We start from the raw sequence: 288,358 nt of genomic DNA on the forward strand, positions 1-288,358 counted from the left end.
CAGCCTTGTGAAGTAGACAATTAAGGAACAACATGGAAAGTGCTGTAACAGAATTGGGAAGACTGCCAATGGGATCATGGAGGCTTCACTGATAAGCTGGTATTTGCTCTGGGTATTGTGGAGAAAAGAAAGGTATAAAGAGAGCAATGAGAAGTGGATAAAATCTCAGAAGCAAGAAGTCAGAATTTGTATAGAGAATGAGGAAGTCATCCTGTGTATCTCACTGTGAAGAGGCACATCTACCTGGCCTTGAGATTCCTCCTGCAGGGTCGCCAAGCACTCTGAACTGACCATTCACATTGCCTTTGTGACATTCTTTGTAATGGTTCATTTACCTCTCTGTCTCCTGCCAGGGATGTGAGATTTTTGATGCAAGGAACCAGGACAATCTGACAGTGAGCTCCTATCAGGCAGGGATTTTGTCTTATTTATCTTTGTATTCTCATAGCTTGGTATGGTGCTGCTAATTGGTGGCCCTCGGTACATGTATAATGCAAAATAAACGTATAATGAATGAATGGGTGAATGACATGGCTTAATAGCAGTTTATTTAAAAAGTTTTAAATTTAAGTTGAGAACAAACAGCAAAAATAGTTAATGTGGTTTTGGGTAGCAACAATGAAAGGGTAGTGTCTGGTTTCTGAATATATAGAATCTTGGAACTATGGAGATAGAAATGATAAGGAAAATAAGACTAGTGGACCGGTGATGTGAAATGACTTGCTCATGGTTCCATAACAAATTTGTGATGGGAGTAGGAACTTGAATTTAGAGATCGTGGCTTTCAGTTAAATTTGATTTTTTACCAGTTCAACTATATTCTCTTCTGGTGAGACCACAACTGTGCAATTCTGAGCTCTACACTTAAAGAAATGTGTAGACAAAGTAGAATTTGTCCAAGGAAGGCTGATGCAGATGCTAGCGGAGAGTGGAAACTGTATCACGTGAAGATCAGGTGAGAACATTAAGGATGTTTCACCCGGAGAAGAAAGTACTTGCAAAAGGGCTGCTGGGTGAGTGGAAAAATCATATGTGTTCTAATATTTTTAAATATATAAGTCATTATTCCTTTGCTCCAGAAAGGAAAAACAAGCGCCATGGGTAGAAATCACAGAGAAGTAAATTTCAACTCAATCTGAGACAAAGAATAATGTCTCAAGATTAGAAGTAACCAAGAATGAAATTCCAAATTATAAGAAATATGCAAGTAGAGGTTGGATGATTATCTGTCAGGACTAGATTGTTGAGTTTCTTTAGAGTAAAGATCCCGTTTTACTTGTATTTCCCTAAGACTTTGAATGGTGCTTGGCACATAGTATATGCTCACTTCTGACTCACTATGTATCTTTTAAAAGGACTTCCTTTATGGGGTAGGTGAGCATGGAGGTGAATAGGAATGCACTGTATTATTAACCCATGGACTTTTCCAACACTTAGGTTTATGATTCTTTGATAAAAAATCCTGCAAAATAGCATGCCAGTATTTAGCAAAGCAAGTCATTTCATACTCTTTACAGGCAAAGGTCGGTGGAATTGCTGTTTCTTTTAAACTCTACTAAGCTCTATAGTGTTGCGTTGTTGCTCTTCCTTTAGGTGGAAGGGTTTGCCGTTGACTACGGTCTGACAAAGGAGATCACTGCTAGTGTATCTCTGCACTTGTTAATCAAACTAAAGCTCCATGTGCAAGTTCAAATGGAGTGTGTTTTGTACAAGTAGCATAAGACCGGTTTATGGAACCACTTGCGTGATGATTATTCTCATAGATTCACACTTTTCAGAGTGCCTACTAACCTAGAAAACCAAGTGTTTCAGCATCCTAAATCTTATTTCGATTGTCACCATTTTTGAATGTTTTTATAAATATCATAAATATCACTTCAGGAAATCTATTTTCACCGAATATTTTATATCCAGAATGTGTTGATTTGATATTTGTCTTTTTTTTTTTTTTTTTTTTAACACAGGAGTGTCGTTCCTTTTAGTCCATGTGGAGGTCATTTAAAGGAGGCAAAGAAAGCTCTAGATTTACTATATTAGCCACTAAAAGCTGGGGAGAACTAAGCGAGAATAAGGCAATTATTTGATTTGTTATTTACCTCGTATTCTTTGAGAATTTTCATATTTTATTTCTTTCCAAAGTGATCATACCTATTTATATGCTCAAGAATTCCTATCAACTTCCCACTAAATTCTTTTAGGTGCTATGGGATTAGTTTGCTTTCTTATCTCAGCATTTAAATATGCTTACAGTGTATTTCTCTGTTTTTTTATGAACTATCATCATCACCACAGTCCCACTTCAAATAGTGGGTCAGCATTTGCCATAAAGCTATTCAGAAGGAATTTGGTGGCGATTCCAACTTCTTTTTAAAGAACTCTATGCCATAAATGTAGCAAGGTGCTTCTGAGAATCTATGATTCTGGTGTTTCACTTTTAATGATGTTAATAAATTTTTCTGCAAGTTCTTAATTCCACTCACCTAAATGGAACAGGTTTTGTGCTCTGCGTATTCCTGATATGTAACTTGTTCCCGACCCTTCAGGTAAATGCACTTAACAGCGAGATTCTCAGATGCTTTCCAAATAAAAACCAATATCTTCTTTCCCTCTCTTTTATGAGTTATAGAACACTTTCCCTCCCCTTCTTCTTTGATTTAATTTATATGCCAGGGATTTTTCAGCTCTGGGGATGAAAATGGAAGACCAGGGAAGAAAGTTGATGAAATAGAGATGATTCAAAGATCTGAAATATTTTATCCTCACTCGATATAAAGTAAATTATTTTTTCTCTTTTCCAATAACCATCATTTCCCTTGATCTTGGAATCACTCAAAACCTAGCCACCGAGTCCTGTATAAACTAATGCTCTGTCTCAAGATGTGGGGAAAGATGAACTACCGGTACCTGCACAGATTGTACCAGCTTGATTATATTTACAGTTATGAGATACCGCAAATTTAAGAATGCCAATTTTTTCTCATCACTGAGTATTTATTATATATAACAAATACATGGGAAAGAAAAAACTATATTGTGTGATATAAATAGTTTATTTACATTACAGAAAAAACATCAAGACAATGTATACTATTTCAAATATATCCATACATAATCAAATATAGCTGTAGTACATGTTTTCATTGGTGTAGATTACCACAAATGCAAGGCAACATGTGTAGATCTCTTGTCTTATTCTTTTGTCTATAATACTGTATTGTGTAGTCCCAGCTCTCAGAAGTCCGGCCACTGTGCAGCATGCTCCCTTTAGATTAACCTCGTGGATGCTCTTGTTGTGTTGTCTGAACTGTAGTGCCCTGTATTTTGCTTCTGTCTGTGAATTCTGTTGCTTCTGGGGCATTTCCTAGAAGGTTGGAAAGTTTACAAATCTTAGTCCAGTGCTGTTACCTGAAGTTTGGTCCTACAATTACAGAGTGAAGTTGTCGATTAAGCCAATTGTTAAAATATTTCAGACAAAAGAATTTATTATTAGTAGAAGCTGGGATTATTTTGGAAGATTTTTTTTTTTTTTTGCTTCTCCTTGCCGTTGTCTTTAAGCGTCTGTTGGGGAGCGCTGAAGAGCAGAGGCAGAAGGTGAAGAGGAATACATTTACCTGGTCCTCAACCGCTTACTCAGGAAGGCACAAGAATGACTCAGCACAAGGCAGTCAAGCAAGTTGTGAGCTCATCTAATCTCACTTTAAATGTCTTCAACAATTTTATATTTTAAATGTCCTCAGGATGAATGTTATATTGACATTTCACTGCTACAAGTTTAAATCCTATCCAACCAGAGAATGAGCCAACTCTTAATATCTGATATGTAATGAAAAGGGATATTGTTTTGGTTCAGCCTGATATTATTTTTATAAATTAGTACCATAAGCTGGAGACATAAATTGGTGCCAACTATTTTGCTTCTATAAAAGCTAAATTGAGTCAAATTATCTGAAAAGCTCTGGTCTGGTGTCTTTTCTCTTAAAATAAACAAATGCTTTGATGATGCAAATAAGAACAATATAAAGTTCATATAAAATCTTATTACAATAAGATGGCTTTCAGAGATTATATATTCATATATATGTTCATATATGAATAAATATATATATGTAATATATATGTATATTTTTTTTTACAGAGGTGTGGTAGATCAGTCAAAATGAACATGGAGCCGAAAGTCACATTCCCAGCAAGTGGGAGCTGGAGACAAAAAGATTGAAAATCCATCTTCTCAACAGGGCAACTCTTTTCATTCCAGAGCATGTCTCTAGATGTCTATATTTTTATGACACATGCTGTATTTAGAAGGAGGGCTGATGTTTGACTAAAATAATAAAAACAAGGGGAAGCAATTAGAAAAAAAGAAATTGGGAGGAGGGGAAGAGAGAGAAAAGAAGAGAGACCAGGGGATGGAGAAATTAAAAGAAAATTAAAGAGAATGAAAGGACCTCTGCTTGGTGCAATTTGTCAATCTTTTAGCAACGGGATATGTTGGAATAGGTCTGGACAGACAAGTGTGGTCAAGGTGGTCAGAAAAGGGGAGGGTTAGGGGAGGGGCAGATGACCTAGGTGGAAAATCTGGTTTTTGAGTAGAACATTCTCAAGTGAGTAGAATGAATCCACACTGGGAAGAGTGTGGCTTTTTGACTAGTGTGACTCCTGGAAAGACTTTGGAAGACTTGGACATCCTAAGACAGCTTTATAAAATGCATTACAAAAATGCTAATTTAGCTCATGTACTCTTCCTCAAAAGTAAATAGAGACTAGATTTTGTTTTGTTTTAACATGGAAAATGAAAATGGCCATATGCCTTGAAAAAATGTCTTCCTTCTAATTTGGAGCTCATTTTAGGTTGTCTTGAGCATCGGAACACACGACATTATGACTAGCCGAGGGGCAGTATGAGCAGGGTTTAAGTGCACAGGATCTGACACTAGGCAGCCTGGACCCCACAGCTGCTCTTATTGCTCAGCTGTGTACACTTAGCAATTTGCTAACTTCTCATACCTCAGGATTCCTATTTTGAAAATGGGGATCACTGTTCCTTCTTCATATGTTATTAAATGTATATGTGTGTGTACACACATGTATGATATACACACACATATAACATATACACAATGCTTGGTGAAATAAGAACCCTACATATTCCAGCTATTCTTATAACGTATGGGAACAGAACTGTGATTAATAACAAACTTGAGAACATCTGCTAAAGTATTGAAAGTTTTGCATTTTTGTCAGTACATGAAGTACAAAGTACAAATCCAATTGTAATGAGATTAGATCTATTAAATGGGAATCTGGTTTTTCACGTGCTGACATGGCGTACATATCGGAAGACGCAAGACCCTTAGAGTAATATGGCACCACTTCTTGTGTTTTAGATTCTTTTCTATCTTTCCTTTATACTCAGTATTTTTGGTTTCTTGAGTTATCTTTATGTTCCCCAGAATCTATTTTAGTATAATCCATTGACTCACTTGGCATCTAAACGTGAGAGTCTAGTTGATGAGCTCAGCTTGGCTTTGAGCAGCACAAAGCTCCAGTCGATGATCTTCCCTTAAGCTTTTAGGCCCGGCAAGGATTTATGAACCATATTTTGTCTTTTTCAAGAGCAAATGCCACACTTGTCCTCAAAGAAGATAGTGCAGCACAGCTACGGAGACGTATTATGGCCTTTATTCTCTAAGGATATGGTACTTTCTTTTATTTTCTTGTCTTTAGAAAAATAATTTTGGGGGAAACATTCTGATTTACTGTAGAGCTGTACAAATGAACGAAAGTTTAAATGTCTTGTGAATTTGGCAAAAAACTTAAAAAAACTTTCTTGGAACTTTTTTCTGAAGGAGCGTGAAATCAAGTCAGAAAGAAGCGTCTTCAATAGTATTTCCGGTTAGACAGGGCATAAATAATACGGATTTGGTTGCCATGAATTTACACACTGATGAAGTTAAGCAAGTAAATACCTGGCCTTACCCCTTTACTCCAAGCACAGTGTCAGACATCACTAATTAACCATGATTTTCTCTCCTATTGAAACTGGATGAGGTCTCTGGATCCCTTTTAATCTTAGTCTCCAGAAACAATTACCATTTGATTGTTCTGGGGGTTTGGTATAAACGCTTGTTGTCATATTTGCTGCATGTTTCCATATATCAAAGGTTTTCATGTACTGCAACATAATCTTTTTATTGTAGCTATTTTCTTTGAATTTTGTGATTAAAAGCTATTTTAACTTAACATAAAAATGTACCTGTTGTTTACATCAAATATGTTAAAAATGATTATATCAGCGTTATAATTGGAAATAAGTACCATAAATGAAAGCTATCCTTGAACACTATTCTAGGCCTTGTATACAATCTCTTCTCACCTCTTTTGGCATACTGATCTGGGTAAATAAGACAACACTGTCATCTAAATAGTCTGTTAGTAGTTTGAACGAGAACTGACTTTCCATAGCTAAAAGAGAAAAGCATATTTAAACAAAGATTGGCATCACATAGTAGAGAAAAACAGATCTTTGCCTCAAAAATAAATAATCCTCATCAAAAGGCAAAAATAAGGAAAATACTTGGTAGCACTCCAGCATGAAAATCGATGCTATTCACATGCTGTTATGATGAGGAAACAGGACTCCTGAGAACGGAGGGCTGCCGAGTCCACAAAGGGACTCCTACGTAGAGTAACCTAAGTAAGGCAAGGAGGAACACCAGATGCCCTTATCTGGGTGGCCATTGAGCACATTACTGACCTTGTGATGCAGAGAACCACCACACAGATGACAGCAATTTGAATGGTCCCAATCACAGCTGCGATTAAGACATACTGAAAGCGTACAGGGCCGGGAACAACGTACAGCACACTGTAGTCCTTTTTTTCACAGTGTTGTCCAGTATAACCAGCGTCACACCTGGAAGGAAGGATAGTGTCCAGTTACCTGTAGCTGCTGGGCTCACCTTTATAGTCGGCCCATACACAGTTACCTTCATTGTGAAAGCGGGGCTGTTTATTTCCCTCTTTAAAGAAATGCTGCTTTGTAGATATGGCTTTCGACTATATCCTTTCAATGAGATTTCTTTGTGTTTTTGGTTTCAAAGGTATGAGGTTTTCTTTTATACTTATAATAAGATTTTGAGGACAGGAGGGTTGGTACGTAGTTTGTGATGATGATATAGAGAAGCAGTGGCTGTCCAGAAATACTATTCTTTCCATATTTTTTTTTCAGATGAGTTTCACATTTTATTTAACTTGTCCTTTAATCAACCTAAGTCGACATGATTACTTGAGAAAAGGTTTGTTTCTGAGGATATGGGTGTAAATTGGGGCTATTTATTTATTTACTTTTGGATAAAGCATTCCCTGGCTACTGTGAGAATAAGTGTTGAAGAATGTTTAGACCAAGGATACAATAAGTGATTTCTTTAATTTGTCGATCCTAAAGTTGTCTACTTATGTTAGAGAGCTAAATTTCAGTAGAAAAAAAGAAACAATTATGGTGTAAGCAACAGAGTTCTGCAAAATAAACCCATGCGCTATTCATCTGAGAATGAACGCTGCTTCTCACTCACTCAAGCCTCATCAGAAAGCATCAGGAGACCATCTGCGTGTTAAAATTAGCATTTGACAATGAAATGAAGAAACTGTTCACATAACAATACCAACAAGGGTCAACTTGTCATTGACTTTGTGCAATTATTTTAGTGCTTCACTTGGAATTTCTCCATTCTGGGGTCTTTCCTCTTTGCCTTGAAGGGTTTAATAATGGGGACCCTCCTAAGGATGACAGGGCAGCAGGACCAGCCTCCCAGTTATGTTGACTGTACCTGGCTTCACTGGAAGGTGCTAGTGTATTCAGTTAAGGAAGATATAAAAGGAAGACAGTTCTTGAGCGTAGAGAGAGAGAGAGAGAAAAAGAGTGAGGAGGAGGAGGAGGAGAAGAGAGAGAAACTCCTTTCGCTGTGTAACAATACATAACCTATTTCATCATATGCCACTTGTAGATTCCTTTAATAAAAATACATTTGTTTTTCTACCTTGGGTTTACCATATTTTTACCATCTCAGTAATTATGTTCTATTCATGAATATTCAGCAGATATTTATATTTATTAACTAAGTCCAGACAAGCAATTTCTTTGTGTCTCAACTGAGTTAGAATCTGTGGAGGTACAGCTAATAATCACACTGTACAAGGCTTGTGGGTAGCCGACCCACAGAAATGAGTAGGTGCCTAGCAAAACCAAGATTGATAAAATTGATTGGACACCTGAAGGACTTTGGAAAAGATGACCTCCCCAAAGCAACGACGTTATCTTATGTACCCTAAGTCCTCATCCATTCATTTCAGAAATATTTATTGACCTCCTGTTATGTGCCAAGAGCTATTCTATGTCCATGGGAAAGAGCAATGAATAAAACAGAGGAAGCTGAGTCTTTAAGAAGCTTGTAATGCCCAGAGTACAATTTGAAATTCTACCAGAAGAGTATACATAATGATATGTTACATAGTACTCAGGTATGTAAGGCACACACATTTCATGGTTTTCTAGTGGGTGTCTCTGTGTGTGTGTGTGTGTGTGTGTGTGTGTGTGTGTGTAGGAGAGTCAGTGAAAAGTTTTGCTGCTGAGCACCCAGTCAGGCAGAATGCCATGCAATTCTTTGCAAACATCCAGAATTTAGTTCTCTGTGTTGACTTTATACATTTTAAAAATTAAAGAGTGAAAACATTACCTGCAAGATGGCTCCTGCATATTGATAGAATGTTCACACTTTCCATGCATGCAGAAACCATTGTAATGTTCTGGGCAAGGTATGTGGTGTTCTCTTGCACTTTCTTCTAACTTGTTAGCATTCTCTGTGAATACAGATAAAAACAGACACCCCTTGTAAATAGTTTCTCAGCCCAGTAAGATCAACCAGTACATTAAGAAGCAAAGCTATGGTAGGCAAAGATATTTAAAAGGGCAAGAACTAAAAGGCCATGCTTCAGAAGAAAGAAGAAGAATTGAAAGACAGACATCTTCACAAGTGTGTTTAGAGATGAAACTGCAAAATTACCCAGTGCTTTTCATGCTTTTATGCAATTTCTTCCATCTTTAATAGGCAGTGATGTTTCTCTAAGTAGTCAGACAGCTTTAATTTTCCTTGTGTAGAGACCGTACATTGATCATAAAATAATTCAAGAAGAACTATCTTATTTTTTGAATTTCAAAGCCCAGCATAATGTCCCTAAGAGTGAATGGCTGCAATACCTTGGTACTTTCTCAGTGTGGTAGCTTAAAAGTTAAAATATAGCTGTGTTCAGTTGTTAAACAGATGTTTTCCAAAACTAAATGCAAATTGCAACAAACATATTCTTTCAGGCTTTTTTCATTTACTGTGAAGGGGAATTCTACTAGCACCCGTACATTTTCTTATTGCCAAAATAAAGCTATTGAAAGAGCAAACGTTATTTCAGAATCATTCATGGAGATACTAACACAGTACATATTGAATGCTCTAAGTGTATTCCAATGCATAATAGCTGGCCTATGTTAACAATGTGATGTGAAAGCTAAACTTACAATAAAGAAAAAATTTGTGTTCTAAAGTAAACCCTTTCCTCTGTCATTAACAAGTTTTGTTTTCTTATGTTTCTACAAAGATATTAAAATATGTTTTCTGACCTTTAGCCCAAATACATTTGCTTCATATTTGTAATGCTATCTCTAAATAGTCTTTGATTACGGTCATCTTATAATATCAAGTTTGCTTTTTTTGAGTCTTTTCCATAATCCGTGACCTGACTTGACAAACTTTAAAATTCTTGCCTAAACACATGAAAAATATAATTGTCTTGACTTCAATCTGAGATACTCTTCAATCCACAGCAAGAGAAGTAATGGGAGCAGCGGTAATAGAAGATTAAAAATGAACTACTATTTTTATGAAATAAATTATTTCCTATTATTTCACATACAGGCATAGCTTTTATTACAGTGCGTCCTTATAGTTTGGTACTGGCAGTCATGGATGATGCATATATTCATCAGGAGAAAAAATACCTTTAATATGGGTGAATCAGACAAATGCATTATTTATGTTTAAGCAGAGCTGTAAAATATCTATAATTTTAAGATCTAGTTAGTCATCTGCAGAACTTTTAAGTTTGAAGTATATTGTTAAATATGTTAAGTGTTTTCCTGTGTTGGAATATTTATGCACATTTGTATGATGGGTAATATTTCAAATCACAGCTCAAATTAATCAAGGATTTATCATAAGTATGTTAGAGAGACTGGAGATGGCATTTAAATCATTCATTTGTCCTATATTTGTGTCTCTTTACCTATTTAGGTGATATTTTGTTTGTATTATATTCCTACTTTGATGACTATCGTTAAAATGAATGAACCACTTCCATGGAAAAGACTAAAAATATACAAAATTTTCTCTTTTGGTTTCCCCCTTTCTTCCAAGGTACTTTAGAATTTTATGTCACGGTGTTTTTAGTAACAAATTACAGCTGTAATGAGCAAACACACAAAAACTGAAATAAATAATGTTGGGTGAATTTTTCAATATGGGAATATGTGACCAAAACAGAAGCAGGGCGATGATGCTATTTTGCTGCAGCTTGAGATGGCTTGTGGTCATTCCTGAATCTGTGGTGAAGACTAGGCTCATTTGTTGCCTCTGCCAGGAGGCTAGAAGCTAGAGTGGTCAAACCATGCACCTGCTGTTTAAAGGCGACTTTCACAGTGGGGTTTGCCAGCCCACTGCTGATGTAACGGACCAGCACTGATTCTCACTCTTATTCCTGGATCTTCTCCCCATAACAAACAATTCAACACTTCTAGTTAGTGTTTGTTAGTAACCCTTCAGTGCTTCCCCACACCTGCATGCAGGAGAATTTTCTGTAACTTCCCTCTCCTTCAGTTATGCATTGTGATTTCAGGCATGGTATTTTTCAAGCACATCTTATTAGGACTATTTTTCTTTTTGTCAGTTGCAAAAGAAGATCAAGAATTTTCTTAACTCAAAATCCATTTTTAGGCTATTTTATTTTTAACTCCATCCCTCGCCCCATACTGTTTTTGTTTTTGGATTTGTACCATATTCATAATTATGAACCGAAGTCCAAGGGCAAAGTAAGAGCTTGTTTGAGTGAAGCTGCGGCCTTAGTGTAGTAGGAACCAGATATTTCCACAAAGTTCATTATCCAGACAGGATGATCACGTGGGAGGAGAAGAGTTTCCAGCATAAAATCTGCTAATTAGTTTACACCATTCCTTATGAGCTTGGAGTGCTCTGTTATGCTGCTCGTAGGATACTGTCAGATAAGAAAGTTAGAGAGATTGAAAATAAATGAGTAGAAGAAATGATCCCTGAGCAAGAAAATGAGGAATCATCAATATATGTCAACAAATTTATAGTCAATCCAATCAAGTAAACCAGTTGATTGAAAACCTGAATATATAACCACTTCTAGTAATGCAATAGACATATTTTAGAAACGAGATTTGAGTATATTAAGAAGAATAGAGACACAGAAAATCTAATATTCCAACCAAGTTTGTGTATGGACGACGGTATTTGTGACCCTGATGTTTATGCCTAGGTATTCAAGCAACCCTGAAGCACTTACAAGATTTAAAATCATCTAAAAATGATACTTCGGAAGTCCATATGTTTCCTACAGTGGCTGATGATTTAGACATCCATTTCTCTGTCCTCCATTGAAAGAGGTTTAATGTAAGGGTTGTGCTCTTTCTGCTAAAAGAGATAGTGACAATGGTAGAAACTCTCCATGTTTTTGTGTAAAGTCTTCAACTAGTTTCCTACTAAATGTTCACAAATGATTTATGCTGAAAGGGATCCTGACCCTTTCAAGAAACCATTTCTGGTATAATCTGAGTTAATTGCAGCAGAGCTAACAAGGTTGCATGCCCATTGCTAGTCAATGCTCTAGTCAAGAGCTATAGAAGTGGGTCGCTCTAAAGCACAGCTATATGTATTGTTTCTATCCTGGCGCATTCAGGGAAAGAGATGGGGGAGGGAGGCAAGAGACAGAGGGAATGAGGACTGGCAAGGTTTTAACTTATCATAACTCAAGTAAGGGAAGTGGGTAGAAAAGGGGCAGAGCCGGGCATGGTGGTTCAGAGACTTAAATCAATATAGCCCAGAGTGTGTGTATGTGTGTGTTTAGCATTATCCCTGCCTTTTTCTTTCCCAAAAGCTGGAAATAAGATGTTGTTCAGATAATTAATCTACCAAGCAACACATTATGGATTGAAGCAGAAATATGACAGTGTAAAACTTGCCTAAAACTATCCATGTATCCAAAGAAAAAAATGTTTCCTGGGGCAAGGGTTAGAGCTTGGCAAAAGAAGCTTCTGAAAGTCATGTTCTCTATTCAAGTGCTCTCCAGGGTGGTGTTGCCCTGAGAAGCCAACCCGAACTTGCGAACCTAGAGTCCCAGGTGCAGAAATGGATGCACAAAACTATTAGTGTCTGATGCTGCTAACTATTCACTCAGTCAACCCATTTCCCTTGTTCTGATGCTCTGTTGTTTGAGCAGTCTTAAAATAATTTGATTTCTTTGTAGCCTACAGTACCACCTGGATTTCTTATCCATTTGACAGTTATATATTTCATATGCGTTGAATTGATTAGTTCTGACTTTCCGTGTATTTTTTTTTGGCATAAGTCAGCTTTCTCCAGCCCACCCAGTTCTGGCATTTTGTAAGATCAAACTTCTGCACTTACAAGCTAGAGGACCGGCCGGGCCCGGCCCATGGTGCACTGTAGTCTGGGAGGCCTTGTGGGGGCTGGTCAGATGATATTTCTCTGGAGATAGCACTACTTTGCTTTAATCAGGCCTTTCTTTGGAATATCTACAGATCCCTGTGCCACTGATTTGCTTCTGTGTAAGAATTTCAGAGTTAAGTTGGAAAGATCCTGAACTAGAGGTAACATGGAGGATTCAGTAGATGTTTTAGAGGCCAGATTTCTACTGCACATTTTTAAGCAACTAGAGCTGTTCAGTAAGTGAGTGAGTAGTATACTGAAGTAGTGAGTTTCTGGTGGTAAAAAGAAGCCTTCTTACTACTGCTGAGATTCTGTAGAGTGTTACTGTGTAGGAGATTTGATTATTTCAGATCTCTAGGTTCTTTGAACTCTAAAAGCAATATTTATTTCTACTGCTAATGTTTACTTAAAATAAGTTACCAATAAATATATACTGATATTTATTGTACAGTATTATTCTTGATAGCTGGGAAAAAGAATTAAACAAGTAGGAACATTATTTAGGTATACTAAATAAAGGAAATCACTTTGGCTTAATTATGGGGCCATTTTACTTTATCAAAGGGCATACGATATCTTAAACATTTACAATGTCTATAGTTTGGACATTCTAGCATAAAGTGACTCTTTCATGCATTATCTTCCTTTGTGGGAACAATATGTTTGTGGATTAAATTCAATTTCTTTTTTTATTTTATTTTATTTTTTGTTTTGGGAACACATATATTTAGTAAAATTGCAAAGAAAAACAAGGAAATAGTAAACACAAAATTTACAGTAATGCTTAATTTTGAAGGCAAAAGAGAGGCAACGGGAGAGACTCGAATTTTTTTTTTTTGGATTGAATACTTCTTTTTTTAAAATTTTATTTTATTATGTTATGTTAGTCACCATACAATACATCATTAGTTTTTGATGTAGTGATCCATGATTCATTGTTTTCGTATAACACCCAGTGCTCCATGCAGTACGTGCCTCCCTTAATATCCCTTCACCAGGTTAACCCATCTCCCCTGCCCCCCTCCCCTCTAAAACCCTCAGTTTGTTTCTCAGAGTCCATAGCTTCATGGTTCATCTCTCCCTCCAATTTCCCCCACTTCATTTTTCCCTTCCTTCTCTTAATGTCCTCCATGCTATTCCTTATGATCCACAAATAAGTAAAACCATATGATAATTGACTTTCCCTGTTTGACTTATTTCACTTAGCATAATCTCCTCCAGTCCCATCCATGTTGATGTAAAAGTTGGGTATTCATCCTTTCTGATGGCTGAGTAATATTCCATTGTATATATGGACCACATCTTCTTTATCCATTCATCTGTTGAAGGGCATCTCGGCTCTTTCCACAGTTTGGCTATTGCGGACATTGCTGCTATGAACATTAGGGTGCATATGGCTCTTCTTTTCACTACATCTGTGTCTTTGGGGTAAATACCCAGGAGTGCAATTGCTGGGTCATAGGGTAGCACTATTTTTAATTTTTTGAGGAACCTCCACACTGTTTTCCAAAGTGGCTGTACCAACTTGCATTCGCACCAAGAGTGTAAGAGGGTTCCCCTTTCTCCAAAACCTCTCCAACATTTGTTGTTTCTTGCCTTGTCAATTCTTGCCATTCTAACTGGTGTAAAGTGGTATCTCAATGTGGTTTTGATTTGAATTATCCTGATGGCTTATGATGATGAACATTTTTTCATGTGTCTGTTAGCCATTTGTATGTCTTCTTTGAAGAAGTGTCTGTTCATGTCTTCTGCCCACTTTTTGACTTGATTATTTGTTTTTTGGGTGTTGAGTTTGAGAAGTTCTTTATAGATCTTGGATACCAGCCCTTTATCTGTAGTGTCATTTGCAAATATCTTCTCCCATTCTGTGGGTTGCCTCTTTGTTTTGTTGACTGTTTCCTTTGCTGTGCAGAAGCTTTTTATCTTGATGAAGTCCCAAAAGTTCATTTTTGCTTTTGTTTCACTAGCTTTTGGAGATGTATCTTGAAAGAAGTTGCTGTGGCCGATGTCCACGAGGTTACTGCCTATGTTCTCCTCTAGGATTTTGATGGATTCCTGTCTCACATTGAGGTCTTTCATCCATTTTGAGTTTATCTTTGTGTATGGTGTTAGAGAACGGTCGAGTTTCATTCTTCTGCATGTGGCTGTCCAATTTTCCCAGCACCATTTATTGAAAAGACTGTCTTTTTTCCATTGCATATTTTTTCCTGCTTTATCGAAGATTATTTGACTATAGAGTTGAGGGTCCATATCTGCGCTCTCTATTCTGTTCCATTGGTCTATATGTCTGTTTTTGTGCCAGTACCATGCTGTCTTGGTGATCACTGCCTTGTTATATAGCTTGAAATTGGGCAATGTGATGCCCCCAGTTTTGTTTTTCTTTTAAATTCAATTTCTAACATCATGCTTTAACATCGCAAATTATCTTTGACAAGCACAGGCACACGAGTAGTGCCGTCTCATTTGTTATGTTTTTAACAAGCTTTTCCTGTGGGCAGACAAAGTGGGCCACACTTTTCCGGAAAACTAAAATTTTCCATTTTGAATATATTTGTATAATATTTCTATTTTTTTTTTTTTACATTTAATAATGGCACAAGGAAACCCCTTGTATTCATGCACTTGCACACCTGTTGGGATTACTCGATTTTACCTGTCTCCTACTTACTGCCATAGCGCCAAAGCCATTTGAAAATAAGAAAAAAAATTGTCTTTCTTTCTATTATATTTATATTGTGCCTGGGACAGAATCAAATTATGAATTTGGAAGTGAAGTCATGATTATTCCCATTGTGTTGATTAGAGCTGGTTTCAGAGAAGATATATAATTCTTAGGACTTCCTCTCCTTATCAGGTATAGATGTATGAGGTGGCAGTAAAGCCTCATATCTAGCTTGAGTTGCAATAGTCCTTTAAAGACCAGAAAAGCGTTCCTATTGAACAGGTTCTGAATGTAATGCAATAGGAGTTCTTGCAACTTAACAAATTCCATAATAGCTTTACCTGCTGTCATAGTTTCTTCAAGGCACAGATGAGTAGATGAGAAGGGTCTCTCCTTTTTTAAGCCTCTAAGACAGAGACTCAAATGAGAATGCCAGCTACAGGTGACTGGCGAGTGCAAGGGACACGAAAGCATTTCAGGATACAATCAATTCTCAAGTTTTGTAAAGAGCAGAGACTCAGTCACAATGTTCTTAGTTATTTAATCTCTGTTAAAGATTTGGAAAAATAACTTCAAAACAGAAACCAAGTCCTTTGCTACAAATGTAATATTTCTTCTACCAGTTGAACCTATTTTTTTCAGAAGAGTCACTGAAACTATTTGGATCCAAAATTTTCCCAGTTAGGCAGTGATCTGGGTTGGGAGTAGGACGGGCAGAGATTGGGAGAAATTCTTTTGTACCCCACCATCGATCAGGCACTAATATAAGATGTGAAATATGATTATCCATATTACCACTTGTGTGTATAAATTTCCTATTGGACATACAAATTAAAATAAAGCAGAGGAAAACTAATTTTCATGTTACTACATTCTCAGGCAAGGCCTTAATGACTTATTCAAAAATTGCTTGAATTTAAATTGGAAAAAGTACTAGCATCTGAAATAGAATAGTAATTTGGAGGCTGGAGTGATTGAAATGCAACAATATTGCACGATTATTTGCATGGGGTTTTATTATCTCAGTTTCTACTGGTAATATATTTACATAGATAAAAGCTGAGAAATCTGTACAATCTTGGGAAAGAAACTTGTATGTAAGCATTTTAACTTATGACATCCAAATACAGTTATTATAATTCCAGGACTTGGCATCACAAGGCTAAATCACAGATTTAGCTATAAATTCTGGACCTCCAAAAAAATATATATCATATATGTATATTATATATATATATATATATATATATATAATATAAAATAAATATATACTTACCTGTTTATTATTAAAAGAAAAATAAGCAGATTTTTAGCCATTTGCTCTATCCTCTGCCCTGAAATGCCCTGCCTGGCTTCGGATGGCAGAGTCCTCAAAAGTGTGAAGGGAGCAGGCTACTGGGAGAAACTGGACTCGGCCTCTAATGGTCCTTTTCAAACTTCACCATTCAGTCAAGAGCCTATTAACTCTCAGCAAGTGGGTAACTCCTATAGGTTTAGAGGATTTAGCTTGAAGACCTTTTAAAAATATAGTATTTTATGGAACTTTAGATGTCTTTGACAACACTTCATAAATATCAGGCCTTGAGAAGAGGTAGGGATCATTAACCTCTCAGGAGTCCAGAGCTGGAGTTGCCTTAAGCTTATCTGGGGCAATTTGCTAGAGCTTTCCCCACTGAGCTTTTGCTGCAGCAACCCTTCTTACTTCCAAGCTGTTCTTCGACGACAAAGTTTACTACAAACTTTAGAGAAAGAAAAAAAAAATACAGGAAGCCATTTTATGTCAAGAATACACCCCTTCCCTTCTTTCTTTAGTCTTAAACTAAATCTATACATTTCTGGCCAAGTTTATTTGCTCAGTGGCTGACTGGGCATCCTTTCTTAATGAGCCTGTTCAGTGACAATGCTGAAAATGACAGAGCAAGTGACAGAGGGTTCAGGTCCTGTTCACTTCTGCCTTCTGGGCTATGTGAGTGAGCCATTTTTCCCTTCATGGGCTGCATTTGCAGAAATGGTTAAATCGCTCAGATAAACCTTCCTAGGTGACACATTTGTTTTCCTCTGTGACTCTGAAGTTATTAACCAACAGAAAGTGAGGAGGATTTAGGCTGGAGCATTCACTGAAGTGCAGCAGAAATAAAGGTTTTAATAATGTCAATAAGACAAAAAATGGCTTTTGGTAATTTGTTAAATGAACATTTCTTGAGTACCTGCTATGTGTCTGGTGCTGTGCTATGCACTGTAGGTAACATACTATATCTACTGGTTGTCTCCCCATGATTTTGTTTGTTGTCTTCTAAACATAGCCAAGAAAACAGATTTGCAAGACAAGATGATGATAAATATTATCTACATTTACTGGAGAATCTACAACATGCCCAACATTGTTAATACTTAACATGATAAAAATGTATTCCTTATTACAGCTCTTTTTTTTTTTTTTAAAGATTTTATTTATTTATTTGAGAGAGAGAATGAGAAAGAGAGAGCACGAGAGGGGGTAGGGTCAGAGGGAGAAGCAGACTCCCCGCTGAGCAGGGAGCCTGATGCGGGACTCGATCCCGGGACTCCAGGATCATGACCTGAGCCGAAGGCAGTCGCTTAACCAACTGAGCCACCCAGGCGCCCTTATTACAGCTCTTTAAGGTAGATTGATAAAAATCCCATTTTGTGTAAATGAGGAAACGTAAGCTCAAATAGGTTGAATTGCTTATCTTAGAAATTTACACTATCAGTAAGCAGAACCGGGGTCAAAGCCAGCTCTTGCCAGTGTAACATGCAGACCATGTAGTTAAGAACTCATTAAAAAGAAGACAGTATCTGGCCTCCATATCTTATTTATTGTTTGCCCTTTATGATTTCTGATTCTTTATCCCACATGGATCCTACTGCTGCTCTGAAAACCAGTTCTTTTATTTTCTTTTCTCTTCCTCCTATCCTGGGAGAGATATTTTGTCAGAGGGTAAACCATCATGAATCCCAACTTCTCCATCCTCCTCAAGGGCTCTCTCCATCAGTGATCTCCTTCCTCTCCTGTATCTTCAATTCTCCTTCACTCTTTGCTCCTTGCCACTAGCATTTAAACATTTTCGAATGTCTTCCTTCTTAAAATAAGAATTTACAAACTTCTCATAATGCACGTGCCTTTGTAGGCCTCTTGTCTCCCTTCTCTTCTTCTTAAGAAGCTAAACTTCATAAAAGTATTGTCTCCACTCCTGTTTCTTTACTTCCTGCACTAACTTCCATTCACTATTTACCCATGGCTCTCTGGTCACGCCTTCAGAAAAACTGCTGTGACCTCGGTTAACCCACAGCATCTTTAGTGATAAAACTAGTAGTCTCCTCTCTGATTTCCAATGTCCCGATCTCTCAGTAATTTGATACAGCTGACCACTTCCACCTTTTTGAAGGTTTCTCTTCCCTAGACTTCCATACTAGGTTTTTGGTTTTTGTTGGTTATTTTTGGGGGGTTTTTATTTCCTAGACTATTTTGTAGGCTTCTCTTTTCCAACGGATTCTTCAAGTATTGATGCTTTCTTAAAGTTCTTCTCTTTTTACACTTTAATCATTCTCCCTGCAGGAGCCCATACTAACTCACCTAAATGCCTCTGATTTCCAAATTCTGATTAGTCAGCCTAGATCACCTTTTCTGAGTCTTAAAAGGCTAACCTGTATTGTGAGATGACAAGAAAGGACACACATTATGGGGTGTTCCTAAATTTATTTGTTTAGCGAACCTCTCTTACAGGAACATTTTGTGGGACTGTTCCATCAGACTCCATTCTGGGAAATGCTGCATTGGACCATGGCATCTTTAGATTTTTCACATAATGACACACATAGAAAATTATAACATTTGGTTTTAGGTAAAAGAAGGAGACCACCATCCTGGGGGCTCTAGCCACCCAAGCTTCCTGAAAGCTGAGGTGGATTGATGAATTAACATACCAGTTACTCATTCAGGGCACATGAGAAAGCTTTGCATTAGACTATACGTTCCCTTAGGGCAAAGACTATGTACTGTTTACTGTACCATCTCCAGGGTATAGAACAAGGACTAGCACAAAATGGGTGTTTAATAAGTAGTATGAATAAATGAATAAATATTATAGGCATAGGCAATATATGTGGAAGCCACAGGTACCTTGGTATGGCAGCTTTCAAAAGATTAGTTGTTTGCCTCAAACAGCCAGCTGCATTTTGGTAACGTGTCCTTAAAGTCACAGACAATCCCTACTTTAAATGACAAGGTAAAGGATGCCTGGGTGGCTCGGTTAAGTGTCTGACTCTTGATCTCAGCTCAGGTCTTGATCTCCAGTGGTGAGTTTAAGCCCTGCGTTGGGCTCTATGCTGGGCATAGAGCCTACTAAAAAAAATGGGGGCACTTGGGTGGTTCAGTCGGTTGAGCATCCGACTCTTAATTTCTGCTCAGGTCATGATCTCAGGGTCTTGGGATCAAACCCTGCATCTGGCTCCGTCCTCGGCAGAGAGTCTGCTTGAGGTTCTCTCTCCCTCACCCTTTCCCTCTGCCCCTGCCCCCTCTCAAATAAATAAGTAAATCTTTAAAAAAAAAAATGACAGGTAAGGTGCAATATGGTGGAGAACTCTAGTGTACTCACTAGAATGTATATATTCAGTATGACAGGAATAGATGCACAAGTAAAAGCCATATTTGCTGTGCATCTTCAGTCTTCTTCAGTGAAAGATAAAAGGCTGGAGAGCAAGAATGTGTTGCTAACCATAAAAGACAAGAAAGATACCTATAAATGACTCGAATGTGCAAATATAGGCAATTGATGGGTTGATGAGTTTGCACATTTCTCCTGTATGATGTCATGGCCCAAAAAGGGCAATCAGAGAATTTATAGTGTAGATTTGGATTCATTTGCAAAGTTGGAGTACTGCCATATGTTAGTACTTGACCAAATTAATGTAAGTGATTCTCATTGAAAGGGTTAGAAGGTACACCATCTTTTCTAATATGCAGTGATGAGACAAAATAATTTTAAGAAACAAATGTAGTTGATTGTGCTATGAGTATTTCTGAAAGTTGGTTTAACATTTCAAATTAGCATTCTAAATAAAACTGATAATAAAAAAGTCATGGAGTCAATTCTAAGCAGAATTTTATAGTTTTTCTAAGAAGTAATTTCTGAACATAGCATAGCCTCTGAACAGTTTAATGGCATTGAAAAGTTATTCTGTTTTGATGGTATTTCTCAATTATATCTTAGTATATGTCTACAAATCAAGTATCTTTGTGTTTAAGCAGAATAAGACAGCTAATAAAGGTGGTATTGTTTCCTAAAATAAAACTTTTAATGATGTGATAATCCATCATAGATTTCTGTGTAGTTTCTCCATTTAACCTCTTACATTAGAGACATGATAATACGAATGAACAAGTCTTTCTCATGCCCTGTATTATACATTTTTTTTACCCTCAGTCAAACTTTCTGTCTAATGGTTATTTGGTAATAGAATAACCAAATATTTTATTAGTTACTGTCCTGGGTGGAATAATGCTCCCCGTCCCGCCTGCCCCGGAACTCACGCCTACCTGGAACTTCAGAATGCAATCTTATTTGGAAATACATAATCAGTTCAGATGAGTTCATACTGAATTAGACCGAACCCTAAATCCAATGACCGTTCTTATAAAAAGGCTACATGAAGACACACAAGCGGCTAGTCCGGTGAGGATGGACGCAGAGATCAGAGCTATCCTGCTACAAGCCAGGGAATGCAGGAGCCACCAGAAGCTGGAAGAGGCAAGGAAGGAGTTCCTCCCTCTTTGAGCCTTTGGAGAGAGTGTGCACTGCCAACACCACCTTAATTTCAGACTTTTGGTCTCCAGAGCTATGAGATTATAAACTTCTGTTTTTTTAAGTCACCCAGTTCACGGTAATTTATTATGACAGCCCTAGCAAACTAATACAGTTATAGTTAAGCAATCAAACCCTTACACTAATGACGTATATTTTCTAATGACCTATATGGAATCAGTGAAAATGAGCTGAAAGATTGGTTTCAGTCAGTATGTGACTTGGGCAGTCTCAGTTTATGTTTATTTTTCCAGCATAATTTTACTCTCAAAAGCTTCTGCATTTGGGTGATAAATGATATGATTACCTTAGTTTAAATTTATGTTGAAATATGCATGGTTCATTGCATTTGTAACACAAAAACTATGTAAAGGTGCTGATATGTCAAAGGATGCTAATCACCCCGGTAAAGAAGAATTTTTGAGAGGAGAGGAAAACTTCATGGAAGGGGCTACATTTGTTTTTGACTTATTAATTCATCTTGTAAGAAAGGCAGTTATCTTACATAATCATTTTGTCATACAACAAATGGTGCTGCATTTTACCTTTATTAGAAAGAAGCAAATGACCAAGAATCAAACTGACACCAAAGACCTTTCAAACAAAAAAATTCCAGGTCACAGGTGGGGTATGACCTCCCACTCTATCTGCGATTTCAAAATGCCTGAATAGATAATGCTTTATGGAATTCTTACTCATTAAGAAAATGTTAGTTTATTTAGCATCTTCTGTTTAAGAAGGATGGGAGTTTATAGTACTCCATTAAGAAAATTTGAACATTAAATGTTCTTTGAAGTGTTATCCTTCAGTAAAATGCAAATCTTTTAAATCTAGGACAGTTCATTCCCCAAATATTCTAAATAGCTATGGGTTCATTCTCTCTCTCTCCCTTCTTCCCAGTTTTGAATAACTGATTTGCTTCTGGTACTTCCTTAATTTCTGGTCAGTGATAACTCTGAGTACAAAAAGCTGCTCTAGAAATAGTTAAGGATGAGGTGTGGATCTTAGCTTCTTTCCACTTGGACAGCATTTAGGGCTTGAAATTAGTTCTAAATGGTACTTTGTGGTATCCAGTGTTAGTTTACCTTTTAACAAGTCTAACACACTCCCAGTGTATAATTTACACTCTCCAAGTACACGGTTAACCACTCAGGAAATCAATAGGGGTTATAAAACATGTACAAATTTGAATTTGGAGAAAGTCAAACACCTATTTTATTCGTTAGAAATAAAACAGCCGACATTTAGAACTGGAGCTTATAAGGAACCATTTATTTTGAAATAGAAAAAGCCCAAAATGACTCTGTCCAGAGATGGGAGTGGAATATGGCATAGATAATTCAAACAAAGCACCTCACTCGTTCTATAATGAATCCTATCAGTATCAACCCACGACTTTTGGCTCTTGGTGTGTGACCATGTAGAGCTTTGGATCCATGGTAGATAAGAAACATATTTTCTCTTATGATGTTTGGAATTTACTAGATCTTGGTCGTATCTATGTCAAATTAATTCATCAACTTATTTGTTCAATTAAAAATATTGACTGATCTCCTTCTATATGCCAATTACTACAAGCATAGGATATACAGTGGTGAGTCAAACAGACAAAATTTCTCTCCTGAAGGACATACATATTAGAGAGAGAGAGATGGGCAGCCTACAGAATGAAAAACAAACAAAAACCCAACATCTCAATTAGAAATGTTACAGGGAAAAATAGCCTGTTCAGGTATAGCAGACTAGGGTGGGAGATCTACTTTAGAGAGTAAGGGAAGGCATAGTAGAGAAGGAAGGATGAAGAAGAGCTGTCCAGGAGAAGAGCCTTGGGAAGACTCCTGGCCTAAGTGAATGATACAAATGGAAAAATATGCTAATGGAGGGAAGAGGTGTTCCAGGAACCAGCATTGTGGCTATCATGGAGGGTGTCAGGTGGAATAGAGAGATGGCCAGGATGAATCAGAGAATCAGTGAGTTCCTTTTTACATAGAACTTTGTAAGCTGTGTTAGGAGTACCAATTTAAAGTGCAATGGGCAACCCTTTGGATAGTTTTGAGCAGATCTGACTGATATGGAAAAGAGGTCATCAAGAGGAAAAAGAAAGGACAAAGAACAAATAGGAGACCATTGTTGTAGTGTGGGTGAAAGACAATTTCTAAGTCTTGGACTTGGGTAGCAGCAAAGAAGGGAGAAAACGAAACAACAAAACTTCTATTGCACATAAATCTGAAAGGTAGACTGAATATGATTTGTTTGTGAATTGTAACATGGGAGGAATGAAACAAAGATGACTAGGTTTTTGGCTTGTATATCTGGGTAGTGTCTTTTTTGTGTAATGGAGAAGACTGAAGGAGAATCAATTAAGCACTGATGTATAAACACGATGGATCTCTGATTATGATTTTTGAAAACTCTATGTTTATGTTTGGGTATGTATACAACATAATTGATGTTAACTGGAATAAATTCATAGTTTAGTAAGAAAATTATTAAGGGGTGAAATGGTGAAATGTCTATTAATAATATTAAGCAAATTTTTGATTATTAAATGGAAATCTTTAGTAGGTTGAAGGACATCTGAAGTAGGAGGTAGGACATTTATAATAGTCTACAAGGGATTTCAAGATGTAAATTTAAAGACAAGATAAAAAAATCATGAAATGAAAAGAAAAATTAGACAGTGAAAAAGCATCACTGATGAATGCTTTTAAGCAAAGCACTTTTCTCTCTTTTTGAAAAAATTATCACAAGAAAATATAAATTATTTAAAGATAAGTTTGTTGTCTTCAATTTCCATTATATAAAATAGGTTCTATTTTGGCCAATAGATTATTAAATTATATTATTATTTCACTCTGTTTAATGATTTGTATTTTTTAAAGTTTTTTTGTAGCTAATATTTTATATGTGACGGCAACACCCCTAAACGTTAGGTAATGAACATGAATGTGTGTGTGTGTGTGTGTGTGCGTGTATTTTTTTCCTTGATATATTAGGAGGTAGAGGCCAGAAATATTCAATTATTCCCTAATGTCATACAGTAGCTCAAAGGCAGAAAACTAGCTCCCGACGCCATGTGTTCTCATTTTTTTAAATGAACTTTTTTTTAGAATAGTTTACATTTATAGAAAAGTTACAAAGATAGTACAAAGAGTTCTCATATACCCACAACCCAATTTTTCTATGTTTCCCTTCTTAATCTGGAGTTTTCTTCTCAATTTTTCAATGGTAAAGGATTGTCTTAGAGTTGTACATGTAGAGTTAGGGGAAAAAATGAAAGAGGCAGTCATCTGGATAATTCCAGGCCAGAAAGCAATTTTGTCTGGAAGATACAGATAAATGAGACAGAAATGTTTTTTTTGCCTGGAGAGATCCCTACGATTGCCTTCCTCCTCCACTTGAATTTGTAGGTGTAGCTATGACTATAGGGGTTTCACTTACCAATGGGAAACTGTGTATCATTCAATGTGAAGAGTGTGAGGTTTTTAAGAGGGCTAAATTGCTTAGTTTCTATATTTTTTTCTTAAAAATAAAGTATATTGGGTATTTTTCATTATAAAAGCAATTCATATTGATTTAAGAATAGTAGAAAATATAGAAAGTAAAAGAAGGATAGAAAGTCCTCATTGTTTACAACCTAAAGAAAACCACTGTCAACATTTAATTTATTTACTTCTAGCTTTTTTACTACATGTATTGTTTGGGTCTGTTTACTTAGATTAGACGATACATGGGACATTATTTTTTTTTTTAAGCTTTATATCAGGCTGTGTCCAAAAGCTGATAGCAAATAGTAGGACAGTTCAGTTGTTCAGCACGGTCTCTGATAAGTAGGCCCTTTAGTCTATCTGGGCAAGAACTCTATTAATTGGAAGTCCACAGCTTATGTTAGTTGGGCAGGGGCTGAGAGTGCAGAGGCCAGAATTTAAGATATCATTGGTGGAAAAGAAAATGTACAAGCTTTCAGAAACTAATATGGTATTATACATAAGGAGGCTTGGAAGCAAAGACTCATGTTATGAATAAATCAACTGCAACATCCTTTATAAAAATGAAAACTGGGAAACTACCAACATTTTCAGCAATAATATAATATAGTTAAGTAAGTTGTGTTGTAACTAAATGATAAAATATTGCTCAAGCAGAAAAAATTGTGAAGGATTTTGGTGACATAGGAAAATGAGTAGGATACTGAAATATATAATGTGTGCAAAATACAAAAGTCTGGAAAGAAATCACCAAAATTTTGACAGCTATTTTGGCAGTTAGTATCTCTGGGTAGCAGAGATAATTTCCTATAATATAAATATTTTATTTTTACAAAAAATACACTAATTAAAAAAATAAAAGTATCAAGTGATTCTTCCTTTTTGTGTGCGTGGGGAGATTAAAAAGGAATGATTTGGTCTTTGAGTTTAAGATTTACTCTTTGAGTTTAAGAATTTACTCTTACAGGGCACCTGGGTGGCTCAGGTCATGATCTCAGGAGCCTGGGATCGAGCCGCACATAGGGTTCCCCCACTCAGCAGGGAGTCTGTCTCTCTTTCTCTCCCTCTGTTCCTCCCCCAACTCGTGCCCTCTCTCTCAAATAAATAAATAAAATGTATCTATCTATCTATCTATCATCTATCTATCTATCTATCTATTATCTATCTTCTATCTATCTATCATCTATCTATCTATCTATCTATCTATCTATCTATCTATCTATCATCTATCTATAAAAAATTTACTCTTATTTGATTAGCTTAGATTTAAGGCTTTTTATTACTTATTAACAACATCTCATAGTAGAAATGTGAAATCATACTTCCCTTAGCTTATTAAAACTTCAATATTCACCGTCTTCGTCCTCATACTGTTTTTAGAAAACAGACTGTCTAGTTCCCAAACTTGACTGAGTGTATCTCCATGCCCTTGGAGCTCCACAATGTTTTCTATCATAGCTGGCAGTGCCAGGGATGAACTAATTGCTTTTGAGGGTCAAAACTTCTTTCATATCTCTATTTTTTATTGGTCTCAGGTCACTGGAAGCATACTACAGTGTCCCGACTGCACTTAGACATGACAAGACTGTCCTTTCAGAGCCCTGCCAGGCTTAAACACATACAGTGTGGGAATCCTTGTCTGAGAGTCAGAACAATGAATCTTCCACACCAATTAAAGAAGATCAGTTTATATAGAGAAGATGAAGTATGCCCAGCAGAGGAACAGCTTTGCAGAATCCCAAGATCCCATCTGTCTTTGTGCTAAACAAAGTTGGACCCATACAAACCTTTTATCATCTTTTCAAGCTAGGTCATTCCAAAGAAATTAGGAGCAAAATATGAGCATGAAGTGCTTTAGGCACACTCATTTCTCTCTTATTCTCTAAGGATTTATCAGTTTCTCTGAAGGGTAGTGAACATAAGGCAAGTTTGCTGTTAGTCTCGTAATATACAACTGACATGTTATATGAGTCAAAGAGTTTTGTAATTGACAGTGAATTTTTGGTAATGCTGAAAATAATGTCATTTCTCCTACAAATGAGGAGTTATGTCAAATTAAGTTCAAGATCTAGTTCCTGCACCTACCAGTTGTGGATTTAAAGCAAGCCACATACCCCACTGTGGATCAGTTTCCTCACCTGCAAAATGGGGATAATAATAGGATTTGCATCACAGGGTTACTGTAAGGAATAAATGAGAATATCCACATAAAACCCTCCAAAGAATAGCTAGCAAATAATAAGCACTTAATAAACTTTTTAGTTATTATTAGTTATTGTCATCACGTGTCCTCATAGTCATGTTTTAAAACATATTATCTAAAGGAACCAAGCAAGAATGAAGCAATAGACCTAGAAATATTCTCTGTATCCTTGTAAGTCATTTTGCTTTCATTTTTACTGGCATGCACATCTGTGGAGAAATTCCCTGGCTCACATTTACAAGAGATTGTTCAGCAGAGGGAAAAATGCAGACTTTGGAACAGAGAGAGCCCAAATCTCAGCATGAACATTTAATATTGTTAATGGTCTTCTGGCAAGTGACTTCCCTCCTCAAGGCTTCTGTTTCCTCATCGAGAAAGAAGGAAACAGAAAACCAAAATGGCAAATACAACATGACATGATGACTGGGTAAGGCGAGAGGCCAAACAGCACGTGGAAGAATTTATGCCCAGACTCCAGGGTGAAGTTGGGGAGTGAAGGGCCTCTGCTTCATCATTTTTAAAACGGTTGAAATGATGGTCCTATCCATGAACACTTGTGAGGCAATAAGATTGTAGGCTTGGGAGCTTGACTTAATGTGTGGGTTCAATTTTGGCCCCCCCACACCACACTCCTCAACTCTGTGACCACAACCATGTTATTTAACCTTTATTAATGTCTGTAAAATATCTATAAAACATTTAAAGCAATATCTGGCCCACAGTAAGTACTCAATAAATTATAGTTCTTTTTAACTAATATGCATAATGAGTAAATGAGCTTCTAAATATAAAGAAGCATTTATTAAGCTCAATGCCTGGCACATAGTAAGTGCTCAGTAAATGAAAGTGGTTGTCTTAATCATCTTCATTCCCAGAGGAAGGTTATCTAAGCTGAAACATGAAGAATACATAAGAATTAGACAAGTGAAAGAAGCATGTGAGTATTCCATACACATATACAAAAACCCAGATGGCAGATAGAATATGGTTTGTAGGGAAACTGGCAGTTTCTGGAGCATAGGGTAAAGGAAGTGAGGGTAGGGGGTGTGGATTAAGGAGTGCAGTACATGTCATAAAAGCTGTCACATCATCCTGCTATAAAGTAGGCACCCACCACAGGGCACATGCAAATATGTGTAGTGTTCCCACTCATGGAGAGGATGCCTCTCCATCAGGAACTGCAGTTCTACTGTCATGCTGATCTTAGCCAGCCTTTGAAGACATGCTGTTGCTGGTGTTTTATGGAAGAGATTCAGTTATATTCAGTAGTAGATACTTGTAAGAGCTCTGTGAAGATGAAGGAGCCCTCGATAAAAGCCAGGGGTAGGATTATAGAGTCAGTAAAGATATACTTCATTTTGACAATCTACAAAGGAGACAAAGCCATGGTGTCTCTATCTCTAATAAAATAATCTCTCTTCCATGAAGGCTTATGAAGGAAATGGAATTATCTCTTGGCAAAACAAACAAAAAATGTATAACAGATTTAGGTCATTTTTCAAACTAAAGGCAATATTAATAGTGTAATTTGAATCACTTATTAATAACAAATCTTATGACTTGAAATGTATTCTTATGTCTTAAATACAAGAGTTGCTGACTCAATACGATCTATTCTGATGGGAAACAAGTTTGTTACAAGAAGATAACATCCATATTCCACTTTTTAAAAATAACTTTATGTTTTTCTATTTGATGGAATGATGAGATTCTGTAATACATTGGAAAAAACACGCATAATATTCATTCATTGTGGCAGTGTATCATAATTACTCAGCTTCCTTTTATCATTAATAATGGAAGACTGTGAATAAAAACATACTAATATCCACCAGATGTTCGGAAAAACATAAATATCTCCAAATGTCAGCACATTTTAGCAAAAAGTCAACAAAATTTTGTCTACTTCTTTTTCCTTTTTTAGTTTTCTGAACATGTTCTTTGATATGATATTTTTAATCCTCATAAAGGATTTGCTTTTGGTTTCCTTAATATCTGCCACAAGAGACTGACTACATAGTTCAAACGTAGCCAACATACATCTTGCTACCCTTTTCCCTATTACTCCATATGCCAAGAGGCAGGCTGGTGTAATAGAAAGAGATCAGCCAGCCTTGCAGTCAAAGAAGTATCAGTTTACACATTTTCTTGACTTCTTATGGCTAGGTGACCTTGGGAAAATTGCTTAAACTTTCTGAGCCTAAATTTCTTTATCTTTACAATGGTGATAATAATTCTTCCTTTGAAGGGTCTATTCAAAGAGAAGCACTAATAAAATGCCGAGCATTCGGCCATATTCAATAAAAGGTGGCAATTTTATTACTCATCTGAAGACCATTCTGATTTCTTGGGTTCCTCTGACTATTGCATTTTCCCTTTTCTTCCACACTGATACCTTCAGCCTATTAAAAAGTTTTTTTTCCAGTGTTTCCCTTCAGTAATCATTCTAGAAGCTTACTCTGTTAGCCCCAGCGCCCTCATGAATATGCTGTGCAAGGATGAGGGCAGGCTTCGTTATGCTTTTTAACACCCGACATGCAGTTGTGATGCAGCCACCACCTGACAGATTTCTGGTAGCTCCTGCTGTCGGGTAAACACTCTTCCCACGTGGACTCCATAAAAGGGCTAGGAAGAGTTGCATAAGACAATTTATTAATTTTTCTTTTTCCTGTGATGAACTCTATAGTCTTAAGTTGGAAAGGAACAAATGACCTGTAGTAAAAATAACACCTGGGTACCTGGTCCCCATGAATGGGCTGCCTGTTTGGATGAGGCTAATTAACTTTTCCAGAAGCAAGGAGCACCCTAACGGTGCAGAAAAAATATACTTGGTAGAGTGGTACCCTGGTGTCCTGGAAGGATAATTCATTTAATATAAAGGAGTTATTTATCCCCATCTGGTAGTTTACATGCTGTGGTTTACTAGAGGAATTTTTCCAAAGTAACCATTTTGTACCAAGGCAATAGTACAAATATGAAATAGCAAAGAGGTAAGAATTATAAGTCTTTCTAATACAATCTTTAAAATTTCACATGAAAAACAATCATGAGGCCCTTGATTTCTATGTCAATATTTAGAAGGAAGCAAATACTTGATAGGAAGTTGTCTCTCTCTCTCTTCCCCCCCCCCTTTTTTTTTTCATCTGTGAGTCCTTTTTCTTCTACCTGGTTCATTTCTATGACTGGTCAAGTATTGTGGGATTTGATTTCATTTTGGTTTGAATTTGGCCAGGTGGTCTATGACCTGAAGTGCCACAAATGTATTAAGAGGTAGTGAAGATGTGTTCTTCCATGTCTTAACTCATTGCTACTCTATCAGTTTATTTTATTTTGATATAGAAATTGGCTGATACTATACAAAATCTCCCTTCCCTGGAATTCATAGAGCAGCTTATTTATATGTAGATGTAGCTATATGACATTTTCAAATGCCATACATTTGCATATGAAGGTCTCTTTCTTCCCCTTTTAGTAAACAGTCTTTGCTATTACTTCCAAAGCAATGTTTAGAATTATATTTTCTATACAAGTCCTTCCTTAAAATGTTCTTTAAATGCCCAGTAGAGATAAAAATTAAACCCTCAAACTGGAATACATTTTTTAGGGGTGAAAATATATATATATATAATGTCTTTTAGCACCTTCTGTTTCTGTAATTTTGCACTAAAAGTTTTGTAAAATATTAATATAGTCAAAATTTCTTAAGAACAAAGCAAAAGTGACATTAATTTGTTATGGAGCTTCCTTTAAAAGTTTACATAGTTTTGTTTCTAGAACGATGACTGTCAGTCTTATTTATTTATTCAACAAATAATTATTTAGTGTCTACTATATGCCATGCATTTTTTCCAGACACTGCATTTACAGAACAAGAAAAATTCCCTGCCTTCATGAAGTTTATATTGTACCAAAAGAAGACAGAAAACAAAAAGGTGAAAACACAAATACAATTCTGTTCTCACTCAACACTGTGAAGAAAATCAAACATAATATTGGCAGAGAGAATTCATAGGGTGCAAGTGGACCTCAAGTATGGTAGTCAAGCAGGCTTTCTCCCGAACGGTGTGAAGAGTCCTGCTAGGGGAGGTTAAGAGGGAAGGACATCTCTGAGAACATAGAAAAGGCTAGGTTAGACGTAACTGTCCAGAAAAACAAGTTGCAATAAGAAGGGCGTTTTTAAATGCAACTCTCAAAGTGAAATGACCATTTATTTGACTTCAGAGTTTTAAGAAACGTGAAGAAGGAAGAAAGGAAACAAAGGAGAGAGGATAGTGAATGTTTCCACAATTTCCACTTGCTTCCAGAACTCTCTGTTATAGGCCCCACTGCTCTCCAGGGATTTATTCTTGGTAGTCTTTGCTTTTCCCTGTACCTGAGTTCCCTGGCACTCTGAGACTCAACTTCTACTTGAGGATATTACTTCATTATTTTTAACTTCACTTCTTTCCAGACCTCCAGCCTCATATGTTTACTTAAATGCTGATTCCCTTGAGCAAAGCAGGAGGAAAAAAACCAATGACATATTCTCTTCTTTCTCATACTGAGGAAACTTCACATCAATTCTCCTTCTCTTGGCATTCATATCTGCTCAGTTAGCAAATCTGGTGACCTTTTATCTCCTGAATCCTCACAAAGTCTGTTTCTCTGCTGCCATCACCATCTACAACATTCAAGCTTCATTGTCCTCTCTTTGGTTAATACCGTATTCTCCTACCTCATCTTGCCTAGGGTCCTTCCCCTCTAACCTTATTCCCCACTTTGCTGTCAGTGTTTTTTTTTTTTTAATTTTTTTAGATTTTATTTTATTATTTTTTTTATTTTTTGACACAGAGAGAGAGAGAGAATGCAAGCAGGGGGACTGGGAGAAGCAGGCTTCCCGCCGAGCAGGGAGCCCGATGTGGGACTCAATCCCAGGACCCTGGGATCATGACCTGAGCCGAAGGCAGACGCTTAACGGCTGAGCCACCCAGGCACCCAGTGTTTTTTTTTAATTAAAAAAATTTTTTTTTAAAAAATTTTTAATAAAAATATGACATCATTTAAGATTCCTCAATGTACCTCTATTGAGCAGAGGGCAAATTTCTACTTTCCTTGTAAATGAGGAAAGAGCCTTGTTTGAAGATCCAAACCACTATTCCAATTTAAGTCCATTTATTCCTCCTCCTTATTCCATGCTTCAGCCACTCCAAAGTATTTGCATTCCCTGAAAATGCCTGCTCATCAAAGCCTTTTTGCATTTATCAATGCTGTTCCTTATGTTTATAATGATCTTTTCTCTCCTCTGCCAGGTGAGCCCAATACAAGTACCACCTTCTCCGTGACGCCCCTGACTTCTTGTATTGCCAGGCACAGTTACTCCATCAGCTTGACTCTCTGCTCTATTACATAAGTATCTCTGAGTTATATACTTATTTCTAGAAAGGACTCCTTATACTTCCTCTCTGGGCAGGTTGTGAGGAGATAAGTCAGTGTGTTGTATATATAATAGACGACACAAAGTGAATAAAAATAAATATGGTTTTCTATTATTTTGTTTCTACTTCAATACTCCTAATGCTTTATTTTTTATTTGTTGTAAAAAAGTTATTTGAATGATCATCATTTAGTATGAGTGCTTATTAGAGTAACATGCCTCTCTGAATTTAAAGTTAGAGAGAGGCTTGAGTATAGTTTGCCTCTGAATTTCCTTGTTTCCAAAAAGTAAAAGCAAGAAAGGAAGAAAGGAAAGAAACAAAGAAACAAAGAAGGAAAGAAAGAAGAAAACATTACCAGTATCAGAGAGGCACTGATCACCCCTCATAAGATGTTCATCAATTAAAATTCTGAATCCAAATAACTAACTAATCACAATCTCTTGAAGGCACTTTGTCTTCCACATGAGCAGATTTTGTGGGTCTCAGGTTATATCTGCCACTCTGAAGTCCCGGGTACCACCATCCCGAGAACCAGTACACTTTACTTCAAGGGTGTCACAGTTAAACTTATGTCACTTGATAGTGTCTGAAAATAACTGGCACTGTTCTAGGCTTATAATTTATTTTGATGAACTTGGAGCAACAATGTTGACTATAGCAAGAATGATTCTGAGGAGACACTGTACTAATTTGCTAACCATTTTCAGGATTTCATCATATTTATGCAAATTCTGGGGAAAGTCATTCTTTAGTAAGGACTAAACACTTCAGTCTGTGGCTTTGTATGTCATCACTGTATAGGTTATAGATGAGACTCTTACCTGGGAGACATTGAGATCACCTATATAAGACTTGTGATTTACACATAAGAACACTAAGGCTAGCCATCAAAAAAAAAAAAAAAATACGAATCTTACCATTTGCAACAATGTGGATGGAACTAGAGGGTATTATGCTAAGCAAAATAAGTCAGTCAGAGAAAGATAATTATCATATGACTTCACTCATATGTGGAAGATAAGAAACAAGACAGAGGATCATAGGGGAAGGGAGGGAAAAATGAAACAAGATGAAACCAGAGAGGGAGACAAACCATAAGAGACTCAATCTCAGGAAACAAACTGAGGATTGTTGGAGTGGAGGGGGAGTGGGAGGGATGGAGTGGCTGGGTGATGGACATTGGGGAGGGTATGTGCTATGGTGAGCGAGGTGAATTGTGTAAGACTGATGAATCACAGACCTGTGCCCCTGAAACAAATAATACATTATATGTTAATAAAAAAAAAGAATAAAATCAGATGAAATCAGAGAGGGAGACAAACCATAAGAGACTTGACTATAGGAAACAAACCGAGGGTTGCTAGAGGGGAGTTGGGTGGAGGGATGGGGTAATTGGGTGATAGACATTAAGGAAGGCACTTGATATAATGAGCATATACATACAACTGGGTTTATATGCAACTGATGAATCACTAAATTCTACCTCTGAAACTAATAATATACTATATGTTAATTAATTAAATTTAATAATAAAAACAAACAAATAAAAAAGAACACTAAGGCTCAGGGAGGTTATGACCAAATGCAGGAGCTAACACAGGTCTCCCTGAGGACTACCATGTAGCAATGATCAGAATCAAGGGTGCAGTAAATCTCAATCCTGCGATTTTCCGACCTGGGTGGAAATGCTTCTCTCTCAAAGATGCTATAACCCATTTCACAGGTGTTAGCAGGAGATAATGGACACAGGTAAAAGGGGAACAAAAGGTGAGGAGGGTAGATGAAGAGTTATATTAGTTTTAAAATTATATTAGATATAAAAGAAAACATGTAAAACTAAGATCAGTAAAAAATTTGACTTGCCCATTTTAGGAATTATGACTTTTATATTAAGAATAATAGATGAGATGTACCATCATATTTTTTAAGTTTCTGATGCTGAATCATATTTTCCTATCAAAATTTTAATTTATTTTAAAATTTTTCATGGAACATAATATTTCCAGGCATTTGAATAATGACAGTTTTATCAGAAGAGCTTTTCTTTAACTCTTAATTTTAAAAGGTTTCTTTCATTTGTAAGGTGTTTTTAACCCTTTGGAATCATTTCCCAAGACAGGAATATTGTGGAATTTATAATGAAAGTCATTTACCAGAAATTAGTTGGTAACAGAACTTGCAATAGACACGGAAACCCCCAATATATGCATTTTCCATTAAGCATGGGGAGACACTGAGCATAGTAATTTCCTGGTGAGAACCCTGGCCCATAGCAAGATTTCACAGCCTCTTATACATTTGATAACTTCAAAAACATCCTATACCCTAATGCTCTAAAAACGCAATGCAAAGAGGAAATGACCAGTAATAGACATTGGTAGATCAGGATAATATGACAAATTGGATGAACTAACAGGTAGGTGATGAATAATTTTAACATGACCCTAAAAATAGTGAAGGGATGTTTGCACATTGACACTTCTTTAAAGGCAGATGGATATGCATGACCTGCGCTTTTAGACAGGTGTCAGGAATATTGATGGTTGGTATGGGAATGATCATTTTCTTGGCACTGTTGCAGTAGACAGTTTGCATGATTAATGATGCAACTTAGTCTCTTTTTTTCCTCCTGGGGGCAGAAAGGGATATGAACTTTTGTCACCCTGAGGAATGTAAAAACTCTGCCTGAAGGGAAAGGCAGGAGAGCTCTGTTCACCTAAAAGCACCGATTTCTTTTTGGGGGGTGAAGAAATAGTAAAATGTACAAGTGGTCTTGGCATCTGAGATGATCTTGGCACCTGGTAAGATGATTATAACATGCTCCTTATTAACAGCGTTCTACCCCAGGGCCTAGAAGCCTTGCACAGCTGGGAAATGTGGAGTGCAGTAAGCCTGGGCTCTGGCAAAAGCGCAAGTGACCTGTGGCTTTGGGATGGATCTGATCACATACAGTGTTTGAGTGAATATTGAGAACCATTCAAAAGAAACAGCACAAGACCAAGGCAGGAAGTAAGAGGTGAGATCATCTTCCTCATGTTTGTATTCATTTCAGGTTTGCAGAGACAATTTTCTGATTCAAATCAATTCAATATTGTTTCTAAATCCTGAACCTAGTGAGAAAGAGCTTTTCTTTTCCAAGAATAATACTGTTTGCTCAGGTTTTTAAAATGTCACATAGAATAGTGAATGAACTATGCTTTTTCAAGACTCAAAATTAAATACAAAGTCTAATAATAGTTTGTAGATGTATTCTGCTAAACCCCGAGTAGCGTATCTACTAAAAATATCATGGTAAGTAATGGTAAATATAAACTATGGAAACAAACTACAAAAGTTTTTTTCTTTTCTTTTTAAAGGAAGAAAGGGCAACCATGGAAATCAAGTCCCAATGTGGGGAAAACTTGTTCATTAAAAGAAAGCATTTTCTTTTTTTTATATTGAGAGTTATTAGCTAATAGATTTAGGTGATTAAGAAAGCAGGCAAAAAAAAAAAAAAAGCAGGTAATTTATATCTACAAAGAAATTTAAATACAGAATAGAGGCTCATTTATATGAGGGGAAGGGAAGGTGTAAGAATTTAATCTTTATGAACACAAGGGACTAGATTATTTCTTTATTTTTTGTTTACCAGAGAGAGGACAAGAGTTACAACTTAAAATCCCTCTTTTGCCTTACTAGAAATATTTATGTATTTACTGATGAAATTCTCAGTAGGTAAAACTCATAACCAAAATGTGGGAATGATGGAGTGTGTCTTATCTAGAATAGGCCCTTAACATTTGTAACTCATAATTTTAATTGGTATACTGCTACATTCAAATTCTGTAATAGAGTTCTCTTAACAGGGCTAAGTAACATTATCTTAGAATAATATAATTTTTACTCAAATTCTGAAATATTCTATACATGTTGAGTACAATGAACTCTTCCATTACTTGGGAACATATTAAGGGGGAAAAATAAACCATTGTAACAATATGAATGGTTGCCCCAAATAGCTCTTGTGCTTTTGGAAAAAGGAGTTTGAACAAGGTATAAGCCAATCAGCAGGGAACAGAACTACCTGGGGCATAAATTCAAAGCTTTAGACGTAGGCAAAAGAAGATTGAGTCAAATAGTTTTGTCATTTATTTTTTTTAATATCACTCAATTAATATATCCATATGCAGAAAGAGAAAAAAATGGAAATTTAGAACCTAAAAACCTTCAGTTTGAATTTTGTTAAAATTAGATCAAATTATGTTATCCAAATTAAATAATTATTTCAATCTGAAAAATAATTAAAATTTTGATGACAATATGGAAAACATGTCAGAATAGGTTTTCATATCCTAAATTTGTGCCAATAATAATACCTTGTAACTGCATAGTGAGTCACATCTCACAAAAGGACTTTCATTTCTAAAACATGTGAAAAAGGCAGAAAATATATAATCTTCATTTTAAAGATTTCAGAGAGGCTAGGAGACTTTCCAAGGTTATGTAACATTTGTAAATTGAGCAGCTAGATTTAGAATTTAGGTCTTTTGATACTCTGTCCAGTGTGTTTTCCAAAAGATCAAAACATTTCAGTAGGGAATTAACAAACTATATACAGAATAACTTCCAATAAATGGATTTCAATAAATGGATACTTCTATGTTATTTTGTTTGTCCATCCCAGAAAGATTTACTGCATTTTTTTTCTTTTAACAATTAACTTTTGGCATAAAGCTAGTGTAGATGAAAAAAAAATTGTCCCACCTTTCCGAGATAGGCTGGTTTCAAAAAGAACATCATAAAATTTTAAAAACGTTAACACAAAGCTCTCAGTCAATCTCAGAAACTCCTCTTTCTTAGATACTTTTTTGTTCTAGTATAAAGGCCAATAGTACACATAATCTATGAATTGGTAGTAGTATAATCTAAGACAGAAAATAGCATTGCTGTGAAAGTTATTCATTTGTTTCAATACTAAAGTAATTACTGTAGCAAAGACTTGCTCATTTATCATTTCCTGTTGTCTCTGCTATTTTTTCAAGTTGTCTTTTTAAACCAATATCCTCATTGTCCTTGTTACAAAACCAATAACTTTATTTTACTAGCTACGACAGCAAACCGATGCGGCAAGGTTTATTCCCCATTCCAAGGAGGTCTGTACCTGGGAGCTTCTAAACAGTATTGCCCATTAGTGTCCTTCCCTGAGGAGTGTGGCACAGTCTAGTTGACCACGAATTACATTTAAGAGACATCTTCAGTTTCCCTCTCCATTTCAAATATGAAGGTTTTCATGAATACCTGAGATCTAACGTCTTCTCAAGCATTTTGTTCTATGAACAGCACAATTTTAGTCTTAAGAATTGCTGTTGGATACTTTAATAGAATTTAGCCAGTTGATTTGAAATATATTCCTATGAACAAAGGTTTACAAATATTTATTCTGTGAAAGTGCCTGATAATAAAAAGAAGCTTTGAAATAGTTTGTTTTGGCTTCTCAAAGAATATCATTAAAGATCTTTCAAACAAGTCAGCAATTTGGTCAAAATTTGTAAGGAACAGTAAATGTGAACTAAAAGGTGACACAGCTTTGAACAGAAGCAAGCAGGGACCCAGGTTATTAGGATACTAGTGAGGAATAGTGAATAAGATAAGAGGTCCAATTATGACTGAGGCTTTCCTCAATTACTTATGATAACTAAGAATATAACTTCCTTTTCAGCTAGATGAATTTTTATTATTCTGATAAGGCTTTTCAGAAACCAATATTCCCTCTTATTCGTGAAACCCTGAAGCACATTTCTATTAATGGGACTGCTGTCATTTTAGAAAAAGCATGTGTGTGTTCGAAGCAGTGAAATAAAAAGTTTGGACTAAGCCAATGATCCTTGGTCTGGGATTGTATCTCCTTTTGGGGCACAGGAGAATTGAAAAATGCTCAGGAAGCCCAGCTCCGGACTTCATAGTGTCACTTAATTTCTAGAACCCATGTCATATATGCTTGACCATAATTTCTAACACTACAAAGCAGGATTTTCAAACCTTGGCACTATTGGCATTTTGGCTAGATAATTCTTTGTTGTGGAGCCCTGTCTTGTGCATCGAGGGATGTTTAGCAGCGTCCCTGTCCTCCACCCACTAGACGCAAGCAGTACCCCCTCTCTCCCAGACAATCAAATATGTCTTTAGACATTGTCATATGTCACCCTATTTGAGGACCTCTGTCATAAGGTAATGGTCAACAAGTTTCACTCAAGTTCATGATTTCTGAACTAAAGCTACATACTTGGTCATAGAATCCTAAACCCAGAAAAAAAAATATATAATATTATTACCAAATTTTCCTCATGGGAAAACTGAGGTTCTGAGAGGCTAAATACCTATTTAAGTTTCAAGTTAGCTTGAAGTTAGCTTGCACTAGAGATGAGACTAAGGCAAAAGTTTCTGCATTCCTATTATACCAGCCTCTTTCTTCGACAAAATGCTATTTGCAAGTCATGTGCTCTGAAACTCAAATGGAATTAAGAAATAAATATGACTACTCATGTTATTGGAGAAGAGTTTTGTGGAATTTTCAAAACAAGAGATAACAAACATGATTTCTAGTTGATTTTGGAATAAACTAATAATCTTATTCCAGTGGTATTATTGTCCCAATGATGATGATGATAGTCATGATTATAATGAGGATGACAATGGTTTTCTTAGGGTAACATTACAATTAGCTTTGTTTCCTAAGCATATACCAATTCAAGGCCAAAGTGAACAGCTAAGAAACATGCTAAATTGCAGAAAGCACCCAGCTAGAAAGTTAGAATATAGGCCTGATAATCTACTGAGATAACTGAGAGTTAATGGTTGTTTATTGTTGTTGATGGGGTGTTATGATTACTGTTGATTATCATTCTTATAGAAGACAATGTGGATACTTTACTAAAACTACCCCATAGATAAGCTTCCCTGGCCGGCTAGTTCTTTTTCATGCTTCCACAGCTAGATTTCATTAAAAAATCAGAAACCAGAACAAAGGCATATGTGCCAACCGTGGGGAAGGATGAGTAGCTAGGGACGTGGGGACAGAAGTGGGATTTGCTCAGAGATTATTTCAAACAACTGGAAACCTCCAGCTTCCCTGGGGCTCTTTAAATAACAGAGAAATAAATAGGAAAAAGAACCAGTGGTGCAAGATTTGTAAAATAATTGTGACAGTACATGAACAGTCAGTCGGCAGGAGTGGATTTGGATGTGGACTGCCTGACAAAACACTAATTGCTTGTGGGTTTAAACTCTGTAGACTAATAACATGCTCTTTCTGGAATACTTAATTTCTGGAGGACAAATGGGCTCCTTTTTAAGCTTCACTTTAGGAGTGACTTTGAAACATTTATTTAAACATTTTTTTTAGTTAGACACTTATTTCCATTATTAAATGAAATTTTTAATGAAATACTCCTGGGAGGAGTTTTCTGATGTATGACACACACAGCTTTGAATCTTAGAAAATGTAAAAGGAAGTGGAGAAACAGTGGATATTTTTTTTAGTGGCGTGGAATGTATTTCACAGGAATTATTAGGTAACGCTGTCAAACATTGATAATGCATTCACAGCTCTTCGCAGAACTCTCCATCTCGTTCTGTGTGGGATAATTAATAAATTCACTCTATTTGTTTTATGAAATTAAACATTAACACTGTCACCAGAAAGGACATTTGTTAGCATAAATGCTAAGAATTATCTTAGTAAATACCAAAATATCAAACTCGCCTTCTAAGATTGATTCATTCTTCTTTGTTATTGGTCAGATGTCTGGATTATATGTTAAAGAATGGCCTTCAAAGTTAACTTTGTGTAAAAACTTTTGTAGGTGTCACAGTGAAGAAGGACCTACCTATCCAATATGGCTAATGCTGACATTCTGTACTAATGTTGTCATTTCTAGGGTTACTGAGTGAGATCTCAGAGGAATTCAGAAGTAAGGAGAACAAGATTGCTCTGTACTTTTTGAGAGCACCAGAATGCCTTAAAGTCATGAAAAGCTTCTGGGAGAACAGGCCTTTTACCTTGATTAAATTTATTATATCTAGGAAAAGAGGTAGATTGGACAAGCATTAGCCAGAAATGGAAATGGAAACTCAGACAAAGGAGAATAACACAGGGCAATAGTGAGAGGTAAGCTCTGAGGATGTCCTGGTCAAAGGTATTTATCCTGATTTGAGGGTAGGGGTGTAGTCATTTGCATCTTAGCTTGATACCTTAGACAACTGAAAAAATATATCTTCTATTCAGGCTCATTCATTATGACTGGACTTCTCAGAGAATTCAACTCTAAGAAGAGAATGCATTGGTCAGGGGACCCAAGTCCTCCAGGTAATGCTTTCTCATTGCAAATAAATACACAGATATTGAATTTGGTTAATTTGAGTTCACTGATGAACAACAGCTTACTCTTGGTGTGTTGAAAATTTAGATTTCTAAGTCTACAAGTCCAAATGCTTTTATAATGAATTTAGTCAATATCCAATTCCTGCCCTGTCCTGTCTGAGTTGTCTATCTCCACTGAATCACTATGTCCATGATGTGCTGCCATTGTTGGTTCTCTACCCTAGACTAAGCTTATCTTTCTGCCCTCAATTTCCAACCACTTCCCAAAGCTCACCAGGAACTGTGCTCCATAATCAGCAAACTCCCGCTTATCTTCAGAAGTTCTGTGGAAATTCTCATCTCTCTTCTTACATCCTGAAGTACTAGCTTTCTCCTAGAATACCACATCCCTTGAGTCTTCTCACAAAGAGGCCATATGCTCTCCCCTCTTCTATATCTTAGGACTCAGAGATGGGGGTGGGTGCTGACCTTCTTGGTCCTTATTATTATTTTCAGGTTACTGGATCACCTCTTCCCTTAAACCTTATCACTGATTTCCATACATTGTTATGCTTGGAGTTTGGCTCACAAGTTAGATTTCTTTTGATTACATTTGAGTTCAAACTAAAAGTCGAAGCAATTTCCAAATGGACAACTAACAAGCTATGGCCCATGAAATAAGTAACAGTGTTTAGAAACACAATTTTTCTGAGAGATTTTTAGTTTCACAGATATTTAAAAATATTTTTAGTTGATTATATTTGTACACAGTCTCCAATCATCAAGATGTGAGAACTGAATTTTTAATGTGCTTGATAATGTGGGTTCATATATTTGAAGCAGATCAGACTCATTAAAAAAAAGCAGCAATCAAAGTGCTCTGGATATTTCATTTTTTTGGAAACTTCTTGAATTCTATTTATTAGTTTTATGGAAAACAGTGTGTCTTGAAATTACGCAGAACATTCGGACATATCCCACTCTTCTTCCAGTTTCTCACATTCGGGCCATACTAATACCACTTTTCCTGGGAATGGAAATAACATGCTTGAGGTAAAAAGGTAAGTTAAGGTGGAGAAATATGTCCCTTTCACGAGTGATATCTAGATGTTTGAGTTCATCTAGCTTTTCCTCTTTTCCTCCTGTGCTAAACAAAACAACAAAAACTGATCATCAAGGAAAGACAACTCTTTTCCTTGATGATCAGTTTTTGTTGTAAGCATTTATTTTGACCTTGATGCTCTGACTCTTCAAGGTGTGGGTGCGTATATGTGTGTTTGTGTGTGCGCACGTGCTTATTGATGATATATAAACATTAGCTTTTCTGAGTGGAAATAATGTTTTCATAACAGACATAAATTCTTATATACCACATTCCTGTTATTTTTGCTTGATACCTTCCCATCACTATAATCACCCATTACACAGGTTTCTTTTAAATAATGAATATGTAGGTCTTTCATACATATATCCTGGGATATAAATGACTAATTTTAAAAATCAAGTAGAAAAGAAACATAAGTGATATCATGATCTTGCTGTTCTGTCAAATCTTATGTCCTCCTACTAAATTTCTATTTGAATCTCATGTTTTAATAATCTGGTGGTCATGTTTTTTTAAAGTGATCAAACTATACTATACATAAAATTATGTCAACTGGAGGAAAACTGAAAAGTTAGTCATGTGAAAATTTAGACACATCAGTGTGCTGAAGACTTGTAAATGGTAGGTGCTCAATGAATACTTTTTTATAGATGAATCAAAAAGTCAGCCAGAATATCTTGCAACAAGTTGTTATATGTCTTGAGTAGGAAAAAAATAAACCTTTTGTAATTGTATGAGTTCACAAATGAAAATATTTGTACAAAAACTCTGAATATATATTGTATGGACAGACCATAGCCCATACAGTGTGTTAAATTTCCCATAAATAAATTTTCAATTGTCAGACCAAAAATAAAATAATAACAACAGCTAGCTTACTAGTTTCTTGCTAATATCGTCTATAATGTCTTTTAATTCAATCTTTAACCCTAAGGAAGTAGGCTTATTATATCCATTGAACAGATGAAGAAACTGAGGCTCAGAAAGCTCAATTAATTGGCTCACGGTTAAATAATCAAAAGCATGGCCAGTGTTTAAACTCAACCCTGTCCGATTTTTAGCGGTTCTAACCATTAAACTCTCCGCCACACCTTTATGGAAGAGAAGAGTAGATGAGTAACACCTCAAGGTGAACAATCTGTTTCAGGAAGGAGCATTTCAAACAGGAAAAAGTGCACATAAATGATGCAGGATGCATTTATGAACTGGGGCATAAACACAAAGTTTTCCAGAGTCTACCAGGGCCCAAGGCAACTCTTCAGTAGAAAACCTTCATCTGTATTGCAAATACTATTTCTGTGTTTATCTATAACCATGAACATAACATAATATTACAGATGACTGGCTACATGATTTTATGGGGAAAACAATGAAAGCACAGAAGTTCAAGAGAGCAGGAAAAATTGTGAGTTAGAGTTCATGGAAAGCTTTATGAATTTTGCAGCACTCTAATGTAAATCCCAGAGGGGAAAATACTTGAATTGAGACACTTTCCCTCAGAAATCTTGAGAAAATCTTGACATCTTAATTCATTTCTCGAGCTTAAATATTCTAGGCTAGTCTGGTGGCACGGTAATAGCCTGGGCAAACATTTTTATTTATTTCACTGTTGATACCAATATTTGCGCTACATGCTGCTGCCTGCATTTGCTACTATTTATTTCTTTCCTACAGATCAAATTATTGGCCTAGACGTAACATGCTTTCCGGGGAAGTGTTCCTTGTGTTCACGAGCGAATGGAAAAAGCTCCCATTTTAAATGCAGATTTTTTTCCACATGACTGAATTAATTCATGTTATAAATATGATTTGTAACTGCTGGATATTCATGTCGATACATATATAGCGGAAGAGCAATCGAGGCAAATAGTAGATAAATCAAGCAAGTGCTATATTTGCATGGGTGGGTGGTCAACGTGCCAAAATGCTGTGTCCAGTTCTGGGTCAACCACTTAGCTTTTCGGAGCTACCATTTTACTTCCCTTAGTATTTGTAACCCTGTTTTATTGGATTGACCTGAGAGCAAATAAGGTAATGTGAATAGATCTTTGTAAACCTGGAAAGTATCGCACACCTTTCCTATTAATGTAGGATTACTTGGTAGCAAACACTTCTCTTTGGTTTCTCTTATCTATGTGGGGAAATAGAAAACAGAACAGCAAAACTTAAGAATCAAACAAGATAGTGCTTGTAGGATGCTTGTGAGATACAGACAAATCAAAGAGAGGAGTAACTCTTTGGAGCATTTCACAGCAATGTAGATGTGGCGGTGAAACATTTTTGAGTCTGAAACTCTCAAGGGGTTAACCTCTAAGGTGCAGAGTGGGTCCCAAAGTCTCTAAGAATGTTAGATAGTGACGCTTCTCCCCTGGTCCCATACCATTCACACTTTGCTGGGTTCTGGAATTAGCGATGATGTTTTGAACCTCAGCTCTATCACATACTCCCTTTTTAGTTAATCTCCCTGAACCTCCATTTCTCACCTGTCAAATGCATATAATATCTCCCTCACATTTCTGTCGCCAAGACTGAAGGAGACAGGCCTTTGTAAATTGCAAAGGCCTCCACAGAGAACAAGTTATTATGACAATTCACTTAGACTAGATACCCTTTCAAGATGTCAGTTTCCTCTTAGTGTGAACAAATGAAGAATAATAGGATGGAATTCAGTGGAATAATAGGATGTATGGAATTTGGTTTAAACGTATATTTCTGGTTTCTTTCTTTCTTTCTTTAGACCTGAGCTTAATATCTAAATTATTGCTTAAAGATAAGGGAGAGGTTTCTAAAGAGAAAATTTCCTAAAAAAATTAAGCCTCCCTCAATGTTACAAGCAATGGTGAATGGCCACAGTGTAATGCACAATAAGAAGACACAGATTGCATGCATGCCTGTACCTAGACTCAGAGCTGGGGAGACCCTGGTTCCCTCCCAAGGCTGTGGAGATGACTCAGGGCTAACTTTTCTCATTAACTGCTAATAAAAGCAGGGGAAATTTCTTTTCCCCATATAGATACTATAATTTAACATATTCTTTATCTTTATTCAGGCTTTCTGACTGTTCTTCTAATCCAGCTCCTGTTAAACCTGTAGATACATGAGGAAGATAAGCTGAACACACTCCGCCTCCTAGCCATTTCCCTTAGGACTCTGTGTTATTTTTTTCCAACTTGGAAATATACATAAATATAACTCATTATTTAATCTGCCACAGAAAGACTATCATTGATTTACACATATTCTAATGCGATGCTCTAGAATCTTATAAAAATTGTTATAAAAAATCCCCAGCCATGTGAAAAGCCTTGGCATATTTTATAAAAATCACTATTGAAGATATTATCCATTCTATGTCTTCCAGCTATAAGAAGATCTGTGCCAAATATTTCTTTTGAGAACTGAACATTAGAGAAATTATGTGTTTGGTTTCTGAACTAATTATTTATTCTTTTTTTATCAGGTGATGGAAACCTAAGTTCCATTCTGGCAGAGCCCTAGAATGAGGCGTTCATCTTTGTAAAGCCCAGTGGAGTGCATATAGCAGGGACTCTAAATATTTGCCGAATGAATTGATTCAATCGTATTTTCTCTTTTTACACTGGTTACAAGGAAGCTTAGGGCTAAATGCAGTAACTATAATAGTCCATGTTGCTGATATATTTATTTTCCTCTACAGTTCTGCCTTATGCTTTCACTTTCTCTTTAAACGATCTCATTGAATATATTTTAATTATAAGCCGCTACAAATCCTTTCGGAAACTGGTGCAAAATGTCATAAAAGAAAACTCATTTTATTTTCTAGATGATAAAAGACAAAATCGTTTAAATTCATGGTTTGTTTTGTTTTTCGTGTGTGTGTTTATGTGTATTGTGTATATTTTTTACATCTAACAATTTATAAAATTAAGTACATTTTCACTGGAAAAATACGCAGCTACTTTTCCTGAAGCATGATCAGACTTTTAGGCAGAAAAGCAGTACAATCAGAAAATACACACACCAGATGAAGAAAAACAAAATGGTTGAACTTCATTTTTTCATTCCAAGACATGAGGGGAAATTTTTTAAAAAAGAAAATGTTGCAGATTTCAAGAGGTATAAAACATTTGCTATTTATAAAATATGCTATTTATAAAAACTTCCAGAAGGAAAGTTTAATATGAGCATTTTGAAACAATGGAAATCCCTGAAAGCTTCAGTTCTGTGGTTTTATAAAATGTTGTTCTCTGAGCCTTTCTGCAAGTAAAGAGAAAGACCTAAATGTAAGCCCAAGTCTTAGACTGATGAAGGGAGAATGACATTAAGTAGCCTGTTTAGCTTATCAGGCAGAGATCCTGTCACTCTGCCTTGAAACAGAGATCCAAAGCTCTTGACTCAGGACTCACTACTGCCTTGGGTCTCATTAAAGAAGAGAGGGCAGAATAGAGACCCAAGTCAAGCACAACCAGAAAGTAATGCTGGCTGGGATGATCTGGCAAATTCTTTGGCTTCCTAGAGTCCGTTTTAGGTCTATCTTGGATTCATAGCTCTGCACAAGTTCGGTCACCCTTAGTTGACCTCCTCTTAGCCTTGTTGGGGGCATGGCTCTCTTTGTATTTGTTTTTTTGTGAATTGGCCCTTGCCCGTCCTTACTGCAGTCTCTATTTTGTAAATGATATTAAATATGAGACACAGCATATTTATTTTTAGATTTAGGTTCTCTTTATATTATTTTTCATTTTTGTAATCAGTAATGTGTGGTTTTTGTACTAACATCGTTAAGGTAGGCTCAAACAGGAAAAATAGGGGTGTTGCTAAAGGTTTTTAACCTCTAGTATTAACAACATCTAAGAAAAAAACGAGTGTGTTAAGATCTGTACTTCCCTCCAGTGGGAGCGTCCATCGATGTTTGTCTAACAAGGGAAGTGACTGTGACATTAAATGAACTTGTGAGCAGATAGCAAACTTCTAGGAATGTGAGTCACACAGTTTCTGTTTTCCCACCTTGGAGAGTTTTGAAAACGTGAAACAAAAATTAAGAGGACAGTGACATACTGAGTCTCCATTTGGTTCCTTTTATTTTTCCAAAGTTTGTATCCCAAAATTTATGAAACTGCAAATACTATTGAAAGCCTGGAAATGTTGAGGGACGTGGCTATTATTTATATATTGTCTAATGAGGGGTATACATTATATTTTTAATAAGATTACCGATGAAGATAAAGACATCTAAATTAACTTCCATGGGAGTTTTAAAGTATGTAATCAATGCTTAATTAGAAATTGCAGGCTTCAATTGGCATTATCTTTGTTCCTGTCTTAAATTTGGATTTCAACAAACACGTATTTTTAAACTTTACTTTTATCTTAAAAGTTTTTCTATGGAATTTACTAGATAAATCTGATGTCAAACTAGCCGACCTTGGACAACACTGAGGGTCTGAACAGTTTTCATTCGCACGGATATAAAAACACATTCTCTTTCCTTCTCATGTTCAATAAAGGGGTAAGATAGGAAATAATGCCAACTAAAAGCATTGACATTGAAGGTCAGAAATTATCTCTTTGAAATCAAATTCAAATATGAATTCTTTGGAACAAAAATTTAACTCCCAAACTCTTTGAAAGTGGGCAATCTGTAAATAGGTAATATGAATGACAATGACAGAGTGGTAAACTCCAATATGATATGTAATGTACAGTTTTATAAACTCACATATATTTGCATATTGATGCTAATCAACTTGAAAAGCTTTTTGTTTCAGGGAGAAGCTTGATTTTCCTATGAGTTCAATGACGAATATTTCAATAGAGAAGTTATTCATATAATGTTACATTTTTGAAGATTTTTTTCCAAGTGAATTAGTTTGCAAAACAAGTATAAAGGTATTTTAAGCACAGTTAGTTACTCTTTATATGAAAGGGAAATCCTTATGAAATCTTCAAACACTTTAGGCTACAGTAAAATTAAATATGCCAGGTAGTGGCTTATAGTACCTTCAAGATATAGCTATTGTTTATAACAAAATATAGAGTTTAAATTTGATTTCATTTAACATTTAAAATGTATATTATTAGTTTCAGACCTTGATTTTTCATTATCTTTTATCACTTTAATACTTTCCTGTGGATCAGCATATTTCAAAGTGCATTCTTGGGAATCCTAGTACTGCAAAAGTGCTGCAAAAGCATGTGTTATTTATCAAATAAGTTTGATAAAAGCTATATACTATAAGGAATCATTCAAAATTATTTTAGATGTGATAATAACGTAATTTTATTTAAAAAGGGTTGATATTTTAGAGTTGCAGGCTAAAGTATTTATGAATAAAATGATGCAATTTCTGGGATTTCTTTCCACATACTTTGAAAATGCTGAAAGAGGATGCAGTTGGAGATGGGGCTAGGTTAGTCATGGGTTGATGTTACTGCATTTGAGTGATGAATACATGGGGTTCATTATACTACCCAGCCTACATCTGTGTGTATTTTGTATCTATTAGAACAAAAATAAAAAAAATAAATAAATAAAAGATGCATATCTCTTAAAGATTTTACAGTGCACACAAGAGCTATGAGGTGTTCTGGGTAAGAAAGTCATTTGTTTATCTGGGCTTCTCCCAAACTTATTGATCATGGACTGTTCTTTTCAAGGAATACCTGCTAATAGCTCTCCTGGACATTTGGGAACAGTTATACAATAGTAGAACTAATGTTTTTCCATGTATCATTGTCCATGATACTTCCAGGCTTCTAGCACATGAATAGTTTTATTTACATGTTGAAAACCATTAAGATAAAAATGAAAAATTAAAAAAAAATTTTTTGTTATTTCTAAATTCTGAGAGGTGTGAGGTATCCATAGTATAACATCTGATTAACTTTTTTTCAATTTCATTGAGAGTAGTTTTGTATATAAATATGATGTCAGAAATACTGTTAAAATACAATTTCAGAAAAAAATGAACGATAATACATATTTTGAAAGATAAGAGCATTTCTTGACTATTGACCATAAATTTAGTTAGAGCTGTTTAATAGTTGAGTGAAAAGCTCTTTAAAACACAAAACTCCAAATATCATTATCAACATCAATAATTTTACTTTATATTTTTAATCCTAAGTTTTTATAAAATTTAATAATTTGTTAAAATCCTATTTGCATACCCATAAATTATTTCTCACCCTGGAAAAATTATATTAGATAGAAATAATTCTCAAAATAATATTCTATAATAGCTAAATAAAATTTATATTTTATATAAATGCTTGATAATTCTGCATGTCAGAAGCTACATTGTACTTTTAAAATAATAATTTATTTAAATATAAATTATATTTATTAAAATAATAATAAGTTATTATTTTAAAAGTAAGTTACAGATACCTTTTTAACTTTGCATTTAAAGAGAGATAGCCTGTATTATTTATAGCTGTCCTTTCTAGTTATTTTAGAGACTAGCAAAATTTTTTATCGTTGACTTTAATGAAAATTCAAACAAGAATGTTTGCATTCATTACAATATACTGCCAAAAACTACATTAATTTCCACTGATGCCCATTAATTTGATAAATGTTTTGTCATTTGTACCATTTGCACTGTCAAAACAAGTTAGTTATATCTTACTGACATTTTTGACAATTGCTTTAACTCTGGCAAAAAAAAAAGGCATTTTATTTGCTTCAAAAAAATTCACTATTGTCTATTGAAAGTTTGAACCAAGCAAGAGAAGATTAGTACATGTCAGAAGTCTTGCAAGATTCAAATTAGGATCAATGGTAAGAAAAAAAATGATTCCCCCAGGACTCTTTTATAGAAGTGCTCATATTCTATTGTAGAAAATATTATAATATACCTGCATAATCCGTTCTTGCATAATGCCCATCTTCAGATTTAGTAGTTGTAGTTGTGTTATCTGTGTTAAAAAAATTAACAACGAAGATTGATTAATTGTTTCCTAAACATCGAATGTCAAATTTATATTATTATTCTAATAGTACCTTCACTGTGATTAAGGAAATTTTATAACTATAGTTCTAAGTTACCTTTATGCAAAGACATATTTGCATCAATTTGCTTGAGAGCGAATAATAAAATGGTATCAGCTTTCTAGAGTTTGGGGCAAAGAGAAGGTTCACAATTATAACTGAGATAAGGTGGGTAAAGGAATAACAAGTCAAAACCCAAGAAAATGCTTGTTTCTGAATAAGAAACAAAATAAAACATTCTCGTACATCCTGCTTTAAAAAATGTACTTGAAATATTTCTATTGATTCAATACATAAAAATGGTGTCATTTGTTTTTAATTTCAAGGTTTTCTAATAAATCCACAGATTCTTTGCTAAAGACGATTTTGACTTTTTTTTTTTTTCCCTGTGCAAGGAGAATGTCTGCTGAATATTGGCTTCTGTGTTTACGGCATTGTGAAGATACAGTCCCGTTATATAGAAAAAGATATAGACTGTTGCTGATAGGCTCTCAAACTCCTATAATCACCATAAATGCTACAGTAGACTTTAGTATCCATTATAAATCAGAACTGTCTTCCGGAAAGGAAATAGCTTGCCTAATAAGGAGTTATCTTCACTTTTCATTTCTACACGAAGACTAAAAACATTCTTTGAAATGAATTTTGGTATGAACATTACCTTGACATCGACCCAACGACATGACTTCAATTTTCTCCTGTTTCTGACATGACGCTTCTTTGATTTGACATGCATTATCATAAGATTTCCCATCAGAAGCACAGAGGGGATTGAAGTTGGTTTGAGAACAGTCGATGTTGCACACACACCTAAAGGAAGAGAGAAATAAAAATGGGTGAAGGGGTTTAATTGTATGGTGATGGGTAGTAACGAGACTTATGATGGTGATCACTTTGAAGTGCATACAAATATCAATTTATAATGTCATGTGCCTGAAACTTGTATAATGTCATATACCAATTTACCTCAATCAAAAAAAAAGTAACATTAATAGTGTTGCTATCACATTATACATTAAACACAGAGTGGAAGAATTGCTAGGTTGGCAACATACAAGTCCACAAAACTGAATTGTATCCTTCCAGGGAAGTTCCTTCATTTTCCTACCAGAGATGAAAAGAAGCACAGAACTAATTGAAAATAATTCAAAAGATTGATAAATGGATAAAAAAAATAAAAAGGGGAAACGCAGAAAATAATCATCAGTAAATCTCTGCCATTGGAACTTTTGAAACATGTACATAAACTTGCATGCTGATGTTGGCAGGATTTGAATAGGCTGAGGTAGCCATGAAAGTCTGCTTTACAATTTCCTCAAATGAGATCTTACTGTGTTACTTTATTCTCAGGATATTTGAATGGTGAGAGCGTGAGGAAAATGATTCAGAGGACATTTGCAAGAAAGTAAGCCAGGAGATTATTTGGAGTGTAATCAGGAGTTATACTTCTTCAGCTACATGAAGATGCACAAGACATGTGCTAAGCGGGAATCTTTGGTGGTCCTTAACTTTTGTGGGGGGGCAGCGCAAAACCCTTTGAGAATCAAATGAAAGGTATGGCTCTCTCTTCAGAAATACTCATACTCACACAAAACAACTTTTTTGCATAAAATTTCAGAGTATTTGTGGGCCGCTTGATGCCTGTCCCATGGATCTCTTTCCCAGATATATGCTATTTTTTCTAATTCTAGTTTTAAGTAATAAATACAAGTTGATTACCACTCATGATTTTAATACTTTTCTATAATATACATACAAATTTGAATTAATGAGAATTAGGTTGCCTGAATTAGAAGAATGAGACATTTTCAAGCAAACTTTATATGACTTTTCCTATGTTATCATTCTCTGTAGACAAAGTAGACTGTTTTCACTCAGAATATTTTTATATGTGTGTAAATATGTTATTGCCTTAGAATATAAACTCATATTTTAGATTTCTATTAATTAATTTTCTATTAATATTTACATTATTTTTCTAAATAGATTATATGCTTCTCAAAGTGGTGAAGCACACATTTTACTTCTGTAGATCTTACTTAGAGCTGGGCATATAATATAATGATTACAATAACAACTAGCTTACTACATGCTGGGTTCTTAACATGCATTGCTTTATTTAATCTTTACAACAGCCATTTTATAGACCAACGATAGCACAATTATAAGGTCAGAGAGCTAGTAAATTGTGGAACAAGGGCCACCTACGGGTGTGTTAAAGCAACATATAACCCCTTTCCTCTCACCATAGGCTGTGTATTAGAATTTCCTGGAAAACTTTTAAATATACTGATTCACAAGCAGGTTTCTGGCCCTAATAACTCTGGAGGTAGAGCCTAGGATTCTACCTTCTTAGGCAGTCAGACTGGCACCAGATTCACTTCCTGGGAATCAGTGCTTGATCCATTTGTTGATTAAGTGAGAGAGGGTTTGTCCACACAACAGTGCTTCTCAGAGTGTATTCCTTAGACCATCTGTATCAGAATTACCTAGATCTCTGTTAAAAGTACTGGCAGAAATTGTGCCAATGCACTTAATTTTTTTTTTTTTTTTGGTCAGAGAATTGCTTTAGGAACACTTGGTTATTTTTACTTTCGCATGCTTAGGAACAAATAGCTAGGACAGATGGTTACCATCTCCAAATGCATAAGTCATTGAGGAATGGTGTTCCTACCTCGGTCGCGATGTAGCTACTGAGATCACGACATTGTTACCTGGCCTGATTCTTGGCATCTGAGAGATCTGAGATTGAGAGCTGCCTACATGTTCAAGACTTTTTGGTCCTTTTCACCGTGCATTTGGGGAAGTTACTTTGTAGATGAGCCTTGTTTTCCTTAACAAGCTGTAGTAAATAAAGAGGTGAGGAGACGGACATTGTGTGTTTTTTAAAAGTTGGTTCTAATTGCCTTCAAGCCAGTTTACTATTGTTGTGTTAGACTCTGGGGACTATCTCCTTGAAAGACACCAGCATAATTATCTGTTACTAACAGCAGAACAGACAGAAAGTCATATTTTCTCATCTATCTAAAAAGTAAATTATATAGGGTACAAGGGTATCTTCAAATTATTTTTAGTATCTGAGTTTATTAAACTTAATTAGTTCGAAAACCATGCAGGATTCCAGGACCATAGTCTGACACTCTATTGGTAGTCGCTAAATTATCTTTGTATTCCCCGCACCACCCAATACTTTCCATACACTCATCATTCAGTAACTGCATGTAGTAGATAAATAAATGAAATGAATAAATATAGTGACATGATCTTATATTCTTAAAAAAAGATGAAACTAATATAAATCATCATTACTATATTGTCATAAAAACAAACATAGAGTAGCTAACTAATTTTCTTGGCAGATATTAAGTGTTCTCACTGAGATCAGATAATGACAATAATAATAGTAGCTTACTTAATGATAGTCCTATGTGCTTTATATGCCATTACTCCTTTCATCCTTCTATCTCGGTGAGGTAGCTACTATTACTATCTCTATCTTACAGATGAGAAAATTGAAGCTTAGAGAAGTCACATAGCTTTTATGGGGAAGAACCTAATTTCCAATATAGGCAGTTTGATGCTGTTCTACATACTGTTCCGTACAGTGAAAAACAAGGCAAACCCAAATTCCTATTATTAACTAATTAAAGGAATACCTTGGATGACTAGACTTGAAAAAATAAGACTATGTCTACTCTTAGAGTATTTATCGTGATGTTATGAATCTAAGTCATAATGCCTCTTAGTCTCTGTCTTCCCAAACAAGTGATCCAGACTTTTTAGTATCATAGGGATATATCAGTGAATATTCATTTGAAGGCATTCTGAACTAATACCCGGGAATTAGAACAAATAACAAATTGATATGAATTAAGTTAATCTGACTACTTAAGACATCAATTGTTTAGACTATTTTATCCTTAACAAAATTCTACATAATGTTGTTTCTACTTTTTTATAAAAATACAGGTTTTACACACACATACACACACACACATGCACACACACACACACACACACACACGAACTCTCCAACTGACTCTAAGTTTTAGCACCAAATCTTAGCACCAAGTCACTCCTTCAAAACTTTTAAAGAGCCTGGAATTTTTGAAAGTTCAGATTCATGGGGCAGAGAGATTTTGCATGTTGACACGAGTACACGAATTTGTGTGTGTGTGTGTGTGTGTGTGTGTGAAGAATGGGCTCTGTGGTGGCATTTACTGCATTCTTAATGTGCCTGTTTATTGGTTCATACCTTCACTTTCTGCAACCTTCTTAAAGGCTATCTGTCTTTTTTACCTTTGAATTTCTGGAACCCAGTAGAGGGCATCATAGCAAGTCATCAATAAATGGTTACTGAATGAATTACTGAAAGAAAGGCAGGATAGACTTGGACGAAGTTAAAGAGATTAGTTATTGTCTGGACATTAACACATAGGAGAAAGAACCAGTGATATGTTCATATAAACTCTCACTTAACTCTGTGCTACTTGGCACTTGAAGAAGGCCACCTGCCTCCTTTAATTTGTGTCCCACAGACAGAGGAGACAGAGCACTAGCCCTTAGCGACCTCAATGACATCAGAATACAGTTGTAAAAGGGACATGTTTCACCATGCAGCTCACTACTTATATTTTGTGGTATTTGGGCACAGTTTTTAAGAACCAGTATAATTTAAACATGGTAGTGACTTGTCAGTTTATTGCTGTTTCAAACCATTGAAAAATACAAGGCTCCAATAAAAAGGTGACAGAATTATCATATACTGTAATGGTGAAATTGCAGGTCACTCTGTGCTTTAGCAGCTTATGTAAATTAATCCAGGGTTTTTCTTTTTACAGAAATGAAAGGCAGATATTTTTGAAAACAGAAACTATCCCTTCTTCACTGCTTTTGGCAAATAATTGCATTATTATTCATTCTGAGAGGAGTAACTAGTTAATTACAGCATGTCACAAGTATTTTATGTGAGCCAAGGATTTGTAAGGCTGAGGACTGCATGGATGCCTTTAAGGGTCTGTGTGTGTGTGTGTGTTTTCTTTCCTCTTCTTCTTTTTCCCAACCTATCTCAGTCTTTTGACATTTTGACACTGCGATTACATAGATCTCTTTTCTTCTAGGCTACAGAGAAAAAGAACCAGCCCTACTTGAAAATAATAATTTTAGGGTTTGTATGTGGAAATACTACCCTCTGAAATCCTTCAAAGAAAATTAACATTGACTGAAAACCTTAGTTCTCTGAATTGTAAGAAAGAAGAGAAGCATCCAATAATTTAAAAAGACCACTTGATGGAGTAAAGAACTGAAATTATAGGAAGTGAAAGGTGGTGTCTACGATGGCCCACATGCATTTATAATTATCTCATGAATATTTTGGGGGCTTTACATTACTTTAGTTCCCTGCCTCTCTTGAAATGGCTCCTCCGAAGGTGTTCAGCAATGAGTTACGGAAACCTTTCCCTTACATTTAGGAATGCCTCATTGTCCTCCAGAGTGTGAGGATGCAAAAGCTGCCAGGTAGCAAATTACTTATTCATGTGTCTGGTGGGTGGCTGCCCTCAAATTTCACTAGATTTTGTCTCATCTATTAAACATGTCTACCACTTGTTCCTCTCCCAAGGTCCTTGACTTGCCCATTCCAAATTTTGTCCATACAACATCCCTAATCAGTTTTAAAGTACCCAATTGTACTGCAGTGAGGATGGCTTTCTGGGTTGTTTTGAACCTTGACTGGTTTCTTTCCCTTGAGCCCGGCTGTCTCTGGGGCTATTATGCAGACCCTTTCTAGCCTGGCCAGAAAATGAGGTCAGGGCCACTGTCTGTGCTCTCCATCAGGACTGTAATGGATGAGCTGCATTATATTAATAACAGTGAAAACAGTGTGTATTTTTCATTCAAGACTTTTGTGATACTTTAAGCCCATTTACTCATTAACTCTCATGTAACTCCTTTTGATGGAACTTGATTATAATTATTTTATCTGTAAAGAAACTACAATTCAGGAATGACTGGGTTGTGAGGGAAAAAATGAAATAAGAGATGTGAAAATCGACTGAAAACAAAAAGCCTATAGAGTGTGGAAAAGCATTGACTGGGAAGTAATACTAGTAAGTCTGCTATATTGTTACTCAGGCGATATATGTGAGCTTGTTTATTTCTTTCTTTTTGTTTTTAAATTTGAGAAGGGCAATCCTTTTAGCTTTGAAATCTAGGATGATGGAATAATGCCCTTCTCCAGACATATTACCAAGGACCACAGTGAGGCTTTCCAAGGGCGACGAGAGTTATCTTGTACATGGAAAAAACTTAGTTGCCATTAATATCCATCTCTTTATAAGGAGGTATAGTATAGAAGTTGGTCTATTAGATGGAAGCTCTTGGGACTATTGAGAAAAAGCCAAGGGCAACAAATAGCCAGTCAATGGATGCCTGAATGAAGAAAAATGAAGCTGAGAGACCCTTCCCCGGGGTGGTGTCAGAACTTTCAAAAACAGAATTGCCTATTGAACAAGTGCAACAATTCCTGGGTAAAAGACTGATGGCCATGTATCAGAATGATGTCTAATACAATAAAGGTAGATGGGAAATGGGACTAGAGCCTGGAATTTGGTATCAGATAGACCTGTGTTTAGTGGAGGCTTGATCAGTTACTGTATGGCATTGAACTAGTTACTTAACTTCCCTGAGCCTGCGAAAATGGAGCTACTAACTCAAGATTGTGGGGATTAAATGGAATGAGGCACATAAATTGCTTAATAAAGTTTCCGAGAAGTTGTAATTACCCAATAATTATTGGTCATCATAATTTTTGGCTTAGTGGTTTCTAATCTTGGATGCAAAGAAAAATTTTCTGTGGAATAGTTCGACCTTGGGCAGCAACGCAGAGATTTCCACTTAGGAGGTCTCGTGTGAGGCTGCAGTAACTAACTGGAGTTGTCAAAAATACTGCAGGGGATTCTGATGTGCAGATGTGGTGAGCTGCAATTACAGAAAATGCTCTTTCTCACCCTCTAAGACTAAGAGACTTTCTAATTTAGTGTATGTTACATCCATGTGAGAAATTCTGATGCGTTGGGTCTGAGGTAGGACTCAAGCAGCATTTTCAGCAAGTTCCTTGGCTCTTTCTAAGGCAGATAGCTTGCATAGCCTATTGAGAAACCCCAAATATTTTGGCTCCAAAACACCCTTTTCTCTCTCCCCTTCATTCCAACAGAAGGAATTTAATATTCTCATTTAATGTACATGATTCAGTGACCTGCGGTAAAAGGTTTTCCTCCACGTGCTATAGGTGACAGGTATGTGGTGTCAGATGACAGGGACAGGTGCCTACGTGCACTGATACAAAACCATCATTGTTGGAGCCGTTAGCAGAAGTGATTCACCAAGTAAAACCAAGGTAGAGTGGTGGGAAAGGACGTGAAGCTATGGAGGGGCTCCCCTGTGCCAGGCGCTGAGCTCCAACTTCCACAATCCTGCCAGGTTCTAATGCTTATGAGATAGGGAGGAAAAGGAGGAAACTGAACTATGTCCGAAGGTGAGAGGGATTTAACAGATCTGGGATGGAGCACATGAAGTGGGGAAATGTGCGGAGGCAGACCCTAACACGGAGCTGGGGAGCTGCAAATAGATCAGTCTGATTGGAATGAACTCTTCTCAACCAAAGTGGCAGGATACAGCACTCTAGACAGATTGTAAAGGGGCTCGATTCCACCTAAGGAGTGTGGCCTTTATCTTCTGCACAATGAAGAGTCCCGAAAGCTTTTTGAGCACAGGGTGATAAGAAGGTCAACATGATGGAAGGGGTGTTTTAGGGAGATTACACTTGCAGGGGAGTGCAGGCGGAGGGACTAATCACCAGGCTATTGCTGTAAACTTGGGGGCTAGATAGGAAAGCTCAGGGCAGCGGTGTTCACTCCAATGAAGAAAAGGAAGAATCCATGGCGCTTAGTGGCTCCATACTTAAGGTGTATTATAACGAGGTACTAAGGCACAAATGTCACCACCATGCCCTTTCTGCTCTACCCTTTCCTGCTTTTTTCCTGATTTGTGTTGTGGTCCAAAGAGGAAACTGATGCGAGGGGCAGCCGGGCAGCTGTGTGTGGGACTCAGGAAGGCATGATTTCCTGGTAGGGAGAGTTTTCTTTCTTTGCTGTTGGGACAGGGGCAAACAGAGTTCCATCATGATAGCCGTATCATGTCAGCACCCTTACCTGCAGTTTAAGGAGAATGATTCTTTGTAGTACTGTGTACCCTGCCTGATTCCAGGACTGGTTTAAGACGACTGCAACAAAACTGGCAGCAGGTACCTATTAACGCCTGCTGCCTCGGAGAGCAAACGAGGCTCCCTCCAAGGCAGCAAGTGACCCCACACCCCTCTTCCATGTAGACAATACAGTTGAAGCAGGGTTTGACTGGAGCTCCCTTTTCATGTATCATGCTTGCATTTTTCTCAGGATTATTTTTTCCTTCTTGAAGCAGCTGCATTTACATCTTAAAATAATCAAAGTAAACAATTCTTCTTACTCATATACATTTTTAAAAGCATCCTGAAGCAAAAATCCCTCATTAGCATTATGTGTACGCTCTTGCTCATTAAGCTGGAAAACATATTCAATAACCAAGGGTGACTCTGCGATTACTAAGAAGTGCGGTCTCTCTGACTGGATGGCTCTTACTACACAGCGAAGTCAGAAAGCATGAAAACCCCAGAATAAAAACTTGGAAGTTAAAACAATACAATGAACTCGACATTTGAATAAGGAGACGTACTGAATTCCCACTCGCTCCTTTCCGTCAGGATCCTGTTGCATGTTCTGGCACTTCCCTTCAGGCCCAGCTGCAGGATTCCTACACTCACTTCCGCCAGTTCCATGTTTATATTTTGCAAACTGGCCCTCCGGTAGGCTTGCGACCAACCAAAGACTTCCAGGAATAAATATGTATGAACATCATTACAGTCTAGATTTTCCACAAAACTACAATTTAATATCATACCCTTGGATTTCATACATGAGATATAAAAAAAGTAGATGAATACTAGCTCTGCATTGTGATAAAACTGCTAGTTTGAAAATATTGTCCAATACATTGTTCAGGTGGTTTTCATGATAATGGTTTCAGGTCCTGGCCTGAACTCATTCCATTCATAATTAAAATTTGCATTACATGATCTCCCTTATGCTTATGTCATCCTTTATTTTTCATTTATTAGTCTAAGGGTCAATATAATTTAAATTTGTTTTTAAAATAACATTAAATATACATTATAACATGCTATCAAAAATTTCATTATGTGAATAATGAAAAAATATAATAAAAATATTCACGGGGGGATGCATGGGTGGCTCAGTTGGTTAAACGTCTGCCTTTGGCTCAGGTCATGTACCCGGGGTCCTGGGATGGAGCCCTGAGTCCAGTGCCTTGCTCAGTGGGGAGTCTGCTTCTCCCTCTTCCTTTGCCCCTCCACCCAGCCCATGCTCTCTGTCTCTCAAATAAATAAATAAATAAATAAATAAATAAATAAATAAAATCTTTAAAAAAAATTCATGGGGATGCTATGTTGTAACCCTACAAAGGGAAGGTGGGAAATATGACTGAGGAAGGAGGATGCCCTAACCTTATCTGTAATGTTATGGTTCTTAAGAAACAACTAAAAGCAAATATGCTAAAATGTTTGTATTTGTTAAAACTAGGTGGTGAATGTCCAAGTGTTATATTATTTTTGATAATTTCAAAATAAAAATAAAAATATGAGATTAGACATTTTGCTTAAAATGATTAAATTACCAAGCTTGGTAGATATTTTTTTTCACTGATTTGATCTGGATAATTTATTTCTAAATTATTTAAACAAAATTTAAAATATATATATATATATATATGTATGGAGAAATCCCAGTGGAATAAAATCACATTTCTTTGTAAATAACTACTTAAAATTGATCTTCTGTCCGTATAAAAATGACTTTCAAGAAGAGTTTATGATACGAAGAGACTCATCTCTGTGTTTCTTCCTCTCTCCTCATCTTACTTGCTCGCCCACTGAAATGTGAAACTCATGAACACATGGTGGCATTTTCGTTAACAGGCCCAAGCCAGCATTCTTCATTGACTTCCTGCTGCATTGCCGGTGAGTTTTGATTGCTCCGAAGCAGGGCTGTATGGCAGTGCTGTCGGCCAGGAATAGTCATGAGCTATTCTGAATCCCTTGGGATGAAGGACTCTCAGTTAGAAATGTTTGAACATTTTGCCTTGAAATAAGAATACTGTAGTTTCTCAAAAACATTAAGCTTAAAAGGTAAGAAGGGGAAGGAGGTATGCCTGCCTCCCTGCAGCCAGCTCCTGGGGAAGGTCCTGTTGTTGAAGGTGTTGGGAGGGCTGCAGCCATTGCTGCTGTTCTTTGTTCATTTGTTTTCTTTGCCCTCTTAGGCACATTCATTTTCATTTATCACACATCTCATTTAATTCAGTCTAATCCCCTCAGTGCAGTTGAGCACCCACTTGGTGCAAGGTACGGGGCTAAACATCAGAGACGCCAAGATGGCTCGGGTGATCCCTACTGGCAGCAGAGATCACAACTAAAGGAGAAAAACAAATATCTGTACAACGGTGTCATCAGAGCGAGACTTTGTGGGAGTGAACAGCAATGTTTTGAGAGCACTGAGGAGGAATAATGACTTCTACCTAGAGGCTCTAGGAAGGTTTCATAGAGAATGTGACTCTTGAACTGGAAGTTTAAGGGGGAGTAGAATTTCCACAGATAGTTTCCATGATGACTCGTAGCCAGAGGACTTTGAAATCCATTACTCCACTGAGGATACCTCCCTAACAACTCATTTCTCATTCTTGTCCCTCAGCGGATGCCTCTCTTATGTGTTCATGTATACAGTAAGTGATACATCAAAACATTTTTCTCCTTCCCTAAAACTCTTGCGTCATGTTCCATGTCAGAAATGACGGCATATATGTCCTCTTTGGGCCCCAGAGCCACAGAGGCTTCTGGAAGTCAAGCCAGGCCATTGAAAGAACCCCACTCAGGAGTCAGGGCTCTGGGGTCTGGTTTGGATGATATCATTCTCCACCTGCTGGACCTCTGGCTGCAGGATACTGAAGGACAAGCTGACCCAGTAAGATGATGCCCAGGGTGGTCAGCTCTAAAATTCTGACACTTTGTTTCCTGATACTCATACTATTAATTATTTCTATTTATCTAGCACATCCTTGCCTTCCAATCATCCTACAGTCTTTGCTGCTGCTTCTCTGCTAAAGCCTCTATTAAATGAGTTTGACATTCATAAGAATGCTTCCTTCCTAGGGCGGATGCTTCTGCTACTGGGTTGTTTGCTCTTTCATCATCTATAGCCTTACCCACTTGCCCTCTGACCTGTCCTGCATTACACGTCTCTGCAGCTGAGCCAGAAAAACATGGACTCATGAATTGTGTAATAAGGGCCTCAGCCCACTGTTTGTATCTAATAAATGATGAATAAATAATAGACTTGAATTAAAATCTTAATTCTGCAAGTCGACACATCTGTAAAAGGTGGAAAATAACTTCTGGCTCATAATAACACCTACCCCAAAAGGTTTTTCTGAGCGTATAAATCAGGAAGAATGGAAGCAACTTCATGGGATATTTGGTGCACAGCAGGTTCTATTGCTTCCCTTGCTCACGGAGAGTTCATTCTTCCTTTTGTATTAAATTAGTCTAGTCCTTGCCAGGCTGGCCACCAAACTACAATATTTTCCCACATACCCTTAATTGATCAACTGCAGATAAGCTTTGACCCAATGTGGATGAAAGAACCACTTGCCATCCATATTTATCTAAAATCTATAAATTGAGGTTTTTTCCTGCCATATTTGGAAGTACAAAAAGATTAATGTCTCTCTCGCTCTCTCTCTTTTTTTTTTTTTTGGTTAAAAAAGAAAGAAGCTATCAATAGATAGCATTTCTAATGTATTCTATTTTATTTTATTATTTTATTTTGGGGGGCCAGGGGCAGGAGTGGCAGAGAGAGAGAGAGAGAGAGAGAATCTTAAGCAGGCTCCACGCTTAGGGTGGATCTGACACAGGGCTCGATCTCATGACCCTGAGATCATGACCTAAGCCGAAATCAAGAATCAGGCACTTATCTGAGACACCCAGGCACCCCTAATGTATTCTATTTTAAAGATGAGATATTTGGCATTGTCCTCTCGATTTTAATATCTTTAAATTTTATGTAACTTTCAAAAAGTAGAAACCTATTTACCTGAATCATTTTAAACTTACTTATCTGAGTTACCAGAAATATTATAAATTCTTGTAAAAGTTTAGAATATCATTATACTGAATAATGCTAAAAATAAGTTAGTTTCACTCCTACCTTTTTTTTAGCCCTTGTTATCTCCGTCCTCTTCTTCCTTCCCTTTCTCTCTTTACTACTTGCTCTCTCTCTAAAGTGTACAGTCTAAGTTCTTAGGAAAACACTTCCTGCCACTGGTGGAGCTTACCATGTAACAGAGAAGCTTACCGTTCAGAACATGGAAAGGTTCAAAATTTCTGCTAATAATGTAGAAAAACATTTTTAAAATATGCTTTCTATTAAGACGATATAAATGCATTGTATTTATTTGCGGAGACAAAATAAATGAAATGAAAGAGAAATGAATTTACTTGCTTTTAAACACAGTAGAAACAAACTCAATTTATAGATTTCAGATAAATATACAGAGCAACATGCAAAAGTAACATTGAATTCTTCTCCTCTCATTCATTTTTTCATGCTAGAGTTATTTGCTAATGGTGCTATTCTTTTTATTCTAATTAAAATGTCTGCATTTCTGTTCTTAAGCATGGCTGTGCAAAATGGTCCTGCTCTTGATTTCATCTCGGAAGGCTTTTTAAGCTGCATAATCAAATGTGGACTTTCTTTTAGTAATAGCGAATGGCCACTACAGGAACACGATTTATTTTTTAAAAGAGGATTTTGAATTACTTCTAAGAGGAGAAATTGTTTTAATGAAACCAATAAGCTATTGACTATAACAAGCACGAGAATTATCGTAAGTAATTACTTGAAACTTGGAAATTGATTCATTATTTTAACTTTGTTGTGACTATTATATATAGTATATATTAGGGATTTGATTTATCCTTACCCATGCTATCATATCCATTTCATAAATTGTCAATCTTCTATCTTAAGTAAGTTATATTACAATCTCTTTGAATTGAAAACAATACTTATTATCATATATTATCTTTTATTTTCTTCAAAATAAGTACCTTTAAGTGGCATACTATAAATGAGCATATCATAAAACATAAATAAATCCTATTTAAATAAATCAGCTTATAGTTGATTATAATTTAAAATCATTGAATACATGTATTCTACACCTTTTTCACTTACAAATGATCTACCGAGGTTTGACGGTTGTCAGGCAGGCAGACTTGGGGCTTGCTGAGATCATTATCAGGTACATATCAAGGCACCAATGGGACCAATGCCAACAATCCATACAGGATGCTCTCATTATTCATCCAGATGTTGTATCAGTCAGGGGTCCCTTCAACATGAGCTGGAGTTCAAGCTTATATTTTCCTTGATGAAATGTTAGCCCTAAATAAATAAACTGTTCTGAACTCTAGTTTGGGATTTTTCTAATATGAAAAAAAAAACAACAACACTTTTTAAATGTGAAGTTCTAATCAAGGTAACATAATATAATTAAAAATACACAAAACTTCTAGAAAGAAATGGGATGACTTTAGCTTTGTATTTATACTCCTAGATCAGAGAGTAACTTGGATCACAAGAAATTCAAAATACTGTACTGAGAAAAATTATCAGTAAATAAATTGGAATACCAAGGTATAGAAAATTAGTAAGAGTATATAGAAATTAACAATAATCTTTTCTGGAACATAGATAAAAAATTAGGGACTAATCCAGAATTAGGACATTATGATGCTCAGAATCAAAACAGCTAAGGATATGTATGCACATACTCTATACTCTAAGTCACCAGGGAAATGAAAGGGCCTCTCAATCGCTCTATTTCTCCTCTGCCTCCCTTGAGTTAGTTCACAGCACAGCCCAGGTGATGCTTTTAAAATGTAAATAGGATCAAATCATTTCCTTGCTCAAAACCCAGCAAAGCCTCCCCATCAACCTTAGAATAAAATCTATGGTTCTTACTATGGTTGATGAGGCCCTGCATACTCTGGCCCTTGGCTACCCCTCCAATTTCATTTCTTGTCCATCTTTCCCACCTTTTCCCTGCTCCAACCACACTGGATTTTTACTGCTTCCCGAACACACCATATATACTTCTGCTACCAGGATACTTCACTTGCTCTTCCCTCTGCCTGGCATGTTCTTTTTTTTTTTTAAAGATTTTATTTATTTATTTGACAGAGAGAGACACAGTGAGAGAGGAAACACAAGCAGAGGGGAGTGGGAGAGGGAGAAGCAGGCTTCCCGCGGAGCAGGGAGCCCGATGTGGGACTCGATCCCAGGACCCTGGGACCATGACCTGAGCCGAAGACAGTTGCTTAATGACTGAGCCACCCAGGTGCCCTGCCTGGCATGTTCTAAATAATGACCTTTACAGAGAAGTCCTCCTCAACTACCCTATCAAAATCAGCACACTTCCATCTCCGAATCCTGACATTACATTGCATATTTAAATTGCCTGTTTTCTCCACTTCAGTGTGTACTATGTGTAAAAAGCGACTTTGTTTTGTCTACTGCTGTTTTTTTTTCAGGCCTAGAACAATATCTGACACATAATAGGCACTCAATAAATATTTGTTAAATAAATGAATAAATAAATAAATATACTTCTGACTTTAAAATATGCTTATATTTTAGTCACCTAGACAAAGTTTTGATTTGAATTATATGATTAATTAGATCGATGCATATTATTTTGCTTCAATTATCAGGAAAAGTATTTCTGATTCTTATATACAATAAATATTTATTAATTTCTGTTAAAGTTGTGCAGTAAATATTTGCTAAATAAATGGAGTGCCACCATGTACAAGTTATTAGACAATGGTACTTACAAAAAAAAAAGAAAAGGCCAACTATGCCTGTTGGTTGGATTGAGCTGTTTTTAACATGTTTGATAGATTTCATGTCCCAAGAATCAGTCTTCAGTAAGGGTAAAGGTCCCCACAGTTTGACAGCCTTAGGCTTCATGCAGTGCATACAATTAGACTTTTCATTATCTATGTACATTTTTGGCAGTGAAATCCATATTATATAATTTCAATCTTTTTTTTTTTAATTGCAATGCTTAAAATGGTGTGGACTCCCCATCTGTTAGAATCTTCTTATTCTGAACAAAAACTCAAATCAACCCTCTTTCTTTTAATGATTATTTAATTTGTACCAACCTTTGTTATTACTATCCTTAACATCACCTCTTCTTTAAAGTATGAGTCAGCGTTTACTGCAGTGATAGAGAATGATTGAAGGCTACTGTCTGCCGTAAGCCTTTGCCAATCAAGCAGTTTCTTCATCCTTAAGTGATTCAATTTATTTGTCTAATTTAAGTAATTTGGTCATTTGATCATTCTGATCTGAATTCCAATTATACTTATATCAACAGATCTATTTCATTTTAAAGATGCAGCAGTAACCACTGAAAACTGAATAAACCTGGGCCTGTACTGGTTAAAAGTGCTCTCTGTAGGTTCAAAAATTTAGATAGAACAAGGAGACAAATATTTATCCATGTATTGCTTATATTACATGCAACTATTACTAAATCAGGAGGCATGTTAAATACTGCATAAATATCTTGGAGTGAAAGACTTTGCATTTTCACAGACAATTTTTTTTATTTTACCTATGGTTTCTGGAGACTACTATTTATAGGGTCTACTCTGCAGTAAATGTGGGTAACCAACAAGCAAATGCAACAAGCAATACCTCCTTTTGCTTAGCAAGATTTCTTAGGTAACGGCAATGATCTACTTTTCGGATACATATGTTGTGCCCAGGCAGCCAGCATGTGGCTAGGGTGGTTTTTAGGGAATACTAGGGATTGGACTATATGTTGCTATATAAAGTCATATTTACAAAAATGATTTAAAAAGTTAAATCTGAAAATTGTAACTGTGAGTTGTTGGAATATTATTGTTGACAGAGGGACATTAGGATGTATGAATAGCATTCTGGAGGTTGTCGTTAAACTTTTCTTGCCAGGCTAGTCAGGACTAAAAACTGGTTACAGGGTTTTAGATATTAATTCTGAAGGTGATCCATTTGGCTACATATTCTGCAACATGTGTGTCCCTTTGAAAGAATTTATGATTAAAGGCTGAAACTGGGGCAAAATTGCACAGTTTATAAACTAGTCTATTTCTTTAAAGGCTAAAGAATGATCATCTTTCTGATAATGTTTTTAAATCTCAGGAAACAAGCCTATGAAATATACTTTACAGGAATCTTATTTAAGCAACCTGTACTAAAGAAAATATCGACTCTATTTTTAAAAGAATAATCTATATGCAGGAAACAACGGTCATTTAATAAACAGATCAAAACATATGAGTAAGTGTGACATTTAGAGGACAGCTCCTTTCTATGGAAGGTACACACCATTTTACTTGGTATCATTTTCAAGACAGTGGTACGGAGCTGTCAGGTGGCTTGAGAGACTAGGGTCCGGCCTCTTTTCCTTGAAGCATGAAGCCCGTGTCCCGAAGTGGTGGTGTCTCACTATGGCGTAGCGCAGTGTCACAGCTCCAGCAGTCACTTTGTCAGCCTGACCCAACTGCACTGTTCACTTGCAGTCATAGATAATGAAAAGTTTCACAGGACAAGATTTTAAAATGAATGTTGGCGGAATATAAGGGCTATCCAGAGATGAACCAATATATCTATACCATGTCTTGAGTCACACAGGAGGATACTCACTTTTTAACTTATCAATTCTAAAGACTGCTTTCAATGGAGAACGATGCTGGTACCAAGTGTTGGAGTGGTGGCCATATCATAAAAAAGAACTTGCATATGGACCAAAGATGATAGAATCCCATGAATTGAGAGGTAGGATTAACTTAACTCTGTTAACAAATTATTAGAAACATGCAAAGAGGTATTAGACTACAGGGAACTGAATGGGATGATTCGCATTTCCAGTCAACATAATCGAATTAGTGAATATATATCTTCCTTCTTTTATTAGCAATTCATAATTAGATTAGATTGGTCAAGGGCCATTTGCTCGTTCAATCTTTTTGAACACTATGGTTTGACCACAGTAACCCAAAACTCTTTGACAACTATCTGTGTAAAGCATTCAATCAAATAACTAATATAATTTTAATCCCATGCCTTATCTACTGGGACATGAACTGTGAATCACTGATCCTCCTGGTCTGAGAGCCTGCTCTCAATTGGTGAGATGAACCTAGGACCCTGTGATTCACCTCATGGCCTTTCACACTTTCACACATGCTCTTTTACCAGCTGGTTAAGAAGTTCAGTGAAATTGGACATTTCTCTATTTCAGCCAGCAAGTGAGATTCAGAGTCCAAAAGGTGCTTCCCTCAAACGGAGGAAGAAAAAAGAAACTAGGTTACATTTTCTTTAACATTACCAAATTTTATATCTTCCACTGGATAATAATAAGGCTGCATGGCAGAAAGCTATAAAAGAAAAGTTACAAAAGGCAGAATCTTGATACACACATTCGTTCAGTCATTTACTCAGTAGATTTGTGTTAAACATCTAACTTGTGGCCTCATTGTTTTGTTTTCTTTTGTTTTGTTCTTGTTTTTTGTTTTTTTGGATACAAGGTAAACATGCCTCTACCTACAGTTAAGGGCAAAGGGCAAAACATTAATCAGAGAGTGCTGTTCTAGAGGCATGGGCAAGGCTGAGAGATTAACTGAGTGTGGATGTGGAGTGTCAAGGCTTCCTCGAAGAGGAATGGAAGTTGATAGCATTTAGTTGGGCTCAGGAGTGGGAGACAAATCTACAAACTGGAGGGAAGAGCTTGTGCCCAGGCACAGAGGCGTGAAGCCTCTGCTCAAGGAGCTGCAGGTGGCTTGGTAGACCTGGAAGTCCTGTGCGCCAAGAAAGGAGTAGAGTAAGGTTGCAGAGGTAAGTGGAGTCAGATCATGGGTAGATCCACGACTGGCTAGGGACTGAACTTTACTGGGAAGGCTCACAGAACTTTGCAGAATGGAAGCAGAAGAGTAACAGGGGTAATGGGAATGGGTTGGAAAGATGGGGCCAAGAAGCAGGGAGACCCGTTCAAAATCCACGCACCCATATAGAGGAGAAATGGTGAGGCCTGAAAGATCTGGTTACCTCTGTAACCAGCTGACCCTTCTTTTCCTCTTTTCACTTTCTGTGTTAGTGTTCTTTTCTGGTTTTCTTGTTCTTCTCTGGTCCACCCTTCTCAGCCTGTTTAACCTCTCTTTTTCTCTCTCATACTCTACAGTTTGGCATTCTTCAAAGCTCAGTCCTATTTTCCCCTTCCTTCTCTTTTCATTGTGTTTCTCTAGGAAATCTCTTCTATTCACCACCTGACAGGTTCAAATTTATTTTTCCAGCCTAGAATCCACTAGAATCCAACCCTGAAGTCCAGCTGCCTACTTGACATTCCCACTTAGGTGTGTCACAGGCACCATAAATTAACATTAAAAATTAAACTCTTGTTCTTTTTCCAGAAATTTACTTCTACTTCAGTTTTCCCACCTACATCAACCACATGAGCAAACCAGAGCTGAAAAAGCAGGGTCGGTGCTTCCTTTCCCTCTTACCTCTCACCAGATCTACTCCTCACTCTCTCCACTGCTACCTAAAATGGCGAGCTTATCTGAGATGACAAACCTCTGCTTGTTGGCAGAGTGAGAGCAACGGACCGGGGGTGGGGTGGGAGTGGGGGGCGTGGGGTGGGGTATGCGGGGTTGGGGGCGATTCACTATTTGATTCTGTGAGGATGATAAGTTCTGTTCAAGTCTGAAAAAATGCAAGCTCTGTTAGGGCAATTTTAATTCCTCTGAGCCTCAGATTACTACTCTTGGTCAATAAACAGATATTCTTTCTAATTGGTAAAGTCATTAAAAATAACCAGAAAAAAATTCTATATAACTATTTTAGACTTTTCACTCAGAAAAAAATTAAAGAGGGTCAACATTTTCCCTTTGCTTATAAGCCTTTAGCTTATTCTTATTAGTTTTTTTAACCTTATACATAAAGATACTATAAATAACCACTTCCTGATTCTCCTTTCTTCTCAGTTTTGCAAACAGTTTTTGTTTATTCACACTCTGAGCATTTAATCTAACGTATTTGTCTTTCTTTCTCTCATTTTATTTTATTCAATCATTATTTAAATGGGGATTTGATTGGTTTTGTCCAACTAAATTGGCATCTTGCAGTTGTCCGTGTCAGGTGGGGATTGGCTGGGAATGACATTAGATCTTCTCTCTCTTTTCTCCCTCTCTTGCCCTTCCCCACTCAAGTCCCCTGATGATTTCTCTGTGAAACTTTGATCCAATTACAGTTACAGTTTTTCTATGAAATTAGACAAATTGTATTTTTGGTTTATTTGCTGTATTTTTTCAAAGCAGCAAAATTAACTTTGCTACATTTATGAAGTAGCCAGGATATACTAAGATCTTAATCTTAATTCACTGTACCAATGGAATCAAATAAGTTCCTTCTAACCACCACAACAGCAATATTATTACATAATATTATTACTCTCTATTACACACCTTCACACAACATCTACTGTAATTCTTGGTATTTATTTTAAGGCAAAACATTCTTGGAAATAATTCTTCTGGAAGGAAATATCTGGTGAAATTTTATGCTAACATTTACTTTGTTTTATTTATAACAACATTTATTTTTTTTAAAGATTTTATCTATTTATTTGAGAGAGAGAGAGAGAGAAAGCATGAGCAAGGGGAGGGGCAGAAGGAGAAAGAGGCTCCCTGCTCAGCAGGGGCTTGATCTCAGGACCCTGGGATCATGACCTGAGCCATGGGCAGACTCTTACTGACTGAGCCACCCAGGCGCCCCATAACATTTATTCTTATAAGTTAAAAAAAGTAAATAAATATGTAAAAGTCTAACATTTTATTACTTGTCACTATTTGGATGGTTATGAGCACTATCACAAAATATTGTGTTGAAGACTATTTTTTCTATTAATGATCATTTGCGAACTACTTGATTTCAATAAAAGAGGAGAGCCATTAAAGCAGATGATGCCATTTTTTTTACGTTTATTATTGGAACTCTTAACGTAAAAGATGTTAATAGATTACTGAACACAGAATCACTGAGAAGTATTAGAAATATCTTCACATAGATATGCTATGTAGAATTTGTCTCACAGTGCCTTCAGATGTTTAAATAATGGGCACTCTGATCTAACTTTGGCTAAACAATTTAAATAACAAAAAATAAAAGCACATTGCATACCAGGAAATTAACTTTGACAATTCTGAGCTTAAGGAAGGAAAAGATAACTCTACCATAATGGGTGTACATTTAGAAAAAAATGTTAGTGTAAAAATAGCTTTCAGAATTTGTTTTCAGAATTGCTTCCTTCCTCTGAAATGATGATTATAACATGCACGAGATATTGCACTTATAAACATTGTCTTTTTTTATCTTTAGGGTTCTTGTATTTTGTATTGACTTTTCATGATGGTTTATCTATATTAAAGTTTGCACATTTTTCTTTACTGGGAATAAGAAACATTTAGAAGTCGCTAGGTGGCAATTCAAGACGACAGAAAAAGTTACTCAAATAATTAAAATAACACATAAATAAACTATGCTCAAAATGATCAGAACATTATATGGAGAACTGGTTTGGCATGATGAGAATTATTTTAAGGGCCTTCAGGTTTCATAATATGAAGAAACTTACTGTAATACTATTTTTGTTTGCTCATGCAGAGAAAGTGCTCTGTTTTGGAAACGTGTCTGAGCCGACACACACTAAAATAGTAGGTTTCATATGCTTCTAGGAAACGATTGTGTTGGGAGCTCAACCAAGATGTTCTGCCACTAAAATAAAATAATAACAGCTTTTTTTCCAATTCTCTGAGAAAAACAGAATATTTTTTTCTGATTTGTAAGTTTTTCTCCTCCAGTTTTTCTTTTTTTTTCTTTCTTTCTTTTTTTTAGTTTCCTTGGTTCTTCAATTTGTAATTGGCATGGGCTGCTTGCTATGTGATGATAAAATGAATGAACCAAGAGTACATAAGAAAGAAATGAATCTTGTATGTGTAATTCTCAAATATATGTTATGAGTCATTATTCTTTATGTGTAGAAACTTGCATACATATAAAAAGAGTCATGTTTCTGCAGGCGAATTTCCTCCTAGTTCTTTTAATTCAATTAAAATACCATTATTTCATGAGAATCTGCAAAGAATGTCGTAATGTTCAGGTGCTCGAGCACTTAAGCACGACTGAGAACACTGAATTAAAATGCTAAATTTATTTATTAGGATTTTTTTTTAAAAATTTTTGAGTGTAAATTGCTATCCAGAGATTTTCAGCTGTATTTGAGAATCATGGTTAAGTATGACGACAGTACTCTATACTGTTTGGGCTCAACATTTTCTCTGAAATAGCAAAGAAAATACAAAGAAGTTAGAAAACACATTAACTCATGTCTGTGTTGGGGAAGTTATTTTCAAAAAGCTTTATGTTAAGTGACACTATTATTGGCTGCACATCTAATCTAACTCAAGACCTTGAAGATGGTCTCTGGTTTGCATTCCATTAAAAGTTTTTAATAAGATTCCAACAAAAAATAATAATAAAAAGCATTCCATTTCACCTTTGCTTCCCTTTAACAATTCAGAATATCAATTATAACATAACCTTCATTTGCCTTGCAACCATCCCTGTGCTCTCAACAGCATATTAAATCGTATGTGAACACTTTAAGGGCAAAATAAATGTCTTGTTTTACTTTTTAACTTTTGTACCATTTTAAAGTGACCTCTCCAATGTGTAACACTCAACTATATCTACTGAATAGTATTTATAAGCATTTGTCTTATTTTACAAGCATTTTGAATAGTTGGAAAAGTATTTTAAAAAGTTTAAGAATACATAGTCCATTTTCACATCTTAAAGACAGACTGCATCTCTCCATACACAGGTGGTGTCTTTCTTTCTAAATTATCACATTAATAGTATTGTGGGATTGGCACAGTTGCTTAGTGAACTTCCTTTTATTTTACCAGTCACTGGCCTAGGAGGACTGATCACAGGATTCTTAGAAGAAATAGGCTAAGGCAAAATGTCAAAGAAAGAAAAAGGAATTTTGATTATTAAAAGATCCAGAGTTTGCCACCCCTTTGAAGGAGTGTAGAAATTAAGGAAACAAAATAAAATTCGAAAAGAAAGGAAAATGAAAATATATAGGAAAAGCTGAAGGATAAAACAGATGAAACACTTTTGGTGCCCAGAGAACTATCATTTTTAAAAGCAGACTCAGCAGTTCCTACCCTCTGTTGATCAGTGAACAAATATACCATTAATCTGCTTTCACAATAGTGTTTCTCAAAGTCTGGTCTGCAAAGAGGATGAAATGAGGGCCTCTGGGAGTTTGCCGCAAATGGGCTGGGGTCAGCCCCAATGGAAGCAACAGTAGAAGGCATGGGGACTTCAGACTGATTAGCTAGGATCGTTTGCCTGGAGGGTATCACTGTTTCAGGAATATTTTTGTTAATTTAACTTAACCATGTAGAAAATGGGACTGAGTTTTTCATTTATTATCAGTGGACTGTCTAAACCACTTGAATTTGGTGAAGAGTTTCAACATAGCTCTTAAGTGACACCCAAAGAAAGAGATAAGCCCTTGTATTATACAAAGAAAAGTTCATGTTACAGCAAGGATCATACCAAATTGATTTATACTCTATTTTCCTTTTTTGTTGTTATTTTTTAAAAAGAGAAGATTTAGTTAATGGTATCTTGCCTATGTATGCCATTGATTTTAATTAACAGGGAATGAAACTGTTAGCTCTTTCCCCCCTAAAATTCAAACTTATATAAAACTTATATATTAAGCTAACTGATTTATGGAGGATACAAACAAAAACAAAACAAACATATATTCCAGAGTACCTACAATTTGTGGGCTGAATTTGGTGACTGGAATGGGGAAGCAAAGTTTAGGAATCACATGAAGAAAAGCATGGCAGGAATTGGGATCAAAGAGGGCCTGGAATTTTGTTAATGAGCAAGGATTTGGATGACCCTAAAGATTGTCTTTTTAGGTATTGATTTTATGGTAAACTTGGGCCTCTGATTGAAAGAACCACAGCAGGGGCACCGGGCTGGCTCAGTCGGTTAAACATCTGTCTTCAGCTCAGATCATGATCCCAGGGTCCTGAGATCGAGCCCCACATCAGGCTCTCTGCTCAGTGGGGAGCCTGCTTCTCCCTCCCGCTCTACCTGCCGCTTCCCCCTGCTTGTGCTCTCTCCCTCTTTGTCAAATAAATAAATAAAATCTTAAAAAAAAAGAAAAGATACCACATACCGTCCCCATATGGTGAGTGCTGTGAATTGTAAAATTGATGAATCACAGACCTGTACCACTGAAACAAATAATACATTATATGTTAATAGAAAAAATGTAAACAGGCTAGAAAAAAAAAAAAGAAAGAACCATAGTATGCCAGAGGCCAGTTTAAAGGATGACTATGGCTGGACATGAAATAAAGCGATATAAAAATAAAGTTTATGAGTCTAAGATTCAGGACTCCATGTACCATAGCTAAGAGTGAAAAAATGTAAGCAGACACATGAAATTTGGAGAATTGTTCAAAGGATCATCACAACCATGAGCTATGGAGGATTTCAAACAGAGAAAGAGCAGTATTGGATGGGGGTATGGGAAACCTGACAATATTCTGAAAATCTGAGTGAACCAAAGAGGATGGATATCTTCAAACAGGAAACTAATTCAGGAACTATACCTTTGGTCATAGCTTAGTTCTCTCATAATTCAGTTGCTATTGTTCCACTGTCTTTTGGAACTGAAATTTTCAGAGAAGTCCGAGGTCACTCTCATTTTGTTACATTGTAGGTACATAAACAGGAACTACATTTCCCAGAAATCCCTTTTCTGCTTTGGTTCTGGGCCGCAAGAAAACTGGCTGGAAGTGAGCCCCAGCCATGATACTCTGAAAGCATCGGTGAAGCTGCAGGCCACGCTGACGGTCTCGGATTTGTTGCTACCTCGCTTCATTGTGGGGCAGCAGCTGAGCCTGCAGCATCTCAAGCTCCCTCCAGACTCCTCCATCAGCTTCTCTGGGTCCCGAGCAACGGGGCGTGCAGCTCCGCAGAGAAACGTACAGACTTCTGCAGATCACCTGCATCGCTGAGGATGGAGGCTTTGAGAGACAGACGTGTGTTCCAGTTGGTCCCTGACAGTTCCAGGCTGTCCCTGCTGTCTGCCTTGTCTCTTACCCAGCTTTTCTTTCTTACTGATGACCCTGCTGACCTATAGCAATATCAGGGCCAACACCAGATGCAGAGGCAGCCGTCTTTCTTCTTACTTCTTCCCAGTTCCCACAAATGTGTAAGGTCTTATTCCTATATAAAATCCCTAATTCTATAACATTCACAGTGGTGCTATTTTCTTGACTGAACCCTTTTGAGGGGGTAGGTTGCTTGTTTCTTTCTACCTAGGAGTTCATCAGGTTTTTTTTTTTTTCTCTATATTAATAAAAACATTTCCAGAATATGTCTTGGGATCTATTCACTAATTCATTGATTCTGCCTGAGAATGTTTTCCTTTCTTTTTTTTCTTTTTTTCTTTTTTTTTTAAAGATTTTATTTATTTGCCAGAGAGAGACACAGCGAGAGAGGGAACACAAGCAGGGGGAGTGGGAGAGGGAGAAGCAGGCTTCCCGCTGAGCAGGGAGCCCGATGCGGGGCTAGATCCCAGGACCCTGGGGTCATGACCTGAGCCAAAGGCAGACGCTTAACGACTGAGCCACCCAGGCACCCCGAGAATGTTTTCTTCTAATCAGCACTCAGGTTTTGGATTGTTTGTTTACAACTCAAGAAAGTAGTTTCTGATTATCTGTTTAGTTCCAATTGTTTACTAATAATTTTTATTTATTTTAAAAATATATTTTTAAATCTCATTACAATAATCCTATGAGTTATGTATCTCCCAATGAGAATATTAAGTATTATGTTGGATTTCCCAATGTCATGAGTATGAAAAATAGAGGAGATGTTCGGGATTTTTATTTAGTTGGTGTTTTGGCTTGCTTATTCATTTATGAATAAGTCCTGATTTACCTCAATCTAGTTTGCCAATATACAAGGTGTGCGGATTATGATTTGTATTCCCTGACCTTTTCCCCTTCTACGTCTGACTGGTAAATTGATGACCACATCTCCTACTCCCAGGTCCAATGCCTAGGCTTTTATCTAAAATGACCAGTCCTTCCACCTTTCCTGTAAGACACTTTGAATAGATTGAGTACACAAAATTCGACAATCATGAATATGCCCAGCATCTCCCTATGTCAGCCCCTACCTGTAGCATTTGTGCATGTGCAGGAGTGGGGGAGCGCACCAACACCAGGTACTTCCTGCTTCTTGTTTAGCTATATTCCAGGAACCGTAGTTTCTGCCTGCCCTTCAAGAGAGAGAGGTGACAATGGGAACGAGGAGGGGGACAACAGAATTTTTGGCTTTCTCCAAAAGTGGCTTTATGTATATAGGAAAGGCTGACCAGTTTTCTGATTGGTTTGCTTTTATGTTTTTCAAAACATGCTGGAGGTAGGAATGGGCAGTCTTTGTTTCTGCAGGCAAAGAATTAGTGGGTGCTGACTGCATTTTTAAATCCAGTTTTTTTACCCTTAAAAATTGTAAAATACCTGCAGGTTTTGGTAGTTTTTTGTTTTTTGTTTTTTTTTATATCTATCTATCTATCTATCTATCTATCTATCTATCTATCTATCTACCTGTCTATCATCTATCTATCACTTATATTTCTAGTTGCTTTATTACTAGGAAAAAGTTTCATTAGGTTTGCTAGCCAGACCCAATATTAAACTGGGACCTCTTTCTCCTCACCACACCCAGAACCCCCTTTTTAAGGATGTTTCTGTTATCCTTAGATTACCTGAATTTGGGACAGACTCTACTTGTTGTAGGAAGGGTTAGCAACTCACATTGATGAAAGATAATCACAAGTTTCAAAGTGATTAAAAGTCATGTTAAAGGAAGATTAACACTAAATAGAGTCTTTCCTCTGAAATTCTGTGAAAGAACACTGTAGAGGGGAGGGTTTCGGGACCAAAGCTGGACCAGATCACAGATGTATTTGCAACAAATCTCCCTTATGCACTTATTTATTATTGTGAAAGCACAATAGTCCCATATTTCTTTATTCATGAAATAATTTTGAATGTATTTCCCATATATGAGGGTTTTTCATAGTTGATTTATCATACATACTGAAGGGGAATTATACTTTATGGATACTTTCTGTTCTTCATTTTGTTACAAGTTGCATTAAGTCAACACAAGCTGTATTAAGCCAACACATTATTTCAATTTAAACACGGCATAAGATTATAGTCTGTAAAAAATTCATGAGTGCCCTTCAGTATTTTGTTAGTTTTGTTGTGTTTTTTAAATTTGATGGGTTCTTGTCTTTTTACAAGTAAAATAAAAAAGAAGCTATGAAATTTATCAAATTAAGTGGAATACTTCCTTATGTTAATATCATACACCACAGAGCTGTGTCAGGCATGTAGAGAACATTGGTAGTTCTTGAATGGAATTCTAAAAGCTATTCTACAATAAAATTTTAAAAAATTTGAGTTAGAATTTACCTGTTATAAATTGTTTATAGCAGACATATTTTCTAATATTGAAGACATGTTTTAAAATACACACTCTGAATATCGGGTCAGTGTCTCCTGTGCATTTTTTTTTTTTTTTTACTTTAAGGATAAAGAAGATGGACGCCAGAGTTTACTCTTTCAAGCACTTAATTTAGAGTCTATCCTCAGTGTTATTTAACAGTTGTCCAATGGTTTCTACAAACATCTTAAATTCAGTGTCTACTTCTATGTCAGTGACCACTGTAAGGCTGTAGCATGAAAAATAAACATATATCGGACTCTGAGAAGAATAATGTTGCCACCTCTTTATGCACAGAGTTTTCTAAATGAAGCTCATTGCATGGATAATTTCCTATAACTACAGGGGTCCAGAGCTGGCTGGTCGGCTGGGAGAAAATTAACGAGGAAGAGAAAGGCATGCACAAAGAACGAAGGGATAAGGTATGCTGTTGCCTAATGTAAAAGGAGATAGACTAATGTTCCCATGAAGGGAGGTGATCAGAAGTTTACTCAGTCAGGACTAAATAATTGATCTGGAGAAAATGCACCGGCCGTCAGTGAGAAATCCATACTTTAAGCTATGTCGGGTGTTGTGTTGGTGACTGAGAAAGTGCCTATGGTTGTTTTGCTTGAATCATGCCCACTTTTCTAGGACTGTTAATGGTGGTTCAATTTCAATTTAAAGCATTTCTATCAAGCTTTTGAATTATTGAGTAGGGGATAATGATGGGCCTACGATCAAGTTGTGAACTTACTGATTAAGTCAGTGCTGGGAAACGTCTTATCTGAGAAAGAAATGCAACACACAGGAAAGTCTTTCACTATAATATAGGATTTTTGTTGAAAAAAAAAAAAAAGCATGCTTGGAGCACCTGGTGGCTCAGTTGGTTAAGCCTCCAGCTCTTGTCTTTGGCTCAGGTCATGATCTCAGGGTAGTGAGATGGAGTCCTGCGACGGGCTGTGTGCTCAGTGGGGAGTCTGCTGGAAATTCTCCCTCTCCCTCTCCCTCTGGCCCTCCCTCCCATTCTCTCTTGCTCTCAAATAAATAAATTTAAAAAAAGGGAAAAAAGAAAAAAAAAGCATGCTGGATGAGGAAGACATAGAACAAATCCAAGAAGTTGGTGAATCTCTCAGCCATCAGTTGTAAAGGGTAGAAATGTTTTTCTGTGTAATGAAAAGCAAAATTTCCGCTTCAACATATTATCATGGTATAAAATTCAGTACTTGAGTTTTCTATAGGAAAAGATCTGAAGATGTGCCACAGTAATAGAAAATCTGTCTGGAAGCAGTACTTTGATTTCTGGCATATGTCTTTTTAAATTGGGAGATTTAGAAATGCATAAACAGATTTCCCAGTACTTCCTTCCTATCTAGGTGTGGTACTGGCCTAAAGTGAAGCAGGATATGGGATGGGTGCTGGCTTGAGGGGGCATGATAAACAGTGGGTAGGTGGAACGGCTGAGTGCAGTGTACCGATGCAGCTCAGCGGCTTTTGTAGCTTTGTGCAAAGAGAAAAATACATACTCGACTGAACTCTTTAACCAACACATTTATTTCTAAACTGCAGAGTTGAGTTGTTGCTTGGTTATTCATACATTCATACAGGAAACATGATGAAAATACAATGCATTTATCACTCAAATGCTGGTAAGAAATTGGTAAAGAAATAAACACACGTGGTTTGTGAACTTCTGCCCTCCTCTCCATCCCCCTAAGCTCCTGCCTGGCTCTCACTTTTGCTCGGTTCACATTATCATAAATTGGAAACAATAAATATCATTCCTTTCTTGACCACACATTAGCCAATAGGTATTCTATCATAAGGAAGTAGACCACTGTGAGGACACTTTGCTGCCAGAATCTCCCTGAGGCTGTTGGTTAGGGTACAGTGTGCTTTGTTTTGTTGGGGTCTCCGAAGACGAGGGAAAGCTGAAGTGTGAAGACAAAGGTGAAGAAAGGCATAACCCTACCGTAGCTCAGAATGGGCACTTTGCTGCTATAATAGATGACTATGTGTCAACGGGCATTAATATTTGATGTGCATCATCATATTATCCTGTATGTGTACCTTCACAATACTGTGAAGAAGGAGGTTGCTCTAGACAAGGATTTATATGGCCAAGTGCAGTGGCTTTTACTTGGTGAAATTAGCACACATCCTGTTCTTACAACGTCAAAAGGGATGCTTCTGTTTATCCTGAATAAACAGGCAGAGGCTGGGTCCAGCCTTTTTTTTTTTTTTCAAACACTGTATTATCTTGAGTGCATAAACAAGACTGACAAAATAGTTTTTCTTAAATGGCACACTGATGCATTTTGTATTCTGCTCCGTGGAAATAAAGACTTAGCTTTTGTCGTTATAAAAGACCCTTGAAACAGATCTGGAAGTGAAAGCTTATGCATTATGGGATAGACCAGTGAAGAAAACTGAAGAAAATGCTTAGATCTACAAAGGCTTCTGCTCATTTTTATTTTCTTTTTCTGAAAATTGAATGCAAGCTCTTAGAAGCATTATTTGTTCACACAATGCCTGACCACATGTGCAAACCATTAAAAGGGCGTAGTTCCCCTACCATTTTGATGTAGTCCAAAATAAAAATATAAATGCTAATGGAACAGTTTCTCCAGATATGCTCCAGCTGTCCTTTATATCATTAATTCTCTTCTCAAATACAGTGATTCATTCATGATAATAACCTAAGTCAGACTTTTTAGAGGTCAGAAAAAACCCATGCGTGAAGGGAGGACAGTCCATGATAAGGGGGTAAAAAAAGAAACCAGCATATGTGGTTTGTGGAAAGATAAGAATCTGAAATCACAAAGGCAGTCAGTCATAAGATCTTGCAACATTTGAGGAATACATTAAGGTCAATTTCTCCTATTGATTGTTTTTCACAAAGACCACTCACCAGAATATAAATCAAGCTTCCACATCATTTATTCATTCATCCATTCATTCATTCCATAAGCATGTTTTCAGTGCTTGCTCTGGGTTGCATATTACATATGACAAAGGACTGCCAGGATGCATATCAGGGAGGAACCCTGTCCTTGAGGAGATTACCATCTAGTACAGTACTGAAGATAATATGCACATAAGTAACTATAGAAGACAAGGGAGAAAGAAGCAACTCAAAAGAGAAAAATGATATGAATGTGGTAGGCAGCATCTAACATGGCCCTTAATGACCCCAGCCACCTGGTATTCATTTCCTTGTGTATTCCCCTCCCTTTGAGTGTGGGGCTGGACTCAGGAACTCTTCTTAGCAAAAGTGATGGGCAGGGCTGGTTTCATGGATATATGACCTGTCCACAAAGGGCCCTGTACTTGATTTAATGTTCTGTTGTCATCAACTTGAAATTTTTATCTTTGAATTTCGTAAGTGAAATTCAGTGACACAATGGAACTTGCACATCCGCAGAAGAGTGAGATTCAGTATGTGTGTTGTCTGTCTCCTTTTCTTGGCCATCCTATTCCCATATAAGTGTTGGTGATGCTCCATGAGCACAGGATTCCAGGGGGAGCCTTGATTCATGGGAATTCAGTGAGCCTCAAAGCAAGTACAAAGTCAGCAGTTTACTTCTACAGTTGAGTAAATGGGACATGGACAGCCTGACATGACGTCCTTTCTGTTCAAACAAGAACTTACTTAGAGCACAGGAAGAAGGCAATAGCATCTTAAGAAGCATGAATGACCAAGGGACTCGATCATATGCATTTTTTTGCATGTTACTTCCCTCAATTAACTGGCCACTTGCACTAAAAATTATGACTTAGCAGGAAAAAGAAAGGATGTCCTTTCGGATGTCCTTGTCCTTTTGATCCTTCCTTACTTACCAGTAAACCAAAGGTAGAGAAGGTTGGTAGACGGTGAGAGCAGCGAGACAGAAAATAAGAACAGTTGAGTTAATTTTGTACAGCAGTTTCCACTGTTCTGGTAAGGATGGAATATACGTGCATGTATGAGCCACAAAGTATGATCGTATAATTTTAGTGGCTTTATATACAAATGAAAAGCTCCTATATTTGCATTTAAACTTGGCTTTGTACAATATAAAAATTAACAGTAAAATACATACTCATAATTTAAAATTTTAACCTTTTTCTATTCAGAATGACATAGCAAATAAAAATCACTATGACAACTCAAGAAAGAGAGACTAACAGAAGAAAGGAAGAATGCCTTTAATAGAACTTTTCTCTGCCTTTTGAACCAGGGACATCACATTTTCCTTTTGCATCGGGCCCCGCAAAGGACAAGCATGATGATGGCATGTCACTTCTAAAATTAGGTTATTGAAATATTCTGGCTTTAGTGATAGAAGAAATGGCATTGCAGGTAGAGGAGACTATGTAATCTAAGCTAGGGCAACACTTCTCAGATCTTTTGATCACAAGACCCTTACAGTCTTAACAAATACTGAGGGCCTCAAAGAACTTTTATTTATGCAAATTATTGACATTTACCACAATAGAAACTAAAGCTGAGGCATTAAAAAAATTGTATTTATTAATTCATTTAAAATCAATAATATACTTATTGCATATTGACATAAATAACATTTTAATAAAATGACATATTTTAAGAATAATTTTAGTGAGAAGAATGGCAATGTGTACATTTTTGAAAATCCCTTAATGTTTAACTTAACAAAAGAAAGCTAGATATAATTGAATCTGTTGAATAACATATTAAGTAGCCTGTAGAAAGCTCCACTATGCATTTATCTGAAAATGAGAGTGAAAAAGACAAATAATATCTTAGCCCCTGGACCACACATTGGAAACAACTGGTCTAAGCCATGAAGATAGGAGAGATCAGAGTACATATTCATTAAAGCATGCTACAAAAGGAAAAAAAAAATCTCAGGAAGATGGATCTCAGAAGACTTGAGTATCATACTCAATATTTTCTTCAGTAGAGGGTTTGGCAGAAATTCTTTGTTGTTAATCCCAAATCTACTCCTACTCTCCTTACTTGTTAAAGAATTCTTGATCCTAGTCAGATATTGGAAGCTCATGTTTTTTGGGGGGGTGCATGTTGATTGGTCTTCTCCCTTTCCCATGATTGTTAGAAGCCCAAAGATGCGACACAAGTTGTAATGAAAAGAGGTCTGCCATTGCAAGTGGTGATGGCAATGTGTAAGTTCTCTTTCAGACAGAGCCTTGCTCCTTTCTGCCCTTGGATGCTGGGCTTGCTGTAACAATCCTGTTTAACGATGAGAAGGCCAAGGGAATCTGAGAGAGCTGATTCAGAGCCTGGATCTGGTTAAGCCAGTGAATTGCTGAAGATTTTGAAACCATGAACTGACAAGCCCATTGATGTCTATGAAGATTGAACTGATCACCATGGATTGGATTTGAGGCACCAACTACATGGCTATTAAAATAGCCCAAATAATATGGGTCTGAAATATACCAGTATCAACAGAAACAAAAGAGAATAGAACAGGCGTGAAAGAATTGCAGCAGTAAAATCTGTAGGACTTGGCAGCTGAGTAGATGGACATCGGTGTGTATGGACAGGGGAATGGAAAGGAAACATCAACAATGACACAGTTAATTGTTCACTTGAGGGATGAGAAAAATGGTGGTGCCAGAGACCCTGCAGATGTAATAAGTTCGGGGTGGGGGGAGATGATGGATTAAATTTGGACACACGGAGTGAAGGAGATACCTAAAATACATGGCACATGGTTGGAGCTCAATAAATGTTTGTCATACTATAAGACAGAATCGATCTGATATCTATAGGGTTTGTTTCCTCATATCCTTCATCGTTTTATTAAAATGTTGCCTTCTTACGAAAGCCTTTCTTTTTTTAAATTTTTTTTTAATTATGTTAATCACCATACATTACATCATTAGTTTTTGATGTAGTGTTCCATGATTCATTGTTTGCATATAACACCCAGTGCTCCATGCAATACGTGCCCTCTTTAATACCCATCACCAGGCTAACCCATCCCCCTACCCCCCTCCCCTCTAGAACCCTCAGTTTGTTTCTCAGAGTCCATAGTCTCTCATGGTTCGTCTCCCCCTCCGATTTCCCCCACGAAAGCCTTTCTTAAGCACTCTATCTGAAATTATAATATTCACTCCTCACTTCCTTAATATGTGTTCAATATGTCCTAATAAGTTCCATGTTACTTTCATGCTCTTTTTTTTAACCTGTGCATTTATCTCTAATAAGCTACTTATGTTTACTTATTTATCATGTTTTCCTAATAGAAAGTAAGTTCAATAATGAAACTTTTTATTTGTTTGGTTCACTTCTGTAACTTCAGCACCTTGATCAATATCCGACACAGAGTGGATAATAAATATGTGTTAAATGAATAAATGAATGCTCAGACCATGGGAGTCAGAGCTGCAAGATATTTGTTGATCATATACCTAAAGGTAGCAATTGAAACCTCAGGACTAGATGAATGTAATATAATTGTATACTGAACTCACAAAGGTAGTATCAGATATTTGCTGAGTACCGAGCATTGTCCTAGACGTCCTATTAAGTCTTAGCATCTAACACTTATAAACATCCTGCGTGTAGACAGTTAGCTCTCACACTTTACAGATAGAGATGCTGAGGCTCAGAAAGTTTAGGTAACGCAACTAACATCCCAAAACTCGTGAGGGAGCTGGGCCTTTATGTGGAAGACCAGAATAAGCTCTTGTGGAGAACCTTTAACAGAAATTTCACCTCTAACAGATTTTAAATTGTGTTCAGCCATGTATGTGGTTTTCAAAGAAAATGATGTAGAGTTGTTCCTGCTTTCTGGCTTTGTAAAAGGTAGAAGTGACCCCTTTGTAAACTTTCAGGAAAAATAATTCCTAACTTTGAAATCAGAAGATTATTCAGATAACTATACATACTTGTACACACCTCTTCTAAAGTCTGAATAAAGCAATGGTAAAGATTGATCAAATAAAAAATCAACATTCAGAAATAAAAGTAATTGGTCTATTGAAGAGGTAGAGCACTGTTAGCCTCATTGGTTTTCCACCTGGAATTGTAGTGAAGTGACCTGGAGGACCTTCAGAAAGGTATATTACTGGCCGTGTAGGAGAGATCACACTTTTCTTAAAGTCATGTGTGGGCTGTAAGTTAAAGTTATGTGACTTAGAAGGTCAGTCCTGACATCTTTTCCTTTAATGCCTCAGAGGTGTTCTTCACAAAGAAAATGACTACATGCTTATTTCATCTAAAACAGACTCAGCATAAGGATGGTTTTCCTCCTTCCATGAAAAAGCAGGCTATTAGTGGAGATAAGGACTCTCAGCTTCACAACATGTTTTTACATTTCGTTCATGGACAGGAGATGGAAAAACAAGATGAAAATGATTCTTTTATTGAGCATTCAATTAAAAAATGTCATGACTTCACCATTAGTTTGTATAAATCCTGGAAATGAGTTTTAAACGACAGTGTGTTATTATGTTGAGGAAAAGATGGAAGTGTATAACCTTGGGCAGATCGTTTAACTTCTCTCTGCTTTACATTTACAGGCAGTAATACAAAGAGACAGGATTATATGATCTCCAAAGTGGATTTAACGCACTATGATTATTTGAGAGGCAATTTAGTGTGGTAGTGAGGAGCCTGGGCTCTGGAACCAGATTGCCTACACTTAGATCCTGCTTCATTCCACTTATTAGCCATAATATATGATATAGGGTTTATTGTGGCCCTGTAAGCCTCAGTTTCCTCACTGGTTAAGTGAGGATAACAACCCTCATAGGATCCTTTTGCATATTAAACATAATCATCTTTGTAAACTATTTAGCATTGGATTTAATACAAAATCAATAAACAATAGTGTGAACAATTGCTATTTACTTTATATTGTAAATTAAACTCTCTTTTTCCCTCTAACAACCACAAAAAATAACTTTCCTAAGAATTCGGGATGGTGTGATTTTTCATGGTTTAAACTCTTTAATCTATTTAACATCTATACTATTTTTTGAAGTATAACAAAAAATTCAAAGCATTCATTTCATTTATTCAATCCCAAACAATCAGTTCGATTGTTTTCACTTCCTCTCCATCCCCTACCTCAGTGGAAAAAGTGCTAGGATTCAAGGCCTATTTAAAAGGCTGCTTTGGAGACATGAATTTCTGAGATAAGCTAGGACACCATCATACAAGTCACCAATAATGAGAGAATGAATAATATTTCTCCAAATCACAGTCTGAACAATAAGGTATTACGATATAGGTAAAGAGAAACATTTCTGAGATATATGTTTATGAATAAAAAATTCAAACAGAACTCAAGTTAATGAATATTCTTATTAACCTTCGTAACACCCTTATATAATAAATGTTCCAATTCACTTTACATGGATGAAAACACTGAGATGCAAGAAGGTTAAGGAGCTTGCCTAAGGCCACCAGAAGTAAGTGGCAACACCAAAATTTAAGCTCAGACAGTCTAACTTCAGTATCTGCGCTCTCAGACTGATTTTAGCACAAAAATCCTCTTTTCATTCAGCCTTCTGCCTTCTGTTTGTTTTATATAAAATCTATGGTTTCTCAAGACACTGATCTGCCTCATTATATCTATCTATCTATCTATATGGCATATATCTCTCCATACAATCACCTGTCCATCTATCCACCCATCTATCCATCCATCAAAGCATGCTTTTGTCTATTAAAATATGACCAGCAAGATTTGAATTCTTGGCTCGTGGCCAATGAATATAGTTTTCTCAGATATATTTTAAGTATAATTCCTCAGACTTAAAATTAGGTCACTACAAGTAGTCAAAGATTGAGCTAAAAAAGATATTCGTCTCCCCCCCTTCCTCCCTCTTCCTCATCCCTCCATGGGAAAAAAATCATGGATATGTTGCACATTATAGGAAGAAAAATGAGTTTACCTCTTTTTTGTTTTTTTTTTCCTTTTTTTTTCAATTTTTTTTATCGTTATGTTAATCCCCATACATTACATCATTAGTTTTAGATATAGTGTTCCATGATTCATTGTTTGTGCATAACACCCAGTGCTCCATGCAGAACGTGCCCTCCTCAATACCCATCACCAGGCTAACCCATCCTCCCACCCCCTCCCCTCTAGAACCCTCAGTTTGTTTTTCAGAGTCCATTGTCTCTCATGGTTCTTCTCCCCCTCCGATTTCCCCCCCTTCATTCTTCCCCTCCTGCTACATTCTTCTTCTTCTTTTTTTCTTTCTTAACATATATTGCATTATTTGTTTCAGAGGTACAGATCTGAGATTCAACAGTCTTGCACAATTCACAGTGCTTACCAGAACACATACCCTCCCCAGTGTCCATCACCCAGTCACCCCATCCCTCCCACCCCACCCCCCACTCCAGCAACCCTCAGTTTGTTTCCTGAGATTAAGAAATCCTCATATCAGTGAGGTCATATGATACATGTCTTTCTGTTTGACTTATTTCGCTCAGCATAATACCCTCCAGTTCCATCCACGTCGTTGCAAAACTGAACCAGGAAGAAATAGAAAACCTGAACAGACCTATAACCACTAAGGAAATAGAAGCAGTCATCAAAAATCTCCCAAAACACAAAAGCCCAGGGCCAGATGGCTTCCCAGGGGAATTCTACCAAACATTTCAAGAAGAATTAATACCTATCCTTCTGAAACTGTTCCAAAAAATAGAAATGGAAGGAAAACTTCCAAACTCATTTTATGAGGCCAGCATTACCTTGATCCCAAAACCAGACAAAGACCCCATCAAAAAGGAGAATTACAGACCAATATCCCTGATGAACATGGATGCAAAAATTCTTTTTTTTTCCTTTTACTAGTCTCTATATTTGTAGGCCTCATATGGAAAATTAATTTCTGCTTTATTCTTGTAAGCTTGGTTTTATCTCTCTAAATATATCCTTCTTATCAGAAACCAATCAAGCATTTTTCTCTCCCCTGTTTATAAATTGTCGTCCTATTTATGCTTCTTTTTTTTTATTTTAAAGATTTTATTTATTTATTTGACAGAGAGAGAGACAGGGAGAGAGGGTACACAAGCAGAGGGAGTGGGAGAGGGAGAAGAAGGCTTCCCGCTGAGCAGGGAGCCCGATGTGGGGCTCGATCCCAGGACCCTGGGATCATGACCTGAGCTGAAGGCAGACTCTTAATGACTGAGCCACCCAGGTGCCCCTATTTTATGCTTGTGATTCTGATTATCTCCAGTACTTTTTCTTCTTTTTTACAGTACTATGGTGCTGGAGATCTGGAAGTACCACTAACTGTCTTCTCAACTTCCTGATCCTCAGCAAGTCAACCTAATTCATGTAGGCCTGAAGACAAGGCAGGGAGAGTGACACAGCCGGCCAGCTGGAGGACTTCACCAGTCTCCCTAAAGGAGATGGCCTAGCCTATTTCTCACTGGGTGGAGCATGGATGGGCAGGTAGATACATCTGCAGTTAAGTTTTCAGGGCCACCCGACTGAAAGGCCTTTGGGGATAAGCATGTTGGAAGCTTGGCCAATGTTTTGATCCATTTGGGCTGCTATAATAAAAATACTATAAACTGGGTGGCTTATACAAACAGAATTAATTTCTCACAGCTCTTGAGAAGTCCGAGATCACGGCACCAGTGTCTAGTGGTGCCCACTTCCTCACAGATAGCTGTCTTTTTGCTATAACATCACAAGGCAGAAGAGGTGCGCTAGCATTCTGAGTTCTTTTTTATAATGACACTAATCTCATTCATTAAGGCTCCATTCTCATGACGTAATCACCTTCCAGAGGCCCCACGTCCTACTACCATCACTTTGGAGGTTAGGTTTCAACATATGATTTTGGAGGGAAACAAATGTTCAGACCATAGCAGTATGGATCATTTGCCAACTTTGAGTCTCTGTCTTCTTTAATGACCCTTAATTTCTCCATTATTTCCTATCTCAAGAGTCAATCTCACTCCACATCTATGTTTTCTCACTGATATCATGTTTATCAGTTAGGATAAGATGTTATGTTGTAGTAATAAACATCCTACCTCAATATCTCAGTGGCTTAATGTAGCAAAGATCTATTTCTTGTCCATGTTATGTTTCACCCAAGGGCCCAGGATGATGAAGCGGTCACCTACTTGAACACTGAGAGTTACTATGCCAGAAAAACAAAGGAATTTGGCAGAGTTGTGTGTTGGTAATCAAATACTCAGTCCCTGGTCAAGGTATTGGACTAGACACATGAGTTATCCCAACCTCAAGGGAGCCAGAAAGTACAACCCTGTAACACAGTCCTATTTTCCCTACTCTGGATCTGGGAAATCAGAAATATTTAGTGAGGAACAGGGTGGTAATTTTATCTTTTAATTAAACAAATGGAGGACAGTGGCTCCTTAGTTTTTTTCTTCTTTGGTCTATTTTTAATTTCTTATCTCTTAATTAACATATACTGATATATTTCTGTTTTTTTTTTTTTTACTTAGTTTGTCCTTTCTTTCCAGTATCACATTATTTTTCACAAATATTTTGTGTCCTTTTACCTAGCAGTCTAACATTTTGCTATTCCAGTGTCTATTTTCATTGCTCGTTCCCAAATTCACTTTATTAGATGTCTCTGAACTCCTGCAGCTCTTTCTGTCTGCACCACACAACTTAACCTTTAATCATCTGCCTACAGGGCATTCCATGGGTTTCTGCCTTTTATCAGCTGAATCAGAATGTAACTTTTTCTCATCACCTTCCTCTCATGCTCCAAATCAACTCTACCTCCTGATCCCAATTCCCATTATTCTTCCCCAGTGCTCAGCCTCAAAAATCTTAATTTCTCTTTGACTCTTTTTCTAATCTCTTGCTTCTCATAATTGTGCCATTACCAAACTCTTCTGCACGTACCCATTGTGCTCATGTGGATCAAATGACATAGCGAAAGTGACAAGCACATCGTAGACTCCAAATACAAGGGGATATTGCTCTTTATCCCTTTCGCTGGTTTTCTTTCCTTCATTTATTTATTCATCATTCATGTATTCATGTACTTACTCAGGCCCTAAGTGCTTTCTTGGAACTGTGCTTGTTACTGAGGGAGCCACAAATTATATCCAAGTCTCTGCTCCCCGGGAGGTTATGTTTCAGTTGAGGAAATCACATATCTACACTTCCAGGTAGAGAAGATTGAAACGAGGGAAAGTGCTGTGGGATACGGGAGAAGGGGGCAATGACCCTGTTCTGGAGTGGTCTAGTACAGTTCAGGAGGGAGGGGCAGTGCAGATGACTAAATCATATCACTTCCAGATTAACACATCGGAAGGCTTCTCACTATACTTAGAATAAAATCAACACTTGTCACTAAGGCCTGCTAGAAGCTTCATGATCAGGCCCCCTTTTTAACTTCATCTACGACCTTCTTTTTAATTTTCTGGCTCTAGCTGCACTAAGCTTCAATCAGTTCCTTCAGCACACCAAGCTCACCTGCGCTTTTGTGCCTTTGGACCAGATGTTCTCTTTGCTCAGAATTCTGCTTCTACAGATTTTAGTGAGGCTGGATCTTGCCCCCTATTTGACTCCAATGACAATCTCAGAGAGGCATACCCAATCTTAAGTAGGAGCTCCTTCTCCCAGGACCCCGATTTTCAGAACATTTATTACCTGAAAGTATCTTGCTTGCTTACTATTTTATTTCTTTATCACTTATCCCCCCCCATATCTCCTCTTCTTAGCATGTCTATGTCACCCTCTTGGATGAGAACCTCCCCAAAACATAAGCTCTCTATGGGCTGGAACTTTGTGTCATACATGTTATTATCAGGACTCAGACAGAGGATGACCCATTATACATGCTAAATAAATATCTACTGCTACTGTACAGCTTTCTTGATTCCAATCTCTCTCTTTTAGGGCCATTACTGAACTTTATTACTGGTTTCTTTCTCCTTAATGCTACTTTTACAATATAGCAAATGTTCTGGCCAGAGGGATATATGTGGAATCGAGAAATGCCGTTTCCAAGACTGGCTGATAAAAATTCCCATGTATGATCTTTTCTTCTCTTTTGCTTCCTATTAAATGAGTGAATAGAACCTCAGTGATTTAGGGAAGGGCAGGCCCATGATATGGAAAGAGACACAGTTCTTAAAAGACCATGTGAAGACTCTGATTAAAAACACTTGCTTAAACTGTGATAAGAGGAAGAAGTAAGTGTGTGTGTGTATGTGTGTGTGTGTTATATCTCTAAGAATTTGACACTTATCTGTTATAACATTTAGTGTTGTTAGGTAGAAGCTAGACTTGAGCAGTGGAAGGAACACCCCAAGGCAGAGCCCCAAGCTCCTTGAAGGGGAATGATAGAGATAGGAGCTGGAGGCAGGGCCGGTGATAAATAAGCTACACATTAAAAGCCCAGGGGCAAAACATCCTGACTTTGTGTCTTCCAAGACCTTGGGTCTGACAAATCAAGAGCCACAGGTGCAGAGCATGGGTTCTCCTCTTCCACCTCTGCCCCAGGGTAACCCCTAGATTCATTATAATGCACTTGCACTGCAGGAACAACCCTACCGGATGAAGAAAGGTTGCCATGAGCATTCTGGTACAAACCTTGTAGGGTCAAAAACTCCCCTCCCAACCTGTGGGAGGAGTTTCCAGATGATTGAAAGCAGCCCTCATTGGAGACCTCCTCACTGTACATCACTGCTCCTCTCAGCCCAGACAGACCCAATAATATCCAATACCAAAACTACTTAGGGTCGGTTCCACTTTGTGGAACCTGACCACTCCCCGACCTTGAGAGTGTACTTTTTGCTTTAGTAAATTGCTTTGTCCTTGCTATTTTCCTTCTGGCTGTCTTTATTTCAGCGTGGATCTCCATGTAAATCTTGTGGGGAATCCAAGGACTGAGACCTCCATTCATACAATGCAGACTCTCCGACCAGTAACAGTGTTACCCTAACTATAATATACCCTAATATATTTGACAACTAAGTCTTCCATCATTTGGCTATGAATACTTTTCCAACCTTTCATTTACTATACACAATCTCAGTCATAAGCTATTCTTCCCTCTGAAAGAACAGTTTTCTTAACTAACTTAATTCTACCTTGACATCTACCCTCTAGCATTATGCAAGAAAAAGGGCATGCAGCTTGGAATTATGTTAAAAAAAAATCTGAGGTTGAACTCAAGAACTGCCCCTACCTAGCAACATATATTTGGAATGTTACTGATCTCCCCAAAACTTGGTTTCCTCCTTTCTATAAGTGGAGGAAAATTAAGACCTAACTTACCATACCTTTGTGAAGGATTAAATGAGATGACCCACTTGGCTTCTATAGAGGGTGCACTTGACTTCCAGCCTAATTAAACATATGTTTCTTTCTCTGTTTCCCCAAGAAAATGTAAAACTCTTCTGAGTCTTGCAAGTTCTCCGCTATGCCCCCAGGTTTCTGGGGCACAATGTTTACAAAATAGATCAGAGTATGTCCTCTGGGTTCAAATCTTGACTTTGAACCTTAATAGCTAAGTAAATTTAGATGAGTTACTTAACACCTTTGTGCTTCAATTTCATCATATTTAAAACTGGAATGCTAATAATACCTAAATTTTAGTTTTATGAAGATTACATCAGTTAATAAACACATAGCCCTTAGAGGAGCGCAGGGAACAAAGTAAGTGCTCACTAATGCTTAATTATTATTTTCAAGAAAAGTATAATCAATTAAAATTAAACTGCATATTTCAAGCAAATGTATTATTTTATTTCTTTGTCATAATTGACAATTCAATGTTATATTTGAATGTTTTACAGTACTACATTTATGGGGCACTTGGGTGGCTCAGTCAGTTGAGTGTTTGATTCTTGGTTTCAGCTCAGGTCATGATCTCAGGATCGGGGGATCAAGCCCCACATTGGGCTCTGCACTCAGTGGGTAGTCTGCTTGAGAATTCTCTTCCTCTGCCCCTCCCCCCACTGTCTCTCTCTCATAAATAAATTAATCTTAAAAATAAATAAAGTACTATGTTTATGTAGATATCTATGCTTATTACAGAAATATATCACTAATTTTTGCTAATGTGAAGCTAGCATTTTACTTTATTTATTATTTTTGCATTTCCCCCAATTTTTGTGTATCTTTTAATAGCTGCTGATTATAGACACTATAGCTAGTTGTGGGCTAACATTATTTTTATTATCCTGGATAGTACAATTTTGATAGTAGAAAACTCATTTTATTTAATTTATTTTTTTTAAGATTTTATTTATTTATTTGACAAAGAGAGCGAGAGAGTACAAGCAGGGGGAGCAGGAGAAGGAGAGGGAGAAGCAGGCTCCCCGCTGAGCAGGGACCCCAATGCCGGACTCGATCCCAGGACCCTGGGATCATGACCTGAGCCGAAGGCAGATGCTTAACCATCTGAGCCACCCAGGCGCCCCAATAGAAAGCTCATTTTAGAATGAGCTCAGAGAACAGAGTAAACTACTATGTCAGACTTTGAAAAAACTGCAATGAATAAAAAAAGAGCTGTGGTAAACAATCTTTAGAAGATCATCCGTCCGAAGTGCATCATCCTGATTTCTTATGTTTCATTCATAGCTTAGTGATGAAGGTATGAATGGATCCACTCCTGATTAATTTTACTAGGCATCGGCTGGGGGCCTAGAAAAATCAGATATCCCTTTCCTTCATTTTTTTTCTTTTCTTCCTTCTTCTTTTTTTTTTTTTTTTACTATAATAAGCATTTAGATCTCCAGTAATACTGATTGTTCGATTGGGTGTTGCATGTAATTTTGCAGTTTGTTCCATCACTATTAGATAGTACACACCCTGTTTGTAGGGGAATGTGTTTGGAACAGACTGATGTTGGTTACCGAGGATGGCTTGCTGATTTGTTGTTTAGATGAACCAACACATACAATATATTACTATTTGGAAGTAAACCACTGAAGACTAGCAATGGTTTCTACCCAATTTAAAACACCTTTGGGAGGACAGTTTCTCTGTAAATAATGCTTATACCTCAGAAAGCTATTTATTATGAATGCTCTGGATACAGACAATGAAATGTTTTCAGTACACATACTATCCAGTCTCTTGGCATTAACCAAGAAAAATGTCTAATGTAGACTTAGAAGGGATTGACGCTTTGGTAAATTTTTTAGATCAAAAATGTTAGGCCAGTACTCTCAAATCCATTTGTTTTGAGAAGTGCATAAATTTTAAAAGGATAATTAGAATATGGGCCACAGAAATCATGTTCAAATCTAAGTATATTCTCCATCAATTTGATTAGCATTCCCAACAATCTCCAAACTCAGCCTTAACGTTAAGTGAAATTTTTAAGAGAGAGGCTCTGTTGATGTGTAAAATATGATTCGATTATCATTAGAAATGTACACAGACACATGTATGCACACGTACATAAACACAGACGTGGGGCGGGGAATATACCTTTTACAGTGGTTATCTTGGAATGGTGGGATGATGGGATGACATCTTAATGGAGTTTTTATATTTCTAGTTTTTTTTTCAAATTCTCTGTGATAAACATGTACCACTTTTATAATTAGAAAAAAAATCCATCTTAATGTAAACTTCAAGAAGATACATTAGATTGAGAAATAAGAGGCTTGACATGATATGTTTAAGTGCCAAATAGAAAGATAGAGCAGGGCAGTGCTCCTAGGACAGGGATTAAAACCCACTGGCATGTGGGCCATTTTAGTTGCCCTTTAATTCAGTGATTTTTCCCTCTTTCTCCACATATCACAGTTTCTGTTGTTACAGTAAGAATATGCATTTGTGACAAACTCTCTTGCTATTTGGAAAGGGGCATGTAGTCCATCAGCTATTCCCAGAGATAGTAAGGACAACTTTACTTGGCGGATGGCTTACTGGACAGGGAGGGCCCTTGCTCCTCGAGGCTCCTCAGTGCTCTCTGCCCTTTGCAATGATGCTGAGAACGGCCCACCAGCACTCAAGCAAGGAGGAGTGTTAAATGGCTCGTCTCTAACAGCTGTGTTACGTGCCTCCTGCCTGGAAAAGAAAAGATCTGAAACCTATCAGTGGTTACTGTATAAATAATGTTTACCCTGGTCCATAATCAGGGTTGCCGCTGTCATTTCAACACCAGCTACCCGAAGCTGAAGCAGCTCAAAATAACCAGGTTTTGGTGAAGATATGTCTGTTCTTAGCCACCCTATGCCTAATAACCTCACCTAATTGGGCACGCATATTGTCCTAAGGATATTCTCCACAGATAATTCAATGCTTCCGCGAAAAACAAAACAACAAAAAAGGAAAACCACACAGTTTCTAAGGAAGTAAAGTATATATACCTAGTGAGAAAGAAAATACATTGAGGCCATCATAGACAATGTGGACCTTTAGTGGGTGGATTTCATCACTTAAGTCTTGGTTTTCATGTTCTATTTCAAGAAAAAAAAAAGTGAAATTCAGTATATGTGTGTGTGTGTACACATAATGTATGCTACACACACACACACACACACACACACACACTATGTCACTAAATATCTGAGAAGACAGTGAGTGGTGGTCTCTGGAGTCAGTCTGATGGGGTTCAAATCCTAGCACTGCCACTTCCTATTGGGCTTTGGGCAAACCACTTTAACTACTCTGTGCCTCAGTTTCCTTTCTTATAAAATGGGAATTATTAGTGTATCTAACTTCACGAGATTATGAAAAGGATTAAATAGCTCCATGAATGTAAACATTACAATGGTGCCTGCAACATGAGAAACAAGCTTTTGAAAGTTCTGATATTTTGGTAACTATGAGATTCATATTTTTATTTCTGAGACTGTGGTGTTACACTGGGATGCTGGAACGTGGAACAGGTATTCTCTGATTCTGAGGGACAGGAATCTTTGACTCGGAGTATACTAGAAACTGAGACTCAGGGGCACCTGGGTGGCTCAGTTGGTTGTGTCTGCCTTTGGCTCAAGGTATGATCTCCGGGTCCTGGGATCGAGTCCCGCATCGGGTTTCCTGCTCAGTGGGGAGTCTGCTTCTCTCTCTCTCTCTCTCTATCCCCCTCTGCCCCTCCTCCCCGCTTGTTCTCTCTCTCTCTCAAATAAATAAATAAAATCTTAAAAAAAAAAAAGAAAGAAACTGAGACTCAGAAAAGTCAAGAGGGAACTGAGCGTGAGCGTTTGTTGAGTGAGCACCAGAAGTAAGGCAACACGCCATTAGCAGGGGACAGTGCAAAACAAGATTCAAACAGCAAGTAAAAAGAGAAACCGGTAACAAAAACAGTTAAGTTAGTGGTAGAAACACAATATGTATTTAGGAATTTTGTTTCCTTTGTTCTGCCCTCATGCAGTATTTCATTATTTTTATGTAAAATGGAAGTTTACATGATTTATACTGCATGAGTTAAATAAAGTATAAAAACATATACAACATATGTGAAAGTTGAGAATAGTTTATTCTGTGTTTCTGGGCAGTTCACCCCAGATTATGTTCGTTATCTGTCATACCCTGATTAAGTTTCATTAATCCCTGTGTGATGGCACAGTGGTGGCAACGCTACTGAGAAAGAATCAGAAGGTTTCAGAACTTAGGTGAAAATCCAAGCCCTTTCCAAGGAGCCAAGCAACACAGAAGACCTGAGGTAAGCCTTTGTTTTAAAGACCATGGTTTGTTTTCAAATTTCAATTTTATTTTTTAAGGTTTACTTTTCACAAAGTATAAATAAAGGTCCATTTCTGGAAGGTGGGTTAGTTGTCTATTTGTTGCTTGTTTTTTCAGATTGCCTGTTGTGCATTTGAAGGGTACTGTTATTCATTTATCTTTTAAAGTGTTCAGATTCCATTTGCGGGTTTGTCTACTTACTGGCAGCCACTCTAGAAAGAAGTCTGGGTCACAGATAAGGTATTTGTTGTCACAGATCTTTGTACAGACCATGTAACAAATACTAGTCTTCTTTAACTCTAATTGCATTCTAAATCTTATTTCATTGTGCGGAATTAAAAAAGAATATAAGATTTTTTCCCCTTGATTCAGATAAGTAGAGGAATACATAAAAGAAGGAAATAAAATCAAACTTTTACATTTGGTTATGGATTAGCTAAAAATATCAGCATTTTCTCTTGAAATTGTAGGAATGGAAATATGTGTTACCCCAAATCAAGAGCTGCATATTTCAGTCTCTGAAAAAATTTTCTGGGCAAATGGAGGCATGGAAGAGAGAAGAGATTTGTCTTATAAATAAATAACATCTTAAAGAAAAATAAAAGGGGTGCCTGGGTGTCTCAGTCAGTTAAACGTCTACCTTCGGCTCAGGTCATGATCCCAGGGTCCTGGGATTGAGCCCCGCATCAGGCTCCCTGCTTCTCTCCCTCTCCCTCTGCCTGCCCCCCCCCCCCAGCTTGTGCTCTCTCTCTGGCAAAGAAATAAATAAAATCTTAAAAAAAATTATAAAAATTGAAATTAAAAAAAAAAGAAAGAGATTTGTCTTTATTCTTCAGTTCCTCACCCACCTGTAGAAACAGAAAATGCCATGGCAGTTTTCAGAGGTGACTGCATTGTCTTCATGGTGGAGGAGAAGAGGCAGTTTGAGGGAGAACAAGATTCCCTAGGAATCTTGAAATCAAAAAGATTTTCTCATGAAGCCATATTTACATACAACAAAAACCTTGGATTTTCAAGAACAGACCTGTTTTTCTTGTTGTGTGAGTGTTTTTAGTCTCTCCATGAGTAAACTCCTGTTAGAAGTCAGTCCTAATTATGGTAAGCACATTTATAGTTCTGGGGCAAGAGAGCAAAGGAAATCCATAAAAGGCAAACACCCTGAGGGGAGACTGAATGGACTCTTGGATCACTAAGATTTTGTGACTAATCAGCATCCTCTTCTTTAGATATCCCATATATGATCCTAACCAATCTTCTTTTTACTTAGTAGAAAACAACTGGAAACTTTCCAAATGCAACACAATCCTTTTGTTCAATTGTTGACTGGTAGTAGTTTTAAAAGAAATCATTTTCTGTATTCTCCTCAGAGGTGTCTTAATTTTCCCTATCAAGCTCATAATCCAAAAGCACTAAAGTCAGCAGGACCTGATGCCTAATTTGCTTATATGTACGGTGAAATCTAGTGCCGGCGATCATCCACGGCCATTGCCCTGCTTCAAATATTCATGATTCTCCACAGTCCAAAATGCATTAAGAGTGGGAATGGTGCCAGGAACAGTCTTCCTAGTGACAAGGAGCCTTCTCAGATCAAAGAAGCAAGATGTTAAAGACTTCAAACTAAACTGTCTTTGTAAGAGACACTCACAAAAGGAATGCCAAAGCCCACACCCTGTCTCAGTTATGGAACGTCAGTGAAATAAAGAAAAACATGGATGCTCATTCAGTTTTTCTAACTCATTTTACTGCAACTACTTTGCTTTTCTCCTTTCTTCCCATTGCAGTCAAACTCAAGGATGTGACGCAGTGAAACTGGAAAACATGATTAATGCTTTCAAAGATAAAATGAATGACTACTGAGGAATTAATAGCATTTTAGCCAATATGATTTTGCTAATGGAGCCTGAGTAGCATGTAGAGAATGATACAAAAGCAAAGTTAAAATGGGAATAGGAGCTATCAAGCATACATATGAAGCAAATACACATAATTTAAATTGTCCCTTTATATCATTTGTCATGAGCCACATCTGCTTTTACACCTGTGCTCCTTCCTTGATCTATCCTGACACCCTGGAAATGTTAAGCATGCAGCCAATTTCTTACCCAGTCATTCCTATGATCAGACCTAGCTATCAGCTTGCTTTTTCCTTACATTAAATCAAGTATCAACCCCGGGGCTCTGAACTATTTCTGACTGACAGGACCAACAGAAAGTTCTAGGCTAATTACTTCTTAGGAGTAGCTCCCAGTGCAAAGAGAGTTACCATTGACCTACTTTGGACTTACTGAAATAATTTATCAGGTACGATAATTAAGGGAATAAAAAGCTGTTTCTAAAACTAACCAAGTATCAGAAGTATTTGTTGAAATCATAAGTTGGTATTCCCAGTGCTATCAGATGGGGCTTTATTACTTTGCAATGAGTCAATTTTATTATGTTTGACTTATTTATAAACCATTCTTTTTCTTTATAAATTATATTTGGCAGGATATATTTGAGAGTCTCTTTGATGTATAAACATATTAGTTTTGAATTTTTTCAGTCTAGATATCAAGAGACACAATCTTTTAAGCCCTTCTTTCCTTCCCCTCTTAACCCCTTCCCTATAAATAAGCTTTCACATCTCTTTGCACAGGTGTTCCATTTGTTTGAAGCCCATCCTAAATAAAGGGATGCCTCCATATGAGAGTGGATATATCTGTGTTGTGAGCCACTTCCCATGTGGACTTTTAATTCTCTCTTTTGGAAGCTTAATTCTTTCCTACACCTAGGTCAATAAATATAACTGAAGAATCTTCTGAAGCAATGGTGTTTTTTTGCTATTGAGTAAACCTGACCATCTTCTGATTTCTACAGCCTTGATGTTCTCCATAAGAAGAAAAAGGGAAGAGAAAAACCTTGAAATGAAATCAGAGAATATAAGTGAGGGGCTTGTATGAGCTTATAAACCATCTATTCTCTCAAAGGTATTAAAATGTAATGTGTTTAGGATCATGGTTTATCAATGCTGTCCTCTAATTGTTATTTTTTCCTCCTTTCCTCCATTTTCCTTACCCCCTACCATCTATCTAGCTATTATCTATCTATCTATCTATCTATCTATCTATCTATCTACCTATCTATCATCTATCTTTCTTCATGTCCAGTGTGACTTGTGTAACTCAAAAACTCATCTATGAAAAGAAGATCAATTGATTACGATTGATTGTAATTGATCAACTGGCTTTTTAATTCTAACAAAGATTTAACTTCATCCAGAAAGTAGCTAAGCATTTTTTGAATAACTAGACTTATTTTTTTGTGGTGAAATGTATAATATTAATTTCTTTGGCCAGGGTTAAAGAAAGACCAGGAATTAATTTTTCATCTTTGTTTCAGTATTGCAGATACAATAATAACATAATAGTAGTATTTCATATCTTGTTGCTTCATAATGCAGGATTGAGGATATTTGTGTGCATAAAATTATAGTTTAGTTAGTATCAAAGGAAAAAATAAAATTGAAGACTGAGTTGTACTCTTTGTTGCCACACAGCATATGCAGTGTTTTATGTTTGGGAGAGGACCTGGTCATGGTTTCATCCAAAATCAACAGCACATCAACTCTCCTCTGCTTCAGTTGACTAGTACTAGAGTCAGATCACTCCCCAACTGCTTCCTATCATACTTTATAGCCTCTTTCATTCCACGCCTATTTAATTTCATTTACTGCTTTATTCTTGTGTCCTTCAGCTGTTCCAATCTGCCCTTCATGGTCATAACTAAATACAATATGTTAACATACAAAGGTATTTATGTAAATGAAAATCAATACTTTTACCATTTTCAGCACCATTCCTTCTTGCTTACATTGGACATTTTAAGTACATTTTATTTAAATGCTAACAACTTTTCATTCTTGCCTGGGAAGTATAATGATCTTCTTGGCTCCCTGCCCCCTGAATCCCTCTAATCTTCACAGCTATAGCCACTTAGCCCCATCTGGAGGTTCAGCTTTATTCCGCATTTTGGAACTAATCTTGTCTCTAGGCTGGGGGCGTACAAGATGTCCTAGCCAAAAGCTAACTGATTCAGCATCCAGTCAGCCTTGCTGCTGGTTTCATTCTGACCTTGTAATTTATTTCTGAGATCTAAATGCTTGTCTCAGCCCCTTGTAACCAAGGCTTGGCTTTCTACACCAGTTCCGGCAAGTGGGTATCTATCCAGTCTTGCCCGTATCTGTCTCTGTTTTCCTGATTGATAACCAGTTCCTTGATAATTGAAGTTCTGCTTTGCCCTTCTCCTTGTTCCCTTTGTAATTGAGTTTCTTTTTCTGAAGACTGGGACCTATGACCTACCGTTGAATCTTTCTGATGCCACCAGCCTTGTCCATATCTCCTCATTCTACCTGCCCTCAGACCATAGATCTGAACTTTTGCTAGAATACCAGGAGTGACACTGCCTGCCTGGACATTTTCCCATTGCCTGCTGCAGGCACCTCCCTTGTCACCAGCTCTAACCCTGCAGGTCTTGAGTCACTACATCTAAGCTGCCCGCAATCTGGCTATCTTATTATTCCAGACATGGCAGGAAACAAATACGATTTTAATTGCATCTTTGGTTGAATTGTTAATGCTAACATCTTCTAGTTACTTTCACCTCATATCTTCACTGTGGCCCTACCACTTAAACACCTCAAAACTCAGTTTCCTCTTTGCAAAGGGAAATAATGGTGGAATCTACCCGTAGGGTTATTTTGAAGGTAACTGAGAATTGAAAAACTAAACAGATGGACCAAAACCCATAGTAAGCAACTAGTAGTTTTTAGCTGTTATTTATCTCATTTCTTAAATCTTTGCATTTGCAAAATGCACTTTGTTACCTAAAGATGATCACTGAAGAGATGAGAAGTTAGGGGAATAGAAATTCTTAAGAAAAAATTAGGAACCCATGTGAATTTTTTTAAAAGTAAAATAACTGACAGCAAGATAATTAACAGCTTTAAAAATGATGTTGAACTACAGATGTGGTCACCAGCAAACATTAAAAATGGGATATTTAAAGGGTACATTTCCTATCTGTGTGTCTTAATATATAATGACTATGAGTATATAGAGCCCTAAAGCATTTAGGGAGCAAAGATTCTCTGAGTCAGTCATTTATTTTACAGAGGTGTTTCATAGTCATTTGGGAAGTTTTAGATAAGTAAAATTTTAAGTCCTACTTCTCTGAAATTCTGATTCATTAATTTTGGGGTGGAACTAAAGAAAATATACATTTATTGACCTCAGGACAGTCAAATCAGTACATAAATTACCACTGGCTGCTAGCTACTCATTGGTGAGAAATGTTTGACAGGTACGAAAACTCTACTGATGTTTGCTTTTATTAATGGGTGGCTATTTCACTGGGGTATAGTGTTTACCTACAAGTACCTGATAAATTTACCCTAAGAACTCCAGTTGCTCCCTTGGAATCCTAAAAATCCTTAAAATATTTTAAGTGCAGACTGTTTAACTCTTGCCAAAATTATCTTGCCTTTTGTTTTTTCTTTTTGTCCCTTAGATGAATTGCTCCCTCCACCCACAAAAGTTTGATCAAAATTATTGTTTTTTTCCTCCAACTCTATTGAGATATAATTGACATATAACATTGTATAAATTTGAGGTGTACATAGTGTTGATTTGATATGCTTATATATCGCAATATGATTACCACCATAGTGTTAACTAACACCTCCATCATGTCACATAATTACTATTTCTTTTTTTGTGGTGAGAAGATTTAATCTCTTAGCCAACTTGATCAAAACGATCATAAACTCCTCTAGACAAACATAGTCTGCATAATGTAGAAAACAAAGGGCACTTGGCTAATTTTCTGAAAGATATCTGTGTAAAATTGAGGTGTGTAAACCAGGGAGAACTCTGCCTCTTTCCACTGTCATGCCACAAAGACCTCACTCTGGCAAATTTTGGGTTGCTCCCTTTGGGTATGATTAGGGCAGGACCAATACATGTGGAGGCCCTAGAAGACTAACATTTTGGGACTCATGCAAAATAATGAATGTTCTTCATTATTTGTTTAACATATCTTTTCAGAAGAAGCTGAGTATTACTCAGATGAAGGGAGAAGTTGATCCTAGAGAGTAGCCCAGAAGTCATTCTTTGCTTTACTGCCTTCCCAGTTCAGCTATGGGTGTGCATATGCATATACCTTAAATATTAATTCTCTGCAGTTACCCAGATCCACCATCCTAGAAAGCAGAGTAGCAACTCTCCATTGTTGATTGACCATGGTTCTTGAGGGATGTTCTGATAAATATGATTTTCTTTCCATCTCTTAACATTGACAGTATTTGGGGGTCTAAGTGGTATTTTAAATATATCTTATCAAGTAATGCTCTTAACAGCTGCCTGGCTAGTTCAGCTCTTAATTCAGCTTCAGAAATTCCTTGCTGTTATTATAGCCCTCATTTTCCCCCCTTCAGAACTGGATAAGAAAAAGTGCCGAAAATGTCTTTTAGGATATGGTTGATGGAGTAAAAAGAAATTAATTATTGTTATAATTTGTTTAAAGAGTAAAAAGAACACGTTACCAGACATCCTCAGCATCTTCATCACATTCTGCACCGAACTGGCAAATATCACAGGTTGAAGTCTCCTTTTGACTGGTTTCTCCTGAGCCTTCATGAACTAGAGAACAGAAGAAAGTAAACAAAAATAATTCAGATAAATATGCTTAATACCAACACTCTAAGACTATTCTGTATCAAAGCTGTTACTTTTCCAATAGACCTGTTTGCTTTTTGGGGCTTCAAAGAATGTCTTACTCACTTCCTTTCTTCCCTAAATTTAAGGAAAACACTAGCAATAATTGATATGTAGTAAACACTTCACTTTTTACAAGCAAAAAGAAACAACAAACAAGAGGGTTTACTGGATTTATCAAAAAACTTGGCTAATAAGTAGACCATATGAAAGGGTTATTAATTAAAAGGGATTTAGACTGTTACTTGCCTAGAGAAAATATCTAGTGTTTATTTTATGAAGAATACTTAGCATTTTCACTTTCCCAAATTACAGATTTTTTTTTCATTTAAAGGCTTTTATACATAATTAAAAATATTTGGATGGGCAGTCTTGACATTAGATAGGTTTTATTTTTTTTCTCAAGATGTTTCATACTTAGATGGAAAATATATTGATTATAAGTTTTTAGAAAACTGCTTTCAGTTGGTTTATACAGTAACTTTTGTATTTTATATAAATATTGCACAGAGCCCGTCATAGTGATTTCCTCTAGGAGGATTATGAACATATATTTCATTTTAAAAATATATATTCTCGGGGCGCCTGGGTGGCTCAGTCGTTAAGCATCTGCCTTTGGCTCAGGTCATGATCCCAGGGTCCTGGGATCGAGCCCCGCATCGGGCTCCCTGCTTGGCAGGAGGCCTGTTTCTCCCTTTCCCACTCCCCCTGCTTGTGTTCCTGCTCTTGCTATCTCTCTCTGTCAAATAAATAAATAAAATCTTTAAAATATATATATATATATTCTCACTGATGATGATTATTGATATTAATCTTTTTTTTCCTATAAATTACAAGTACAGAAATATGCAATATATAACTTAATTATAAAAGTAACTTTTCAAAATCAGGACACAATAGTGTAAGTTGGACTTAAATATTTTGCCTCCAAGGAATGAAAATATGAGCAGCACTTTTGAGATGATGGATTACTATTTACCCAATTAAAAAATACGTAGTTGAAAGTAAAAATAGTTTTGGTTATAGATGAAAAATTGCAACAACATAACTACTATATAGATAATTTTATTCTATGGACAGACAGTATACTTAAAAATGGATGTAAAATCAAGAGAACCTTTAAAAAAGTGTACTTCTGCCAAAGGTTAGATATTTTCAATAGAAAAAGAACATAAGCTATTAAGTATGGCATTGGCTCCAATCTTTATGAGACTAATAAGATAACATCTTTAACAAAGACACATATATTAACATGCACCCTGAAACTAACAAATCCAGTCTGACTTATTTTGTTTTAATATGATATTTTCCTCATTTCTTCTTTGTCTATTAGCAAGAGAGTTTTTAATATTTATAAAAGCAGAGGTCTTAATTCCTTGATTTTCTTTAATTTACTTCTGTGCAGGTAAGTGATTTAATTTACCCTCCCCCCCCAAAAAAAAGACAAGAAGCCATCTAAGGAAGTTCTCTATTTTATAGTTTTTCTTTTTTCTTTTTTTTAAATTTTTTTTTAAGATTTTATTTATTTGACAGAGAGGGACACAGCGAGAGAGGGAACACAAGCAGGGGGAGCGAGAGAGGGAGAAGCAGGCTTCCCGTGGAGCAGGAAGCCTGACGTGGGGCTGGATCCCAGGACCCTGGGATCATGACCTGAGCTGAAGGCAGACGCTTAACAACTGAGCCACCCAGGCGCCCCTGTTTTATAGTTTTTCCAGGAAAGGTAGAAATATTTATTTTTTCTAAAGCAACTTACCCACCCCCGTACTTGATGGTTTGCAATTACATGTCAAAAAAGTTACGAATTAAACAGATCAACTTCAATTGCAAAAGTATGGATGGTGTAGTTTTACATTTGGAAGTCTTAAGAAAAGGTATTCCTCCCCAGAAAGAAGAGGGAATTTCAGACTTTGATAGAATAGACAGCACTTATTATCCACTCTATTACTTTAAAACAGGCAAGACCATTAGAGTGGACCATGGGGATAAGAAGGAAACTGTGGCCTCTCCTCAGGAGAGACTGAACAGCTGCGGTCTCTTTATTACTTTCTTATTATTAATGCAACACAGAAGCTGCTAATGGGAGAGAGCCTTTTAGTGTTAGCAAGATTAGCAGCTTCCAGGCTGAAACTTCCCACCACTCAGGAAACATACTAACACAACGGGAAGGTCCTTAATGAGCAGTTATAGTCACTTAGGGGCAGCCCCATTTTCTTTTGCAGTAGAGATCCTTGTTTAGGGATCTACTGGAAGTAACCTAGGGAATGAGTTGTGCTAACCCAGCACAACTAATAATATTTCTACTGGAAATCACATTACATTTCTATAAATGGACAGTTATCGGTAGAATTAAGATGTTTGCAAATTCTCCCATATGGATGAAGCGGCAAATTCAGAAGTAGCAGTAGCAATGCCTCCATCAATAAATATTCCGGGAATAAAATGATATTATATGAAGTCATCCACAGTGAAAACTAAAGTAAAATCTTTCCATATTCCCTGAAGCACAGGCTTGCTCCTTTGTAATAAACAAATCAGTACAGAGTTTTCATTTAACCAAGTCGACCAGTGGTTCTTAATGGGGCTCAGAAGCTCTGGTAAATTTTGTTTGTTCATTTATTTATCGTTTTTAGCATAACTGCCCTGGGATATCCTTGGAGATACTGAATTGTAACCTTGATGCTTGGAAATGAGTATTGTAAAAGACGAACCATCCCTGTGTCAGAATCTCAGCCCTAAATAATACCAACAAGACTCTGTCTGTCCCAAGCATTCTCTCCACACATTGTTTAGCACAGGACTTGTGACAGGTCACCATGCACGGGGAGCACCTGGAGGTTTGGTTAAAATGCAGATTCTGATTCAGCAGGTGGGAGATGTGGCCTGAGGTTATGCTTTTCTTGCAAGCCCCCACCTACTGTTGTTGCAGGTCCACAGATGACAGGCTGGGGAGCAAGGATAGCACTGTGTTTTTCAAACCACCATCCACAATTTATTAGTGAGTAATGAAATGGAGTTGGTGGGTCACTTACCAGAGTTTTTGTAAACATGAAACAGAATATACTAGAATAGAAAACACTGAGTGCATCTCATTTAGAAAGCATAGGTTTTATTTTATAACACTGTTTTAGTCATCCATATGTACAGCTACACAGAGCTGCGATATAAATTTCATTTCCTACTAAAGGTCACAGTCATAAAAGCTTGGAAACCACTGATTTAGCACACGGTAGATGCTCAGTAAATGTGTGTTGAATAGGACTCTTTCTTCTTCCTGTTCTTTCTATGTTATCAGAAATGAGAAGGGCCAGTTCTTAATCATTTGCGTTCATCCACTGATTACACAGGAATAAAATTCATTGTATCCTAAAGTATTATTTCAATTATGCATTTGCATTTTAATCCTTTTGTTCTGTGAAGTAAAATAATTATTTCCCTTTATTCTATAGAAACTTAGATTTCAGCAAGTGACTGAGGGAAATTTGAGGGTAAAGGAGGCAGAGCTCCTGAAAGCATATTTTATCAAATGTGCTGCCCTTAGTTAGAACTGATTTAATCCTTTAAGATTCTGGATTGGGGGGACGCCTGGGTGGCTCAGTTGGTTAGGCGACTGCCTTCGGCTCAGGTCATGATCCTGGAGTCCCGGGATCGAGTCCCACATCGGGCTCCCTGCTCAGCAGGGAATCTGCTTCTCCCTCTGACCCTCCCCTCTCTCATGTGCGCTCTCTCTCACTCATTCTCTCTCTCTCAAATAAATAAATAAATAAAATCTTAAAAAAAAATTCTAGATTGGGGGCTTATCAAGAGATAATCTAAATGAAGGGGAGGAATCGGAGGGGGAGACGAACCATGAGAGACTATGGACTCTGAGAAACAAACTGAGGGTTCTAGAGGGGACGTGGGTGGGGAGATGGGTTAGCCCAATGATGGGTATTAAAGAGGGCACGTATTGAATGGAGCACTGGGTGTTATACGCAAACAATGAATCATGGAACACTACATCAAAAGCTAATGATGTAATGTATGGTGATTAACATAACATAATAAAATAAAAAAAGGAAAAAAAAAGAGATAATCAAATTACTTCTCTCTCAACTCTCCTTGCTCCGGTGGTTTCATCTGGAGGTTACCGAAGTTCCTTTATCACCACCTTGTTCTGGCCCAGTATGGGTCTTCACACCAGATGTGCCAGCTGGAGGCCATTCTCTTCCTGACCCACTAGAGTGCCTCCTGGGCCTCTTATAATATCCTAACCCATGTTATATTTGTGAAAACATGGTGAAATATAATGTTCAGTTATTCAATGCCATTTATTTTGTTAAAAACTGCAGTAAAATTTATATTCATTGAAATGCTCAGATCTTAAGTGTATCTTTCAATCAATTTTGAAGAATGCATATCAAGGCAAGGAACAACTCTACCATCCCAGAAGATTCCTTTGTGCCCCTCCCAGCCATTATCCTACCGCCACTCTGTCTCTATATATAGACAGTTTAGTGATCTGATTTCTGTCACCACAGATTTGTTTTAACTATTTTAGAATATCACATCAATGGAATCCCACAATATTTAATTATGGTGCCCACCTTTTTCACTCAGCATCATAGCTTTTGAGATTAATTCAGGTGGTTGTGTGGATCCATAGTTTATTTCTCTGTACTGCTTGGTATTCCAACGAATGAATATATTATAGCTCATTTATCCATTTTCTTATTGAAAGACATGATTGCTTTTAGTTACTAGCCAGAAACAATAACTGTATTTATTAATAAAGCTGCCATAAATATTGTTGTAAAAGACTTTTTGTGCATATTAGTTTTTTATATCTCTTGGACAAATATCTAGCAGTGGTATAACTGGGTTTCAAGGTAAAAATTATTCTTGTTTCTCTTTTTATTCTTGAGTTGCGGGAATTTTTAATATAATTTGGGTATCAATTTTTGTCAGATGTGAAAACTGTCAGATGACGTGAAGTAGAGGTTGAGGTCCTGTCTCTGTTTTTCCCCTATGGGCATGAATTCTATCTCATGACCTATGAATGTAGTGAAATATGTTGATTGATTTTCTTATGTTAAGCGAACCTCCCATTCTTGGGATAAGTCCAACTTAATCATGGTATGTAATCCTTCTATGTAATGCCGGATTTCATTTGATGATATTTTGTTCAATTTTTTAAAATCTGTGTTCATAAGATATATTGGCTGTAATTTTCTTTCCTTATATTGTCCTTGTTTGATCTTACTATCAGGCTTAAAATTGTCTCATGATAAGAGGTGGAAGTGTTCCCACTTACTCTGTTTTACGAAAGAGTTCGGGTATGATAGTATTGTTGTTTGAGTTCTTTATACAAGGTTGTTTAAATTTTCTATTTTATTGATTTCTGCTCTTATTTTTATAATTTCCTTTGTGCCATATACTTACGGCTTAATTTATTATTTTTCTAGTTTCTTAAAATGGAAGCTTGATTTTATACCTTTCTTATTTCCTAAGATAGTCATTTAAATCTATAAATTTCTTTCTATAGGCTGTTTTAGCTGCATCCCACAAATACGGATATATTGTGTTTTCATGTATTAATGTTCAAAATATGTATTGTAATATCTTTTGAGTTTTTTTCTCTGACCCATGTATCATTTCGTAAGTATGTTTTTAACTTCCAACTATTGAGGGTTTTCCAAGTTACATTATTTTTATTCATGTTTAATAACTCTATCATGGATGAAGAACATATTCTGTTTAATTTAAATCCTTTGAAATTTATTGAAACTTGTTTTACCGCTCAGAACCTGGTCTATCTTTTTGAATATTCCATATGCCTCTTAGAAGTTGTAACTTCTTTTGAGGAGTAAGTTTCTATAAATGTTAATGGGCTTAAGTTGATGGTTAGCATTGTTCAAATCATCCATAATTGTACTGAGCTTTTGTTTAATTGATCTATCTTTTCCTGAGAAAGGAGTGTTAAAATCTCTCTCAAGACTGTAAAATTGTTTCTAGTTCTCTTTTGTTTGTTCTTTTGTTTTGTCCTGTATGTAGAAGCTTTGATATTAGGTATATAAACATTTAATAGTCTTATGTCTTCTTAAAGAAATGACCCTTTTGTCATTAGGAAATGCCCCTTTTAATCTCTGGTAACACTATTCACCTTGAAGTCAACTTTGTTCTGATATTTATATAGCCATACCAGCTTTTGTTTGCTTAGGTAAAAATTATTCTTGTTTAAAGGGTGTTTCTTGAAAACAACATAGAGATGGATCTTGATTTTTTCTATTCAGTCTGAACACGTCTGCATTTAATCAGGGTGTTTAGTCTATTTATTTTAATGCAATTATTATTATTATTTTAAAGATTTTATTTAAAATTAGTTTTACTTTACAGAGCTGCCCTACTCATTTTTGTTAATTTCCAAGACAAAAGCCAGAGATTTCAGTACTAATGAAGACTCATGCCTGTCATTGTTAAGTGATTGACTTCTGACACGTGTTTGCTCTAACATTTCAAACTTACTTAGAGTCTCACATTCTCCATGGAAGACACTATTGGCATATGAAACTATAGATTGTTTTATTTTTTCCATTATTTTTCTACCCTTTCTGATAAAAGGACCATATATTCCTTTCCATAGCCATATTTCCATTGAATTCCATGATACCACTGTTGGTCTTGTGACTTGCTTTTGCCATTGAAATGTGAATGGAAATGAGAAGCTATATAAAAGCCATCATGTGGATTTTTACTTTCTTGCTCTCTCCCTTTGCATTAAAAAAAAAAAGCATATTCCAGAATAGGAGTGGTTCCTTTAACCAATCCCAGAATGAAATTATATTTAGAGCAGAGCCACAGTTGAGAGAAAGCCATGAGAGCAAGAATTATGCCATTGATGCTATAAGCCTCTCAGATTTCAAGTCATTTGTAACTATAGCTTTGCCTAGTGAAAGATGAATAATAAGATGCAATTAATGCTATTAATAAATTCTAAGGAAATGTATTTTCACATCATTTTCCACACCTCAGATTTTGGTTGCATTACTCATCCACACAACCCTAGCTCTACTTTTAATTCTCTCCAAATCTGCCTTCAAATTTTTTACAATTTACTTTCTATACCAGCATATATTCTGCAATGGTTAAGGCATGTTTCTTTTTTTATATTTTCATAACATAGCAGTATGTATCCCACTCTATGCATGATTCCCATTTTCTTCACTATGTAGCTCTGTAGTATATCGCTTTGACAGATAAATAAGGTGTCCCATTTAAATTAAACATAGCACAAACATTAAACACAGTATAAACATGTATGAATAGAAACCTCCACATGCATCATCTAAAATAAAACAGGCAGTCCCTAAAACATCAGATTGTATCAACAAAAAGAATGAGACTTCTAAGCTTAAATATGACCCATATATATTGGTTCTAAACTTATTTAAATTACTCTAAAATTGAAACAAAAATTACACAAATTTTACATAGATCTTAATCTGATTTTTTTTCAAAATCTAGAATACATTTTTTTTTCTATTTAGTATCAATCTAGTATTCAGGTTTCTTTCCCTAAATAGTAAGATGACAAAGTAATTCTTGGCAGACTTAATTTTTTCCACTTTGTTTACATAGAAAAAAGACTTATCAGTGATAACATTCAATGTATCTGTTGTAACTAAAATTACTTTGATTACCAAATTATAAACAGCAATATTTTCAAATAGAAACAGCATTTTTTTTATTTTGAATAACTTCCATAAGTTATTATTTCATTATCACCAAAAAGCTGAACTTTGAGTTTACCTTCCAATGAAGGAAACATTCCACTTAAACAATAGAAAGAAATTTTTACATCAAAACTCTCCGTTCTATTCTTTAATTGGTACAACTTGTCAATTTTGCCTTTTGTATGCCAGTTTTACCTCCCATGTGCCTTTCCCACACATTAGCTGAACTTAAATGATGGGAGTTGCTGACAGTTCCTAGAGGCTCAGACAATTCCAAGCCGTGGTTTTTGAGCCAAAGTCATGTTCCCTTTTACATTTTCCAACATTTCCCTAGAAACCCAAATAGGACTTTAAAGAAAAATGAGAATAAGAAATATTTTCCTTTTATTCATATTATAATGTGAGGATATTGTAATGTGACTAAAAAATGACACCGTTACATCATATTATTGAAATGCTAAAGCAAGAGAGGTAGCATTTTGGCCCGCTGTTTATAAAACACAGATGCATTGTGTGTATGTATCAATGCCGGAAGATGTGTTCAGATTTTAGGGAGGAAATCCATTATCTTTGTTTCATTTTAATTAAAAGAGGTACAATTCCACTGATAATTTTTAATTTTTAAGTGATTTAAATGCCAAAAACTAAAGGAAGGCTGAAATTATGCTTACACATAATAATTTAAAATTCTAAAAACCACTTGAAAATCTAAGAACTAAGTTCATGACTGAGCAAATGTAATGTTATATTAAACACTCAAAAGAAGAGATCATTACAGAAAATTTAATTTTTCATAATTAAACTAATTTGCTAGAGCTTGACAAGGCTTCTTTAGAAATCACACGTAATTTATCTTCTACACAACTAAAAATAATTTAAGAGATTAGTACAATGCTACTATGTTGAGGCACAATTCTATTGCCATCATTGAAGTCTGACTGATTTCATTCAGTCCTATCTGAGCTAGAACTAAAGATACTAGGTTGATTAAAAAAAAAAAAGCAACAGATAAACGAAATAAAGAAAAAAGAAATGAGAGAAGGAAGGAAGGATGGGACGAAGGAAAGAAGAAAAGAAAAAAGGAAAAATGCTTATTTAGTTTGCTATCATGCATGCCAGAATTCATAGGAGCAAGTTACTATGCCAGACTTCAGGAAACTCTATCATGTCAATCATATGATAATTATAAACAAAAATATTTTTATTTTTCTCAGTCTAATTAATTTTAATTATTTTATCAAATTCATATAAATAATTTAAATTTTTTTCTTATTAAATTCCTAAAAGATGAGAAATTTATTTTTCATTGGTAAATTATGAACACTGGCTTGGGCTGAATGAGCTACTATAGAGCATGGTGGATACCACATCCCCATGAGAGGAGACTGAGGAAAGATTAGGAGGTTAGTAAGTGGAAACAGCAAACGTGGGGGATCGTTTTGTGCAGAGTTGCTGATGAGGACAACACAGAATGAGGCACTCGTCGGATAAGGATGTATAGTCAAGAAACAGATTTTTATGGAAGGCTGGAGTTGAGGCATCGCTGTCTGCTGACAGGAATAATGGAGTGGAGAGGAACAAGTGTATGCAGGAGAGAAAGAGGACAATCGGGGAAGCAATGTTCCTGAGAAGGGATGGGTTTACATGTAGGTATAGTGGGTGGTCTCAGAGGTAGGCACGCGTCTTCCACTCCAGGAGGGATGGCAGAGTATGTGGGTGCAGATGTACGGAGGAGGTGACACTGGAAAGGGACACATGAAACAGATCTCCTCTGGTTGTCTTAATTGTCTCTACTGTATCTTTACTTAAGAGAAGGGCTGGTGGTTGACAGGACGCGATAAGAAAGGAGAAGAGGTGAAATACTGTAGGAGAGTGAAGGCAAATGAACACCGAAGGCTTTCTAAATCTTTCTTATACTAATTAGTTGCTTTCCAATTTTGTGCTTAATTCTTTCAGTTAGCAAATCTCCAATGAATAAAGATATGTTTCTATTAACTTGCACTTCTGTATGTATTTAGTACATGACGTTTGGTGTTGGTAACTTTAAGGCATTCTGTGATGTTTAAAGTTTCACTTGAATCATCACATAAAGACTAACTTGGCAACAGAATTAACTTGAACCTGCTTAATGTTTGTTTTGGTAAAGGGGCTTCACAATCTGGTAACATCTTACATGTCATGTTTATTTCCTAAATATTTTCCCATTCCGTCACCACTGAGCTAGTTGAGATCTGTATCATGCCTTGCCTAAACTTCTAACCTGACCTCTGTACTTGCAAACTTGCCTCTCTTAAATACATCTCCATGTATCCCTTTAGATGCAAATCTGATCATACTATTTAAAATTGAAAACGACGTGAAATAATCTAAAGGCAGTTGCATGATATACAAAATTCTGGCCAAGGGCTGGGAGAACTGGATTTGGGTTGCCTAGATTCTTTCCTGATCCCCAGAAGGCTTATTTATAAAATGAAAAGCTTGCCCCGCTCAGCTTACAGGCTGTGGTGAAGATGAAATAGGTGGATGTGTGAAAGCATTTTGCACCCTCTACCTTGCTCTGCTACCTTAAGGTGTTAACGTTAAGAAAGTGTTAAAGGTGAATAAAGTCATTATCTTATTCCAAGCAAGAAGGTTCTTTGAAGGATGTCTAAGGCCAAACGTCACAAACATTAATTTTTGCCCCTTGTAACTGGCTTTGTACTGATACTGAAGTAGGAGTCTTTGTGGGAACGGGGAAATAAGAATCCCAAACAATATAACAAACTAGGGAAATAAGAATATTGAGGAACTTACAGAGGAAGTCCAGCACCAAAACATGCTCATTTAGTTTCTTATGTTAAGGAGTAAAAAGGATTGAAGAAGGTGCAAGTGAGAAGTGGATGGGAAGTCCCTGACAGATATGCTCAGAAATTGTCCAGAGCGCCAAGGCTTTTTGTTCTAGTACACCAGATCTTAGAACAAAGAAAGCACTGAAGTAATATTTTACTTCTTTTTTTTTTATACATGAAGAAAAGAATTCAATTGGGCTTTATCTGTTTTTTCCCTGTACTTGCCTGCGATGGGCTTTAGTTTTCACTGAAAGCTTGAAAAACATATTCCATGTGGTTCTGACTTCCAAGTCCAAATGAGACTTAAAAATCAAATTTATAAAGATCAAGACTTGTTTAAATATATAACATATTGATATAAACAGGCCAAAGAAATAAAAGAGCAGCAGTAATAATAAAGCCAATTTTAAGAGGTCACAGCATTTCATAAAATTGGTAGTTAAAGCAATAAAGCAATAATTTCTCTGAATTGCCTGTACTATTTTCCAGCCTAGTTTTGCTATCTAAGGTCCAGTCTTTAATTTTGGGAATCACAAATACTAAAATAATAGGAAAATGTCAGGGCTGGAATTCAGTGTTTGTGATTAGTTTGTGATTAGATCGGTCTTGAGCTCAATCTAGCAACAAACACATCTTCCTCCACCCTCACTTGTTCTATATTGAGAGTCCTGTTTCATTTCTACAATTTCCCTTCTGCCTACGGGCTCCAATTGGTGGAGTTTGGTTACTCTTGTGATTTCCTTTTCCACTTTATAGCTGTCTCTCAAATTCTTGTTTCCAACCTGTAGCTTATTGCTTATTCTCTAGTACACTTGAAGATCTTTCTTGTGATGCCCCACTTTGGAATCAGCCTCTGCTAGCAGCCAGGTAAGGCAGGCCCCACTAGCCTCTGTTTCTTTCCCTCCCAGAAATAGTGCTTTCACATATTTTACTTCAAGTCAACATAAACAAAAGAAAACAAGGAAAAAATGTCTTCTCAAAAGTGTAAGGATAGAAAGGTCAGAATTATCCAATTTGAGGTGTGAAATAAGACATGAACGACTTCCACAAAATGGAAAAAAAAACCCCACAAAACAAAACAAAACCCACAAAAAGGTCTAAGAAAGCTAAATGCTGGAATAGGTTAGAAATTGACTTCAACTAATCAATATGTCTACTTACGGAACCATTAGCTCAGTCTGAATCTGCCAAGTGGAAAGAATGAATAATTGTGGAAAGGACAACTAGATTTTTTAAAAAATTGCAAGGATTTTAGAAAAAATTTTATTGCCAGTAGATTGCCAAAGATATCCAGAGATAAATGGAAAATGATAAAATTTTTAAAATTAACAATGTTCTATTCAGGATTTCATAATGAGACCAATTTTCTCAACTCCAGGTTTTTTAAACTCAGACCACTTTCATTTATAGTTTCATCAAGATTCATGGACCTTTTATTTTTGAACACCTTACACCTGCATTGTAAGATAATTGAAACTAAATTAGTTTCCTTGTTTTTGCCGATTTGGGGAAAAAATTCTTCTGTTTTAGGAAAATTTGCTGTTTGCCTAAACCATGAAGATTTAGGTTTAATAGGGACTGCAGCTTCTTACTTCTGTTTAATTTTTATTTTAATAATTACAGTATTGAAAAACATGTATGCTAAAATTATCAGGCATAAAGATATGATTTAAATTTGTGAGTAAATAAAAACACATTGGTAAATATAATAGATCCAAGAAGAAAACGTCTTAAAAGGACAACCCATTTGTATTATGACATTGGGGGTTACACTGACAGAATTAATAACAAAATTTTTTTAAAGATTTTATTTATTTATTTGACAGAGAGAGACACAGCGAGAGAGGGAACACAAGCAGGGGGAGTGGGAGAGGGAGAAGCAGGCTTCCCGCAGAGCAGGGAGCCCGATGCGGGGCTCGATCCCAGGACCCTGGGATCATGACCTGAGCTGAAGGCGGACGCTTAACGACTGAGCCACCCAGTCGCCCCCAAAATTTTGTTTTTAAGTCATATTTTTGCAGGGCTTTACTGTTGTTCATTTAATTTAAGATTGTGGTTTCAGTTTAGAAGTCAATGAAGTATTTTTAATGACTGAAATAGTGGTCAATAAGCAAATTGGAATGATATGTATTACATTTAAAAATACAAATCTTGATTATGATACAACTCTGTTTAAAGGTTTCCCATTACCTTTCAGATAAAAAACCCAGTCCTTATCACTGTATTTAAGGTCTTTTATGAATTCCCACCAGCCTATCACTCCGTCCTCATCTCTAGGCTCCTGGCACCCTCCTCATGCTATAGCTGTACTTGCTGCTTGGCTGGGATCTACACATGCAGTTTCCACTGTCTAATGGCTGATTCTGATTTTAACTTGAAGACTCAGCTGTAGCACCACACTGTTCAGGAAAGATGCCCTCACTTTCCTGCCTTGTCCTTCACCCCCAGGCTGGGTAAAGCTCTTGGTCTGTGACCCCAACACATTCTTTCTACTTATCACACTGTAGAAGTAGGGTTACTTTCCTGATTCTCCCAATAGTCCTGTGAGTTCTTCAAGGTCAAGTCATATGCCTTATTTGCATTTATATCTATTCCTAGCACAGGACTTGGGAGATGATAGGAAGCAAGGGTCAGAGGGGGCATTTCCAGAATTTGAGGTCTTTGTGTTGTAGCAGTTCCGGGTAATGACCAGGTGTGACCACATTTCCAGTCAGCTTGAATGAAGTTGAGGAGTCGGAGGAACTATGGAGCCAGTATTGAGAAGAAATACAAGACAGACTCTGTGGTAGTTACATGTTGTCCATAAAATGTTTGGGCACCGGGCAAGATGACCTTTCCCCAGATGTTACTAGGCTCTGGAATTAGTTCTGGCTAATGAATGGTTGAGTGAAGGTGACTGCTGGTTGAAGACCTTCCCGACTATTGAAGAGTGCCCGAGAGGGGCTGGAACGGAGCCTAATGAGAAGGCTATGGCACAGGGATAGTAGAAAATTGTGAGATGTGGCACAGAATTTGGAGAGAGAACTGCAAAGATCTACTGATGGATTAAGTGCAAGTATAAAGTCAACATTCAAGAGAGCTGCTCCATCTGTCCAGGTCCCCGAGTGATTGCAATAAGCAGAGCCCTCATCCAGCACCTTACCCAGTCAACCTGCAGTAAACATGTAGTGAGCATAAAAAATAAACCTTGGTTTTTTTAAGCCATTAAGTTTTAGGAGGTATTTGTTTCCACTGCATACCCTCACGTAAGCTAGCATAACTTGACTATGTTAGAAGAGGAGGCTAAGAGGCATGAATGCAATGTGTTCCACTGTGCCAATTTCACCAACTCCCAGTTATCTAACTGCTAGTTACCCTCGAATAGACTACATGAAAGTGAGCCAAGCACTGATTCATTGAGGAAAATGGCAGTGATGTGAGGTTCAGCAGCTTATACCTAAAGTATGGGCAAGGGTAGTTTCAGTAAATAGCATGAGTTTTGAATAAGAAACAGTTTATTGAGTGATGATGGCAGCTTCCCTGATGATGGTTTGAAGAGGAGGGTATGAAGTCAGAGATATTTGGCCTCTCCCTAGCTTTATATGGGAAGGTAGAGAAATAAATAAGGCTTGGAATCATATTATACTGTCACCGGGGAGAATATACAAAGAAATTATTGAAACATTTAGGACAACTTAACCTTACTCCTTTACCAGAGCTAATATTGATAACAGCTATCCGAAAAAGGCAAGAATATACCAAGTTCTTGTATCTTTAAATAAGCCCTATTTTACTTTTACAGAGCATACAGGAAATATTTCCTAATAATTATTGGTATTTTAAAAGCTATACTCACATGCATGCTTTTAATGCCTTAAAGCCCTTTGACATAAAAGTCAGATTGTGGCTGATTCGGGGTATCCCCAAATGGAAATCATTTTTTTTTTCCTATCTCAAAACACATTCTGCTTCCTGCCCAAATTCATGCCCACAAAACATTCTGTACTGTTGCTTTCATTTTCCCCAACGCTGCTTAGATTTCTTCATGCATATTCGTATTTTTAGATCAGATAAAATGAATAGAAGTTTCTCTCCCTGAAAAATATGTAGTGTGATTCAAAGAAAATGTTAATTAAATGAAATACTTAAAGTCTTGTGAAATATTGATATGTAGCAACTAATTTTGTCTCTGTACTCAGTTGCTTTGTCTTTGTGTGTCTGCAGCACCGTCCTTATGGAATCATGTCGCTGTACTAGCACGGGTATGGACAGCATTTTTAAACGGAAGAGAAGGGGGATGGAGAAGGACTTAAATGTGCTAAACACCATCTCTTCAAAATACGCCTGAATCTGAGGTAGTACTCAGGGACTTATCATATCTTTACTGAGTTATATTCATTTTTAAGAAAAACCACCTCCATACAGAAATACTTTCCATCAACGCAAATCAAATACAGGTATCAAAATGAAGAGGACTCTCCCTGCGTTGTCAAGTTCCGTGTCAGAAACATGGGCTGTCTTTCATGACAACAGGTCCACACCTCCTCTGCTCCCACACTGCCTGACAAGCAGGTCACAGAGAAAGGTTGTAAACCACATTCCTTTGCCTAAGAAGGGATTCCAAAAAAACATGTACTTTAGCTTTACTCAAAAGAGGGTCAGATGGCTGAGGCAGTGATTTGTTTGTGTACAGATGAGCAAGTGCAAAGGGATGGAAAAATATTCAGGTGAGGAATTTCTAAACGGGGAAGATGTCTTTTAAAGACAGCCTCTATGACATACCAGCCGTACCTGGCAGTCCCAGGGCAAGGTGAGCGTACTAGAAACGATGGAGTCTTCTTAGTGAAAACTGCTGCATACTGAGAGAGATCTGTGGGTGGGATAACAGCCAGGAGTGCCACTTTTAGAGTATATGTTTTTAAAAGCAGGTTCACATCAGTTTTAATGCAACTGGGAAGGATTTCAACTTTTTTTTTTTTTTTTTTAAAGACAAATTACTTGGATTTTACTCCTATTAAAAAGCCCAAGACTAGATACGGTAAGCAGCCACATTAGATTGGAAATAAAATTTCAGTAAAATTAAGAAGCCAGTTTGATGCATTCTTGGCGCATAGAAATGTACATTAAAAAGACGACTAGTTCGTTTAGTGCATTTGTTAAATGATACAATGTCCATATCTATGATTACTCCAGAGATCAAATTAAGAACATTCCTCATTTGTTGGTTTGTCTCTAAGGAAAATAGAGGAAAACAAATGCTAATCAAAAGATTAATGGACTTCTCAACGTATGATACATTAACCACCCCTTCAAACCTTCGGGAAACAAAATAAGAATAAAAGAAAAATAAAGTGTTGTCTAACATAACCTTGGTAATTATTGTATTGTTTTCAGGTCCTTGTCAGTATGAATTTGACTAAGTCTGTGAATCTTTCTAGAATATTCCTATAGCTATCCAGATAGAAACATCATACATAAAAATGTTCTTTATTCCAGAACAGATGAAACTCCCAGTGGTAAAAGATTTATGTATCTCTGAAGGTTTCTTATCACCCAGCAACATAACTCTCTGATGGTTCAGTGCCTGAAAGGGTTGTCTGAGATCACTCATCAAATAAATCAAATAGTTGGCTGGCTAGAAGAGTGGGAACCCAAAGTAATCTCATGTCTTTGCTTTCAGACATCAAATCTTTCTTCTAATAAGCCAGTAGAGAAGTTAACAAGTACTTGGCATATCCAACCCCGAATATCAAGTTGCTGCTACTGGTTCTGAGAAGATGTGACCGACTAGGCAATGACCATATCTAGTGTTAACATTTTAAACTACAAATTCCAAAACCTTGATATGTTAAACGAAAGGTGGTGGTGAGAAGCCTGGAAACGTACTGAGTTTCATCTCTAAATACCTTGAAGGAATCTTATTGAAACATAGAAAATCCACTTCAGTGGGGTGATTTTAAATATTCTATAAACATTTATTGAATGATGATAAAATTATGTTTTATGTAACTTCTTGGTTAACATTTGACTAAAAGCAGTATTTTAAATTACTATGGTAAAAAACGAGTCTTTAAAAAACTAAAAGTCAGGTGCTATAGGATCATAATGTCCCTGTAGCTGCTTAAATATATGTTACATTAAAATGAAATAAAATTAAAAATTCAGTTGCTCAGTTGCATTCGCTCCATTTCAAGAAATCAATAGCAACATGTGGCTAGTGATGACCTGTATTGGACAGGACAGATACAGAACATTTCCATCAACACAGAAAGTTCTACCGGACAACGCTGCTCTAGAAAGATGTAACTCAGATACAGCATATGATCGTATTCATGAGTCAGTTTTCCCCATTCAGTACTTTTGTTTTAGAGCCTTACAACCTATATAAAGTAAGAGATGGTGTCACTGCCATTTTCATCTTCCCATGAGCTGGAGACAATATCTTACCATGATGCATACATGTGTGGTATGACTATGTGCGTAGTTTTGATGTATGTCCTTGATGAATAAATAAACACAATAGAGATTCTTTTTAAAATATTTTATTTATTTATTAATGAGAGACAGAGAGAGAGAGAGAGAGAGAGAGGCAGAGGCAGAGGGGGAAGCAGGGTCCCCGCTTAGCAGAGATCCCGATGCGGGACTCCATCCCAGGACCCTGGGATCATGACCTGAGTCGAAGGCAGACGTCTAACTGACTGAGCCACTCAGGTGCCCCAACACAATAGAAATTCTTAATTAACAAAACCTTGTTTTCTTACTGTATCTCAAGTGCTCAAAACATAGCTATCTTCTAATGTAGTCTCTAAACATCCTGATGATGAGCATCAGTATCACTGTGGCATCAAGCTCAACAGGTTAGAACTAGCACGATAGAGTAAATGTGGCTTTAATGAATATGTTTTGTTCCTCTGTCCAAGGCTCTGGCTACCAACTTGCATTTATATTTATAATTTGGGTTAGCGTGCCTACCTCATATACCAAGAATAATTATTGTGCCTGGAGTTCAGCACCGATATATACACACTGCTTAGCATAGATCCTTGAAAAAAAATGTTTCCTTTTCGTGTGGGCCTAATTCTTCCATATATAAACTTAGCCATGTGAGTTTAAAACAAGACAACATGGGAGCCTTGCGAAGTGTATTATTTGTAATAGAACGGGCTTGATTTTTGGAGGTTAAAACCTTCCTACAGAAGAATTATCTTCCCAACTGACATCAACAGGCTTTTCATTACTAGCAGTTTGAGGAGGGAGATTAAAGCAAAATGAAGGCATATAGAGATTTAATTCTGTGTTCACATCTAGAAGCAGTGATAAGCTGGGGATCTGCCATTACCTTGATATTTTAGAGATAAATGGATATCTGAATAAATAGAAGCCTTTGGTTTCTGCAGCTGTCACTAGCATATCTCACCCTAATTGCAAAATACTTATTTTAAACACTAGAAAACACACCAAGGAAACTAACCTCAGCTGGTGAAAAGGAGATTTTCAATTGCTAACTTTTCTAAATTAATTCAGTGTGAGAGATACTAAGGATGTCATTTTATCCTTTATACTTTTCACTTTGTAGTCTGGATGTGAGGAAGAAAGACACTACCTCTGTGGTTTCTCTGTGGGTAAGAACTGTTTTATTTTGCTCTGTACCCTAGTACTCACATATTACTTGGCACATGGTAAGGCACTTAGAAAATATTTATGAATAAAAGAAGGAATAGGTTTTGGCTGAGACAAGAAAAAAGGTCATTTTTAAACTTAATATTTACAGGTATATATTTATAGTGATAATGTTTCTTTATTCAAATATATGTATTTATATATTGCTTTCTTACATTTGAGAAAACAGTGTGTATCGTTGTCCCCCCCCACCTCTCTTCCTTCCCTCTCTCCCCAATCCTTTCTCTCCCTCTTCTATTATCAACGAATGTTTTATTTTTTTATTTATTTATTTATTTTTTTTTAAAGATTTTATTTATTTATTTGAGAGAGAGAATGAGAGAGAGAGAGAGAGAGAGAGAGCATGAGAGGGGGAAGGATCAGAGGGAGAAGCAGACTCCCTGCTCAGCAGGGAGTCCGATACGGGACTCGATCCCGGGACTCCAGGATCATGACCTGAGCCGAAGGCAGTCGCTTAACCAACTGAGCCACCCAGGCGCCCCTATCAACGAATGTTTTAGATAATCAATCACATTCCCGATCATGGAAGTCTGCACCACAAAAATATCTTCTTCATATGTTGATTTACTTAAAAATACAATGACATTAAGAGATTAAGATAAAACTAGATATTGAATTTTTAATTCAGTGATATCACCCATTTCTCTTGCACATTCATTCATTCCACCAAGTTTTACCAAACACCACCTATCTGGTAATAATGGGGACAAAGTAGTGAACTAACTAAAGTTCCCATCATCATGGAAATTAGACTATTGTGAGGAAATATTTTTAAACATTTTTTAATAGTTTAGGACTGCACATACTCTCTTTTAAAAATCAGTGAGTTCATTCACTCATTTAGTCCAACTCATTCCCCCCATCTCACCACCACCAGAGAGTAAAACTGAAGGGACCAATTTTGCAGAACTGAACATTGATATTGTGGAACCTGGGCTCTGGAGGGTCCGGCCACAGATGGTGAAGTGGCATGTGGGCGAGCAGGGAGGAGCCAGTGAGCCAAAAAGTCTGCACAGAAAGGGCCTACATGTGTATTTAGGGTAGGAGTGAGGATCAAACTCAAGGCTCAGTCTTCTGACCATATGCCACCCCTTATAATTCTCCAAAAAGGGCAATCCAAGCTTCAGTTTGACCCTTTTCCTACTCTTTTTCTTTCTCAGAGAAATCTGTTTTCGGAAAATGATATCTAAATGATAATGTGTCATTGTGCTGATGAGTAGGGTTACAATGCTTGAGACAGATAGATACAAGCAAGAAAGGCAGCTAGATGGCAGATCAAAGGCATTTCTTGACCAGAAGGTGGAAAATAGCAGTTGGGAGTTTTAGCAGATGCACTTAAGAATTTAGAGGAGCTTCTCAGGCATTTATTAGAAGCTAATTCAAACCCTTAGGGTTATGGAAGACTTTGTGAAAAGCACCTCTTAACTGACCAACTGTCAATTAGCAAAGGAGAAAATGCCTCAAGTACTCCATTATGATGATGATCAAATAAACGGGCTCTGATTACTGTAATAATGGTCGAATAATGTATAAAAAATCTCTGGTTTTAGATATGAAAAGAATTCGTAACTGGTGATCATCTGTAAAACCTACTGTGGAAAACTACAAGTATAATTGCCCGGTGATGCCAATTTATTTTTTCTTTCTCAAACTTTTCAGGTGATCTAATATAATGAGAAATAATAATCATTAAGGTTTGATCATGCTAATCTAATTTTCTGGATGGCTTATTAACCTTCCAAGGATGTCTTTATTCTACTTCTTGATCATTAGATCAGGCAATAATTAGGGCAAGAATGAGGAATGCCAATTATATAATGATATGTGAGAAGATATCCTGGATATTTAGGCTTATGTTTCAAGTTTGGCTACATACGTGTACACACACACACACACACACACACACACACACCTTGCTGATTTCTTATAAGAAAGAGATTTAACAAAAACATATATATATATATATATATATATATATATATATATATATGTATATTTAAAGATTTTATTTATTTATTTGACAAAGAGAGTGCACAAGCAAGTGGAGTGGCAGGAAGGCAGAGGGAGAGGGAGAACTAGGCTCCCCGCTGAGTAAGATGCAGGGCTCCATCCCAGGACCCTGGAATCATGACCTGAGCCGAAGGCTGACGCTTAACCGACTGAGGCCACCCAGGCTCCCCAACAAAACATATATTTTAAAATGTAATTCAAGTATTTTTCCTAAACTGAATCTGGTCCCACGTGTGTGAGCTCCAGACAATACAGTAGCAAGTAAAAAGCCTATTAAACAGCTACACACAAATTTCTCTCACCTTAATTTGTACTGAATTAAAGTCCTTTAGGAACAGCAATAAGTTCCAAATATGACTAAATGTAAACACTCTTAAAAGAATGATTATTCCACAAGGATTGTTGATTTTAGAAAGACAATGGAATTACTGAGGAATGATGGGTGCTGGTATCATGGGTTCTACGCTCAACTCCAGGTAAACTCTATATTAGTCATATGCCTTTATGCAATCACTGAAACTCTCTGAGCCTTTGTTCCATCATCTGCAAAATGGGGATCACAGCAACTATTGCAGGGATGTTACAAGATTGGATGTAACATACATACAGATCTTGATATATAGTAAGACCTTCAATGAATGGTAGACATTATTATCCTTTACCCTTCTGAATGGGGAGCTATTTCTTTACTGAATTCATTTATTGAATGTGGACAAAGATATTTATAGTCAAACCTAGTCTTTTGTGTTTTCTTTCATCTGAATTAATTCCAGTTGTTGGATTTGGATAACAATGGAGAGTAAGAATTCTTAAAAACACCATTTCATCATGGGTGTTAAAGGTATACTACAGTAACGCTTTTGATGTGAATCAGAAAAATTTACAATTTATCCCTGCTGATTTTCTATATCTATATTACAAATTATTTGTGGTGACTTCAGGCATAGGGCCCTCATTAGATCTTTCTCAGTGTTTCAGCTGTATCTCATTTCATACAAACTGACAATTACAATTATATTCTATGTAGTGTCAGCTTATAAATAAAAAATAAATCACAAACTTGACAAAAAGTGCACCCTATGATACTAATTGTGTGTGTGTGTGTGTGTGTGCACGCGCACGTGCACGCATGTGTGCTCATACTGTGTCAGTTGCTGGTGTTCCCTAAATCCATTCTGCTTTTATTATACAACCTAGCAGCTATGGAGTTTCCCATCTCGGATCTCATTTTAAGGAAGAGCTTGCCAGTTAGCTGGAACATATACAGTCAGTTGGGAATCTCCAGCAGCTAGTAACTGCATGATTCACCTCAGATTTTAAGCCCAGGCCACTTTCCTCTTGTGCAGCAACAGCCAAAGACCAAGCATAGTGGGGGCACTAGGGTCTGGCAATCCCTGCCCGACATAGGACTCGCCTAATGGGCAATATTGACCTAATTTTTGCCAGATTTGCATCTTGGTCTGAGGTTTGTCCTGCCCAATCCCTCTTCCCTTCTTCTTTCCTTTTTCACAGGTATTAGATCTGCATCAGTTTGAGGACTTTCCCAGCCCAATTCTGCTTCCTCTACATTTTATCTTTCACTTCTCCAATAAACTTTTTGTACTCCTAAATTCGTCTTGGTGTCTACTTCCCAGAGGACCAAACTGACACATATGGTACTAGAGCTTTAGCAGGGTATGTGGAAATCTACGTTGAGACTTCATTTGCCAGCCCGTCTTATGCCTAGATATGGCCATATGGCTAAATTCTTGGCAATGGAATATGGCTGAAAGTGATGTGTAGAACTACTGCTTTAATTCCTTAAGAGGAAATTGCTTGCCTTCTACTTCTGTTGTTTTCCTTTTCCTGAAGCTGGTACATTGATGTGGCATTGATCAAGCGTCTAATATGCAGGACATTTCCTTAAAGAAGGGGTTAGCAAACTTCAGCCCACAGGCAAAAGCTACCTGTGGACTATTTTGTACAATCTGTAAGCTAAAAATGGTTTTCACAATTTTTAAAGTATTGCTAAAAGAATAAAAAGCAGCAGAATATGTGACAGAAACCATATATGGCCCACCACCCTTTAGGGAAAAAGATTGCTGACCCCTGGTTTAGAGGACTGCAGATCAGCAAGTTAGAAAAAACCTGGGTCTCTGAATGACCACGTGGAGCAAAGCTGCCCGTCTGTCCTGCAGGTCTGGTCTGTAATGTGAAGGCAAAATAACCTTTTTTGTCTTCTGAGCCACAATATTGTTGTGTCTTGCTGTTATGGCAATAGATCTTAGCTAATATATGTACAAATAAATAAAAGGTTAAAGATTAAAATGATTTTCCCTTCCTCCCCAAATTTTAGATAACTCAGCCATTTCTTCCTCTAACCTTTGACCAGTTTTTTAAAACTGAATTTTTCAGTTTTTTATTAGTTTTTAAAAACCTAAAGCATTTTTAATGCTTGTTACTTGTATATCATGTTGTACAAACACCACCTAGGAAGATAGAAAAATATGTAAACTCAAGATATCACAATAAGTATAAAGTCTATTTTAACTCCCTCTAATTCTAAATATCTTACCATTATTTCTAGAACTGCCTCTACCTTACACAAAAACATGGTGATGGTAGTGATGTAATTGAGGTTGGGGAACAAAGATAATTTTACAAATGGCTAAACAATGATTGCATATGCTAGAGGGTAATTTATTATAAACATAGGGTCTATTATGACAAAATCATTTACCATCATATAGGCTTTCTACAGTCAGTCATTCAGGAACTTATGCAGCATACATTTTTTGTATACTTTTGTGAGCCTGGATTGAGGTAGAGAAAAGTAACTTATTTTGGTATTTCTGGATACACAGCAACTACACAAATTTTATATGTATCAATTTAAATGACCAGTCTTCCGGCACGCTGATTTTCTTTTTTGATAGCAATAAAGAGTTGAACTCTATAATCTCTTTGCCAAACCCTGAACATGTCCTCATTTAGGCTACTGTTTTATATACCTGAAAGCTTATTTGCTTGCCAAATTCTTATCTGCTTCTCATTCCACAAAATGTTTTGCAAAATATTTAATCAAATAGGTGTGATATTTACAAGCAAATCTTTAAAAAAAAGACAAAAAACCCCTTTTATAATTTTACTTGTGCTACCTAAATAAAATATATTTAAAAAAAAATCAGCATTGTAGTGGTATTTAGAAAGATAATAAAAGAATGCTGTGAGAACAAACAAATTTTGTTATGACAGACGATGAAGAATGCAAAAAGAGCTTTTTGTGATAGGTATTTTCAGATGCAATACTGGGACCTAATTCAAAACATTTTAAGTACTGGAACAGTAAAGTGGAACTCTGTTCTTCTAGCAGCCTCCTGGTGCATAGCTTATTGGTTTACCACAAATCTGCAGAAAATGCAGTATACTTTGTAATTTAGTCTTGCAGCTTTCTCTGAAAAATGTCTTTGCAAAGAACCTCGTCTACTCTAATACTAAGCCTATAAATGCAGGGCATAAAAATATGTTTTGCTCCTAAGTAGTCTGAGGTTTTGTTTAATTAGCAAATTTCACTATAAAGAGGCAGAAGATGGAAGTCATTTCTTTCTAGTCTTATTAATTTTAATTTAATAAAGATAGAACATCAGCCTGATGATATGCTAATTTATTAAATTCATATACCTGAAATTTAATTTCTACCAAATTAACTGTGATAAAATATCAAGCTTTCTTTTCCAAAGAATCAGGAAATCATAACTATTACCAAAAAATGCCAAGGGGGAGGGAAATAATACAAAACTGATCTCAGTGGCAAAAAAGTCTCAGTGCTTTTAAATTAATTCAGTTATTATTTTATTTGCTTACCATGGGCATGTTACATAGAGAAAATATAATGGAGGAAGTGTTAGAGTTTTCTATGTGGTCTATAAAACTATAAAACTCAATGATGAGACTCATAGTTTATTAATCTATTTTACTTGTTTTTGAAGTTGCTCTTTTTTTCTTTCTTTCTTTTTTTTTTTTTTTTGGCTCTGATATTTAATTCTGTGATGAACACCTTCATAAATACATCATTGTTTTGTCTTGTGTTGAACATGTGCATAGGAGTGGAGGTTTTTTAATCAAAGAATTTGAAAATCTTCTATCTTTATTTTTATGCCCTTACCCACAGCAGTCACTTCTTGTCAAGTCTAGTGCTCTTTCCTTACAAGACCCCATGTGGTTTAGAATTCTTAGAGCACTGTGTTCCAAACAGCCACTGCAGTTAGAGTTAGCATGCTGAATATCACCTGTCTGTCATCTTTCTCCTGTGATTTTCTAAAACAATCATCCAAATTTCAATGCTACTGAGAACAAATGAATTTAGCAACATCTTTGAAACTTTGCTAATATTTCATCATTTTTAAATTTTGTATCACTTTTACCTTTTTTTAAAATTTTTTAAAATTTTTTATGTTAGTCACCATACATTACATCATTAGTTTTTTTTTTTTTTTTTTTAAGATTTTATTTATTTATTTGACAGAGAGAGACACAGCGAGAGAGGGAACACAAGCAGGGGGAGTGGGAGAGGGAGAAGCAGGCTCCCCACAGAGCAGGGAGCCCGATGTGGGACTCGATCCCAGGACCCTGGGATCATGACCTGAGCCGAAGGCAGTCGCTTAACCGACTGAGCCACCCAGGCGCCCTACATCATTAGTTTTTGATGTAGTGTTCCATGACTCATTGTTTGCGTATAACACCCAGTGCTCCATGCAGAATGTGCCCTCTTTAATACCCATCACCAGGCTAACCCATCCCCCCTGCCCCCCTCCCCTCTAGAACCCTCAGTTTGTTTCTCAGAGTCCATAGTCTCTCATGGTTCGTCTCCCCCTCTGATTTTCCCCTCTTCTGTCTTCTCCTCCTGCTATCTTCTTCTTCCTTTTTTTTTTTTTTTTTAACATATAATGTATTATTTGTTTCAGAGGTACAGGTCTGTGATTCAACAGTCTTACACAATTCACAGCGCTCACCATAGCACATACCCTCCCCAATGCCTATCACTTCTATCATACAGCTATCGTATTTGTATTCCCTGTACCACGTGTGAGGATGAACTTTCTCGCATGTGTATGTTTGCTAATTACCTTTACTCTGAAATGAATTTTTATTAAAATTGCTTTGCCTGGGGCGCGTGGGTGGCTCAGTCGGTTGAGAGTCAAGACTCTTGATTTCGGCTTCGGTCATGATCTCAGGCTCGTGAGATGGAGTCTTGTGTCGGTCTCTGCCCTGGGCATGGAGCCTACTTAAGATTGTCTCTCCCCCTCTCCCTCTATCCCTCCTCCTCTACTCTCTCTCTTTAACAAACAACAATTGTTTTGCCTATTTATTGGGATTCTATAGATGAATGACCTTCTTTGGTAGTTAAGATTTATATATCTTTTCTCTACCTGGTATTTATTTTGGTGCATTTCCCCAACAGCTTATCCCTAAAACCAATTTTTATCACTTTGAGTAACATGATTTATTTTTAACCGTAAAATATGTTTTCAATAAAATAAAAATAGAAGACAGTAAAAGATGTCAAAATGCTAAACAGAACATTGCATTTTATCAATTATGTTTCTTGCATTTGAGAACATGTCTACACTAGCAAAATTTTTATAGCTATAGGAGAAAAGATGTTGTTATTTTGTTTGAAGTCAAAAAGTAGGAGGAAAAACCCTCTACCTGACAATTACCACATGTAGTATTTAGACTGCTCATCATCATCTCTTAAAATGGATATCATAGTATTCCTCTACACAATCAACACTTACCACCTCCCCGCACACATAAACATAATAAAATAAAAACCAGTATTGTTTCTTGAGTGCCCCAATTACATTTTCAACTTGCAGACTTTGTTCACTCTTATTCACATCTGAAATGTCCATCTACATTTCTTTCTTTTTTTCTAAAAAAAATTTTATTTATTATTTGAGAGAGAGAGAGCACGAGCAGAGGGAGGGCAGAAGGAGAAGGAAAGCAGACTCCCTGTTGAGCAGGGAGCCCGATGCAGGACTGATCCCAGGACCCTGGGATCATGACCTGAGCAGAAGGCAGATGCTTAACTGACCGAGCCACACAGGCGGCCCTGTCCATCTCCATTTCTGAACTTCTAAGATTTATTTTGACTTTCAGTTCAACTCAAGCAATTAGAGAATTAAATTGTATTGTAGGTGAAGAGAGGGCTTAGGAAAAGGAACTAAATTTTATTTGGGGCCTTTTCTATGCCAGACTCTGGTCCCAGGCATTACAAAAATGCCCTTAATACTATCACCACTAGAACCATTGTACCACTGAATTACACCTACCTAGAAATTAACTCTGTTTTATTAAGGAGATACTTATGTACACCTCCTAATTTAGTACGCAGAATAACTCTACGGGGTAGGTGTAATCATACCTACGAATACGTGTGGAATCAGAATAGTTAAAAATTCTGCTTAACAGCACACAGCTAGCAGTGGTAGAGATGGGATTTGCAGATAGTTCCATTACAATCCTGAAGTCATGCTCTTCTCACCATCCTTTATTGTCTCCTGTGCCTCTGCTCTGATCGGAAAGGTTCACTTTTTGCTCTGACATTAGTTATTTCCTATCTAAACACCTGTTTTATTTACTGTGTGTGCCACCTACTTGGCATTCCCTTCTTTGCATCATAGATGTATGCTTGTATCATTAAATGTATGCTCTGCTCCACAACCAAATTGCAAAATCCTTGAGTGAGGTGATATTTATTACCCAAATAGTGTCAATTCTGATGCCTTACACATAGTAGGTGTTTAAGTGATTCTTACTAACGATCATTATTAATCTAAGTATCTGTGTGAAAGAAAATGGAATTTCTTTATATTTAAAAAATAAAAGAAGAATGGATCCAGAGGAGAATTCTTTTATTGAAAGGGGAAAAAAAGACAAAAGTCACAATTTGTAATTTCTCCACTTTTATTTTCACCTCTCTGCCCCTTGACTATAATCTTAAACACTTAGATGTTGAGTTTTTGTTTCTTGTGACATTATTTTGTCCTGGAGCTCTATATGTGGTTGCTCTATTATCATTTTGATTCTCTATTTAACTGGAAAATGAGATTCCACCAAAAAAGGGAATTGATGCTATGTATTTTTTGATGGCAGTAAGTATTTAAAAATGTGTGAGTGGGTGTCTAGCACAGGTTGATTTTTTTTATTTAGTTTTTTTTTTAAGATTTTATTTATTTATTTGTCAGAGAGATAGAGAGCACAAGCAGGGGGAGTGGCAGGCAGAAGGAGAGGGAGAAGCAGGCTTCCCGCTGAGCAGGGAGCCCAATGCGGGACTCGATCCCAGGACCCTGGGATCATGACCTAAGCCGAAGGCAGTTGCTTAACTGACTGAGCCACCCAGGCGCCCGGGTTTTTTGTTTGTTTGTTTTTTTTTAATTTAGTTTTACATTAACGTTTAATCTGGAGGAGATTCATTAGGTTCTTGCCACTGAATTACAGGCACTTTTTAGTTTCCTTGCTTTACCTACTGCTAAAAAATGCAGTTGTAGCTATTCTTAACCTAACACTGCTTGGTTTTCCTTTTAATATTTTAAACTGAAAACTGGAATAAAAGCCCTTTTAAGATGAACCAGCCTCCAATACAACTAAAGGTTTAACTTCTTTTCTTGTCTCCTTCTCAGAAATGAAATCTGTATTCAGGATGTAACGCTTCTTCTGAAGTGCTTGGAGAATCAGAGAAAATGGCCCATTTTCATTTTAATGAATCATGCTGGAGAATAAATTTACATGATGTTAATACTGAGACCTGGAAGATGGTATGGTATAATGCTCATAATAAAGGATTTAGGAACCATGACAGTTCTGGGGTATGAATTCTGGTAAGCCACTCATGTGTGACTTTGGATAAGTTACTTGAGCTCACAGTTGCTCAGTAAATTGAGATGGAGTGCTAGGGAGAGGTAGCACATCGCTGAAAACTGACTCCGCGAGGCCAAAATGAAATAAACAAGGCATCAGGGCTATACTTTCCTTATGCACCCCAGGATTTTGTGCACATAAAACAGCACGATGCAGTCAGGCGTCACTCATTGTGGGTTCTTTAAATGAAACTGACAGCAGCTGAAAGGCTTTTCTCATAGAGGTTGAGGGACATAATCCCATCTCAGACAGTCTATGGAGAGGTAAATTGGGAGGATGCAGACCTCGAAACAGTGTGTCTGGCTCCATCTCTCTCTCTGCCGTGGAATCTTCAGCAGTATATATCTAATAATCATTTTGAAGAGAAATATGAAGGGGAAATCCATATCTATGGAGACAGAGAGATGAACTCATAGAAGCAGGGAAAAAAAACCCACTAAGGAGGTGATTTCAGGACTCAGTAAACTAGCTGGATCAGAAAAGTCAAGTGTGCAAAGATACAAAGCTGGTTGCAAAGCTATTGAGAGAGACTTACCATTACCTCCCAGCATTGCCTCATCGTGCAGTTAGCACTCCAGAGAGCTCTGCATTTCGAAGGATTTACTCACATGGGCGGGAGCCATTTCCCAAGTGTGAAGCAGATCCATTTTAAAATGGCTACTGTGGGCTTTAGTAGGTTGCTTTATCTCTTCTGTGTGTCAGTTCCCTCACTAGGAAAAGGGACCCTATCAAATTCCACAGGCCATTGTAATGATTAAAGTCCTAAACATATGACAAATGAAATGTCTGCATCTTTGGCCAATATAAATCATCAGCACTATCAGAAAAGAAAAGGAAATATTTAATAAGTAATTGGTTGTTGGATTCATTGACATCTCTCCACAAATAAGAGCATTTAAGTTTTTGGTACATTCAATTATTTGTGGGTTTGTTTTTGCCTTCATAATCATTATGCAATATCAGTGAGCTGCCATGAAAACTGTATAAAAATACATTTAAAGTGTTTCTTTCTTTCAAAAATCGTACGTAAGTAAAGGTAATTTTGATTATCATGTAATTTATCCTTCTTTTTCTTTTTGAAAAAATAGGCTTCTGACAAGGTTTTTGCTTGAGTAAAAGTTTATGTAGACTATTTCAAATCACGGATTATGGAAACTGCTTGCAATCTGGTTGCCCATGAAATATTCCTACTACAATTCTTTTTTTAGTAGTGCATTTTCTGTAGTATGTTCCACCCTGGTAACACTCCAAAAAAGGAAAAGGGCTGTTAGCTGATGAGATAAAATGTTCATAGTAACGATCAAACTTTATGATCCTTCTATACCATGGTAGGTGCTAAACTAATAGAGAATTAGACAAATCTACCAAGGGACAAGGAGCCTTAAGTTCACATGTCTTATTCCTTATTTCCATAAGGAATATACCTGCCATTGTGTTTGGCCTATATGCAACCTCTGAAGACACCTGCCTTGAAATATTTTTATTTTGTTAACATATAGTGCTGCGATTTATTACCTCACTATTATACATGGCAGAAAAATATATTAGAAGCCAATTTTCTCTTTTAATATGACGTGTAATAAAAATTAGGCCTCGTTTGCTAGATTAGACTTGAGAAGGAAAGACTTGGAATGTATGTCTTCTTGACATTAAAAAAATTCACACTATACATAAAACTCAATCTGGGAGCTCATAGGTAGATATTTATACACTACTCTGGGCAAGAACACTAGGGGAAAAAAATCTAGCTCTTTAATCAATGAGGAGGACTTTGCCTGTTCATTGGGAAAAAACAAACAGGAATTCACTCATTTATTTCCTAACCACAAAATATTTAAGCCCCAACCATGATGATTCTAAGGAAGTATATGAAATACCTTGAGAGAAAACAGCCTATAATTCTATTCAATAATGTGTCAGGGTTGTGGAAGTTGTTAGGCATAAAGAAGACAATATCCAGGAAAGAGGAGAAAAATCTAAGGAATAAACACTGTGTGTGGAATCCCCAAAGTGTGTGGATTTCACTTTCGCAGTGTCCTGAGCCTCAACACCAGCAGAGTGAAGGTCACCTTAGGGGTAATATTACAGCTGCAAGAATTACCTGAGGGGCTAGGGTTTAGAGACAGCCCATCAAAACTTTGTTTGTTTAATAAACCTAAGGCATAGTGCCAAATTGGTTAAATGTACCATGTCTGTGCTTACTCAAGCATGTGACCACAGTGAAATTAAAAAAGAAACGAAAAGGGAACTGATCCATTATAACTAGATGCAATGAAAGAGACCACAGATGATATTACAAACTTTTCTGTTTAATGTCCAGTAATGTGATGCTGACAAATAGTATTTCTGAGGAAGTTCTTTATATCATCCCTGATAGACTCAGATCCCTGTATTGTGTCTGCTGACTTCTTCCATGAACATCTTTATTGATAAAACTATATTTTTGGGCGCCTGGGTGGCTCAGTTGGTTAAGCGACTGCCTTCGGCTCAGGTCATGATCCTGGAGTCCCGGGATCGAGTCCCACATCGGGCTCCCTGCTCAGCAGGGAGTCTGCTTCTCCCTCTGACCCTCCTCCCTCTCATGCTCTCTGTCTCTCATTCTCTCTCTCGCAAATAAATAAAATCTTAAAAAAAAAAAAAAAAAAAACTATATTTTTAATCATTCATTATCTTTCTACATTGCTTATTTCAATTGTATGTTTGAATACAAAAGACGGAATTGCTTGCTTATTAAACCAAAAATAAATTTATTTATAAAGAAGTCATGTGGGAAGCAACATTTAGTACAATTAGTTCCTGTTGTTCCACTTGATCCAAATGTTGATTTAGAAAAGACAAACTCCTTCCAGGATGGTCCCAATCCCTATAGCTACCTGATTCACTTAGGGAACTGTAGAGTTTCAGTGTTGGGTTTTCTGTCTGTAGCTCAACAGTGAGAAAACAGTTTCCGTAGACAGGTTCTGCAAGGCAATATAGGTGCTGGGACTTTAAGTCCTTCCAGCGCATCCAGAAACTTTCTACTAGTTCAAAACAAATAAATTTTTTGAACACATCCAAGGAGGCTGAATTGTGCCCATATTGAAGAAAGAACTGAGTCCATGAAGAGCCACGGAAGATTGAAGGAGTAGTGGAAAAGGAGAGGCTCATACTTTTACTAACACTATTTACAGGGTCTCTCTGCCCACCAGCCATAGGCATATGAGGTTTAATGTATTTTTAGCTGATGGGATCCTTGCATTTTCCCAGACCACCATTGGCTGCAGAATTTGTAAGGAGAGAAGGATCTCATCCCACCTGATTGGCAGAAGCAGTGAATGACATTTGGCTCGGGGCAAGTTGACCCTCCTAACATGACTAGTGGTGTCAGTGTCAGCTGTTTTGAATGAAACAACAGACATGCAGAATATAGCACAAAATTGAATCAATTATCTTGATATTTTCTGAAATATTCAGGTACCCTTTTCTGCCTAGGCAAACCCAAGTACTATGTTTCTTATTCATATTTCATGCTTTCCTACCTTTCAGTCTTTTAACTCATGCTCTTCCTTTTGCCAAAAACAGGCTTTCTTTCTTCTCCCATCTCTGAATGTCATCACACATATTTCAAATACCACCTCCAAAATAGCTTTTGTGCTCAGGCTTCCACCTATCCTTGTCCTCTTTTTCTTGAAGTAGGTCTTCCTCTTCCGAAACGTGGAGACTTAGCTCTTAACTTGGGCTGTCAATTATGTTCACCTTGGCTGTGAAGGTTAATTATAGGTATGTGGTCTCATAATTCTCAACGAACTCCTTGAGGGTAGGATCTGTGTCTAGATTATATTTGTATCCTTTAAGCCACTTACTGTAGTAGGCACTCAATAGATTTTTATTTAACAAACACACATATTGAAAATCAAGACAAAAATGACATTTGGGAATTGAAACAACTAATTGCTGCAATTTGTCACTGAGTTTAGGATATCTAGACAAAACCTCAGCTCCCTGGACTCCAGCACAGTCTTTCCTAACCTCCTTTCCTTTTCTTTTTAAATCTCTCTAGGTTCAGGTGAGGTCTTTCTCCCCACCCCCACTCATCCGCTCTTCCTCCTGCTTGACCTAGTTACTTTGATAGAAGAACCAGGTCAGCAGTCTGGGGACCAATCATCTCACCCTTTTTTTCTCCCAAAGGTGAAGATGACTGAATATTAGTCTCTAAATGGCAAAGAATCCTGCTCTTGAAGTTCCTTGATAACTCCAAAGAGTGTGGGGTCTAAGAGAAGACACTCTTATCTCTCTTTCTGAGTCTTAAGGTCAACATTCACCTTGCAGGTTAAAATCTTTAGAGTCCTCTTTGACAATCCCCGTGCCTTCCTCCATACCCAGATAGCCCTGAACTTTTTTCCAAGAAAGCATCTGTGCTCTGGGTCCACTTCTGGGTTCTCACAGCTCCCACCCTAGACTGAGCCTGCAGGCACCCACTATGTGCCCTGTGCTCTTCTCAGGGTGCATGCATAGACTGGGCTTGAGTTCAACTTCTTTTGTTTCCCAGCTGTGGGAACACTTTATGGAACAGTCCTAAGGTTTTGTTTCCTTATCTATAAAATGGGAATGATAATGTCTACTTTATGAGAGGATTAAACAAGAAAAAGCATATAAATCAGGTGGCACAATGCCTAGAACATGGTCACCTTTAAGCTTAAGAAATGGTCTCACCTGTTCCCTGTATAACCACATTCTTTTCTTCTTCCATGCATTGATCTCCTTAAGTTGTCTTCCTTTCTCCTTTTTTTTTTTTAACAAAATCCTATTCATCCACCACTTAACTGTCAGACTGGCCTATATAATTCTACCCTTACTGATCTGCTTCTCTCTTCTGTAAGCATCACTTATTTTCCGTAGCATATAAGTTAGAAATAGTATGTATGATCTTGTATTCTTTCATGTTGCGTTACATAAACCTGACTACAGGATCTTTAAGGACAGGGTCGTGTATACGGTCAAGTGTTCTACATGGGCTAAGCCCAGTGCTAGCATGTAGACAGTAATGAACATTTATTTATTGACAACTGAAAGAAATGCCAAAAGACAAAAATTGTGCATTTTTTAGTGGAATGACTCTGTGGTTTTCCAAGATTGTTTATTACTGTTCTGGCTTGCTAATTTTAAGCGTGACAAAAATGCACTAGCCCATTCATAAAATTCTCTGGCATCGTGACATGTCTTTAATCTTCTGTAGTTAAATATCATAACAGCCAAATGCAGTGATATAATAAAAAGCAATCTATTATCATAATAAGTTGCCAGGAGTACAATCAGTCAAAATGGCAGTTCTCTGACATCTTGCCATCCCCAGGCTCTCCCTCCACAGTGTGTGACATAAGATAATTTACATGTTTCCATATAAAGGGGAATCAAGGAAATCTGATAATTGACGTAGAAACACCAGGCATAGATTAAAAATGGTAACATCAAATTTGCCTACTACATCAGGATGCAACTTAGATAAGGGCATTTGTCTATTAATTTATTATAGCGTTACTCAATTCTGAAAATGTCTACCTCATATAGTCCGGGTGCCACAGGTAGTTGAACAGCTGAACTAGTGTAAGAAATTGAATTGAACGGGTATGACGGCCCAGGAGTCTCATTAGTTATACACGGGATTTTTATAGGATACGAAAGACTTCATTGTTCCGACAAGAAGTTATTCATCTATATTTTAAAACTGGCAAGACATTACCAATTTCATGGTTCTATTCCTGTCACTAAGCATGCCACGAACCCTAATGCTCTGTTAATGTGTTGGAATATCACACGTGGGAGATGGTGAACGCAGCAGGAAGCAGCATCTGTCTCACACACTCAAGCCGCATGCTCTTTCGCCTCCAGTCCTTTGGACATGTTGTCAACACCCAGCTCCCAAGACTCCTACTCTAAGTAGTATCACACCTGCTGCGCGGCTGAGGGATTCTCTACAGCCAGCTCATGGCAGCACTCGTGGTAGGTTCCCACGTGTGTAGCTGTTTAATGCTTTGATAGTTGTTTAAAGGCTCCTTTCAAACACCTATTCCTGGATGACAGAATTATAAATCCCAGCCAAAGCAAAAGTCACACAGTGGCAGCAACGTCAGGAAGACCACGGAGATTGTTAGGACAGTGGAGTAGTAACTGAGCAGTTACGCTCAACACCCTCCTCCTCTGCCCTACCCCCATCTCCACACCCCCACGGCACCTACTAACTTCGTAAATTCATAAAAGAAAAAAAGGATAGAGTACTAGCTCTCCAAAAGAGAGAAAATGACTTCCTTTGCTTATCTGCTATCGAGTTCATTCATACGTTTTAAATTAAACTCTTATTTTAATAGCTAAATACAAAGAACAAACATTTGGAAAGTGGACTGTCTGTGTAACATTTGCTGGGAGAGTTTTCCATGCTGTAGTTGGCATTCTGGTTTTATTATGTGACTTTATGGGCAATAAGATTAGATTTTTTTTTTCAAATGCAATTTATCTGAAGGAAAATATTAATTTGGAGGTTATTATCACAGTACTGAATTTCAATGTAAATCTCCAACTCATTAAAAACCATGAAATGAAATGTGCACTTCATGTGCAAGTATTCAAAAACTGAGAAAAAGATGGGGATAAAATTTCTAAAGTCCAGTGATATTTATGCCCTACTACTCTGTTCTCTTTCCAACAGGTGTGCATTACTCTTTCTTCAAAATTATTTATTGTTTATGATATTGTGACTATTTTCACTTAAAAGTTTGTTTTAAAAACACATGGATTGCACCGTTTATCAGAAACTTAAACATCTGAAGTCCTGGTATTTGCCCAGGATTTGAGCCTTCATTTCCGAGCTCTTCCTGTCTTATTAAACCTCAGTTACAAAAAATAATATTCCTGGAATATTGTCTAGTTATTTATTGGTGATGGCAATTCCTGTTGTATTCTGTGTGATGCTGTCTCCTATTTCTGATCGAATCAATATAAACAAAGCGGAATCATGATAAAGTTTGACTTTACTACTCAGAAATTCTCTTCAACATCCTTCATTTATTTTCAAATATGTGGGGTTCTATGTATTTATTTTCTAATATATAATATTCTTTTATATTATCATATGGTAACTGACATTTATAAAATGTATGGTACTTGAAGATAAATGATATTTATCTGGTTAAAAAGAATTTGAGAACTTTATAAATGGCCAAGTAAAAAATGTTCCATGTTTCAGAGGAGCCTTCAGTGTCCCCAAGGACTAATGTTTTTGTCATTGATTGGGGATCACTGGGAAAGAGGTTTGTATAGAAGCCTGGGACAGAATAGATAGAATAATGGCCCCCCCAAAGATGTTCCCATCCTATTCTCTAGAACCTACGAACGTGTTATCTTACACAGCAAAAGGGTCTTTGCAGATGTGATTAAGGATTTTGAGATGGGAAGATCCTCTTGATCACCTAGGTGGGCCCAACATAATCACAAGGATGCTTCCAAGTGATAGGCATCCGAGCAAATGAGCAGAAGGCAATGTTGACAATGAGAATAGAGTGAAAAGTCAATGGGATGCAGGGCCATGAGCCAGGAAAGGTGGGTGGCCTTAGAAGTTGGAAAAGGCAAGAAAACAGATACTCCCCTAGAGCATCAATAAGAAACATAGCCCTTCTCATACTTCACCCCCTATAAGATTCATTTTGGATTTTTGACCTTTAGACCTGTAAGAAAAAAAATGTGTTGTTTTTAAGCCACTAAGTTTGTGGTACTTTGTTACAGCAGAAATAGAAACCTGATATAAATCTAAAAAACGAAGGGTTTACTTAGGAAAGCCTCTTTTGATATTTTCTCTAGCTGCCCCTTTCTTGGGCAGATGCATGTTGCTGCTGTCTTTTGAGCTGTTCTTCCTTCCCCAGCTTTATTCATAGACTAGGGATCATTTTAAGGCAGGTGCTTTCCCTAAATTGTGCATCCCTGTTCTCACAGAGCTCACATTTTACTGGGAAGAAATAGATGCTATATAAATGGATGAATAGGTACAGGATACAGTAGGTGGCAAAAAAAAAAAAAAAATTAAAACAAGGAGATGGAGGAGAGCAATGCTTTAGTCCTAGTTACTTATTTTGGAGGGAGTATTTGATCTGGTTTAATAGCTTTTTTCTAGAATGTATTTCTAATTCTGTTCCTATGTTATTATCAGTTATCTGTCTATAGATAAGTATTCATTTGATACTCCTAAGACTCCTGCCTTTTCCTAAATAGCATCTCACTGACTTTTCAGATTTTGGAAGGCTAGGTGTACCTCATCTGTAAGAGCTAGCCATAATTCAACATGTAGAAAACAGTACAACAAATCATTTGGATACCAGTACCCATCTGCACTTCAGGGCCTCAACTGCAACAGCATATCAACATTTGATTCTCTTCCTTAGCAGTTGGCAAGATGGGAACCAGGAGGAAGAGCCTGTGCCAGAAATCTCCAGGTAAAATTGTCCACTTCATGCCATGTCAACCTAGGCCCAATCAGATCTTATTGGTCACTTATAGATCAACTGCAGGGACTTTAGAGTGGAAACCCAAGGTGAAAGCCTTTGAGATCATATGTAAACCACGATAGTTCTACAGTTAGAAGGGACAAACAGGACAAACAAACAGAAAAATAAAGGAAAGAAGAAAAGAAAAAGAAAAGTAAGGGAAAGGAAGTCCTGGGTTTTCATATATATTGGGGCTGGTCTTAGAGACACAACTATTATGCCCAAGACTAGGTTTTTTTGTTTTGTTTTGTTTTGTTTTCTAAACCTCTGGATTGTTTTTAGACTCATGGTATTAGCAGTAGGACATGGTAATTCTCAACATGGTACATTCATGTGTCTTGAACTTTGATCTTCTAGGCAGTTACTTTTGAATGTACTTACTATTAATTTGGCTTGAATCAAGCTTATCTGCTTTATTTAAATAACCTTTTGGAAAGGAGGAATGTCGATAGACTGTATTCTAGTTGATGTCTATGAGGTCTGCTGAGACTAAGAGGGTCAAGTAAAGTTGAGGCCCAGGACACAGATAAAAGTTTCATATTATATGAATTCTATTATACTGCTTTTCAATATTCAAACTTAAAAAGAGAAGTCTCTTCATAATATATATTAACATATATTTGATTAGACATCATGTTCTAACATTTAGTCAGATTTTACTTACAGTCAACTGAAGCCCTTTAAATGTCTCCTATAATTTTAATATGTAATTAAGAAAGTATTTGGAAACATCCTTCCTCCCCTCTACTGTTAAATTCATCCTCAAGAATTATTACACTTTCTATTTCTGTCTTGACTTGCAAAGGGCATAGTAATCAATAATAACTGTAAAATAATGTGGAACAATTAGTTTTTCTTGCATGCTCATAATTTGTGTTGACATCAGTTGGCATTAGTTAATGCATATATTGGAGATGGGGAAATTAAGGTGCCAATAATCAAGTTTCATATTCACTTTTATTAATAACATTTTTTTTGCTTTAGATAAAGAATTTTTTGAAAATTTGTGTTCTAGAATCCCACTAGTAACAGAAATGGATATATAGTATTTTCTCTTAAAACCCAATGACTTTCTAAACAATGACTCTCTTAAAAAATGAGTCAACATATTCCTTTGATTTTTACCAGATTAACTGGTTATACCTGTTTCAAAACTGAGTCTATGCTGCTTTTCATATCCTGAAAGCTCATGATAATTTACTTGAGTAAGGCAGTTTTCACATTTATATTAAACATAACAATTGATCACAGAAGTTGAATTTAAACATCAGAGTTGAACTTTCCTCAAATGCACATGATTCCCTATAATGACTAATGGTCTACCAACTTAAATTATCTTCCTCATCATTTCTTTCTTGCCTTTGTTATGTCCTGGGTAGGTTTGCTACTGTTTTCTTAGTCTCCCTTCATTTTGTGTGTGTATGTATGTATATATTTATATACATTATATAAATATATATATATTACATATATATATATAATAATAATTATTTTTTTTGCCATGTGGTTCTGATTCATCCATAGCCAGCTTTCATTTCACTGTAGATGGGAAAGTCCTCTTGAGCTTCTCTCCTCAGATTTTACAAAGGTGGGAGCTTGGAAGGTGACTTGAGTGAGGGGACAGAGCTGAAGACATAAAGAGGTCCATGTTTTGAGCCTAACAATATTTACACCTAAAATCCTAGACGGCAGTAGAATTGATTATACACAGTCTACTATTTAGACTCAGAACTTGCTTATTTTGCCACTGAGCCAAAACCCTAAATGATCAACTATAACTTTTAAATAACAGCTTAAAGAGGAATATAATTTAATTCCTTTCAGCACCATATTTATTGGAGACTGAAAAATTTTATAAATATAAATGGAGAAAATAAAAATTGATCCCAATGAAGGACAGAAATGGATAGAAATATACTTTTCAATTGGATAGATGCTTTTGTCAGGGTGCTCCCATGTATTATCTTATAGGTATGGCATGGTAGAGAATTCTTAAGGAAGTTTTGAAATAACAACATCATGGACTTCAGTAAGAGAAAAATGCAGTTATCCTACTTGCCTTGAAAATAAATTCTAAAAATAAAATCACATGCTTTAAAATGACAAATAAGGTCACAAACTATCCTAATTTTATTTTCAAAAGTGTTCATAGTAATATCAAAATTATAAAGTTGTGGGACAACTCAATAAAACCAACACTTTTCTTGAAGAAAAAGAAATTTAGAAACCATTTTTAAAGCAAAAATAAAGAAACAATAATAACACAAATCCTTATGATATAGAAAATTTTGTCGATATAGAGAAACTTGTCACTAATTCACTCTGGAGGCAAAGACCAAAAGACTTTCCATAATGGTACTGGGATAAGTTAATTGCAAAGCTGGATATTATCAGAGAATTTAATTAAGGCTTCTAATTCAAGCCTAGTGCTTCCTGCACTCTGGGAATAAAAGTCATCTGTAACTTACTTTAAACACAAAATAAATAGATAAACTGTCAACCAACAAATGCAATGTATATAAGATAAATATGCCACAATCAACAAATGCAATGTATATAAGATAAATATGCTTCATAGTTTTTGACATAATCCATACTTTGAGGTTAAGTTATATTCATAGGTCATATGACTAACTTAAAAATTGCTTTGGACTTTTGTCATGGCTTAGTCTTCTGTTCTCACCGTGTAAACTGTGAAGAGGTTTTGTAATGAGAGGAAGGGTTATTATGGTATTTGGAGACATTGTTCCATAGAACATAGAAAATAGAATTTGGATGGATGTTCTACTGCTTTAAAGAGGAAGGGGTTGACATTACTTAACTTTATCTTCTGCTTGGGCTGTGACCTGGTTATCCATTAACAATGAAATCAATGGAATATTATTTGGGCCTTATTCCAAAGGACAGTTAGGATTTTTTACGTGAAGAGATTTGCAACTGAAATTGAAAATTTTATATACATAAATGTAGATGAAGCATTAATATAAAAAAACAGAAATGTGACTATATTTATTTGACAGGTGATTTTTTTAATGGTTTAAGGAGTACTATTCCAAAGCTTATTCTTTGCCATTTAAAAATTAGATACACATTCTGCATATAAGAGAATGTTTCTTGCATGACTGATTTCTTTCAAATTAGTCTTCTATGTTTATAAACTTAATTTCAGGCTACAAATGTACTCATTTAGAAAATTGTGAAGAGAAAATATATTTTAAAATTTGGATGTATCTTTAAGTTTGAGTCTCCTGAAATTGTTCTAAAAACACAAATATATTTTTGCATACTTTTACTATTATTTTTTTATTTACACATACAAACATAATATTTAATAAGGAATTAAATTATCAGATTTGTGTATACAATAAATTTTGCAGACAGAATAGTTATAAGCACATACATTTTTAAACAACTTAAGCAAATCATGTTGACTTCACCTTAGGTATTTATTGAGATAATTTTTTAAAAAATTGCTTGTACATTTCTCCATGTAAGAAGCTGCCTTAATTGTTTATTACAAGCACACTTACCACACTGTGCCAGCATGCTTTACAAAGAATTGCAAGTTAAGGACATTTCACAATAGAATTATGTGGATTTAGCTATAATTCCAGCTTATTCGTTTCCTAATTCATGTACCATATCATCTTATCTATAGCCAAAGCTTATAAACAGCATATTTTTTAACATAGTCCCTTTTGATTTATGCTAACAGAAATATATTGTTAGCTTGGATAGCAATCACCTGTCAATTTAGACAATAATTCATTCGAACATTTCAAATAGATTTTAAGATACAACAGATACCTTCAGTTGACCTACCATACACTCTTCTCTCAGAGAAATAAGCATTTGACCGCTCATTTTAAATCTAACCAAAATGGAATAAATTTTCATTGCAATTCTAAGTACTGCCTTTTGTTCTTGTGGTGGAGCAGAAGGAGTAAGACAATTGTAGGTCATCATGTCTCCCTGGTACTTCACTGTGCTCTTTGACCTCCATTATTAGTATCTTTTATGGTCCTCACATTCCTATATTTAATTGGGTTATGGAAATCTGTCACTGACAAAATATATTCCCATTCATAGCTCCTGTTAACCTAAAAATCTTTTAAATGAAGTGAAGAAGGTGCAAGGCTATGATTATAGGTACATTACACGTTATCACCTTTAGACTTCATCAAAGTGCTAATAACACTCTGTTTAAACAACAGCTTAGAAGAAAAGAAAGATGAAGAAAGGTCATAAGCATCTGTGCCTCAATTAACCAAATACAAGAGTGAAATGTATATAATTCTGTGCTTGCCATTTAATAGCATATAATATCATTTGATAATCCCTCAGTGTAGGAAGTGGCCCCCCAAATAATAATATCTAACTTAAATTTAACCACAATAGCAGGGTAAAATAAAACACTAACATATACTCTTTAAAAACAAACTGATTTTACCCAGTGAATAATATGAAACGTAAGGTCATATTCTACTGAGCAAAAAACACTCTCAATCCAAATTTCATTTGAATGGACCCTGATCTCCTTTTGTGGAAAAAACCTTCTTTTTAAAAATTTTATTAATGTGTAATTTTAAAACTTTTTGGTCATTATAAAATCAATGTTTTCAAATTAGTTTTCTTGCCATTCAGAATTAAAATAATTTGCTCCAAAAGTGCTAAAGTCACAATAGGTAAAGTATTAAGAAATCAAGTCTTAAGGAAACAGAGCTTCCCTGTAGATGCTTCCTGATTACATAGGAGAGTTTTAGAAACAAGGGTGAACCAAGGTTCTGCCACGTTTTCCAGTATCACGTATATAGCAGGGCAGCTGAGCTAGAGGCAGAAGCCGTCTGCTGCTCTTCTCTCTATGGGATGATAAAATAAAGCTTGAAATATAAGGACAAATTAGCTAAATTGACAGTTCAGTAAAACTGTAATTCCTGAAGATGTTTTCTTATGGGTAAATGGCCATCCTCTGGAAGGAAGCAGAGTAGGATCTCTAAAAGCATATCTTCTGCCAGCTGATCATCATAATTCATTACAGGTATCTGAGCGAGTATTGCAAACTTTCTCTTAAAGTAAGTATTGAAAAAAACTTTGGTAAAATACCAGTCAGTTTAGTTATTCAAAAGGAATTGACATGAATTTTTCAGAGTATTTCAGCATTAGAAACCAGGCATGAAATTGTGTTTAGAGTTAGTTTTTAAAACCAGAGGTACTATATTTTTGAAATTCCCAAGAATGTCAACTTTTTAAAACTACATTAGCACTTGGTTAATATTCTCAAAAGACAGCCAGGTAGCAGTCCCAGGGCATACACATTGGGAATTAAGGAAAAATCAATATAGACCTCCATCCTTCTTTTCTCTCCCCTTCTTCCATCTATTCCAGTTGTTTCTACTTCAATCTTCAGAACAAACAAATGGAATTTTTTTCTTCTCACTAGAAATAGGAACTGAAAGAACTTGAGGAATATTCACAGTTAAATTGCACTCTTTAGTAGTCAGTCAACATGCCTGTTGTATTTGTTTGATTATTGGTTTGTATGTTTAGTATCTGAGAAATACTGAATTGGGTTTCACTCCTTGAAGGGAGGTCCATGAACTTACTTTTGGGAAGCTTGGGACATTAGGGACTCTGACAGATTTCAGATCCTTGTTTTTATTCAAATCAAGTTTTCTTTTAAAGGCTCATTTATTTATTTTAGAGAGAGAGAGAGCATGAGCAGGAGGGGTAGAGGGAGAGGGAGAGAAAATCTCAAGCGGACTCCGCTCTGAGCATAGAACCCAACGTGGGGCTCAACGTCGTGACCCCGAGATCACGACCTGAGCTGAAACCAAGAGTCCGACCTCAACTGACTGTGCCACCCAGGTGCCCCTCAAACCAAGTATTTTTGTGTGTTCATCTCTTGTTACTATAGTGTTTCACTTGGATTGGTAACGTTCAGTTTTCCTAAACCCTTGAACTAAGACCAAAATGAGTTTCCTTATTCACAATTATGTAAGCATAACTTGAATTGTCCCAATTCTCTGATAGTTCCAGATGGCTCATAGACAGATCCCCACAACTCAGAGAGATTGGCTTCAGTTTTTTAACAACTATGTCAAATTAATTACTGGCAGCTTCAAAGGCTGTTTAAAGGAAAAAGGGTTTTCCACTCGATTTTCTTGGTTTGGCATGCAGAATTGCATCATATGCCTCAGACTACGCTGCTACCCAACAGCTTCAGGCACTAAAAGCACATAGACGTCTATGTTCATTTCAAGATTTATTTTTCCCAACTTCATTAGGTAGACCTAATCCCACTGCCTTATTTTACATCTAAGGAATCTGTGTCACAAAACATTTAATGAATTGCTCAAAATCACAACAGCAAGTACAAATCAAGCTTGGGTAAGAAGCCAGGATCTTGTTTCCATGCCTATACCCTCCCATACCACGTGGTAACAGCTGAATCACTTTTTTTACACCTTAGGAGTAACAGTATATTTTGGTTGCACAAAGCTTCTGGATAAAAATAGGTTAATTAACAGAAAAAATGTAGATGGCTTTTAGTTTTTCAAAATGTTTTATAAACATTACTCATATTCAAGTGTATTATAAATTTATATACCACTCTATGTCATAGACAGAAGTTTCTGACAAACGTTCACAGAAGAAGAAATATTATCCTAATAATGGATTATGGTTCTGTTCACATTTGTTCACATTTTTATTATCAAACTTAGTAAATGCCTTAAAATAGCAAAAAAGTTTTTTTTTTTATTTTTTTAGATTTATTTATTTATTTTTGAGAGAGTGAGTGAGAGAGAGGGGGTGGGTAGGCAGGGGAGAGGGAGACAGAGAATCTCAAGCAGATTCCCTGCTGAGTGCAGAGCCCCATGAAGGACTCAATCTCAAGCCTCTGAAATCATGACCTGAGCCAAAATCAAGAGTTGGAGGCTTAACCGACTGAGCCACCCAGGAGCCCCAATAAATATTCACTTTTATAACTAATTTTATATGCTTTCTTTTAAAATTGAACTCAAAATCTTCTAGGCTTGATAGAGACTGCATTAAATCTGTAAATTGCTTTGGGTAGTGTGGAAATTTTAACAATATTAATTCTTCCAGCCCATGAGCACAGTATATCTTTCCATTTCGATTTCTTTTGTCAATGTCTTATAGTTTTCAGAATACAGGTCTTTCACCTCCTTAGTTAAATTTATTTCTTGGTATTTTATTCTTTCTGATGTGATTGTGAATGGAATTTTTTTCTTAATTTCTCTTTCTGATAGTTTCTTATTAGTTTATAGAAATACAACAGAAATCTGTATATTAATTTCATATCCTGCAACTTTATGGAATTCACTCATTTTAAAATAGTTTTTTGGTAGAAATTGTAGGGTTTCTATATATAGTATCATGTCATCTACAAATAGTGACAGTTTTACTTCCTCCTTTCCAATGTGGATGCCTTTTATTTATTTTTCTTATTAATTGTGCTGCTGGCTAGAACTTCCAATACTGTGTTGAATAAAAGTGGCAAGAGTGGGCATCCTTGTCTTGTTCCTGATCCTTGAGAAAAGCTTTCAGCTTTTCACTGCTGAATATGATGTTAGCTCTGTGTTTCTCATAGATGGCCCTTATTATGTTGAGGTATGTTCCCTCTATATACATTTTGTTGAGAGTTTTAATCATAAATAGATACTAAATTTTGTTAAATGCTTTTTCTGCATCTAGCAAGATGGTCATATGATCTATATCCTTCATTTTGTTAATGTGGTATATCACATTGATTGATTTGCAGATGTTAAACCATCCATGCATTTCTGGAATGAATCCCACTTGGTTGTGGTGTACGATCCTTTTTATTTATTTATTTATTTATGTATTTATTTTTATTTGTTTTATTTTTAATTTTTAAATTTATTTTTTATTATTTTTGTTTTGGTGTGTGATCTTTTTAATGTATTAAGTTGAATTTGAATTTGATGTGCTAATATTTTGTTGAGGACAATTTCATGATGTATAAAAATATTGAATTCCTATCATGTACACTTGAAACTAATATAATATTGTATGTCAATTGTAATTTAATAAAAGAATTATAGGCTTGGATCCTACTTTAGGTACTATTATTTTACAGAAGAATCAAAAGGAAAGGGAAGTCATGCAGTTGGTAAATGGAAGAGTTGGGAGAGGAACGCCTGTGTTCCGATTCAAAGGCACATGTGCTGAATCACTAGACTATACTGCATCCTGGGCTGTACCTCAGGCTGGAACAAGCATCTGAGGATGCAGACTCTGTCTTCTTGATTAAAAATCTGGTAAACATGGCAAAAGTACTTTCTCCTAACGAAATATTAGTCAATCTAAAGGAAACATCTGAAGAGGGAATTCAGATGCACAAAAACAAGTATTATGCCAATGTTAGGCAAAGCACATGCTGTGGAATTCCAAAGTCCTCTGCATTACAGTTTCCTTATCAACATAATGGAGATAATGATTAGTCTAGGTTGTTGGAGGAATAAATGAGATTCTTCATGTAAATCATATGGCACAGTATCTGGTATATACAAAGACTCAATAAATGTAATTTAGTTTTCGGGCAGCTGATCTAAAAAATTAGAAGGAATTGAAATGTTAAGTAATAATAGCATGTCAGGGAGATGTGTATAAAACATAGCACACACAAATTATTGAAGCTTATATAGTAAGACACTACAATCACATAAAAAATAAGAACAAACAAAATTAGTCATTTGCTTCTCTTTTAGCTTTTAGTCATTTTGCAATGTTAGTCCAAGAATGAAGCTCTTTGAGCCTACCATCATTACATAGATCATGTATTCTTCTGTTAAAAGCCACTTAATGGCATTCTATCTCACTCACAATAAATGGCAGAGTACACACAATGGTGGTGTGTAAGGCCCCCAGAATGTGCCCTGACCCCAACCTCATTTTCCATGTTTCTCTCCTTCACTCTGCTCCAGCTACACTAGTCTTGTAATTCTTCAAACAAGACCCAGAATTCTCTGCCCCTCAGATATCTCCATGGCTCATTCTTGCTCACATCATTAAGTTTTTATTTTAATGTCACTTTTCAGTAAGGCTTTTCTAACCATCGTATGGGAAATTGCAACCTTTAGTGTATTCCTAAATTGAAGATCATTATTTTTTTTCCTCTATGAGCATTCTGTGGTGTGAAATATTGAAGCTGAGTCTCCTTGAGTTTTTCCCCAAATCCTAGGATGGATCACTTTGGGACCTAAGTAATGGGAATAATTTAGAATTAGAGCTGGTTGTCCAGAAACTCAGAAACTGAGTTTTATTATTCTGTTAACCACGTTTGTTGCCCTATAACTCAATTTCTCATTGAATAATGGTTTTTCTGGATATTATCTTTTCCTGAAATTCTGTTTTCTGATTGTTATTCCTGATTCCAAGGGATATCCTTTTACTGAATAGGAGTATACCAAACTGTACGGTTGCTGCCTGTATTTCCTTTCCTTATGTCCATTTGCTAGCATCAACTGACCAATGAGTGCCTTTATCAATGACATGATTATTAGATTTCCTCCCATATCATGTCATACCTATGCTTGGATCTTGGCCAATATATGGACCTTTTGGTTTTGAGTTCACCTTCATACATGTGTCCTCATGTGTTTGTCCTTAGAACAATTGGCCTTTGTTTTGCTTCTATTTCAGAATTGTGGCAATCTTTTAGTTTCATGAGGGGTCAGATCTAACCTTTGTACCTTGTCTGATTCTTTTGCCAATTATATATTAACAAAACCCTAATTGTGACTCAGTACCTAATTCTTAATAGAAGCTTTTAAGAAGGTAGACTTGCTTTCAATTCTGCAAATAAAACACCTGGTAGAGTGCTATATAAATCATAAATTATTATGTATATTGAGTCAGGCAGTCTGTCTGTTAGCATTTAGAGTTGGATTCCAGGGTTCTCTTGGTGAAAATCAAATGAATGGTGAGGTCACTAGTAGAAGGAGAATGAAAATGAAATTATATGTCGTTGTTTTATATGCAAAGCTGCTGTAACTTTGAGATGATAGCATACTTGGTATGTCTAAAGAGCTGAGGAAAAAAGAAAAAGAGTAGGAGGAGATAAAATCAGAGATATAGCAGGGGTGAGATAATTATATTGTTGTGAAGTTCATTGTATGACTTTTGACTTTTATCTGAATGAGATGGAAAGCCATTGGAAGTTTTGAGTAGAGGAGTGACACATTCTTTTATTCATAAATTTTTATTTATGAATTTATTATATTTATTTATAAAACTTTTTATTCTGGCTGCTTTATTGGAAAGAGGCTGTAGGAAAGCAACCATCAAAGCAGGGAGAAACATTAAGAGACTACTTTAAGAGAGAAAGACAGAATCAGACACAGAGACAGACTGAGACTGAGACTGAGACTGAGGCAGAGGGAGGGACAGAATGATGGTGACTTAGGTAGAGGTGGTAGCTGTAGGCATTTGTGAGAACACTGTATATGTTTTGTATGTAGCTTCTGACAGGATTTCCTGATAGATAAGATGTGGATTTTGAGAGAAAAAAGAAGATAAGTGTTTTGGGCTAAAATTTTTGGTATGAACAACTGGAGAGTGCCCGCAGACACAGAAATTGGGAGAATAAGGTGGGTCAAATTTGGGGGAGATTATCAGAATAATTTCCAGCTATGTTAGTTTTCTTTGAGAGAACATAAACCTACTTATATGAGATTTTATTTTAATGTCTGAAGATATAGGTCAAATATTTATAACCCTGCAAACTCACTATATTGTATACTTTAGCTTAGTCTTCTAATTCATATTGCAATAATATAAAACCATTAAAATAGCAATAAAAAACAGAAAGTGGTTATTGGCAAACATTTTAATGTAAAAATCTGACAATTTTAAACCTCTTCTATTCATATTGTATTCATCTTGGATAATTTAACTGGATGAATTAAAGATAACATAAATTATTCAACTGTAAATGATTTAAAAGCAAACAGCACATTCATTTTATCATTTTTTCTCTTAGAGCCTTTCATTAAAATTCAGCCATTCTGCAATTAATTGTCACAATTTTCTGGCCAATACATTCATTTCCTATCATATTCAAAGAAAATTATTTGAATTTAAAAAATCTTATTCTACATGTAGTTTATTGAACATTTCAAGTCTTGACAGTTTAATTCTATATTTGTGTTATGAAAGGCAGTTCTATTCTTTTTACCTGTCTTATTTCTTTAAGTTAGTTATAGGTGAAATTGTAACCCTGACTGTTACCTCATGTTAACTCAAGACAAGAAAATATGTATGAATATCATGAAGAGATTTGACCTGCAAACTTTTCATTTATTGAAAAGGCTGTTTTTGGATTTTGCCACATGAATTATTACCAGAATGCTTTAAATATTCATAAGAAGTCTAATTGATGTTGTAATGTCGAGCAACACACTCTTCATTTGACCTATTCCAAAATGACACAATTTTTTTTTACCAAATTATTTCAATGTTCATGAGATAGAAGTTGATTATATATGTATTTCATGAAGTGTTAGGGAAGTGAACCTAAAGTTTAATATTGTTTTTGCATGTCCCTCGCTCCCTTAAGTAATATAATCCATTTTATAACAAATATATATAAGCATTTATTGAACATATCTACCAAATCATGAACCTGTATTTTAGGTAGTTATTTTCCAAATATTGTAGGTAAAAGTAATAACAGCTACTATTTTGCAGGGATCTTCTAGGTAGCAGGCCCTGGGCAATGCACTCTCTGTCATTATCCCACCCAGCTTTCACAGTACCCTTCAAAGAAGATGCTCTTGTTATTTCTATTTTGTGAATACAGAAATGGGAGCTAAGAGCTATTACGTGTGTGGCCCGACATCACACAACGGTAGTGTTAGGTAACAGTTTAACTGGGCGGTATAACTCCGGAATTGGAATACTAAATACTAAATACAGTGGCATGTTTCTTTAATTCAATTGGCATTTCTGAACTTGCAATATTGAGTCACCATACACTATCTACCAGGACTGTGTCATGATGCAACTACAAAACATGTATTTTCAGATGTAGAAAATATAAAAGAGAACCTTTATTATTACATCCTTAATCCCATTGCTTTTTCTTCAGTAAGGACTTCAGCTAATGTCTTTCAAGCAGATAAGAATTATAATATTTCCCAATTTTGAGGAATACTTTAGAAAATGCAGCTTGAGTCCGAAAAAGGAAGTTTAAGAAAGTCACCAACGGGCACTCTAAAGTACTCTTGCTGCCAGGAGAAACTGGCAAACAAGACAAAAAAAAGCTTGAAGGGCAAGTTATTAATGCATATGAATAGCTTTAACATTATATGTATATCCTGAGTAGGATAATTCTATTTCTAGGAATTCATCCCAAGTAACGAAGATGAGCATAAAGATTAAATCTCATGGATGAAGGTTAAAATGATTTAGATACAGTGAAAAACTAGAATCTGACATTTCTAAGAACAGGGGTTATATAAACAATAAAGGAATGCTAGGCTTTCATTAAACACAATGTTTGAGAAGCATATTTATTGATATAGAAATAAGGTCACGACAAATCATTATCAGGAAAACACAAACTATGGAAAAATATATAAACTATGTTCCTCTTTGGGGGTTTAAAATTTATCTTGGTATATTTGGGGGTTATCTTCAGTAATGCAAGTAAAAGTAATTTTATTTTGTGGATTTTTTTGTTTCTCATTATTTTCTAAAATAAACAGATAATGACAACAAAATCAAACAGTTATTTCAAGAAAGCCACCATTTCATATGTCTTCCTTTCCAGAAACATTGCCATTGCTCAGCTTATATCATTTTCAAAAGAGGTCCATGATTTACTAATTTGTTAATTATCTTACTGAATGAAGAATAAATTTTACTATTTTTAAAATGACTTTTTTTTAAAGATTTTATTTGTTTATTTGACAGAGAGATAGAGAGAGAGCACAAGTAGGCAGAGAGGCAGGCAGAGGGAGAGGGAGAAGCAGGCTTTCCGCTGAGCAGGGAGCCCGATGTGGGGCTTGATCCCAGGACCCCGGGATCACGACCTGAGCCGAAGGCAGCCACTTAACCAACTGAGCCACCCAGGCGCCCCTTAAAATGACTTTTAAAAAATAATCTATACTTGAAAATGTGAAATCCATTCGTTCAAAATAATGAACTTTATTTTAAGTACTTCTTGTCTGCATGACACTTTTTTAATGCTTTGGGAGATTCTGAGATGAGGTGTATATGGCCCCAGCCCCTATGGAGCTCAGAAACAGAAGAAGAAATAAAACACATAAAACCTAACTATAATTTCAGACAAAACATAGAAGTATGTCAATAGTGATTAAAAGTCTTACAGTAGCAGGGAGATGGAAAACATTTTTCAATCATTGAACCAAGAGAAGTATAATAGAGATGATGGCATTTGATCTTGATGTTACACTTGAGGAAAAGATTGGACTTTTATAGAGGAAGTCAAGGAATTCAGCATTCCAGAGGGTGGGAGTTACATGAGAAATACTTTGGAGAGAATCAGAGTAAATAGTATGGTTTGTTTTATATAATGAGTATTTGATAAGTAATAGTGAAACATAAGTCTGGAAGAGGAGTTAAAGTAAGGTCTAAACATTCTGGGGGAAAAAAGGCTAAATTGTTTGTACTTTATTATCTATTGATTAAGGAGCTACCGAAAACTTTTGAATAAAGAAATGACATTACCTATGTTAAGTATAAATAATATTAAGGTTAAATATACTTAGGATCAAGGGACTATTAAATCATATACAGATCAACTGAGCCATAGATTCTGAATACTTCAGCATTACATGAAATAAAGAATCTTGGTATCTTGAGTGATCAGTACGAAAGTAAAAGAGAAAAATCTTCAGAATTTCTTTATTTCAATTACAGTATGTAGAAAATAATCTGTTCTCTTACTAGAGATTTTTTTAAAGATCCTTAAATTGACTTAAACAATATTCTAAATCTTACCATGAATATCAGTGCAAAATATTCATGCTAGCTACAATCATTTGTGGATAATAAAGAACCATAATTAGGAAAAAAAATAGCTTTTCTAAAGCAGAACTGCCCAAAGGTGTGATATTATGTGCTGATAAAACAGTCTATCAAAACAAGGGTCAAGGTTTTTTGTGGACCTGGAAAATGTGCATGCATTCAAAATATATTTATTCTATGTTTATAAGACACCAATATCTCTGTTAATTTCCCAAATAAAATGATTCAAGTGACTTCTCCACATATGTCATTATGAGTGCATATGCTGCAGTAAACATTTCTCTATCTCAAGGAGAATTGTTTCAATATATAAGTAGTGTTGGATAGTGAAGGAATCACAAGGCAACAAGGGAATTAACAGATCATCTTGCTCATCTTCTGTTTGCCTTATCAATATCTCTTGGGTTCTCTACCAAAGAAACCATGTGACCTCTTTTTTAGAAAATAATCAAAACAGATAATTTCTGTTTAATAATGTTATAATGACTATGTGTTATAAAATAAGTTCACTTTGTTGTTGTTCTGAAATTGAGTGAGAAAATGAAAATAGTTAGCCAGTCCTCTAATAAAAGTGATCCATTATCTTAGTTAATTCAAGCAGGTCAACCTTTTAAATTGATTTTCCAGGTAGGTGATTAACTGCTCATTTCCACAAACCGGTTACTAAACTGGCCAGCAAGCTCAGAATGGGTACTTTTGGTTAAATAGAGCTTGGATACAACAAATAAGATAAGTGGCTGAATCAAAACAATTTTTTGATAACCCTAACAACAATTTGAATTGCATATCATACTCATAAAGGTTGTTAGTATAATCTACTTCCAGGAAGGACAGGACTTTATTTAAGCATAAATCTTTTTGTAATAAAAATGAATGTTAGACAATTCCATAGCCTTCTCTAGACTAAAAGATTTTTCCAGGTCATTGTGCTATGCCTTATAATTTTCATTTTAAATTCTTTAATAATCTTTGTTAATCCATTGCAACAAATTCTCTATGGCAATCCTAAATTGTTAAGCATTAAACTAATACTATTCTTGAAAAAGTATCTGTGAGAAGGATACTGTACATTACAGGTGCAAATGTAAAATGGTGCAGCTGCTGTGGAAAATAGTTTGGTAATTCCTTAGAAAGTTAAACCTAATTATCATATGCCCCAGTACTTTCAATCTTTGGTATACACCTGAAATAATTGAAAATAGGGACTCAAAAAGACATTTGTATACCATGTTCATTGCAACATTAGCCTGAAGGTCAAAAGGTGTAAACAATCCAATTGTTCATCAAATGATGAATAAACACAATGTAGCATATATGTACAGATAGAATATTATTCAGCTATACAAAAGCAATAAAGCTCTGATATATGTTACAACATGGATGAACCTTTGAAAACATTATGCCAAGTGAAATAAGCGAGACACAAAAGGACAAATGTTACATGATTCCACTTATGAGAAATATCTAGAATATCTAGGCAAATTCATAAAGCACAAAGCAGATTAGAGTTTATCAGTGGGGAGTTATTGTTAATTGATAGAGTTCCTGTTTAGAGTGATGGGAATGTTTTTGAAATAGAAAGTGGTGATGGTTGCACAATTTTGTGAATGTAATTAATGCCACTGATTGTACACTTACCAATGGTTAAAATGGCAAATTTTATGTTACACATAGTTTACATTTATACACAAATGCATCAATGAAAGCTATGTGTAATAAATAATTAGTATGGGTCCATGCACTATATTTTTATTTATGGATCCTAGGGTGCACTTTTAAAAAATCAATAGAGCCATATAGTTGGTTCATATATAATCTCCTGCAGGCTAAATCTCTACAAATCCCTTTCTGCTATATTGATGCATTGCTGGTTGCCCTTTTTACCAATTTTTCCATCTCCTCAAGGTATTTTTTTTCTCTAGTGCATTGATCCTCATTGCATTTAAGTCTAACCACTTTTATTTGAACAGGACATGTTAAATTGTTAACCAATAATAAACGGTTAATTATTGAAGATGCTTTTGGACTTAATGAACACTCTCCTTATTATCACTATTATGGATGATGAAGAAGGGAAGAAGTAGACAGCTTCAAGATAGACTTTGTGTGCCAGGTCCAGCCAGGTCCATATTACACAATATTACAATGTACATGGTGAGGAGGTATGAAGGAGGGACAGATATCATAATGACTACTAGGTTTTTGGCTTACAGAATTGAATTGAAATAGGAAATTCTGGAAAACCAGATTTTGATATGTGTAATATGTTTGCATGTATGTATGGGGGAGATTAATTTGGATCTGGACATATTAAGTTGCAGGTGCTTTTAAAGAAATTTTGAGATGGGCGCCTGGGTGGCTCAGTTGGTTAAGCGACTGCCTTCGGCTCAGGTCATGATCCTGGAGTCCCGGGATCGAGTCCCGCATCGGGCTCCCTGCTCGGCAGGGAGTCTGCTTCTCCCTCTGACCCTCCTCCCTCTCATGCTCTCTGTCATTCTCTCTCTCAAATAAATAAATAAAATCTTTAAAAAAAAAAAAAGAAATTTTGAGATATATCTAATGGCCATGTTGTGTAGGCAGTTACATTTCCAAGTTTGAAAGTCAAAGAATTTTGTACTGGAGACATAAGTTAAGAAGCCATTAGCACATAGATCACAATTAAAATCATAGGTATAGATGATACAGCTTGGGGGGAAATTTTAGAGTAAGACATGGAGATGAAACCAAAAAAAAGAGAGGAAAGAATAGTAGAGAATTGTCAACTTTCCATTGAGTAACTTTAATATTTAATGCCTGGATGATGAGGATGAGCCAACAAAAGAGACAGAGAAGTTGCTATTGGAGCTGTAAGAGGAAATGGCCTGGCAAGCCATGGAAACTGAAGAAACAGAGGGTTTTCAAAGACTAGGAGGTCAGTGGAGTCGCCTTCTTGTAAGCACTCAAATTGAGGACTGAAAAACGTCCTTTATATTTCATAACCCATACATCACTGGTAACTTTATAGAGAGCTGTTTATGTGGCAAGGTGAGGTAGAAATCCAAGTTGAAGTGGGTTGAATGGTGAGTAGGAAGTGAAATAATTGAGTCAGAGAGTATAAACACTATTAAAAAAGGAGAGAAAAGGGATTGGTACCTAGAGGTAGAAGGAGATTTTGGTGGTTTTTAGCTGATGTCCTTCATCTTTAGAATAAAAATCAAGCTATACTGTTTTTGTTTTTTTGTTTTTTTTAGATTTATTAATTTACTTGAGAGAGAGAGAGCGCAGGGAGAGGGAGAAGAGAGAGAATCTTAAGCAGACTCCCTGATGAGTGTGGAGCCTGACGTGGGGTTCCATCTAAACCCCGAGATCATGACCTGAACCGAAATCAAGAGTCAGCTGCTTAACCAACTGAGCAACCCAGGTGCCCCCCAAATCTAACTATACTTATATCTTCTTTTCTGTCTAAACAACAAATCTCTCCTCCCTTTCAAGGCTAAACCCTTGCCTAACCCTTCTACCTTTTCCAGGACATATATCATTTATTAAGTATTTACTATATGCCAATTTATTATAAGCAAAATATTTTAAGATTTGTTCCAATTCTTGCACATCCCTCTGTATTACTTTCTCATTCATTAAGAATTTACTCCTTTTCTTTCTAACATAGCTGAGTCAATTTTTTAAAGATGCTTGCTCTATTAATCTGTATACATATGGCTTTTCTTCGATAATAAGTATAAATACATATTTCACAATTTCATGTGTTTTAATTTGCTTTAGCTAATGCTTAAAGTTGTACAAAAGCACTTAAAATTAATATTACCATTTATTAAAGGTATTTGTTGATTTCAAAATGTTTAGGCTTATGTACTATTAAAAATACCAGCACTGCAGCAAATGTTAGAAGATTATTTCAGTTGTATTCTTATTTCTACCAGTGATTGCTAATAATGAAAAGATTCATCATTGGGTAGTTTGAGTAGACAAGTCCTCATCTTGCTATTTTTCAGGCATAAATTACAATGTTCTATAGAAAAGATGACTTTTTAAATATAGTTTTGAATGTCTTAGTTATCATATATCATATATTAACATGAAATAAGAAAACTAACATATGAATTAATACTAGTCTTGTGATTATGAAAAGTAAAAGGATGCACAGGTTATAAAACATGTTTTTGTTTTGAATATTTCTTCATTAAGAAATTTCTCTTAATAGAAATGATATAAAATAAATATGGCATTTAACCACATTAAATTAATTCTAATAAGTTGTTTAGATTGTTTAGAATATAGATGATGGTAAATATAATTAACATCTCTAAGAATAGTAGAATAAAATGAAAGATATTTTTCAATAAATACTGAGCTTATAAAATGAACATAATACAAATTCTGAAGTAGTGATTTTAATGTGGGCAGTTGCTCAGAAGTAAGTGGCATTAAGAGTAGCTACCAGTTGCTGAGTATTTAGTTTTCCCTAGATACGTTATCTCATTGTTTATCTACAAATTCTTAATGAGGTAAGTATTATTATTATCCCTGTACATTGACAGCAATTGAAGCTTGGAGAAGGGGACATCACCAAAAAGCCATAGAGCAGGCACTTAGACTTAGATCTGATTTCAAAGCTTGGCTGTTATCCTTGATGCTTTAGTAACATTCACAACCAAAGCTGATACAGGGCTTCTTCTTAGAATTACTCTTTTCCCTGAGTACAATAAAGAATTAAGTTTGGAAAATGTGTGTGTGTGTGTGTGTGTGTGTGTGTGTGTGTGTGTGTGTGTGTATTATAGCCCTTAATCGATGCTAAGTTTGGGGGTATTTTTCATTAAAAAGCAAAAAACACAAAAGCAAATATTAAATTAACAGCTCACATTATGGAGAACATGAATATAGTTCTTAGGCCAAAAGAGTTATGTGAAAATAAAATTCACATACCAACTGTTTTTGTAGAAGATAATTTTACATTATCATGTAATATTTAATCTCAAATTCTGAAAATATATTTGGAGTAAAAAAATGAAAATTAAAAATATAATGATACATATAAGCCTAATTTAATCATTATGTTTAATAAGGTAAATCACAAGACTTGCCTGATAGAAGTCTGAATGTTACTCAGTAAGCAAAATGAAGGTAAACAAATGAATCAATTCAATGCATATACAGTGAAGTTATTATATTTTACCAAAAGAATATTATATGTTGCTATTATTAGTCATTGAGTATAACCATAAAGGAAATAATTTTGTAAATTTTGTTGTTGATGTTAACAATCTGAACAGATTAACAAAAGAGCTCATGATTTTATTCAAAATGTAACAACTTCTATCTAAGAAAGTATTCCCTGAGAGCTGATCTGCATCTGTGGGAGAATCATCTTTTAGAAATATTTTGATATAAGTTAACATTACTGCCAGTACTGTGATGTAAGAAATGAAGGAATCAGTTCTCACATGAATATCAGAATTCCAGAAAATGTTAAATCTCATGCAGCATGTTATTTATGATTGCTGATACAAATTTGCAAAACTTTTAAGCAAGAGATCAAACATTTACTACTCAATAATCATTCAGAATTTTATTGAATTTTTTATTTTATTTATGCAGTTGTTTTATTGAAAGAATAAGTATTTTTTTCTTACTTTCATCACTATCTAACAGCTCCATTTTAATAAGTGCCGCTATATATATTCCCAATAGATAACCATCTATTGTTTAAGAACAGTCATTCTTTTTCTTAGCTCTAATATTTGTGATTTTTTTAACCAACTATTTTTTATAACAAATGAGACTTTAAAATATAATTCCCAATAGATGGGAGCTATCAGAGAATAACTGTAATCTAAGGTGACAAAAAAGATTATTTGCTTCAAAAATCTTATATAAGTGTGGTACTCTTTCAAAGTTATGAAAAGTTACATTTAAAGATATTTTTCATAAACTGTAGATGATATCGAATATATTTCTGATAACTATAATCAACTCAATGATAAGCAGACTTAAAAATGATCTAACATCAAATTGGTATATACTCATATAAATGGCATAAGAAAAATAAAAATATTGGCAATAAGTTAACTACAAGTAGAAGTGATAGACACTTGAAGTGGAGAGGAATGGCAGTTTTTTTAAAAAGAAAACTAGGGATCCAAATAGACTCTCAGGAAAGAAAAAATGAGTTAAAAGTGTTTAAGTAAATGGAATGCTCTTGGTTTCTACTGATAAAATTGATAGAATTGGACTAAATCTAATCCACTAGAGAATAGCTTGCATTTATGCCTTTATGATTCACATCTGAAAGACTATGAACTTTTTCAGTCTCAACTCTATGAACTCAACAATATTCTAATCAAAATGTACACATGGAGGATGTGTACCAAGAATTTTAAACTAGAGCTCACTTTATAACAGAAGTATGTGCCAACAGATGTCTTGGATCCTCCTCAGTTGACTACCTCAAGTGACTACTAGTTTTTGAACAAGTTCTCTGAGAATCCTGTGTCTAATGGGCAACCACTTTGTGGTGAAAAATTCAGGAAATGACACAACTACTCCACTATGATAGCTCTAAGAGAATCAAAGTTGCAACACAGAAAATTGTTTTGTGTTTAAGGGCTGTATGCAAGTTATAGTGAAACAAAACATCTTTCCTCTTTCTCCAGCTCTGAAGAGCCCTCAGCGTGTGCTCCATAATGCCTCCATATGATGAGATGCTCAGTAAACAGTGAAAAGATACTTGCTGAGTTTAATTATATAACTTGTTTCAGGAACTGAGAGCTTATTCAGCACAACTAAATATGAAGGCTGTTTTCTACTTTTAAAAAATTATAACAATTTATGCCTGAAAAAGATAAATTCTCTGAAGACAGGTTTCTTTATATAGCAGATTTAAAATGTTTATAAAGGCAATCTGATCTAGACCTGAGTTGTTCAGATATGGAAACTTTTTATGTTTATTTCCATTTTTGCTTCCCATACAGTTTTTGTAACCTTTTCTCCTGATGACTATTCTCAGAAAATAGTTCAAATACATCTTTAAAAACATACAATTTTTATTGTCATATATTTTACCAAGATTATTTAGGGAATACATGATAATATAACTTCTAAATTGGTGAGAATGTTTACACACTATTCCCAGACTTATTAAATATGTTTACCCACTTTTAAATGTCTAATATCTCTGCCTTTGGTTCTAGAGCAGAGGTCAGCAATTTTTTTTTCTGTAAGGTGCCAGATAGTAAATATTTTAGAATCATGGACCACAAGGCAAATCAAGGACATTATATAGGTACTTATATGACAAGACAGAAACTAAGTTTCCACAATTTTTTTATTGATGAAATTCAAAATGTAATAAAAATTGAGTACAGTTTTGTGTAATACAGATCTACTCTTGAGAAAATGTAATTCTTCTTTGGGAGGAAGATAACATTTTGCTTAATTATGGTCCAAAGTTAGTGTTCCCTATCATCAAAATTAATTGTAAATGTTCTTCTGTAATGTGATTTCATATATTAATTCTTTGAATATATTTTTTACCCCGGTAGGTAATGCCAAATGCTGATATAAATGCATGAACACACGGTTTTAATTGAGTATATTTATCTCTTGGGAGGAATTTATAGAATTCTATTAGATCATCTTGATATTTGCCTTTTAACTTGTCTTTAAATTGTAGATTAATGACTTCCAGTTGAAGGTTAGGTGGAAGCTCCTCAAATGCAAAGTAAAATGCATTTTGAAAAATGCAAATTTCCCTTGCACTTGCATCGAGGCTTGAAAAGTGCTGTGGGACTATTGTTTGAGCTCAGAAAATATATCTGCTACAAATTTGTGTGAAAATGGAGATCTCACTTCTTGATTTAACTTTGTAGCAAGAGTGGCTAAAACAGCTTGACATTACCTGTGAGTCAAACAACATCAGGGTTCTCAAAATTACTTTATAGCAGTGTGAGCGTAATATGTGGTCGCTGTTTGCTTTGTAATTTTAGGCTGAATTTATTAAGAAACATTATCAAATCTGCAGCAAACACGAATTTCTAAAGCCAACTTGGCATAAATCACAGTGGCTAAAGTTTAGACTTGGCCTTGAGGTTGTAGGTTTCAGACCCCTGTTCCACAGGATACCAAAGGCAATGCTTTGCATTGTTCCACTATAAATATTTATTGTTTTTTATTTGCCTTGAGCAAGATGTAAAGAACCCTCATAGTGGCCATTCTTTCATGAATTTCTTGAACAATCATTTGTTAAGGGCTTACCATGTTATTTGAAGTCTACTAGGTATCATGGAACTAAAAACAGTCATGTTGGAGACATGGCAGCAGGCATTCCCATATATTATAGTAAGTATTGAAAATAAATATGCAAATATACTATAGGAGCAAAGAGGAGAAAGCCAATTAATTGTGATTTATCAGATTTATCGGACTATACTTCGAATTAGATGCCAAATGAGAAGATATCAGGTGTTAGTCACAAAGCATCTGTAGTAATTTCTTAAGTAGAGAAGTCAAGAAAGGGAACTCTAGACAAAGAGACTACTTTGTATATAGAGGGCTGGAGGCATGAAAAGATGCCAGAGAAATGAGAACCAGTGGAAGCCAAGTGGAAGGAGAGGAAGAGAGTGGGGGAAAGATGTGGCTGGAGAAGCAAGAGAGGTCACTGAGGTGGCCTGGGGAACCAAGGCTTCGCAAGCTTTGATGTGCAAACAAATCACCTGGACAATCTGGATACAATGTAATTTCCGATCCAGTTGGTGGGGCCTCCACTCTGCATCTCTAACAAGATCCCAGGTGGTGGTGATGCTGGCTGGAGGAGTACACCACACTTGAATAGCAAGACTCCATACAACAACACTAAGGTTTGAGCTCTCCCTCTTCTGCTAGTGAATCTAATGCTGTGGATATTTTAAGCCAGGAAGTAACACAATCAAATTCTGGAATTTCAAAGATAAAGCTGTAGCTAGAAAGAGTATGGACCACATGTAGGAAAAGAATGAGGATAGAGTAGAGCTGCTGAGAGAAACTTGTTCAAGAGAGAAATCCTGAGAGCCCACGGTAAGATGTGATAATGATGATACAAATTGTAAAAACATTCAACAGGTAAATATGCAAATTATGTGGAATGGCTTGATAAAAATAGTGAAGTAGCAATAGCAGTGTTCCCTGAAAAATATTCATCAGGCAGCCATAATAAAATCTGGCCTCACTCCATCCCAACCCTTCTATTCTCCAGTGAAAAAGCAAAAGCAGGATTTGATTTCCTCAGTGCTAAAAAAACGTACTTAGTAACAGGACTCATTCCAACAGGATATATACAAGAAAAATATTTTGGCATATAATAGCTAACCTCCACTCTGCTGAAAGTGATGTCAGAGGAACTTAGACTCTGCCAAAGTAGGAGCTTTATTTTAAGATTTCAGAAAAAAATTCAGATGGTAAATTATGTGGATTTTCTTAAGAATGGGACAGGCATTTCTCCTTTTGGAGTGGCTTAGTTCTGTCAAGAACTGTGTGATTTTTACTGTCCTTTTAAATACAGTGCATGGTACTTCACTGTATAGCTTCTGTAGTGATCAATAGGCAGTGAAATCAAGCTTGTTTATGAAATTAACTGTATACAGCTGCTTGGTCCAAAGACTAATTTAGTGCAGAATAATGAGATCAGAAGATTACCCTTACAGAATGAATATGCATATGAACACTACATATAAATAAAAATACCCTCTATTTTATATATCTTTTAAAAGAATACTATCAGGTGTTAATAAATAGATAGAACTATATACTTGCCTTACTCAATGTGATTTAATCACTTACAAATACAGAAAAACATAACAGAATGGCAAGAATGTAAAGTGAGGGTACAAGAATCAGATTGGAATCCAGAAATGAAATTAAGGAATGCATATTACTTTAAGATGTATATGTAATAACAAGGCACACAGATTGGGCTCTGAGCTTTATAGCAGCAATGCAATAGATAAAGCTATTTATCTATTTTTCTATGTGAATGTTAAAACAACTTCTCCTTTATACCAAATGGGAGAAAAGTGAATAAGCTACCATATAGTTGCACTGTAAAATTATATTAAAGGAGAAAATGACTTTTCAACCTTTGGCAAGTTACGTGTAGCTCATTTTTGATGTGCTAATGTTGCTGTTTTGTAGTTCTTGTGAAGTAAAGATTTGTTCTTTAGTGTACTTACTGAGGCAATATTTGTGATATTCGGCAGCATCTTTATTTCACATTTAGTTATCCTGTGCTGAACTTCTGATATGATGCGCTAATGTGATTTTCTTTTACTTGTTTTGATAAAGAAATTTACATTTTTTTCTATAGTCGAAAACTGAGGTAATTTCTCTGACTTACAAAAACACTTAAATTGAGTGAATCATGGGAAGTCAACAACACTTATTAAATCTTTGAAGTTTAGAAACATGACCTACCGTGTCCGTGTGCATACAGAATTGGTTTCCCTAGTGTAGCCTGTAGTGACAGGCAAATATGTAGTAAGTCCACACGATCATTATTAGGATGACAACTAGGAGACATACTATATCTGCTGTTGGAAAAGAATAGTTTAAAACTGACCTTTCTCCCGTGGCCCTGATTTGCTATTACACCACTACAAGGGAATCCTTAATGTAAGGTTTCCAAATCGGTATCAACTGCTATTCCCACCTAAATCTTATTCTCTTAAAATCAATATTCTTGTTTATAAACTAGTTCTCTGAGTTATTGCAAATCATGATGATGTTTTGAACAAGGTAATGGTCACAAGAATGTTAATCGATTTTCCTGCTTCGAAAAAAAAAAACTGTGCAGATAGCTGCCTTTAATTCAATATCTAGTTGGTTCATTTGTAGACTGATTTAATTTTGATTCAGGAGGATTATGAGAAGTAAGAAAATGTTTGAATTTTCAACTCACTCCTTTTTGTTGTGACATTTTGTTCTTTCATTCCATCATCTCCACTAGTTTGCCAACTGGCACTGACAGGAGTGTAAAACTACTGCAAATTGTTACTTCAGCGGTACCCTGCCTGCCAAGATCTGATCAGCTGCTCCTCTAAATGCACCTTTCACTCTTTCCTAACTGAAGCAGTCTGAGCCTACAGTGCTGCTGGGTAATGAATCTCATCCAGCAGCATTTAGTGGAATCACCTGACTTCCACCTCTTTAAGATAAACATGCAGGAATGCAATCATTATGAAAATGAATGTCTAGTCTGCCAATTGGAGGGGTTGTGGGGTACAGTACCACAGCGGCAAGCACTCACACTCTTTTCTATTTGCGGCTTCATCTGAACTGATTTATCCATCTCTTTCTCATCTCCCCTGTCTCAGCAGTTATAAACTGCATCCTCTTTCCTTAACCTGAGAATGCAGTCAAACTTTTCCCTATTGAAGACATTCTAACGGGGCTCTGTGGGTCACCTGACAAAAACTGGCAGAAGTGATGGATGCTGTATTCTTCCTTCTGTGGATCTGGATGCTTTCCACCTTCCCTGGGTCAAATTAGCACTCCTGAGAATAATACCTGGATCCCCTACACAGTTGTGAAATGTCATGATCTTCGAATGGATAAGATCAGCAAGTATTTCAAATTTATGTAGTCAACCTCAGAGAACTAGACTGAACACATAAAACTTTTCAGATGACAGAAAACATGAATAAGCAGGTAGAAAATGGGTTTCTTGGCTGACATCTGGCAAATGAAGTTTAAACATGTAAGGACAGGAGAGTAATTCATATTGATTGTAAAACTAAAATGAAACACAAATATACTCTTCCAGTATTTCAAATTTTGTCACAATCATGGGTGCCTCCTTATTTCCCATAATCCATCCTCATTGCCCAACAGGGACATCCCTTCTCAAGACTAGATATTAGTCACTCTAGAACAATTTTGCTTCTTGCATAGTAGTGACCTTTTAATCTTTTTTATCTATAATATACCCAGAATTAAGTCTTTCCCATTAGCTAGTAGGGCCTTATATTCTCTCTAAAGCTGTTATGACCAAACTTCTCACAGTAGGGGCATTAATTGGGAAAGCATACCATGAAAGAGCCATTCCCATTTATTGTCCCAAATAACATCACGTGTATGAAATTATATACTACAGAAATATTTTTTTTAAGTTTTCTCATTTGGAAGGGAACACGTTTAGAAACCAGTGTGTCTCTAAGGTTCTAAGGCTTGAGAAATTACCTTCCTTGTCTTAGCTCTAACTGAATATTATCTTAAAGTAGAAGTCAGGTCTTAAAATATATGCAGCAGAGAGGAGATAAACAAATAAGTAAAACAGATAAAATTATTCTTCAGCTATTATATAAGGAAAGTCCACTTATGCAGTAAGAAGAAAACTCATTCACCACAACTTCAACTTAAAAAGTATACCTTGTAATTTTTTAAAAATAAATGCTACAGAGATATAAATGTTCTTGTATTATAATCAATATTACATTGTATGGAACGTTTCTTTTAGACATCGTTCTAAAGGGTTAATTTTTAGGGGCGCCTGGGTGGCTCAGTCAGTTAAGCGTCTGCCTTTGGCTCAGGTCATGATCCCCGGGTCCTGGGATAGAACTCCCTCAGCAGGGAGCCTGCTTCTCCCTCTCCCTCCGCCTGCAGGTCTGCCTACTTGTGTGCTTTCTCTCTCTCTGTCAAATAAATAAAATCTTTAAAAAAATAAAGGATTAATTTTTAAATTCACCAAGAATATCCTTACACTTGAAGTATGCTATTAATTTCACTTAAGTTCAGAGAAAAGTAAAATATTTTAGAGAAAGTTTAATAAAATTTTTGTTTTAGAAAATAAACATAGAGATATCTACCAAAAATCCAAATGGAAATGGAACAATTCAGTCTATTATTCAGATATTTGAGAAAGAAGCAAACAAAAAAGGTGAGGCATTTGTAGAGCACTTTCTGAAACATTTTTATCTTCATCCATTACATCTAGTTGGATACTGCTTTATGCATAAAATAAGTCCTTAATATGCTGTGCTAATTAATTAGGTGATGGGGAAAAAGCACAATCTGAATAATTTACCATTCCTTTTCTATGGAAATGTTCTCATTGTGAATACATTTGCCAAGTCTATATGACAGGTTGGGTAACAGAGAAAATCCTATAAATTATTCAAGTATCTCAAATACATTCAATTATTTGTATGATGATACTATCTGATATATTTCAGAAAAAAAATCACCAGGATTTGTATGAGAACAAAAGGTGACAACTAAAACTGCCAGTCCCGAACTGAGATAGTGACATTTTTCAGGTTTCATGTCATAGCTTGATGCGCTGTGGATACTGCCATGCTAAATGCATTTGAAATAAAGGAAAAGACACACTTGCAGCTAGAAGGAAGGGAAATTAATTAACACTTATTCAATTATTTGGTGTTTCTTAGGACCTTGGTATCTTCTCCTCGGTCGTATTAGGGAAACTGAGGCTCAGAGAGGCTGTGTAAATTCTGCAGGGTAGTAAAACCCATGTTAGCTAGACCTAAAACCTGCCCTCTTTCACTACGTGGGGCTATCTCCCAACCACATAGAAACACCTGCTTCGGCTGCTTTAAAAGAACGCCTCCTCTTTTCTCACAGGCAATTCATTCATTCATTTTCTCTGTGGTCTTTATGGATTTATTTTTATAAGTAAAGGAGTAATTCTTGCTTTGGGTGTTTAAATTCTGTTGTTTCGCTAAATAACTTAGAACTACTGTATTTAGTGATACGTTATGTCAGCGAAGCATTCTTACTCTGACAGCTATAATGCTGAGTACATGAATGAGGTTATTATCGCCAAGCAACTCTTCCCTCCACCAAGCTTTCTGACAGATGAGTCTGCAGTTCCTCCCTCAGTCTTGAGAGAACCTAGTGCACTAATGGCATCCCGATGGCCTCGGGACCATTTCCAAATGACTCTCTATCAGCAAGGAGAAAGAAAAATTTACCAGACCTTATTGTTCATCAAGGTATAATTTTGTATATGCTTACAGAAAGCCACATATTGACTAACGATAGAGCAAATTATACAGGGTTCGTTAAATAGCACAAGCCACCTAAGTCACAGCTGTTATCTCTGTGAACTCTTGAGGGTGTTAGAATAGCTCCCCTCTGTCTTTAAGTGCTGTCCCTCCTGCCTTCTCTCCTACCTCTTCCTTTCCTAAATCCAAAATGTAAAAAATTATTCATTTCGGGAACATTTGAGAAATCAATAAAGCAGTTTTTGTTTCTTTAAACTAGATTAGAAGTCTTTCTATTTATTTTGGAAAAATCAGTGACTTGCTGGCATGGAACGATTATTTAGGGCCAATGTTGAAGCATGTGCTAAGGCATGACAAGAACAGAGCTGACCATGTCTAAAGTAAAAAAAAAAAAAAAAAATGGGGCAGCAGTTCAACTTTATAATTTTAACTTTATCTTACATTAATTGAAAAGCTCAATCCTTTAAAAATCTTAAATCTGCTAGTTTGAGAAATCGGGGGCATTTTAAGTAATAATCTCTTCATATTTCTATATTATTCTTTCTCCTAAAGATAATCTCCTAAAGATTCCTCCTACTAAAGAAACTTAGCAAAAATCCTTAAAACTATAAGAAAAGTTGCCCACCATAACTTATACTACTACATCCATTGATCTTAATTTTAATGATGATATCATATGTACATACTCTCTGACAACCCATTACTTTAAAGTTTTGAGATATATAGGTCTGGGCTACATTGTAGTATTTCTTAGTGCAAAGTTGCACAATTCTATTGCACAGAACATTGATATGATTCATACTTGCAACCTTAATTTGCCACTGCAACCTTAGATTTCAGATCACTGCCAAGTTTAGTCTTTTATAAGGTTAGCCTTTCACTGATTAAACTTAAGTCCAAATAAATTGCATCCGTCACATTTTTTTAAATTTAGTATTTCAGATAAAGCCTATTTTCAAAAAGCTAAAAATTTTATTTTACTCAATGCCTATACATATATTTTTCATTTTTTCCAAATCTCTCAATTTTAAAAATATCTAAGAACTGACATATGAAGTAGCAACCCAGCATTAGCATAATATAATGATAGTCTTAGTTTTTATTTAGATTACTGACAAATATTCTAAATCACTTAAACTTTCAGATTTACTTTTATTATCACCTATTATAAATATGCTCAAATTAGTTTTCCTTTATAAATTCTTGCACAGATATTACATTCTGACAAAAGGCTATGCTAAAAATGAATACTCAAATTTACAAGTAGAAAATTAACTTCGGAACAAGTTAACTGTTGCCGCCTTATCTCAAGAAAAAAGTAGACAAACAGCATATATTTTAATTCTTGTGAAACCCACTTTCAATAAGAAAGAATTAGTTGCAGCATTAGTAAAGCTGCAATATTGTGAATATGCCAGAAGCTTATCAGGTACAATATGTTAATTTTTTTCTAATAGTGTAATGAAGTCTGAAGCTTTCAGGGAGATGTAGCTTTGATAATGGGCCTGTTTAAAACAACATTAAGAAAACCTGGATTGTGAGTTTCTCAGCAGCTTCCAAATGCTAAAGGAGAAGGCAATTCCTTCATAGGAGGTTGTTGTTCACAGGAAATGTGTTTCCATTCCAAGTGCTGCAGCAGCACATTGCGGCATCCCTCAGGAGCGAGTGGGACTCTAGCGTGTGGTGCAGACAGTGCAGTCCAGGTAATTTGTGTATCTGATATATATTGCCATTGTAGATCTTTCAGTAGCCACATATTTCCTCTGGGACGTTCCTGGGTGCCCCTTATGTGTGTTGAGCACAGAGTAATCTTAACCTGTTCTGGCCTGGGGCTCCTAAATTAGGTATTTTAACTCTGGTGCCAGTTTATATTTCTGTGTACCTAGGTGGGCAAGGCTGAATAAACTACTAGGACTCCTGCAATCCTCCTGCAGGCCTGAGAATCAGCTCTTTGAGAGTTCCCCAGTTGCATATTCTGGATTTTTTTTTTTAGGTCTACAAGTTCTCTCATTTGGATACCTCTAATCATCTTAAAAATATAACCCAGTGGTAGATTTATAAGGGGAAAAAGTGAAATATACTGACACTTTTTACCAACCTGTTATTTTATATAAATAGTATTATCCTCAGAGCAATGCTTTCTGGTCATGACCTAGGGAGTCCTTGGGCTATTCAAGGAGAAAGGACACTTTTAGAGGGAAACATTTTAGTACTTTAGCTCTTGTCACCCTGAAAAATCCCCCATGTGGTGGGATAAGAGTTTGAAAACCTCATATTTGTTCTTACATTTCAATTTTAAGATGCATCCTGATTTTTAAAATGTTAAAATATAAAACTACTGTAGCATAGAATTAAGGAAATGTGATTTTATGATTAAGGATTTGCCCGTATTACTCCAGAACTGCACCGTCTGAAGACCTGGCCTTAATGTGTACATCTATGGGAAGGTAGTCCTTTTTGATATGTGCATAGAAGTAGCTGGAAAGATTGAGGCACACCTATTGAGCCACACTGTATAATCTATATTATGCACATAATAAAATAGTCATTTAATTTTAGTTGTGTAATTATTTACCATACTAAGAGTCATTAATTTTTTTAGACATCTCTTTTATTCATGTTTCCATAGCTCTTCTAAAAAAATGCACTCACATTAAAATATTCCATCTGATACTAACATAGGTCAGTTGGCCTAATTTAACTGAAACTGCATGATTTTTGGTAAATATGCAACAAACAGATATAAAGTGTCTATACTTGACTTAGATTGTGTTGCATTGTGATTTGTAATCTTAAAAGTAAAGTTGTCATTTAATAGTTATTATTATTTTCAATTATTATTGTATTATATATATTAACAAACTTAATTTATCCAAGGAAAGGAGAAATTAAAAATTCCTATAATTTTTTTCTTTCAAGATTGAGGGTATAAAAGAATAATTTAAATACAATAAATATAAAATTAGGAACTTAGATTTTCCCCCAAATTTTATGTTATACCATTTTTTCCTGGGCTTCTTCCATTTTTTTTTTGTTTGTTTTTAAATAATACAACCTCCACAATTTTAAGTTTATACCAAAATTTTAAAGTTTTCACGTATTTCAGAAAGTATTTTTTCATTCTTTCAAAATACACAGGAATCTACTAATTAAACTCGGTATTTCATGACCTATTAATTCAACAGTTATTATAATCCATCTTTAATTGGATTAGCTATAATTACAATTAAATGGCTCTCTGAATCATGAAAGGTTAAATACAAGTCATTTTCCATTTAAAGACTTAAATGTGAGTTGATCATGGCAAGAAAGGAAAGATAAAGATACTTCATCCTAAGGTTAATTGCTAAGCTTTTTCCCCTATTTTCATGAAAACAACTTCCTTATCTTGTGCTTTTTTTTTATGGTTCATAAAACCTTTCAACTCTACAACATACTGTCCAAATACATGGTATCTTCGACAAATAATTTTTTATAATTTATAACTCTTATAATAAAACCACTACTTACCTGTATGTCAATGTGGAATAAAATAATTCTGTCCCTATAGTCAATAGGTTATATTTCTACTTAAATTAAGTGTATAACTATTAAGTAATAGTTATACTACTTACAGGAGGGGACAGAAAGATTGAAGACCTTTGTGGCCAATTCAGTCTTTGTGAATTTTCTTTTTTCTTCTCTTTCTCCTTCCCTGCCTCCCTTTCTTCCTCCTCTACTTACTTCTTCCCCCTCCACACACACACATATACATTTATTATGTCATTTTTTAACACCAAGTTTTTAAAGTTAATATTTTTCACCTATTTCCATTAGGAGCAAGTCATCCAAAGGTGAACAATTAACTTTAGATTTATCAAAAGAACATTATGCTCATTATACTTTCATCAAAAAGATAATACGTTATTGTTTTGAATCGCTAAATTCAAATAATTTAGAAGTAAAGTCCTGGATTTCCTATTTAGGCACTTTGAAATTAACTATATCATTTGAGAAAATTTTTGAAGGAGAATAAAAAGGAAAGAAAAAGATGCATAGAAGAAATAACAGAGTGTATTGCTACAGCATGATATTTACCTTACTTCCATAAATACAGTTAAGGAGAAAGCATACATCAGAAGTCCCTTCTTAATAGAAGTATATGTAAGTCCCCAATCATGTATTGTACAAAGTAGTAGTTCATCAGGAACATAAAGTATGGCATTTTGTGTTCTATTGGTGTTCACCAGAGGGAGAGGAGGAGAGAGATGACATCTGATCAAGTTACATAGCAAAGAATTCATGAGGGTGGGGTCCCCAAGGGGGTATGAAATAAGAGAATGATGGTAAATATCATGCCAAGAGGAAGGACAAGCATAGCCAAAGGCCTGTAGGCAGGAAAGTCCCAGGAATAATACCTAGTCCCATTGAATTGGAATGTTGGCTATAAAGAAGGGGGTCATGAAATGAAATTCTGGAGAAAATGGTTGAAGTTATATTATCGAGAGCCTCAAATGCCAGTTTGAGGAGTCCAAAATCAACAAAGAATTTTCAGCGAGGAAATGACATAATTAGGGCTGTGTTTTAGGTCAATTCGTAGAGGAACAGATCAGAGTGAAGGGAGTCTGGGAGTAGAGAGAGTAGGTATAGAGTGGCTGTTATAGTCTGAGCAAGACCAATAGCGGAGAGGGTGCCAAGAAGTTCTCAGGAGGAAATAATCATGAATGAGTCAGATTAAATGAAAGTCCTCAGTTACATGCTTATACACTGAGTCTGATGGGTAACATTTTTGGAAACACTGGCAATTTAACATTAGAAGTTGAATTATCTTACAAGTATCACAATATTTTGGGTGATGCAATTATATCTGTGATATAGAAGACTCCTTGTTCAAAAGAAGTAAGTCAATAGGAAAGGTAGGAACATTCTACTATGTGGTAATAAGTACCTCTGCTTAAAACCTGTGAGGTTAATAGAGACAATACCTGAGCCGGCATGAGTGGTTAAGGGATAATACTCTGCCCTGCTCTTCAGTCAGACGATATGGATGATGCTTAACAACAGTGGTTCTCAAACTTTTTTACCCCAAGGGCTTGTTGAAATGCAGATTGCTGAGATCCATCACCTCAGTTTCTGATACAGGCATCAGAATTTACATTTCTAATAATATTTCTAATAATAATGCTGATGTTTCATTACAAAGGTCACACAAGTGTTAAAAAAAAGGCAACTTATGGAAAATTAAAACACCTGGACATTTACTAGAAAGCCCTTTCTCCTAATAAAGAACATCAGAAAATTATGCTGTCATGCTGAAATAGCATTCCTCAGGTTGAAAACCAAACAATGAAGGTAGTTTCTATTCGTGATTTAATTTTTACCGGCAATGAAGAGCTTAGTCCTGAATCTAAAATAATGTAAACTTTTAGAGAAAGCATGATATTTTAGTAGTTGAGAAAAGGCTACTAAGCATATCCTAATTTTTAGGAAATTATATCAAAAAACAATTTAAGAAGAAACAGCTATTATAGTTCCCCTGGGGGTTCCATGGCCAGAAAATTTAAAGGAGGTAGAGAATAAAAATTGAAAATCTGATAATACAATCACAAATGATACTGATGAGGAAAATAAAGAATCAGTATCCAAGGAAACCAGTGTGGTTGCTTAGGGCTCTCTTTCTGATGAGCTCCAATTTAAATGAGACGTGTGTAAAATATGAAGGGAAGAACATATAACCAAAGATGAATACAAAAGAGAAGGAACAATCTTTACGAATAAGACCAAGAGGCTAAAATATCTGATATTTCTTACCTATGCTAAGTATACTAAAGAGTTTTCTCTTAAATGTGCATAAAATATGTGTATATATGAGGTAAGTACAGGATCAGACTAAAAATATTTTTTAAATGATGGATACAATCACTGCTTAGGAAAAATGATATACTGTTAAATGTGATAAAATCCTGGTTTGCTTCAATTTCCCTCCACTGGGAGAATTATCTTCACATTAGGAATGATAGCATCATAAAGAGGTAATTGAAGCACAAAATAAAAGCAAAGATTATGAGAGCATTTAGCCTCTTTAAATGAATGTTCAAGTCCAGATACAGATGAATTTCATTTGAAAGGTTGTGAAACAAATCATTCTGAGTAATCACTAGGAAATGATGGTGAATAGAGGAAATCCCGTAAGATTAGAGATGAGCAAATAATCCAATTTTCAAAAATGGATAGAAGTCAAAGTATGGAATTCATAGAGTTGTCAGATAATTACTAAAGCTAAAAAATTTCATAAAATATTGTCAAACTATTAGTTGGAAACCTCTAGTGAGTGGTGAACATGCAAATAGAATAAATGAATGAATAAATAAGTAAATAAACAACACTAAGAATGCACTCAGATTTAAGGCACACCAAGCCAATTTCGTATTTCATGGGATTTCTATCATACTATAATTAAGACACTTAAAAGAAATTTCATGATGCCTCTGTAGCTACGACAGAGAATGTACAACAAATGCTAGACCGTTTAGGTAAATTTGTTGCTATAGAAGAGCTCTCCTTAGGGACTCTAATTACGAATCACAAGAATGGACTCTAGAGAGCTAGCTTCCCTCCTTAGCTCTGCTCCATTCAGATCAACTTTTTTCTATCAATACCTTAGCTGGAAACTAAATGGTGTCCTTATCAAATATGTAGTTGACTCAAAGCTAGGGAAACTACCATCTTTGACACCAGAAACAGGATATAAATCAGTCTTGACAGGCTAAAGAGATGAGGCAAATCCAACAGAATGAAATTTAACTGGGATAAATGAAAAATCCTAGATTTGTGTTGGGATAACGATTATATGTGTTGAAGACAGAAAATCTTTTCTTAACAGCAGTTTGGGTGACAATGACTTCAGAGCTTTAATCAACTACACATCTACTGAGACAACATATGTGGAAGGGCTTTATGATGCCTGGCAGATAGCAGGCACTCACTAAATAGTCGTTTTTTGTTGAATCTCACTTTGAGGCAACCACATGATTTGGCGGCTGAAGCTGTCGGCGGAATCGCAGGAGTGAGGTATCCACACTGAGGGAGAGAATATTTCTAATGCATCCTGGACCAGTCAAATCATTCAGAGCATTTTGCCCAGTTCTGAGTTCCTCATTAAAAGAAGTAAACTGATGAAATAAGTAACATTTTAGAAGGGGTGGCTGAAATGTTATCTTATTGGGAAAACAGAATGTGGGGGTAAGGGTAGGTAAGGTTTAACAGGAGAAGAGAATGACTAGGATAAGCACAGTATTAGTGTTTAAAGGGTGGCCATGTGGAAGAGGGAAATTTTCAATGTTTAAACTCTACAGGAAGAGCTGAGAGCAAGGTAAAAAGAGAAAAATATTTCAGTTCTAAACAAGAAAGACTGTCTAATGATTTCAATTTTCCAACAAGGAAAAATACTATGTAATGAAGTAATGAGATTCCACATGTTTCCGCCAGAGGCTGAGCAGTGGGTAAGGTTTAGAGGGGATTTCTAAATTAGTTTAGGAAGCTGGTCTTAACGGCTCCCATGGTTTCTACCAAATCAATTCAATAAATAATTATTGAACATTTACTATGTGGAAGGCAACCTCCCCCTTTTGTGAGTATACAAAAGTGAATGGGATAAAGACTTTATCCTAAACATACCTGTGATCTTGTAAGTGAGCTGAGGTGTGTACTTCATTAATTTTAAGGCAGTAATAGGATTTTAAAACCACACAATGCTCTGGAAGTAGAGAAGGGGAAGTGGTGTAGGAATATTCCATTGAACTGGGCCCCAAGAATGTGTAAGATTTTTATAGGCTGTAATTGGTGAGGGACAGAGGTAGTAAAATAATTTCAAGTAGATGGAAAATTATAGTAAAGGTATCAACCTGAGAGAGAAACTAAAGAGAAAATTGTTTAGTTTGGATAAAGCATGATGGTAAAAAGGGAAGGAATGAAAGATAAGCTCAGAGAGGGCCTTGAAAGCTATGTTCTATCTTCCAGAGGCAGGAAGAATCCACTAACATGTTGGAGTATAGAATTATCATGACTGGAATTTTATTTTAACAATTGGCATATGTGGACAAGTTGGATACAATGGGTGCATTTGGAAAAAAGGTGGCCAAAATAGAGGCAACTAAAGATATTTGTGTTTATTGAGTATCATGTATATTCTAGGGCACTAAGTAAGATCCTTTACATAAAAACATCTCTCTTAATCCTCAAAAGCTTATATGAGCAAATATAACTGAAAAAGTGGTATAGAATCAAGTATATGTTACCACACTGTGATAATATAAACCAGAAACACAGCTGTAAATTTCAGGCAATGGAGTCTTCTCAGGAAACGTAAGAAAGCAGTTCATTAGGATACTTTTGAAAGACCCTCTTTGGGGAGTCAAAGGGGAAAAGGAAGAGATCCATGTGTGTTTTCATTATGTCTAGGATCAAAATATTATATTTAGGATCTTAGATGAGAATGTAGGTGTGCAAATTTAAATTTTAAACATGATTTAAATGTTGGGAACCATGTGTTTGTTGCATGTAAATTGAAAACTCGGGCTTTCCTACAAACAATGAACTTAATCTGGCATATAGAGATCACTAGTGAATGAGTTACTTCTCAGCGGGCCAAAAATGGTACCCTTTGGTTTAAAATCATACATACTTTACAACATTGAAGATAGCACCTTTATTTATTTATTTTATTCTAGAGCCATGAATGAGTGAGTTTACATTAATTTGTATCACAAAGATAGTGGTTCCCTGCTATTCCTGAGGCAAAAATTCTGTCTGAAGATTGACAAATAATAAAAGTAAAAATTAGTAAATTCTTTGATTAGAATCTATTTAAACTTCTGTTATGAACCACAAATGATTGATAACTAAAAAATAAATCCATGGTCTGGAGTGCAAGAAATAATAGTTAGGGTTTATCTGGTGTGCACCTGAGATCCAGTGGCCTTATGAAATGCACACTTATACCTACAGACTGAAACAGTTATCATTCATTAAAAGCCTGCACTGATAAAACACAGTGGGCTATTTTATATTCATAAACCTATGGCTGAGAAAATGCAACAAGATTCCAGCCAGATTCCAACCAAGAAATTCCCTATCAGATGTTAACCTCTTACCTAGGACAACTGTACAGGAAGACCTCTGAGAAGGGCACAGACTAGTTACTGACAGCTGTTCTTTTTTGACCCATTAGGTGATTTCAATGTTCTATATTACTTGCCCACACTCAAAAATTAGGTTTTGCATAAAAACCTAGGTCTCTGGCTTCCCATGAAAAATCAGAGCTAGCAAGGGGCACCTGGGTGGGTCAGTGGGTTAAGCATCTGCCTTCAGCTCGGGCCATGATCCCAGGGTCCTGGGATCGAGTCCCGCATTGGGCTCCCTGCTCAGTGGGGAGCCCGCTTCTCCCTCTGCCTGCCGCTCCCCTTGCTTGAGCTCTCTCTCTCTGTCAAATAAATAAAATCTTAAAGAGAAATCAGAGCTAGCATGTATGGGTACAAATTCATACAGAACAACTATTAGAGAAATTAACTTGCTCATTTGGACAAGGCATGAACTCTAGTTCACTGTGGGCTTTACCAATCTCTATTACTTCTTCTTCTTTTTTTTTTAAACACTCATAGTATTCACTTAATTGCCTGATCTATTTCTCCAATATTGTTGTTTTTCTATCTTACATCAGCAGCAAAGTTGGGCATTTGAAAGCTGCTCGAATTCCATCTGAAGGTGTGGTCTAGTGCTCAGCATTTTAGCAATTTTTTACACATCAGATGACTTCTGATGTATTTGGCTATTACATCCACTTTGATTTATTTTGTTCCTATTAAAAAGTGCAAAAAGTAACAAAAATTTAGACTTTTGTTTTTATAAATGTACTTACATATTTATTTATGCAAACACATGAGAAAATTAAAGTCATCAGTGAATAACTACACTTTACTGTATTTGCTGTGAACTTCAATGACAAAATTTGCCTAATTTACATTTATTGCAAATATGGTATTTATTCATTTTTTTAATATCACGGGTGGCTAGACATTCACATAATAAATATGCTTTTACCTTGCATCAGTTGAACTTCAAGAAAAATTAATTACATTCATCATTTCCTGATTTATTTCTTTTCGTAATTTAAGTATCTCCATGACAGTGACAATTTTTTGCTAATTTCTGAGTAGTAGGTGCCTCTTCCTGTAGTATTCTCTGCATTTATCAAGTGGTTTCTTTGAAGGACATAAGATCTATAGTCTCTTCTTAGTGGTGTTTCTTTAAAAGTCACCCTTAATTCAGAATGAATGATCATATGTGCATTACAACTGTTTATTTCTCTTGAGTTCTTCATAATATCCTGTTCTTAGTTGAGCCAGTCTGAATTCCATTTAAACATTTATTAGCTATGTGTTTATATAAGCAGTTACATTAAAAAATAACACTACCTGTGTTACTGGGTCATTTTGAAACCTCAACTGATATAAAAACACTTACAAAATTATAAATCTTGAGTTATTTGGTATGAAAAACATATAATTCCTGTTTGTTTTAAATTTCTGTTCAAGTATACTGAGGAGAACAAAGAAAACACATTCAAGGCTTGTATTCCTTCCCAAATTGTCACCATCACCATCACTGTCCTCATTGTCTGATTTCATTTGTTAAATACCACTTGGGGAACACTTCCCCTCTTTTTTCTATATTTTATGTTATTTTTATTTTTTGAAAGATTTACTTACTTATTTTAGAGGGAGAGAGAGACAGAGAGCATGCCCATGTGGCAGGGGGAGGGGCAGAGGGAGAGGGGGAGCAAGAAGCTTAAGCATACTCCCTGCTGAGCACAGAGCCAGACCTGGGGCTTCATATCACAACCCTGAGATTATGACCTGACCTGAGCCAAAATCAAGAGTCAGATGCTTAAGTGACTGAGCCACCCAGGAGCCCCATCCCTCCTTTTTTTTAAATATATATATTTTAAGAAAGATTAGTATGAAAAATTAATTTTTCCTAATTGTCAAGGGCGAATGACAATAAGATAATGGTATTTATATAATGGAAAATAAGTAAGTAGATTTCTTTTAAAAAATTGACTCCACACATTTCCATCTTTCCATTCCCACTCCATTTTGTTTCCTCTGAGTATCCCACTCTCTTTGTTCACTAACAGTGGAACAAAGACAGGCCACTCTCAGTTCTTGTTTACCCATCCCTCAGCCAGCAATATTTTTACTGAATTGTTTTCCATACTTCTTTTATTTTGATTCTGTCTTTTGTTTTGTAAACAACCATTAGATGGCTAAATAAATGTGTGTGTGTGTGTGTGTGTGTGTGTGTGTGTGTGTATTTTAAGGCTGATTTAATACTTTGAGTCTCATTCCAGAGTGAATGACAGCAGGTGAAACAGCTTATTTAAATGTAATAAGGTCAAATGCAGAATTGTTTTGCTTTCATTCAGTTTTTATGTTACCTTATTCAAAGAGAAAATAGTGCCCTTGTACATGTTGAAAATAGGTTGTTTAACATGTGTAGTTTCTCTATTAAATATCATATTCACTTGTGGGATTATTTCCCACTTGACTTTAGGCTTGTCAACTCTTCTGGTGTAAAGATTAAAGTAATTAAAGGCCAAATAAAGACTAGTTTAAGATTTGGGAGTTTCCTGGAAGTTTCAAAAAATACAAATTTTAATGACTTAAAAAAATAACATCATTGTGAGTTGACATACTTGAAACAAATAGATATTATTTTCTGGAATATTTTCCCTTTAAGGAAAATTGGAAAACATTTTTTTTAAAGATTTTATTTATTTATTTGAGGGGGGAGGGGCAGAGGGAAAGGGAGATACAGCCTGAAGCGGACCCCGGAGCCCGACCCCCAGGGCTCTATCTCAGGACCCGGAGATCATGAACTGAGCGGAAACCATGAGTCGATCACTTAACCAACTATGCCACCCAGGCACCCCTGGAAAAACACTTTTAACAGAACAAAATCCATTTTCTAACGATGTGAAAGTACATATTATATGGTGCTAGCCATAGTACGTAGAACATTAAGTTATTTAACAATATTTAACATTAACATCATTTAATACAAGGAATCTGAGTTTGTATTTTTTTGCAAGTTACCAATGTATTTTAATTTAACCAACAATTTTCACTAAAAAGTGTGTAATTATGTATCTATGATTCTGCTTGTGTATTCTATAAAGTAGCCAATGAACGTCTTCTATTATCATTGTACATATGAACCTTTAAATACATATGCATTTTTTACTATAAAATTTTTAGCTGAAAGGGGAAGCAATAAAGAATGTGATAACCCATATACCAACTTTTAAGATAATTTTTAATTAAAATAAGATATTTATTTTTATATGAACTTGATAGTAACGTATTTCAAAGTCTATATTATGCTAGGAATCAGAACAATTCCAATTAATAATAATTTAATATTTTTAAAGTAGCATGTCCACTGATCTTATGTAAACTTCTTGGGGATATCCCTTATATACATTGAAGAAGCATGAGTAAATTTTTATATGAAGAAGAATAGAGTAGTAGCTAAAGTCATATTCTGGACACAATTTGCTTACGTTCACTCCCTGCCTTGGCCAATTACCAGATGTATAATCTTGGAAAATTCTATGCCTCGGTTCTCATCTATGTTTTAGAGTTGCTGCAGTGATTAAGTGTTTTATTTTAACTGTAGAACTTACAATAGAGAGCAGCATAGCAAGTACCATATAAATGTGTTCTATTATATCAATGTGGCACTTCTAAAAATTGGAATCCTCTTGAAGAAGAAAAAAACTGAAAAGTAATTCAGTTGTGTAAGTGAACTGATTAAGTGAAAAGCCCTCACATCCAATGGTAGCAGGTGAGTGAAATAAAATACGTTTACTTCTGTGTTTACTATCCTGAGACATCCAGAAGAATGAGCTCATTAAGGGAAGATATAAAAATAACCATAAAGAATCTTTGTAAAAATGTAAATACCACACAGGACAATATAACTGAAACCTTACCATTTTACAAGATGCTATCCTTATTAGCAAGTATGGAAAATTAAAAAAATCTTTATTGTTAGGAAAAACTAGATTATTCTCAGAAGGTAGGCTACTGGCCAATAAAAATATTGTGAAAAAAAATAACAGAAACTCCAGGTTTGGTTTTTAAAGAGTCTGACATTTGATATATTGGTTTTTTTTTTTTTTTGTATTGGGTTAGAATAGAACACTACAGGGGGTGGGTGTGAAAGGGGAAGGAGTATGAGAACTAGAAAAATTAATGGCCTAAAAATATTTTAATTAATTTTCCACATTGACTTTCCTTAAGTGATAATTATGTTAGATTTTTAGAGTCTGATGACAGCATTCTCCCTACAGCCTGATTTGCAAGCTCTTCTCCCGAGTGTCTGCTTAGTCATGTGGACTGTTACATTTCTGATTCATTGAGAGAATGTGAATATCCTATTTTCTGAATTTGTAAGCTTTATAGAGCTCCATAGCGACAGCCTGTAATTTGTGTGTGTGTCTGTCTGTGTAAATTATTTTCCAATTGCACATTTTCCAGCAACTCTTTCAAATAAAAAAAAAATCTTCCAACAAAGTATTGGATAATACTGGCTAGAAAAACTTGCATAAGAGCACCCAATACCATATTAATGGTTTGGTGATTACCCTTGAACTACTCTGTCCCTATTTACGGGCTAGTGAAATCTAAGCAGTGTTGATGCTCTGAGGCTGCATGGGAATTTTTTATTTGGAAAGCTCAAAGGAAGAACTTTAATCACAATAAAGAAAACATAAGCATTTTAGTTTTAATTTTCAAGACCTGACCTGTAGGTTTTATTTTTAACCAGAGTAATATATTAAGAGACATCATGAAGATACTCTGGGGATATAAAGATTACTACTGGATTCCCCTTTAGGCTACTGTTGTTGGGGGGGGGCACATTTCATCTTTAAAATAACTTTAAGATTTCTCTTTCTAGTATCATTGGTATCAATAGTCATATAAACAAGCAGGAACTCTTGTCTATATGTTAAAATATGCATTGATATCTAATAGCATGGTAAAGACTAAATCACAGTGAGTATACATATATTCAGGTATACACTGTGGGCTACAGGTAGCATGCAGTAGTTTAAAAGGCTTATAATGACAAAGAATGCACTTCGGTTCTCTTCCTTTGTGTTTTCGACTAACATTAAAGAGAATTAATATCCAATTGTGCTTACATCTTGATTCCATTTCAACTAACCCTTCTATCTCATTATAACCAATTCCAACCACTTGACTGAGGTCCAATGGAAGCATTTTTTTGGACTTCCAGCACCACAGCCATTAGTTATTGAATGCCTATGTTTTTCAAGCAGGAGACAGTTTGCTTTTTTTGCCTTACATCCCCAAGGTGCGAATAAATAGATACAGTACTGTATTAATGCCTGTTTTACAAAACTGCTTCAGTTGTGATATACATTTTTAATATAATAAACTGACTGCATTATGAAAAAAATTCCAGAATGAATAAACTCATAAAAATTCATTGGTAATGCCTGTTTCTCAATTAAGGAAAGCCTGTCTATCGAGCTTAGGAGAATTGCTTATAGTGAGTGGAAAGCTCCATCATGTTTCCCACAATCACTGCAGCTAATGCTTACATTGCATGGAGTTATCAATTTGGGCTATATTTCAAGGACAAGTTCCACTGACCTTTTTGTTCCTTTCATCAGCAGTGATACTTTGGTTCGGTCAAAAAGAAAAAAGCCTGATTTTTAAGATCCTGTTACCATTCCATTTGGAAAAGCAGCCATGTTATTTGTCCAAATATAACATGTATTCTGAGGAGAGGGTGTGCTAGATCTGAAAGGTTTCAGTTTCCAGTATAATATGAATGTCATAGAAGGGGAAGCCGAGGTTATCAGAAATTATAATCATAGACTTGATCGACAGACAGTCCATGGAGAAACTTGAGATTTCTGTTCCCCTAGGTTTCTGTTTCCTTGCCTTGTCCTTCTTCCCACACTTGACATGTTACAGAATTTTGACAATTGAAGAACATCTCTAGAGTACTGATTACTCTGCCTGTGATCTCCTTGCCTATGTGGAGCTGTGTAGTAAGTCCTATCAGAGGAGTCTTTAAAAAGACAGTTTACTCTTCATTATTATTGAAGAATGCTACAGGGAGTGAGTGATCTGAGGAAGTCCAAATGGCCAAAGGACACATTTTAAATTTGTTTTGTTCCAAGGCATTATAGAGTAAGAGCATGGTGCAAAATTAATCTCATCGGCAAGAGAGTGCAGGGTACACAAAGCATCTGCTGGCTGCCTCTGGAATAAAAACACTGCATTTGTCTAGACTTTATTTATGATCCGTTTTTGGCATAACTAGTCGTTACTGTTGAAAGCCAAATTATAGCAACCCTGTGTAACAGATTACCTCAAAAGAAGACAAATTCTAGAGTGGACTTTTTAAAAACATTTCAAACAAATGTATTTTTAGACTATCTTCTATGTCCAGGAGGTCCCTAAGTCCCACAGCATTTCCAGCTTTTTTAGAATGACAAGAAAACCACAAAGAGAAGAGAGAGGGAACAAGAGAATGGCTTATTTTTTTCTCCCATTTCCCCACAATCATAATCCACCAATCACTTTGTGACTACAATTTTCAGGCCTTTAATTTTGCCTTCAAATCCTGTTTATTGTCTAACGGGTTTTGGGGGATTGGGAGGTCCCGTGGTTCATGTGTTGGGCCTCGAGAGGAAGGGAGCTGCATTCCTCAGGATGGCATTCAGTGAAAGATTTTCCAGAAGTACTTGTTAGTCTGATGAGTGAATTTCAGCTTCACATCAACATTTTTTTTTTTCTTTTTGCAATTTAATTTGCACAAAAAGCAAGCAGTGATCTTCTGCCTCCAAAAATATGTATGAGTGGGTGTGTATATAAGAGCGAGAGAGACAAGCATAGTGAAGGGAAAGGAAGGAGGAATTGAAGAAAAAGCTCAAATTATGCTTGTTCCATCTTTCAAGCTTCATTTGGGCTTTTTCTTTATTAGAAAGCAGTGCTTATTAAAGACTCTCCAGGGAGTTTTTAATATTTGAAGAAATGGAGCTTTGAACTAAGAAGATGGGAAGGAAATATTGGAGGCACATTGAATCTATTTTTCTTAATCTTTTCATATTTCCCTTTATTTTTTTTTTGTTTCAGGTTTTTATTTAAATTCTAGTTAGTTAACATACAGGGTAACATAATATTGGTTTCAGGAGTAGAATTTAGTGATTCATCATTTACATATATCACCCAGTGCTCTTCCTTAATATCCATCACCCAATTAGCCCATCCCCCACCCCTCCCTCCATCAACCCTCAGTTAGTTCTCTATAGTTCAGAGTCTCTTATGGTTTGCTTCCCTCTCTCTCTCTCTTTCTCCCTCTTTTTCCCTTCCCCTATGTTCATCTGTTTTGTTTCTTAAATTCCACAGAAGAGTGAAATCCCATGGTATCTGTCTCTCTCTGACTGACTTATTTCCCTTAGCATAATGCCTTTTAGCTCCATCCACATCATTGCAAATAGTAAGATTTCATTTTTTTTTTTGATGGCTGAAAAACTGTCCAAATATGAAGTTCAGAGTAAGAGCTTAGTTGGTAAAGTCCTTTCAACATTTGCACCATGTAATTGGACTCAAAATTAATGCTTATAGTAATGATAGTGATGATTACACTACTATCCCCTGAAGAACAGTAAGTAACCTGTGGTGAACTGTGTTGTAATCACACATTCCAATGAGAAAGTCTATCTTATCCTTACCATCATGTGCTTCTACACAATTTCTTGGTGATGGAAGTGACTAAATACAAAATCCAATGAAAACAAAATATTGTATAACCTCATGGCTAGCATTCAATTACAATAAATTAGTTTTCTGGTGCCTTTGTGAAGTACAACCTCTACCTAGTATTGACTGCTCCAGAAGCCCCATTATAGAGCAATCCCATTTAAAGCTCTGGAAACCAAATCATTGAATCACTATGTTGTACACCTGAAACTACTGTAACACTGTACGTTAACTCACTGGAATTCAAATAAAAACTTAAAAAGCCCCCCAAAAAAGTAAAGCTCTGGAAACCAATGTTTTGTTGCCATACACCATTTATAGCTGATATTAATAAGTTCCATGTGTGATTTTTGAGACATATCTTGTTCATCTATATATGGCTGCAAAATTAACTTTAAAAAAATTAATCAGTGGGGATCCTGAGCAGCTCAGTTGGTTGAGCATCAGACTCTTGATTTTGGTTCAGCTCTTGATCTCAGGGTCCTGGGATGGAGCCCCCACATCAGGTTCTGCACTCAGCATGGAGTCTCCTTGGGATTCTCTCTTTTTCCCTCTTCCTCTGCCCCTCCCCCCTTCTCTCTCTCTAAAATAAATAAATAAAATCTTTAAAAAAATTAATTAATGGGGCTCCTGGGTGGCTCAGTCAGCTAAGCGTCTGCCTTTGGCTCAGGTCATGATCCCAGGGTCCTGGGATCAAGTCCCACATCAGGGTCTCTGCTCAGCAGGGAGCCTGCTGCTTCCTCTCTCTCTGCCTGCCGCTCTGCCTCCTTGTGCTCTCTCTCTGTCAAATAAATAAATAAAAACTTTAAAAAAATTAATTAGTGAGCAAATCAACAAACTACACTATATTTTTGATTTTTATAAATTTGTGTTTTTTTCTCAATGGAAACTCAGCTACCAAACTGTATCTCTAAAAAAAAAAATAAACAAGGATAGTGATGCATAGGAATTATTACTATTGACAATGAAATATCGACCTACACTGACCAAAGGATAAAAGGAGTAGCCAGGTGTCAGCCAGGCCCCTGAGAATAAGGGCCACTGTGGGAAGTGTCATTTGTCTTAATTAAGTTTTGATTCAGCATCTTGGAAAAACCCTCACTTGCTCAGCCCAACACTGTCCAGGTGAAGGCTCTTTGCAATGTTTAAGAAACAAATCTAAGTTGCAGAAACCAAAATTATCGTTTTGCAGGGTGATTCTGGTATATCTTACAATGCATAATTATTCTCCAGAGATAGGCCCAATGGGTATATTCTACCCTTGCATTGTATTCTAAGTTCTTTGTGCCATTCTCATTATCTTCTGATTTGGGTCACTTTCCTTAATGTGTATCACACTCAAGCCACTGAGAGTGTTCCCTGGGCACATACTTATGGTCCAAGTGGCAGATACCTCATAATTTCCTTTTACATTCAGTCCTATTATAACTTCCTAGGGAACAAGTGGAGCTGGGGGGGAAGAACCTCCCACTCAGCATTCCTCTCCTCATCAGCCTCTCCTTTGTCTTCAGGTACAAGTCCTCCTTACCATTCCATAGCCTTGGAGAAAATGCTGAATTTAGTACATGGAGTTTACGTTTTTTTTTTCCTTCCAAGTTTTTATTTAAATTCCGGTTAGTTAACAAACTGTAATATTAGTTTCACGTGTAGGATTTAGTGGTTCATTGCTTACATACAATACCCAGTGCTCATCACTCGAGTTTACATTTTACTTCTTTTTAGAAAGTTCTAGATGGGGTGGGTCATTCATTATATCCTTTGAGTTTTTCTCCTTTAGAGATGTCTTATTACCTAGGTTAAGAACACAGGCACTAGGTATTTTTTAAAAGCTCTCCAGGTGATTCCAATGTCTAGCAAAATTTAAGAACCACTGACCCAAGGGGCATTTTAAGATGATCACTATGGCTATAGTATGGAGAACTGTTTAGAGAAACCAAGCATTCCGTTTTTACATGCTAATTGTGAAATATTGATCGTCTAGAACTATTAAGGAACTATAGGGGAAAACTGGGAAACGTGAGATTTTGTTTTAGTGAAAATCAAGGAAGAGATGATTGGAGTTTGGAGGTTAATTTCAAAGATCAGTCCCGTAGACTAGAGGTATACCTAGAAACTAAAGAATAAGTTGTTTTCACACAAACTTTGACGCTTGGAAGTGCCACTTGTTAGGGAGCATCATGTCATGGCCTCCTTATTCTCTCCACTCCTGCAGAGGGACTTTAGTGATGTGTTTTTACAAAGTCTGACCTTGGGGTAGCATGAACAAGTGACAATACCAGTGGGAAGAAGCTGTACTCCTAGCAGGCCTGCAGCTGTTGTCCTGAGCAATATGACCAATGAGCGTCAGGCACAAGAGGATGAAAATTGGTAGATGTTCTACATTGGCTGAGGGTAATTGTTCAGGAATCTTGTGAGTCATGTCCTTAGGGGACACTAGAGTAGTTGGGAAAGATTTGTTCAGGGAGGAAGAGGGCTGGAGGTCCCATAATAGCAATTAGGGGGTGGTAATCCAAAGAAACATGTGTTACCCGCAAAAGAATAATGAATGCATTCATGCATAATCAAGAACTGAGTGCACTAGGATGTCTGCCAATTTTTATCTCATACATAACTCAGTAATCCGTACTGTCCAGCTCAGGACAACACTGAGGTGACTGTGAGTGACTGTGAAGAGCTGTCTTCTGTATCGTTAAATACTAATGCAAGGCTTGCAGTAAGATAAGATAATTGGCCATAGGGTCTTTTCACTTCCATATCGATACCATTTTCAAAGGACTAAAGTAGGCACTACAATCAGAGATCTCCTTCCACTTTGTTGTACAGGCACTAAATTATTTGGCACTATTGCTATTATAATTATTTCTAACCTCATGGAAGATCGTTAAGCAAGAAAGAGACCAAGACATCATATAATATAAGAGTCATGCAAAAAAGATTTGATGCTGCTATAAAAGTAATGAATGGCCTCAGGGAACACAGTCACACTTATCAATTGCAAAATTTCTTATTTGAGGGTTGTTGTAAAGATCGCAAAATATAACATCTATGAAGTTAGCTAGTATAGTCCTTGCACATAGTAAATAGTCAGCAAATATTTTATTAGAAGTGAGCATTAATTAGTAAAAATTTTTTTTAATAAACTTAAAATCATTTGATCCATTAATGACATCTGATTTATTTAGCTAACAATTGCATTTGTCTGATACGTACAAAAGAACTATGTACAAGCCATAAATATTAAAAATTGAGAAATGCAGAAAACTGTTGTCTAATTATTGTTACAAGCAGAGACAGCTATCCTTAGAGTATAGTGAATCAAAATCTTGTTTCAGAGAATTAATTAGCATGCACAGTAAGAATGAACTGGTCTTATGTCAGTCTCCATTAGAACCCTACAATTTAGAATCTTATGCATAAAAATATTAATTTAGTATCTCATTTAAATTGTGTAACAATGTTATTTTTAAGAAAATTCTTCAATACTCAGCAGAAAGCCTACATTTAAATATTTAAATTATTATTCTTTATAATAAGTCTAAGAATTAGTTTATTTGCTCAAGAGACACATTAGACCTTTATAAAAGAAATACATTTTAGATATGAGGAAAAAAGTAGAGACTAAACTAAATTATGTGTTCATTGGGGCACCTGGGTGGCTCAGTCGTTAAATGTCTGCCTTCGGCTCAGGTCATGATCCCAGGGTCCTGGGATTGAGCCCTGCATCTGGCTCCCTGCTCTGCGGGAAGCCTGCTTCTCCCTCTCCCACTCCCCCTGCTTGCGTTCACTCTCTCGCTGTGTCTCTCTCTGTCAAATAAATAAATAAAATCTTTAAAGAAAAAAAATAAATTATGTGTTCGTATTTTTTTTTAAAGATTTTCTTTCTTTCTTTACTTTAGAGAAAGAGCTCGTGTGCGGGTGTATAAGCGGGGGGCGGAGCAGAGGAGGAGGGAGAGGGAGGGGGAAAGAATTTCAAGCAGACTCCATGTTGAGGGCAGAGCCTGACCTCACGACCCTGAGATCATGACCTGAGCCAAAATCAAAAGTCGGATGCTTAACCAACTGAGCCACCTAGGCATCCCTGTGTTCATATAATTGTTAATGCTAACCTTATAAATAATTTGAAAGCATCTTATACAACATGATATTCCTGAATAATGGTAAGTTTTGGAAAAATTAAGAATTTTCACAGATGATTCTGCATCCCTTTTTCCACTACACTTTTTCCTGGTATATATTCACTTCATATCTGCTAACGTATGGATGCATTGTCAATTTATCATTGCATAATGTGCTGATGCATCACCACTTGTGTGCATGCACTGATGCGGACCAATGATCAGGTGCTAGTGTCTACTCTTACCCTGACCATGATAGACTAACAACTATTGAGCAGGCTGACCATCATGTATTTTGCCAACCATATGACGTTCTAATTAGTCTATTTAAAATTGACATTCAGAAGACAGATCATAACTCATGAGGGCTAATAACTGTTGATTTACCATTCTTATATTTCCTAGGGGAGAAATCAACACCTGTGGTATGAAAAATGCATACTGTGGACTATCTCCGGTGTTTGTTTTCTGTTTTGAAAGATGCTGATCTGCCGCAGATGCTGATGTACATTGTAATACTTGAAATACTGTACACTCGACTAGAGGTAAAAGTGCTGATGCTGCTCAACTATGCATGAGGTGGCTGGTGCCTGCTTGGGAATGCATCAGAACTCCTGGCACAGGTTCAATCAGTAAATAAACATAAAACAGCTTTTTCATTTTTAGATACAATTTTATCAAAACCAGCTTATATTCTTTCATGGCGGCGGAGGGAGGGGGTGAATACAAAACAGTGCTTGTATCTTAAATTTGAAGGCAGAGGAAATTGAATGCAATGCTAATTCCATTAGCTGGTTTTTGATTAGGGACATGGTTGCTTTTGAAAATGGGCGAGATTTTCTGGGTGCTTCCAGTGGCTCTCTTGGGTTCCTTTGATTAGAGAAGACTGAGACTATAAGTGTCACACTGCTGTGACTTGTCTCACAGAGAAGTGGTAGGTGCACATGGGCGGGGATGGGGGGGTACCAAATAATATATCACACTGTATCAGCTGTCTCTGATGGATAGGACAGAGTTGGTTAGAGCTCTGTATAAAAGAGATGGTTCTGATTGAGGATATGATTGGAGGACATAATGGTAACATGAACACTTTACACATTAGCACAATAAGCATGCTAACTTAAATTTCTGACTTAGACATGACTAATATTCACTCCTCAAATTCCACAGATCAAGAATAGTGGAGAGTTTTTATTTAGAAACTACTTGGATGCCTCTATCTCCTATGAGAACCAGAGACAGAGCTTTATATAAACTTTAATAAATTTTATCATTTTACTCTCATCATGTATTTCATTGTTTTGTAGCAATGAGTAAAGTAGCATCTCTTTTGAATAATCTATCTAAATTATGTGTGCCTCCATATTGCTGATAGCAGTTATGTTCTCTTCTCTATCTTGTCTGGAGACTGTTCCGGCAGCCCCTGAGGGTTGGCTCTGCTTGGATTCCCCTCCACGGTCTAGTGAAACAGAGGGATACCCTCATGAGGCTGGGGACGGTGCAGCTACTTCTGCATACAGCTGATTATAAAGGCTCCCCTGCTCTTGTCACTCTCCTCTTTGGAAAGCATCTTCCTCCAGTCTGACAGGTTTCTCTAATATTGCATCTTAGAAGAATGGCTTTAGCAGAGGGTTTTGTTTGTTTGTTTGTTTGTTTGTTTTGTCTTTTTTCCTCCCAGAAAGCCTGTGAGATCTTTACGCAAAATCTTCCATAGCCTTCCCAGAAACACTAAATTGAATATCTATAGCTCTTCCTGTAACAAAAAGTGAAGTTTCTTTCACTGGCCCATGTACCCCACTGGATGACAACCACTAGACTTTGTGTTATACATAACTCTTTGTTTTCAAGGCTTCTACTTCCAATAAAATCATTTAGACAACAATAAAATACTAAAATAGTATAAACCTGGAAGACACCTTAAATATCAGCATGTTTTTGACTTTAAGCCTATTGGGAGAAGTAATTTAGTTTCATTAACTAAAGTGACTGTCCTTGCCATTCTGGCAGATCAACTGTGACTTGGAAACATAAAGAGGAGCAGTTTTTTGTTTTTTTTTTAAATAGGCTCCATGCCTAGTGTGGAACACAATGCAGGGCTTAAACTCACAACCCTGAGATCAAGACCTGAACTGAGACCAAGAGTCAGACTCGCAACCAAATGAGCCACTCTGATGCCCTGAAAGCATAGGTTTTTAAATAAAATAATATAAAAATTGTGAAAATCCTATAAACACTTGGATACATAACTGTAATTCTGAAATATTGTTACTAAAACTGAGACTGTGTGTAAGATTTTCATCAAACTTAGAAGATTTAAGATAGGCATGGATTTGTATCAGAGGGGCAGCATTCTTAAAGTTGGAATCTATGGTTCTAGGGCATAGCTTCTAATTGAACAAGGGATGGGAGGCTTTTCAGGATTTCTGGAGTTCCTAGGCTGTTTTTCTCTCTGAAATCAGTTTAAAACCATCCGAGGTAGTTGGCCAGGCTGTCCAGCAGCTGACCAAGTAGCAACTGCAACAGCTGGATCAATATAGCTACTGTTGTGACACAGAGGACGGCCAAGACCCATGAAATGTCTAAAAAAGTAGAGGTCTGTTTTTTTTTTTTTTTTTAAAGATGAAGCCTAATAATTGTTTCTATGATATCTAAGATTTTCAGATATATCTGCTTGCAATATCACAAAGGAACTGGAACAGACATCGGGCTAGAGACCAAAGCTGTTAGCACTCATTATGTTATATGATTTATGACATACAGGATAATGCATTTGAATATAAGAAACATTAAAATACAGAGGAAAGTTGAGAATAAACAGGACAATAGAATCTTCAACACCATTTACTCTTGACCTATTCTTTCATTCAACAAATATCTACCGAACACCTAATCTGAGCCAGGCACTTAGGTTGGCACTGAGAACACAGCTAAGAAAGAAAGAAAAAAAAAAACCCTGTCCTCTTGGAGCTTACCTTCAGTGTTTTTATTTCATACACTAATTCTATAGTTTCTTTAGTTCAAATAAATGGTGTCTCATCCAAAATGCTAATAGCAGGTAACATTTCATGAATGTTCATATAGGCCGGGCGCTGTTCTAGGTACTATACATACATTGCTGGTACATTTAATCCTCACGGCAACCCTGCAAGGCAGAAACTATTTTACAGTTGAGAAAATGAAGACCCAGAGTGTGGAATTCACTTGCTTAAAGTTCCACAGTTAGGAAGTAGCGGCACTTGAAAGGGTTTAAAGCCACAGTCTGGTCACAGAATGAGCCTGCATCCCTAACCCCTCCACCCTACTGCCTTTCATGATAACAAACAGTCTGCAATGTTATTAGTAGGTATTCCTGATTTTTTTGTTTCTATCGATTTAAATATTAAACACATTGGTACTTTGTTTTTAAAGAATAACTTTCTGTTTATAAACTGCATGTATCACCAGTAACAAATCCTACATATGCCAGAAATATATGCAGTCCATGAGAGTACTTAAAAATAAACACAAAAATCACAGTTCTCCAATCTGATTCTGAATTTGGCATTTATAAATAATTACACTTAAAGTGTTCTCTTACCTCTATGTCAGCTTTTACGGTATCTATAGAATTAAATGCCATTTATTTTGCCGTGTGTGCAGAATCCTGAGGCCAAGCAAAGGGACCATTGGGATTGTTAGTCCAAACCCTTCATTTCAGAGATGAGAAACTGAGATCGAGAGAGGTGTTCTAAGGTTACACTTGAGATCTTCGTCTCACTTAGAGACTTCCCACTTGTTCTTTAAATAAGTTTGAGAATTAATGGACCAAGATACAGTTTGTATAGAAAGCTGAAGATAAGATAGCTATGAAATTCTCTCTCTGGTAATTTCCAGAATGTTTAATATGAATATGGTGACTTAGGGAAGTCAACGCCAACATTTCCTATCTGACTTTTGGGACAGTTTAATGAAGGATTTAAGTTTTCTTCAGAACAGAGAACGTTCACATTCAGATATGACGTAGATGAGGCCTGAGCAAGGGAAAGTGGCAGCACAGTATTAACCATTAAACTTGGTGTCAAACAGAACTATGCTTGAATCTTGATTTTGTCTCTTAGTAACCTGGAAATCTTGGGCAATTTTTTTCCTGAGCCTTAGTTTTCCCATCTGTAAAGTGGAGAGATGAAGGTCTATTACTTAGGTTGTTGTATAAATTAAATAGGACAATGCATTTTAAGTACTCAAACAATAAAAACACCCCAAATTGAGTTTCAGTAGCTTCTGTGGTTAAAAAAGCAAAATAATTAGCTCACAAAAAAGTGGACATCACTTTGATACCACAGACTGCACTTCCAGGCTTGTCTGTACCATTGGTTCTTCCTGTCCTGAATCTCTCAAATTTTAGTAAAAGTTTCCCTGAGCAGCTTACTAGAACTTTCTTCTAGACTATGGCAAAAAAAGACAGATAAAATCTTTGATAATGCAAAGTCTTTTTAAGCTTAAAAAAATATTTCATTGTCTGGCTTAAAATAACATTTTTTAGCATCACGTGCACTCTTCTTCTCCTTGCATTTTACGTTCAAGTCATGCCAAGCCATCTGTTGTTCCCTGAAAATGCCATGCTGTTCCATACTTTACACGCCATTTCCTTTGTCTCAAATGGCCCTTTTCTTCTCGTTCATTTGCCAAACTCTTGCCTGTCCTCTTGTACTAACGAAGCCCCTAAGAGGCAGGACTCATGCCTTTTTGGCACGGTGCCTGGAACACAGAGCTTGTGAGGACCATGCACATGTTTGTCACAGGAATGAATGAGGAAGATGGTCAAGCAGGACAATACCATTTTTGTTTTAATTAGATTTCATAATAATGTAAGGGAAATTGTGCAGTTGTAAAATGGCTCTCTACGAAAGAAAGAAACACAGACTCAGAAAATCCAATGGCTGATGGAATTATTATTGTTCAACTGTGAATTATATTTTCTTGAAGGGTCAAATTTGAAGGACAATCCTTATTTGCATATGTTTTGATGATTATACCTCTAATATATTGTGTGTCAAAAAGTTTTAAATCTAGAGTTATTTTTAAGGTGAACACTAGACAGATCTAATACTAGCCAAACATCTTAACCATCAGTAAAGTACATTACATGGCACTTAGTTGGCACTATTAATATAGTTTCCAAAATAATACTACATGGTATTCAGTGGAAGATATATATTCAAAATATATCTTAAAATATTTATATCAGAATTTCACAAGTCATAAAAATTACCTATGGTTACAATGATGAGACTGGAAATTGCTAATTTTTCCTATCTTTTTGTCTCCAGTAAGGTTCCCTGACACTAGAATTTATTACTCAGCACGTTAGTACCTCTAGTATGAATTTTCTCTTAGAGCTAAAAAAATAAAACTGGGGCGCCTGGGTGGCTCAGTCGGTTAAGAGTCTGACTTTTGGCTCAGGTCATGATCTCAGTGTCAGGAGATGGAGCCCCAGGGTGGGCTCCACGCTCAGCACAGAATCTGCTTGAGATTCTTTCCCTCTCCCTCTCCTTCTGCCCCTCCCCCCATGTTCACTTTTTCTCTCTAAAATAAACAAATAAACAAATAAAATCTTAAAAAAAGAAAAATAACTAAAACTATTCATAAAATGATCATCTGAAACCAGAAATAAGAATAATTTTTCAGGGGCGCCTAGGTGGCTCAGTTGGTTAAGCGGCTGCCTTCAGCTCAGGTCATGATCCCAGGATCTGGAGATCGAGCCCCACCACAGGCTCCCTGCTCAGTGGGGAGTCTGTTTCTCCCTCTGTCACTGCCCCTGCTTGTGCTCTCTCTCTCTCAAAGAAATGAAAAATAAAATTAAAAAAATAATAATTTTTCATTATCCATTTGTCAATAGGAAATGGTTAGTTTGTGAATAAAAAAAAAAGGCAAATTGGAAAATGACAAAAAATGCCAAATTATCAAAACCCAAACTCCTTTTAAAAGTTTAACTCATATCCTATCTCCTTTCTGAGGTTCTCCCTACCATTTGATCATTCCTTCCTAAATGACTACATACCACATCATGCCTTTTGGTCTGATTATTTCACATATGTATGTTTTCACTCTCCTAGAGGACGATGAGCTCCTCCTCAAGGAGAAGAGATTATCTTATAAAGATTCCTTCTTAACCCCACTGTGCTGTAAACACAGTAAATACATAATAAATATTTGGTGGTTCCTATTTGTTAACAAACGCCAAATGGGGAATTGCAATCACAATAACTGAGATTGTTTTGTACTACTATTATTTGTCATTAAGGAAAGCCCCCAAGGCAAGAATGTGTTCAAGGAGGAACAGAGCAGATAGTCTTGTGAGGGGAGTCAAGAAAGAAGCATAGCATCAGGGACTAATTCATCATTTGAAAAATAGATTGTCTCTCCTGTTCCCTAGGCAGTCTACTGCTGAGCATAGATGAGCTAAAGTAACCAGATTGGTTCATTAAAATATGGTCCCTTTGGTTCACCATGACTCATCTTTATGATGAAGCTGTGACTCTGAGAACTGAATGTGCTAATTTTGCTACTCTCATGACACACAAAAGAATAACATAAAACTTAATTTTTAATGACTTCATACTCAGTTTACTGCCATTGTATAGCTCAACCTCTGTATGGACCCAACATGTAATAAAATTTGGTAATACAAAGAACTGTCATAGCAGTCACTTTGAGCAATGGCCTACTCTAACTGCTTGGTATTGAAAGTTTGTGGATCTGCCTCAAGGACATGCTCTAGGTAATTCCCCATCCTTTAGTATCTTCCATTTCATTGCTCTATTCCACTAAACATCACTGCCATGTTAACATGATTATTGTTTGTTTTTCACATCTATATCCCCAGAACAAGTGCCTGATACATAAAATGTTGAATTAATAAATAAAAATCATTTGCCAGATCAGTTCTAGACCTGAAAGCCTAAACCAAGGACTTGAACTTCAGTTTTATCTGAGACCAGATGAAAAGTAACAGGGGCAGTGAGAATTAATGGGTCACCATTTGCTTTAGCGATGAGTTAGACAGACTTTATGGTTGCCAGAGGCTTAGTATTCTGAGGAAATTTTCCATTGTGATATTACTGCCTAGGGGCACCTAGGGAGCACCTTGTTGGAACTGCCTTCTAAAATTTTTGAGAGGCTTCGACTTCTGAGGAGGGGCAAGTGTCTGTGTGTGTGTGTGTGTGTGTGTGTGTGTGTGTGTGTGTGTATGGGGGATGGGGGGAAGAGGCAGAGGTGGGTGGAATTGAGGGATACCCAGTAGATTTCTCAAGTAGCCTGGTTTCAAAGTCAGTGTAGAGCCTGAAATTTGAGTCCCCGGAGGAGTCACATTAATGGTATATATCACCATTTCGTTTAGTTCAAATGTTGTGCATTTTATTGAATACATTCATATAATATCTATATTATAAGATCTAGTATTAGAGATTTAAATACGACATCTTGTAAGAATAGTTGAAAAATCCATTAAGTTTCATTAGAAAACCTAGCTTCTGACACAACTCTGGACTAAGAAGTTGTTTGGAAGAAAAATAAATAAATTAAAAATATTCATTAAGAAAAGAACCAGCACTACCACAAGCTACCTGCAGAACCACAAAACAACAACAAAACAACAAAACAATTGAACAATGAGCCAAAGGTCTGAATATTAAAACTCATAGGCAGGGACAGATCCAAGTTTCTGTAGAGCCTGAGCATCTACCATTTAGTGGAACTTCTTTAGAAACAAAATGAAACAATATTACAAAGGCACAGTTATGTATGGAGGACTGGAAGGGGCCGGAAGTTGAAGCTACACCCATTTCATGACGTAGTAGCCTCTGCATATTGCCATGGTCAGTCTGCTCATGCAGGACTGCCGGTGTTTATAGAATAGCTTTGCAGGTAAATTCAAGTCAGAAAAAATAAGATACTTGGAAAAAGAAATGTGGGAAGAATAGGGAAAGAGGCATCGTAGCAGCAATGATGCCATGGTAATTAAGCACTGAAGCGGGAACAATACACAATAGTAATTCTGACAGCAGAAGAAAGTCTATTTTGAGGGGAGATAGGAAAAAGGAGCTTTGCTTTGTGGGAGACAAAGAGCTATTTAAATCTGAGAATCCAGTCTAGGGTCATCACTCTGTCATACTAAAGGCTTATCAACCATAGGACAGCTATTTTATTGCTAGAAAATTGCTAGACAATTGCAAAGAACTCACCCTGAGGACACAAGAGCCAAGGCCTAGGAACATTTTTCCACCTTCCAGTCTCTACTTCCCACTTCACCTCACATTCCTCTCTGCTCTTTCTCCAGTCCTGCCACTTCCACACCATTTTTTTTTTTTTTTTTTAAGATTTTAGTTATTCATTTGACAGAGAGACACAGCGAGAGGGAACACAAGCACGGGGAGTGGGAGAGGGAGAAGCGGCTTCCCGCCACGCGGGGAGCCCGATGCGGGGCTCGATCCCAGGACCCTGGGATCATGACCTGAGCCGAAGGCAGATGCTCAACGACTGAGCCACCCAGGTGCCCCCACACCAATGTTTCCATACAGATTCTATCTATGAAATAGCGCATTCTTTTGGGTGAAAATTACATAACGAAAGTGATTACATAGATAAAGTCCATCCAAATGCAGGGATTGTACACTTTCAAATGCAAAGATTTTCAAATTTGTCATACATAATGTAAGCCATTAGTCAAGTGGCCTGAGTGAGAAATGATTGGAAAGTCAAACATTCAGACTAGTTTGGAGACAGCTGTGCCTTTTTCTTCTGATGAAGAAGAAAGGCTTTGGAGCCATTCTTTCCCTAGCCCACTGGGTGGTGAATTGCCTAGATCATGAGCTTGTTGTGGTAGAAACCAGTCTTGCTCATTTTTATTTTTTAATCTCAGGTCTCTCATTCAGTGTGGCATTAATGGGTGCTCAATAAAGTGTAAGAAATGAACGTTTCCTGTGAACACATTAAATGCCCGGAGAGAAGAAAAAACTACATTCAGCACGAGATGCTCAATGTCCACCATATTAGAGATTCTAAAATTACAGAGAGTGCTTTGAAGGGTGCTGACCACTCAAATGACATAACAACCTTGAAGAAGAAAAAAGAATGGGAGAAGGATGCTTCAGGCCCTGCGTCCTTACTGATTTGGGTACAAGTTAGCTAATAATAATCCCAGTGTCTGTCAGATAACATTTGACACCAATTTAGTAAGAAAGGCAAATAGCCCCAAAGTAAACTTATGTAACAGACATTTATGAGGAAAAACAAGTTTAAGAGTGTAAGCAGTATCCATTCAACCCCATGTCCACTGCCACTTCATCTGTGACCGGCCATGTTTATATTGACCTATAGTCATAAACAAACAAACGAACAGAAACCCTTAAAATCAGGTGCTGTGTCTGTTATTTATGGAGGAAAGTAATTTGATAATACACACCAGGGAGGAAATCTTTTAACATGCTTTAAAGGCTTCACATTTCAGCTATCTGAAAAAATTTAACCACAAAATGCAGTTTCATTAACCAAAGCTACCTAAACTTTTACTGTAGTTGAGATTTACAACTTCAGTAAATTTTAACTTTTCAACTGGAGCAAATAACTTTTTATTCCAATCCATTATCTTTGTTGGCTTTAGAATTAAAGTAGCTCCACCCTAAGTGTACAAACCTACACAAGTAACTTTGCTACAACCCACAGAATAGGCATGGTATGAGCTCCCCCTACTGGTACAACACTATTCCCACTTCATGAATCCAGTTAAGGGACCATGCCTGTGAGTTCCAGGGTAAAACAGAATTGCAATCAAATGTTCAAGTTTTAAAAAACCAAGTAACAACCCCAAACAAAACAAAACAGAAAAACAACTATACTCATTCTAAAATAATCCCTGTGAAAGAAATATGCAAAGGACATCTTTACAAACACTCGACAGCACCTTTTAAGTCCCCACCCAAGACTGGACAGGGGAAGGAGGGTGAATTAAATCACTGTCACTCTCAGGATGTTCTGGTGTCCTCATTTGCTTTCCGAAACATCAACAAGCGGAGGTGGGTTTGTTTTGAAGATTTTATTTATTTTTATTTGACAGAGAGAGAGAGGGCGAGAAGCACAACCAGGGGGAGCACCAGGAGGAGAGGGAGAAGCAGGCTCCCCGCAAGCAGGTAGCCTGATGTGGGACTCAATCCCAGGATCATGACTTGAACTGAAAGCAGAGGCTTCACCACCTGAGCCACCCAGGCTCCCCTAACAAGCAGAGTTTAATTATAGTGGTGTTTATATATCCCTCTAACAGCACATGTAAAATTTTTCCCTCTAACAGCACACGTGAGAGGCTACAGGCTTTAGAGAAAAATAGGGTAGCACCATGGAGGTTCAACAAAGTCTATCTAAGGGCCTTGGGTTTTTTTTTGCATTTGAAAGTGATTTCTAATATATAGCTGTGTGAACCGGGAAACTAAAGGTGGAAGTCATAAGTTTTATATTTCAAGCCACTCAAATTAGTTGTCTCCAGAGGAAAAAAATTCAATGTGAGAGTCATAGCAAATATAGGTAAAAGTGCTATTGTGGAGACATTCGCACTGACAAAGCAGAAGAACTGCTACAAAGGTGTTGCTAGTGATAAGCTGTTACAGAAAAAATATAATGAAAGAAATGGAACTCCCACTCTTTGAGTCAGCAGAAGGGAACTGTTTCATGATATTTGCTATATTCGTAAGGCTGCAATTTGATTATATTGGATTCTGTTATCACAATCTGTTACATATCCTACATAGAATATAAATACATAAAGCCATTTAAAGGCCAAATTATAGAGCTGTCTATTTTTATATTTTACCTTTTACTGCCACACCAGTGGTGATGCTTAAGTGGTATAAATTAAAAACGGTAAATGAAAAACAAAAACATTAATATATGAAGGCTTTATTGAAAAGCCACTGGTTGAAATCCCAAAAGTACATCAATTTGCTTCCCTCTTGAAGTCTGAGAAAATTGCCTTTAATGAGCATAATAAGACCAATGCATGGGCTTATTTTTCATTATTTATTTTTATTTTATTTTCTTAGTGATACTTTTTACGAAACATTTTCATGTCCTAAAAGTAAAGCTCCGTATTCATCCATGCTGAATGTGAATGGAGAATTTGAGGATTACAAAATGAGGTAATGGGATTATCTGTTTTCCTTCGCCTTTCCAGATCCTTCTTTACATCGGCATATAACATTTTTGCTCATGCGAGTGTCACTATGGAAAGGAGTGGAAAGTAACTGGAGTAGATGTGGGACATTCGTACATCTGTCGTCTTCTTACCATCTTTGTTGCCACTTCCCTGGCCAGGTCAAAGTCATCTTTACTTGTCCTACCACAATAATCCTTTTCACTGGTTTCTTTGCTTCCTCTCTTAATTCATCTACAACACATTCTCTACACAGCTGAGAGTAGTCTTTTAAAAAATATAAGCCAGATTATACTACTCCCCTTCTAAGTCTTCGCCTGACACTCTGAGTAAAATCCAATTCCTTATCGCTTCTCCACTCTCTGCTTCTACCATCTTCCTGCTCAATCACCTTTAGAATTAAGCTTCATGTTAACAAGGACTTTTTCTGTATCTCAAGCATCTAAAGCACAGCTGGTACAAAGGGAAGAAAGAGACGTAAAGTAAGCAAATAAATAGATAAGAACGTTTCATCGAGTGATCGTTCCTTTTAATAAAGTAAAACAAGGGGATGTAATACAAAGTGACTGGATTTTGTGGGAAGAGAGAGATTTGCACTGAACTCCTGAATTATAGAAAAGAAAGGTGCTCTAAGATTCAGAGGCAGGGCATTTGGAGCAAAGAAAGAGCGAATGTCAATACTCTAAGGGAGATCTTAGTGCAATCCAGAAACAGAAAGAAACTAAGTGTAGTTTGAGCACAGTGATTGAGCAGGAAAATGGTAGAAGCAGAGAGTGGAGAAGTGATAAGGAATTGGATTTTACTCATAGTGTCAGGGGAAGTCTTTGAAGGGGAGTAATATAATCTGGCTTATATTTTTTCAAAAGACTACTCTCTGCGGTGTGAACACACACGTGCATAGGGGACTAATAAGCCAACGTCACAGCACACGAAACAGACAGATGTTCCTCTGACTAGTGCAAAATTCCTACTTAATAGCAACACTTTCCTTTCAATCAAATTAATAAATGTTTAATATATTTCCACATAAAAGACTGCAATTTTTAAATTTAAATCCCTGACTTTAAAATATGTGGCACAGGGGCGCCTGGGTGGCTCAGTCGTTAAGCGTCTGCCTTCGGCTCAGGTCGTGATCCTGGGGTCCTGGGATCGAGTCCCGCATCGGACTCCCTGCTCGGCGGGGAGTCTGCTTCTCCCTCTCCCACTCCCCCTGCTTGTGTTCCCTCTCTCGCTGTGTCTCTCTCTGTCAAATAAATAAAATCTTAAAAAAAAAATAAAATAAAATAAAATAAAATATGTGGCACACTGCACATGAAACAATGGACAAATGGGAAAAATTGGACCTCCAGGGGCTTGAGTTTAAACCCTGGCTGAGCCACTAACTACATGGTCCTTGACAAGTAACTCAATCTTTGTGTCTTTTATTTTCTTCATCAGAAAAATAGAGACGATATGTCTTTGTTGAACAGTTATAGCAGGTATTTACTGTATGGCCATAAAACACCTGACACATAGTAGGCATGCATTATAAGTTACTTAATAAAAGTATGAATTAGTCTTTGGAGTGTTACGCCAAGCTTATCAATTACTCAACTAATGTTAGTGGCTCATGTAATTATATATACATACATATTTGTAAATCAGCAGTGATGTGTCTTTACCAGTGTTTCTGTAATTACTCAATTTGAAAGCGACATACCTAAAAGTAATGCTCTACTTGAAGCACTTTCTCATCTATTCCTTATCATTCCCAGTAAGCTCAGGGAGTAGTATGCAACTATTGCATTTTTCTCCTGCTTGGCCTTGTCCCAGACATACAAAAATTATAAACTTTGTCAAAAGAAAAGCTCCCTCAGCATTATCAGTAAATACTGTGTGCTAGAAATGTCAGTAATAATACCTTTTAATTCTCAGATATTTAGCGCTAAAAACTACTTAGAAAAAGTTAGAAAAATATCTCTGAATTCAGAAAAAAATAAGTCTTTGTTGAACCAAATACATCATTAAATACAACGGAGTCCCTTTCATAAATTCATTCAGCCAATGATTTGGAGTTCAAAGTATGCATCATAAATTGTGAATTCCTTTGATTTTTTTTTAAGATTTTTTATTTATTTGAGAGAGAGAGAGAGAGAGAGAGACAGCATGAGCAGGGGGAGGGGCACAGGGAGAGGGATAAGCAGACTCCGTGCTGAGCGGGGAGCCCAACCCGGGCTCCATGCCAGGACCCCAAGATCAATGAGCTGAGTTTAAGTCAGATGCTTAACCCACTGAGCCACCCAGGCACCCCCCTTTGATTTTTAATATCTTTTTTGTTACTTATTTATTTAGAGTGTGCGCATGCATGAGTGGGGGTTGGGGGAGGAGCAGAGGGAGAGGGAGAGAATCTAAAACAGACTCCAACCTTAGCACGGACCCTATGTGGGGCTGGATCCCACAACCCTGAGATCATAACCTGACCTGAGCCGAAATAGAGTTGGATGCTTAACTGACTGAGCCACCTGGGCTCCCCTGATTTTTAATATTTTTGTTTAAGAAAAATGTTTCATGGTCAGGTGTTCTTGAAAAACACTGTTTAAACAAAGTGTAACATGCTTCTTACTGGAAGATTTTTCAGTCTTTTGCATGTGACTAAGGTAAGCAATGGCTTCAGTTTTAGCAGAACTGAGGAGTTTGTTGAATTTTCTGTGCTAAAACTGGAAAAGTCTTGGGCAAATGGAAACAAGTTGGTTATCCTACATGTCACTCTTCAATAGGGGTGAAAATATACTACATTTCCCAATCTCACTTACCTGGATACCCTCTGGTATAATAGCATCCTGAAGCATCCAAGTTCCACAGAACACATTTTCAAAAGTGCCAGGGGAGGGGAAGGTTGTCAGTTCTCCTACTCAGCAGTATTAAACATTGATTTCAATCTTTGTCTTGTCTGGAAAGAATGAAACCAATTTTTTCCTAATGAAATATGTTCTGGCAGCATTAAATGCTATTTTAGAGGGTGGGGAAAATGTGTATGTGTTAGAGTTAAGAAGAAAACCTATAGCTGGGACACATTTTTCTTGGTTTTCTTAAAAAAATGTGTTAGGGGTATAAAAACAATTGAGAGGGGAAGTGCATTAAATGAGTAAATATTATATGGACTAATAACGGAAAGAAATGTTAAGAGTTGGAACATAAAAAAACAGTAACAGTCTACCCAAGCCCGAAACTACTGAAAATTCCACCTGCATTGTTTCTTGCTTGGACACTAAAACTATTTCTACAAAATATTAAACATCACTGCTTTCTCCTTTCTTCTTCTGACGTTTTGCATTGAAACATCCTTTTCTCTCTCATCAGATTGCTCTCCTATCTTGTTTCTCCAAACTCTCCTTTTTATCTCCCGCAAATATCTTCTTTTATATCTGAGCACAGCATTACCACATTGCTCCAATTTCATTTATGGGGGGAAATAGATGGGATAGAAAAGGATGGGGTGAGAGCTGTGACTCAGAGTTGGTAAAAGAAATAGAATCACTCTCTCCTCATTTCTTAAGGAATGATATCTCTTCTGGCATTTCCAGTGCCTAATCTAAGTAAGTTGAGGGGCCTACTTAGCAGTTACTGGGAAGGAGGAAAGTGGACTCTGTATTCACATATGCATCAATTAATTGCAATTGTAGGAGTTGATATCATTGCCCTGTCATTCATTTATCCGTCCATTATTTTATCCGATATTTATCAAGCATCTACTACATGCCAAGCACAGTTCTATGAAATTGTGCTGGCTGCATCTTTACTTTATACTCGAAAATCATTGCTCTAGAATCCCCATGGAATCACATGCAGGCTCCATTTTCCTCTTCCCTAGATTGTTGCATATTTCTTAACAGCTGAAGTTCACAGAGTTCTGCTTCCTTATTTCATTAGATCAAGAAAACTTCTAGATGGAAGGAACTAATATCCAGCGTTTTATTTTGCAAGTAATATTCTTTGATGCTAAAGTACATTTTATGTGGGGTAATCATTGTAATTCCTTGAAAACTCAGAAAAGACAGGCTTTTTTCACTGGTTCAATGTCAAATAAATGAAGGCATCAAATGGATTTCCAATTGATTCTATTCTCTGGCCAAAGTCATTTGGTATTTTAATAAGTAATCTGGATGTGAAATAAAGTATTCACATAAGGTAAAATTACCTCAATTACCTACAAACGAACTAACTAGAATCTTAAAATAACCTCAGTTTTTTTTGTCTGCACACTACTTTTAGGAGAATGAAGTAAATCACAAGGGAACAAGCTGATATACTAGTATCAGGTCATGCTTTTCAAAAATAAAGAAAATGCAAATGAAAAAACCTTTCAGATTAAGCTTGCAGCCTATTTTTGCTAGACTCCTCTTTGATTATCTTGATTTTCTTTGGGTCTTGGATATATAAGCGGGTGCTTATTTTTGAAGCTGGTTTAGGTTTGTAAATATCATCTTGCATATTCTTGGTGGGATGGGTTATGCTCTAATTTTTTATGTTGTTTTTCAGTCCTCTTTTATGAAATTAAAATAATTCTACAGTTTTTTAGTACACAAAGCCCTACAAATTCAGCTTTTATTTCAGATTGCAGATAATTTAATCTGTAGCTCGTAAATGTGAATGGAGACATTTTGAAATTCAAGCACACTTTTTTGCTTAGTGTCAGAGCCTTATTTCAGCTGAACAAATATTTAATGAGATCCTATTAAGCACCAGGTCTTTTGGTCTGTGTATAGGGGTATTAATAACAATTATCTCCAGGCAAATATACAAACAGATTATTTCAATGAATCAGGTTGATGATACAAAGTAGAATTGAGGAGAGGTATTTAGACCAATGAGGGGAGAGAAGGAAATCTTCCTGTAGAATATGATCCCTGATTTAGTCTTGGAAGATGAATAATATTTAAGCAAAATCATGGGAAGAGTTTCAGGAAGAAGGAAGAGCATTGGCAAAGCAAAGAGGCATGAAATCAACTGCATTGTATCCCAATGAACTACGGTCAATGAAAAGGTATGCTGGAGTGTCGAGTCTGAGGTGAAGAAGACTAATGATGAGGATGGAGAGGCAGGTACTGGAGTAATTCTGGAGGTCTTTGTTTCTCCTACTGGAAGACTGACTTTAATCTTAAGGATGATGGACAGCCATTGTTGGGGTGTAAGCAGGACAATGATATGTTCAGGTAAGTGTTTTATATAAATCATTCTGACTCTGTGAGTAAGAAAAATTTTAGGATGACAAGACAAAGCAGGGAGACCTGTTAGGAGGCTTTTTTTCAACATTATAGACGAGGGATGACTAGGGACTGAAATAGGGGATTGGTGGATGGCCTAGAGATACAGATTTGGGAACTATCCACAATGGAAAATCCACAGTGTGTGCTGATTTATAGGATAAGATTGGCTTTATAACTCTGCCACATCCTATTTCAAAGCACAGCTTGGCATACGGGAGCTCTCTCTTAGTGAAAGGCCAAGGGAGTTTCCTGCATCGATGTCTGAACATTGGACACTATGGACCTCAAAAGCAGTGAGAGTGTGAGCTTCCAGAGTATAACCATTTCATATCATCCCACCATTTAAGAAGCAGTATAATAACTCTACTACTAAGTCCCTTCTTTTTCTAAACTGCCAGCTGTGTTTCTCTTTAATTATATTTTAAAATAACACCTACTTTCAAAGACAACCATATTCAAGCTGCTATTATGGTTGTCTTTTGAGTAACTGAATAAAGTCTTCAACATTGTACACTCTTCAACCCTTAAAATCTCAAAAAGGATCATAAAGCTGGAAGAGTTGAGGAAAGATAATGCTCTCTAGCTCAACATGTCTTTTCACCAAGTTTCCAACCAATACCCTTTAAATCAATGCATCAGAAATTCTACTTGCCAAAGGCCATGTTTTTCCATTAGCGCTACGGTCTCTGGAGAGGACTGTCAGTGTAGCTGGAATGACTCTTGTCCTAATTTAGTGCTTACAAGATCATGAGAAATTTCTCAATTTTGCCAGGAACAAATATGTATAGAGCACATCAATTTTACATAGAAGCCATCATACAGATGGGTTTCCTTTTTAACTGATTTCATAATAATGATCTTTCTGTTTGTGGCCTTTACCAAAAAAAAAAAAGTAATAACAAAACAGTCACTTATTCAGGCAAACAATGGGATTAAGGTATGAGAAAAGCATCTGGAAAATGAGAAAATGGGGGAAGAGATTAAGGTTATAAGAAATATTTAATTCGGAATGGATTCAGTTTAAATGATACATCTGAAGAGCAGGTTCTTGGAAGCATCAGACCTTATTTAAAATCCAGTTAGTTCTCTTTTTATTCTTCTCAAAGGAATCAGTAAGAATACAAAACTGTAAGATTTTTCAGAACGAGTTTACGAACTGACAGGTTCTGGAATAATTCTTTTGGTTTGACTCACTGAGCCAGGATGCTAACATTATTTAAACATTGTTTTCTATTTATTCCTGGATTTGTTTTTTTAATTCTAAAGCTATAACAACTATGTAATTTACCAGAGAAAATGAAATTGCTCTTTGTTAAGTACACATTGAAAATCATATGCTACAACATGTATTGTACATTTAGTACAGTAAAAAAAAAAAGCTATATTTTCATATCCAAATTTGAAACCAATTCAGTGCAATTTGGCATGCACTGCAGCATACAGAGAAACTCCTATGTATTGGTAACAAGTAAAATTTTCTGCTTGCTTAAAAATATCAAAACAGAAGAAGGACATCTTAAATAAAACCCCAAATAAAAGTACCTTAAGAGAAAAAAATGGATTAGACTATGGTAAAACCTAGAATATCTGTTCAATATAGGACCGCAGACAATGTCCCTCAGATGGGTAGCGGACTGATATATCTAAGATACACAAGCGATACTCTAGAGAATATAACACCAACTCCTGAAAATCAACAACCACCAGACAAAAGAAACTTAATCTCCTTACTTCAACACAGTGCATTCTCAACACAGATCTTATAAAATCACCAGTCAGATCACAACATCCTCTTCTGCTCCAGACCCCCGATGGCTTCCAGTTCACTCACAGGAAGAGCCAAGGCCTGCATGAAGGTCTACAGGGCCACCCCCACCTCTCTTTCTCATCTCCAAACACCATCTCCCTCACTTAGTCCAGCTACCATCCTCGGATCCCCCAGGTATGCTTTCGCATTTGCAGTTATCCTGGAATGCCCTCTCTTTGCTTATCTGCAAGGTTTGCTCCTTCATTTCCTCCTTATCTTTGTCCAAGCCTTCCTGATCATCCCAAACTAATTAATGGCCTCCCCCCACTCCCCTCCACACACGACCTTTCCTTATCCCACTTTTTTCTTCCTACAGAGAAGTCATTACCATATGACGATCTATATTTTCCCTTGCTTATTTGTTAACTGTTTGGGTCTCTTCACAAGAAATAAGCTCTACAAAATCAGAAATGTTGTCTGTTTTTTTTCCTTGTTTTAAATTTACAAGGATTATAAAGAATGCCTTGCTGCAATGTTCACATTTTCCCTTTCTCAGCTACTAGGAGTATTGTATACAGGCAGTTCATAGCTGAATCTCTCCCTAGGTCTAGCGTGCAGTTAAAGAGAGCCACCTGGCCCAAGGTAGCACTCCCTTTCTGGGGTTGCCCACATCAGTGGTGATCAATGGTGGATGTGAAGGCCAGCCCCACTGTTCTGATTCAGCACGACTAAAAGGGGCCCTCCCACCTTGAGAGCTCCATTCCAGCCCTGCCATGGCTTTTCTTTTTAACTGCACCAGTTCAGCTTCTCCTTCTGCTCAGTCTTAGTTTCCACCTTCCGCAGACACTTATTGTGAGACTACTACTCAGTATACCTTGAATGCACAAATTTCAACCTTAAGGTCTACTTCCTGGGAATCCCCGACAGGATCACAGATGAAGGAAACAAAAACAGAGAATCTAAGTAAACCGCCCATGGTCACTTTGCTAGTAAGTGGTGGAGCCAGGATCAAACCTACAGACTCTAGCTACAGAGCTTGTGTTTTTAATCATTTCTTCCTGCTGCTACACACATAACCATACTTCCCCCTCCCACCACCAATAATTTAAAATATATTGAATTCCTTGGAGTGAATACTTAGGAATGGGATTAGGGATGGAGGATGAAGGGAAAAATTAACAGAAGAGAATAAATGGCAATCATTATGTGCCATGGACTGAGGAGTATGATTAACTTAGATAATAGACAACAACAAAAACCCATAGTGGTTTGAGTACTGTGTTGAATAGACCAGATGATTTCAGTGGGAAATGAGAGTGGGAAGGGGGCAAGGCGATGGGATAATGAAATCTCATACGATTGTTGATAGGATTTATGATTTATATAAACCACAGAATATGGGGTCTGGTGTAGTTGTGGCAAACAGCTACTGCAAGAGGTAGGGCAACCTTGTGCCCTATCATTTCCTCCATTCTTGGAGTTCAAGGACTGATTTAGTTATCATATTCACTGTTGTTGGGTTTGCAGGTAAGCTGTTCATCCTTCATTGTCATCATTCACACATCCAAAGGCTATTGTTGTGGATAAATAAATTAATGCTATGATAGTGCTTTTTATAAACCATAGAGTGTTTTACAAATAGTTAAAAATGTGTATAGACATCCTTACAGATTTATCTAATCATGCTCTGACATCAAGTGGAACTCTAATAAAATCTTTCCACCTACATTATATATATATATAATATAATATATAATTATATATATTATATTATTATATTATCCTATTGGGGGAAAAGTTATTTTTTATTTTTAAGATGGTAGTCATATGTGAAGACAAAGTATAGCCAAGTGGAAACAAAGGTTCCTTTCTCCTCCCTTTTCTCACTGTTTCCCCATTCTGTTTGCTTTTTGTATTCTTTTCAATTTCATTATCCATTACATGTTCCTCATTCATTCTACCTCTATTTCATTACTCCACTGCAATATTGCTTTTCTTTGAGGTAAAGAGAAAGTAAAATGGATTGCAACCCAGGAAAAGTGGGGATAAAATTTCAGTCGCAGTTCTGATGGCTATATGCCCATCTCCAGGCAAAAGAGCAGCTCTCAGGTATAGGAGAGCAAAAGCAAGGATAGTTTCCACTTTCTCCCCATGTGTATTGCCCTGGAAAAATCTCAGACTTTGCATACATGGTAGGATTTCTTTATTGAATCAGTACTTCAGCTGAAGCTGTTTACAAATGATGCCTGTCAGACTTTGGCTGTCATGGAGAAAATGCATGGTGAGGCATATTGTGCTCGCTAGAACTTGACCATGACAGTAAGGTAGAGAAGGTACAAATCGAGATTAGGAAAGGGAATGTGTACAGCAACATGGAAGAGAAGAATTACTGAGCCTTATATAAGAATATTTTATGGAATGAATATTCAGTTTCTTGTTATTTACAGTATATTTAACATTTTATTTCTGCAGGGGATTATTTTTCTTTTGATAATTAGAATCATAATTTTTCCCATTGTGGGCTGAGAAGAGAATTTACATGTAATCTCCTTGAGAGTAAAACACTGTGTCATATTCATTGTTACAGCTGCAGAAACCTTGCCACAATACCTAGATTATATTAGGTTTGTTCAATTCAACCGAATTCCTGAATATCATCAAATTTAGATTAGAAACATAAGGATTTTTAAAAAATAATTTTCAAGTTCTCAAACTTCTTACAATACTGTTTGCCAGTTTTTAGCAAGCCCCATAATCAGAAATAGTAGCTTAGGGTCTAAAATTTGTTGCAATGTGAACATCTCTTGCTCTACCCAAAATGTATATAAAGTAAATGTCTTAATTATGGACATCTGAGTAACACCATATACAGTTAATTTGCACAGGGCAATTTTGCATTAAATAAAAATATATCATAAATGGTTTCACACAGTGAAGTTATCACAATTACCTGGATATTAAAAATCAGTCTTTATACTAATACTGGATGTAAAATTGATTTGTTACTATACATATCTGACAATCATCTATTAAATAATTCTTTTAAAACTATATAATTATATAAATTCTATAATAAGACCCAGGGCTTCCTTTAACCTCATGAAATGAAAATATACCCATGGTATCTATGCTGTATACCTTAGAGACATTTCATTTCTATAGACGTTATCATACAACTGCCCATAAGATGTTATTAAAATTTAATTGTGGATTTTCCCAGACCCATAGCAGGATAATACATTTGTAAATATTTTAATAGTTAAAATAGTTTTCACTTTACTGGACTAATTTTTTGTTTTTAGGAATCTATCAAAAATCTAATCAATCCAGAAATATTTTTAAAAGAGAAAATGGAAAATATTCATAGCTTTGATTTCATAATATGACTAAAAGACTGAAAGAAAAGCAGGGGTTAAAAATTATCCTTTAACCACCCACACACCCCTGGATTTTGAGAAGGGGTTTCTTTAATACTTTTTTCTTACTGCAGTATTTGTTGCTTAAGGAAGTCTGTGGGTGGATAAGATGTTATTATCCCTCCTACACACACCCGTTTTCTTATTTACAACATTAAATCTCCATTTATATAAGTACTTGAAACACCAACCCTTTTCTTTCAACTACGTTCTGAAATTCTTTGGAATTGGGTCCACACATTACCACACATTACCTTCCTATAGGACACATTCATAGTAAATTGTAGGTTATCCTGATTTTTTTCAAGGGTGAGTCTATCCAAAAAGGGTGTCTGAAGTGGATGCCTTTCCAACTTTTTTTCTGAAAACAGAATTCCAACTTCTTGTCAGAAAACGGCAAGTCTTATGCCCAAACTAATAATACAAAACTATTCTTTGTATTAATGTGTTTCCTTAAATACTAAGAAGATACAGTCATTAACATGGGAAAAGCCAACCTTTAAGATTTGTATGCAGTATTTCTTATTACACTACAGATTACCTTTGTAAGTGAACGCACATTTGTAGTTCATGCTGGAAACATAACAAACATGTTTTACCTAAATATAGTTAGCTCCTTGAGTTGTTTCATCTGAATAAATACATCGATAATTAAAAATTTTTTAAACTCCCTATAAAATACATATAATGTTATGAAACCTTTATATCCCTTTCTAATTGTAGTAAAAATGTTCCCTCAAATATAGTAAATGACAGATATGCCCTTGTGCAAATGGGTTAAACTTAAATTATTTTAAAGTGATCAGGTCTCATCTTCATTGCTAATATAAAATTCATTCATTTAAAAAATACAAGACAATTTTTAAAAAGCAAAAAATTTATGTATTTTAAAGTGATTTTGGATTTGGAGATTTAATGATATCATTTATAATAGCCACACATACAATGTGTTTTGCAAATAAATTTTTTAACTTCACTATTCAGATCAATTCTTTCCAGATGGGAATTATATTAACTTTTGTTAAAAGAAATTAGAAAAATAATCATTAACCACCCAAAGTGCTTGCAAAGATGCCCCAATTATTAACTAAATACACATTACTGAGAATATATCCTACAGAGGCCAGTTAGAACAATCACTAGCTGGGATTGATGTATTAACCAAACAATCACAGGTAATTTAATCACTTCTGGTTAATTCAAAGGAAACTATTTCTGGCTCTTCTGATACCTTGATAATAGGAACTGTCAGAATACAGAGGCAAGTCCACCTTCTATATAGCAGAGGTAGTGAGTCAAATATATTTTATGAACAATGCAATGGATATGTGAATTGGAATTCTGCAGGTTACTCTAAACTAGGTTTTTATGTTATAGTTATTCAGCTTTTTTGGCACCTTGTAATAGAGTAAAAAATTAAAGAAAATTAAAATCATTACTATTTCAGAGCAAAGGAAGACAAAGACTAGAAAAAGAGTAATTTAGTTAAAAAAAACTTGTTTGGTCTCTAATTTAAAAAAATAGTTTATGCCGTAGGAGTAAATACTCATTATCACAACTTCCAGAACAACAACTATTTAAAAAGAGTACAACTCAGAATTAAATAGGTTATATGGTCTTTTCTTTTTCTAAAGCAATTATCTTTAAGAAGTTGCTTTGTTTTTTTCCCTCGAAGTTACTATAAAGTACCTATAATTGAAAGGAAGAATAAAAAGCAAACAGGAGAAGAAAATAAGAAAAGGAAAGTGGTTTCCAACTTAAGTACAAAGTTCAAGTTATAAACATCATATCCTTGACATCAAAATTATTTCCTAAAAAATTACCTTATTTAGATCACTGGATAACATAATGAACCCCAAATTTCAATATGGAATGCAACAAGGAAGAGTGAAGTTGATTTCATTTTCACTTGCATGAGCTAATTACAATGAACGAAAGCTGGACACCAGTGTCTGAGACATAAACTATGTCTTCTTAAAAAATCAATTAAAATGAAGAAATGATATGTGATATGATAAGGGACTCAAATAGAAAAAGCATATCATGACATTTTAATAGAAAGAGCAATGAAGATTTTCTGTGTTCTGTGGTCTAGCTTGTTTTGTTTTTGAGGATGCTAAAAAATTAACAAGACTTGTTGCATGAAAAGCGGCACAGTTGAAACTCAACACAGTATCTGCAAGATCAGGTAATCTATATATAAAGACTAAATGTATCTGGGAAATAAACAGGATTTTGCATAGGAACAACTCCCTTCCAAAAGCAACACTATTAAAATTGATTAATTCCTTAATATTCCAATGGTGAAATATCTACTTAAGCAACTATCTTTTTCCTTTCTTTTTCTCTTTAAGATTTAATTTGTTCTTTTAAGCTCTTCTTTTCAAACAGCTGGAGAAGCTTTCTTAGGAATACTATATTAATCAGCCAGAGGGGTTGGCAGAAAAACAATTTCTTAGAAGAAGTGAAAGACTGTCCTAACATCAAATGACTGTCCAATGTCATGTAACACTGAAATAAATTTTATGCTCTCAATGTACTAAATCTTGACTCCTCTTCAGTTTTAGTCTTTATGGGAAAAAATTGTGCTCCAATATTTTGCTGTAATTGTGTTCTCTACGTATTGTTTATTTAAATTAGTTAAGCCTTTCATTATATAAAGCACCTTGATAAGTCTTTGAAATATTGCCCAAACTAGATAAGGTGTGATAAGTCACATCTTTCCTGAACCCAAAATCTTTTATTTATCTTTTATCAAATTCTGTATTTAAAAACTAAAATTTACTTTGAATCATACATTTGATCAGTTTATACAACTTAAGCAAGGCCTTAAGAATGTATGTTTTGCTTCATTCTCTTTTTATTTTTCTTGTTGAAATTTTATATAATTTTTTTTCTTGCTGTGTATAGGGGTGGAATTTTGTTGGGATTTCATTTGAAAAAGCATTTTAAGAAATTTACAATGAAGATTCAATTCATAAATAAAGTCTTATTTGCCAGGCAGTACATCGGATAAAATTTTAAAAGTTTCTCCCTCTCTTTTATCTTACATACTTCCTTAAACACATAATTTAATAATGAAAACATGTCTTACTTAGCAAAAATTAATTTAACCAAAGAAGTAAAGATACTATATTATTTTCATTGGCTTAAATTCTGTTTATCATTTTTACTTTCTTTTATGAAAAGAAAGTTTTCAGTTTCAAATTATTGATTTGATAATTAAGACCTGCTCACATGGTAGTTATGTGTGTGTTAATATCAATACTTGGCAATTTAGGGCAATATTACATATTTTAAAATCTCATTATTTAAGTGATTTCTTCATGAATTCTTTCTGCCCTGCCAAATGAGCTTGGAAGCTTCTGTTAGGAAGTTTTGACATGCAAATCTATCTCAAAGATAAGTTGGGCACAAACAAATAAAGGAACAAGAAAGATTAGATGAGGTAAAGTTCTTAAGTAAGATTCATAAATATATTAAATAATTTGCATGGTATATACATTTGCTTCATAAGTAGAATGATACTTTTTCATTTGCCTCTTTCCTAAAATGCAAAATGTGAATTTGTCTCAGATATCTGTAATGGTAAATACATAAGCAAATATCCATAAATGATATCCACACGTAAGTCTTCAAATATATAAAAAGACAAATCTTACCTCCATCTCCAGATCCTGATCCTGCATCTGGGGGGGGAAGAGAAATAATTTGGTTTTGTTTGAAAAACATATTCAAAAACTATTTATGACTTTATTTAGTTCATGTTTACTTCCTTTATTAAGACAGTAATATAATGGAGAAAATTACTAATATTTAATCTGAAAGTGTATATTCACATCAGTTTAATTTAATTTGTGTAATATAACTTATCAAATAAATTTTCTATTATTTTCATTCTTAAACTTTGTAAAAAATTATTATCTAGCTTTGATATTATAGCTTATTTTAATTATTACATTCTAAAATTGACTATGTAAAATCTGTCATATTTTTATTTTAACCAGGATGAATTTGGTGCCATTAACAAAAAAAAAAAAAAAAGAAAATGAAATGCTTATAACAGTGAGATTCAGAAATTAAACAGGCTAAGACATGTGGCAAATAAACTCATAATTAAGGCTTATATTATTGTAAATCTCATATACACAAAAAGAAAAACAGTTTATAGATAATTATCTTTCATATAATTGCTAATATGTTTTCCAAATACCACAATTGTGGATGAGTTTATCTGCCACCAACATCCTTTGTTTTTTTTTAATTAATTAACTTATTTTTTTATTATGTTAATCACCATACATCATTAGTTTTTGATGTAGTGTTCCATGATTCATTGTTTGCGTATAACACCCAGTGCTCCATGCAGTACGTGCCCTCTTTAATACCCATCACCGGGCTAACCCATCCCCCCACCCCCCACCCCTCTAGAACCCTCAGTTTGTTTCTCAGAGTCCATAGTTTCTCATGGTTCGTCTCCTCCACCGATTTCCCCCCCTTCATTTCTCCCTTCCTACTATCTTCTTTTTTTTTTAACATGTAATGTATTATTTGTTTCAGAGGTACAGGTCTGTGATTCAACAGTCTTACACAATTCAGTGCTCACCATAGCACATACCCTCCCCAATGTCTATCACCCAGCCACCCATCCCTCCCACACCCCACCCTCCAGCAGCCCTCAGTTTAAGAATTCCTCATATCAGTGAGGTCATATGATACATGTCTTTCTCTGATTGATTTATTTCGCTCAGCATAATACCCTCCAGTTCTTTGTTTTTGAAATCAATAGAAGAGAGAGATTAACTTTTGTCTTTGTGTTTAAAATTGGATACACCCTAAATGATGCTGGCAGAGAAAAAGGATACCCTCCTTCTGCATTTCTCTTTATTTCTTCTCTCCCCTCCTTCCTACAGAATTGCAGTTGGTCAAAGTTGTCTATTTCTGACAACTGAGTTCCCAGAGACACCCAGTTTTCTCATTGGGAGTCAAGACCATTGAGTTTCCATCTGGTTCTACCTGTGAAGTGTAAACATCATCTGCCTTCTGCCTCCCTACTTCTTTTCATTCTAAATACATTTGGTTATGTATTTTTAATGTTAATACTGGGGAATAAGACTAATACTGGTATTTTCTGTCTGAAATGTTTCATCTCACACTGAAATCTCAACCAGGATTCAAGAACTATACCGAATGCCACTTCTATGAATTTGTGTTTGATGCTTTAGTACGATTTAAGAAATAAAACAAAGCAAAAACCCAAACCTCCATTATTTCTATTTGTTTGCCTCCATGACAGTTTATGAGAGGCATGGTGTAAAAAATGATATGGTATATGAAAATCCACAGAAGGCTGACGTATGGAAGAATAGATGCCTCCTTCAACAGCTATGCTTGTCATCATGTTAGGCATTAGCAGTGTCATGAAGGAGCAGTAGTTTAAATAATGAGCCTTGGTGGAGACTCCTATTAACTAAATTCACAGGGTCTAACACTGTATTAAATCAGACAGCCAAGTTATTTATTAACTGCTAATGTGACTAAAACATATGTCTTTAGGCCAACAGATTTTTTCTTTAAAGCAAGCTAATTGGTAAAACAATTTATAATAAAAGCCCTTCTTAGTAAATATATAATCAAATAAGCATTTTAAGCATACACCTTGACTATTTAATGATAACAGATCAAGAAAGCCTGAAGCATTTGTCACCGTAATAGAATCGTCTTGTCAACTGAACTGCTAATCATAACTTATGGCACCGTCACTTTTGGATGGGACAATGCTTGAATGGTCAATGTTTGTACACTTCCACAGTAAAATTTTAACTAAATTTCTTTAAACTAATTTGAAAGTTTAATTCAGTATTACTTATAATCATCAGAGGCTAACAGGTTGTACTATTATAGCACTAATATATTTTACGTGTTTTGGTTGAATGTGTAGAGTTTCTCTTTTCTTCCTCATTACAACTGTAAATTTCTTTAAATCAAGAACCATGTCTTGTTCAGCTTTATATACTTATATGCACATAAGAGGAAATACCTAAAAGTTATAGATTCAAACCTTCAAACATTACTCATTTGATAACATAAGGAATGTTATCTAATCTTCCTAAGCTTATTTGTCCTCTATTCAATGAGTATAATAATGTCTATCTCATTGATAGATTTTGAGACTTACTGCACAATAGCAAATTTTAAATGATTATCACTGTGTCTGGAACATAAAAATTAAGATTTTGAATAAACATCTTGCCTATTCATCTACAGGTTTTCTAATAAATACATAGGGTTTGGAAAAAGCAAAAAAAAAAAAAATGGCAGTAGTATATTGGCTTGTATTTCTCATGTATCTTTCTAAAAAGTCAAGGGGCATGGTTCTTAAGACAACTTTTGTTTGATTTGACCCAAATCAGGTAAGTAGGAAACAAAGAAGGAATAGGTGGAAAAAATAATCACAAGTCCACTGAATTATTATGAAATAGTGATGGGAAGTTTTAATGGTTTCTCTAGTATAAGATAAATAAGTAGCTTACTGAGGTCTTACTGGTGAGACAGAAACACCTAAGAAGTCATGCTCTTGATCCTGAAAGTCTGAACTCCTAGTCAATGCATTTCTTATAACACAAAAAAGCAAAATTGACAGCGAGGCTATTGAGCAGACTGTCCAATAAGAAACAATTTTTGGACCAAAAAAAAAAAAGATTTGTAAGTTCAATGAAGTATAATAAAGTTATATCTTCTACTGCCTTTTATTCCTAGAGATCACAATTTGCCATCTCTATTCAGTGTCAAATAGCATTAAAAAATAAATGGAAAATCTGCAAAGAAAAGAATGAGAATTTATTTTAGATCAAAAGTCAGAACTCTAATTTATTTACAGTCAGACCTGGTTAATCAAAATTACTTTGGTTCCTCCATCATTATTCAGATCAAAAATCTTTTAGATTTACAAGTCAATGGGAGACACATTCAGCAAGATTGGCTTACTAATTAAATCCTACAGAATTCTAAGTATGTGACTCAGCTAGGTATGGATTACTCAATTGTGATTAAATGTTCTACTTGGCTAAGTATTTATTTTCATAGTATAAACAACACGTTAGAGTCTAGCATGTAAAAACTTGAATGAATCAGGAGAATGTGATTGCCTAAGCCTACAAGAACTTGGAGGTTAGCAAGTATGAAAGAGAGATTTTGGTACCAAATGTTGTTAGCCACACCATAACTTCCTGACTCTATTTTGACAACTGCCCACTGATTCTCATTTGGCTACTGTCAGAGACAGATTGGTATCCTATACGATCTAGAGTAGATAAACCCTTTCCTCAGTACTCACTGGTGTTGCCTCTATCATTCTTGGTTTCTAAGATTCAGAGTTTCCATATTATTTTTTCCTGTGCAATTTGTCTTAAAATATCACTTTAAATTTTCTCCATAGATATGGCAGATTGATTTTTCATAATTAGCTTGCTCCTTGTTTTTCTTTCTCTTTCCCCCATCTTTACTATGAGAGTAGAACGCTGGTCCTCCTCCCTCCCTACTAGGGAAGCAAGTCCAATGACTCTCACCTGCTGCTGTCATTTTCATTCATTACTTCTCAGACAGATGGAGTGACAATGATCTGTTTGCTTTAGCAAGTAAGAAGCAAGTGGGGCACCAGAAAGGACATTCACTTCATGAGGCAAAGAATCATATAAAAGAAAAGACTACTTAAAAACCAAAATCAACACAAAAAAGCCTACATCATCATCTGTGAGTAATAATATCATTCTCTTCTAATTCTTAGGAACTTTAGTAGTCAATGGTATAATTTGGAACACTATCAATTACTAACAATCAATAGACTTAAGATAATCTTTTAAAGAATACAAGCCTTTCTTCTTGCTCATTTACCATCCTGCTCCAACCTACATATGACTTTTAACATAGTTCCCTAGAATAGAAATACTTGTTATCGAAGAAATACTTGTTACCTTTCCAATAAAATAGATTTTTCCTGGCACTCTTCTATATTCTCACTTTTGAAGAAAGTTCATACTTTGTGTCATTATTATTTTTCCCTGATATGCTTATGCCATCCAATTCCTCAGAAATTATGACTTTCTAGAAAGATGCTTATGTGTCATTCAAGACAACTATCATGGATACTAAAGTTTCTTTAATATATGTGATTCTAATATGTCAAGCCTAACCTGTAAACTCAGCTTTATTTTAAGGCATTGCTCTATCAAGTTGGGCTTTGTTCCCTTTGTTTATTTTTCTTCCTGTAATGCTGTTCAGCTCTAACAGTCACTGTACACGAAAGGAAAACCTGAAAAACTGAAGAGCATATGAGGTCACTCTTCCTCCTCACTTCCTCCAGAGCATTCTTGGTAAAGACAACTAAAAAGCTTTGTAGAATCCCAGGCTGACTGTGTTAGAAAGGATAGATGTCCTTCACAAATACATTCTTCAATATAATCAGCTAAATGATAAGAACATTTTATAGCACTGCTGAAGTTACCCACATTTTCACTTTCAAACCCAGGTCTGCAAACTACCTCCAGCAGACGATGCTATTGTTCGAAACAAACCAACCAACTTTACGTGTGCGTGGATAGGTTTCTCTATATTTGGCACCTAGGCAGGAAACCTAGATTTCTAATTATATTATTCAACTGTCTGCACTTCATTAAATAACATATGTATTAAAATCAACATCCTTATGGCAGATTTTCTCTTTCTTCCAGAAGTGATTTGAAATGTAAAAAAGACAAAATAAGAATAATGTATGCTTTGTACAAAAGAATGAGAGGCTTATCCAGCCAGTATATAGTCTGAATTATTTATTTGGCGATAACATAACAGAAAAAGCAAGACATGGTTTCCAAAGGTTTCAGGGAGTCTTTAGGATCACACACATACCTGTGGCACATGATCCTTCAGACACTACAAGTATCTCGCTCTGCTGTTTGCAGGCAGCCTGCCGCAGGTAGCACTCATTCTGGTAGCTCTCCCCATTGGAGCCACACACAGGCACGTAGTCACTGTTGCACTGGGGGGGGGGGGCACAGAGATAGAAGCTTAGGGTTAGTACTGGGGTCTGCATACCTTTGACACCTCGAACAGAAATAATCATTTACAAAAGAAAGCAGTTGTTTTCATTTTCAGCAATCTCCATTGTATCCATGAAAGTCTTTGACCTTGCAAGGGCATCATTCAAAGATACACAAAAGTAATGTCAAGTCAGCTAATCAGTCATTTGATTCAGATGGGGGAAAAAGAAAAAGCTTCTAAATTGATCAGGGTAATTCCAACAAAGTGATCTGGGCAACAATACTGAAAAGATATAGCAACAAAATGTATCAACATTATTTAATACTGTTTTTCAGATATACACCCATCTGGCTTGGTGGAAAAAATCAAAACATGCTATAATATTCAAGTTATTAAAAATAGGTAATGCCTATCTGTGTTTAGAATAGAAGTATACAGTTGAAATGCCAATGAAATCAGTTACTCCTTAGTATGTTTTTTTTTCTGTTTAATTTTAATCTTTACAAATTTCTAAATATTTGGATAAGACATTTGGATTACTAATTAATTTGTCATATATCTTTAGATATTGGCAGATATAGTGCAAGAAAAAACAACAGAATATGGAATACAGGGGGAAAAATCAACAACTATTGAACTATATGTAAACTTTATTGATTATTGGAAAGTATGACTATTAATATATATTTCATAAAGAGAAAAGTTCATTTTTAAAACAGCCTCATTATATAAAAGTACACATTTTACAATGGAAATTAGGCAACCTACAAGGTATACTCATCATAATATAATCACCCTCTAAGGCATTAGAGGTACTTGGCTGTGTCCTATACCTGCTAATTACATTAGAGATGTGATTATCTCATGATTACTACTACTGATGTGTTTCATTGTTTAATTGTAACAAATGTAATAACCAAGATGATTATTTAAAAATATCCCTCTATGCCAGAAACTAAGTAAAGCAAGTCATACATACACATGCATGTGAAAACACTTTTCTGTTTTCCAGTTCTTATTAAAATATTTGGATTTTTGATGTCTGTAAATTTATAACACATACAAAATAAACAAATGATCTAGTGAGATGGCTAGGAAAGTTTTAATATATATGATAATAAACCTAAAACTCTATCGTAAGTTAAACTCAACTCAAAGATATATGCCAAAAAAAAGAACAAATTTCCAATAAGGTTATAATCTTATAATAAAAACCTGAAATTTATTTTTTTTACTCTATTTCCTTAGAATATCTGTACTTCCTCCTTTTCCATCAACCATTTAACTCTTGATTTTTGCCTTAATGTAACAATGGCTTAATCATCCTAGTTATTTATACATGAAATGGGATAAGTCAATGTTCTCTGAAATGAAAGTCTCATTTTATGAGTCTTACTTTGTATCTGTTATTGAAAAAATGAAATATAGCTTAGTAACAGTGATATACTTTTCTTGCAATAGTAAATCCAAATTGTATGACACTCATATTATGATCTCTGTAATTGCTAACACAATGATTTAGATGTTAAATCATATCTATTTAGAAATTACTTACATGTGATTAAAATGATTTAAATATTTTAAATATGACATATTTTGGAAATCTTCTTTATTTCTACAATTTCTAATCTAGTTATTCTGGAAGCCCTCTATGCAGTATTTCATTTTCACAGTTACACAATTGGCTCCCAGACTCAGTCTATCTATGTGACTATATTTTAAAACTGTTTGGATTAGAACCTTTTACTAATGAGGATCTTTAACTCAACAGGCATTCATTTCTGATCAGGTGATACCTGTATAAAGGCTGCCTTCCACAAGATTTCTGAATAGATATGTATTTTTTAACTTACATCTGAGAATTGACCTACCATAGGACCCCAAATCATTATCACTACTGAAGAAAAAAGGCAATGGCAAAATGTCAGTGAGGAGTCGAATTCTCCAGTGAACAGTACAGAGGTAACACCAACTAAATGGGGCTGGTGCTTATGTCAGAACCATAGCCTGAGAGGCAGGTGGATGGACAGGTGCTTGATAAATGTGCTGTGTTCTGGACCAGGGAGGATTTATGAGGACCCACTAACACTAAAATGGTATCTGAGCTAATGGAGGAGAGATCAGAAAGAAATGAACAACTGGTAACATATAATAGTCATATTCAGGAGACTTGCTGACACTTTCAGTAGGCAGAAGAGAGTCAAAATTAGTGTGATGGCTGGACTAGTTAGCTTCTCATGTTCGGGTCCTAGCATTGTTGTCTTTGGCTACCTTTTAATCTCCATCTTCAAACCTGCCTATAACAGTTTGTAGATTATTTGGGTCCACATTTTCTTCTCTCCAATCCCTGGAACCTCTCTATTTATCTTTCTTATCTACTTCTGCAGAATACTCAGATGTAGTCAGTGGACGGGGGTGAGGGGTGGGAAGTATTTATTATCTCTGTCAAGTGCTAGTACACAATGCTGATATGCATCTTAAAATATGGAATAAACTGATAAAGCACTCATATGCCACTTCTGAGGGGTGCAGTAAGCCAAATGTGAACAGTGCGAAAAACAGAGCTGCCAAGTTCCATGCACAAGCCAAAAGGGAGATTTGTATGGAGCTGAAAAGAGCTTAACTGTAGATTATCAGCACGATGTTTTTGGCCTTTAGTACCATGACTTGCACTCATTAATATGAGTAATACGAGGAGGAAGCATACTTTAAATCATTATGGCTCAGGAACAGGAGTCTGGTCCTAGTTTCACCAATTTCTCTCATTGCTCTTGTGTACACCACTCAACTATTAAATATTTAACAAGTTTATAGCTCAATTTCCCCAACTGAAATGGTTAACGAGGGTATTTGGGAGGATTAACAGAGTCATGTTTTTAAAATACTTTGGAATATTCATCTATAAAAAGAAATGTAAATTATTTGTCTCATGATAAGCATTTTTTAATTTGAATATAGTTGATGCACCGTCTAACACTGACACTAAATGCACGTATTTAAATTAGAGAAATAAAGGAAAACAGAATAACCCTGCTTATAAAAATAAGCTAAGTACTATGTTAAAATACGCCAAATTATTGGAAATAGTTTTTAGTGGTAATCATGATACTGCTCAGTTTCAGACGAAGGGACAGATTCAGATGTTAAGTGACTTGCTAAAGGCCACATAGTTGGCTGGTAAGAGAAAAAACAAGACTCAGGCCCAGATGGTTAGACCCATAAATGTATGTGTTGTACAAACTTCCTCTCAGGGGAAAAGTGATTATATTTTCTTAAGATGTTATAAAAATCCGAAGTTTATTTTCCAAATATGTGTTTTTCAGTGGAATGATTTTGCTCCAAAGTGTCCACATTGCTTAAGAAAGTAGCTACATATCACACTCATGGATTCAATGACTTGACACTCTAGAATATATGGGATTCATTTTACTACAAATGAACAAAAAATGTATGTGAGAAGTTTTTCCATATGATTTATTGCTTGTTTGGTTAATAAAGATTTCTTTCAGCTGAGATTTCAGCATTGAGAAGCCATGTATAACTTCTTTTTTATAGATTGTCGGCGCCTTCCATACAGTCTGGCATGTAGAAGGTACTCCACAGATGTTAAGTGAATTCTTGTTATATTCCCAGTTGTCAAAGGCTTAAGAATAATGGCTTAGGATATGGTATGTTTCTCTTCCAAAAAAGAAAAAGATAAAAAACCTGCACATGTCCCAATCCTTTGATCATTCCATAAGTAACTTTTTCTTCTCTGTAACCACATTTCTTTAAATGAAAGAAAATATGACTTTAAGAGTAGGCAAGCCTGTGGCTATGGTGAAAGTGACTCTGTGTGACTTCTCAGGCTAGGTCATTAAAGGATACAGCTTCTATCTGGCTCTTTCTCTCTTTCTGGATGCTTGCCCTTGACACCCAGCCATTGTGGTATGAGGAAGCTCAAAGTAGCACATATGGAGAGATCCACATTAAGGACCAAGGTGTCCAGCTGACATATGAGTGGGAGCCCTGAGAAGAGTACAGGACCAAGCCTTTGAGTTCTCTCCCTCCCTCAGTTAATGCCAAGGGAAGGAGAGATGAGATGTTTCCATTAGGCCCTGTCCAATCGTAGATTCATTAGCAAAAGAAATGTTCATTATTTTTGAGCCACTAAGTTCTGGGCAATTTATTATGCAGTCCTAGTAAGTGGAACAACTGTACATTTAAAGCATGCTTATTACATGCAAATATTGAGTATTTGAAATAAATAATATCTAAGAAACAGAAGGCTTCATCATATTTTTAAATTACAAACTGATACTTGGTCATTGTATGACCAATGCTATCTATGAATAACTACATATGCACGCTCCTTCCTTCCTTCCTTCCTTCCTTCCTTCTTTCATTCATCCATCCATCCATCCACCCATCCATCTAATTGTCTCTAAATCTTTCTCTCCACAACTGATTTATCGGATTGACCAGAATGCCATCTGATAGATAGGAACCAGGTTCTGCCATTTCTGGAACTCATATCATCACCTAAAATCTGTTGTACTACCTTTGATATTGAATTGTCTACAATAACTTGGTATTGTTGTTGCTGTTACTGATATTTTCATTTGCATGTATAATGTTTTGGGAGAAAATTAGACTTGGTTTCAAAGGACCTAGGTTCTTACTTTAAGATCACCACTTAATGATTGTTATTTATATTTCTGGGCCTTAATTTCCTCATCTGTAAAAGGAGGAGAAAATAATTACCTCACTTGGCTGTAATAAATAAAGAGGAGAATATGTTTATTTTCAATCATCTAAGGGAAGTGAAGGCAAATATATGTTTATTTTAGTGCTCCAAGTTGGAAAACTATAGATCACATACACACACTTCTCTTTGAAATTTATCTCTCAGCTAGAATGACCATAGTTTGCATCCTAATTTGAATGAAAGAATTTGTGATTGTATCTGTAAAAACAGGAGAAACAGAGAGTAGACGACCTCAGCTAGTTTAGAATAGTATGTAGGAAAATAGATTATCAGGACATCTCCCTTTTCATCAGAAACTGAGGGGGGAAAAAAAACCCCTCAAATTCATTGTAATGTATTGGAAAGGACTGAATCAATATAGTTTTAGCCTAAAATATCCTATTATTCTTTGCACAACTTGCACATTTTCTTTGATCTTCAACTTAATCCAGCCACTCTATATTCTTGCTATGTGTAGAGTTTAAATTTTCCATGAAGGAAATGTTTATTTTCTCTTGACAGACGTCTGACAACTATCACAAAGCACAAGCTAATGGCAGTAGTAATCTCGTAGCAAATTTAAATGCTACAGGTATTAGGAAAAAAAAAAATACATTTTAGTTCCTTATTCAAACTTGCATTCATTGCCCACTCCCTGATCTACTCCACTCAAAAAGTATTTAAATTAGTGACAAATGTAACTGGCTGGCCAAAGCACGAAAACACAAATATTTTTGTTGATAAAAGTTTTACCAAAATCCTTTGTGGAACCTGAAAACTGAACACAATTTCTTAAATAAGAAAACCATACATCCCTTTTAGTAGCATGCATCAATTTAGATTTTGTGAACTCCATTATTTTTCTCTTGTTGAAATCTTGTTAGAATTATGGCTTTCCATTTGAGGAACATTCTTTTTGGTTCATTTTGTACTGTTTATGAATTCACTTCTTATGTCTACCCTTGGTTATGAAAGCAAGACAAATTTATGGGAATCACAAACTGAAAGGGGGAAAATCCACAAGATCCTTTGGGCCTTTAATTAATGATTTATCCCCCTGTATTTTCTCTTTAGTTAACATTTGGGGAAAGTATGGATTGGAGACTTTTCATGCTCCATCTCTTCCATGTAGTTCATTGAAAGAACATAATTACATTGTTCAGTGTGGAGACCTTAGAGGTTGGTGTCACATGCATATTAAGTAGGCACAAATATGTTTTTAACGCTATAGTATGGTCTGAAGGAGTGTAGCATGGTCACACCAATACTCACCCACCAGCAGGTGGTGCACTTTGCAGTCGTTTTATTGCTTTTCTTAGAAAGAATAATGTCCAAGCAACTTTGAGCTTATCTACAAACAATTCAAACTATATTTAAATATGAATTCCCTTATCTCTCTCACTGGGAGGTTGAATTCAATTTAAAATATTCAGTTTCATCAACAATTCTGAATACTACATACTATAACAATTGTTTAGACCTGAATTTGAATTTATGTTTTCATTTGTTCTGTACCTTTTTTCTTTTTCTTTCTTTCTTTTTTCTTTTTTTAGTTTTGCTTACAATCTTAGAAAAGTTTGCCTCGATCCCACTAATATAGTTGTTTATGCACATATTTCCTGGTTGAACCCTGTGTTAGATTTCATGTGTATTTGAAAAATCCAGCAACACTTAAAGGTGAATATAAGACATTAGTACAACACCTATGATAGTTGAAGGTATGTATGCTTGTATAAACATTTTGAGAGAAAAGAAGGTTTATAATTTACACGGTATAAAGCGTTTGTTAGATGATGACTATAATAATGACATGAAGAGTTCTATCTTCAAGAGATACTCATAACCTAGTTTTGATGATGTCCCTTTCTTTTAAAAAAATTAATTTTTATTTATTTTTCAAACATGTGATAAAGTACATTTTTCTAACATTTATGAAATAACTTGCAGCTATTTGCGCTTTCTTGGATTCCTGGGAGATTCAGCTGTAATTGAATGTGGTACCCATGAAAAGTTGATATATATATTAATAAGTTCCATGATTTCAAAAACTAGCACAGTAGTTTTGAAGTCCCGTTAATAAGGAGTTTATTTAAATACATAACCATTTTGCCCGGAGAGTAAAACCCAAAGCCATTAAAACAGAGCAATATGATCAAAAAATGATAGCCCCAATAAAAAAGAACAGAAGTTCGAATCCATACTTCCTGTCCATTGATTATTTTGGCTATTAACCCCAGCAGTTGATTTATAAAATGCATGCTAGATGGGACACATAAACACAATTTACCTCGGACACACCAACAGAACAACCTGAAGCTTTCTACCTCCAGTGGCATTTATAACTCTGGCATACACATTTCTCCAAAAAGCTATGTCTTTTTGACGTCCGTTGGCTCTCCTGGTGGTACAGCGCTTTTGCGTGGTGCGAGATTTCCTCTTAGCTTGCATAGCTATAAATTGCCAAAGGAGATCCCTCCTTTGTAGTCTCATTAATGAATAAGAAGATACAAAAATCAGACTTCTTACCTTGAACTGACAGACGCAAGTCACAGTGTCTCCAATTCTTAAACATTCCCCATCAAATTTACAGGTGTTGGTGTCACAGAGGAAGAGATCATTTTCTCTGTCATCATAACCTCAAATTTAAAGAGAATACTCCAGTCATTAAAAAATGTTATAGACTTTAGCAAAAAAAAAAAAAAAGCACTATCTTGAAGCTTTAAAAGAATTGCTCTAAATTTTAATTCCAATAACCACAGCTGTACTGCAAGGTCATTCTCTACTGATAACCTCCAAATCTAGTTAAGTGATCAATATTCATTTCTTTTTTTCACAATTCCTTTCTAGTCAATTCTCTTTTAATATTCTTTTTTGATATTGCTATTTTATTTTAACCAAGGTTAATACTGGCAGCAGTGAATGAAGGTTTAACACTTGCTTCCTAGCTTCCTTATTTTTTTCTTATTAAGTAGACTATAGTTTATGACCCCCAAACTCCACATTTTAGAAAAGAGCTGGTGATGGTCTCTGAGTGTCATTTTACTATTTCTCCATTCTTAATCATTCTTTTGCTTTAAGATCTGGAACAACCCCTTATTTGGAATGTCTCCAGACAAAGAAGAAACAAAGCCCCAATAATAAAGATAAACAGGCACAGTGTTTTCTGTGATGGTCTGTCTGGCTCAAATGAAGATTGATCACCTCTAAGTTAAGAGGTGGAGGGGTGTGCCAGGTTCTTGAAAATCTGCTTGGAAAACAAGTTTATTCTTCTTAGTTTCTGCAGATCTCCTTAAGATACCTGGCTAATAATAAATTTCTTAATTGCCAACCTCAATTTCACATTTAAGTTAGTTATTTCCTAAAACAATACTATACTTGGGATGAAGCAAACCAGTCATGTTGGACTACAAAGCTGTGACCATTTCAAACAAGTGATTTTTGCAGGTTGTTTAATATATCTATGATAAGGCACCTAAAAAGTAATTAGACACCTGCAAAGTGGAACTTAGCTTTTCAAAAATAACATATATGCACCCATGAACCACGAATAAGTTAAAGTAAACATGTTAAATTTTATAAAAATACCAAATTTAGAAATTGCCAAAAACAGAACAAAGGCAATCTATTGACCCAAATCTAATAGGGTTGCAAATCTCAACCTGTCTTTAAAAAGCACAAACTACAATGATGCATAATAATTTTCCTCATGCAATTTACATCAGTAACAACCTAGGACTACATATTCTTTCATCCTATGAGTTACAGTTGGTCATTCCCACCTCTCCAAAGTTACATACACTTCAGCTTACATACATCCCTGGAAGCCACTTTATTCAGAGCCAGATTTAACTACAGCAGAATTATATTTACAGAAGATGAAAAATTACATGCACACTTGCTAAAACTAGAACAGACCAGACCTAGGGGACAATACCCAGGCATGTTAATGCAATTTAAAATGCCAATGAAATCACACCAGAATCCCGCCAGGGTATACTATGGGCTGTCATACTGAAATGCGAAGCCAGCTCGGAGTACAGCAACTCCCGTCCTCGGGCCCTATTTAATTAGGAGGCTTCAGCAGAGCAAAGTCTGCCAAGCTCTCGCTTTCAGACTCTGAAGGAACCCAGCGAGCAAGAAGAGCGCCTGACCCATTCCAAGGAAGCCTGCCCAGAAATGGAGTCAGCGTCCACCCGGGTCGGTTCCGCCCGCCTGCGCATAAGCCTGCCTGGCTCAGTTATGCCCACCCAGGCCTGGGAGACCGACGAATGAATCTTTTCTCAACTTCCCTTCACCGTCAAGGAGCTTAGGGAGGCAAGAGAGAAGCATCTCTGGGCTGCAAAAACAACGTCTTTTGCAGCCAAGTAGACTAGGAGGATGTGAGAGAGAGAAGAGAGGGAGGGAGAGGGAGAGGGAGGAATGAGGGAGGGAGGGAGGGAGAGAGAGAGAATGAATCTCTTGAAACCTAAGCTCCTTCGGAATCCGTGTGACCTGGTCTTGAAAGCGAGACCAGGGCACCTCATGGCACTTTTGCCAGGAATCAGTGTTTCCTCTGCAGTCATTATTTGATTTATTGCTTTCTCGCTTGTTCTTTCTCATAAAGTTATTTCTCGCTCGTTTTAGCCAGACTTTTTTCTTTAATGATGGGAAAGGTTCCGTTTTAGTCTTTCCCACAAGGACTGGTGCTCTTTTCGATGGATCCACAAAACCATCCCGTTTAATATTTCTTAACATACCCGCAGTTCTAAGTGCAAGGATGCGAAGGTCCCTACACCTGCACTTTCTGCCCACCCCAGACCCCCTCGGCCCCCAGCTTCCTTAGAGGCCTGGAATGCTTCCCTGTGCTCCTCTGGGTGGAGGTCGATAGTCTCAGAGGTCTGGGGCAGTAGGAAGCGAGGGGCCGAGGAGACGCACTAAGATAGGCTGGTCTGTGCTGGAAACACGTTTCCCCCGCGGGACTAAAGGGGTCGGCGGCTGGGGTTCTGGACTTACCGGAGCAGTTCCAGCCGGTGGGCGTTTGGCAGTCACTTAAGGAGGTAGGGAAAGCCGCGAGCTTCACCGGGCGGGCTACGATGAGTAGCATCACCGGCAGCAGCAGCAGCCAGCAAAAGCCCTCGCAAAGTGTCCAGCTGCTGCACTGCCGCGGGGACTCCCACAGCACCATGACTAGTTCGCGCAACTCTGCAGTAGCAAACGGCTTCCGAAGAACACGCGATCGCGGGGGCCGGGCAGCGGGCTACTGAGCATCCCGCGGACGGCGGCAGCACGGGCGGCGGCCGTGGCAGTGGCACCCGACAGGGAAGCAGCGGCCAAACCCGCGCATGGTCTCCAGAGTTTCAGAAACATCCAGCGACCCGGCCCAGCCCCGGGAGCGAGAGGGTCGTCCGCTGAGAAGCTGCGCCGGAGACTCGGGGGGCTGCTGCCATAGGAGGGGGCTCTGGGCAGCCAGGGGATCACGAGGACACCGGAGTCCAGAGGGCAGAGGAGAGGAGTCCAAGGAGGCTGGGTGGAAGGAGAGTCAAAGCGCCCCACAGCCCCTCAGCCGCCTCTCGCGCTCTGCCGCCCGCATCCCTCTGGCGTTTGGGAAGCAGCAGGTCCTTAGCCCGCCCGAGATCACGTGGGAAGAGGCAATCGGGCGCTGATTGGCGGAGCGGGATGCAGGTCCCGGGAGGGAGGGGTCGGCGAGGAGGTGCAAGGAGGAGGCGACGGCGGATGCCACAGATGGGCTAGCTCGCTAGGCGCTGGCCCGAGTGGGGCTGCGCGGGGATGGCTCAGGGGAGAAGCGCGGGCTTCAGAGTGGGCGACTCCCACACCTTTATATACCACCTGTCCTTTCACTCTCCGCCCCAGGACGCCCCCCTACCGAGCCCTGGGTCCGGTCTAGGGCCCCCGATCTAGCTCCCCTCTTCAGTGCGTGACCCCGGGCCTCGAGTACCCGCCGCGGCTGGGTGGCGTCTCTCCGAGCTGGAGCTGGTGAGGGCGGAGGTGGAGGAGAAGCGGTAGCAGCAGGGCTGAGCGGGGAGAGCGGGCCCAGAGAGGGTGTCCTGCTGGAACCCGGGGCTCCTGCGTGCCGGACACGCCGCCTGTAACCGGATTCAAGCTGGGAATATCGCGGCCGGAGCCCAGGGACCTTTCTTGAGGGAGGTGCAGAGACCGGGAGAGGGTGAGAGGCGGTGGTGTGAGAAGAGCTCTGGCCGGCCTGGAAGCAGCAGCGGTTCCCACAGGAACCTGCGACCCTGAGGCTGCTCGCCTAGCTGACTCAGCCAGCCTTCCAGGCTCTCTTCTCTTCCTTCCTCCCTCTCTCTCTCTCTGCTCCCCTCCCTGGCCCCCTGCAGTTCCGACCCTGCCTGAGGAGCCGAGGGTTTGGAGCCTTCTCCTCATCACACGCTCCTCTCCAGCCGGGAACCTATTAGTGTGGCTGCCTGGGAGGTGCGGGTAAATGTGTTTCGGAGGTCAGATTTGGTCCGGACAAGCGGTCCGAGAGAGGCAGGGAGGGCTCCTCGGCATCAGCAACGGGTGGGTAGCAGGCGCATCCTCCAGGAAGCGGCTTCCGAGAAGAGCGGCTCACTTTGGCGGCGCGGGTGGCGGCCCTGGGCGCTTTAGCGGATCTCTCTGCCGGATCTCCGGTGGCCTGGGGAGGCGAGAAGGTCTAACTCCACAGGAGTGTGTCGCTCAGTGCCCTTCGTTCTTTCGCTCCTGCCGGCGCTGAGCAAAGGCGTAGCGGGACCCGCCTTCCGCCTGCTGCATTCTTCACGCAGTTAGACACTCTTTAGCCTAATGGTATTTCAGTCGCTAGTAACTGGTCCAAGAGCTTCCCGGGACACGGATGGAGAGGAGCATCTTTCTGTAGTGACCCGGGTCGTTTTTGCGGTCACAGTGTTTTGGATGACCTACAAGGAAGAATTTTCTTTTCTGTGTGATTGCTCAGTGATTCAAGATTTTTTTCTCCCCTTTTTCCCCCAGCACCCTCCTTCTAAATCTCTTTCCCTCCTTCTTGCCTTTCTTTCCTCTTCCTCCCTGCTTCCCTCTTACCTCCCTCCTTCCTTCTATCCTTCCTTCCTCTCTCCCACCCTCCTTCTCCTTCCTTCCTTCCTTCTTTCTTTCTTCCTAACTCCCTCCCTTCCTCTTTTTCTCTCTCCCCCTCTTTTCCTTCCTTCCTCCCTCCCTCGCTTTCTTACACCCTTCCTTCCATTTTCTTTTTTCTTTTTTTTCTTTCCTTTTCTTTCTTTCTCTATTTCAAGAGCCCTCATCTCTCTTTCTCTCTTTTTAAATCTCATCTTTCCTTCTGGTCCCCCGAATTTAGAAAAGCATATTTGATAGCACCTCACGGGCAATTAGCGTCCATCCCCAATCACTTAAAAGAGGCACCAGTACACTTTGAAATCAGGCACTATCTATCTTTCGCAGGCACCGCCAGAAAAACAAATTGTGCCCGAGCTATCCTTTTAAGTACTTTAACCTCCAACCTCCTCCCACTTCCTTGCTTTTTAACTTCTCCTTTGAGAGATGTGATCGTGCAGCACCTCAGAGCCTCAAGGAAATCTCATCTTTTTTCCTGTGTGAAACCCATTCCTTTATCTTACATCTCTGCCTCCGCCCCAAGATTACCCCCCAACCCTCGCCCACTTCCAAAGATTTCTGAACCTCAGTGTCTCTCACTCCCGGCAATTAAGCAGCAGATCCCAGCATTCTAGTCGGTGGCATCTCGCTCCTCACCGACAAAGACTCCATTAAAACAGATCAATTAGACCAGACGTTGGAGGCATCAGAAAATCGGCTTCTAGACAGCGCAGCTAAATTCTTTAAGGAAACGGAATGCCTGTTAGATAGAGCTGCCAGCCGATATTGCAAAAACAAGGAACCAGAGATGTCTTTCGCTGCACCCTTTCAGCAGAAGCGGCAACATAAATATACGCTTAATGTAGATCTAGATTTAACAACTCCCAGTTCAGAGTGAGAACATGTCATTTTCCATAGCAAGGCTGGTGTGGTAACTAATCAGGCTTATGAAAATAAGTCATGCTTAAAACTAAAGGCAAAGTCCTTAAAAGTGTTTACCAGTAATTATGATAATGAGACAGGACCTGCTAGGATTTCAACACTTGGCTATATAAGTAGAATTTTACAGAACCTCTTAGCAGAGTAGAACTGTTATTGAATTCTCTGCTAAGTAAATTTTTGGCATGCTTTCTAATAATATGTACTCTTCCTAAGACATTTTGCCCAAAGTAACTTAAAACTCCAAAGGAGTTAATTACTGGTTGTGACTGGTTAACAAATGCAGTTACTTCCACAGAGGTTCTTTAAATTATTAAACAGTTTCAAAGCCTTTCCAATAGGAATGCTGTGATTTTGTTCAGCTTGCTTTGTACTTAGTGTTACAGTGCCACCAAGAAACAAATTCTGAAACTGGCAAGCACCACCAAGTGGCAGAAGAACATCACTCACTGAACAGAGCATAGTATCATTGAACATGTAAATAAAAATATATACATTATTTAACCTCATTATTAGTACCACAGAAATAGACAGGAATTACATTTTATGACAATGAAGATTGGATTAGTGATTGGATGAGTGCTTGAACTTTTCCCCCAACAGGGTCAAATCAGTTTACTTATTAGAACTGAATTTAAAACTAGGTCTACAAATTGCACTTTGCATTGTGCATCATATGAATACTAGTTATACAATCCAATTGTGTCATGCCTTTGCAAAATTTCTTATTTTAAAAGAGTACAGGATATTTGCATTCAATATTCCTGAGTTAAAACAGTTTATTTGTGGCATACACATTCTAGAATCAACTCAGAGGGTATAAAGTTAAGTTGTCATATTTTTAGTAGAAACAGCACAGAAATTCTTTCCATAGAACTTTTTAAAAACATTTTTTTCCCTCTACGTGGAAAAGGCATTGTTAAGAATTGTGAGATTACTCAGAGCTTTAATAGGGGTGCAGTTGGGGGAAGGGAGAAAATATTATTCTAGAACAAGAATAATTTAAGATAAATAAACGAATAAATTAAATTATTCTAGAACAAGAATAATTTAAGATAAATAAATGAACCTGGAGAAAATAAGACACTGCCAATCAGAACTCTATCCTCTTTCTGATCTCTATTACTTTCTGATATTTCAATAATGGTAAGCTATATAGTATGCTTCTTAAGGGTCAAACATTGTGTCATGCAGGGGGAAACACATTTTTAATCCCCACAAAACCCTTATGAAACAAGGAATTCCTTATCCCCATTTTATAGAAAAGACATATAGCTTTTAAAGCATCAAGGGACTTGCCCAATGTGACAAACCTAGCCGGTGGCACAGCTGGGACTCAGCACAGTTTTGTCTGATGTCAGAGCCTAAAACCTACATCATCATTTTCTGCTGTATGACTACCTCTTAGCCTCTGAGAAAGGAAACTAACTGGAATATATTCATTCTGTCCATGCAGTCTCTTTGCCTTTTCTACGGAGTACCAGTAAGACCTAAATATTAAATCTCAACCATAAGCAATGAGATCCAGTGGTTTCCATACTTGCAATTCTTATGAATTAATTCATATGAATTATTTAAGAAGCTTTTTAAAAGATGGACAGATTCTAGGTCTCAACAGCAGGGATGCTAATTCAGAAAGTTTGGGGTTGGACCATGGAATCTGTATTTTAATATTCACCCTTGTTTAAGAAGTAAGGTACTACTCTACCTATATGACAAATGAAAGGATACCTGGATTCTTGCCCAGTTGTCACAGGACTTTTGGCAGAGAAGTTTCTAAGACGAGATAAGGTTTTATACTAAAAAACAAACAAACAAAAATGGTGGGGGGGAATGCCTGGCTGGCTCAGTCAGTAGAGCATGCTACTCTTAATCTTCAGGTCCAGAGTTCATGTGTTTGAGCACCACATTGGGTGTACAGATTACTTAAAAATTAAAAAAAAAAAAGATAAAGGCTTATACTCAGTGTGTAGATGAGCTGTTATACACATCCATCTCTATATCTACCATTAAGTATTGAATTTCTCTAGCATATCTTTACCAAATATGTAGTAAGCTTCTGTTATGTCTGACTTACTAGCTTTGTGACCATGGACAGTTTCCTCATTTGTAAAATATAGGTAAAAGTAATATCTACCTCCAAGGGTTCTTCTGAAGATTAAGGGAGATATATGATTTAATGATAATGGCTTTGGGGTGAATCCCTATGAATGAATGAATACCTAAATAAGTATGCATGTAGTCAGCTATATATTTCTATATAATAATCATATAAATATATAATCAAAAATAATTGAGTATATACAAGTTATATGTGTGTGACATTAAAGTGCACAATATGTTGATTACTAATAATGAAATACAGTATCATTTTCATATCTAATCCAAAACCTTAATATTTTGTCTCTTAATTTCTAGCCTACATAAGATATGTAGACTCAAATCATTATTTCATCAGCTTTCATTTATAATTTATTAATATAAAAATACATATTATATTATCAGTAACAAATATGTTGGTATATCAAGTGTTTAATTTGTAGATCAAATGCTATTGATAATGTTTCCAAGAAGTCATCTTCATTTCAGGTTGATTTTTTTTTTTAACTGAAAGTAAATTTGCTATTTTTCCACCCTTCGCTGTAATTATTTAATGATGCATAAATAACGAGCCATGATTTAAAGAAATCATTTTATAATGTAAGTTCCTATGCCTTACTGATTCCTGTGCCTTTAATTATTTCTGATAGTTTATGTGTAGATTTATAATTTCAGTGCTAGAGAAATAGTTTATTTCCTCTTAAGGCAGTGGGCCCCAGTCATGACTGTACATTGTAACCACCTGGGGGATTAAAAAACACTGATGCGGAGTCTTTACTCCAAGGCTTTGAATCTCTGGAGGTGAGGTGGAGGCACTGGATTTTTAAAAGTCTCATGATGACTGTAATGCACAGTTTGGTTGATAGCCACTACCATGGGGAACGCAAATGAGCGGGTATTTCCTCATTATCCAAAGATCCAAGTTTCAGCAAGTAAAAGGGTAATTGTTTTTCACTTAAAACTTTAAAATAAACATTTCACAAAAGATGTTGTCTGATTAAGATATTTAACCAAAGTAATATGCAGCAGTTAACGTTTGCTGCAAGCTTGCCAATAGTTTGAAAAAAAAAAAACAAAACTATTGTTTTTGAAAAGCTACATATAAAAAGCAGTGGGCATCTCAATACAATGTGGTGTCTTTTTATTTACAAATTCAGACAGTTCCCTATCGCTATTTAATTTAATCATAGCCTTATCTTAGAGCTTAAGACTTTTCTTCAAATCATGATGAAACTTTATTTTTTTGCAGTTAGAACCAGAAGTTTGAATCAATTTGGAATGGAACTGCTTTTCAAGTCCCTCTTTGTTTTAATTTAGTGGGGCTTTTGGTTTTTGTTTGTTTGTTTTTTGGTTTGGGTTTTGTTTTGTTTGTTTTTTGCCCAACTTACTTGTCAGTGGCAGACTAGGTCTCTTAGGAACTAACATTCTCAACTATTTTGACACTTCTTTTACCCAAGTGTTTCTTCCCCCTGTCCCTCACTCCCCCAAAAAGAAGAAAAAGACAAATTGAAGAGGCTTCTGTCATAAAATAAATTTGGGAAACGCTTCATAGAAACTCTACTTAGCAAAAAAAAAAAAAAAAAAGAAACTCTACTTAGCTTCACAATGCACATTTGCATATTAAAGGCTCTGAGGAGCCCTGCAGTAAAACCAAACCAAAACAGCATCAGATAAAACTAAACACCTATTTAACTTTATTGAACTCAGGTTTTCCAATATTATTTGATCATGGAATCCCTTTTAGCAAGAGAGCACTGCAATAAACTATGGCAATGGATTTCATTTATTACACCTTTAGTAACAATAGTTTAAAGGAATGAGGCTTTAAAAAAAGTTGTGTCCGCATGCTAGAGAAGGCTGGTCATTTCCTCTGACTTCTGTTTCACAGAAACAGCAGAAAGCCAGCTCACAGTAGGGTAAATATTCTGCAACTCTTATCATCTGATACAACTTTGCCTGTCATTATGAACATCATAAACATTTACAACCTTTAATTTTTTCCCGCAGTTTTATCTTACAGAGCAGTGATTGTAACACAGGATCAGATACAGATCGTGTCTAATAACACTATTTTCTGAAAAGCTGTATTTTACACTGTTGAACACGCTAAAAGTGTTTAAATAGAAAATTCCGCAAGATTTTAAAGAGAGTTTAAATTGACTTCTTTACACTTCTATACTTACCTCTTTGCTTTGCAGCATAAATCTGGACACTTAGCCACTCACTGGCTATTATTAGAGCTTCTGATATAATGGGAAGGCAAGGCTATATGGCAGGGCAACAGTGCATGCCTGAGTTGGGATCCTTGCCCTGACACAAGCTGGGTATTCATAGGCAAGTTACTTAGCTTCTCTGAGTCTCAGTTTTCTCTCGTCCAGAGTTATTGTTATTACTTGAGTATCAAGAAAGTTAGCCTGGTGTAAGAAAATGAGAATCAGGTGTGGGGCTCTGGAGGAGAAAGAAGGCAAGTTACAGGAAGGACCTAAAGTCTATAAATAGAAAGCCATCCAGAGAGTTAAGGCAGACATTCATTTCATCTTTCTGGGGCAGTAGCATCTTTTTTTTTTTTTTTAACTTTGCTATTGCCATTATTCTTTTTCCTATAGTTTTCTCTGCAATCCGAACATCCCCATCTCAGATATGTGTTTATAAATTGCATTTAGCTGCATTAGATGTCTGCTGAACATTATCTATGTATCATTGTGATATTGTAAATATTTTAAATTTTAGTACATCTGATAATGGAGAAGGGACGTTTCCATGGCAAATTATTTAAATTATTTAACAACTATAAAACTAGTTTATTTTTTAGTTTATATAAGTTCTCCCATTTTCTTTCTTTCTCTTTCTTTCTTTCTTTCTTTCTTCTTTTTTTTAAGTTGTTGTCAATAAGGAATTTACTTGTTTAAAAAAAATCTAAATGCTGGTATTGTCCAGAAAAATTTAACAGGTTTATTTATAATTGTTATAAAGTGGAACTGCTGAGACTTGTTCACTGGAACATTTTGACTTGCATTAATGCTTTATGTCCCCACATTTATATTAAAAATTCACACACAAATGAAAATGGAAAAACTGCCAAGACCTGATTTCTGTCCCCTATTTTTCCGCTTGCAATAATATATTTAGGTACTTTTTGATCCCATGGTGGGGAAAAATATCTGACGTTCAAAACTACCAATAACAGGAAGAAAAGAAATTTTGTTTAAAGAATGAAATATGTTCCATCATGTGTGTTTCGTACACACATTCTCCACCTATGGGGTGTGCTAGCTAGGTGTCTTTGGCATAATTGTTACACATTTGACACGGATTGCACACAGGTTGGTATCTTCGAAAAAAAGCCCACCAGATAGGCCTCACTTGCTTCCTGCAAAGCACCAACAGCTGCACTCCGGAAGCTCAGATCTGTTTGAAGTCATAAGCAATTTCTCGCACCAGACTCTGGAAAGGAAGTTAGCGAATCAGAAGTCCAGTCAACTTTTGATACCGTCTACTTTCACGGAGGTTGCCACAGGACCATGCTTTAACTATGAGGTTTCTCCACTAGTCCAGTAGAGGGCGCACTCTTGCGAGCGGGTTTTGTAGCTAGTTGCTCCCTGGGTGCTTTAGCACTGGTGGATTTGTGGGCAGTTTTGGCTTTGTAGGAGCCATGTAACTAAGAGCTACTTAGCCCCCTTCTCCTTAGGCGGGAGCCTGGTGAGCTAGAGGCGGCGCTGGGGTTAGAGAGCGACCTTTGCTATTTACTTTTTATAAATCCTGACTTTCATATGTTTCCATGCACAATAATTAGTCAAATAATATTGAATTTCAAAGATCTTTAATTTCAGCTCAGGGACATCATTCTTTGTCTATGTATATTCTAAGGATGTAGCAAAATGCTTTATACATAGTTGGCAATCAACAGATGGCACTAAATTAAGTTAAAATGCTAAAGCTAAGCACATTGATCAACACACTCCAGAAAGAGTGGACCTATTTACACTTTTACCAGAAAAGATAGTGAAATCCCTTTGGAATAACCTGGAAGTTCTTAGGAAACTTCTTTTAAAAGGCAAGACTTATTTTGGAGTAAAAAACTGGCACTAAGAAGGTGATGTTTAGGTCACATCAGGGAGTGCCTCAGCAATGGACAGTGGTGTTGAACTTCTCATTTCTTCTACCCAGGTGTTCCCTACTAAGTCGCTATTAGTCTCAGTGCGTCCCGTGGGCAGTACTTTATTCTATTCCCAGACTGTAATTGTGCCTTTATTTTTTACCACCTTTGTATTTCCCATTGCTCAAGTCAGGAGATCAGCCACTCAATTCACCAGACCGTGAAACAAATAACAATTATTTGATGTGAAATTTGAGGTTTTCAAGTGATATGAATAAAGAGAGAAGAAGGTAGGCAACAGGTGGTATTTGGGGGCCTCTTACACACATACCATATATATGTGTGTGTATCTACGTGTATGTATATATACATGCCTATGCATACATGTATATAATATATACGTATATCTGTTTATATGTTTGTGTGCATGCGTAACTCTACACATGATAAACAATTCCAATAATAAATAGATTATACAGAGTCATCCTGGCATTGTAATTTCTAGGTCTTCTCATTCTATAAAGGTAACTGGTGCCACTAGTTTTTTAGAATCCTTCTACTTCATGTGATTTGGTAGAATTCTGTGTTGGATGTCTCATAATTTATTCAGGGCCTGGTTTATGGACACTTAACTTATTTTACTTTCAAATAAAAATTAATGCAGCAGTGTTATATGATATACTGTCTTTTCTATAAAGGTATCTACCCCACTCCCCCAATAAAGAGACTAAAGGACACATTGACAGCACAGCTATGTTTTTAGAGGGAAATACTGAGGTAGCTAACAAAACAAAGCCTCACATTTTGGTTCTTAACTACTCTCAATGAGGAATGTATTTAACCTGAGTATAATATTGGAAATATTAGGAATATCTTTCAAACTGAATTCTGATATTCTTGCACACAAATGTTACAGTTAGAGCATAATTTTTTACCAGCTGATTTTCTTCCATTCGCTGTCATACTACATAATGACACTGGTGAAATCTAATGTAATATCAGTTGCCATATTATAAAATTCAATGTAATGTGAGTTGGTCTTGAACTCTTTCCAAGGAAGTTTAATTATATCATACAAAGAGAGTTGCATCTGTGAGACATACAAAGGACAGTGTTTAACACGATACACCAGTGTAGACAGAGTGAATTAGCTCTTTCCTCTCATAAAGCTAACTCTTTCTTTGTCTGAGTTACAGAATCTTTAAAAATGGCATCTTTTCCCCTTGCACAGACAATTGTCTAGGGATTAGCAATGACACAAGCCGCTTTAGGGTAATGACTAGGACTCTGAATTTGAGTTGGAATCTGATTTCAAATTCTGGCTCTGACCCTTGAAGCATGTGAAGCCTCATCTCACTGATTCTCTTTATACCCTTTGTAGATATGTAACTTAGTTACAATATGAGGATTAAATGAGGTCTGTAATCTGCAAGGCTCTCTGTAACAGAATAGGTATTATGGCTGAAGTGTATATAAAACAGAGGCAGTGTATGTGATTTGATCTTTGCAGCTCAAGTCTGAGTCAGAAACAGTGACAATGACGGGTGACATCTCAGCCCCCAGCACTCTGCTTTGAGAAATTACTCCTAATTGAAGAGCAGGGTAGATATAAGAAAATGTAAATATTTGGAACTGTTGGTTAAGTATATTGTAAATCATCTTATAAATGAGATTTTCCATTTTTTATATGTGAACTAAATCCACTAATTCCAGAAAACTAGGAAATTTTATAAGATAGGACTTATGTACTATAAACACAACTAAGTCATTCGTCTAAAGCAGAAAATAGTGGGTTTTCTTCATAAATCCATCATTGTTTTGAAAGTTTGATCTATGATTTTCCTTAAGTAAATCAAACTTAATAGTTCAGAAGTTTTTTAATGTTTTTTTTTGTAAGAGTTTTGTATTTGACTTTTACATCTTTAATGTATTTGTGACATATGATGCCATGGATAGATGAGGAAACAATGTCATTGGTGAATGTGGTAAAAGCCAATGTTAATTTTATGACCAAATATACTTTTTGTAGGTCAACTATTTAATTATAAATTAATACTAATGTTAATAATATCTACACAGCACTTGCTTCTTACAAAACTGTTTAAATAATTCCCATCATCCGTACAACATAGGTATTTTTTATTTCTATGTTAGAAGACAGAAAATTAATACTAAAGATTTATCCAATGTTTTCTAACCTAAGATTCAATGTTAAGAATGAACTTACTTTTTGAGTTGTCAAGATAACTACAAAGAACTGGCAGAAAGCTTCTCTAGCCAGACTACATGGATTGCAAATATCAATTTTCTAAACTGTTATTATAAGGTAAATGGTCACTTCCTTGTTGCATGAATTCTCTCACTTGCCAAGTTGTACTGGAAATGGATGCTAATAACTTGCATTTGGCTTCTGCTTTAATGCAGTGAAATAGCACATTTCTTAATTGCATATCACTTAGAATGGTCTACCATTTAGAAGAAAGCTCTGCTCAGAGGCATTGCACACATGACCAGGAGGATACTGTGGTGAAAAGATTCAACAATAGCTCCATTAATGTTTAGCTTATACTTGCATCTAATGGGTACTAATGCATCTTACATGACATATGTGAAGATAAATTTATAACATTAATAGACTTACATTCCATAACAATAACCTATTTCTCTAACAAGTTCTATTTCTCTAATAAAATATTGTCTTGCCAGTGTCATCTGATTGAAAGGTACAGGGTTAGATGGTGCTGCTTCTATTGACTTGCAATAAAATGCCCTCGTCTTGGCATACAATATGTATTTGTTTTATATGTAAACATATTAAGAGCATTACCGTTTTGTAGAAAGTTACATTTCATGAAAATGCACATTTAAGAAACATAAAGTTATCTATCTGGAGACATAGGTCATTTCCATATAACATCTAAGATTTCAGTTCAATTTTTAAATGTTATTTATTTTTACTACACTTTCTGTCAAATAAGATTTAAGACAATTTAAGCCAGTTGATTTGTCATTTTGATATCTCTGAAATTGTGCATACGAGGTGGCAATCAATCATTTCAACCATTTTAAAATCTGACTTCAATAGACACACCTAAAGTTATTTCAGTCATAGATTCCTGATCTTAAAATCATTTACCATGAATTTTAAACACATGAAAGTCTAAATAATGTTAATTCACAGATGAAATAAATTTTAAATTCATTCTTTTTCCCATTTTAGTACTATTATGTATAAAAAATCTTCTGAAATCTCATTAATTTCACTACCTATTTCACTGTGGACTTGTAGATCCTTTTCTATATATTATTGGTACTTGTATTTTAGACAATCACATAACTGAGAAGTGGTTAGAAAATAAGGTTCTTCTTCCACAAAAATCCTCAAGAGCGTACACCACAATATTTTTGAATGTGGTTTCAGGAAATCAAAAACCCCTCCATTCATGACCCTTATGATAAACAGTCTATTTTATATGAGTCATTTTTTATTACTTATGGGGAAGATAACATCACCAAATTATACAAACCATTTTCATAAAAAAGAAGCAATTTGGTATGGAAACATAATAGGTTATTTCCAAATTACTTGGTTCACTTTCTCTTTCTATTATATATATCTACCCTTTGATTTAAAAAAAAAAAAAAAGTAGCCCTTTTAAGAAGTTCAACTGAGGAAGTTGGTTGCATATGATTAATGAGCTAGTTAGCATTATATTATTATTATATTATATTATTATTGTTATTATTATATAATATGTAGCTATTGTATGTATGGTAATGATATTAAGTTGCATAAAATTTCCAATTGGGCAACATAGGAGGTGAAGTAAAATATGAAGAAATTCTATGTTCAATGCATATCTTATTACCAAAGAACATATTTGTATACATGTCTGTGATTGTTTCAATATTTGTGTATGTATCAATCTAAACTTAGGTAAGAGGACAAATATATTTCAAATTTTTGTACACTGGTATAGCTTATAAAGCACGTCTATTGATAACATTGTCCCACTTCTTTCATTATCCAGTGCTCTCTTTAGGAGTAAAATTTCTAACTAAAATCAAAAAAATCAGTGTTCCCAAAAGGATTTGTAGACCATTTTTAAAATTATGGTGACTTTGAAAAATATCTCGTATCTTTGAATAAATTACATCTCAGAACCTTGAATTAGATAGTTTTACTGATAAGTACACAGACAGTATAAAAGTTCACTCCATTGTTGCTTAGTATATGACTGCATATTTTTTCTTGATTCACATTACTTGTTATAAGATCATCCAGTGAATTTATGATAGGATAAAATAAGCAAAACAAAAAACACCTTCTATAACAAGAGGGAGGTGGGAATGCACTTGGATCTATCAGAGTCTTGTATTTAATTTTCTCAACTTTTGGCCTCATTTCTCTTCTATATACTCACCTCTGCAACATTTTAATCACTATCTGTTTTTACTTTCTAGGTTAAGTTAAGGTCTAATTGGGAAACATTATTAGAACAGTAAAATAACAGAAATACTTAAATCCCTCATCGATGATCATTGGTAAAATTAGCAAAGATCATTTTGCTGCAGGAGTAACCATAACTTACTAGTACTTTTTATTTTCAGTTGTTGGTGGCAACCTTGAGAATTCCCTCAGTGAAATCCAAACTGGCCCCGTGTATGGAAAACAAGGACAGACCAGAAAAACAGGCAGACAGACCATTCCAAATAATAGACAAGGGAACCTACATACAAGGCTTGTCTTGGCTTGTCTTGGGTGGCCTCAAGATGAGTAAATCTCCACATTGGCCCATCACAAACTTAAAAGTTTATGTAAAGGCCTTACCCATCCAGATGGTCTCAATAACATATTGCTCTCTCAAGACTGCGTCCTCGAAACCAGATCTCCCTGTGGGAACAATGGGCAGAACATCCTTTCTGTGGACTAGCAAGGGGGTGAGGACCCTCCAACTGCTCAGGTCCAGCTCAAGGGTCAACCAGTGATCACATTCTGTCAGTGATCTCCCCCAACACTCCACTCCTCGTGACTGGTCTTACAATCTTAAGCTCCCCTTTTCTATGATGTGCCCTGAACAGGCACCAAGAGGGTTTTTTTGTTTGTTTATTTAGCATGGAGGTGGCTTGTTTGGTGGCTGTTTGGTTGCCCTGGAGGCAGATACCTCAGCAACAGTATAGACACATGCAAGAGAAAATACAGATTAAGATAATGATTCCCAACATAAGTAACTTTTTTTTTTTTTTTTTTAACACCAAGAGCCCCATGATCTGAACAGCTGATTTATTAAGCTCCGTAGGCTGAGGGTCAGGTCAAACAAGGAATTCACCTGTGTCTTCATGTGATTTAATAAATATGATAAATTAGCATGCTCATCAGATATGAACCCATAACATTCTGTTTGGAAAATGGCACAGGTGCTTCCTTGCAAGGCAGGAATAATGTCCAACGCCATTCTATTTTGGAGGATAGCTTTTCTCATTAGAGATATTTCAGCATTAACTAAACCTAGGTTTTATTGGCTATCATTTAAATCTTGCTGGGTAAATTTAGTAAGAAATTTTATAGGTACTATAATATGTAACAAAAGTTTAAAGTCTAAAAGACAGTTATTTAGTAGAAACTTGTATGGGAAGATATTCCCCTTCTATAAAAAATTACAAATGTGCCCTGATCCTTAGATAATGAAGCTGCAGCTTTAGGAATTCCACCTGGTTGAGCATACCATACATGTTGGCTGGGGGAAGCAACACTGTCAAGCATGAGATGGGCTGGGGGAGGGATAGGACCCCCAGCTTCTCCCCTCTTTCAATGGTGTGTGTTCCATTTCAGGTAGTAGATTTCAACACTCTGGCTTGCAGCTATTTTACCCAAGCAAACAACTCCTAAAACCTTTGCAGCAGTGCCTGGGCCTTGAATTTTCTGTGGCAGACTGTTCATGTTCTCTCTCATAGATGTTCCGGTAAAGGCAAATCTTCACAGCTTACTATTATACCTTCAACACTGGGCCTATTTTACTGATGTGGGGAAAGAGAACAGGGACAGGTCTTGGGCTACCATCCCATGACATATTGTGGGCCTGTGCAGGTAGCCTTTGGGGAACATTTGAAAGATCCATTTTTGCCTTTCTCTCGTGAAGGCATATTGATCCTGTGACTCAGAGGCCATATTCAGCAATATACTGGATAAAAAAAAATGTTGAGTTCAATACAGCAGAGTACACTCTTAGGATCATAAACAAGGAATCTAAGATGGTGACAACTTTGGACACAGCTGCGTAGATGAGGGGACACCTCCTTATTCAATCCTCAGTAGTCCATGATCTGCCATGAGTCATCTGGCTTTTTTACTGGCCATACTGAGCTGTTGGAAGCATTATGTGCAGGGTGTATAATACTCATTCAGTGTGATTCTTGGATGGTTTCTCCTCTCCTTATGCTCTCAGGCAGTTTGTATTATTTGATGGTTACAACTCTTTGAGGGGCCAGTAGACTTACTGGTTCCCATTGGTGTTTCCTCTCAGCACTGGTGTGAGTACGCTAACCCAGAGGTAAAATTCACTGATAGAACCCTCTTGCATTGTTGGTGGGAATGAAAACTGGTACATCTACTCTGGAAAGCAGTATGGAGGTTCCTCAAAAAGTTAAAAATAGAGCTACCCTAGGGGGCCTGGGTGGCTCAGTTGGTTAAGCGACTGCCTTCGGCTCAGGTCATGATCCCGGAATCCTGGGATTGAATCCCACATCGGGCTCCCTGCTCAGCGGGGAGGCTGCTTCTCCCTCTGACCCTCTCCCCTCTCATGCTGTTTCTCTCTCTCTCTCAAATAAATAAATAAATAAAATCTTAAAAAAAAAAGTTTAAAAACTAGAGCTAGCCTATGATCCAGCAATTGAACTACTAGGCATTTACCCAAAGAATCCAAAAATACTAATTTGAAGGGATACATGCACCCCGATATTTATAGCAACATTATCTACAATAGCCAAATTATGGAAACAGCCCAAGTGTCCATAGACTGATGAATGGATAAAGAAGAGGTGGTATATAAATACAATGGAATATTACTCATCCATAAAAAAGAATGAAATCTTGGCATTTGTAACGACATGGATGGAGCTAGAGAGTATTATGCTAAGCGAAATAAGTTAGAGAACAACAAACACTATATGATTTCACGCATATGTAGAATTTAAGAAACAAAACAAATGAGCAAACGGGAAAAAAAGAGAGAGGGAGAGGGGCATGAGTGGCTCAGTTGGTTAAGCATCGACTCTTGGTTTTGGCTCAGGTCATGATCTCAGGGTCCTGAGATGGAGCCCCAAATCAGGCTCCCTCCTCAGCAGGCAGTCTGCTTCCTCTCTCTCTCCCCCTGCCCCTCCTCCTACTCGTGAATTCTCTCTCTCAAATAAATAAATAAATAAATAAATCTTTTAAAAAATTGAAAATAAAAGAGAGAGGCAAACCAAGAAACAGCCTTTTAACTATAGAGAACAAATTGGCGGTTACCAGAGGGGAGGTGGGGGGATGGGTAAAATAGGTGATGGGGATTAAGAAGGGCACTTGCTGTGATGAGCACTGGGTGTCGTATGGAAGTGTTAAATCACTATATTGTACATCTGAAACTAACATTACACTGTATGTTAGCTAACTGAAATTTAAATAAAACTTAAAAAAAAAGAAGTTTGCAGAGTTTGACCTTGTAGGATGTCAGCGCCTAAAATGTTCTCCAGTATTGCACAGATGAAAACCTCATATTCTCATGGGAGAGAACACCCAATTTTCAGGGACTATCGTGACCGTAACAGTTTGCCCTCTGTAACCACTGAGGACACCAGAAAACTTTTGAGGTTACCATGTATTAGAGTATATTCAGCTCTAATATCAACCAGAGCTATCACTTTTTGTTTATTTTTGGGGGACCAGTGAACACTAACTCAACATGAGACCTACAATGACCTCCAGTGTCTCACCTGGAGGCAATCTTGGCCTACATGCTATGCCCTGAGCATGGGAGGCACCCATCCTGAAAAGGACTGTATCCCTGAGGCCTATTCTGGAGCAGGCAGGGCATCAGGGATGGTAGAAGCAGGTGGGGTAGATGTGAACTGCTGTTCAGGTTTTAAGGCTTTCCACAGGCTTACCAACACAGCACTGGGTTGCCAGTCTATATTTCAAATGGGGTCCTGGCAGCAATGAGGTCAAGCCACATCTATATCCAGTTACTTTTACTCTACACTTGACAGCTGATTGGGGGGAATCTTTTGACTTCTCAAGTTCCCTCTCTGTCTTGAGCCTTTCCCATAACCTGTACCCATTCCTGAGATCTGTCTGTTTCCCCCAGGACAGTAGAGCTGATGCACATCAAACCAGCCAGCTTTTGGGGGGCATCTCTGTACTTATGGTGGTCCACAAGCATCTAACACTTGGGTCACCCCTCCCCGCATCGAAGTTGATTGTCAACTCTGGATCTCCCTTTAGATGCTTCTTTCCCAAGCCATACTTCTTTGGTCTCCATGCTGGCTCACCAATTGTTGGTTCCCAAAATGACCTCCATACGTGGAGGGCAAGGATAGACCTAAGAAATATGCAGATCACCCCAGATTGGTAGGTGGCAGCTTTCAGCCTGAAAATTTACATGAGTCTTATCTTGGGCAGCTGCAAAACAAATATATCTCCATACCAGCCTGCAAAATCTTAAAAGTTTATAGAGAGGCCTTAATGACATTCAGTCACATTAAGGTGGCTTCAACAACACATAGTATTCTCAAGCCTGCATCCCTGAAACCAGTTCCTACTGTGGGAACAGTGGGCAAAACATATATTCCAAAGAGAGGGGAAAGAGGAAGGGCCTCTAATTGCCCAGATCCAGCTCAAGGGTCAATCAGTGATTACATCCTCTTGATGACCTCCAACATCAGTATATTGATTTATTGTTAGTAATTTAAGGGCAGTAATCTACCTTTTTCACCACCTGAGTGTCATACACACAGTCACACAACTATTCACTGAAAAGTATATATATATATATATATATATATATATATATATATATATATATGTATACACACAAACACACACAATCCTACATGGTAGGATTGTACACTCATTTATTCCACAACATTAAATGTTTACTATGAATCAGACCCCAAGCTACCTCTGAGGATGCCACAGGGAACAAGATTGACAACTTTAGGGGGTTTAATGGGGTAATGGGTTTAGTGGGAAAGATAAAGATTAAATAATTACACAAACAAGAAACTCTGAAAATTTCCGTGGAGGAGTAGTAGTAGTACACTACAGCACTTGAGTCTGTAGAGGTATACAATAGAGTAAACTGATCTGATTTGAGGACTCAGGCAGCAATCCATTCTTTTCCTACTCCCCTCATTTAAATATTAAAGTTTCTGGGTGCTTCTCTCTCCAACTTTTTCTCATCTTCTGCCTTGGGTGAATTGTTATAGGAGTTGGAGAACGTGTCATTGTTTAGGTAGGGAAAAATCATGACACAAGAGTGTTTATAGGGGGAGCGAGGGGACAATTTGCCAAAGGTTTTGGAGATGCTAAGTAAGATTAGGGTTAAAAATATAACACTTGATTTTTCATTGTGATGTTCATTGGTGACTTATTAAGGGCAGTATTAATGGGATGGAATCCAGAGAGATGTTGGGTTGGGAGGTGGTATAAAGAGATTGATTTAGCTTCATCTGACCAGCAAAGCAAACTCTATGAGGGCAGGAATTCTGCATCCACAGCAAATAAAACAATGTCTAGCATATATTGCTGTCTTAAATATTTGTCAAATAAATGACTGATAGGAGTTATGGAGTGTAAGTGTAAGTCAAATCTCATAGATTATGCATGGTCTTGTAAATCATGTTAAGGATTTTGGCTTGCTGATTTCTGAGTATAATGCTTTCAAGAGTTTAATTCAGAGCCTCACCGGACTAGATTTATGTTTTAAAATGATCCCTTGGCTCCTGGGTGTAAAATGGATTTTAAAGGAGTAGGGAGACCAGTTAAAAGGGTTCTTGACTGAAAAAGAGAATTTGGAGTGATTGATCAAGCAATCTACAGCAAATGACCAGAGAAAGGGTGGTTAGAAAGTATTATGTTTGAATCTGTTTTGGGTAATGACCAGATTAATGATCTCATGCATATAATGATGGAATGTGGTATCTCTACTCTTTGGATTACTGATATTTACAGGTGGCATAATTCCTGATGCTTTTATCATTTAGCAAATATGACCACTCTGTGACTGAGGCCTGGCACTGTCCCAGTATAACTCTGAACTTGTAAGGACTATTTCAAACCTGAAAATCATTCACTATTTCCACAAACTAGTAACTCTGTACTAATTTATTTAGCTCCTACCATATTCTAAGCACTCTTTTAAGTATTGTAGGTAAAATGGTAAATAGAGACATGGTCTCTGCCTTCACAGTTTAGAAGGAAGGCCAAAGATGAAATAAATCAAGTATGAGGAGTAGTATGAAAGAGTTAGAACCAGAAGATGTTTTGGGACATCATAAAACATGGAGATTAAACCTAGTCTAGAGGGTCAGGAAAGCCCAACTCAAGAAAAAAAAAAATTAAACTGAGACTTTGTTATCCTGGGTCAAATGGAAATGGGGAGGAATAGCTTTTTGGTAAAGGAAAAGGTGAAATATTGGGTCCAGGATTTATACAGAGTCAGGCTTACTAAAAGGAATTTAATCACTAGAACAATGTGAACAATGATATTGTTTTGGTAGACAGGGCTAAATGAAGTAGTCTTATAATTCATGTCAACGATTTTGGATGTTATTTTCAGGACAATGGGTAAATGAAGAGGCTTCAAGCAGACAATGATGCAACTCACAATTTAAATTGAAGCCAGATGACATATCATGGTTTCTTGCTCTTGAAGATTTTGTTTGGCTTGGCCTGAGTTCCTCCATCTGTCATGGAATTCATATCCTTCCCCACAGTTTCCGCGAATTTCAAAAGCTTACTATTTTATGCTTCTCTCTGATTCTGTGCTCCAGGTTGCTTGAGGATTGTATCTGCTCTTCCCCCACATAGTGCAGGGATTTACAATTCAACTGCTGAATCTATTCCATAAGCAATCTGCACGGTAAGCATTACATGGTTCTAGTGGGCTTTCCCATGGCTCTAGGAGGTTGCTGGGAAGAGACTCATCTCAAAATATGTTCCCTTTGCCATCTTCCTTGTTTAATCTCATTATCTCATCTTTTCTCTTTCAAGGAACCATAAGCAATGTTTTTCCATGTCTTACTTAGAACAATTTCACTTATAATAATAACTCAGTGTTTTATCTTCTATAATCAAACACCTATCAATACATTTTTCCAAACAATACAGTTCTCTTCCTAAGATGAATTTTGGTGATGACTATTTACATAGACTATATTGTTTTATCCTGTAATAAATTTAACTCTAACCTCTGCATGGAGCAGTTATAGCTTATTAGAAGTAAATGGAATTATTCACAAAGATAATCTAATCTAATTCTTTTATATAAAAGATGAAGACATTTAAGCTCAAAGAGATCAAGTTACTTGCCATATTGATCGTAGCAGAGTCTGGACAAAGATTTAGGCACATCTATTTCAGTGTTCTTTCTGTTGGGATAGTGGCCCTTCTTAGTGTGTTCTTTATATCTCAGGAGAACACATCTAGGCTCCTAAGTTCTCTCCATAAATATATCTTTTCCCCTAATGCCAAGTTGCCTATGTATCTTGGTTAATATATTCATCTGTCCAAAATATTCATCCGGTAGAAAGTAGCTTTTATTATACCAATTGTGGTGCAGAATTATGCCCACTCCTTCACATACCAGTTCTCCACCATCATAAGTTTATTTCCCATAATGCTGTTTTAATGTGCCAATGTGTAGTTTTGAGGTTGTAACCAAGTACAGAAAAAACAAAATTAAGATTCAAAGCTAAAGACCTCAGTTATAGGAACACTTGAGCTAGATGTACAAAATAAGTGAAATTATGTATGAGGAGATATTATAAAAATCATCCATTAGAAGGACCATTTTAATGGGGTGAGGGTAAATCTGTAAAAGGCACAGTTATGAGGCAAAGATACCATGTTCTGGTATGGCTTGTCAAGATTTTATTTCCTGGCAAATGGTTCTGTACAACAGGTAAATCTTAGAAATATAGAAGTAAAATGAACTGTTGTATTTGGGAAATATAGCAAGTAGAATGTAGGCAGTTGCAAATGGACACAGAATCAAAGTGATAATAGTAATGCTACCTTCTTTCTTAAACAAAGAGAAGAATACAAAGATTGCTTATGTATTATAGTGTAGATCAGCATACACATAAAATAACCAAAATGCCTAAACTTTAAGGTTTAATCCTCGACTCTGTCCTCCAACTTTCCTGTCTCCTTCTGGTTCTGTATTCCAGGCTATTCTTTTTTTCTAATTTCAAGATTAAGTTGTTCCTACTAAATGAATGATTCTTATATCTACGTAGATGGCATCATTTTTTAACATTTTCAAATACTAGTTTGCATTTTTAACAACCTTTTGGAGGTTTTTTTTTTTTTTTTTTTTTTTTTTTAAGATTTTATTTATTTGAGAGAGAGAGCGCGCACCAGCAGGAGGAGTGGGAGAGGGAGAAGCAGGCTCCTGGCTGAGCCGGGAGCCCGATGCGGGGCTCGATCCCAGGACCCTGAGATCATGACCTGAGCCGAAGGCAGACGCTTAACCAACTGAGCCACCCAGGCGCCCCATACCTTTTGGAAGTTTTGATGTGGATGTACGATTATCAATCTCAACTTGTTTAAAACACTCCCTGTCATTTTCTCCAGTTTTTCTCCTAAGTGCTCTTCTAATGTGACTCTTACTTTTGTGCTCCATTTTTTGGTGCTATCATCCTATTAACCTTCCATAAAAATAAATTCTATCATGATCCTACCATCAGGAAGGGACTGCATCATCTGACCCTAGCTATTGAAAAAGACCTTGTAATAAAGAATTTTCTCCAGGGTCTGCATTGAAAAACTCTACCTGATACCCATTTGCCTGATAAATAAGAGGGCGTGGTCATCATTTCATCTTCTCAAGTGAGATCATCAATGCAAAAGAGGTCTCTAAATTTTAAAGAAAGGCTGAAACATATTTTATGTATTGTATTATTATTTTTATATCTTATCATTAAGCTTGTTGAACCCACATAGAATGCTGCCAAGGTGAAACAGCAAAATTGCAAATATTCCAAGTTAAAACTATTGCTGTAGGTAATATTTATGGCAATAGGTAAATTTAGTTTCTTCTATTTGCTTTGTTTCCTGAATTATTTATTTTTGCTCTTTTACAAACAATCCCATGTTCTATTTTAAGAATTATAATGCATAACATAAATACGTAACTTTTTCTCTGCTTACATTTAGTACATATTAAATTGCCTTAGAGAAAAAAATAAATATTTAATGAGTAACAAATTTATTGAGCTTTTCCCCAAAACAGAAGACTTCTGTAGTAGCTGTCGTCAAGTGCTAGTTTTCAATTTTTCAATTTGATCCTTTATAGTCAAGGAAATGTACCCAAACATAGTTGTAGAAATACAGACTTTTTTTTTAATTGGGGAATTATCAAGACCATTGACTCCAATCTCTACATGATCTAAATATCATTTAAATAGTAAATTGAGGAATAAGTAACATACAATGTACTTAAATGTTTCTGTTTTTTTTCTCACTTTTAATGAAAAACCTTTTGAAAAAAAATCTTTAACCACTCTACTATTCTTTATAGACATCAAATTCTATGTAGACTGGGTTTGAATTCCAAGTGCCACCCCTTAGTAGCTGTATGACTTTGTGCAAGTTACTTAACCTCTATTTTTGATTTCTCATATGTGAAAAATGGGGATAATATGAAGGTTGTGAAGAAAATTACACTGAATAATATATAATAAACAACACTAAAAGACTCTGGTGTCTGGCACATAATAAGTGTTCACTTAATGTTATCTGTTATTCTTATTATAAAGAAAATACTAAAGGGTAAAGACTTAGGAACATCTTAAAAAAGAGATTCTCTAATTTCATTCATATTACAGAATGCCGTAATTGTTCTATTAACTAGCATGAGAGTGGAAGATCAATGTACTCAGCACATTTTTTTTAATGTTATGTTAATCACCATACATTACATCATTAGTTTTTGATGTAGTGTTCCATGACTCATTGTTTGCATATAACACCCAGTGCTCCATTCAGTACATGCCCTCTTTAATACCCATCACCAGGCTAACACATCCCCCCACCCACTCCCCTCTAGAACCCTCAGTTTGTTTCTCAGAGTCCATAGTCTCTCATGGTTCATCTCCCCCTCCAATGTCCCCGCCCTTCATTCTCCCCCTCCTGCTATCTTCTTTTTTTTTTTTAACATATAATGTATTATTTGTTTCAGAGGTACAGATCTGTGATTCAACAGTCTTGCACAATTCACAGCACTCACCATAGCACATACCCTCCCCAATGTCTATCACCCAGCCACCCCATCCCTCCCACCCCCCACTACTCCAGCAATCCTCAGTTTGTTTCCTGAGATTAAGAATTCCTCATATCAGTGAGGTCATATGATACATGTCTTTCTCTGATTGACTTATTTTGCTCAGCATAACACCCTCCAGTTCCATCCACGTCGTTCAGCACATTTTTTTAATGAGTCTGCATCAGTTGTCTTAATCCATTACAGGTGTTTTCAGATTCCTCCTTTACCCAATTCCTGTACCTAATATGGAGCTTTTTGGCCTTCAGTCTCCTCTCTATATTTTCAATTGCGAAGGAAAATATATCTAAGTCATGATAATAGGAACATTAGGATAATAAGTTCTTATACCCAGCTTAATACAAAAAGAGTATCTTTATTAAGTACAGTTAATAAAGTGCAAAGTCATCAATATATCATCTGTTTTGAAGCTTTACTGGAACATGTAAAATTATCATAATCCATAATGATATTAATTCTGAGAAATTATAGAATCTAAAGCTTTTTCCTAAAGTTGAACAATGTGTTGTTGACTGTTTTATATTGTGGAGCAGATTATTCACAGATATCATAAATCCTAAAGAAATGCAATACTGATTGCACCCAGGAAGCCAATACAAAGGCGGACTAAAAAAAAAAATTTAATCGAGTTTACAATTCAACTATTTTTAGCCAATCAGTTATTCTCTAGCAAGCATTTCATCAGGAAATAGCATTTTATGTTTATATCAAATTTCTTTCCTGCTTAGAAACAAAGGACAAACACTAAAATTTTTCGATGGGCATTTATTTATCCTTTCCAATATTACTTAAAAATTAAAAGAAAAAAAGAGAAAAAATTAAAAGGAAAAAATTAATGTGATGCTTCTTTTTATGGTTTTTAAAGAGATCACCTCTTTGCCTTTAGTAAAATGGAAGAACTTAGCAGGATTCTTAGCTATCACCTTCAAATGTTCAGCGCTGAGATTGTGCCGGAAAGGGGAGGTGACATTGCTTTTTACAGGTGCAGCTCACTGCTTCACCCACAGGCTTCCTTAGGAGCAAGTTGCCCAGGATATTCCAAGGAGGCTTCACTATTTACAGTTGCTCAAGTTGAATAAAAACCCAAGGATTTTATCTAGTCATTCTGCTGAATATCTTAATAATATTAGGATGAAGGAGGTTTGTTTTTGAGGTTGATTTCTTTTTCTTCTGAAAGCATGAAATCTGAACAGATGGGATCACAGATTCGGCTTAGTGAGAACTGAAGTTTTTTCATACACTTTTTCTTTCTTTTTTGTCTTCAGAAACAAAACGAACAGCATTATTGTCGCCCGAATCTGTACAGGCCCAGTATTGTCCATCATAGCTCAATGATGGAATGTTAACTGCAGCTGTAGATTCAGTAACTTAAGCTTTGTTTTATTTTTTAGGGTGCAATTAATAGGCACTCTTTTTTGGCTTAGGGTTTTTCCTCTTTTTTATTTGCATATGTTCTTTCAACAAAAAACTTAATTTGCTAAAAGCTGGCATCAGTAATAACAAGCATGCTTCGATAAACTATTTTGGAATTAAACTTGAATTAATTCTCGTTATGTCTTACTTCCTTAAGAAGGGAGAAAGAAAAAATTATATGTTGTTAAATTTATGATTATATTTATTGGCAACTATTTGTAAACTTCTGTCCTGCTATTGACTAGTGGGTTGTAAAAAATTTCTGTTATTTCCTTCCTTACTGGGTAAATCATTATAATTAAGTCTCAGAATTTCTCTTGTATTAGGTGTGATATAACTTAGAATCTCTGGGGTTCTCATTTACCAAAAATGTATTTTATATCGTTTCACTTTAAGAGTCTTTCTCTGTATAACTCAAGATAGTTAGGGCATTAATTAGAGATTAAAAAATGTTCCGTGTTACCTCACACAGTACTTTTCTGAGCAATGATCATATATTCACTCATCAGGCAATAAAAATGGTTGCATTATAGAGTTTTAGAGCCCAAAGGAAATACAGAGCTACCCCCTTGGTTTTCAGATGACGCAGCACTTTTTTCATGTGAGTTAAGTGACAGGCAGCAGGTCACATATCTGCCCAGTGACAAAGCCGAGGTGAGATTCCTGAGTGCCAATGCAATCTGTTTTGTGATACCTCATGAGTGTTTTCAGTGGGCTTGATCCTGTGGTTGTTGCTTTCCCCTGTGATGTACAGATATTCATTGTTTGACCCTCTAGTTATGTTAATTATATAAACTACAATTCATCCATTGCACGAAAGCAGAATAAAGCCATTCATACATGCCAAGGTTGAAGCACACTTTGGACAATGCATTGTATTGTGTTTTGTGAATAAAGACATTAAAACTTTCATATCCTGTGAGCTAAGCTCACGTGTACCTCTCAAACCCAGAAAGAATGCTTCTCAAAAAATATGAGATTCTTGAAAGTACGATGAAATTCTTGATAACAGTTTATGTGAATTGGTTTTGACATATGGTTTTTACTTACTACTGGTCATCTTTAGTTCTTTATAGTCTTTATTATGATGATGATGATGATGATGATGATGATGTTATGTTAATCACCATACATTACATCATTAGTTTTTTTTATTATGTTATGTTAATCATCATACATTACCTCATTAGTTTTTGATGTAGTGTTCCATGATTCATTGTTTGCGTATAACACCCAGTGCTCCATTCAGTACGTGCCCTCTTTAACATCCATCACCAGGGTAACCCATCCTCCCACCACCCCTCCCCTCCATAACCCTCAGTTTGTTTCTCAGAGTCCATAGTCTCATGGTTCGTCTCCTCTTCCAATTTCCCCCCTTCATTTTTCCCTTCCTACTATCTTTTTTTTTTTTTTAACATATAATGTATTATTTGTTTCAGAGGTACAGATCTGTGATTCAACAGTCTTGCACAATTCACAGCGCTCACCATAGCACATACCCTCCCCAATGTCTATCACCCAGCCACCCCATCCCTCCCACCCCACCACTCCAGCAACCCTCAGTTTGTTTCCTGAGATTAAGAATTCCTCATATCAGTGATGTCATATGATACATGTCTTTCTCTGACTGACTTATTTCACTCAGCATAATACCCTCCAGTTCTATACACGTCGTTGCAAATGGCAAGATTTCATTCCTTTTGATGGCTCCATAATATTCCATTGTATATATATACCACATCTTCTTTATCCATTCATCTGTCAATGGACATCTTGGCTCTTTCACTACTGGGTATTTACCCCAAAGATACAAATGTAGGGATCCGAAAGGGTACATTCACCCTGATGTTTATAGCAGCAATGTCCACAATAGCCAAACTCTGGAAAGTTCTTTATAGTCTTAATCACTTATCTATACTTTTTCATGTCAGTTAAGAAAAACAAACGTGAATTAACCTTAATGAGATTTATTAATTCTGGAAGCTACTTCCAATGTTGTCACTGACCCAAACGTTTTGGTAAAAAGATTTTTATATTTAAGTCTCACCTCTATGAAAACAGCACATTCTTTATTGTAACAATGAAAATGTTGCAATAAGTAGAACCACCATACTAGGTAGTGAATGGATTTTGAAGTCTGGAATACTTAAGGTGAAACACTGAATTCCAAAGAATCCTTATGTGTTTGTATTGCCACTTTATCAAGATGTGTTCAGCAAGCATTATCACATATTTATATAGAAATAGATATCTGTCAATATAGATCTCTCTCCCTCTCTGATATTTATTATATATATATATATAAACTAAAATTCATCCATTGCATGAAAGCAGAATAAAGCCAATCATACATGCCAAGGTTGAAGCACACTTTGGACAATGCATTTTATTGTGTTTTGTGAATAAAGACATTAAAACTTTCATATCCTGTGAGCTAAGCTCATGTGTACCTCTCAAACCCAGAAAGAATGCTTCTCAAAAAATATGAGATTCTTGAAAGTACGATGAAATTCTTGATAATAGTTTATGTGATATATATATAGTATATATATATATAATAGTATATATATAACGTATATATCTCTGTATTTGTATTTGTATACAAATACACACACATATATAACATATACATATATTTGTATAAATGCTTACATAATATATACATATATACAAATATATACACATATAAATATATGGTATATGAATATATACATATATACAAATACATACATATGTATATATGATATATACAAATAAATATCACCTCTATTCATTCTTCAAAGTCCCATCTGCATGTTATTTTTAAGAAGAATATTGTCCAGCCCATTCTCCAAAGCCAGCTTAGTTGTTCTCTTTGCTGTATCCTGACAGCAAGATGCTCAATTATAATTACCTACTTACTTTTCTGAAATTTAATCTGCCTGTGAACTCTTCAGTGATGGATCCCAATCATATTTCTATTGTTCATCATATTGCCTGGAATATAATAGTCACTTAATAACTTTTTTGTTGATATTAAAATAATGAGTAGTACAAATTACTTAATAAATCAATATTGTATATAATTAAATAAAAACTTCAGGAACTTCAAAGAGGAGTTAAAAAAAACATGTATAGATGACAGGTGGTGGCATAAAACCTGGATCTAATAAGGTAAGGTTTGTAATGACCATCAGATTTCCAAAATTACATTTTAATTCCAAAATAATTTTGCATTTCTGTATAGAAAAGGCTTAAGTATGACTTATCAGTTTAGAAACATCTTATTTTACTATTGGTTCCTGACCACATTTATAGTCTTTTATTTTATAAATCATAAATAAGATAAAATTATTAATCCTTACAAAGCATCAGAACTATAATTTTCCTGAAAAAATTCCTCTTCTATTCTGTTTTGTTCTTGGAATAACATGCCAAAAATTATTCTAATACCCTTGAAATGTTTACTCCTAACATTAAGAAAAATCTTTTATGTAACTATTACTTTAAAATTTTAATGTATTAAATTGTATTTATTTTAAAATATTGACATTAAAATGGGACGCCTTGGTGGCTCAGTTGGTTGAGTGTCAGACTCATGATTTTGGCTCAGGTCATGATCTCATGGGTCATGAGATGGAGCCCTGCAAGGGGCTCTGTGCTCAGCAGGGAGTCTGCTTGAAGATTCTCTCCCTCTTCCCTTCCCCCCACTCACACACGTGTGTGCTCTCTCTCCTCTCTCAAATAAGTAAATCCTAATAAAAAATAAAATAAATAAAATAAAATATTGACGTTAAAATAAGCTAATGTTTATAATTTAGTTATCTGCTATTTCAATCTCTTCGTTAATTAAAAGAAATGAAATCTCATGTTTGAATCTGGTGGTAAACAGTTGAAAAGACAGAGATCAGAGTTTGTGGAAGTGAAGAGAGCTCAAATTTGTAGTGTGAAATACCTAAGAGGAAGGAAGAGAAAGACACAGAGAGTTACAGAAATCTGCAAAGAGGTTTTTCTGTCTTTAGCTGAATAGCAATCTATATATGCATAGGGAGAGACTCCATGAGGTCAGTCAGGCTCAACTTCTGATGAAAGGAAAATTACCGTGGGACTGTAAGATAGAAAATTTCCAGAACTCACACAGGGTTGGGTATTTTACTTTTCACCTTGTTAAATACATGGGCATTCAGTAACCATCCTAGAAGGACCAGGTCTTACACAAAAGGTTAATTCAACCCTAGAATAAAGGCCACTCTAAAATATTATAAAAGAAAAGATCCAAAGATCAAGTAATCTGCAAGTAATTTTAGTGCCTGCCAGAAAAAAGTAATCACTTAAAAGAATACCAAAAAACACAGCACTCGACATAAATGCATGTCTGTAATCCAATAAAAAATTACTAGATAACAAAGAAACAGAAAAAGGCAAATCAACTCCAAATATAAGTTTTAAGCTTCTTCAATTTTAGTTAGTCAAAAATGGGAGTTCAGGGCTGCCTGGCTGGCTCAATCGGAAAAGCATGTGACTCTTGACTATGGATTGTGGGTTTGAGCTTCAATTGGGTATAGAGATTACTTAAATAAATAAACTTCAAAAAAAGGTGAGAATTCAATTACTAAACTAATAGCTATAATTCTACTGTCACTAGAATATATAAATACCACATGTTGTGGACACTTTCGTATAAAAGCAAGCAATATAATTATAGCTTATCATCACTTACCAAGAGCTTTTCAAAACTTTAAATAAATAATAACATTATTCATAAAAAGCTGTGTGGTCACTACTATTATTTGTTAAATTTATACTTTGGGCCAGTGAGGCTCAAAAATGTAAAAATACTTGAAGTGTAATAACTGGGACTTCAATCTACTGTCCCCAAATATACTTAATTTTTTATTCCAGTGCATTATCTAAAGTAGGTGTATAATTATTAAAAGTTGCATGATTCCATTAATAATTTATTTAATGATTCCATTAAATAAACATTCCTGACATTAATGATGTCATGGTTTGTCTCCTAAACATATCTCTCTCATATATCTGATGGTGAGACTTTCCACCTAAAAGATCTTCCCTAAAAAACTTAAAATCAAGGCTCAAAGGACCATAGTAAAAAAGCTAATACTATGTTATATATTTTTAGATGTCTCTTATGGCAATATCAAAAGGGATTTATAAAATCACAAAGAGAAATGATTGACAGCATTACTTCGAGATTATTATATTGTACATGAATGGTAAATATTGTAAAGCAATTATTTATGGAGAAAAGAAAACTAACATTGATTAAGTATAATGTGCCTAGTTTTTCTTCTACATCACTAGCTGATTCTTCTCAGTTTCTCTTATTGTTTTGTATCTAAATCTAATCCTATTAGATTACAATAATGCTACTCTAATCTGGCCCAGTTAGTTGTTTCTTTCTAATTATTTATTTATACATTGGATCTATCATGTAGATTTTGTTTATTGGGTTTGCTTAGGAGTGAGATCATTGTTTTAGGATTCTGGTAAGAATGACAGAATTGGGTTTGATGCAACCAGGAAGTATAAAATAATGGAGAGATACATATGCATATACATTTATAAATGTATGAATTACTCTGAAGTCTTAAAATAATAACATATCTAATGAAATTTCATGCATACCTTCTTTTTTTTCTTTTAAAGATTTTATTTATTCATTTGAGAGAGAGCGAGAGCACGGGGGGGGGGAAGGGCAGGGAGAGAGGGAGAAGCAGACTCCCTGCTGAGCAGGGAGCCCGACACTGGGGCTCAATCCCAGGACCCCGGGATCATGACCTGAGCCAAAGGCAGATGCTTAGCCAACTGAGCCCCCCAGGTGCCCCTCATTCATAGTTTCAAGAAGCACTGGTAATGATCATGAAAGTGACTAAGTCCACATCTATAGGTAAGTCAACATGGAGCTTCAGTGGTGGTTTCAACCTCAATTTCAAAGAAATGAACAAGTGATTATTAAATATTCATAAATCTTAAGTAGGTCAGAATGGGATATTGAAAAGAAAAAGTGAAAATCACATAAAGAAAGATTTTCTGGAGAAATCTGAAAATCACCTGTGAGGAAACACAGCCAAGGGTAATTGACCTCCCGATGGTGAAATACATAATAGAACAGACACTTATCTACCTAGTAGCTTGAGTGTTTTGTTGATTTTCTTATTTTTAACATGAAAATGAAAGTTTTTAATTTCTAGTCCTTTCCAACTTTTTATTATCTTTGCAAAAAAGTAGTTCAGGTTATTAAAATCACTTCCAAACTCAAAAATTTTATTTCTGATCTCAGACTACACAATTGCCATCAAGAAGCAAATGAAAAGCACTCTTTTTTGATATGCAAATTAGAATATCAAACAGCCAATTTTGTGTATACTTCATATATTCTGAAATGTCATTACACTTTGTAGAAGACCAGGTGTGCAATCAGAGATAAGCTTTCTATCCTAGTAACAGTAATCAATATGACTTCATATTTTGACCTGATAGAAGTGAACTTGACTATATGACTCCATTCCAAAGAAATCACAATAAGAAAAAGCTAAACAAATGGATTTGCGTTGTCCCTAATTTTTATGTTTCTAGGTCTGTTACTATCATTTGTGTTCTCTTTGTCTCATTTGATGTCACATTTTCTATTTTATTTTATTGGTAGGAAGGTAAAGTTTCCTATAAGGCTGATTAATAAACAAAATAAATAAGAGTTTAGATGCATTAGATACCAAAGTTATTTTTTGTGTAGGAAATAAAAATTACAGAAATCCACTAGCTTATGTTATCTGATTTATGGCACTATATTTGATCCACCTAAATATATGTCAGTGATGAAGACACTTATCTGAAAACCCATTTGGTAGAACTTTCAAGTAGTTCATTTAATAGCTCATTTAACTATTATGAGAAGTATAATGAGGTGATTCAGAGGAATCCTGGTTTGGGTGAACTGGATTTTTATTCCTTATTCCGATCATATCTGCATGTACCTGAGCAAGTTACTTAATATTCGATGATCTCACTCTCCATATTTGGAAGATGGAAGAGTTGGCCTTTATGATCTCTTTATATAAAAGTGAATGTTCTATCCAAATACCAAATACATTGTTTTTAATGAATATGTGGTAGTTTATGATGTCTTCCCCCTTAGCTTGTTAATACTAGTGCTAGAATTTAATTAGAATGACAAGGTACAACTTCAAAAGACTGGAAGCAACCTTACAACTGTGTCCTCTCAGATCAACCAACAAGTGATGATTGAGTTCCTTTTGTTGCAAAAAAACGCATAAAATATAATTGCTGCTCCCAAAGAATTTGAAATCCCCCATATATGAAAGACCAATAAAAACATGCTATCCTCTAACTTTAAAGAATGATATTGGTGTAACAATTTGATACCTTTCAATTTCTAGTATAGAAATCTATCTTGAAGAACCCACAAGAGTGTAAAGAGATAGCTAGACCTCATACATGATTAAAACCAAGATTGCAATCACTGTACTCCAAAACTCTCAATCTCTGTCTCTCTGTCTCTCTTTGCCTGTGTGCATACCCCTCTTCTCTGCATGTCAGTTTTATTCTCTGGTATTAGCCACTTCAACATGGATATTAGAAGATGGGTCCTAAGTTCACATTTCTTAGATTTACTATAATAGATGGGTTATGAATGAGATTTCTTGTCCCAAGTTAAAAACAAAACAAAATAAAACAAACACACCAACTAACAAAAAAACCAAGAAGGAAGAAAATTGGCCAGGCATGGGAATGTAATAATATGATTGGCCTGGCGTTGGTCAGGTGTATTGGCCAAGTGACCACAGGATCTGTGAAATGAGGCCAGGTCCACTTGAACGGCAAGTTTCAGCAGAAAGCAAGGAAGGAGCTTGCACTAGAAGAGGAGTACTGTCTGGGGAAACTGAAAAAATAGCTGCCAATAAAAATAGATAATAAGCTCATTCAGAGAATAAAATGGCCAACTCCAGCTCCTGGACGAGTAAAGCATGATCCAATAGCTAAAAACTGGATGCCATCTAGCTGGGTAACAGCACAAAACTGGGAGCACCAGCATGGAGGAGTGCAGGTAGGAATGTGCTTGGGGACAGTGAGTGGGTTAGTTTGGTGGGAACCCTGCACAAATCCAATCAAGCAAGGTCAGTTCCTTGGGAAACGCTATGATTTTTATTCCCTCTTCATGTTTCCACTTCAGAGCACATTGCCAATTTCTCTATATTTAGAAGTTTCTGTGTGGTTGCTCTTTTCCTTTGTCATAAATGATATGATGCCTGCAAAGAAACACGTATGCTTGTTTTCTGAAGATACCAGGATTAGTATAACCTGGGAAGACAGAATTGATCTAATAAGAAAGACTTGGGGGGCTTGTAGAAAAAAGAGAGTACTCAGGTTATCTGAACCAAAAGAGAAGAAGGCTTAAGATTATTGCCGGTATCAGGCAGAGAGCAGTGGTCTGCTGGTAATTCTAGTGAAACACAAAGAACTTAGACTTGATAAAATAAATAGAACATTTCACTCTCCACTGGGGAAAATTATTTACATAAAAATAATAATCTTTCTCTACTAGATACCAAGGGATCCTAAATGTCAGGTAAAAATTTGCATGTTTGGATTAGTTTGAAATATAAATTTTAAGCCAAGTTATTATGATGATTATTTTATTTTATTTTTGACCTCATTTAAAATTACTAAGAACTTTCACTTCTGTTTCATATAAGATAAAATCATATTACCCAGAGATAGGAGTAGAACAGCAACAGAAATACAGCCCCAAATTGATTAACTTCAATAAGAAACTCTCTTTTGGGATAAAAATTATTTTTTCGATACAGAATAAATATGTCTTTCTAGTCTTTTAGGACTAATCCTTTGATTATATAGCCTTTTCTTCATTCTTCTTCTGAAGAAGTATTATGCTTCCCTCTTTTCCTTGATTAATTCTCTTCCAATTGAAGACCAATTGAAACACTTTTAAAACAAGAAATTGGTTTTCATTGGCAGGAATTGCGGGTTCTTTTGTGACTTAGAGAACAAGGGGGAACCGATATCAAGAATGAATTTACAAGCAATCACTTCTAAAGCTAAGAGAATTGGAATGGGAAGGGTAGTGTGAAATTAGTGCAATTTTCCAATAGACCTGGTAGTGTAACTTTTGACTCAGGCTCTGTCCTTATGGTAAATCTGAGGTTCACTAATATCTATACACACTTGCTACATCAGCCTCCCTGTGTCTTGATTTGTTGAAATATCACATCAGGCCATACATTAAAACAATTTTTTTCCTTATAATCCTAATTGTTCATTATGCCCTGATAACTTTCTTTCTTTTTCAGTTGTGGAATTTATTCTTTCTTGGTTTCTGTTGTGATTCATTGGGACTTTCTACTAAAACGTACGAGTAAACAAACGAAAACTACTTCCAGAGAAATGTAATTTAGTGCATAATTACCACTTAGTGAGAAGGTTGTTAAATAGAGTCTGGGGGCTGATATCTAGGGATAAAGATGGAGGAACACACTGGACTCCCAACCATTCTCAATCCATATGTGGAATCACCCTATTTCCAATTTGTTGAGTAATATTGAAGCAAGTGAAGAATATTAAAATAACATCAATGTATTTTGGAGAACTGAAATTAAATTTTATTAATAACAGAAGTTTTTTTTTTTTTAAAGTTTTATTTATTTATTTGAGAGAGAGAGAATGAGAGAGAGCACATGAGAGGGGGGAGGGTCAGAGGGAGAAGCAGACTCCCTGCCGAGCAGGGAGCCCGATGTGGGACTCGATTCAGGGACTCCAGGATCATGACCTGAGCCAAAGGCAGTCGCTTAACCAACTGAGCCACCCAGGTGCCCAATAACAGAAGTTTTTATAAACTTTAATAAAACTACATTTATATAATATATCTAAAATATGTTCAACATATCACCAAAATCTTAGAGGAAAATATTGGGCCAACAGTGATGAAATGTTAATAAGAGGCATGGATAAACTAAGTTTTTCATCATCCAATGAACATTGAAAGCAATAAACTCTGAGAAACAAACTGAGGGTTCTAGAGGGGAGGGGGGTGGGGGGATGGGTTAGCCTGGTGATGGGTATTAAAGAGGGCATGTACTGAATGGAGCACTGGGTGTTATACGCAAACAATGAATCATGGAACACTACATCAAAAACTAATGATGTAATGTATGGTGATTAACATAACATAATAAAATAAAAAAAACAATAGAAAACTTAAAAATTCATTTTAAAAAATGTGGGTAAGGCATCAACGGGCAACTTGTTGATATCAGAAATCATTTGTTTAAACTTCATCCCTATATCATTAAGAAGACAGTCTTGGGGTGCCTGGGTGGCTCAGTCGGTTAAGTGTCTGCCTTCAGCTCAGGTCTGGGATTGAGTCTGGCATGGGGCTCCCCCCCTCAGTGGGGAGTCTGCTTCTCCCTCTGCCCCTCCCCCTGCTCGTGCTCTCTCTCTCCAGTAAATAAATAAAATCTTTCATAATAAAAAGAAGACAGTCTTGCTGCTTGTGGTTTTTCTAGAAAATAAAGCATTTATCTATCATTTATACATTCATCTCAATTAAATATTTTATGCTAGTCAAATAAAAATTGACATCTGAACACACAAAACTTATAATTTAGTAGTTTATCACAATCTATTTCCCACAAAATTAAGGATGTATTACAATGGTGGTGCAAAAAAATTTCCATAAGAATACAAACAGGGGAGATTCTAGTTTTAATGTGAAGATTAAAGAAAAGGCTTCAAACAGAAGGTAAATTTGAGGGATGGAGGAATAACAATAGTTAGGAAGAGAGGCCAAAAATCACATGAAGAAACAATTGTATGTTATAACTTATTATTATTATTATTTTTTAAAAGAATGGACACATAGAAATAATTGATTCTCAAAGAGTTCTATCATCTCCGAATCAGATCTACATACATTCAAGGAAACTGTGAAGAGTTTAGTTTGACTAGAAATTGAGGAAAAGCAACAAAACTAATATTTACTAACCATATAATACACGACAAAGATCAATATTAGGTGTTTAATATGTTTCCTTATTAATTACTACAATGACTTCTAAGTTAAACACAATTCTCCCAATTTTTCTGGCAAAAAACACAAGTCTAAAGTTTTATGTGTCCATGGTCAAATCATTGGTGAGTACTGAGGTTAGGATTTGACCCCAAGGCCATCAGATTTCAAATGCTATGCTCTTCTCAACATCTCCATTTTTCCTAAACTATGTCCTTCAACACTGTTCTCAATAGGTACTCCATAAAAAAGGTATTTTGTGAAAAAAATTCATTTGGGAAATATTTCAATCTACATCCAATCCCTGACTATTAATTCACACTAGCATCCTAAAGGGCCTGAGAATTATAGAAAAGAAACTTGATTAACTTTCCTTATCATACCAATGCCCAAATGCACTTGACTTTGGAGACTTTTTTTTACTAAAATATAACACCTATTAGTCTCCCCAAATGGGAATCCTGTGGGAAACACTACCTTACTGGAAAAGCATAGAGTGCATGAGTGGGACTGCTAGGACATTTTTAAGAGTTAAAATCAAAATACTGAATCAGCAGCAGAACACAGAATGCTTACAAGAACAAGCTGAGGAGAATGGACTTATTCCCGCAAGCAACTGGGAAAGAATTTTTGAAGGATTTTGGAAAAGAAAGTGATGTGGTACTATAATATCCCAAATATCCCATGTATCTTGAATATTTAATAATAATTATAGATTTTTCAGCAATAATTTTTCAGACATCACAACCTCTGCTAATTTAATGCCTCCATCTTTATATAAGAAAATTTGCATCTCTTGAGTAGAGTGAATGCCAAACTTCACTAGAATAATGGTTCTACTGTTTTTGGTTTGCCACCATCCATCTTTTAAAATCATTATTTTAATGGATTTATGATTTACCATGATGAAAAATTGTTGAATACTAATACCCAGAATAACTTTCTTAGAGGCAGCTCTGTGCAATTAATGGCTAAAATGTTTTCATCCTTGACACGTCAATTAAAGTTTGCTTTTCTATAAATTGTGTGAATTGTTTCTATGGATAAATAATGTATTAAATGGAAAGTTTATAGCTATTTATGTTATACCTGCCTGTGCCACAGAAGTATACACCCTTTATGGAAAGAGATGGCTTCGAACCAAGTTTTCTAAACCACTAAAGTGTCCCAGTCCCATGAGGCGTATCACTTGTTGATACAATGTTAAAATACAATGTCAAAAGTGTAGTGGTTGGGAGGACCTTCTCATACTGGTGAAAAGTACAGATTGTGGGGCTTCCTTCCAGACGAACTGAAACAATATCTTGGATGGGGACAAAATATAGGCATTTAGGAGAGTTTCCAGGGGACGCAGATGCCCACAAAGACTTGAAAAATCCTGACTTACTAGGTCAGAGAGAGGGAAAAAAATCTCACTCGAATTTCAAAAGTAGCTGTATAAGAGCAGTAAACCAGATGAAGACTTATTAAACAACCATATTATGTAAAAATGCCACTGAGACGCTGTAAGATGCCCTCATATAAAACTAAAAAAATGTAAAAGCAGAAGAAAGCATAAATGAAAAAGACAATAAACATTGGATGTAATCTTATAAATACACAGGATTTGTATGTGTTAATAATATATATAAGAGCCTCAAGTTTTTATAAATAGTGATAAATTGCCCAACCAGCACATTTTATAAACATGAAAACCAAGACTCAAGAACCTAGCCATACCTCAACGACGCAGACATGTTCCCGACCCAAGGACTTGAAAAATTCCCTCTGCCTACAGGCTCTTTCTCTAGGAACTTTTCCTGGGTTTCTCACCCAGAAGCCTACGACTAAAGTTTTATGTGTTATGATATAATTTGGGAGTGCAATCCCAGAGATGCAGGAGTGAGGGAAAAAAGAGACTAATGAGATGGGAAACTAAGGCAAAGGGTGGAGAGAGCAAACAAAAAAGGTTATGTTACAGTTGACCCCTGCTTGGTATCAAGGCAGGCTAATGTCTCCATCTCATGGGGCCATCTTCTGAGGTCATAAAAGACTGTCTCAGGATTTACTTCTGCTGATAAAGTGAGAAGAATATTTCATACATCATAAATATTCACATAACATGCCTTTATGTCTTCATTTATCTAGGTCAGCACTGTCGAATAGGAATTTATGGGATGAAAATGCTCTGTATCTGTCCTCTTCAATAGTATGGAAGCCACTAGGCGCATGTAACTATGGAGCACTTGAAGTGTGGCTGGTGTGACTAAGTAACCAGATTTTAAATTTAATTTAGATGTAGTTAATTTAATTTTAATTTAATTCACTTTAATTTAACTAGCCACATGTGGCTACTGGCTCTAAATTAGCGCGTCTATAGATATTTATTGATAATTTGCCAAACGAATTTTTAAAACAACTGCCAACTACAAATGAGTCACTTTTAAAGATTGAAATCATGTAGGAGCAACAGTTTGACCCACATTTTGTATTTTAAATTTCCCTTCTAGAATCTCGTGTGAGGATTAAATAAATGAAGGGGCAGTTTGATTTATAACATTGGAACTAGAAGTGTTTCTTGGGACAGAGTTCATTGAATTGTCTGACTAGTCTAAGGCTTTCTATTTTCTCCCTGAATTATCTGATTGGACTCAGTACTAACAAGACTAGGACAAAGGTTCCTGAGAATGGAGTTTAAAATTCTTAAACTTAAAAAGAAACAACAAAAAACGATCTTTATTTTACCTCCCCCCAAAGTCTTCCTTAAGTCTGAAGATACCTGCTTCAGTTCTGCCTAGACAGCTTGGTGACCTGGCTTGCTAGGAGTAGCCTCCTTAGGAAAAGAAACCACAGGAATACCGGTCACAGGAGGGCACAGTGAAGTGAACCTTCCCCAAACCTGCTCCCAATACCACCCATCAGGGGCTAGAGGAATGGTTTTAAACTCTACAGAACACTAGCTTAATGAATACTTGGAATGCTTTTCATTTTCTTCCAGATTTCAGCCTTTCTAGAAGCAGTCAAGCTGTCCTAACCTTTTCTAAAAGTGAAATCCATGTGGAGATAAGAATATTCCCTGAAATATCTCTACAGAAAAGAACAAAGACAAAGACACTGGGCTGGCACAAGCCATTTTGATTTTATTCCTTGTATTTTTTTTTGCACATATTAAAAATAGAGAGTGAAAGCCATTCAGTGAAAGGGATAGATGCCATCATAATAAAAATACAATTTGTTATATTGCCAAAATAACAGGGGCAGTAATTTAACAGCACTGAAGGAAACATGTGATAGAAAATTAGACACAACATTAGGCTTAACCCAATTAAGATGGCATACATTTAATGACCTCCGGAGAAAGTTAATTTTTTAAACCACTCTCTCTCTCTCTCTCTACCTTGAAATATCTCTTTATATCTAACTTAAATATCTCATGGTGCAATTTAAATTCATTTCCTTTTTGTGATACTCAATGGAGTAAAAAGTATAGACTACTTTCGTTTGAGGGATAAGCCATAATTTGTTTAAAGATCGATAAATATGCAGCTTCTCAGATTTCTCCAGGCTAATGACTATTTAATGTTTCCTTAGAGGTCTCCATTATTGTTGTCATTCTACCCTGAACTCTGTCTAAATTCTCTGCATTCTTTTTAAGTTGATGAGGCTCTCAGTCATTGCCATAGACGGTGACTCTATATGCCAAGTGCATGGTGCACAGCACTTCACAACGAGGCTTGGCTGCCATGCTTGCCCTGCCATTGTACATAATCTGCTCTGTGCCCGCGGTTCAGTATTGTCTTAATGTACTATACTGGAGTGGAGTCCAGTATGAACAGAAATGCCAAGCAACTGACTCCACTTCAGTGGTATTTGTAGATCCATAGGTAAAAGTGGTCTTTCCAGTATTTACCTTTCTCACTTGATTTTTTTTTTCCCTTTTTATTTTTTTCACTCTTAGAGGGTAAATTGCTGCGATCTGGCTGTGTATGTACACAGCTTGGTGGCTGTGTTTTAAAGTTTCCCCCTGTGTTGTTCTCTGAAAACCCTAACAAATAGATTAGAATACCTGATTTCCTGCATTTTCTTTGCTTATTGCTATTTTCTTTTTCAAGCCTTGAGAAAATGACTTGACATGGTGTATGAATGTATACCGTTCATGCCTATATGCTTGCCTCTGATGTTTATAGCTCTGTTTATTTTTCTTCAGATTATTGTTTCATCAGTTATCCTACTGCTTCCCTAGCGTTTCACAGGCAAATCTCTTTTACTTTCTTAGAGTTGTACAAAAAGGTAGTGAAATCATGAATAGTCTAGAGCTTTTAAATATAGAATGGGTATTAACTGGACTCAAGTAACTATTTCATCGAGACTGGGAAAAATTATTGAATTTAGAGAACTGGGTACAAGCGCCTTAAGAAAGATTCCTGAGTGATCACCGCTGTATCTCCTAAATGTTTCTTTGCATTTGTGCTTCTATCTTTCCTTTTATGAATATAGTGTAATGAGTTACAAATTCTCATTTAATTTGTATTTTTCTATGGAATGACTGAGGTTATTGCTGGTTAGTTTTCTATTTGCAAATTAAGCATTCAATTGTGGCGTGTTCAATAGCTTACGCTTGATGATCATAAGATCACACTAAAAAATACTGCTTTAAAAAAGGAGTTGAGGAGCGACTGGGTGGCTCAGATTGTTATGCGTCTGCCTTTGGCTCGGGTCGTGACCTCGGGGTCCTGGGATAGAGCCCCACGTCAGAGTCCCGGCTCAGCGGGGAGTTTGCTTCTCCCTCTCCCTCTGCCCCTACCGCTGCTTGTGAGCGTGCTCTCTCTCTCTCAAATGAATAAATAAAAAAAAAAATCTTAAAAATAAATAAATAAATAAATAAATAAATAAATAAATAAATAAATAAGGAGTTAATCTGTGCAACATACTATGTGTTGTCAAGGCATGTCTTCCACAATAAGAGTTCGAGGTCCTTTAATTTCACAATTTCTTGAGTAATTTTCACTTCAAGTTCTGGAATGCTGACAATTTTCACCTATTTTAGTACAATTGTTATAATTCATTATTCTTGTTAGGGGATCTGTTATATCCAGGGTTAAATTTGGCTTACTAGTTTTCTTAGAATCAACACAATGTCTTCTAATGAAACAAAATTTATGCATTTTTGAGAATGTAGATCATCATGTCCTCTCAAAAGAGCTTTGGATTGCAATTGAAAATGCTAAGTACATAAATTTACTTCAGAAACAAATACTTTACCATAAAAAAATGAGATGGGTAATCACTTTCATTTTAATGTCCTTATCAGCAACTACATCCTTTTATAGTGGCAATCATTAATAGCTAATAGTAGATTACTATAGATAACAGCATATGCTATAGTGACAAGAATTAGTCTAATAAAATAGCAATAATATTTTACATGTAGTTCAGATAGGTAAATTTCCCTTGCTAGTTTTTCTATGGGACTACTGTAAATGCATTCAACCAGAGGAGTAAAATTGATTCTTTTTTTTTTTAGAGAGAGGGAGAGAGAAGGGTGGGGATGGGCAGAGAGAGAGAGAATCTTAAGCAGACTCCATGCCCAGTGAGGGGCCCTACACGGGGCCCTTTGGGGGGCTTGTTGCAGGGCTTGATCTAACGACCCTGAGATCATGACCTGAGCTGAGATCAAGAGTGAGAGGCTTAGCTGACTGAGCCACCCAGGCACCCCTAAAACTGATTCTTAAAAAAGAAAGGCATTATTGCCATTCTAAAAGTGGTGAAGGTTTATGTTTAGCAAAATTGACATTACCCATAAAGTAAATACGAGGTGATGGACAAAAATGCTGAACCAAAAACTGGGGCCTGTTTACTTTATGAATATATTTATTACATAATTATCAAATCAGCAGAAACTTAGTCAACATGTGTGGTGAAAGAAGCATGGTTTGGGATCAAAATACATGCAATACCACTTAATAATTGTGTGATCATGAGCAAATCACTCTAGAGAATTTCTTTCTTCCTAGTACAAAGGGTAATAACATCACTTCATATAATTAAGTGAAATTAATGTAAAAATTCCCATGGATAAGCTATTCACCCAACATAGAATATTTATTTTTTTAGACTATATCATGTGGGGAAATATAGCATATATGAGAATAGAAGACAGTCATGCTTTTCATCCTCTGCTTGTCTCGTTGGCAAAAATACATTAATCATATAATTAAAAATTATTACATTTGTGATGGGTACTATTTCTTTTATTAACTTACAATGTATTATTTGTTTCAGGGGTACAGGTCTGTGATTCGTCAGTCTTACACAATTCACAGCGCTCACCATAGCACATAACCTCCCCAATGTCCATTACCCAGCCACCTCATCCCTCCCACCCCCCTGCCCTCTAGCAGCCCTCAGTTTGTTTCCTGAGATTAAGAGTCTCTTATGGTTTGTCTCCCTCTCTGGTTTCGTCTTGTATCATTTTTCCCTTCCTTCCCCTATGATCCTCTGTCTTGTTTCTCAAATTCTTCATATCAATGAGATCATATGATACTTGTCTTTCTCTGATTGACTTATTTCGCTTAGCATAATACCCTCTAGTTCCATCCACGTCATTGCAAATGGCAAGATTTCATTTTTGAATGCTGCATAATATTCCATTGTATATATATACTACATCTTCTTTATCCATTCATCGGTTGATGGACATCTAGGCACTTTCCATAGTTTGGCTATTGTGGACATTGCTGCTATAAACAGTGGGGTGCATGTATCCTTTTGGATCCCTACATTTGTATCTTTGGGGTAAATACCCAGTAGTGCAATTGCTGGATCATAGGGTAGCTCTATTTTCAACTTTTTGAGAAACCTCCATACTGTTTTCCAAAGTGGCTGCACCAGCTTGCATTCCCACCAACAGTGTAGGAGGGTTCCCCTTTCTCTGCATTGTGATGGGTACTATTAAGAAGAGGCAAATAGGGCCAGGATGGCAGCTATTTCTGGGATCTGGCCTAATCTCAAGGATAAATGAAGCCACACCCAACAAAGTAGCATTTAAGTTGGGATCTAAAGCAACAAGAAAAGGCTAATGAGTCAGAGTCTTTCTATCAGGAAAAAAAAAAAGCTGAACATTCTCAGATCCAAAGCTGCTTGTCATGATCCAGAAATGATGTGAAGGTTAGTGAAGCCATGAGTGGCCCTTAAATTTCGCTTTTCCATAATCCACCTGTTTGTGAACTCCCTAATATTTTAAAAATCTTTTTGCCCTCCTTAATGCTTAATATTGTAGTTTTGTTTATGATAGAGACAAAAAAATGCTAACTTGAAGTCTGGCTATTTTATGTGGGTAGGGCCAAACTAAGTATGCTTTCCCAAGCATCAAGCTTAGTCATAACTATATTTTCATTTGACCAAAAAAAATGATTGTGCACATTTATATTAATAAGAATTCATTGACTGCCAGACTGGAGCCATCAGGAATTACAGGAATCTCATGGGCCTATTCCACATCTTAAAATTTGCTATTGTTTGTAGTTAACAGCACTCAAAAATGTGCTTTTGTACTTAGTGCTCCATTCTTTACCAGATCAATTGGGATATTTCCAGTTGAAAATATTTTTTAAAACACGAAGATTTTTTTATTAAACATATACATTTTGCTTCTTTCTTTTCAGTCCTCTAAAGGATTCGTGAATTCGTCAAATTCTTTACATAGGAGGCTATTTAACATTTTGTTTCAGCAAAAAAGAAAAGAAAAAATGAAGATTGCTGAGCTATCTTCCAGAGGCCCTATCACCAAACAATGTGCTCATTATTTTTAGTTTGAGCATGAACAGATGTGGATTTTTTCTTATTTATTTCAAATAAGAACTACCAGTATCATAAGCAATTTAACAGCCATTCTGCTTTAGGCCAAAGGACTCAATAAATGTTTATTGCAGTTGTCCTAAGGAGCCACTTCTAAATTAACATTTTTCTACTACTACTGACCTTTAATATAGTGCCTTAAATATGGAACTGAGAAAGAAAATTAGCAAATGTGGCGTAGTATCAAAATCATTTGTTTTCGTTTTTATACTTCTTTGGTATTTTGCAAATCCTAATTACATATCCCATATGTTTTGTGAGGGCACGAAACACTAAAAGAACTTCCTTGATTGTTTAGTTTAAAAGCTTTATTGCTAAACAGCAAATATATTCAGACTAAAATCTATCAAGTCAACCATCATTTAAATGAACAGGGAAAAGTGTGACAATAGATGTGCTAAAATTGCTTCTTTTAAATCAGTAACATCAGTACCAGTTGAAGTAGACTCTAATTGAAATGCGTTTTCATGTATTCAATTCATTCCAAATACAAGCTTTATGCAATTACCTCGTTAGCCAAGAATGGGCAAACATGAAAACACATTATTTCCGTTGACATTTAAAAGTTTGGATATTATTAACATACATTGATTGATTGATTGCTTAAGCTTTGCAGATACTTCCAATTTTTTAGGAGTAAAATTGCAAATCTGCCTGTGAATTTTTGTTATATTATGATTTTCTTGGTAGAATGTCATGCTTTCTCTTCCTTATAACACTTTCTTATATCATTATATCCTGTTATTTCATTTTCCTTGGCTCTTTCTTTTTACCAATCTGGCTTTCAGTTTTTTTTTTTTTTTTTTTAAATTTAAAATCTTCCTAACCTAACAAGGAACTTTCTTCTTCTTTTTTTTTTTCATTTTACTCTGTTGTTCCATTGTTCAAACTGGCTCTTGATTTTACCTGACAGTCCTATATAAGAGTGTGTTTATTTCCATTATCTGAAATATTTATTCTAATAGATTGAACAAGTAAAAGACAATGTTCAATGTAATATAATATGATTTTTCCTCCTTTGTAATCACAAAAATATAATCCCTTTCCCTTTTACTGATACTCCAATCAAACTAATTACTTGATATTTTAATTATGCTTTAATTCCTTAAACATTTAACATTTTATAATTATATTTTCATATTGTTATTATTAACAATTCCTTAATAAGTCAAATTTTTCTTATGCTCCCTTGCAAATATGAATAAATGCTACTTGACATTTCAGGATTCCTACTTCCTGATATGCTTAATGGGTTAAAAATTGAATAGGGGTTCATTATTCATCATGTATTATAGGGGTGCTTCTCTTTTACTGGCTGATTCAGTGGCTATAATTTTGACTGTTAATGAATTATGAAACCATGTTAACATGAAATGGTTATCAAATTTTCTATCAGCCTTTTCAAGAATAGTTTCAGCCTAAAACAAGAGTCCTAACAGGCTAGAATATAAATCATTTACATTTTGTTGGTGCAGTTTATTATTACTATATTGGATGGGGTGGATAAGATGTTATAACAGAGAACAATTATTAGCTCTTCAGGGTAGTAGAGGATTGAGAGTAGCTGGGAGAGAATGTCAAGGGATGAAGTTTTCATCTTTTGGGCTTTAAGTAAACAGTGAAGAGACATTGCTTGTTTTCTAACTTTATTTGAGTATGGCAATGGAAGGAAGGCACTTTATTATTCTTACCTTTCTTCTGTACCTCCCACTATTTTGAGTATCTCGTATCTCGTTTTCAACTCTGAACATACTTCTGTCTCCTGCATTTCTTTCCCTCTCCCTTACCCTTTTCCTGTGATCCTGATTTGGAATTTTCTAAGAAGTAATGTAAATGTTTGAAAGAATATCTTGGCACAAATGATTATAAACTTACCCCATGTCCAACAAGAAGATTATTTCTATACGTGACCACATTTATACTTAAAATTCAGTTCTTTTTTTTAATATTTTATTTATTCATTTGAGAAAGAGAGAGAGTGTGCAGGGGAAGGGGCAGAGAGAAAGGGAGAAGCAGACTCCTCACTGAATAGGGAGCCTCTTGCAGGGCTCTATCCCAGGACGCAAGGACACGACCTTAGTCAAAGGCAGATACTTAACCAACTGAGCCACCCAGGCATCCCTTAAAATTGAGTTCTTTGGAGTAACTACCAAATTACCGACATACTCTTAGTATTGTTTATTTTTTTTCCCCCTGGGAAATAATAAACTTACATAGAGACTGTTTTTTTTTCCCAGACTTATGTTAGTATTTCTTTACATGTAGGACAATGTACCCTCAAGATGGAGTGTTCACCTTGATTTTGTTTCCTAATACAAAATTTTCTAAAATAAGACTTGCATTTTTTATATATCAAGAACATGTCATCAAAATTAAATTAATCTAATTTTGTTCTCCCTTTCTCCTTAAAATCCTAATGTTCATTGTATATCTTGGCACCGTATCCAACAATGTTTTGCAAAAACAAAATGTGACTAAGTTGTTATCATCTTCCATAGAATAATCTACTTTTTCATCGTATTAACAATAAAAATAAAATATCTTTAAAATGTTAGATGCATTATTAATAATTAAAATTAGAAAACAGAAAAATACTATACCATGTCTAATTATAACTGTATAGAAAATTTCTGGAAGAATAAACAATTAATTGTTAAGAATGTTACTCTCTTGAGAAGGGGACTTGGAGTCTAGACTCAGAGAAGATCTATTATTGCATTTATTGTTTCATTTAAATGGTTTAGTTATAATAAAGTAAGCAATTGGTTTTTATTTTTGAATAATGAATGATGAAGATCACTGAATAGCACATGACATGAGAAATACAAGTTTGTGTCTTAAACAAGAACAAAACTACCAAGATAGCCATAAAACATATTTGTTTGCTGAGTAAACCATGTTTTCCAGATATATTTATATTGTGCACACACACATAGTTATTATTGTTCAAATATTTGCTAACAAATTGATGAATTGTAAAGTTATATGATTTCATATATATATGTGTATGTGTGTGCATACACACATACACATATATATATAGTATTTACTCAAAATTCTGAATCATGGACATTAGTGATCACTATTTAGAAAAATATACTAATCTTTTTGAAATGTGATTGTATAGATTTGTTTCCAATGTTGATTACATTTCTGGCTGGCTACTATTTTCACTCATCAGGGAATAGTCTCAAATCCAGCTAGTCCAATCCCATGCAGAGATAGTACATGCCAGAAATATTGTAGGGCATCACTAACTCATGGAGGCTGAAATCCTCACTCTTTTTGAAAGATTAATCTTGCTCTTTACCACCTATAAGACCAGCAGGCTGTGTTCCCTCAGGGGAAAACAGGGCCAGAGACAGTGCTATGTAAGCCTCATCATGACAACTTCACTTTTCTAGTCCAATCCTACCCGGATCTGTTGGGAGAAATAAAGACGGTCCCTTTTCAAAACCATTATGACTTTAATGCTCTTTCGAAATGAATTCTTGGCTGAGAATCTATATAAAATGATCATATTTTAAACTACAAAGAATTCAAAAATAGTTTATGTTGGGAAGAAAATAGGAATCGCCAGTGGTATTCTTATAATGTTAATTTGATTGCATATTGGTCTGCTTACAGCCAGATGTCCTCCTTTGCTATTGAGCACATTGAGAAATTAAGATTCCATGCATTTCTCTAATTGCTCCCTTGAAATGAAAACTTCTGTGCCTTTCTTGCAACCATAATCAAAGACAAAAACTACACATGTATGTTAGTACAGTCATCTTTATCAACAAAGATTGAGAGATAACAGTATTATTAATGTTTAATGATGAGTGTGTATGAGGATAGCAATTATATTTTCTCCCCGAAAGTGTCAGCTGCCCTTATTAAGTGAAACTCTGAAAGTTGCAGTTACATTTTCTCACTTACCGAGGGACTGCAGATACGTATAGAGGAAACAGTGCTCTTGGCTAATTATCTCGTCAGTAGTCACTCCAATATTCCCAACTAAGGAATCAATTTTTAAAAGTCAGGAGGAGATATAATAAACACAGTTTCAGTCATTGACCAACAGAAAAGCATGCCAAGTAGAGTAGTCTTGGCCTAGGAAGGAGGATGATAAAATGTTGAAATGCAGAGGAAAATTCAGTTAAAATTCATTTTTAAAAATTCATCCAATCACTACAGAGTCAGTTATCTGCAAAAATGCTATTTTGTGATAGTTTAACTGGGTTGCTTTAAGTTAAAATGAGACATTTAATATATTAGCTTTATCTTTTACTTTTAAAAGTATTAACTGGAAGTATTGAATCATTAAATTCCAAACTATTTTCTGCCTCTGTATAACTGAAGAGGTTAAGGAGCTTACTTACTAAAATCAAAATAATTTATTTAGAATTAGAGAAATATTATGCATGTTGATTATCTTCATGTTTTCTAAAAGAACTAATCTAATTAATTATGGCTCTTTAAAAATATTATTAATTATGGCTCTTTAATTGCATTTTATCAATATGATGAGGTATGTTAACTTTCATTTAGATGGACTATTTCATTTGCTACAACTACTCTTTTCATAATTGCTTTTGTGATATTAATTCTCTGGCTTACAATCTGAGGAAGATGAAGAGAGAAAATAGACAAGTTAGCATTATGTATATATTTGAAACAGGCAAAGGGGGTATTATTTTCTCACAATAGGACATCAAAATATACAATATAAAACTATCACTGAAACTATCACTATAAATAGGATGCATGAATCAATAAAATCATAAAATTTTGAGTATAAGATTTTAAGAAGAACCTTGGAAATGAGCATATCTGGAAGACAGCCATGAAGATGATAAGGGAAAAATTATGACATATGATAAATAATTAAAGAGAATAAATATATCTGGCTTGGAAAATTAGAGGTTTAAAAGAAAAATAATTCATATTGATATATATATCTTAATTTTATATATAAGATAGGTATATATATATAATTTTTATGTAGGAATCCCAGAGCAGAAATCCCAACTAGCACAGAATAACTAAATATATAGTGAGGCAATTTTTGACTCTTCACAAAATACAATGTTTTAATAGTTGCTTTTACTTCTTTGATTTGTTCATGTTTCTTTTTATTGCCCACTCCTCCCTCCACCCCCACTCCAGGTTTAAGACAGACCCTATTTATCTCTTACTTGGCCTATTATTTTTTTTAATATAGATTTATTTATTTATTTTTTAGAGAGAAACAGAGAGAGAGTGCGAGCACGCGAGGAGGGAGGGGCAGAGGGAGAGGGAGAGAAACTCAGCAGAGTCCCCCCCTGAGCGTGGAGCCTGACCCAGGGCTCCATCTCATGACACTGAGATCAGGGCCCTGAGATCATGATCTGATTCAAAATCAAGAGTTGGTTACTCAACCTACTGTGCCACGCAGGTGCCCCTCACTTGGACTATTCTAATAGCCTGCATACTGACATCTATGCCTCAAGTTTGCCAACCCTAATGTTCATTCTTTACTTTTCTGTCAAAAGAACTTTCTGAAATATAAATATGAGCATGTCTTTCCCTTTGATTTCCCTTCAGTGGTTTCCTTTTACTTAGAGGATAACATTCAAACCCTGAAATACACTGAAACCCTTCGCAATCCAGAGAGAAATAGAATTCAAGTGTCTTCTTTTATTCTGCCAATTACTCCATGCATCTTATATATAAGTTCTGGAAACTTGATTTATTTGGATTGTCATGCACACTCATACTTCTAAAGATTTACTAATATTCCTGTGCATATGTGAACTGCACCTTCTTTATTTTTCAATCACTTGGCAAAAATTGTTTGGAATTATCTCGAATATTATTTCTTCTATAAAATCTTTTCTGACTTTCCAAAGAAGAGATACTCTTTCCTTACCGTCTATTGATTTGATTCTGTTTTGATACATATGATACTATTATTTAGTTATTTGCTTATTGGTTTATTTCTCCCAGAAGAAAGCGAGCTCTCTGGGAACCAACACACACAGTATTTGTATCGATAACTCCAGCAATAAGACAATGCCTAGAACATGGTTGATGCCACATCTTTTTTTAAGTGTAAAAAATAGAAGTGTTTGTGCAGGACGTAGTTGTTGGGTTTTCAGGAATCTTAGAGGAATTAGCTATATTGACATGAGTCTGGATGTGGAATCTCCCAAGAACGTCAGCAAAACACTAATATTTTATGTTTTCAGAGTAATTTCAGAAAATCAGATTACATACCTACAAACACACACATAAACATACATGCACAGCTACAGCAACAGCAAAAGGGTCTCTCCATAGAAAATCATTAGGATCAACAATTTTCATGAAGTCCTTTGTACTGGAGACAATTGCTTTCTGCCTAGTGTGTGGAGAAAAATCATTGAAAGAGAAGGTAAGCATCATATGATATGGAATGTAGTCTTCAGTAGACACTCTTGACTAACCTGGTATGGTAAAACAGAAAGTTTCAAGAATTGGAACAACTTTGGGGCACCTGGGTGGCTCAGTCGTTAAGCGTCCGCCGTTGGCTCAGGTCATGCTCCCAGGGTCGTCGGATCGAGCCCCGCATCAGGTTCCCTGATTGGCGAGGAGCCTGCTTCTCCCTCTCCCACTCCCTCCGCGTGTTTTCCCTCTCTCGCTGTGTCTCCCTCTGTCAAATAAATAAATAAAATTAAAAAAAAAAAAGAACTGGAACAACTTCTTTACCAATAAATGACATTTATTTTTTTACTCTCTTAATATACATTATTAAATAGAAAAAATTCTTATTATATACTGCTTAAGAAAAAATGGTACTTTTGTAAAAGACTTGTAGAGAGCAATATATATATATATATATATATAAAAAAACTGGATCAATTTAAGTTAAAATGAAACATTAGTATGTTAGCTGCATCTTTTACTTTTAAAAGTATTGACTGGAAGCATTGAATCATTAAGTTTCAAACTATTTTCTGCCTCTGTATAACTGAAGACGTTAAGGAACTTAATTACAAATCCAAATAATTTATTTAGAATTAGAGAAATGTTATGCAAGTTGATTATCTTCATATTCTCTGAAAAAAACTAAGCTAAGTAATTATGGCTCTTTAATTGCATTTAATCAATACGATGATGTGTGTATATATATACATAATACCCTCTGAATGATAACTAGATGGAAAAAAGGAACTCTCAGAAACATATAAAATATGTTTGAAATTAAAAGGTGAAACAGACTACATTACTATTTGGTTTAAATTGAGGTCAAATGAAAGCAACATGTATTAAGGTAAACAATATTGTATAAGCATAAAGAGAGTTGTGTAAAAGAAGTAGAAGGCTATATATTTAAGATTTAGATAAAATTCAAAATTTGATTTCATTACAGAGCAGTATTTCAATATGGCCAAAAGACTATTATATATTTTTTTAAGATTTTACTTATTTATTCATGAGAGACAGAGAGAGAGAGAGGCAGAGGGAGAAGCAGGCTCCCAAGGAGCAGGGAGCCCGATGCGGGACTCCATCCCAGGACCCTGGGATCATGACCTGAGCCGAAGGCCAAAAGTCTATTATATTTTAATTCCCTGCCAGTGTTCTATTTTATCCCTAAATTTAAAAAGATGTATAACATAAATACATGACTTAAAAACAACAATAATAACAAATTGGTGTATTTCAACTTTGCCTGTGATAGGGAAATATATGAACCCAGTGATACACCATTGAGAAAGCGTGCTAACATTCTAAAGCTATTATTTCCATTTTGCATGATATATAGATATATATATATTATTATTTTTTCTTTTTTTCTCTCTACTTAAAGAACAAATAAACATGCTGCAGGAGAAGAAATATACAGATGGAAGTGGACAGCAGCATCTTAATTCTTAAATTAGTTTTTTACAACTTAGTTCCCAGATGTTTGTTTCTCAGGCTCCCCGCTATCTTGTGAAGAATTTGCTATTGTCTGTCAATGAGTCATATACTGTATTCTCAAATTTGGAGAAAATGCAAAGCTACAGTTGGATATGGCATGAGTCACTGACAGACAATGGAAAGCTCTGAGATGATGCACTCAGAGCTACTTTGCATTTTGAAGAAAAGTGATCAGTCTCTCTCTCTCTCTCTCTCTTTTTTTTTTTTTTTTTTGCTGGCAACGGCTTCCAAATACTCAAGGTTTTACTTCCTTGTCAAAGAATGTAGCCATCAAGAACAGGTATCCCATTCACAATGATAAATATGTTTTAAATACAAGCCATCCTTTTTCTTTCTGTCCTGTTCATATCTCACTGCTAACTGTTTTTTACTGTATATGCTGAACATCTTTTTCTATCCTCAGGTGCAGTACATTACCTTTGACAAGGCATACAGATGGGCAGCTTTTTACTGATTCTGTGTATTTGTGGCAGAGGGAATGAGTCCTTCTCCCTACATTGGGTCATCTGTGCCAGATTTCCAAACAACCTCTTCACAAGTTCGTCAGAACCACACCTGAACTTTGTGCCCACCAAAGCTAAAACAGGACAATCTTATCTGCATCTTTAAAATGCAGGTAATTTGAAAATTCCATTTTCCAACAGTGAAATGTTTAAAAGCAGATCCTGTCTCTATAGCTCATGCCATATTAACAAGTATGAGGGGAAGACCTTCACAATGAGATGTTAGCATAGTTTAGAGTTTATCATAGAGCAAAAATGTGCAAACATAGAAATCCACTTAGCCTGAAGCAACTTCTATTCTTTAAATTTCAGATTTTTGGATTTTCAAAAGCATATATAAAGTTACTGAAGTTTTAGCGTGGTTAAAAAAATGGGGGAGTAGGTGAGATCCTGCAAGGAAATGTAAGAGCCACCTTTCAGATATTTGAAGGGCAGCCGTACCACAGAGGGTTCAGGGACTCAGTGTGTCATTTAGAGGAAACAGTTAAAACTAGGGAATGTCACTCAGAGGAAGGTAGACACCTGCACAATATAAACAGATATTTTGTCCTGTGAAGAAAATGACTTTATATGGGGTAATAATCCTGACGTTGGCTAAAGAGTTTGTTGCCTGTGTGTCCTGAATACTTTGTAGAATTTACCAGAATATAAACATCTTGAGGGCAGAGATTGCTTTGTTTTGTTTTGTTTTGTGTACTACTGTCTTACTCCCTTTGCCTAGAACAGTATCTGCCTCATGGTGACACTTAATTTGTCGCATAATCTCAAGAATTAAGGACTCTGAAGATTGTGTAGAACATCTTTTAAATTTCCCTGGGATAGCCCCTTTATACTCAATGTCTTTGCTTACAAGCATAGACTTCAATAGAAAACTAAAATAATTTTGATTATACTTTAAAACCAAAAGATGCTTTTAAGATATATATATATATCTTAATATATATTAAAAAGATATATTGGGTGCATTTCTTATCAGCCACCAGTGGTTTTCAAATTTCAAAAGTTATAGTTGGGTCTTTCTTATCTGCTGTTAATTTATTGTTGACTCTTTACCTCATTCTCCAATATGGATGTCCTAAACCATTTTGCTATTTTTTTTTTAATTTTTTTAATTTTTAAATTTTTTTTTGAAATAGTTTTATTGAGGTATATTTGACAAATAAAATTGTAAGATATTTAAGGTGTACATTGCGGTGATTTGATATATTCATATACATTGTGAAAGATCCCCCCATCTAGTTCATTAACACATCCATTCCCACACATATTCATCTTTTCTTTCTTTTTATTTTTTTGTGAGACTATTTAAGTTCTACTCTCTTAGTAACTTTAACTTATACAATACAGTGTTATCAACTACAGTCACCCTGTTTTACATTAGATCCTCACACCATATTCATCTTACAGCTGAAAGTTTGCTGTTAACTGGAACAGCATTTAGGGCTCAAAATTCTCATGTGGTTCTTGGCAGGCCTCAGTTTCTCAGTTCTGTGCTGCTCGTTGGTCAGAGGTGGCAGCCCCTCATCAGATGGGCTTTTTGCAACACGAGGGGGGCAGGTAGAATACCTGAGAAAGAAGCCACAGTCTTATATAACCTAATCTCAGAAGTGGAATACTTATACCATTATAAGTATTATAAATATGTACAAGCCATCCCTAGTACAGTGTGGGAGAGAGTGGACCTACACTAAGAGTGTGAATAATAGGAGAAAGGAATCACTGGGGACCTTCGCGGAGGCTGCCCACCATAGAAATCATTCAATCAAAAATTTGTTAGTTACTTATGAACATTATGATTTACCACACAATAAAAAGTGGGGATTTGGAAACTGTGATGGCAGGAAGGGGAGGCCAAAATGAATTTTCTAGCTTAGTTGTCTACATGAATCATATCCTATAGGTTACATTCATGTGATTTTTTCTATTTTGTTTTAAAAATTGTTTATTTTTCTAAAAATATTCAGAGGCATAAAATAGATGGTCATTTTCATTATGTATTATGATACTGCATACTTTCAAAGAAAGAAAAACTGAAATAATGACTATTAGCGGTCCAGAATGTCAAAACAATAGAGTACATGGCAAAAATAGGCCCGCCTTGGCTCTTCATCTAAGGATCTAAATAGTTGAAATAACTAAAGGTCTGATTCTAGAGCTTTTTCTTCTGTAATACATACATGTAGTATTAAAATATCACCCTCATGATTATTAATATCATCAAGGGAGCAAAAGAATGTTCTTTTAGCTGTGGGTCAGAAGCAAGGCGCTCTTCAGTTTCTATTCACATGTAACAATTCATTGGCAATTTTTCTAGAAATACATAGTCTCCTCAAGTGTAATATCCTTGGGAATAATAGCCACAGAACAAAATGCTGGGTTTGTAAAACATTTTGAGCTCTGTGGGGAACAAAAGTTGCAAGGAAAGTACAAATTATTATTAGCATCAGATTCACAATTTATTTCAATTCTCTCCAAAAATCCTTTCGTCTGTCCAAAGGGAAGAAAGTTCCGATAAAGAACAGTTAGGGGCTCCAGCTGTTAAGTCTAGCTACGTTGCTGGGATGAAACCTCCTCTGGGCCCCAAGGAGCACAGGGATCTTCTGTCAGGATTCTTAGTTTTCAACAACAAAAATTGTCTCTGATAAATTTAAGAAGAAAAAGGCATTTGTTAAAAGAATACTGGGCAGGGGCACCTGGCTGGCTCAGTCGGTTAAGCGGCTGCCTTCAGCTCAGGTCATGATCCCAGACCTGGGATCAAGCCCCACATCGGCCTGCTCAGCGGGGAGTCTACTGCTCTCTCTCCCTCTGCCTGCTGCTCTCCCTGCTTGTGCGTGCTCTCTCTCTCTCAAAGAAATAAATAAAATCTTAAAAAGAAAAAAAAAAAGGAATACTGGGCAGCTCAGAGAATCCCCCTGGATTCTCTGGAGGTCTGGAGAAGTGGGCTTGGAAGACAAGCAGCCAACAATCATTCCAAACTAAATCAAGAGGAGAGGGATAAGGAAACATTGCTTCCCCAATTAGCAAAAAAAACTTCAGCCTTTGGCGTATATGTCATAACTAAAGTAACCATAGACTAATGCATGTAAGCAGGAAAAATTATCGACACGCTCATTATTCAACATGTACTTAAAAATGTATATTGAGCCATGGGCCAGGTATTGACAATAGAGTCATTAAAAAAATTCAAAGCTCTTGCCCACATGGGGTTTATATTCTACTGAATTTTATCAGATAAAATGTGGTTTACACTGCTTTAATCAATTTTATTGAACGTTATCAGTTGATAAGTTCATGACTGATTGAATTTTATTAATAAATATTTCAGCTACATTCACCTCATCAGGTTTTTGTTCTCCTCTTGTATTCCCATTTCTGTATGGTTTCTGGAATGTGGAAGCCAGATCTCTATCGTGGCTTTTTAAATATGATCCCATAACACCAGACACAGTAAAAGAATAACAAGGTCTGATGCAAGCATCCAAAAATTTTCCTTCATAATAAAATGATAAGCAAAATTTTAATTGTAGGATTTTCTGAAAGTTGTTTCATGGTGTAAAAAGTAGTTAAATATTATTTTTAGCCATTACGTGGAAGAAAGCTACTGTAATTGCAAATATCAGTATTCCATGGACTGATACATATATACAATTAGTAGTTTAATAAATTCCACTCTTTTATGAACTAATAAAATGTTCTACATGAGGGACAGTCCCATCTGGATATTATTAGTAGATCCTTTGGAAATTATATAATCAGTCTAGCACATGTTGAAGCAGGAGGCATGATTTTTTTTTTAAAGATTTTAACCATTTATTTGTCAGAGAGAGAGAGAGAGGGAACACAAGCAGGGGGAGCGGCAGGCAGAGGGAGAAACAGGCTTCCCGCTGAGCAAGGAGCTGGATGGGGGACTGGATCCCAGGACCCTGGGATCATGACCTAAGCCGAAGGCAGACGCTTAACCAACTGAGCCACTCAGGTGTCCCTTTTTTCTTTTTTTAAGATTTTATCCATTTATTTTTCAGAGAGAGAGATTCTTTTATCCTTTATTTAGATTTACTTCAACTTGAACTGAAGTGTGTTGGGATCAGATGATAAAGCTCTCTTGGAAAATTGGGAGCTAGGGAGCTGAGGGACAGAATGTTTGTGAGGGCTCTTGGGCTGGGAGAGAAAACTCATTACATCTGACTCATGATTTTCTCATAGTAAACTCACACAGGATGTTATTTCTCACAATGTATCATCTATTTTTGAAAGATAATTGTTTAGCAAATCACCAAATTATGAGACATATGGATGGCTTAGCAAGTGGAAGGAGAGATAAGTTACTTTGGCAGTAAAAAAGCAAGATGTCAAAATACTAAAAAGTATATCCATCTAAGAATTTGAAATCCATTTTGTAAGGCAAGACTTTTCTTAACCTAGGAGCTACATTATGAAAGAAGAGAATTTAGAAACACTCCGAAATTTAGTGGTATACAATCAGAAAAAACTTCCATGTAATCCCACCGTCCTTCCTTATCCCTGTCTTCCCATTCATTTTTTGGAAAACTGTTGACCCTAGCAAAGTTCAGACCCTTCTCTTATGCATCAGATCTCGTTCCCTTGCTTCTACTCAAAGATGTATCTCCAGCAATTGTTCTAGCCCACTCTTGTATTATCACAAAATGTGCTCTAACCTCTTTTTTTTTATTACACTCTCTGACACTGTCTCTTAAACCCTATTTCCTCTTCTGCTGCCAGCATGCTTCTATGGTCCCTTTTATTATAAAATTTATTAAAAATTTGTTTCCAGTTTGTCTTCTTGAGTTCTTCCTTGATCTCACCCTGGCATTTCTTTTTGCCCACACAGTTGTATTAAAACTACTTCTGTCAAGTCTACCAATGGCACATCTATCTATCTATCTATCTATCTATCTATTAATATTACAATGGCATATATATCTGACTCACGCTTTTATAGTAATATAAGTATGTATTATATTAAATTATATGATATATACATATTACTAAATCCAATAGGCAATACTGAGTCCTTATTTTATTTGACTTAGCAGCAGTATTGGAAGAAGCAGATTTTTTTGAAATACTTCTTTGACTTCTTTCCCACTACTCTACCAGATAGTTCCCTTCTTCCCTCATTGGTCACCCATGTCCCTTGAGTTTCAACGGTAGCCAGATCTTGTACATCTCTTCTTCATTGCACTCACTCTTTAGGTGCTCTCATACAGTCTCTGACTTTAAAATCATTTATTTCTGATGACTTACAAATGTATGTCTCCAGCTTAGACTTCTCCCAAGAACTTCTGGGTTCTAGATCTGATTGTCTACTTCAGAGTCTTGGATATTTTTACTTCGTTCTATGCCTGTTAGAGACACAAGCGACTTAGCAATTTGACAAGCATCTCACAATCTTCCTTTCTAAGCATCCTCCCACATCCTTGAAAATGACCACTTCCCACTTCCACTGGTCCCACTCTGGTCCATGCCACTATCTTCTCTCACTTGAATTATTGTCAGAGCCCACAAGTGGTCTCCCTACTTATGCCCTTGTTGTTACTACCCACAAATTATTTTCCACAAATCTGACAGCATTCTCTCTTTAAAATGTAAGTAAGATTGGGGCGCCTGGGTGGCTCAGTTGTTAAGCTTCTGCCTTCGGCTCAGGTCATGATCCCAGGGTTCTGGGATCGAGCCTCGCATCATGCTCCCTGCTCAGTGGGAGGCCTGCTTCTCCCTCTCCCACTCCCCCTGCTTGTGTTCCCTCTCTCACTGTGTCTCTCTCTGTCAAATAAATAAAATAAATAAATAAACCTTTAAAAAAAAATAAAATGTAAGTAAGATCATGCCACTTCTCTGATAAAAACATTCTCTTACTTAGAGTAGATTAAGCCATTACAATAGCCAGCAAGCCCAATTTTCAGTGGTTCTTGACACAGACTGAATAATCAAATCACCTTGGAAGATTTTAAAAGACCAGTTTCTGGGCCTCATAGTCAGAGATCCTAAATTAGCAAGTCTTATTTAATGTTTTAAAAAATATTTTCTTAGGTATTAATGGACAATCTGGATTGAGAACAACCATAACTCGTGATCCGGTCTCACTATATCTTTGAACTAATTTCTTCTCCTGGTTCATTCTGCTTCAGTCCCATTAGCCTTCTTTGCTATTTGTAAAACGTATCAAACATTTGTTCACCACAGAGCCTTTTCATTTGCTTAATTTTTCCCCATAACTTTATTACATTATGACATAGTATATGTTTGACTTGTTTAATTTCTATCATAATCCAGTAGAATATAAACTCAGGAGGGCTGGGATTGTTTTTCTGTTTTTGTCACTGATATGTTCCCACCTCCAGCACAGTTTCTTCTCTATTATTGGCCTTCAATAAATATTTGCTGAATAAATGGTCTACATTATAATCTTTAGCTCAGTACAATACGTGAAATACATAAAAACTTTTTTTAAAAGATGAGCTGAAGAGAGTGGAGATGGAAACTTTTTTTTCTTTTTGATGTACTGATCTGAGTCATCAGTTGAATATCCATGTGAAGATGTTCACTAGGAAGATAAAAATATAACTTTATAGTTCATTTGTGAAGCCAGGGGTTTAGGCACAATTTTGTGAGCTCTCCAATTAGAGCTGACAGCTAAAGCTATCGGAGTGGATTAGAGTCCCAATGGAGGGGGTTTAGAGGGGAAAGAGTGATTGATTTGGAGAAAAAACAAACAAACAAACAAAAACCCCACAAAACACCAGCATTCACAAGAAGTTAAAAAGCAAGATAAATAAAAGAGGCTAAGGGGCTGTCAAGCCAGTCAAGAGGTACAGTGAAAGCCCACTGAGGAGAGCGTTCTGTGTGAAACCACGTGGTTTACTCTCCTTCCCTGACCTTAGCCCCCAGTCTCTCTCATTGGTCCCTCTACTTCCGCATGCGCACTGAGTGCAGATGTCAGAAAGGATCCAAGTGCTTTGTGCTCTACTCGTGATGCAGTATGAGATAAACAAAGCTAACGGAGGCTTCAGTTTCTGTGTCAGTAAGGGACTAATAAATAGTCTCCTTTGTATTACTCAGGTAAAATCTGGGACTGCACCATGTGAATTTATCCTGTGCTTTGAGTTCCTGTGAGGTAATAATACTACTTTGTATTCAAAATGGAGTTTAACTGGTAATGATAAGCATCTGCAAAGACTTCACAGCACCCTTAGCAGCAGGGAAATGTGGAGTGGAAGGTGCTAAAACTGTAATTAGAACAAGGCATCTGTCTCCCAGCTCCTACAGAGCAGCTACTAATCAATGTGATCACTTGCTTTGAGTAGGGAAGTGCTCACCCATGGTTCTGCTGGACATTTTCCCAGCCACTAGCAGACTGGATGCTGGTGGAAAGCACCCTTGGCTTGGAGAGACAGAAGAAACTATTACTGCTTAGGAAATGTAGCAGTTTACTTTTAAAAAGGTGTTTGGTAGGGGTAAATAGCATATTTGCAGAACAATCTGGACACCAATTATTACTAAAAGTATGGTTCACTCTGAAGCATTTGCAGACTGATTATCCAGAACTTTTGATTTCTCCTCCCATATGTTTATTTGCCCTTAGGAATTTTGCTCTTTTGGCAGGCTTATCAAGGAAGATAAAGAAGATTTAGTGCAATCATATAAACTTTCTATCTATTACCAATTCTGATTTGAGCACCATTTACCAATGTATGATCTATAAAATTCTTCTCTGAGAATCTTCTTGGAAAAAAAAAAGGTGTTTAAATCCAATACATTGGAGAAATGTTGCATATTATATCGCCCTTTTTAGAAATTCACAATGCACAGTAGAGTATTAAAGGCTTCTAGCTGTCCTGCAATAAAGAAACCAATTTAAACTTTGTTGAACCCAGCATTTCCCAAACTTATTTCTCTAGAGACTTTTTTCTTTTCCTTCCTTTTTTTTT

At 36.1% G+C, this 288,358-nt stretch overlaps 1 protein-coding gene across 1 annotated transcript; it reads right to left on the bottom strand.

The window, feature by feature from the left end:
* Window positions 1–2,998: 2,998 nt before the first annotated feature.
* TMEFF2 (transmembrane protein with EGF like and two follistatin like domains 2) lies at window positions 2,999–228,557 on the bottom strand. The gene is made up of 10 exons (XM_078071130.1): window positions 227,946–228,557; window positions 225,480–225,589; window positions 218,096–218,225; window positions 212,854–212,880; window positions 101,836–101,932; window positions 50,454–50,602; window positions 49,660–49,719; window positions 8,733–8,856; window positions 6,755–6,913; window positions 2,999–3,361 (listed from the first exon to the last, which is right to left on the bottom strand). Exons 1-10 carry the CDS (start codon window positions 228,115–228,117, stop codon window positions 3,265–3,267), a joined length of 1,125 nt encoding a protein of 374 aa, XP_077927256.1. The 5' UTR covers window positions 228,118–228,557; the 3' UTR covers window positions 2,999–3,264.
* Between the last annotated feature and the right edge of the window lie 59,801 nt (window positions 228,558–288,358).

Source organism: Halichoerus grypus, chromosome 4, assembly GCF_964656455.1.
Source record: "Halichoerus grypus chromosome 4, mHalGry1.hap1.1, whole genome shotgun sequence".
Lineage (NCBI taxonomy): Eukaryota > Metazoa > Chordata > Mammalia > Carnivora > Phocidae > Halichoerus > Halichoerus grypus.

What these genes read in the sequence shown, in the direction of transcription:
- TMEFF2 (XM_078071130.1), bottom strand. Translation starts at nt 228,117, where the DNA reads ATGGTGCTGTGGGAGTCCCCGCGGCAGTGCAGCAGCTGGACACTTTGC. An exon ending in GAAGATGCTGAGGATGTCTG is followed by an intron (nt 50,603 to 101,835) that starts GTAACGTGTTCT and finishes CTCTTCCTTTAG; the next exon opens with GTGTGTGTGCAACATCGACT. An exon ending in GTGGTTCTCTGCATCACAAG is followed by an intron (nt 3,362 to 6,754) that starts GTCAGTAATGTG and finishes CCAACCTTCTAG; the next exon opens with GAAATGCCCCAGAAGCAACA.